This window comes from Fusarium musae, chromosome 11 (genome assembly GCF_019915245.1).
Source record: "Fusarium musae strain F31 chromosome 11, whole genome shotgun sequence".
In the NCBI taxonomy this organism is placed as follows: domain Eukaryota; kingdom Fungi; phylum Ascomycota; class Sordariomycetes; order Hypocreales; family Nectriaceae; genus Fusarium; species Fusarium musae.
In genome coordinates, this window is record NC_058397.1 from 1,953,002 (window position 1) to 2,200,188 (window position 247,187).

Sequence of the window (247,187 nt, forward strand, 5' to 3'; positions counted from 1 at the left end):
TTGCACACAGCATGATCGTCACCCCGTCAGTTGGATATTTTGTGAACATCTAGGGTTTTCTTTTCTAAACGGAAAACAAAGAACACGTTGCATTGGTATTGTTGCTGTGTCAATGCAATTTTACTTGCCAATGCAACAATGCGCTGACACAAATCCCGAGAAATTAACCTCCAAGGGTTCGTAACAGCAGAGGCGCAGAAAAAGTTAATTCGCAGACACGATTGAAAACGTTGAGCTATGACCTCATTGCATGTGCCGAGACTCGCGAATAAGAAAAACAATCCGACGGAAACACCGCAGATGGACTTCTCGGGCCCCTCAGACACCGTTATCTACGATCTACTGTGACGTCACAATGCAAGATCGGGAAAATCCGAACGAGAACGAGAATGAGAGAGAGAGAGAGAGAGAGAGAGAGAGTGACTCAGCGCTGCCTCACGGGGAAACGCAGCTGCCGGCCTCCGTGGACGACACCGCAAATGGCGGACGGAGCAGGGATTCGCCATAACCCCCGACAACTCCGCAGGCCGCAGATCGACAAAGCCCACTGGCACTAAGCCACTGGCACAAACCTAATTGCTCACTTAGTTTTTCGCAATCCAGCAAATCCCCGTCATCCCCAATGCGTGGCAGCGTCGACGGCCGCTGCTGTCGGACTAGCGGGGACGCAGGCAGCCCGACTGTATGGACTAGATGGAATAGGGTGTCAGCGTGGCTGAAGTATGTCAGACGCATACTTTGGCCCTACCGAAGCTCCGACCACGTCGTTTGGCTAGGATGACAGCATTGTCGGGGTGCTGTCGGGCCCGGCACTTGGGGGAGTTGAAGTTTATGAGGTTTCTGTTATCTAACTTAAAGCCCAATTCATTTCCGCCCAGAAAGTCAAAACCCATTCCATAGACAATTCACTACTTTCTCTTTTAATCTTAATTTTGGCTGAGCTGATCAATTGCCTGACAACGGGTCAGAGGTGCTTGACTCTATTTTTCGACAGTCACATTCCAGTCAGATTCACACAAAAACACAACAAACAACAGCCCCACGATTAAGAGAACCTTACTTTTCTTTGATTTGAACAACAGCTTCAAAATGACGGAGCGACACTCAATTGAGAGTCCACCAGACTCAATTGAAATGGAGCATTCAACGGGCAGCGAGGGCACATACACCCGCCCATCGCCCCTTACACGAAGCAACACCATGATCATGGACGAGCAAGACCAACAAGAACTGCAAAGAATCGCAACTGGCATTTCTCAACGCCGCAGACAGAGCTTCGCTACAGTGCCCTCCAGAATCGCTACCATCAACGAAGAAGATCCCGCACTAGACCCCGCAAACAAAGCCTTTGATCTGTCGAAATGGCTACCGGCTTTCATGCGCCAACTGCAGGACGCAGGTGTCGGTCCCAAGAGCGCTGGTGTCGCATTCAAGAACTTGAGCGTTTATGGTACCGGAGCGGCGCTGCAGCTTCAGAAGACTATGGCAGATATTGTTCAGGCGCCATTGAGGATTGGTGAGCATTTGAAGTCGGGCAAGAAAGAGCCAAAGAGGATTCTTCATCAGTTTGATGGCCTGCTGAGAGGTGGTGAGACGCTTATTGTTCTCGGTCGGCCTGGCTCAGGATGTTCCACGCTTCTCAAGACTATGACGGGTGAGCTTGAGGGACTGCATCTTGGAGAGGAGGCGATGATTACATACAACGGTATCTCACAGAAGGATATGATGAAGGAGTTCAAGGGCGAGACTGGTTATAACCAAGAGGTATGCATCCCATCAATCCACTCTGACATTTACTAACAATTGTGAATAGGTCGATAAGCACTTCCCTCATCTCACGGTCGGCCAGACCCTCGAGTTCGCTGCTGCATGCCGTCTCCCCACCGACCCTAAAAAGCTCGGCCTTGCTGAAACTCGTGAAGAAGTAGTCAAGGATGCCACCCAGATCGTCATGGCAGTCTGTGGCTTGAGCCATACGTACAACACCAAGGTCGGCAATGACTTTATCCGTGGTGTCTCGGGTGGTGAGCGAAAGCGTGTTAGCATTGCTGAGATGATGCTTGCTCAGTCGCCAATGGCTGCGTGGGATAACAGGTGAGTACAAGTCATTTAATATATTGTGATGAGCTGTGAGTCTAACATGAATATAGTACACGAGGTCTAGACTCCGCAACCGCTCTCAAATTTGCCCAAGCCATCCGTCTAGCCTCCGACTACACCGGCTCCGCCAACGCCCTAGCAATCTATCAAGCCAGCCAAGCCATCTACGACCTCTTCGACAAGGCAGTAGTCCTCTACGAAGGTCGCCAGATCTACTTCGGCCCCGCCCGCAACGCCAAAGCGTACTTTGAGAACATGGGCTGGGAGTGCCCTGCTCGTCAGACAGCGGGTGATTTCCTCACTTCCGTGACGAACCCGCAGGAGCGAAAGGCTCGACCGGGCATGGAAAACAAGGTTCCTCGTACGGCGGAGGAGTTTGAGCTCTACTGGCATAACTCGCCGGAGTGTAAGAGGCTGAGGGAGGAGATTGAGGTGTATCAGCAGGATTATCCTTCTGACAACCGCTCTGAGGCTATTGCGCCTTTGAGAGAGCGCAAGGCTCTTGTGTAAGATCCCCCATCACCTAAAAGGATCAACGTGATGCTAATAATGTATAGTCAGGATAAGCGTGCTCGAGACAAGTCTCCATACATCATCAGCATCGCGACTCAGATCCGCCTGACGACCAAGCGCGCGTACCAGCGAATCTGGAACGATCTCTCCGCGACAGCAACACACGTCGCCATCGATGTAATCATGTCTCTCATCATCGGTTCAGTCTACTACGGCACTGGTGACGGATCCGCAAGCTTCTACTCCAAAGGCGCAGTTCTCTTCATGGGTATTCTCATGAACGCACTCGCCGCCATCTCTGAGATCAACAACCTGTACTCCCAGCGCCCTATCGTCGAGAAACACGCTTCCTATGCTTTCTACCACCCCGCCGCTGAAGCCATCTCCGGCATCGTGGCGGACATACCGATCAAGTTTATCTCGGCAACTGTGTTCAATATTATTCTGTACTTCTTGGCTGGTCTTCGTCGTGAGCCTGGTAACTTCTTCCTGTTCTTCCTCATCACGTATATCTCGACTTTTGTCATGTCTGCGATCTTTAGGACGATGGCTGCAGTCACGAAGACGGTTTCTCAGGCTATGATGTTGGCTGGTGTTATGGTATTGGCGCTGGTTATCTATACTGGTTTCATGATTCGTGTTCCCCAGATGGTTGATTGGTTTGGCTGGATTAGGTGAGTGACTTCTTACTTTCTACTGAGTGTCTGCTAACTGTTGCAGATGGATCAACCCCATTTACTACGCCTTCGAGATCCTGGTCGCCAATGAATTCCACGGTCGCGAGTTTGACTGCTCCCAGTTCATCCCCTCCTACTCTGGACTCAGCGGCGATACATTCATCTGCTCAGCCGTCGGATCCGTAGCAGGCCAGCGAACAGTCAGTGGCGATGCCTTCATCGAGACCAACTACCGCTACTCCTACTCCCACGTCTGGCGCAACTTTGGTATCCTCCTTGCCTTCCTCGTCGGCTTCATGCTCATCTACTTCATCGCAACAGAGCTCAACTCCAAGACCGCTAGCAAGGCTGAGGTTCTCGTCTTCCAGCGCGGTCAGGTCCCCGCTCATCTTCAGGACGGTGTTGACAGGAGCGCTACGAATGAGCAGCTCGCTGTGCCTGAGAAGACGAATGAGGGTCAGGACTCTACTGCTGGGCTTGAGCCACAGACTGATATCTTTACTTGGAAGGATGTTGTGTATGATATTGAGATCAAGGGTGAGCCGAGACGTCTTCTGGATCACGTCACTGGTTGGGTCAAGCCTGGTACCCTCACCGCTCTGATGGGTGTTAGTGGTGCCGGTAAGACTACTCTTCTTGATGTTTTAGCTCAGCGAACTACCATGGGTGTCATCACTGGAGACATGCTTGTCAACGGAAGACCCCTTGATGCCAGTTTTCAGCGAAAGACAGGATACGTCCAGCAGCAAGGTGAGTGACATACTCGCATTTAGTGACTTGTCAGTACTAACACATCTCAGATCTTCATCTCGAAACTTCTACTGTCCGCGAGAGTCTCCGCTTCAGCGCGATGCTTCGTCAACCCTCAACCGTGAGCGACGAGGAGAAGCACGAATGGGTCGAGAAGGTCATCGACATGCTCAACATGCGAGACTTTGCCAGCGCTGTCGTCGGTGTCCCCGGAGAAGGTCTCAACGTCGAGCAACGCAAGCTTCTCACCATCGGTGTTGAACTCGCCGCTAAGCCCAAGCTCCTCCTCTTCCTCGATGAACCTACCAGCGGTCTTGACTCTCAGAGCTCTTGGGCTATCGTCGCCTTCCTTCGCAAGCTTGCCGATGCAGGACAAGCTATCCTCTGCACCGTGCATCAGCCCAGCGCCATTCTGTTCCAAGAGTTTGACCGCTTACTCTTCCTTGCTCGTGGTGGTAAGACCGTGTATTTTGGTGATATTGGTCAGAACTCACGTACGCTTCTTGATTACTTTGAGAAGGAGGGTGCCCGGGCTTGTGGTGATGATGAGAACCCAGCTGAGTGGATGCTCGAGATTGTCAACAACGCTACCAGCTCCCAAGGTGAAGATTGGCATACTGTCTGGAAGCGCAGCCAAGAGCGTGTCGCTGTCGAAGATGAAGTCGCGAGGATTGCATCTGAGATGTCGTCAAAGAACCCCCAAGATGATTCTGCCAGCCAGTCCGAGTTCGCCATGCCTTTCCGTGCACAGCTTCGCGAGGTAACCACGCGAGTCTTCCAGCAGTACTGGAGGATGCCCACGTATATCATGTCGAAGCTCGTTCTTGGCACGGTCTCTGGTCTTTTCGTTGGTTTCTCTTTCTACAAGCCTGACAACACGTTTGCCGGCATGCAGAATGTCATCTTCTCCGTCTTCATGATCATCACAGTCTTCTCTACCATTGTTCAACAGGTAAGTCCCCTACCACCGTTAGCCTTACGGTATACTGACACTTTTAGATCCAACCTCACTTCATCACCCAGCGTGACCTGTACGAAGTTCGAGAACGACCCAGCAAGGCCTACTCTTGGAAGGCTTTCATCATTGCCAACGTCATCGTCGAGATCCCCTGGCAGGCTCTTACTGGCATTCTCATGTATGCCTGCTTCTACTACCCTGTCATGGGGGTGCAGAGCTCAGCCCGCCAAGGTCTCATTCTTCTCTTCATGGTCCAGCTCATGCTCTACGCCAGCTCGTTTGCTCAGATGACCATTGCTGCTCTTCCTGATGCTCTCACTGCCTCGTCGATTGTCACTCTCTTGGTCCTCATGAGTTTGACCTTCAATGGTGTTTTGCAGTCTCCCGATGCTCTTCCAGGTTTCTGGATCTTCATGTATCGCGTTAGTCCTTTCACCTACTGGGTTGCCGGTGTTGTATCTACCGAACTGGGTGGACGTCTCGTCGAGTGTTCACGATCCGAGGTGTCTGTTTTCAATCCTCCATCGGGTCAGACCTGCGGCGAGTACATGAAGGCTTATCTCACGCAGGCTCCTGGTCAGTTACAGAACCCTGATGCGACATCGGACTGTCAGTACTGTTCTTTGTCCAATGCCGACCAGTTTATGGCTGGTAACAGGATCTACTACACCGAGAGATGGCGCAACTTTGGCATTGTTTGGGCCTATATTGGCTTCAACATCTTCATTGCTGTTGCTTCTTACTACATCTTCCGAGTTAAGAAGTGGAACCTTGGAAAGAAGAAGAAGGCCTAAGCTTGCAATGAGTTGGCGGTCATCTCATACTTGTTTTCTTGGCTGGAGTCGGTTTTGAATCTCAGATTGGTCCCATAGTGGCAAATATTAGTCTTGTAATAGCATTTAAAAGTGTTTAATAATTTTATATTCTAATTTAATATTCCGTCGCTCTAATAACTACAACCTCTGTTTGGTGCCTCATTATGTTAAGTTTCTCACTTCTGTCTGAGAACTCAAACCTCGGTTGGGATCATTTATTTGGTTACATAACGAGGTTCATGGCTACAATAAAAGTTTGTTTAGCGATACAGGTGGCTGATGTTCTTCTCTCATAGCGCCATATCGCAGTGAGCGAATGTGTCAGACAATAATTTCTGACAGTCAGTGACTTTGTCTTGTGAAATACCTGACTATCTGGATTTGGCTGATGATGGATGAATCATAATGACTGACAAGGTTCAATTCATCCAGCGTCAGCGAATCTTTGAACAGCTTCCTGATCGAGACAGCCCCACCCGGTAGTGAGTCACGCGATCATCAGCATCTTGTCGCATCTGTAGTATAATTCGAGATGTTTATTTAAATGCAGACAGCGCTCTGCATTATTTACACATATTTCGCTGAACATTTGCTGCGAATCTACCACTACATTCACTTGCAACCATGACATCAACGAAACCATCTTGCTCACTCTGTGATGTCTCCTTCGACAACAGTCAAGAGCATCGAGTGCATGCAAAGAGTGAGGCTCAGTAAGTTTATCATATGCATGTAATGCTAAACACGTGCATACTGACTTTTCATAGTGTCCAAGCTTTGAGGAATCGTGCGGCTGCTTCAGGTCTAATTGAGCAACCAACTGAGGACAGCGATACATTTTCGCATACAAGCAGCGACCCAGAAGATGAGCTCTCAACTAGCGACGATAAAGATGGAGACGAAACTTCGAGCAGTGCGATCCCTGAATTTGACCCCACAAAATGCATCATCTGCACGCACAGCGACGAAACCTTTGATAAGACCCTTATTCACATGGAAACAGCTCACGGTCTACGGATACCGTTCCGAGACCATTTAATCGTCGACTTGGAGACAGTGATATGGTATCTCTACTTCCTAGTGGCTACATATCGCGAGTGCATCTACTGCGGTACGCGGAGACGAACAGTAGAGGGAATCCAGCAACATATGAGAGACAAAAGCCACTGCAGGGTTGAGTTGACAGACGAGATGCAGGAGTTTTATGACCTCGAGGGTCTGAAGGCTCATGGTCGAGAGAACGCTGTTTCAGTTGATAACGAGAGTCTTCGGCTATCATCTGGCAAGATCCTTTCACATCGCGATGCTCCCGTCGCAAAACTACGTCGAACATCGCCGCAGGAAGACACTGAGGAGAAGAGGGCACCTCTTCCCAGCCACGCAGCCTCTGATGCTCTTACAGCCAGGGATAAGAAAGACGCCGCTCTTGCGTCTCAGTTAGCGCGGCTTAGTGTCAAAGATCAGCAGAGTCTGATTCATCTGACATCATCGGAACAAAGGAGTTTTCTGCTGCAGAGAAAGAAAGAGTTGGATGCAGTTCGTCGGGAGGAAAGGAAGATGAGGTTGAAGACGGAGAGATTGAGTAACAGGACTATGATGACGCATTTTAAGAATGATGTTCCCGGGAGGAGTAACGGATGAGGGGTGAAATGGCTGGTTGCTTCTATTCGGGACATACATGCTTGTAGTTACGGACGACTTAACTAAATTCGTAGTGCTAGAATTCTTTGAGATACTAATGATCTTTATTTTTATTCACCATGCCGTGTATGTATGATCTATCGTGTTCTACGTGACTCTGTGAATTCTATCCGTTCAAACCAATTCGCATTCAATCAGACTCTCGACTCCATTCGCGACGGTCCAAATGTTGCTAATCTTAAGTCCAGCTTCTCCAAGTAGCTTCTCCCAGTTCTGTTGGGTACGTTCTCGTGAAGCAAGTAGAGTAAGCATCATAATATCCAAAGCCGTAGCCTCCCACTGAGCGCCAGTATTAGGGATGACGTTCTCGTTGATAAGAAGCTTGCTATAACCGGGCTTCATGGCAGCCTTGACTTGGCCCAGAATCTTGAGACAAGTCTCGTCTGACCAATCGTGGAGGACGGAGTGCATGTAGTATGCGCGAGCACCTGGGTTCCAGTTAGAGAGCGTAAAGACAAGGGATGTAGGGTTACTTACCTTTAATGGGCTGCTCGGTATAGAAGTCATACTTCATTCGCTCAATCTTGTTGTCTAGTGAAGTAATCTGATCAATAACGACAGGTAGATCCTGGAGAATGAGACGGCCTGGCGCATCGGGGAACTTGCGGCAAAACTCTCCAATATCATGACCAAAAGAGCCACCAATGTCGACCAGAAGAGCAGAGTCATCAGACTTCTCAAACCCATCGATAAGCTTCTCTTGAACTGGGAAGAAACCTGCATCCATCCAAGATGGTCGACCTTGGCGGTAGCCGCCCATGTGAAGATGGAACAGCTGGCCGTACGGTGGGTTGGTGTGAAGATGCTCGAAGAAAGTCTTTTCAGTCTTGTAACCAAGCTGTAGGGGAGAGTTGCTTATGTCAGTGGCATCTTTCCATGAGTTGATGTCGGCCCATTCGTGGAATTGACCGAGAGCGTTGAGACAGGCTCCGGAACTAGAGATCGTGTTAGCATAGATGTATGCTAGAGCCTGGGATGTTCTTACATGCAAGGGTAGCCAGCGTTGATGAATGGAAAAGCCATCGACTTGATGAAGTTTGTGGCTTGGTATGTATCCTGATCAATCTCGGTGATGTATCCCATGGATGAGACATGTCTCACAAGACGGGCTTCATATTATTAGTGACATAGTACTGGAGTTGAGATACTGATACACTAACCAAGAAGAGCAGGCTCAATGTCCTTCTCCTTCGCGACATCAGCGACCTTGAAAGGCCCATCAATCTTGGCGACATGAGTCCAGACTTCCTTGACAGTACCAGCCGTCAAGGCGCAGTGAAGCGAGGGCTCGGCCCAAACATGACGAAGCATGGTCTCTCTGGGAGTTTCGAGTGACTGCCACAGGCTCTTGGCCTTGGCCATGAGCTTGAGCCGCGCTGTCGGGTCATCACTATCTAGATCGCCACTAAGAGAATTAATCTCTTTGATCAGGGAGGGAACGGCTTCAATGTTGGCGGCGTTCAGAGCGATGGATACATCGGGCTCTTCCGACTTCGTACCGTTGGCATCTGGGGTGCCGTCTGAAGAACCAGAGGAGCTCAAAGCTGAGACGGAAGCCTCGAGCTTCTTCTCGGCTCCGCGGTATTCCGTTTCCGGGACGATATGTCCGTTTGTGTGAGAAACAGTTGTGTCAGCCATAATGAATGATTTTGTGAAAAGAAATGCCTGTGTATGATCCACTTGAGAAAATGGAAGCAAGGTAGGTAATGTCAATGAGTGAGTGATTCAGGAGGGAGCAACAGCAATAAAAAAGAAAGGAAAGCAGCAGAAGTGCCCAGAGCTCGTCAATGCATGGGAAGATAGCTTGGCTGTTGGCCGAACCTGTTCCTCCAACCGTTACAGTTCCATCCTCGTGCATGCAATAGTGAAAATCGACCAATTGGACATCTTCGCAGAGGACCAGTCGTTCGGGTTGCATACAGAAGATCTTCGAAACGGCCTGACACCACCTTCCTGGTAAACCTTTTGCATACCAAGGTTATGACAAGATGCAGTGATTCGTCTGCGAGTGCTGATCACTGGGTCATACGACGATATTGGTGCGCTTGACGGGACACAGAGAAGGATCTGCGTTAAGTGAACGGGTATCTGGGACAAAGCTCCGTTGCGAACCTGGGAATTGTAACGTTGAACCAACAGCATGGTTTTGATCCTGATCAGGGGCTTCGCCGAGTGCTACGTCGAACCAACACAGCTCAAACCCTTGTAAGAGGGGAAAGAGAGGACAACTTGACACCAGGCCCAAAGCAAGCGAGGAGATGGCGAGAAGGTGGAACAGATCCTTGGAAGTAAACGAAGTTCATCTGAAGACTATAGCTTCTTGGAGTTGATGGAAATATTACATGGAAGCATGGCAGAATAGTATACTTCTTTATAACATATTCACATGTGATACAGAAGAAACTCAGATATCAGAAAGTATGCATGCTATGGAGCAATGTGGCCGCCAAGAGTGGAGCCAACAGTTGGTAACTGGTACCGGGAAATTGGGCCGCTTCGCCAATTGAGCCGCTTTTGGGTCGCAGTGTGCCAAGCAAAATGACGACTGGGAATAGCCGAATATACGAGGAACGCGATATAAGTACGCGGCAAAGCGTAGGTACGGAGTACTCGTTAATGTTATGTCTAGATATCTTAATAGACAGCATCTATCTTCGCTCTCTTTACCATTGCAGTGGTCTGATCAGAGCATGCCAGGAATTGTCTTTCACGGCAGGGATTGAAGAAGTATAATTATCATATCAGTGGGTTCTGATGTCAAGCAAGGGTTACAACAATCCTTGGCGACACATCCTTCGGAAGGTTTGGATCGACACTTCGTGCTAACCCCTGAGTCTCAGTCTCAGTCGGGGAATCGGAAATGGCCCCCACTATCCGTAACGGTTGTTGGTTGTTGGTACGCGTCGACATTCTGCAACCTCACTCCACCGACAACCTGGTCCCTTTACTCCAAGTCTGCCCTCCTTGCGAGATTTAGCCACTTCAATGGTTCAAGTCGGCCAAGTTGAGAAATGTCGACACATTTAGCGATAGAAAAAGCACTGTTTCGGCGAATGCGGCATCATGGTTGCTCATCCTTCAGTAGCGTCGTACTAACAAAAATTCCTTTTCACGTTACCAAAACTTAATCCTGGCTTGTGATGAGATTCCTGACCAAAGGTTCGATGATCCATGGTATAGCATGGTTGGACTCCTGTGCCTCTCATCAAACAGCCATGCCTCCCCCCCTTTCGGCAAACATGTCTACTTGTTCCTGCAGGACATAAGACCCAATCCTCTGGAATTGACCCATCCAACATGAGTGAATGAGACCTTTTCCTTCTTTCTTGAGTTGTTTTTCGTATACGTGTGCGCTTGGCAGACAATGTCTTCTCCCCATCACACGCAGGCGTATCTCGACGCTGATAAGGGCCCGACTATTCTTGGGTTAGTCATCACTGTCTCTATTCTGAGTACAATCTTTGTGGCTGGCCGTGTGTATACGCGAAAGAGGATCATAGGCGCACTGCACCTTGATGACTGGTTCACAATAGTTGCAGTGGTTTGTTCCCCCGCAAGTTTTATCTGTGTGTCGCTAATTAGCTTCAGATCTTCGAGTGGTGCCAAGTCGGTGTTACAGTTGTGGCTGTTAAGAACGGCAATGGCAGACACTTTGATCTTCTAAACGTGACGCAGCAGCAGAATGTCATTCTATACACTATCTTGGGCTTCCCGTTTGGCGTCATGGCCTTTGGGTTTCCCAAGCTCGCTGTCGTCGCGCTCATCACACGCCTCATGAATCCCGGACGATTACACAAGATATTTCTTTGGGTGCTGGCTGGATGTTGCATGATGGGTTTGATAGGGTGTATCATCATTCTATTTGCTCAATGCTCCCCTGTCGAGTCGCAGTGGACGTTCTCGATCACTGATAAGAAGTGCTGGAGTCCTTATGTTCTTGTCAACTTTGCCATTTTTGCGGGCGGTAGGTAAAACGCGTTGATGCCAGGACAGGACGCCATGCTGACATTTGACCAGCCTTGTCTGCATTTACAGACTTGTACCTTGCTGTGTACCCTGCCGTGGTGTTGTTCCATCTTCAAATGAACAAACGGAAGAAAATTGCCCTGTCGTTTGCTTTGGGTATCGGCTCAATGTAGGTGTCGTATTGGCGCGTTGATCAGGGAAGATGCTAATCTATCTCTAGCGCTACCATTGTAGCCATCTACAAATGCACCCGTCTACCATCGCTTGCAAGCAAAGACTTCTCTTGTAGGTGACTTGTATCCTGTGTCGCGTCCTTGTACTAACAACTGATAGACGAGACATCCGACCTTGTGATCTGGACTGTGTAAGTAACACGATATGCGCTGGCATACGGACGACCACTAACCTCACACCTGCCAGCATCGAAGCGAGCACCATCATCATCGCCTGCTGTATCCCAGTCCTCCAACCCCTCGTAGATGCCCTCTTGGGCCGCCGAGCCTTCGGATCCTCCCCCGGCTACAAAAACTACAACTCCTCCGGATACCAGAACTACGGCAACTCCCGAACCGGCCCAAACATCGAGCTCAGCGACAGCAGGAAACTGCGAAGCGACGATCGAGGAAACATGACGAATGTGAAGTATCTTGGGTCCGGGGCCGCGGAGCTTGACTCGCAGGAAAGCATACTGCGGCACGATGGTGCAAAGACAACCGATGCTCATTCGGCGGATGCTCATTCTGTCAATGCGCCGACTGAAGGTGAAGTTTCTCGATAACGGTAATGATGCCGAGCTACGGATCACGGTTGTAAGATAGTTAACACGAATGCCATGCGTCTATGCCAGAAGTTCTAAATTACAGGCGACTCTTTGAAGAACAAGAAGTCGCATCAATTGGAGTTCAGACTGTGTTTAGCGATGTCACAGCCATTCCGCCGCAGCGAGTAGCCGACCTACCTAAGAGATGAACGCGTAATCTAAGACTTTACTAAACTTGCCTAAACTATCCTAAAGTTGGTTCAATTAACCTAATCTTTATTCTTCGTTGCCAAGATACGTGGCCGTGTTGCATCATCAACCTATACATTTCCACCTGATGATCGTCTTCAACATTCTCGGAACCAAGGTATATCTTAAAGTTAAAGTAACAGAATTCATTGGCTATCGCGCTTTTAACAGTGCAGTCTCATCCAAGTATCTATTGGCTAACTACCTTTTCCTCCTCGTCACTGGCAATTTCGCTTTATCCTCCTCCTTTATTGGCGGGAACATCTCAGTGAGGTTCGCGACATGTGACCCATTCATAGGCTGTCCAAGGTACTTGGCCTCTGCATCGAGCTTCTCGTAAAAAGCCCCTGTCACTTGCTCATTACGGTAATCCAGACGATGACCGCAACGATACGTCGTGACATCGTAGATGCTGGGGTTATCTTTGCAGCAGTAACCCCAGCAGTCTGAGAACAACTCCATTGCTGGCACATAGGGCGACTCGCGATGGCTTTGCTCAATAATGTGCAGCATAGTTGGGATGCCGACCTCGTGGAAGACATCGAAGGACTTGAAAATTGGTGCTGCGATGATGTAGTCCTTGAAGAACTTGCGGGGGATAAAGTAGATGTCACTCCAGCCGACACAAAACTCGTTAATGTCAATTTTGAAGCCTAGATCCAAATGATCCAGCTGAGCGCTTGCAAGTTGAGCTTTGAGATGGTAGTGAGGACCGCCCCATCCACCCCAGTCATAGCCCTTGGTGTCGTTCATGCAAGAGAACTGGGGTCCTACGGGCTTCATCTCAGGCCATGTCATGGGGAAGTAGATCTTGTTATGATCGATACCGCCCCAGGCTAGAGGATCGATCCAGGCGTCGAAGTGATAGTAAAAGAGGCCGTCAATTTCAGGCTCCTGGTCGAGGATCAGCTGCATTGTATCAGCGACCTGTTGGTAGATGTGAAAGGTGAGGGTGCTCTGGTCATGGGTGATGTTGTGATACTCTGGCTTGCGTCCTTCATCCTTCATCATATCTGGCATTGAGATGTGAATGTCGCGGAAGAAGGGCTTGTACTTCATCAAAGTTGGTATGCGCTCGGGATGGACGGAGTTCCATCTGATGAAGGCCATAGTGTTTTTGAAAGGCGATGTGACGACTTTTGGAGGGTCGGCCTCTTGCGTTGTTGCCACCGCCAACGTGCTTGCGTCAGTAGGTGTAGTAGATATAGACTTGGTCGGCATGGCGACTTGGTACATCGCCAGAGCCATCACTGCCATGACTGTGATGAGAGTATTGATGAAGATGAACAATATCCTCTTGTTCTGAACAATGGCGCCGAGTTTGGAGAAGAAGCCGGTCTTGGGATCCGTATCGGATTTTGTGGTGGTGGGTTTGGGAGCGGGGTTCTCCATGTAGAGCCAGGTAGCGACAAAGATGATGAATGTTCCCGGAACGACGAGGAAGCTCAGAGATGTATCTGAGATGAGAGGTGCTAGGTAGAGTAATATTCCGGTCGAAAAGGCTGTCGCGAAACACTTGACAAGAGCGTCGGCATCTAGAATAGAGAAATTCTGGTTAGCTTACCATTGTAGGACAATAGAAGAGTTGGACTTACACTTGTACACGGCAGTGATTGCGAGGCCGATAAAGACATTACTCATAATGACCAAGAAGGCGTGAATGCTTCCGTATCCCTCAAAAAAGCCCGGCTCGTTAGAGCTTACGCACTTGATGGTGATATGACAACAGAAGTTGACAATTGTGCCAGAGGCGTACAAGATCATGTTATTGGCGTGAAGGCTCGAATCATCTGCTTTCAGAAGAACCTGGTTGTAGACGCCCGACGATGCGCTGAGGAACACCTGAAAGAGTAGAAGGGCGTATGTGTCGAGAGGGTAGAGGGCGCCCTTGCCGGGCTGATATTGTGTGACGATTAGGCCACTAAGCTGTGAGCAGTCATTTGTCAGTCAATGGCTCTTAGAGTGTTGGGAGATTGAGTCATACCTGCATGGCGATTGCCATCCATTGCGTCTTGGACACCTGCTGATTGAGAGTCGCAATCATGACCAAGGCTGTGATGAGCGTGACGCCGCTTTTCGTCAATTGGATAGTGCCTGGATCCGCCATCTTATAACTCAAGAAAAGCTGATCATCATTAGCCCATACTCCAACATCCAAGATAACAGGAAATACTAACCGAGTTGTTGATAAGAATGTAAATGAGCGCCAGGTTGTAGAACCCAAACCGCACATCATTTCTAACCTCACCACGAACATACCCCCAAAACGTCCGCAGCCCAAAAGGCAACGGCGCCGCAGAATGCCCCGAATCTCTTGATCCCTCATCGTCCGAGTCTAGCGCAGAAGCTTCTCCATCTTTATCTTGAATCTCCAAGTCCCGATGCTCATCCGCCAGCGACGCATACGCCGTATCCGAGCCTCTCGTCGAAGGCCCAACGCCCGTCTGCGCTCTGGTCTTACACTCGCGGTAGAAGAATATAGAAGAGAGTATCAATTTGAGAAACTCGGAGATGGTGATTGACCCCGATGGTGAGAATGCATATGAACCACCGCTCTGCGCAGTCTTCATGATAACGCCGATACCGACTTGGATGCCGACGAGCCCCAGCGCAGCGATGTACGCTGCTCGTTGGGGACTGCTGTTGCGCAGCGACAGCTTGCGTAGAAACCGTGTTGCAGACATGATTTTGTTTCTGCGTCGTCTGATGAGAATGAGAAAAGAACGGGGAAAAAACTAAGTGCGCGGTGAAAGTTTAGTATCACTTTAACAAGTAGCTTTCACCTCTGCAACCGTAACGATTGATGTTCCTGCGTCGAGAACGCACGCCACGGATATCAGCTCGCCGCCGTTCACATACCTCGACGATAAGCCACATTCCTCAGTCGTATAGTTTGGCGAATCGCGGTTGAGCACTAACCAGGAACAGGGACCCTGAGGCATGCTGTATTCGGTAGTGGGCGCTCCAAACGGGATTCTAGAGCGTCTAAGTGTTTAGGGCTGAAATGTGTCACCGAGAAATGGGGTTTCCGTTGCCGGGACCCGGGCTGAAAGCTTGTTTTTCTCTATTCGCCCCTGTTTGCGGCCAAGGGTCCAGAGGCAGAACAAGGGGATTGTGTGAGGGATCTGCGTTCAGATAATTCGGGGGAGATCCAGATTGCGGTATGACATGTCTGGGCCATTCCATTATTTCCATTTATCTCTACTGGTGCAAGCTTTGTTAGTTACCTTAGTGTATCTTTGTGGCGCGCCGCTTTAGTGATCAGGCCCAATACGGACATCGTGGAAAGCTTCCAGTGAGAGGGCGCTGGAGTAAAAAGCAATTGCTACAGCTGCGCACATTATCAACGCAAAAAGCTCACGACAATCATTAGGCAATACGAGCACTCTAAGATTACATTCTTCTTGCTTGGCGATGCGTTTCACATCAGTCGGTGCCACGCGGCTGTCTCATGATATCTACAGGAGCCCGTGTCAATCACGGACTATAGAAGTTCCCGCTCTAGACTAAATGCGGCGACAGGCATGCCAGTCTAATACATACTCCAACAAGCCTTCCGTCGGATACGGGATTGCCATGGTAGCTATCGAAGATCCAGACCGTTGATTTTACTTTGGATTCGCTAAAGAAGACCCCGGAACGCCTTCCGTCGCGATATCTACTCGTCCATCTTTTCCCCTACAATCAACTCAACATTCCTTGCTTTCTCAGATGGAACTAACGCCAAACCTTGTACATCCCGTCGAGAACGTTTCCTGGCGCGCGCCGAACCCGGTTTCGGTCGAGAGCTATGGCCACACCGGTTTGTAAATCGTTCTCGGCGGAAGTCTCGAGGGAGTGGCGTGCCTCTGGAACATCGCTAACTGCGGTTTGGGGATTGAGATTCCAGCTCGATGGATGAAGGGAAGGAGACTAACTACTCCCGCACAAAAGCAGCCTTGGTGAAGGGCGATTTAAAGTGATTGATCACCTCGAGATTCGTCACAGTCAATCCCCTCATTGTTAAACTCGGCGATAGTTTTGCATCCTTCATCATGCCTCACATTCATGATAACGCTGTTACCAATGGCCACGGAGATGACTATGAGCCTGTCAATGTCATTATTCCTATTGGCGGTATCGGCTCCCGCTTTGCCAAGGAGGGTTACCGTTTCCCAAAGCCCCTCATCAACATTGTCGGACAGCCGATGCTCCTATGGTTGATCGACAATCTCAGCCTTCGCTCCAAGGACACTCTATGGATTGCTGTCAATGAGCAGATTGACCATGAGTTCAGAATCGGTCAGCTCGTCAGCAAGAACTTTCCAAAGGTTAACATGAAGCTGCTGTTGTTGAGACATCAAACGAAGGGTGCTAGTGAGACTGTAAGTACATCTCCAACCATGACCGTGGCCATTGTCTAACACTGCCTGCCTCACTTCAGCTATACATGGTCACCCAGAGCATGACCAAGGAGCATCTGCAACATAGAACAGTATCTCTTGATTGCGATACGATTTATTGGAATGACATCTTGTCATCTGTGCGCAAGCTACCCAGCGGCCATGGCGGTTGCTTCTACTTCATCGACCAAGGCGACAAGCCCATCTTCTCTTACATCCAGACAGAAAACGAATCGTAAGTCGCCAGTCCCATCCCATCTTACATTCCGATATTAACTGCTATGGCCAGACCCGGTGCGCAACGAATCGTCGACATCCAAGAGAAGAAAGCAATCAGCAACAAAGCCAACACAGGAGCTTACGTCTTCCCCTCCGCCGCCGACCTAAAGACCTGGGCCGCTGAGAACCTCGACGTCAAGCATCCCGACGGTGCTGAAGTCGGCGAGTACTATACCTCACAAGTCATCTCTATGATGGTACAGAGCGGTGTTCCCTTCATCGGCTTGCCTCTCCAGAAGAAGGACTTTGCTGTCGTTGGCACCCCAGAGCAGCTGCAGGAGCTCCTCGCTGCTCTGAAGAAGGATAACCACAGCATGCCTGCCACGTTGAAGAAGCGCAGGTTTTGTTTCGACTTGGACATGACCCTCGTTGGAGTCCCTGCTGTTTCGGGCGACTACTCCACCTGTCCACCCATCTCCAAGAACATTCGTCTCGTGCAGCAACTGTACAAGGCCGGTCACTACATCATCATCGTAAGTAGAACAAACCCACCATTCAACTCATGTACTAACATCTTCCCAGCAAACAGCACGCAGAATGAAGACTCACTCTGGCAACCCCGGCAGAGTCCTCGCGGACGTCGGCCTCGTCACCTTCAAACAGCTCTCAGATTACGAGATTCCCTACCACGAGATCAACTTCGGCAAGCCCTACGCCGACGTGTACGTGGACGATCTTGCTGTCAACGCCAATCTCGACACCGCGCGTGAACTCGGCTGGATCCTCGACGAGCCTGAAGTCACACCCCGCCTCGGCCAAGTCCGTAGGAGTTCGGCGGAGGATGTCAAGAAGGCTGGCATGATTGCTGCACGCGACTTCAACACTGTCCAGATCATCAGGGACAAGGTCATCAAGTCGAGTAAATCAGAGGCGATTCTTGGTGAGCTGTACTTTTACGCTCATATGCCGCCTACGCTGTCTCGTATCTTCCCTTCTGTTTATAGCGTGGATTACATCCCTGCTACTTCGACCTACAGCATCACCATGGAGAACCGCCGTGGGCGCACATTCTCTCATCTCCTCGTGGGTCGCTCGATCACTAAAGGTCGGCTGACCAAGTTCCTCGAGACTCTGCATACTATTCACACTGCACCAAACACCACCTCACAGCCCGTCATGGACGTCCCAGAGGCGCTGGATGCCAAGTTTGCACCAAAGAGACCTGGCGATCACCCCATCAACATTTACGCCAACTACGGCACCAAGCTGCGAAGCAGGTACTTCCAGCACCGCGATCGCTACGACGCACTGGGCCCACTAGCTGCCTCGCTATTTGCCCGTCTAGATGAGTTCCTTGACACATATGAGGCTGAGGAGAAGGGCGTGCACGCCAACGTCATCCATGGCGATCCAGTATTCAGCAACGCCATCATTTCAGACGACGAGCGGACCGTTAGCTTTATTGATGTGCGGTGCCAGCTGGAGAACTACCTCACTCCCGAGGGCGACATCAACTATGATCTCGGAAAGGTGTTGCAGTCACTGTGCGGGTATGATTACATTCTCTTCATGAGCGCTAATAACTATGACCTCACGGGAGCGCTTGAGGATGATAAGCCGCTGCTGGATGAGGCGGATACTGAGTTGTTGAACGAGTTGCAGGAGCAGTTCTTTGACTTTCTCAAGAACAATTATTCTGTGAGGCTACATCGCAAGACATTGTTCCGCGTCACGGCATCGTTATTCTTCAGTCTTATTCCTCTGCACCGAAAGGAGTTAGGAGCTGTATTTCTGCGCATGTGTAAGGAGACGTTGGACAAGGCTGGCGGTATTGGTTATTAAATCTGTTTGTAACATTATTAATGTATATATATATACTCATCGAGGCAAAATTGATGGTCCATCACAATCAGACTGTCTTTAATCTCGTTCTGCCTCGTATGCCAATGCCGGGTTGGGTAAGCTTTAACGGTCAGTTGCTGCGTGAGATGGTCCCCTCTTTCACGCAAATTGTGGACATGAAATCAGAGAGGCGTGTATCTCGTTTGTCAAATCCGCCAAGCCCTGGAATTGACTAGATGTATTTATCTCAATTTCTAGTAAGTGACTGTACGTATGTTTCCATTTTGTGTACTCGAACTCATCAGTACTCAAGGCAGAAATCTCAAGCTCCACCGAAGTCTTGCAATTCCCATGATTCCCCTCTTTGGCAGGCAGCCAAAGAGTGACTCTGTGATCTGACCCGTTGCCTTTTCTGAACAAGAGGCTATCCGACGACAATCAAGACCTCATGGTATCCTCGTCTGGAAATTAAACTCACGCGTGGTTGCCTGGTGATATTGAGAGTTTGGTCCCGATTCCAATGTTTCAGCCGTATTGCAGTTAGGAACTGGGTGAAGTAGGACATACCGCTCCATAGCAGATGCCATAGCTGAGTTGCGACAATGGTAGAGTTTTTTAATCACTGTTCGCACCTTCATGGCATATCAAGGTCGGTTGGAATTTAAACACTAGGTAGCTCAAGCAACGGACAAACACTAGGTACTATCAACGTAACAACCAGCCCACTGATGCAGTTCTAACAGGTTCAAATTGCTGTCTAACTGTAGACACTACGTTAATTTCGCCAGATCGACCACATCGCATTTAACGGACATGATGACTGGGACCGCGAGGACATAATCCCACCTGCAAAGCTGGAGAATGACGTAACAACTTTGTAGGCTGAGAGCAACATCCCTCTTTTTACTTCATCGGAGTGCCATTAGGCCTCAAGACAGTGATCACCACTTCCTTAGTCTGTGATCTGGCATCCAGGAGCAAGGGGATTAACGAGCTGCCCTGAGAACCGGATTGAGCTGTTTATATCCCAGCGCCTGATTTACAGAGCGCGAGGGAGTAAGCCGAGTATCCGGGGATTTTAACACATTGTCGACCGATTAAAAGTCTGGTATTGTATGTATAACTTAGCCTTTACCTTGTCGATGATCAAGTTGACATTTGTTTTCCCTCTGTGTATCGCTGGAATGTAAGCGTTACTAGCCATTTTACGGAGTACTAAGTTCAGGCTTGGGGTTTTCTATTTATGGTTTAGCTATTGTTGGGCATGTTGTTAGGTGGCTAGCTGATAGGCATTATTGACGCGTGAGCGGCTAAACAAGGCCTAGTGCTAGAATTTAAGAAGATATTTATATCTATTTTACTGATTCATTATAGGTGTAAAGGTGTGTGGTGTGATGGTCATGGTGGATATGCTGAAAGTAAAATACCTTATTATTCTTAGCCTGTATTTATATACTGGCGCGGCTTCCCGATTTGAGCTGCTATGCGCGGGTTAAATCGAAAGTGGCTGGCTGGCATCACCATTTGTTTAACTACAGGGACTCGGGCAAACGGAGGTGTATCTTTATCGAGCTGAAAATTTGTGGCTGGCTGAACCTGGGTTCAAAACTCAACGCCCGTCTCCAAGTTGATTGATGAATGCACTGTTGGCGGTTCGGGTGTCATAGTTTTTTCTACTGAGCCGTATTACAAGCATTATGCGCTATTGCCAATATGCATGGATTGCATGTAGCTCAGGGCTGGATGATAAACAGAGTGTCACATTCTCCCAAAGATTAGCAATCTAGACCATTCCAGAGATAAAAGGTCAAAGAACCATGGCTGATGACCTGGCACCTCCGTAGAGGGATTGATGTCTCTCCAGAAGAGTATAAAGGTACCTCAGGTGGTCTCTTACATCTCAGTCTTCTACATCTTACCTATACAATAGAAGCCAACTCCTATCACTATTATCAATAATTTCGATCATGGAACACAAGAACAATACTATTGAAACCGAGAACAGCACTCCTGAATGGAGAGTTGCCAACTACCAGATTCCAGTGCCTCTTGGCGACTGTTCAGCACACTTTCTCATCGAAAGGAATGGTGTGAATGGACAGCAGGTCAAGAAAGCCTTTCTCATGGACGGCGGCACCAACTCTGGAGGTTACTATGCCTGGGTCCAGATCCTCAAAGGGTTGCGACACATTGACCTCGAACTTGGCACTAAATGGAAGTTTGATAACTGGGTCGTCACGCATTGGGACGAAGACCATTATCGTGGCGTGCGCGACTTGTTGTCAACTGATCTCGAGCTATTCCGTTTCGTTCAAAAGGGAGAGGGTGATCCTACAGGTCGGACTCCACCATCAACGTTTGCAAAGCAGTATTTCTGTGAGAAGCCTTGGCTCCTTTGTGGCGCGTTGGACCGAGCCATGTTTATCAACCGAAAGAAAGAGCTCGATTACAAATACCTTGAACCATTCATGACGCACGGCGGTCTCACTCTGTACCCCAACCCAGCTCTCCAAGGTTTACCCAAAATATCCTATACACTTGACGCTCAGACTTCGCGCTCCTGGATCGAGGAAGCAGGACTTCGGTGCATAACGACCCAACCATTGGTCGGCATCGATCTTTTCACCCGTACCTGGCAGTTCAACTCGGACGGCAAGCCTTGCTCTGCAGAGACAGATATTGACAGTACGTGGCGTAACAAGGCAGCTCAGTCAACAGCCCAACCCCGATTTTGCGTCATCGGAGCCGATGGCTATGGTATTGGCATTGGCGATGGCGGTCGCTTTGTGAAGGAGCCATCACGCAACGAAACGTCAATTCTTGCAATTTTATACTGGCCCGGTAATCTTCGCTGCTCCTACTATACTGGGGGTGACGGTAGTCCGGACATGGCCAAGGGAATTGTCAGAGAATGGCTCAGCAAGCATTTTCAGCGAGGAGGTCAGGTTGATTTGATGAAGCTGGACCATCATGGCTCAACCAGGGAGAACCTGGGATCCAAAAAGAAGCCGGCTACCGGCACTAACTTCATCGTTGCCGGTGAACCACAAAAAGCTGATAAAGAGCCGTCAGACATTATTGCAGATATCCTCATCGAACATCTCAAACCAGAGGGTCTGCTGGTGACACCAGGAACCCAGCATGGACATCCTAGTGAGTCATGCCAATCTTGCTTCACTGTGGTATCTCATACTAATGCAAAGCAGCCTGGGACGTCCTGCTTGCTATACATAGGTATTTCAGCAATCTGGTCGCCACTGATGGCCTTTTTACTACCCGATCATTTTACTGGTTGGATACAAACAAGCCTGGCTCCATCAAGAATCTCAATTTCAACCACAATGATGTTGACTATATGCAAGCTCTCTACAAAAAGGTGTACGAAGATTACGATGCAGGTGAAAAGCTCATTAACGAAGATGAAGACATTTCAACCAGTGACATCGAGAACGTGCAAACGAGCTATGAGGTGGTTTACAATAGTTTATACCTCGGCAATGAACATCAAGATGATAAAGAAGAAACACTTATGGACGATCTCGTTATACTGGATCAACCCGAGAGAGTGAAGAATCAAGCTGAATTTGAGAAGGAGAAGAAGTTATACGGCTGTCGGCTGAAAAAAGAGGTGAGTTGATGCAAACAAGCTCTTCTATGAAGATATTAGACTAATAATATAAACAGAGCCCCGCCGAAATTCTTACACCGAAAGGCGAAATCAACTGGAGCAAGGTTCAGGAAAAACTTACTGAGGAATGCCGAAGTTTGCTAGATTCTAAGGTACGCATATAGTCTTTTTTTCTGCAAGTGGCGTAACTAAGATTCTAAGCCTGAAAAGCTCGATGTCAATATCAAACGCTCTGCCGTTGGTGATAGTCTTTTCTGGGCTTGGTTTAGATGGGCTGAGGACATAGAAGACTCTGTGTTCAACGGAGCCTTACAATATTCAGACATTTGCTGGCAGCCTATCATCACCGGCGGAAACCCCCATTACCTTATAAGTTTTGTTTTTGGAAAGGGCGGGGAAGAGAAACTAATCGAGGTCTTCACCGACGATGGCGAGTTTCAGGTCATCAAGGACCAGAACACTGGGGAAGTCTCTCACTTGGCCACCAATCTTGTCGTGGAGCACCAGTCGGCTCCATGGACTAGACTAGTCTACTCTCCCCTTACCCTAGCCACGATCTTCAACCTACAACAAGCCAGTGATCAGGCTAACTTTATAAATGACTCGTTCTTGAAACAGCCGCTCACGGGTATCAAGACTGATATGAAGCTGGCGATCGATGTCCTTTTCAATAGAAACTCGACCGACCCCGCATCTTCAAAGGCGAACAGCAGGAAGGAGCTTAAATCGGCCAAAATGCGCATAGAAAAGCTCGATGAGACCATGGAGGATTACATGGAGCTCAAGCGTATTTGCCAAGGCGAGGGCTTCAAGAAGCAGCAATGGCTTTTGCAAAATCGACCGAAAAGGGCGACTAAACCAAAGGCAATCCTTGTTTCGGAAGGGAATGACGAATTGATTGAAAAGAACCGCAGTGCCTTGGAACGACTACAACCTTGGGAACTGAACCTCGCCCTCAAGCATGATAAGATAGGGTACTTCGCAAGGCACTATAGTAATCTGAAGGGTGAAGGAGAAGTTAGGGGTCAGGAAGATGACGGCAGTTTCCAAATTGGCGACGAAGAGCTGGGCGAATTACTGGAAGAGGTGCAAAAGCTTTTGTCGAACTTTGTGCCGAAGGGCATTTTTAAATAGGGTACAAGGTACCAGGGCAGAACGTGGCTAAAATGGAATGGACAGCAAAAAGAAAGAAAGCTTGTTAGAGTTGATAATTCTAATGGCTAAAATTAATCTAGATTGCGGAGAAATCTTAAGCTATTTGCTTAACACTTGTGAGTAATGGTGCTACACTCACAAGTCTCTGCAACAGTGTTCTTGCCATTTCATTACTTAAACACTACTACATTTTTCGCCATATCAAGTCCCTATAATCTACAGTCCCTCGCAAAGGTCACAGTGACGTATAATGCTATTAACACCTTCTATTGACCTATAAAGACGCAGGTTGTGATTACCAATACGCCACTCGGATCGGCACAAAAGACTTACAGCCTAGGTCAACAGGCCTCATGCGCGATTGAGACCTTCTACGAGGGTAGAAAGGTTGATTTGTAGATTTGAACAATCGAATTGGATAAGAACTACTATCTCTACCCGTTATTTCTTACCCCAGATGACAGCCACTGTCTCAATACAGTCCATGCCAGCCTGTCCCATAAATCCCTTCACTGTCCACTCTTCAGAAGTTTGACTTCGCGATGGGTTTGAGCTTGCAGCATCCAAACTCCACAAACTGTCTTCACGATGCCCTAACGGCCCTGAAAGCCAAAGCTCTGTCTTCTTAGTTGACTTCTTCTTTTCCGGCGCACTAGGCACATCCGCTGGCTTTGAACCATCGACACTGGCCTTCAGTTCCTCAGACACAGGCTCCGATGCAGATTTGCTCGATGCCGACTGTTTCTGCTTAGGCTCCTCCTTCGGCTCTTCCACTTCCTCCTCCCGCTCGAAGAAGAATCTGAGACCCAGAGCACACTGCGACTGGCCTGGCCTCTCTTTGATACAAGAAGAGATAGCGACAAGTTGGTCTTTGGCATAATCCGAGGGACTCCAAGTTTGTATCAGCAACCCAGACCCACAGTTGCCATGCTGTAGCTGTTTGCCATTGGTATAGTCCGCGGCTATTCCGGCCAAGACAGACATGTCGTCCAGGTTCTTGAAGTAAAAGTCAACCTTTATGAATTCCCAATTATCACCAATGTGGTCTAGGGCGTTGAAAGGTGTTCCGCTGGTGTTGGCCAAACTACCCCGTGGATGGGACAAACGATAGCTGTCACCTCGATCTAGATGACTGCTGAGGGAGTCAATCGTGGAGATAGGCCAGTTCAGCACCGACGTCCACGCTGCTGAATCGAACAGTGGCATAGCCTTTGGCACGGGATCGTCAATAGCTGTTTTGCCCCAGATTGGACTGAGCTGCGCAAAGGCCTTCTCAGACTCTTCGAAGGATCCGTAAAAGCCTTTTAGTTCCCAATCGCCGCCGGACTTAGGCTTGGTAGCCTTCAGCTCAAAGGACTTGTTGTATTTGAGTCTCTCCGCTGGTTCTACGATGAATAGGTCACCAGAGGTGGCGATTCGAATCGTATCAACCCAAGCCTTTCCAGCTTCGTCGGCGTGAGCCTCAAGCCAAAGAAGGTTAACCCTCTCGGGGTTATTCTTACGTGCAGCATCGATGTTGAAACTTGACGACTGATAGGACGACCCTTTAACACCGTGGAATAACACCTGCCCATTCTGGTACAGGAGCTGGATCCCAACAAGGCGCTTTTGGTCATGCCATAGGGTGATGTTGGTGATAGAATACGTCTTATCCAAGACTTCCAGATCGTTGAACTGCTGTGCGGAGGACGGAGTGGTGCTCTGGCCATTGACTGAGTCAACTCGCCAATTCTGAGCGAGGTGTCCATATCTCAAGTTGACTCGTTTCTCCAAATCGCAAATCGGCTGACCAGACTGATAGAAACTTGCTCGTGGCGGTGTTGACTCGTCATGGTAGTCTTTCGCTGCTTCCTGTGTACCGTTTCAGTAAACCGTTCGGATAGTCTTAGTAACTACAAAGCATATTACTCACCTCGACACTGCTCGCCAAATGACTTTTAATAGCCTCCTTGTCCACAGGAGTCTTCTTGTCGATCGGTTCGTCGGACTATACAAGGTGTTCACATGAGCTGCGGTTTGTTGAGTGAAGAGACGTGTGCATACCGGTACTAGCCTTCTGAAGATACTAGGTGCAACGTATTGCCAGATACGGGTGGCATCTGTAGCGATCTGGGGATCTAGACTGACAGCCTTGACCTAGAAATCATTAGCCATTAACAGATTTTAGGCTTCACAGTTTCTTTGGGGCGCTAACCTCTCTGACAATCTTAATCATCTCGAACCGACAATCGCGCTTCGCATGATCTAGCCCATAGAGATCGGCAGTGTAGGGCTGGAGAGCGTTGGCAGGCATCGGGGGCTCGAGCACTATGTCGCGGAACTGGCTTGGGTTTTCAAGCATAGTCTTTTCGGCTTCTTTGAAGGCTTTCAGGCGCTCCTCATAACTCTTGGCAAAAGACTCCCGATAGGTGGCAAGGCCGTCTTGTTCTTCGGCTTTCTTAACCGTCATGAGACCTTTGTCAACTGCGGCGATTCCTGGCGACAGAATTAAGTACTAGGTAGGTATATCTTGCGTTGAAGGTTGGATAAGTGGGACTAACTCTCTTGGATTTGCGACCAGATGTATTTGTAGTCCTGTCCCCATTAGTTGTGCTGTCGACAGTCTCTGGTCCAACCTACCATGTACGCGTCGAGTAGCGAATTAGTATAGATGCCAGCGTTCTCGTAGTCTAATGGTGATCCTCTGAGTGTAGCCTCGTGGAAGCTTCTCAGAGAGGTGTACTTGGTCAGAATAGCACTACATTGAGAACATATCATTAGCATTTAACTCGTTCAATCCTCTGCAAATCAACCAAATACCGATATCATCAGGTCACATACTATGTTCTCTGGGGGCCTAGAGATATGTTAGCGCTGTACATTGTATTATACAAACTTCTCCAATATCACATACACGCAGCAACCTTGTCTGGAAAGTCCATAGCGACTCTGGTCAGGCTCTTAATGTCCCACTCGTTGATACTATCTGGTTTAATATCGCCACCTCCTGACCAGTTCACTCTGGCAAAGCACAAGGTCAGCAACCACTCCATCTGCTCGTGGGTAAGTCAACTTACGTGATTGTTGTTGTGTAATTCTGTTTCTCTGTGCCGGTTTTGAAATTAGCCTTGATTTCACCTTTGATATCTAGACCTGAAATCTTGGCTCCAGCTGATATCTCGCCTCCGGCATCCAGCAAGGCTTTATCGTCAGTTCTCTCACACGCAACCAGTGCATGAAATATACCACCTTCTAGGAATCCTGATATGAAGCAGTCCCCGTATACCTCTTGAAAGCGGCTCTGGTCGATATTGGCGATAGGAGTAAACTGCGTGACTTGCGGAGCCTCGAGACGTTGGTTTGTTACATTGACTGTGATGTCGTATGTAGCATCCGACTGTTTCAAGGCTTTATCGTCAACATAGTGTCCCGCGACCTTCACGCTACCAATCGCGTCCACGTTGACAGACAGTGCTCCTGGATACGGCACAGGCCCCGTTAATTGAGATCCAGATCAAGGACTGTTGGTGCATACCGCTGATGTCCAATTTCTTGGTGACTTCGCTCACAGAATCCACAAAGCTTGCATGCCAGTCTACAACCTGGCTGACGACATTTTGATTATCATTGCCAACACCAATCTTCTTTTGAACAATAGAATCTGTGCCTTTCTGGGTCGACAGAATACCAGATTCCGCTCCAGAACCTGGAAGAGACTTTTGGGCGGGAGGATTCTGCTTGGTGTCTTTCAGATCACTCTCGGTAGCAGGTCGTCCACTGGGTAATCTGACAACGTCATTACAGCAAAGCTGCTGCGTATAGCTATTGAATCTGTTGATAAACTCTCATATAAGCGCCTGCGCAATCATTTGGGTACTCAAGGAGTACTTACCCCATACCGAGCCGCATGGCCTCATTGTAAGGTGCCAGCATTAACGCCATGTTGAAGTGTTCGGGGAGTCTCTCTGTGGCTTTGGCACTGAAGATAACGAGTGTACCTAACTAGTTGAACACTGGGGGGGGCTTAGGAAGGGATTTGACGCTTTATTTTATGGTCTGTAAGCTCCAGGCAGGTGTAGGGCCATATCGCGCTCTGGTGTTCTCCAACCAGGCTTTTCTGGTCTATCTGTTGGTATGTAGACTCTGTACTTGACGCTTGACTCTTCGCGTTCTTTGTTTCGCTTGACACTGGTCAGCTCGCCCAAGTTCGCGCGGCTAACCAGATCTAGACACAGATTGGCATCCGCATGATGCGACAGCTATCACAAGGGGTTGCGGTTCATGGACAGGCGGGGGCTTGCGGGGCTGAACGCGCTACTGATAAACTATTAAACGCCTTAGACACTTGACAGCAGCTGAAATACCAAACAGACTTGAGCCATCTACAAAGCACAATTGACTCCCCAGCATGCTTGACTGCAGCTCGTACATCATCACTTTTCTTTGCCGCCCCGAAAATGACACTGGAAACGGATTTCCCACAAAACCCGACCCAGCCATCACTGCGCTATGCGGTCTCGACCCAGATGCCCCTTGCACTACCCTGGACCAATGCTTATATACAGGTCGGGAAATGCTTGCTTGAGTCACAAGGCTCGCAATTCCGCTTCGGCGAGGAGGAGATGGCCTTTGGAATGGACTCCCTCCTTGCAACGCCTCTCATTTATACAGAGACACGTACGGGAGTCGTCAACCAAGCCACGGTCAGTGGTTCCAGCAATTCTCACCGCGACTTGTCAGCAGACATTGCTGGGTCTATCGGTGGGTCAGTGATGGGCGGGTCAGCCAGGGGTCAGTATAGCAAGAACTCAAACCAGGATGAAAGTGTAAGATGCATCCCCTAGACTATGGTCCTAGATCAGGAATAGCAGCTCAGCTTTCTTTTAGCACAACAAAGCAAGTGTCCACACTAGCTTCCGCTGCGGGAAAGTCACCCTAGCCCATTTTCCTAGCCTCTCCGAAGACGCCACTCGCATCCTCCGAACCTCTGATGATCCATGCGCCGCCTTTCGCGACAAATTCGGAGACTATTTCGTTGGTGGCTACATTCTCGGCGGCACCAACTCAACCGTTATGTGGGGTACCGGAGCGTCACAAGGCGAGTCAGAGCGCCTCGATATCTCATTTGAAGTGCATTTATTATTTCTCAGCTACGAAGACAGCATCAAAAAGAACGACGACAATTACTCGTCAGCGGGGGCGGCAAATCTGGCCGCTTTCGATTCGCTGGACGCATACCAGGCAAAGGTCGAAGCCAGCAATTACGGCAGCTACAGAACAGCAGTAGAGACCTCAATTGCCAATAGGCAGCGTGGAGCAGAACTGCAAGGGCGTGTTTTGGCTAAGCTGAAAAGCCTGGATCTAGGCCCCAGCGGATCACAGCTGCCTTGGGAAAAATGTGACGAACTTTGCAGGTCTGGTCTGGTTTTGGAACTGTTGATGCTCCCTTGGGCTGGACTCCGAGACTATAGAGACGCCATCTGTGCACCAAGAGAATGACCCGGAGCTGAGTGAGGGTTAGATAGTAAAGTGGCTTCTCCCCTACAGCTGAAAACTAGATTGACATGGCAGCTGAAGCCTAAACCAATTCTGATAGTGACTCGTGGTAAACTCAATACAGTATTGGCAGATCATACGAGTGAGAGTTATTTCAGCTATCCTTATCGCAGAAACTATACCACATTTGTAACCAGGCGCAAGTATTGGAATGCCTCTGGGTTTGTCACAATGACAGGCATTCAGTCCATAGCAGGCAGCTTAAACCTTTACCTGTCTAACAAAAGCCTTATCAAACTGCCAAATATGTTCGTGTAGCCTGCTAGATCACTTCTCAACTCTATCCCCCAATCTCAATGCTCGCACTTTCTCAGCGTATCTCAGATCTTGGAGAACTGTACTTGTAATCAATTACGAAATGGCAACCCTTCTAGCCCCCTTTAACACAGCCATGCAGCTGGGAACTGGTTTATACTTCCGCCCCAGCCTCCTGATGACATATCGCTAATACAGAAACTTCAAAGGCTTCAATTCGTTTACTCAACAAATCTGTGTCAATGGGGCTGTTACATCCTCCAAAGATGGTAGCGTTCCAGACAAGAAAGAACCAGATCCAGAGAAACCTGTTGCCCAGGATGTTGTCTACAAGACCTCAATCGTTGATAAGGTCACAGATGTGACCAACGAGATGAATGTAAGTTGTATGAAGCTCTCGCTTTACTGTAGACCTAATCATATACATATCACAGGTCAACGCTGCCTTTTCAATCAAATATGACGCATTTGATGCCAAGGGCAAAGTTGGATTTTTAAATACCTCCAAGGTTAAGGAGGCAGATGCAACATTCATGATCTCTGTCAAGGTCGTGAACCAAGTCATCTACGACCATTCCCTGATCAATTTCCAACCGATCGAAGGCATCAGTGCTGAGAACTTTACTGAGGTCTACGGTGACTGCTTTGTGTCCGGTATGTCCCCTATTACTCACGACTGCCATATGTTGGCTTGCGGAGTGATATTGACAATTAGGTGTACAGGCTATCAAGAGGGCGGCACATTCACTGCTGTTATTTCCGTCAAGGCCAGGACTGAAGACAAATCTCGTGAAATCAAGGCAAAGTATGCATCCAACTCGATCTTCTCATCCAAGTTGTTGTACGGTTGATGCTAAATTTGAGTCTCGCAGGGCCGCAGCTAAATTCACAAAGACCAAGGAGGCAACAGAGGCTGAAGGGGAGAAAGACGCCACAAACGGAGGTGCCTTGGCTATCGATTTCAGGAAAGACGACATGAGCTTCCTAGATGAGAATGAGACTACTATCTCCGTCAGTTACACTGGTGGTGGCCAGGGTCTCAAGGAGCGTGAGTTTTGGGTAGAGCCTTGCAGCCACAATTGACAGCTGACAATCTGTGTTTAGCTGGCGAGGACTGGACATTCGAGACCATGCGTAAAGCCGCTCTGCAATTTCCTCACCTTGTCGCCAAGACTCCCATGCGCACCCATGCGATTTTGACCAAGTATACTGCTCTGCGCAGTTACCATGCCCACTTCGGTGGGCTTAAGATGCCCGCTTTCGAGATGGCTGGTGTGTATTCTACTATCCTCCAGGAAGCATACCTTGACTACAAGACCATTGCCAAAAACCTCCAAGTCTTGGCATATGATGTGTCTGCAGGACAGAGCCGACTTATCTCTGCTTACGAGAATAGGAAGAAGATTGAAGAAGCAGCCAAACCTGCTACACCCGCTGATGCGAATGGCACAGTTGTCGCCACTCCGGTTTCCAGCACCAGTAACGATTGTTCAGATGCTGAGCCTACGTCCAGCAATGATACGTCTGCCCAAAAGGTTGAGGAGCAAAAGCAGCAGCCAGGAGATCGCCCGTACATCTGGAAGCCTTTCAATGTTAACAAAGACTTTCCTCCGACTCTTCAAGGTCTGGAAAACGCACGCAGTATGGTTCGTATGATCCTGATACGCATCGTTCAAGAGATCAACATCTTGACCAAGTTCCCTGAGGCTGCAATGGATGAAGACAGAATCCAGCCCCATATCAGTCCCTTTCTCTTCAAAGAATTCCTCCCCGTAAGTACCGTTCAACTTTCACTTATGTCTGTCTGATGATAGACACTTTACTAATGCGCATCTGTGGTTAGGTCGGAGAACCTATTAAGAAGGAGTTAGAGGATGAGAGTGATCTGGATCAAGTGAACCGCCAAGTTAACATGATCAGGAAGGCGGGCGGACGAATGTAGGCTGTAACTAATAGGATTTTGCGTCTTGCCTCTTAGTCTCATTTGATAATTAATGCATTTCTTGCGAATTCTACATGTCGTCATACTCATGATAATGCTGACTCGCCCCATCATCGCCTTCGCATATTCCAGATTGATTGATTTAATTACTTTGTGAACACGATAATGGGAAGAAGGCCTTTGAGTCGGCGTGAATCATCTGGCTTTCGAGAAAGCTACCGACAATGATGCATGATTTATTTGATGCTGTTTTTGACAGGTCACAAACAGTAAGTGAAACCTGGTTATACGCAGAGCTAACAATGGACCATTCCAGATCCTACAACGAGTCCTATAATGAGAACAAGGGGCATCATGTGTACCTACTGCTTCATGCAGGAATTCAGGTCGGACTAAGTCACGCTCATGCGATAACACTTGAGAAGAGTGCCCCAGAGGGCGTGCACAGTTTTTGGCCGCCACTTTGTAGCTGAAAGCTGAGATCTAACCTCTTTCGTATGTGATTCAGGTCTCCAAGAAACGCTTCATGCAGTCAGGCTGTTACAAGACAATAAAGTAGAAACTATCGAATTCGTTCATTCCAAGGCATTCTAGTTTCCAGGCAGCGCGTGACGTATAGTTGATGATGTAGGTCGGCACATGAACTGATTCTTCAGGGTCAGAGAGCCCCCCCCCGACTCTGAATTTTTGAACTTCATTGCTCTTCAGTTTCTCCACTCTACAACGTCCGAAATCAAAATTTGGAAATACTCACATCCCATAATTGCTCTTGCTAATATTTCAATCGCACACCGGAAACTTGTATAAGATGGCAATCAATGAACATCGTGATCCCAGCGGCGCAAATGACGCGTTAGTCTCTGAACTGGGACCAAATGATCACAGCAGCAACATTGCTGCGGCTAGAGTCGCGAAAATTGCGGCGGAAAAGGCCAAGAGAGACGCTGCAGATAAGGCAGCTGCTGACGCCAAAGCCAAAGCTGCAAAGGATGCCGACGATCTGGCCGCATGTCGAGCCGAGATCATTACACTGAAAGCTCAACTTCAAGAAGCGCAACAACTTGCCACTACGAGCAAAGCCCAGAGCACAGAAGCGAAGTCAACTACCGACGTCCTTCAACGTGATCTGACAGCCAAGTCAAGTGAGCTAGCTGCCGCCAGATCCGAGATCGACAATCTCAAGACCAATTCGTCCAGCTTGAGCAACCGGGTATCGCAATTATCATCATCAAACGAGCAATTGCAGTCACAGTTAGATCAGCAGAAGAGCAACTCATCAAGCCTCAGCAACAGGGTGTCGGAATTGTCATCATCAAATGCCCAGCTGCAGTCGCAATTGGATCGATGCAAACTTGAGCGAGATGCCAACTGGAATGAACTCCAGCAGTGCAAGTCGGAGCTGGACAACGGGGATGTTACAGTTCGCCAGATTACATATGGTGGTAGAGACTTGACAAATGACGGAAACATCGCTTGGAAAGTCAAAGAGCGCGTTCGTAACGGATGGGGAATTCCATTTACGAATGACTTCTTTGGTTGCGATCCTCAGCCAGGAAGTAGGAAGTATGGAGTAGTGCGATTTTGCAGGTCTCGCAAGGTTGAGGGATGGGAATCTGAAGAGAAAGCAAGTGTCCCTTAGAGCCTAATCGTTAAGATTCAGAAACAATGCAGATAAAATCTATTTAGATTCTGTAGTTACGCTTTTCCTTTCCATTGGGCATTTGCCCTTGAGATCCAATGACAAGTCAATTGTGATATCCCCCCCGACGATTTATATATGCCATTTCAGATAGCTAGACTTTCCAACTTGTACCACGCTACCTTACGGTAGATATAGAGAGTATGATCAACCCATGGCCTAATCTTTACCTCTGCCAATGCGAGGAACCAAGCTTTCAGATAACTAGGGCTTCTCTTGGCCAGCTCAAGTCATATCCTATCCTCCTTCCGAAGCGGCTGAGGGTCGACCCAGTACGGACTGCCTGCAGGTCAGGTCGTATCTATTCAGCCTCCAAGTCGGGAAATGTTCACGGTTCCAGTTCCCCAGCCTAGGCCTGCTAAGTGAGCTTGGTTGGGTCACCCGCAAGATCGCTTCAGCCAGCCCCCATCAGCCTCTGCATATCGTTATGGACTTACTCTGAGTTCGGGTCAAACAAAGGGCCAAGTAATCTGCTAGTCCAGCTACCTATACAGTATGCAAGGTTTTGGAAAAGACAGTAGGTGACTGCAATACAGCAAATCGTCACACGGAGTTAGCCCGTAAAAAAGCTTCTTCGAGTCAAAGTCACGCAATATTGCTATTCCATCTCTTTTCACCCAAACATGGCTACCAACTTTTAGAAAAGGAAAGCCCTCGAGTTTTTCAGAGTGATCCTTAAAACCAACCAGCAAATTGAAGTGCAACAGGTCGATCAAATTAGTACAGCTGAAAGACCCTTTGTAAATCTCAAGGAATTGGCTTGAAAAACTGGACTCTATAAAGTCGTGTACCGATTTCACCTTTTCAAACAGGGGTCCTCCGATGCCGAAGTCAGAAGTGTTCTTTTGCGAAGGGATAGGCGATGGGCCTGGGAAAAAAGAGCCCTGTTCTCGCATTTCCAAGATGAGTGGCAAGCCGAACCAATCTATAAGTCGCCTGACATCCCAGATATGGAGAATGTCCAACTTCTTGTAGAGGTTGGGCTTCGTTCCGAGGATACCAAGAAGCCACATGAGAGGACTTTTGATCGACTCAATTCTGATCCCATCACAGGTCCGTGGCTTCGAAGAATCACCACACTTCCTCCAACAGATCGCGAGACAGAGATCAAGACTGAGTACAACACAAAGTTTGAGCCAAAATTGATCGACCTGTACAATAAGTATAACCAAATCTTGCAACAGGGCCCATGGTCCACTTCGGTCATGGGCTGTGCCGACGGGGACTACGCGCGCGATTTTCAGCATTTGGTGTTCCAGTCTGTGATCCCGAAAGTGAGCTCATAAACATTCTTACATGGACTTGCACTAATATCGTTTAGTATTGAAGATATTTATAAGTTGGTTGAAATATGTGCGAGATATATTCGATGTTCACTATCTCCCACCCTCTTTGTTAGCATTTCACTCTCTTATTATTGGCTTCTTTCAGTAACCCATCACGTCTAGTTGCTTAAGCTTTGGAGAACGAGAAGAAGGGGAGCAATTGCGGGCGTTATTAAAGCTAGTGAACGAGTATAAACATTGCAATGGATTACAAGTAGTTGACACTATAAGAAGCAGCCCCTCGAGAGAGCTATTACAAAGATGAAAGCCCACTTGAAAGAAGGGAAAGCCTAACTGCTAGTACACTAACACAAAGAGCTAACTTTTATACCGAATAGAAATTGTGTATAAATCTTAAACCATTAGAGGCTACTGTTAGCGCAATAGTCTAAGCTTTAGCATACCAATCTGACAGCAATTCATAATCATGCTGTGATCTGGGGCTTGCTGAATCTCCAAGGCTTGATCTTCCTCTCAAAGAGCTCATCAACCTCAGCTGCAGATCGACTAATGTATGTTAGTACACAATGTCATGTAGAGTGTGTCATTTTCTGTTACTAACCCCGATGTATCAGGAAGTAGAAGCCATGTGCCGATAAGGAAGGGAAATCCGACGCCAGCGTAGAACCATCCAGTCTTGAAGCCCCAGTTCCACTTGTTGGCGTTGACCATGTACGGAGTGAGCACGTTCATGATGACTCCAGCAACGCAAGTGCAGGCAGCACCAAAACCAGCCGTATAAGGTCGAAGACGTAGGGAAGAAATCTCGGCGATGAAGCCCCAACCAGCAGCGCCGTTGGAGATCATTCCAACATCTAAAGACTGTTAGTAACATGGCAAGATCATCAGATAGAGGGGGAAACTTACTCCAGAGGCATACAAACAAGACAAAGATGTTTGAAGTCGCCGTTGTTCTGGGGACGAGACCAAGAATTCCGATGACTACACAGGATGTCCACGAAAGCGTCGTAGCGTAGCATGAAATGCGGCGTCGTCCAATCTTGTCAGCCACCAAGACAACGATCAATAGCGTGGTAATGTTGATAGAAGACGTGATGCATTTGATCGTAAAAGGATCCGCTAGGCCGGCCTGTTGGAAGAAATAGGTTCCGAATGTCGCAAAAAGAGTGAGGCCGATGAATTGCTGTGTCAAGTTGGGCCATAGAGAGATGACAGTTCGAAAACCGTCGATTCCGCGGAAGATGGCATACCAATGTTCCTTCTTCTGCACAGCTGCGACCTCCCTCTCGTGCTCAAAGGTCTGCACAATGATCTGATACTGATGCTCTTCATCATAGTCGACGACGCCGCGGTTGAGCCTGAGTAGCTGCTTCTTGGCGCGATCTGCGTTACCGCGACTGACGCACCAGGCGGGTGACTCTGGGAGAAAGACATAGATGATGCACATGATACCGATCTGAGCCCATTGAGTATAAATGGGTGTGAGCCAGATGTTTGGGTTCTTTCGGTTCAGTAGCTGTAGAGCGATATAGGCGAAGAAAGATCCGATAGTCCACCAAAGACTGTAGCACATAAGAAGGCCTCCGCGGATGCGGGTAGGTGCGCACTCTGAGATATAGACTGGCAGAGTCGATTGAAGACTGCCAACTCCGACACCCGCGAGGAGTTTAGCTGCGAGCCAAACTGGCCAAGTCCTGGCTAGAGTCTCGCACAGAACACTGCTGACAAGGATAGTCCAATAGGTCCACATTGCTGTCTTGCGGCCATATCTATCAGACAGGAAGGGAATCGTCAACATGCCGATGATCTGACCAACGGACATGATAGAACTCCATCCAGCTAGGATAGGAGCAGTGAGGTATTCGTCTCCGTCGGCATTGGTCGCAGTCGCAAATTGATGGACGAAGCCTTTGTTGGCGATGATACTGCCGTTGATACTGGCTCGGATTAGCACGACATGAACCTGTAGTTAATAGAGATAGAGACACCTACCCGATCTGATAGCCGTCGGTAGCAGCGCTAAACGCAGCTGCGAAGCAATACGCCGTAGCAACTTTGAAGACTTTGACGGTTTGCCACAAGCTTAGGGACTCATAGCCCGAGGAAAGCTGGCCTGCTTGGACTTTGACGTCGGAGGCTTTGAAGGCTTGTTCGACGTGGAATTCGCCGACTTCATCATCGAGCTTGGAGGTATCAACTTCTTGGTTGGACTTGATGGAAGACATCTTGGCTGTTGATGAATTGAGAGGATGGCGAGTGATGTTGCTCAACAAGGTGTCGGGTGCATGCCTTTAAGTATTTTGCTGTGATCCGACAGATTGGATCTAATGTTTTTCCCCATGGGGTTGTCGTAAGGGTTTTGCACAAGATGTCGGGGAGGAATACCGGGGGCGGAGGTCAGTGCCACAGTCTGGAGTCTGTTCCTTGAGTCTCGTGGCAGCTGAGAGGACGATGTGGGGTACAGGTAGCCAGGCTCTGTAGGATCACGGCCATGAAAGATACTGCATCTCTGGTTAAGATATTAACCGCTTATGCCAATCGACGTGTGAGGCGCGTGATGTGAACTACTGGCGATGCAAAGGCTCGAATGCACGCTTCATGGTTGCAATATTTTTCCAGCTGGATCTTACCGCGAAACTTGTGCAGAAATATTGAAGCTTTTGCTCAGTGGCGGCTCTAGAACTCTGATGTTGTCAAATATGGGAGTAACTTCGGGGAGACTCCGCGAAGCCAAAACTCTCATTGGGCTATGTTGATTGGCTGACGAGGTTCCGAGATATCGGGGAGCCTCCCCGACCTCTAATCGGATGCGGATAAGTGATAGGGTCATAACTCAGTCTCTTGAACCATGTCGTTGGAATTGTTTATCAATCTCGGTTTATCTGGGAGCGAGAATCGCTATTCTCGGCTTTTCAATCATCAGTTGTTCTGGATAGTTATCCTCCCGCTTGCTACCGTGTATACCATCTTCTCCAGACAACATGCTCCAGGATACAAGCAGTTCCGTGCCGCCAGGAACCATGCCTCAAACTTTTGAACGCATCGCGAATGACTTGCTCCCCAAGCTTCATCGATGCATCCGACTTCCCCAAAGGATTATCAGATTCGAGAAAGCCAGCCCGTCATTCTTCGGTGTCGAGGCTCGTACTGTTGACAATGACATCAGCGATCTATCCTCGCTGTCTTGGGGAAAGGGATCCGAGTTTATTCTCGATTTCGGCATGCATATGGTCGGATTTCTCTCATTTCACTTGAACTACGTTGGGCAAAACATGGATGCTCCATGCCGGCTTCGTCTCACCTTTGGCGAGTCGCCGCTCGATGTGACGATGGATATGAACGATGTGAATACCTGGATCAGCACAGCTTGGCTTCCCGACGAGATCTTCAATATCGACCTATGTCCGCAGACCATAACCCTCCCACGCCGGCACTCCTTCCGATACCTACGTGTTCAAGTCATCGATACCTCCCCCAAGTTCAAGGTGTCGTTCTCGAATGTCCAATGCAAATCGGTCAGCGCCGTCAGCCAAGACCATCAAATCGAAGCGGTTAAGTTCCCAGATAGTCTTCTGCAGGAAATCGACCACATTTGCATCTCCACGCTGCGCGACTGTATGCAGACTGTATTCGAAGATGGCCCACGACGAGATAGAAGGCTGTGGATTGGAGACCTCCGCCTACAAGCGCTAGCAAACTACAGCACGTTTCGGGACTTCAATCTTGTCAAGAGATGTCTTTTCCAATTCCCAGCAGTCCGAAATGCGGATGGCTCGCTGCCAGCCTGCATTTTCGAGAAGCCCAAGTTGATGGCTTCAACAGACTATATCGCCGACTATGACGCTCTATTTGCGGCCATTGTGTATGACTATGTCGAAGCTTCTGGGGACACGGAAACTGGGCATCTTCTTTGGGAGACTGTTCTCGACTGCCCAAAGCGACTGCTGCGCAACCTCAATACTACCTCCTACGTTTTCGAGGCCGAACGCAGCAAGCAGTTTATTTTCCTGGACTGGGCAAAGGGTCTTGATAAGAATGCGGGAGCCCATGGCGTGTTACTTTATTGTCTGAAAACTACGAATAAGCTCGCTGTACGACTGAATAAGGAGCCTCCGTTCGACGAACTGATCCTTAAGATGACAGATGCTGCAAACACATTCCTGAAAGATGGTGTCTTTGTGTCTGGAGAATCTCAGCAAATCAGCTACGCCTCCGCTGCATGGCTAGTTCTTTGCGAAGCCTTCCCTCCAGAAATCGCCCGCAAAGCTCTCCTCGCCACACTTGCACATCCAGATGCTGTAAAGCCACTAACCCCATATTTGTGGCACCATGTTTGTGACGCTCTTGCGCTGCTCGGATGCTATGATGAGTGCGTTGATCTTATCAAGTCTTATTGGGGAGGTATGGTGGAGGCAGGAGCTGACACCTTTTGGGAATGTTATGATGCCGAGGATTGCATGGCGAGTCCGTATGGGGATGTACGGAATAATAGCTGGTGCCATGCTTGGAGCTGTACGCCGACGTATCTGCTCAGGACAACGCTTCGGGAGAAGGTCAAAGCGAGAGGCGTGGGGAAGATCACGATGGATGAGCTAGACCATCGGTGGATCAAGAGGTCTTCTGATGACTTGGTCGTATAATAGATCATAAGCTAAGAATTAAGAGTATTTGTGATACGAAGTGTCCACCATCCATGACGCATACTGACTGGCCAATGAAAACATTGCCTGTGTGTGTTTATTGGTGTTCTTTAGATTTGTGCGCTAGTGTCGAAACTTCTATTCATTCACTCCTTCTCCTCCGTCACTGACACAAAAGGGACTTGGAAATACGATGCTTGCGTACCTAAGATCTTCGGAAACGTGACCGGTGTGCTCCAGTTAATGCAATCTGCTAAGGAATGATGGGAATCAGTGGTGGATCTATATAATGCTTGATAGTTATAGGCAATAAATGATAGAGAATCTTTGGAGTAAAGGACTGGGTCAAGCATCTCCACAGACTCTTAACCTAAGACATCTAGGGTAGGACTTTTACCGGTGAGAATTGGATGAATGACATCTACACTGAAAATCCCCGCGCTAGGCCACTCTTGACTAGTATGCCCCGGATTTTTTACTTCATTCATAAACCCTGCACGCGACGTTCGGGGACAACCCGAGCTCTCTCAATCAGCTCGACGCCCTCTCTTTATTTTCGCATAATGCAGCCTCAAGCCCAGACCCAAGATCAAACATCTTTGGGCCAGCAAGAGGCAAAAGCGCACCTCCAATGCTTCTCAGTACAGTATTGGCCGCAGTAGCACTAGCAGCATAAGTCGGGAAAGCATCTACCAAATAAGTGCTCACAGAAGTAAACACAGTGATCATCCCAAAGCCAATCATGAATGTACCAATGACAGGTACAAACCAAAAGACTCCATACTCTGTCGTCCATCCATATACCAACAGGCCGATCGGAATTATCGCACTGCACGGTATCATGAGGGGCAGACGGTACTCGGGTTTGAGTTCGCCGCCTCGGGCCATTCTTCTCAGAATTGGATCTGAGACGATGCCAAAGAGTACGAGTCCAACAATCTGACCGCATCCGAAGCCAAGATAGATAAGACCGACGTTGGTGATTATACCGTATTTTGTTTTGAAGGTTTCGGAGACTGTCGTGAATAGAAGATATAGAGTTCCATAGGCGATCGCGGTCAGAAATGAGAGACCGAAGATAATCGGTGACAAGAAAAGCCTCTTCAATGGGCGGGCCAGGCCCCTCCTGATGAGCTGTCCGTGCGGTGTAGTGGGTGAAACGTCTTCATTGTTGCGCCCCGTTCGTATTGCCTCTTGTTTCTTTTTCTCGAGCGTTGGAGCATGAGTCTCTTTTTGTACGAAGGCGCAGACACCAAGCGCAGCACCAGTCTGTAACAACATATCAACACAACCAGGGTACAAAGCCACCAGGGGCATGATTCCCTACCATTATGATAAGCAGCCAAAAGTTCCATCTCCATCCCAGACCTCGCGAGACATATGCACCAACAGCAGGCCCAAGACTCGGGCCCAGCAAAACAGGCATATTCCAAATAGCCATAGCCCGACCACGCTCCTGCTGAGAAAAACAGTCTGAAGCACTCGCAGGTCCAATGGTCAACGGACATGCTCCCGCCAAGCTGGTTAGGAGACGGAATACTATGAGCATAGGCATGTTGATCGACAGAGCGCATGCTATGTTTGTGAGTAGGAAAGTGACCGTGCAGATGCGGTATATGGGGAGACGGCCGTATATCTCGCTGAGCGGGGCGAGGAAGAGAGGCCCAAAGGCGTAGCCTAGGAGGTAGATTGATACCATGAATGAACCTATGTTGGAATTTGTTTCGTGCATTTCGTCCATGATAGGTTGGATTGCTGGTGCAATCATGGATGATGCAAAGGGGCTGTTGTGATGGGGATTTGTTAGCGAAATGGAAGAGAATGGGCATTTTGAGGACAGCATGTACGTTAGGAGTGTCAGAATAGATACTATCATGATATTAGTCCATTTTTTGGACTTTGACCAATTCAACGGCATATCAGGATCATGTAGACCGTCCGAATCCAGATGATGACTGAGAGTTTGAGGCGAGGCCTCAGGTTTGTGCTTTTCTGCCATGGCTGATGTTGGAGGGAGGGTATCCTGTGAACTTGATTGGATGTTACTGGCCATGTCTGGACCGCGATGTCGATGGTCAGGGCATAGGCAATGTCAGTCGATGGATGACAGTCATATATAAGCACACACTGATATCAGTCGATGCCTGAGTATCCCAGATATAAGGGATTTCAAGAGCCTAAGAACGCGAGGCCATTTACTTTAGATGCGTCCATGGGATGGCCATCGGAATGATGAGGTTTGAAACCGTCGGCGGAGCTCCCCGATACAAAACCCACTTAGACACTTAGACACTCTTCCACCGCCTGTCAGCAGGTTGCATACGCTAACAAGGTTTATCCCAGAACCGAGGCTCAATGCCGTTAGCCTTCCGGAGTGCCCCCCTAGTGGCTCGTTCGTGCAATCTTACCCCATAGATTAAGTCGCTCGCTTTGACCCTCGCGGGTGTCTCACAGTGTTCTGAAAATAAGACTGTTATGCTTCCAAGGACAAAATGAAGCACGTCTGATAAAAAAATCAATTACAATGTGGTTTTATTTCAACTTGTTCTTTGATTAATCTTTCGAGTCGACAGGGAAACCATCACTTAACGCATCACTCAGTTCCCCAACTGTTGGATTTGAACACTGTTTTCAACAATTTAATTCCGGTCTGAGACGCATGATCAAAGAATAAATGACTCTATATGCTAAAAGCTTGGCCAATGTTGTAACGGCTTGTATGAGTTCTGTCTCATACTATTTAATATACTCTTCAAAGCCCAGTCCATCTAGTGGTTGCCTCCACATGCAACTCCCCCGTAAGCAAAATCTTGCTACTACTCGATCCTACCAGTACTCTATACACACCCCTCTCGCTCACCCAACAGTGTAGTTCCTCATCCCAGAATGACGTAGTGAATCTATCAAGAGGAATTTCTACCCTCTTGACCTCAGCAGGCTGCAGATATGTTTTATTGAAACCCTTCAACTCCTTCTTAGGTCTTTGGATTGAGGATGTAGTCTCGTCGGCAGCGATGTAAAGCTGAGATACCTCTGCACCGGCCACGGAACCAGAGTTGGTGATCTCGAAGCTCACGTGTGAGGATGTGACGTGCAGTTTGTCGTAGGTAAAGGTGGTATAAGACAGACCGTGGCTGTGGATATTAGTTAGTTTGTCCTGCAGAGTCTTGTCGTGTTTACTCACCCAAAAGGATATAGGACCTCTCGGTCAACCTTTTCGTAGTACCGATACCCAACATAAATATCTTCACCATAGATTACACGGCCTCTTTCACTACCAAAGTTCAGAAACGTGGGCGTATCTTGTATGCGACGTGGGAACGAAAGCGGGAGTTTTCCACTTGGGCAGGTTTCGCCGAACAAAACATCAGCAATGCCATTTCCAGTCTCGTTTCCAGCTAGCCAAGCATGTACGTGAGTCTTGGCCTGTTCAGACCAGAGCATGTTGAAAGGAGTACCGCTCTGCGTCACAACAATGGCGTCTGGAACCGCTGCCAGAACGGCCGACGCAAGGCGAGGGAGCGATCCAGGAAGATCCATATGAGGCCTGTCAAAGCCCTCGGATTCTTGATCCCTCGTCATTCCGACGCACAGAATGGTCACATCTGACTGTAGTGCTGCGGAGACAGCCTTCTGGATCCCGATTTCAGGGTCAATTGCACTCGCTAGACCAACTCTCCCTGCACCACCACCAAAGTTGACCACGCCTGGCTTTACGAGCCTGGAAGATGGCGCACTCGCGTACTCAATGGTGATGCGGTATTTCTGGCCCTGAACAAGACGCATCTCAGCCTTCTCCTCAACGGTCCCCTTTCCGAAGAAGAATGTCCCGCTGCGCTGGACGATACTATTATCGATCAAGAGCTGACCGTCAATATAAAGTCGCGCAGAGCCATAAACTGCGAGCCCAAACTCAAAAGGTCCTGACTCTTGAGCAACGACATCGCCTTCTACAGTTGCGTAGAAGAGCTTATCTAGTTTCGGATGAGAGTAGCCCATTAGTAGCCAAGAGGAATCAGGCAGATGGCTCTCGTCGATGATCTCACGGTCGGACACACTTGGACCCTGACGGTAGAAACGCATTCGCATACCCGGTGCACCCTCCGGTGTGGTGATCATATCACCCTGCAGAAGGGGATTCCACCCATTCGCTGACGCTCCGACCTCGTACCGCGCCTCCACATCAGGCGGTAGTTGGGCTACGATCCCCTCGTAGGGAGAAACAGTGTAGTAAGGCTGAAGATGAGCAGAGCCGCCTCCACAGAACGAAGTCGTCTTCATGTTTGGTCCGATTAAAGCAATGCTTTTGAAACATCGTTTAAGGGGAAGTTGGTGAGCTTCGTTCTTTAGTAAGACAACGCTGTCACCGGCGAGCTTTCGATTTAGCTGCCTGTCTTCAGGGAAATCGCGACCTCCTTCCTCTTCCGCGACAGGAACCTTTGTGCATCTTTGGACGAACTCGAGGACGTTTCGGGCTCTAGTGTCTATCGTTGATCGGGATACCTTTCGAGTTGACACGGCAAGGTCGAGTAGCTGGCCGCGTTGCCTCGTTGGTCCCGGCATCTCGAGATCTAGTCCTGCATTGACGGCTTCGGTAGTGGAATAGGTTCCGAACCTAGAGCAAGAGGGAAATGCTAGTATCAGCTAAAGTTCTGGAGGAGGCGGGCTTGCTGCGTACCAATCGCTCATGATCAGGCCCTTCCACTGCCACTCCTCGCGGAGCAATGAGTCAAGGAAATCCCGGTTTTCTGAAACATGTTTGCCATTGACTTTGTTATAACAAGCCATGACAACGCCAGGTGCCGCATCACTGAGCGCAATCTGGAAAGGAAGCATATGAATCTCCCTCAACGCACGCTCACTGGCAACAACGTTGACACCAACTCTCTCATGTTCCTGATCGTTCGCAAGCCAGTGCTTGATAACTGACACAACGCCTGTGGACTGTACGCCATTGATGTAAGCAGCAGCTAGCTTGCCTGTTGCATAAGGGTCCTCTGCCATTGACTCGAAGCCACGGCCACCGAGGGGAGAGCGCTGTATGCACACTGTAGGACCGAGCCAGCAATGGGCGCCTTTTGCTATACACTCGTCACCTATGAGTGTGCCGGCTTTGTATAGGAGGTCCTGGTCCCATGTGGCTGCTAAACCTGTACCGCAGGGCAAGCAGGCTGCTGGTACGCCGTCGACGAATTTTGTTCCTCGTACGCCATTCGGTCCGTCGCTAACACGCACCGATGGAACGTTGAACGCTGGGAGGGGGTTCGTGTGCCAAAAGTCTCGGCCTGAAGAAAGTACAAGCCAAGTTAGCAAGTCAAGTTGTCTGAGGCCGGGGAGGAGAATGTTAGTCTGTTTGTTACCCACCAGAGAGTAGAGATATTTTGTCAGATACAGATGCGTTTTGAATGACATGTTCAACATCAAAACCGTTGGGCACATCATCATGGGTCGTTCGTTTCAAAACCATGGTTGTATAAAGATGTGCGTGTTGAGAAGATAGAATGACTCAAGGATGAGCAACGCCCAAAACGGGCTAAGGCCGTTAACTACCCAACTTATATATCTTGTGAAGGATAAACATTAATGGAGTAAGGCGCAAGACCTCGGGGATGCCCCTGATGGAGTCGAGTCAGTGGGGAAGTATCGGGGAGTCTCCCCGATCAGCCAAGAGTCATATGGTAAAGATGATTAGCCGAGAAACGACCCTCGCACTACCCCTTCTGGTAACTGTTTCAAGTTAGAGCAACCCCCATTCGGCTCATCAAGATACTGTTGTACCGAGGCTGCACCCCGCGCGACCGCGCCCCTCCAAGTCTCAGGCAGCGTCACACTCTGAACAAGACGAAAAGCTTCATCCTCTTCTGCCAGGCGCTGCGCTTTATCAACAGCTGCCAAGATCAGCGCAGCGCTTGTTGCCACTCGAATACCGTACCAAGTCCCCTGGTGTCGATGCCCCACGACCTGATCGAGTTTCAAGATGCAGAGCCGTACACACTGCGATGCGTACGAGCTGATTATGCCGTGTAGCGAAGCATCCATCTCATCTGCCAACTGGTCCACGCAGAGTCGTACGAAAGGACGCGAGACTAACTCGCAGAGGGATATGTACCTGTGCCGCAGAATAAAGACCATGGAGTCGGCAACAGCATCCGCCGTGTAGCCTTGAGGAGTGTCGAAGTGGAACATTGGCGGGAGTGATGAGTGCCAGTCTGATATCTGCGACTGCATCATCTCGGCCTGTGAAATCATGCGGCGCACATGCCTCTCACTAGGAACCTCAGGCGCTTCCGAGTTCATCTGCGCAAGGCGATTGATAACATGTCGCGCAGCGATTTCGCTGAGGTAGTAGTACCAACTTCGCTCCCTATCACTGGCATCAGGATGAGAGCCGAAGTCCGGAGGTTGGGGAAACGCGAGGGGCACATAGGCATTGCCGAGGATCGGTGGAGTCGGTAGCGGGAGTTATAGCCTCAGCTCGCATTCAGACTTCCAGATTGTAAAGCACAGAGCCTGCATAAGGCTGAACTCGTTGGAGAATTCGTCGTGACTCGAGAGTTCCCCGTGTGTCGAGCCAAGGGTATGCCAGGCCGCACCCGCCAGATTGAAGTGCTTCCAGGCTTCGAAGGGCTCTAGGCGATGCATGTACCATATTCCCGCGAGGCATAGGCATTGAACAGCCCGCACAGTGTTCTGAGCTGATGCATAGCCAAGACGCTTCACAGCCACGCTCCAGAACTGCATCGATAGTTCTATCTCGGCCTTCTTTTCAGGCGTTACCTCAGGACTAGTGAAAATTTCTGTATGCGAGTCCGTTATGGCAGCATTAGCACATACCAAAGCCACGAGGCATGCGCCCGTCGACCAGTCGAACCCGTGCTCAGCAACATGTATCATCATATGATGTAGCTCGTCAAGATCTATAATGGGATTCTTAGTGTGCAGAGCTTTAGTGTACTTAGTCTCTAGCCACGCGAGCTAAGGATAGCTTGTGTCTGGAACAGGGTAATTGCCTATACCTGGAAGTGTGTTCTGGGCGAATAGCCTGTAGGATCTCGGCTCCACTGATCGAGCTGCTTAGGTTAGTAAGACCAGGACAAGAGAGGCTGGCAGTTGAACAAGCCGTACCCTGGATCCTCATCTGCTGGGTAGACGCAGACCAAACGGCGCTTGAGGCAAAAGCCACATGTTGGCCTCCGATTGTCGCATCTGGTTTTTCGAGCGCGGCACTTCTGACATGCTGTGACGCCCCGGGATTGGGATCTGGGGAAGGGTGCGTGAGCTATTCCGGATGAGGAGCCGTCTGCCATCGATTGCGAGACGGGAGTATTGATGGCGGAGATGGGTAAGTTGTGTTGATTGCGAGTGTAGGGTCGGGGAGGGCCGATGGTGATGATTTATCATTTTGATGCCAGGACTGGAAAGTCATCGGAGAGGGGCCCCGATAGCAGCATTACAGCACGCACAGCACAGTCGCAGGCTAAGTTAGTCTTTAGCGACTTGGTATACTGGCAAAGAGTCAGAGTTCACATGAGCATCCAGATCGATATATCCAGTATGAGATGTCCAAGATTATCCTATCTTATGTTTAGCTAACCTGAAACTAATAAACTGAAAGTTTTTGATGGGTAAAGGACATTATGAAGCTATATTGGGGGCACAAAACATAGTAATCCAAGATCAATTCATGCATTTAACGACTAAGCTAGTTCTCGGCTAAGCACTATGGGAAAGACAGAGCGCGGCGCAACGCCTCGAGCTGCAGGTATTCATTGTATCGTCACGGCATTAGTAAATATGCTGTATAGGCATGGAAGAAACTCACTTGGAAAATGCCTCCCTCTGTGCATATAGTTGTACTTCTTCGTAGGTGAGCAACCGTTGGCATTTTGGAGACGGACAACGGATGTCGTCGCAGGCGCTCTTGTCTAGCCGCTCCACCTGGGATCCAATATGCTTTTGTAAGCAAGACGTGCAGAAGTCGATTGAATGTTTGCACCTTGCACGCAGTATCTTGGGGAATCGTGAGATCTTCCATACCCAATCACCATCGAATTCAGTACAGACTTCGATCCATTCATCGACAGCATCATAGGAGACGTTATAGATAGATTCCGCACAGATGATGCAGGCAATGGGAGTCTTCTCAACCCGGAGCAATTGTGTGAAGATAGGGACCTGTAATGTTTTCCGACCGTCGTCGATGTTATATAGTTCAACATGGCTGAAGTCTTCTTTCAACATCGATCCAGCCCTTCGAGTTGGGCGTCGATATCTCGGGTCAAAGGGCGAATGCATTAAGCCATTTCTCATCATCTTGAAATGCAGGCGTGCTGCCACGTGTCTAGCTTCTGATGTGAGTCGGGGTTCGATAAAATAAAGGGTTTGCATTAGCTGCAGAATCGTGTCGTAACTGTCCAGGATTAGTTGTTTTGTTGTTTCCAGGCTATTGACTGTAGCTTACATTCTGATCACCGAGAATTCGGCCTTTTCATTCTCTAGGTACTGCAATACCTGCAACAAAGAGCTGCGATCGTTTATGTGAACTCCTGCAGGGGAGCAGCCACAAGGACATGGCAAGTATACCTCCAAGTCTTGAGCTTTCCACCAAGTCTCTCTCAATCGTGCTAAAGACGAGAAAATTGATTTGAGAAAGCAGGCTGAACAGACAGGATTTTGGCATCCCAACCTGAGGTCCCTCTCGATGAATTCGTTAAGAGGCCTAGGCTTCGAGAAGCCAGCAGCTTGCTTGAACCTGACTTTCTGGCACACACAGCAGGTGACGAGTATGACCAACTGCAGAGCTTCACTACCAAGCCATTTTTCGAATGTGGTGTAAATATAGAGAGCTTCATCAGCATTCATCGGCCTATCGAGGGTCCCTTTGAGCTCCTTAGCCATTTGAAGTGGGATAGGCATGGAAGGATGAGAGTCTTGGGCAGTCGAAAGCGGCGGGTTCAGTAGTTTGTTTACTATGACGGATCTGGGCGTGGTCATTGATGTCTTTGGCTGCTTCAACTGCAAAATCTGACTCTGAAGCTCCTCGACAGCATACGCCATTGCCTTCGAGTCATGAAGAGCGTTCTGCAAGTCGTGATTTGAAGTCAAGACCCTTGATCGTAGAGAGACTGATTCGTTCATCCTATCGTAATACCTCGAAATCAGTAGCTTATTCTGGCTAAGTAGATTACTGACGGTCTCGTGAAGACTTTCAATTTGTCTTTCTTGGCTGCAGAAAATGGCAGCCAAATCGCGATCGGAGAGTTCATCGAGAACTTGATTGTCGAAACCCGGGTTTTTTGCATTGGATTGGTTCTTCAACATTTTTTGTATTCGGAGCGGACTTTTCTCTGGTATTTTGAGGAATTGTATGGGTTCTTCCTCTGGAGGATGTTGTTGATCCATGAAGGGCTCGGGGCGAATGTGTCGTACTTTGGTCCTTTTCTTCACAATGGAAACTTTGAACTTTGGGATTAGAAGATTATTCCAAGTAGTAAACTAGATATGTTGTTTTCAGTCGAGACTTGTGGCCCAGCGCTTATTGTACTACACTAAAAGTAATAGATATACATAACTGGGCTTGAAGTTAGGGATGGATAAAGGTGGAAACCGGAAGGCATGCTCTTCGGTCGGAAGATCAACAACAAGGAAGATCAAATACCATCATTCAAATGCCATTATGAAATACCGGGGTTTTGGTGACTCTGTTACGTCATGTCTTAGAATTGGTGCGCTAGAAGCCAAGTAGTAACAAGGGTCCGTCTAGCTAATGACTACAAGTGGGATGACACAGATGTGCTCAGAACGGCACAAACTGCTCGTGATTGGTCCCTCTTTACTGTGTCTTTTATCGGCATAAAAATGCATTCTTTGCTATGGCTAAAGACACGGAATACTGCCAATAGTGCCATAGTAATGTATTATTTACATGCTGACTCTTTAGACTAATAGATGTCCCTTCTAACGACATGGGCTGTTCTTCTGAAAATAAATGACGAGGTTTATGTTAGGAATGAGGTTTCCGTGTTTCTTAGAACTACGCTAGACTTAAAAAGATCTCTTAAGTTCCTCTCTCTAGGCCCACACCGAAGAGCGTGGTTGGCTTGTTAATAGCACAATTGCTCTGTTACATGATGCGAGGGCGTCAGTAGCATACGGCGGCACTGACAAGCTCCAACCGGCCTTTATTATCTTCAGGACTGGTTGCCTCAACTTGATTGTTAAATTGCTTTTTAATAGATAAAGCAACATCTCTTTTTATTTCGACCCTGAGAGACTTGACACAGCTCGTTCAGTGCCAGGATATCGGAAAATGCAAAATTACTGATCGGACCTCGGTTCCGGCTATTGACTACCTATAACCTCAACATCCTTTACTTCCTTTATCACCGCACCCTTCTCCTCTCCGTTTACTCGATCCTGCAACTAGCCAAATTCTTGGCCAATCGCTCTGGCCTTGTTGCCCCAGAAGTAGGGATAATTCCATCGTCCTGGGACAGAAGCCAAGCCAGCGTCAGCTGCGAGGCAGTACGTCACGTAGCATCAGTAATGTCTTGAATGTTGTCTATGAGGGCCAAGTCCTTGGGAGATTCTTCTTTCTAAACCTGAGTGGATATGATCTGAAATCCCCATCAACAAAGTTACCATGGCTGAGTGGCGAGTATGCGACAACAGCGACGCTCAGCTTACGCGCCATATTGAGCAGCTTGATCTGCGACGACTCGATCGGCAGAGTATACCATTTGCACTGTGGCGATGGGGTAGACGGCGTGAGCGCGGCGGAGGGATGTGCCGCTGCACTCGGAATATCAGCTCCGTAATCGGGATTGTCAACTCATGACAATCCATCCGGGTACTTGTGACAAGGTTATGTGGTCAGGAGGCTTTAGCCCCAACGCACAAAAAAAGAACACATAGAGGAAATACACTTTTGGCCCTTGATGGTGCCTAGGACCTGACTTTTGGCTGAAAAGCCACGAATCCCGATGACAGTATAGAAAGAGCCTGCATGCTGCTCTCCCGTCCAAGTGGACGGGTTGGTGGTGTTTGGCGGCAAGATTTAGTGGAATTTCGGAGCATTTAGTATTAAGCTTTGAGTTCAGTAACGCCTGATTGAATCAGTTATATGGCCTAAAGAGAAAGCCATCAGGGTAGCAAACTGAGGAGTATTTAAGCTAGAATCCACGTTGACATTATATTATCGATTCAAATTATCCATGCGCCCTGACGAAGGTCAAAATCTCGTATTCAAATCTCAGTTCGCTATGTCTCAAGCCCTTCTCAAGTCAACGTCGCGAGCGCTTATCAACTCTCAGCGCTCTTCAAGATTGACCCTCAATCCCCGACACTTCTGTGCTTCTCCATCTCATTCCCAGCGCCTCCCAGTTCAGATCTCATGCCAAGGAAGCGGTCTCATTCAAACCATCTCCGTCAAAGACAAGCCGTACAAATTCTCAACCGATGCCCCCAAGGTCATTGGCGGGCAGGAATCACACCCCTCACCTATTGCCTACACCCTCGCTAGCCTCAGCTCGTGCAACCAAGTCACAGGCGCGCTTGTAGCCAAGGATCACGGGCTCACCCTCGGCAAATGGCGCGTCTCAGTCAGGGGCCAACTTCCCACTGCGGTGTTTGTTGGAGGTGAGCAGGGTAACCCGAATTGGGAGAGCGTAGACTTGGAGGTGACTGTACAGACAAATGCAGACGATGCTGCGTTTGAACATTTCATTGCCGAGGTCGAACGACGATGCCCTATCGCGCAGCTGTTTAAACGCAGTGGCGTGGTGTATCAGAGCAAGTGGATCAACGAGCCGCTGTGAGAGCGAACGCGCGCTAACTGTAACCTGAGAGCTTCTACTGGAATGTAGGAGAAAAGGCTGGGGAGGACGTATAGTGTCGGAAAGATTGGAGCATAGACTGAGGGGGTCAAAGCAGGCCAAGGGGGCGCAACATCAGGCATGGGGACAGTAGACCCTTCAGGGCGAATATTCAGTCACACAAACCAATTTACCAGTATGAATTAAGTACATCAATTAGATCTAGTAACATCAAAGTCATCGCTGCTGTGCATTGCCTTGGTGCAACACGTTAGCCCCTTATGCCTACCGCCTACATATGCATGAACTCACGAATTATTTTACTGACAACTTTTAGTTGCTAACCATGTAGGTCGAAGGTCAACAAATGCTATGTTTTTTACTTATGCATCCGTTTGGCCTTTTATAACCTCTATCTAAGCTTGCGGGGCTAAATCCTTTTTGGGCTGTTCAGCCTCGCACAACTCATCACACGCTGAAACGCGTACCATCTTTGTATATTTATCACAGAATATCTGAAGCATATTCTTACCAATTCTCTCAGTTCAAGTTTGCCAGAGTTGTATCAAACGGCTTGTTAGTTCCGCTCCTTCAACTACCGGCCCCACAGTACCGAGGGTTCTCCCACATCACGAGCGTTTATATTAAGCTGCCGCGCAATAGGGCCGCGTCTTATTAGCCAAACAGACGCGAAGATAGTCCCGGCAATAATACGTAAACCACAATATGTTGCAGTCGTAGTGGACTGAATCGGGAAACCCAGTTGTCTTGGCACAATAAATACTCGATGAATTCCCAAGCACATTGCTAATCATATCTCGCAGCTTCCGATTCAGCACAATGTTACCAAGAACCCTGTCTCATCTGCTCGCCGGTTCAGCTGTCGCTGAAGTCCATCACCTGTTTTCCGGCTTCTTCTCTGGCTCTACAATTACCGCCCTTGAGTTCGATGATGAAGCCTTGTCCTTGACCTTGGTGAAGAATATCTCATCGACGTCTGATGATGGGTCGAAGTGGATAGCACTCGACGTAGGTGCTGCCCAAACACCAATATCAGATCGGTTCTAATCAAATATCTAGGCTCGTAAACAAAACTTATACGTCGGAACCACTGGCTACTTCCAAAGTTACAAGATCACCAAGGATTTGGGGCTGACCTACAAGAGCAATGTCAGCTTGTCCTCAGACTGTAAGCAGCCCTTCCTGATCAGGAATCATTCTTCTGACTAGTTCAAATGCAGGCAACAACGCAAACTTCATCACCGCATCGTCCAAGTCTCCTTTCGCAGTCTTCGGAACACCCTACGGAGGCGGCTGTCCAACAGTCGCCATATCTGTGGATAATACCGGCACTCTCCAGAAGAGCTTTGCGAATGCGACGTACAACACCAAAGGCGGCGTCCACGGAACCGCACTGAGCCCCAAGAACGATTTCTTGTACTCCGCTGATGACATGGGAAATGCCGTCTGGGTTCACTCCTATGATCGCGAAAGTGGCAAGATTGAAGAGGTCCAATATCTTGCTGCCGAGGAAGGATCGAACCCGAGACATTTGACTGTTCACCCAAATGGAAAATCGGTTTATGTTGTTTATGAGGAAGCGAATTCCATTGCGGCATACAAGCGGGACACAAAGACTGGCAAACTCGAGTTTCGCAATGAGACCTACAGTTTACTTCCTTCTGGTACGGTCCGAACGCACGACACATATCCGGCTGAACTAACTATTTCACTAGGGTTTACCAACTCCTCTTCTTACTGGGCTGACGAGGTACTGCTCTCCGCACCCGCTGAAGGATCATCCCCTAAATATCTGCTCGCCGCCACGAGGTCTCGCAAGACTGGAGTTCCTGGATATGTCTCTGCGTTTAGCCTCGATGCCAAAACTGGAGGTATCAAGGAGCAGCTGTTTTTGCAAGAAACCACCAACAGCGGAGGTTCTGCGAATGCTGTGTCGCCGGCTTCATTCAGTGAGGATTTCTTTGCTATCACTGATAGTGGTTCGAACTTTATTGAAGTTTGGAAGATCAAAGGTAAGAGTGCGTCGGCAGTTGCTCACCTGGATCTTGAGAATGGGCCTGCCAATGCTGTATGGTATGATTAAAAGGGGTGGAGATATAGAGCTGGTGTCTGCCAATAAGGTTACTGATTGAGTGATCACAAAAGCACATTATTCTGCTTTTAATTAAGAGACTTATCTTTATTAAGGCTATATATATATATTGCATTCCAAAAGCTAAAGTTGAATGGGATTTTCCAGTGTAGTAGCTTGATATATCTCGCTAAGGCGTCATAAGCTTTAAGTATCAATCAATGAAGAGCTGGTGCTGAACGTATTCTGGTCTTCGATTGGTGGGCGGAGCCACTCCGAAGAGCCTTCTCCCCAGCAAGATGTCATGCTTAATGCAGCGACATGTGGTGTGGTGAGGAGTGGAAAATACAATTATGGACCAGTTGAAGATATCTATTTGGCTGCCATCGCTGTGATTGAACTAAAGCCGGCATTGTGTTAAACCTGAAGTGTATTTTCTAACCTTATAACTGACTTATAAACTCAATACCGCTACTACCTCTCCTATCTTAAAGATCTAGGGTATTTATAGTATTAAGCTAACCTTTCTTAGCTAAGGGATTAAAGCTTTATAAACCTTTAAGGCTAGCTAAAGAGTTATTATTTAAGTTTATATTATATTAGCTTTATATTATAACTATTAGTTAATTATTATAGTATTAATATTTAAGTTATAGGCTAGAAGTGTTATTTATAGTTAAAGCTTATAGCTAAGAGCTTATTCTAGTAGAGAGAACCTAGAACTAAAGCCAGGGCAGTAATAAGTACCGGGTCGGGCTTGTACCTGCCTCCTTTCCCAAGATATCAAGACAGTTATTAAGGCTTTTAAGAACTCTAAAGACTGGCAGTTATCCTATTAATGCTTTAATTAAAGATTTAAAAAGAAAAAGATAAATAATAAAGAACTAAATATAATGCTAACTACTATTTTAAAAGAAGTTAAGACCCTTTGCTCTTCCTATTAAATTTATTACTGCTGTATTCTTTGCTAGAAGCCTATTTGCTGCATCTGTGTGTTCAGTACTTCTTTGAACCACTAAATCAATCAGCTTATATAGCCAACCCGGATTTTGCACTTACGGTTAGCTCCCCGATAATTCTTATAGGCTAGGAAGCCGCCCTCTAGAATAAGTATTTCTTGACCCTCCGGCTTACCTAGGATTTCAGCATACCCAGAAACAAACTGAGGGGTTCGAAATTTAGTCTCCATACAATGGAAGATTAAGACTCGCTTTTTTAAGATCTGTGGAAGCGGAGAGCCTTTAATTGATATTAACTTATTCCAATAACCTCGCTCACTAAATATAAATTAATAAATAGGAAATCTGAATCCGCGGTTTTCAGCGCTTACAGTTCGTCGCCATTAATAGGTATCAGAGCTTTGAGCGGACTGAAGCACGGCATATCAAATGCGCCTCGAATCTTGGTTTCGTAAGAATCCGCTTGAGGTTGTTCAATAACATTCAATGAATTGGGCAGGATGCACAGTTATGCAAAAGACTTACATGGAGCACGCAGATCCACAATACCGAATTCATCAAGTCTCCCTGACTTTGTCTCGCTTTCCAGTATAATATCTAACACCTCCGGTGTGATCACCCTCACATTATTTTCCATGTAGCTTGTCAAATTGAGGAGCTCTTTATCTGGCACGTCATTCACTCCCACTGCACGATAGCCTTGAAGAAGGAACTTGGCCCTGTCGCGTTTGAGATTGCTTGTCTTCGTAGAGAAGGCATAGTCCTCAGGAGTGGAATGCTGGTCCTCCTCTGGGGGGTCGTCTTCATCTGCAATTAAATCGTGGATTGGTATATGCTGTAAAGCATTGTTGCTTTCCAAGTGTCAGTATATCTCTTGATGGTTTGGTGAACTTGAAAGCTCACTGAAATGTGACCGGCTGAGCAGCTGGTCCACCTCCCTCGGCATCTGTGAAAAATGGTTCACCAACACTTCGCTCAAGATTATGCGTTGACATCATGCTGTAGTCAAGTTAGATGGGCAGAAGTTGAATCGAAAATCTGATAGAGAAAAAGAATTTGATCAGGGTTTTCGCAAAAGCCATGGAAAGAGGGAACCTAAAAATCTCATCAAGGTTCAAGGGGGATTGACAGGGCAGAAACATGGCGTTCTAAGGAGCAGCTGAATATGACATATCCGTCACAGGGGCGCTTATGGGGAAATATACTATTACGAGGTGGCCAATCAGATCCGGGGGGGCTTCCAACACGTCCAACCTAAAGAAGATACGACAGTCCAGAGTTACTTGGTGGCGAGACTGGGTATCTCGGATGTGAGAGTTTCCGAAAGATGTGGCGAGACTATTCCTGTTTCAATTGCATTTTTGCGAAGTCGGTGTGCATAGCTGTACTATTGGCATTAGGAAGCAATAGACTACTGCAAGCCACTTGTGATGTTATATGCAAGTCTGCATACAGCGGAGAAAGTCCTCCGAAGTTTACTTGACAGTCTGTTCAACGTGCTGATACAAAGTTTATTTTGTGATAAGGAGCCATTAAAGACTAGAATGTTTAGCACGGTGTGAGATGAACGAGTATCATCTGGGACGCAACGATCCTGTTCTTCCAGGCTAGTAATAATCATCAATTATACAGCAAGATTAAACGTATACTAGCTTAGTTTCAATAGCAATCGCATCTAAATAGCTAGTAAGAAGTACATTACCCAAAATGGTATCTAACTACTTCCAAATTGTCCCAAGGCGGTCGATGGGGCCATCTTCCAATTCCCTGCCGTACCAGCCCATCAGGCCATGAGAAGGATCCTCTGGCACAGTATCCACAATCTTCAATCCCTTTGAACTGCCAATTGATACCTTCTTCCCTGCCGAAGTACTAAGTTCAAGAAAAGCAATGCCAACCAGTCCATCCTTCGACTCTTTATGCTTGGACATGCGAACCCTAACAACGCGCTCATCGGGCTCCAAATCTAGCACCACACTTTCCACTGGTTCGACATCGCTAGCACCAAGCGGTTTGTAAGCACCTCCTTCATAGGAAGTCCGCATCCACCCAAGAACAACTGTCTCGTTGCTATTGCGGCACATGTGGAATCCAAGGCTCGTTGGGTATGTGTCATTCCTCATCACCAGCCCCGGGGCCATATTGAAAAACTTCCCTTCAGCACCACCGACGGGCAATCCGATCCAAAGGTCTTTGAAGTTCTCTCTGGCCTCGTCTGTGCTAAAGGCACTTTTCTCATCTTCCATTAAGGAAAGCTCGTGGCCGGCAAGTTGTACCAAGGGATAAGTACTTTGGTGAAGAGGTTGACTATCGGCAACTTCATCTTCCAGCTCATGCTCCATAGACCGACCAGCAGAGAATGAAAAGTTGGACAAAATCTCGGCGGCCCGAGCCGTGGTCCATTCATCGCTGTTTTCTTCGTTGGGCTTATGAATTGGAATACGACCTGACCAGAGCTCAGGTTCCTGGATGGACGCCGCGTTCTCAATTTCCTCCACGTCCTCAGGGCGTAGCGATCTACTAGGTCAGTTGATATTGCCTTCATCATGCTATGCCACGACTCACATTTGGTCCACCGTCTTTGTGATTTCCTTCATTTGCATGCTCAATATCTTGCGTACGCCCAAAAGCTCGCGAATGTTGACCCTGATGGGATTTTCCGACTGAGTGGGAATATAATCGACCGGATTATTAAGAACTGCCTGGATGCGTCCCACTAAGGTTTTATACTCCATGAACATGTCAAGGAGAACATTAGCATAGACCAGAGCTCCGTCGAACTTTGGGACTTTGATTTCCAGGGTTTTAGACCATGAGAGGAAACTCGACAAGTGATAATATGGTGTTAGTATAGCCCATGTCTTTTGAGGGCATCTGGCAACGTTGGCCGGGAAGGCGGCAGCGGCACTGTAAAGCGAGTCAAGGGTCCAGCCTTGAGTTTCTGTAGCAACTTAGATATTCCGTTTTCGAGGATCACGACTCATATAGACGTACCGGGTTTAATTTGCCCTCCTCCTGACCAACTTACTGTGATTGTTGTTTCGGTTTTATCCAAGACTGCTCCAGATCCCTTACTTGACGCATTCTCATCAAGAAAGAATTCTTTTTGATCGCCGCTACTGTTCACAAAGCCCTTGATCCTACTCTCTATTAGTTGTCCCGGTGCATTTGCTGGAGTACTTCAAAGAGACCCACGCTTGTTTGACCTCAGCCTTGTTCTGTATGTTTATCACCTTCACAGAAACTACTCCGATGAGTTCGCCCCCTTCAATAAAGCCTGCAAATGTTATCAAGCCATTCAATACCCATCTTATAGCACTGCCTCGTACCTGAGATATAACAGTTCCCATATGTAGCAAAAAACTCGTCGTTCGAGTACGGGATGCCAGGGTCTAGGAAACTGGCGTCGCTAAGAAGTTCTGTAGTCTGATTGATGACCTTTACCGACACGACAGCATTCAAGTCACTCTCTGTGAACTTTGCCTCATCCAGAGTAATGGAACTGCCAGATCCGATAAGGGCCCCGTTCTTAATGGATGAGCCGGCGCTAACATTCATACTCTTGGCAACCTCGGATATCTTGTCCACGAAGCGTGATGAGTAGTCGACTGTTTGTGAGGTGTTGTCTCTCTGCTTCAGATTTGGGCTGTCTTTCTTGGGATCGGTAAACTTTACCGCATTAAGAACACAGGGGCGATGAAGGAAGGAATTGTAGCCCTGCCCAAGGCGCATTGAGTCGTTGTAGGGAGCTATGAGAATGCCCGACATCTTGAAATGATCAAACAAGTAATTTCAGGATGGATGAAGACGGTAGACCTGGTGTGTAGTAGCCTTTTTCAACTGAATAAACTTGCTCCTACACTTATTCCATGCGTCAAGCGAAAGAAAGGTTTGAATGGGATCCCACTTATGGTTTCCAAACAAGCTAGGCAACATGATGCAACAACCCTGAATACGGAACATCTGCGCTAATGCAACTTTGGAATTTCAGCTGACACTAAACATTCAGCTGCGCATAATCTTTCAATAGTTCTAAAACTAGAGCCATCGATCCTGACTACCCCTCACTTATGAGAAATGTGACCCAGGTGGATCAGAATACAATTTGCACCATCACGCTTGAGTTACAGCAATATCTAGTAGTGAGGTAACCAGAAGTGATTGCAAGGTTTTTGTCTGCCAGGTTTGATGCACGCGTAAATCACATTCCGGCTTTTGTGACTTATTAATGCGGCTTGCATATGTCTTAAGCCACTGTGGTGGCGAGACTCTCACCGCTTTCCGACGACTTCTTTGTCCTCTGTAGCGTTGATTAGCAACCCCAAGGAGCATGTTTATGCCTGGACTCTGGTGCATTTCGTTTGCTCCTCCCGTGAATGGCTGTCTCTTAGCTAACTCAGCAACGTATTCCCCTTCGGCCACGTTGGATCGAGACCATCACCTCCGTCACTGCACAATCTGATATCCCACGAAAATAATCACTATACCTTGCTATTCTGTCAAAATGGAGCCTATTGACTTCTCTGGCATCCAGGGCTTGTCTGGAAATAACATGACTCCGGCGGATGACTTGGCTGCACCAACGAACACATCTTATGTTTTCACCATCATTACAATCTATGCCCCCGCTGAAGGCTCCAACGATGATACTGAAGATCAAGCTACGGACAACATGACCGCATCTCAATTATCCCGCCTCAAAGCAGCTATTCTAGCCAAGCTTCATGTGCAATCGTTGGTAACCCTTCAATGGACAGATCTGATATGCTAAGCACAACTAGACCAACCCCCGAACTTCTGCGATCCACGATGACATTAGGAAAGATAAGAACTCGAATTCTCAATACATGGCCTGGGTCAGTTAATCTTCGAGGTTCCTAGACGCATGCGTATTCAAGTGAAGTGCCACACCGTTCAGGTTCTGCAATGAATTCGGCGAGACCGTTTCTGATAGCCAGACCCTTGGGTCTTACTTCACTGGGCTCAAGAAACAACCCAAATATCAGGTACCTTTTACAAGCTTAGATCGCGTAGGCGCTTATTAACTATCACAGAATACGTCATTCAACATCTTCATTACCGCTGCAGCTTCGGGAGATGCGAACCAACTTCTTATATCCCTCCTCAAACAGTCGTTCCTACTCAAGTTTATGCGTCTCCTTGATGGTAAGAATAGTCATAACGAAGGTTCACTCCAATCTTCGGCCTTTAGCAATAAGAGTGCTGCAAAGACTAACCTTGCCATTATTCGTGGCTTCATCGAAACCATGAGTTCTGATGCTAGCCAAGACGTATTTTGCCTCCCCGATGGAACACCAGTCCCAGATACCATGCCCTTGGAACAATATCTTGGTATATCAAAGCCTTCAGTGAATAGCAAGGACAGCGCTCCAATAATTCCAGTGTTCATTAAGAAGGCCACCCTGTCGATTATACAGCCGACAAGCAAGTTCACTGAAGGGTCATCGGGACGGCAAACCTTGGGCACATCACAAGTCAGTCAGAGAAAGAACCATCGAGGTGGGGGGATCGATCAATCTGTGATTGATAAGCTTGGGAAGCCCGATCTTAAGCTCACGGTAAGTAGTAAATCTGTATCGATTCAGCTCCTGACGAACATGACGTTTAGGACCGTTCGGGCGAAGAGCTCCGCCGAGATAAGTCTCACTTGGAAGTCAAGGAAACCCTACATGAGTCCGACTATGCGCCTGATTCGGACACGACTGTTCTGTAAGCTATCCCACGGTCGATTGTTGAACTGCCGCTCACTCTCTCAGGCACGCAAGTAAACTCAATGAGTATGAATGGGACCTCATTCTGAAGAACAGTAATGCGTTTCGAGGATGGATTGTGGACTTCAAAGGCGACAAGATTGCACAGGCCCCTCATCCAGGTAACATCTTAATTTACAGGTGAAGGGAGACAACTAAAACTTGCCTTTTAGCATTCAAGCTGCGGGAGGGGCTCAACCTAGTGAAACCTGCAGACAGCCTTTCTGAAGGCCATCTGGGGCACCCTCCGCCACCATGTAGCAAGCCTTCTCCAAGCCATGAATATTTGAATGAGCAGGTTGATCCAGCTACGGGTCTATTACTTCCCCCTCTTGAGAAAAAGGATGTTCAGGAACTTGTCTCACGAAAGCCGCAAGCGATACCAAGTTTTTCTGTTACTGACAATTCAGATATTGAGATTGCCTCGGTTCAGCATGAATTTGGATACTCCATGGCTCAGAACCACTTTGACAAAAACGTATTTGAAGTCGAAGGGTAGGTAGTTCCCCAAACTTTCTGTACTCGTCGGCGTTGACGGTAGCTTTTGCTATATAGCTCTGGTGTTGTAGAGGGTATTACCCTGGGGGCCAATGCGGCATTCTCGAATGAACAAAGTAGTGGAAGTGCGACTTCTACCAAGCAAGTGGCCAAGACCTTAATTGCCACCTACAAGGTTGTGAACACCCATTCTTACTGCCTAGCAGACGTCTAATCAGATTCAAATCCACCAGATACCCCGCGCTACAGTTTACCTATCACCAGAGGATCTTGAGCCCACGGAGGAATTCGCCGCAGCTATTGATCTCGTTCGAAAGACTCGCAATATCATAGATCTCAGGAAGCTCCACAAGCAATTTGGCCAGATCTTCTGCGCTGAGATTGTGGTTGGGGGCTGTCTTCAGACGTCGAAGATCTTAACTGCAAAAGAGAAGGAAGAAGAGAACGTTCAACGGAATAGGTTCAAGGGCAGTGTGGGCATCGCTGTCGGCGCACCTCAAGTTGCCAACCTAGGTGCAAAGATGTCTCATGAGACACAAGATCATTCAGAGTCAGGAACTCGAGAGTTGGATCAGCGTGAAAGTCTCTCGTTCCGCGCCACGGGCGGTAATACAATTCTTGCAGCAAACCCACCAGCATGGATCAGCAGCGTCGCATCCGATTCCAATAGTTGGAGGATTATTCAACAAGGGGATATCAGACCAGTGATGGATATGGGTAAGGGCCATACCTGATTATTCGAGGTCGCCACTGACATATCGTCTTAACGCTACAGTTTCTGAAATTCCTGGCTACGAGCAAGTCCGAATGTGGTTCCTGCAAGCGACGCCAAAGTTGACGGAGTATATCGTTATACCTCAGCAGCGGTCCTTTGATGCGCGATTAAAGGTCGATATCAATCACGATGGTCTCCCCAGAGCTCTTGTTGGCTCTAGAGAGGGGGACAAGAAGATAGCAGATCTATCCAGTGTCACTGCGTACCTTGCCCATGATCCTCGACAGCCTCCGGCCCATTTTCTCGCATTCGTCAAAGAGTCAGAAAAAATAGACAAAAAAGAGGGCCCCATGTACTTCAAAGATAATCGGCCTTTCACGGATGTTACAACGAAGATCTACCAGACCAGCGAGACTACGACAAAGAAGATTTTCGAGCCTGCACAGTAGGTCTCCTACACCCGTATTATCTTTTACATGTACTAAACTTTTACCAAGAACGCAAGCACCAGTACTGTTCTGTCCCCAGACCCTCCCCAATAATGATCCAGATATCCCCGGTCTACTGAGTGACAGTAGGACTGTTTGGACCATTGAGGTTCCTTTTGGCTATAGTGTAAGTCTTGTTCCTGTTCGCTATACCTAATATAACTAAATTTTATCAATAGCTTACGCATAATTCTCTCGTCACATTGAAGTCACAGGCTGGAGGAGCAAATCGCCGAGACTTGACCTTGACGGTATACCGAAATGCCCAGGGCGTGTTCATGCCAGCCATTACCAACCACACAGACCCAGTATACTGGCGAGTTCTGAAAAATGACCGTTCCAGCATATCGTCCTCAGATCAGATCAAGTTCGGCGACAAGATTCGCTTATGCTGGCGCTTCTCCGATCAGTCAAGTGGCTGGCGTGATTACCTTGACGACTTCTACGGGCGGCGCCGCTTCGATTCACCAGCCGAGCTCCAGTCGAATGAGGACGAACTCTTCCTCAAGTCGCCATTCCCAAGATTCGAGGGGCTGACTGCCAAGCAGGGCGCATCCATGCTCCTAAGCACAGTTAGCGATACAGACCCGGTCTTGGAGGGGCTTAAAGTCCTCAATTCTTCGGCCTCGCAGGGAACCCAGAACGTCACCTACAATCTATTTGATCTGTCTTTCCGCTTGGACTTCGTGGGCAACAACGGATCAGGCGAAGCACTCGATTACATGAACGTTGCCTTCTCTGAAATGAGTCAGGTAAAAGAAACGAAACTGAAATCTGAGGAGTATGAACAAAAGGATCAGTCCGCTCTCGATGTTGGAAAGCGCATGGGCGCTCGCGTAATAAATAGCCACCTTGACCAGATTCAGAACTTGGCCAACGCTGTGTCTAAAGGATCGGCTGTTGATGTCATGAGAGAGACAGTCAAGACCGGATTCATGTAAGTCTCGTATGAAATTTTTGGATGACGCTAATCTGGAGGACCAGGCTTACCCCTGTTGGGAAACTTGCAACAATCTTTGGCCACGATTAACCTTAGGCCTCTATGGTGATAAGTAAGAAGAGTACTTGAGATGGCATAATATTTTATAACTAACTAGATGGAATTTGTCATCGAGATATGCGATATTGTTCTCTCTGGTTAACCTTCTCCTGTAGCCATTCTCTGTTAGTACAGTCAGTAATCAACCTTTGTGAAGTTGCAGGATTGACCACCATTAATCGTTTTGCCTGGTGCATTAAGGGCAACGGCTTGTAAGCGTTATAAGGACAGAAGACTGCCTTGATTAAAGAAATGCATCTATTTTCTAAGACAAAGCGGGTAAGTAATAAACTGATGGAGGGTACGGAGTACAGTGGTAGGGATGGTATCATCACTTATTAATAATGGCACAGCATACGTAGACCAATTGGAGGATTACAATCCCTATCAGTGTTGGCGGGCGCAACATCATGATTGTTGGAGCTTCCACTCTTCCTCCAGGTAACCACATCTGTAATATATTTGACCTTCTTCATCAACACCATCGGGACAGGTTTTGGCGACGTCAAAGTCACAGATCGATTTGATCTAACCGGTAAAAGCTTACTCATCACAGGAGGAGGTGCAGGTATTGGTTTCGCCCGCACCAAAGCCATAGCCCAACTAGGCGGCGGTGTCGGTTCTCGACTGTGACTGATCTCAAAGCTAAGACATTCCAATTCTTCTAACTATGTTTTCAGTGAGCTTTGGAGTTTTTTCAGAACCTATGAAATCTCGTAGCCGTTGCAGATTTATAAGAACCTCGTGGTCACATTAAAACCAAGTCCAAGCACTAGTCTAGTCCCATTATATCACTACAAACTTGGCTTAGCCTTTCTCAATCCTGCAGCACGGTAAATTAATGCTGATGCTACTTCTTCCACAACATCTCTATCCTCCCAGCGATTCCCAAGATCCATGAGACAAGCCGCAACAACATCCCTCATAAACAGACCGCACAGCTGTTCTACCTTCGATAGCCCATCTTGCGCTGTTTGCCGCGCTATTTGGAGACCTTCTGCAGTAGGATTGTATGTCAATGACTCAGCCGCGGTGACTTGATAAAGTAGGACGCCAAGCTCCACTGCTGGACTGATCTTCTTTTCTTGATACTGAGCCTTCGATAGAAACTTATTCGTTTTTGAAGCCGTTGATGATCCGAACCCGAACTCAACCCATAATGAGCTCGAGGGCCACAGCGCCCAGTCTCTACTTCCAGTAACTGGGGACTCCTGTACAAATAGCCGATAATTATTCAACGGCCCGTGGCACTTTCCCGGATTGATCTCCATGTAGTGAAGATAGGATCGTGCAATCCCTGCAGCCAAACATATTCTTTCCTTTTGTCTTAGACGGGCATCCTCTACAAGTGCTGAGACATGGTGACCGTCGATCAAGTCCACGTCTTCAACTCTTTGAAAATGGTAGATCCATGTTTCACGAGCACTATGTTCGATATTTCCAATGACGTCGAAATCTTGGTTATTTTCCTTTAGGGCTGCGATCCTTTGCGGCAAGTTGGTGATTCTGCTCTCTTTTGCTACGGTCACCGGTGTCGAAAGTATAAAGTCATTCTCAGTATGAAGACCATCTGGCCTCGGCATCAAACAGATCAGCATTGGCTCTCGAGTCAATGGCAAACTGCTGATGATTCCACTATCTTCTGCTCGGGACCTGAGTTCTTCAAAGTCTTCCTCGACTTTGACTGCAAATGGGATTGCTTGGAGTCCATTCTTGGCGACATTGCAGTTGACAAAGCTAAGGGCCTTGTGAAGGCCATCAAGCTCACTTCGAATTTCCTTGGTATCTTCCCACAGCTCTGGCCGATCATACGATGGACGAATTGCGGCGAAAACATCTTCGAGCTGGCTCGCCAGGGGTAGAGTCCTTTCGAGGTCGTGATTCATATGTCGAAGTTGCGAAACAAAACCTTCAAATTCCTCTTTTCCATGGTCAACCCAGGAGCCAAGCTTACTCCGACTAATTTTCTTTTGAGCCTCTTCGATCCTTTTGTCAACGCGTTGCCTGTGATATGCAAATTCGTCATTCTCTAGCGGTCTTGTTAAGTTATTCAGGGGGCTCGCATCAGAGCTTAATCCTTGTTCGGAGATGAGAACGGGTTCTGTTAAATGCGAGGGCTGTGCTTTGGCGGTTTCGTTTGGGGTTGCCGACCTTTTGATTTTGTCCCAATACTTTCTAACACTTTCCTCAATTTTTGATAGGTCAGGAAGTTCAACAAATCTATGTCTTGGTTGTAGCGCGCTCAGCTGTGTTCCAGCGACAACCCCAGACTCCGCCGAGACAGTGGCGGCACTCTCTCCTTCGCCATCTGAATGACTCGTAAGCTATGATGACTAACGTACGGTACCTCAGTGACTTGCCTTCTTGATCGAAATTTCCCACAACTTCGTAGCATTTATCCAAGACCCGTAAGATGGAGTCAATCTGTGAAGCAATGTCTTGTTTCAGACGCTTCTGATTACTACCGTGGAGGGCATCTGGTCCGTGTTGGTTATAGTGAGCTACATAGGCCCGGAGATGAAACACGAAGTTCTAGAAGTAACGACATCATTAGCTTATTACTCTACTTTTATCTAAATTAAGCCCAGCCGATGTGATGAGGCCGAGAATGATGAAATATCATTGAAGTTCTTACCCATTCTTGTGCTCGAAGGCCCGTCATAGAAAGCTCGAAATCCTCACCATAGCTTTTAGCTATCTTATAAGCTTTCCGCAGCGTTCTGATACCCTTGTATGCAGGGTCTAAAAGAGCTACAGCCCCGAGAACAACCCCAATAGCCTCCATCGGTAAACTGAAATAGATCAGACAGTAGGTAACGGGCGTGGAAGTTTTAGGTTTTGATATGGCCCCGAGTCTTGATGATTGATTAATGAAATCTGTCTTAGGCAGTTATGAGCTTGGATGATCTGATCGTCAGAAATTACCCCTCACGTTGGGCATGGCGGCAGGCCAACGCCTGGAATGCAACCCAACGGCGTAGCATGAATCATCCAGTAATACGGTGACATTTGTGTTACACAACCCAATAGCGATTTGCAGAGGACCTTGGCCAAGCACGCCACATCACTTGAAAAGTGGTCAAGCATGAATATGGAATTGGAGCCTAAGGCGCTGATCTGTTTGTCGCCATTAGAGAAGGGATCAAACTTTTCGGAATTCTTTCTCCCCGCATAAGCCAACATAACGACACATTATGCATTGACTTCGTCGCCGCCCTGTCAAGTGACTCATACTCCGACAATAAAATCTACGAATACACGGTTTTGTCTTTTTGATACCTACTTTAGTCAGCCGCCCGGCAAAACATCATGGATCAACACCCCCTCCAGCTTGAATGGGAAAGGGCTAAAAACTTGGTGAAAGAGCTGAGGGATCTGGGAGAGGTGAGAGAGGACCAGCCTTTCCTCGCTACAGTAATGGAGAGGTGCCTCGAGACCTTGCAAATCATCAAGGCAGAGTCCGAATTTGACAGCCAACCAGGAAAACCTTTGGGACGAAGCATTAAAAGCGCAATAACAGGTAGTCGATCTGTCAAGCAGAAACTGCGTGATTTGCAGCAGGTCAATAATGTCATGGACTCCCTCAGGCTTTCGAGGTTATCCATGAAAGCCGAACGTTCTGAAGCGTCGCTGAAGCATCTCGAACAAAAGATTGACACCCTCATGGACCAACAGAGGCAGCAGTTCGAAATTCTTGATGTGCTGCATCAGGGCTCTTATGTTCCAGCTGCCAAAAGATCACATATGCATAAAATGATGTTCAGGAGCAATGATAGCAGCATATCTAATAGTCTGTGCCTGGAGTCAGATGAAGATGATATCTTGCAAAAGCTGTCACAACTGTCAATTATGGGACTTGACATTCTAGCCGATGTCTTAGAATGTGAAGACTATTTTGAGCTTTCAAATCGACTCCGGGTGTGGGGTCTTGGCATCGTAGATGGCCCCCTCGCAATCGGAAAACTGGACATTTTCACGGGTTCCTCTTCAAGGGTTCTGGAGATTTTCAGCGTTCCGTTCCTCAGGATTCTCTCCAACATCGGTAAGTATTATTATTTATAAATGAGACTCTGATGTTCTGAACTACTTTTAGAATATATGATCACTCGTCTAGAACCAAATGGAAGCAAGTTACTGGCTTTCTTGGAAGAATCAGAGAAACTTATCAACTCTGTAACCTTGAGGGATCCTGGTGGAACACTAGCAATCAATGCCATGCTGAAGCTTGTAGAAGTCAAGGACATTGCAGAAGGGATCTCTGCTTGTACTAAAAGCATATCGAACGAGATAGAGACTCTTTTTGAACCACTACCGGGAATTCGATCCGAGAGGAAGACAGTCTTATCAGCCAGAGCGCAGGGGATAAGCCCGTCTGTCACACCAGACACTCAAAGACGCCTCCTAGCTGAAGAAACAGTCGAGGTAGCACGAGACCTTACTAATCTTTTACTTCAGAAAGCAAAGGAGGAGACTCCTAAAAAAGAAAAAAGCCTTACTGACCATATTTCCCGGCTTTTTGAAGAAGAGACACAACGACTTGCAGAATGGGCAAAGTCGCAGCCAGGGACAACAAATGAGATCGCCACCGAATTGACCGAGCTTAAGGACTCTCTACTTGGTGAGCCGCAACGCTGTAACCCTCAGTACGAATAGTGCTAACAATATCAAGAGCAACTCGGCATCTTATATAACAATGAGTCACATGGACCAAACGACGGTCTTTCATCGACCCTGAATGATTTCCAGAGAAGGGTATATTTGTTGTCAACTATTTCTAGAGCGCAAGATAAGCATAAGAGTCTGGATCAGAACAAGACATATCATAAGGGAAAACATATAGCAACGGATATACAGCAACCTAGTGAGATAGCTTAAAGATCGGATCATCAAGGGATTCATGCATGACACCCTCGGATTTATCTACGGTTCATCGCTTCTCAAGGTCTTTATGGAATCTCATTGGTGTGTCTTCTTCCATCTCTCTTCGCAAAAGACCATATTACTAACTCCATGCTAGAAAAACCGCCTGGTATTTCTCGCGTGGAACTCAAGGACTCAAAGGAAAAGAAGGACAGAGGATGGGAATTTTACAGAGGCATGCCCAACTGGTCGGGTCGTTGCGACATTCCTAGAGGAGCCGTGCTGCACAACTCTCTGAAAGAGCGGCTCGAGAAGGTTGAAAGCTACAATCCATCGAACAACCACGGTTCTGGCGAGCCCAGCTTGCGGAATGCAAAAGGGGATTGCTGACGTGAGAGACGTTACGTGTAAGCTTTTCGATTTGAGTAGTGAGGAAATCAAGGCTGCTGAGTGGGATTATAGGCATAGGATTTGGCAGTTTGAGGACTTTCATGCCCAGCATGCTCAACATCGCATTTGCTAAATTGCTGTGGCTTCAGTAAATTGAGATGGACTGTTGTTATAATCATTTTCTTACCATGCGCATTTTGCCTTCCAAAAGCTAAAGTTAAATAGGATTTTTCAGTGTAGTGGCTTGATATGTCTCGCTGAGGCGTCATAAACTTTAAGTATCAATCAATTTTCTTACCATGACACGATAAGTCTGTTCACCTCCACTATAATACACAAACCAGTCTTATATAAAAAATTGAAACTGGTACTGCTGGGTTCTTTCTAAATTGACTCATGGACCGCGAAGAATGTCCCTCCGTTTCTCATCCGATTTCTTATGTCTTTCTCCGACTTTAAATCTATCGGACGAGATTGACGGTACACCAATGATGGGAAAGCGAGGTCGTCATCAACGACATATTCAGTGGAGACTGATCGTAACGTTGTCTGCTTACGTGAAACTTGCTGAGATAATTCACCAAATAATTTAAGCAACCACCTTATGATTTCAAATACCATGTCATGCTTTAACCCTTTTTTTCTGAGCAACATTTAAACTTCGGATTTTGTTTAAAATAACAACTCCAGAGACGGTTCCCCGAGACCCTTTCGACACAATTTCCCTTCCAAAACAGGAGCAGAAATATCAATATTCCCAATCAGTTAAAGGGGGCGGGTCTTCAATTCAGCGTTGCAGGGGGGGTTGAAAATACGCGGGGTTCGACAATGGTTGGATGAGAAAAAGTGCCCGCGAGCTTGGTCGCCCAATTACAATCTCGGTCATTAGCCACACCTAAGACGGGCGGCCTCCTTGTAAATCCTCCCAGTAGTTCACTTATTTTCTTGCTCCCCTTACAATTCACCCCACGATAGAAATGGAGAACCAAGTTGTGGCATTTGATGAAGAGCTTGACTCAACCTCAGATTGCGAAGGCAAAATCATCATCGACCAGGAGAAAGCCCATGTGAGTATTCCTAATGGGACCCAACTTGGGGACACTTTCTCAATCCGACGTAAAGTGGAATCCTTGAAGTATGGAGATATTTACGATGTGACCCATGTCGCGATGACCGAAGTCGACATGGAGACAAGATACCAAGCGAGAGCGTTCCAGACACACGGTCTATTACCAAAAGTTGAAGCACATATCCGTCGTACAATCAGACGGATGTCACGAAGAACGGTTCTTCGCACCACTTGGGGTCAGCTTGAGGTGGTCATCTTCAAGGCAGAAAACTTGGACAGATCTGAGAGCAACAATCCTGTCCAAGCAAAGTCTGGAGGCTCAAGTTGCCCGCCACCACCTGAACCGGCATCTCCAAAGAGGACAAAGAAGACATCGGCAAAAAGGAAAGAGTCGGAACGACTTCGGCAACAATCTCGCCGAAATAGAAACCTCCAAAGAAAACAAACACAAAACATATCGCCTCAGAACAAATCGATTCAAACGGAGCAAGGGTTTGGTTCTAGCCTCCTTCTCGACATCGATCCGGATGACATTATCTTTCTTCACCGAATCAATCACATAACCTCTTTCAGATCACTATGGACCTCCTGGGATCTCAAACAATATCTTGAAGCACGGTGCAAACATACCGCACCGTCTGACGTTGAGAGATTGTCGGATATGATTAGGCACGAAGAAGTGTACCTTTATCGACAGAGGAATAAATTCACAGCAATCATGGAGAAATGCACGAAGTACATTTCAGAGAATCGGGACGTGAAAAACCACGGTCTGGGGGTTATGCATTGCGCATCAATTTCTCAGGAGTTAAAGGCTCGGAAGATTTTATTCCTACAGCGATATATGATTTTACTTTCTGGACTTCGTGTACTGGATGCTATCCTTGTTTGGCCTGGAGAGACTGCCAGTATTAGTCGCCTGCGCTCAGTTAAGTAGATCTTAAAGAACAGCCGAGGGTTAATGAACTTGTAACTTTAAACTCAAGTCTTTCAAGATAAATGTAAAAAGGTCTACTATAAGGCCATATTCAAAGAGAGTTAAATCACCAAAGACTAGCAATTTTAATAAACAAGATATAATAACAATGAAAAATTTCCCAAGCATCCGGAAAAAAGAAATCTTTCCTTTCGTTATCCCTTTTTTCCTTACTTTTCTTTTCCTTACTCTTCTTTTCCTTCAAAACCAGCCCATACTTTCCCGCAAATCCAAGATCCCAAAAACCATAAAGATAACCGCGCTAACATCCAGTGTAAATTTCATACCGAGTCCATCAAAAGCATATCCAAGCATAAAGGGACAGTTACTTTTCCATTGCAGCAGACCTCGACCGATCTCAAATCGGAAGAGGTTATCCAAAGCTATCCCATCAAGCGATTCCTCAGGTTAAGAAGTCTTGCTTCTTGGTTCTTTCTGGTTGTTGAAAGATTTGTCGGTTCAGTCATCGGCGAGTGACTTGCCTGGGTCTTCACGACCTCTAGCAGACGAAGTGCTCGGGACCAGATTGACTGGATATGATCATTCATCATGTGACAATTGGACTTAGATCCTCCGTATTCAACACAGGACTTTCCATATTCCTTCCATTCGTTGCATTCTCAGAAACACCAGGCCAGGGCGGTAAAGCTACCACCACCTATTGTCCATCGTATTGCGTTGCCGCAGCCTATTGTCCATCATAGTGCGCAGAGGTAAAGGTTAATAGTGTACAAGGGCGCATGTGGGTATCTCCATCTAACAAAATCGCAGCGTTGCGATGTGAAATCCGGGATAATAGGTTGCTAGTGTATTCCGGGTTGCAACGAGTTGGCACTGACTCGTCAAATGCTTGCTCGACTTCGTGTGGAATCATCCAGCCAGGGATGCTCTTCACAAAGGCAGTCGTGCGGCATCACTTCCCAAAAGCCGCTTTCTTCCCAACTAAAGTTGTATGTTCTCTCCTTTATTCATGTCTCCTCTTGGGTCGACCAGGGGGGCGCGATTTATCACATGTGCCGACGTGGCTGGATAGCTCCTGGAAGCTCTCGACAGCATGTCCACATAGGCACGCGTATAGGCCAAGGCGGCCGCGGCACTTTGGCGACTGAGCATGTGCGCGAAGGCGATCTGGTCGAAGAAACTGTTTCCCGCATCGACATCGGTATCTTTCCAGCGAGTGCGCCGAGCTCCGCAGGTGGCGCTCGAAGTCAACTCGGCGGCTGAAACGGCAGCTATGCTTTCCGCAGCTATAGGGCTTCGAAGAACCAGAGGTATTTTGGCAGTGCGAAACTCTATAATGGTCGGCTAGTGCAGATAGCTGATTGAAGGCCATGGCGCATATCTCGCAACTGTAGCGCGAAAGTGACAGTTGCGGAGTGGCTGGATTGCTGGCGCTAGCAAGCGTCGACGGTGATTGCGACGTGCCAGAAAGGCTACGGGAGAAAGATGGTGGTGATTGAGTTTCGTTCTCAGAGGGACTGAAAATGGTGACTTGAATAGGAGAAGAAGTAGATTGAGAAGTTGGCAACATTTGAGGAGAGTCGTAGCCTTCTAGATTGCCAAGAGAGACGTCGCATTCGGCGATACCTGACGATTCATCGCACAAAGTATCGCGCAGTTTGGAGGTCTCCAACTCTTCATCTAGATAGGCTGCTATGGACGGAACAATGTTGAGTTCCCAGTCGAGATCGGGGTTGTCAGGCCCATTGTGATCTAGGTGATGATCATAGTGGTTACTCTGTATGTTAAGTGCGCCGGATCAACCGGCGCCTTGACAAGAGCGTTAGATGTTGTGGTAAATTGCGCTAGCTCACAAGAGCATTGGTTTGATGAGATTGAGCAACGATTAGCCCGTTGCAAAAAGGTCAGGAAAGCAAAACACAATGTTTTTAACAGAGTGTCATAATAAACGGCAATTCATAACAGCCCGGAAATTGTAGACACAGTCCAGTTTACAGCTGGATACAGAAAGTCAAGCGCGAACCTCGCACTGAGGCGAATTGGCGGTAAGAAAAGAGGGAAAAGAAGGGGAAAAACGAATGAGGCTGTGGGCGGTTTCTTAAACCTGCCAGGTCTGTTCAGCTCGACCGTAGCGCCCTACGGCTGATAACATGTTGAGACAGGGCACGTTTTCTGATTCGCTGTCACCTGTCTCCATCCTCCATTGTGGGTAGTCCTTCGTGGGCACGTTTTTTGATTCGAGGGTGGCTTAACACCGCCGCTCCCCTTTGAGAACGTCATACACTAGGCCTAACAAACTTGGATGCTGACAGTTATCCCGAACCTGGCGGTGCTATGATAAGATACATTGAGTATGGCTTATCTGTGGTTCTGTTGACTCGCTTATCTGAACCATGACGTCTGGAAGAAAAGATCGAACAAGTTGCGCGGTCAGAAGAGGGTCTGCAGACCCGGGCCGGGGCTCAGCCAATCAAGAAAAGAGATGCGTCACCCCTATTGTGAGTCTGAAAACCAGGCAGAGATCCTTAGGTGAGATCAATGCGCTGGTATGGGCACTTTTTCTAAGTGGCCAAAATTACCGGCATATCATCAAAGACAACCTTGGAGCTTTCGGAGGCTAAACTAGGGTATCCAATGGGGAAATGTGCCCTTTGAAGTCTCCCATGAACTGGTATGATGAATTTGCCTTGGTGACTGAATGTCCAATCCGAAAACGTGCCCTGAGGAGAAGGTCATTCATCGTTTGCCATTCCCATATGATGTTTGGTTTCACAAGTCCATTGCCTCTTATTTAAAGACACTTGCCGCGTGATACTGGTTTATCAATTCTTGATCTTTCTAAAAACCATCCAAGTCTATGTTCTACTCGAAACCTTCTGCTTTTATACCAAAGTCCCAGGGGCAAACCTCAAGCTTTGCTTATAATAACCTACAAATCTAAACGAGAGGTTGAAAAAACAAGAATTAATTACACGAGATATCAATATATTCGTGCAATTGATGTGACAAAAGGAGCCAAGATCATGGAGAAATTTGACAAGATAGGTTAGTCCTGGGCGACATACAAAAAAAGAGACTTCAACTGACAATAGTAAATAGCAACACCAACCCACAGTATCACAAGCTACCAGATGCTCCAGTGGGCAACAGGGAATGGGAAGTCTGATCCTTGGAGCCAAGTCTCAAGCATGGCTGGGCTTCAGCCCGCCGATATCACGCTCAGTATCAACTATACTAAGGTCCAGAAGGAGAGTACCAAAGCTACAGCTGGCTCAACTACCAGTTTGAAGGAGGCTTGACATAGCTATGAGGTTGAGAGGATAAGTCGGAGCGGGGCCTAAGGTCGATCATGGATTAAAATGACATTCATCAGACTAAGCATTTGAACGTTATAATGACACGTTTATCACATGGCTATATATTGAGATATGCGATTCGACGGTGCTTTGACCTATGATCTTAATTTGGAACCAGAAACGCTATCGAGTCTCAAAATGAGAATGAAGAGGCCTTTCATGCCATTTCTCTTTCCCCTCTCCCTTAAGCCCCCAGTGGTGACCAACATCACAGCCGACAACTTCACGGACATCCAGTTTCAGAAGGGATGAATCCGCTATTAATGTCGGCGAGTATTCTGGGTCTAGTTTCCTTGGCTGATCTCGTGTATCAAGCTTTATCTAAGTCTATGAAAGGCCTTAACTAGGTTCTCTCTGCTAGAATAAGCTTATAGCTATAAGCCTTAACTGCAAATAACACTTCTAGCCTATAACTTAGATATTAATACTATAATAATTAACTAATAGCTATAATATAAAGCTAATATAATAAGAACTTAAATAATAATTCTTTAACTAGCCTTAAAGATATATAAAAAGCTTTAATCTTTTAGCTAAGAAAGGTTAACTTAATACTATATATACCCTAGATCTTTAAGATAGTAGCTTTAATAAGATTAGTCTTTTATTAAAAATATCTTAACTAAACTTATATTAATAATTATATTTATAAGGCTATTATTATACCTTTTATTATAGTAATATATAAAGTAACTTTATAATATAATTATAGCTATAAAAGACTTAATTATAAAATTACTATAAAGTATATCCTTATATAAGACTTTAATTAGTTAAGTAATAAATTCCTTATTTAGCTTATTTTATTTAATTATAAGACTATTACTTATATAATAGCTTAATTCCTTATAAGTATTATTAATATTACTTAATAAAAAAAAGTATTACTATTTTCTTTATATAACTTAAAAAATAAGAAGAGAATTAAGGTAATTAAAGAGCTACTTTAAGGAAACTATACCTAGATTATATTTATATTTAATATATAGATAGTAATTTACTAAGAGGGACTTTTAGGTATAGTATATAGTAATTAGAATTATTAAGAAATACTAATATATAAGAAAAGCTTAAAGAAAGTTTCGTGATAATATATATATCGGTGCTACTGGGGCTGAGATAAAGGTTAGACTGGCTAGATGTATGATTCAGTCCGCTTTGCTAAGTCAGGATAATGCGATGAACTTACAGAAGGTTTGGGGCAATTAGAAGGTAGTGGCGGTATTGAGTTTATGAGTTAGTTATAAGGTTAGAAAATACACTTCGGTTTTAATACAATGATGAAAGGCCTTAAAGAAACTCGCGACGAGGTTCAAAATCGTGGAACGCCCAGCGAACTTCCTTAGTTTAAGTTGGACTAGCAAGAAGCGCCTTGATGTTTGCGCGGCTTGCTTATTTTGCCATGGCTTCTTAGGCTATTAGTAGAGGCGCAGCTGTAGACAAACTGACGGATCACAACCCCTGTCAGAATTGGGGCGCAGCGTCATGATCCTTCGAGCTTCCCCTCTTCTTCCAGGCAACCACGTCCGTGGTCTATCTCAGCTTCTTCATCAGCACCATCGAAAATACCAGTCGCACTCATTTTAGAAGAAATAGTAGTCATACCCAATTGAACCTGAAGCAGTAAGATGAGCAGCCGCCGAACTTCAGCTCTTCCAGGCTGCTCAAGTCCGCCGCAATACCTTCCCCAAAACCCGACTACGAGGCTCCCAACTCGTAAAGTTCCTGACGTTAACAAACACGGGCATAATTCTCCTTACCGTGGAAACTCTGCATCGACCATCTCGAAGCCTAGTTCTTCGCAGGCGCTACCGTTTAGGTCTCTGCGGCCCGTCCAAGATGGCGATGGCGCAACCAGTTCTTACTTTGAGCACTCAACCGGCAAGCGAATCAATACTGATCTTGTCTTTACCGCAGCTCTCAAGAAGCAATACCCTGAGCTTGACCTTGTTGTAGTCCCAGGGGACGGCGACATCGGAAGCCCTTGCAACTTACTGGCTTTCGCAAGCGCCGGCTTCGCTACCGTGACCCCAATCCGAGATGAGGGTGAGCTGCCATCGTCGCTCGAATGGACGGTTTACTTGCCTCCCGCCCGCAGAATGGATGGTAATAAAGGAGGCTTGGCCGAGGCGCCTATCTTTGGCAAATTCCTTTACCAATGGGAGGGCGAGGAATTTCTCGTCTATCTGGCCGATGGTCGGGATGGGTCGAGTGCTTACCCAGAACTCAAGAACTACTACATCCTCACGGCTGATGTCTACAAAGCTGATCAACTTGTTCTCGCCGCTGGATCATGGGCAAGCGACCTGCATAATGAGGTCTGGGTCTTCGATCAAGGCTTTTTCACCAAAGATCGCGAGCTGTGGGAGAGTGCGCAGAAATCAACATGGGACGCAGTCATCTTAGACGAGGATATGAAGAAGTCTCTTATAAATGACCACCTCTCCTTCTTCGAGTCGAGGCAGACATATGCACGCCTGGGCGTGCCATGGAAGCGGGGAATCATTTACCATGGCCCCCCTGGGAACGGAAAGACTATCAGCATCAAGGCTGCAATGCATATGTTGGCTGATAGGGCCCCTCCCATTCCTACCGTGTATGTACGTAGCCTGGAGTCGTGGATGGGACCCCAAGGCTCTCTTTACGAAATCTTTCAAAAGGCGAGGGAGTTTGCGCCCTGCTACTTGGTGTTTGAAGATATTGATTCTCTCGTTACACCTGACGTGAGGAGCTACTTCTTGAATGAGGTTGACGGCCTAAAGCAGAACGATGGCATATTTATTATCGCCAGCACCAACCATTTGGAGCTTCTAGACCCAGGAATCGCAGTACGTGTTGTGACCTTGGTAATATGAATACCCGCTAATAACTTAGAAACGCCCGTCTCGATTTGACCGAAAGTATTACTTTCCCGACCCAAACATTGACCAACGAGAGGCATATTGCCACTTTTGGCAGAAGAAGCTGAAATCCAACAAAGACATCGAGTTCCCGGATAAGTTGTGCAGAGCCATTGCTGAGATCACGGACAAATTCAGCTTTGCCTATATCCAGGAGGCGTTTGTGGCAGCACTGTTGGCCATCGCTCGGCGTTCAGAGGACAAGCCAGCAGTTGGAGGCTCTTCAGAGGCTTGGGTGTTGATTAGCGATGAGTTTGGGGGTGCCCTAGCATCTGATAATGATGCCATAGACAAACTGGAGCTCTGGATCGAAATAAAAAAGCAGATCAAGATTCTTCGCGAAGGCATGGAAGAGGAGGATTAGTGGTGAGATACATTAAGCAGGAGGAAACAGAAGCAGAGTAGTTGAAAGTTGAAAATATTAAATTATTCTTATTTATTATTTATTACATTTCAAATATTAAAAACATTAATACGGAAATATATTAACAAAGACTAAGTCCTATAAGTGAAGTTCTATTACTAGTATTATATACGCTTAAAGCCATATTGATAACTCTTATACAATAGCCTGTACAATGGCATAGGTCAATCGTCAGGCTGCCGCTGCGTGGGTTGGGGCAAAACCCTGCATCCGTGTCTCAAACTCTTAATGTTGAAGAGCACTCAAGACTATTCATTTCCTGGCCATCCCAGCCGTGGTCTTGGGAGCAAGCCATCTAAGACGACCGTTGCCATCGATGCGGCATTGCGATGATGCACCCCGCACATGGTTCAAGTAACCGTACAATCCTGCTAATTGTGCAGGCTGTCTCTGGGAGCTGTCTGTTTGGTTCTGGTTATGAGACAGCGGGGTCATGATTGCTTCAGGGGCGCGGGTACCAGTAGTCGCTGGTTGAGGTGGCTGATGGGAATGGAAATTCGTGATGCCCGGTTCGTGCTCATGCGCCGGGGGCCATCGAGACAATGAAGCGTCACTGACAGAAGTCGCCTGGGGTTGGATATTAAATACAGTGTTTGAAGAAGCGCTTCCTAGTGCTTGAGACTCAGGCACGCCATCACGTTGCCGGGCATGATTGGGGTTTAACAAGATAGCGTCTGTTTGACCGGCGTTGTCTAAACGCCGAAGGTACTCTGCCGAGTCGATCAAGGTGTCATTTGAGTCCACATCATTTGTTCGTTGTTGACTTTGATTCGCTACTGCATAATTCAACGGCTGCTGTGAAGATGAATTGCCATGGTTGGTGCCTGAATCTTGCTGGACATCACCCATCGTCATAGGCACCTCTTGAGGTTCGATCTTGGGAACAGGGGTCCCGACAGGTGTATCAGGCCATGGCTCACCACCTCCAGCTTCATCATCACTTTCATCATCAATGACAATGATCTCTCGACCGGGCTCGCCTGTAACTTGTTCTTCGCGTGGGAATATTTCGGCCGTCGGTCGGTCATCGCTAAGGCTTCCTTGTCCAGCGTTGATATCAGGGACTGGATAAAGAGACGGTTAGTAGTGTCCTAACAGTTCACTTGTGACGACTTACCTGCTTGATCACTACTGTTATTCCTTGATGCAATATAGCCATCCACGACGTCTTTGAACGGGATAGTAGCAACTCGGGGATTGTATAACTGAAAGTCGCGTGCAGCAACCCAATAAACGCGGCATTGCCCCGGAAACACCTGCGCATCAAAAAACATAATGGGATATTTCCTCTTCGGGTAGGACTCTCCACCAGGGCGATATTGCGGAGCCCATTCGTATGAGTCGTCGACATGATTATACCGATAACAAGATGGGACCTTCTTGATGAGCTCAGTGTCCTTGACAGTGAGGGCTAGGTCTTTACCCAGGTGTCCGACATTACGCCAAGGCAGAACCAGAATGGCAAAGAATCGCTTTGTCTCGCTCCAAAAGGTCGTGTACACTTCTCCAGGCTCGGGATCAATATCGGCGCGATTCTGATTACTCCGCGTAGGAAGGCTGTGAGGGACGGATGGAGAAAGACTATGGACAGGCCGACACATCTGAGAGTAGGAAGGTCGTCGCGCAACCTCATTATTCTCAGCAACTTTTTCTTCGGTGCAATTAAGAACGCGAGTTCCCAGAGTGCGAATGGCTTCTTCGTAATTGACAGAAGTCTGGTTGTGCTTCTTACCCCGAAGATGCTTCACGGCACCGCGAATGGGATGATTGTTGAAGTGCAGTCTGTGCTTCTTACACTCAAGGATATACCAGAACTCTTCATGCTTGACGATGTTGTATTTGGGCTCGGCATGGCCGTTTTGGTAGACTTGGTCGAACTCGATAGTTCTGTCGCCCGTAAGAGACCCTTGTGCTATATCCGATCGAATGCGCTTCGTTGGACGGGTCGGACGGAAGTCGGGGGCTATCTGAGCGTCGGCTGGTCTCTTTGGGGGGCCTGATGAGGTATTCTGTTCGAGTCCGTGTAGTTCGCCCGGGCGGGTGCTCGGCTCGCCTGCACTTTCGGCGTCGGGGCGGCTTGGTACGGAGTCGTTCGTGCTTGTCGGCTGGACGAGAGGGTCTTGTGTAGGAGCGAAACATGAGGCAGCTGTGTCTTCGGGCTGGTGGGTATCGACGGCGCCTGGTACAGTGTCTGACTGAGCACTGGTAGTTGGAATAGGGTGACCGAATTTGTCGCACAAAAACTTAAATAATCTTTTACTGACTTGAAGATCAAATAGGGCTAGAAGGTCAATAAAGAGAGGCACCTCGTTATCGTAGAGCTTGTTCTGATGTTCTTGCTCTTTTTGTTCCTTGGTATCTTCATGGAGCGCCTCAAGCTCCTTGATACGGGCTCCGCAGCTCATAATCTCATCGAGTTTGTCGATTGAGTTCTCTGACAAGTGTGTCAGGCTGTTGAACGCATCTTGAGCTATCTTGATGTTTTCTTGAAAATCTTGCTCCGGTGATTTCACAAGACTAATTTGGGCTGCCCGTCGTTTCACACATTCCTGAATTGCGGCAAGTCCCTCTGAGGATTGCAATGGATGGCGCTCCATTTCAGGCGGTTTTGGGGATAGTTCACGCTATGCAGCGATAGGTTAGCCAGTAACTAGGGGCCGCTTGGTATCTCAGTCAACGAGACAATAGCGTGCAGGTAGTCAACGGCGCCTCAGAAGGGTAGAGACATGGCAATGGGCCATTTGTCGATAGAATCAATTGTCTACAGCACATGCCAGTAGATGAAAAGAAGAAAAAGGAGAGAGAGGGTTTATTTTATTTTATTTTTTCTTTTGATGTGACAGCCTGATTCCGCCCATGTCCAATCAAAATAGCAACAGACAAGGATACTGCGAACCGGCCAATAATGAGGTGTCTTTTCATCCTGGTACCAACAGTTCTTCTACAATGTGGCTTGATGAGAAGAGTTTAGGTCCGTTGCCTCTTTGCTTCCTACGTGAAGGTGTTGGCGGACCATTAAGTCGCGTCTAATGGAACACCGCGACGAAAGGCACACCCCTTAATCAACCAATGCTTCAGCCAACGGTTCAACCAATCAGTAAACGAATTGTTAAACCAATCAGCGAACTGATCAGTGAGCCAATCAGTGCACTAACCGCCGGGGTGACATAGTGGCAGATGTGCGTCAGCGATTCTCTTATTTTTAGACCAACCAGTCATCCAATCAGTAAACTGTTCAGTGAACTGTTCAGACAACTACTAAGTAAACCAATCAGCGAACTGATGAAAATATTTAGGTAAATTTAGTCTAAACTTAGGAGACTTTTCGCTAAGTTTATTTTTGACACTGTATATCCAGGTTCGGTGTTTTCTTGCTCCCTGAGGCAGGACTACAAGAACTACATGTTCAACGAAATCACAATGTGAAGACATTGAAGCTTGACCCAAAATAATTAATATCCAATCTAAAACTAAACTACCGCGACCAAAGGTCAACAAGCAAAAACACAAAGAAGAGAAATAACAGGGTACACCGTTCTAACCATTCTAATATTATCCTTCCACCCCATTCTAACCCATCCGTTCTAAGACTCGGCCTTCTTGGTAGCCTTGGTCCTGAGCTTCATCATGACATACACAAGCCCATAGAAACCAATAACAAACGCAACAACAATACCAGCGTTTCTCCAGCCGTAATATTCTTCTTTGAGGTTCAATGTACGAAGGTAGTCCGCGCCCGAGGTGTATTGACAGACTTGACAGTCGGTAAATGCATCCGGGTTGAGGAGGTTAGTGGCCACGCCCATACCGTTCTGATAATCGAAGAGGTAGTCGCCGCAGGTGGTGTTGGATGGAGGGTTGAAGACGGCGAGTTCGTGGGGTTTGCAGTGGACGGGCTTGTCCCAGGTCGTGAACACGAGGAGCGAGCTCATGAGGTAGTTGAAGGGATCAATGTAGTACATCCTGTGGCTCAAGTCAGATGGTGATGTTGCCATGCCATGGGAGGGCCTGCTACTTACCAGTATCGCCAGAATTCCACAATCTGGCTGTAAGGAATCATGACACCGCAGAAAGAGACGAGAGTGGTGATGACCAGAGGATTGACAAGCGATGCAAAGACAGCGTTGGGGGTGTACGCAGCGATCGCCTGGCCGATGCCAGTATACAAGCCTTCATACATGAGCTGTAGACATGTTAGCTTCAGTACTCAAGATACAGGAGACAAAGAAGAACTTACCGCGACAAAGAAGACACTCCCGGCATGCTCAGCACCAGTTGGAAGCCCAGCAGTGAAGTACCAGCAAACAAAATACAGCACGGCACAGACCAGCAAATACGGCAGCTCTGACACAATCAAACCCGTGACGAACGGCGCCCAGTGATACATCTTGCTCTTTTTCTCCCTCGCCTCATAGATATCCCGCCGGTCGATAAACAGCGGCTGCAGCTGCGCGATGATACCCGGCGCGATGAAGATGAAATTGAACACGGTGAACAGGTTCTGCTGCAAATCCGTCAAGCTATCGCCGATCTGCCAGAATGTGAAACCGTTGAGGAGCGGGAGGAGGATGTGCATGGCGATTTTGTTGTCGACGTATTCTGTGTTGCGGAAGAGAGAGATGTTCATTCGGTGTGTCACGAGCTTGACTTGTGTCCACATTGAGGCAGCGAATTCGTTGCCGTCGTCGATGGTGCTGGAGGGTTGAGATGCTGCTACTTCGGTCATGTGGTCTAGGTCCTTGCTGAGTTGGTCATGTTCTGGCGACTGTAGCCAAACCTGGTTCCAGTCTGTGTCCTTGTACGGGCCATCTTCGCCGGATACAACGTCGATCATGTGTTCAGCGGGATTAGCCTCGGGTGGACAAGGAGCGCCATGACGGCCGAAATACTCCTTGATAGTAGCAGCGTTGTCACCAATATCACCGAAATACACAGTCTTCCCACCTTTGGTAAGCAGCAACAGCGTGTCGAACTGCGCAAATAACTGTGCAGATGGTTGATGGATCGTCACCAGAATAGCCTGTCCGGCAGCCGAGAGCTTTCGAAGGAAGCGCACCGTGTTGTAAGCAGCCTGCCCGTCGAGTCCAGATGTCGGTTCATCAAGGAAGATGAGAATACTAGGCTTTGCGACCAGCTCAACAGCGATGGTGAGACGCTTGCGCTGTTCAATCGACAAGCCGTTTCCAGGACGACCAACGAGTGTGTGTTCGAGATCGTTCAGCTCAAGCAGATCAACAATGGTATCAACGTAGCGTAGCTTCTCCTCGGTGGGTACATCGCGAGACTGGCGTAGCAGAGCAGAAAATTCGAGGGCTTCGCGAACAGTTGCAAGCGGCTCGTGGATGTCGAGTTGCTCGACATAACCAGCTGATCGTTGGAAGGACACGGGAATAGGTCGACCGTCAACAAGCACTGATCCGTGGATGGTTCCTTCGGTTTTGCGCTGGGCGAGGACGTCGAGAAGGGTTGTTTTACCGGCACCTGAAGAACCCATCAATGCACCGAGCATACCGGGCTTAACATAGCCTTGGACGTTATCGAGAAGGACACGGTCACCGTCCGAAGTCTTGACGGTATATGTCAAGTTCTTCCAGGTAAAGATACTCTTGTTGCGCATGAGGTTCGGGTCAACCTCACCATCAGAGGCTCCAGCTCCATTATCAGCGCGGGATTTTTCCGAAGGGGATTCGCTGTCCTTGGAGGGGAGAAGATGCTTGGACTTGTGCTGCTGTTCCCGAGGAATGAGAAGGCTTCGACTTCCCTCTCCGACCTGCTTCCATCGGGACGTGAAGAAGATGGTGAGACCGACGTAAAAGATCCACCATGCGCAGTTGATGCCAAAGTTGCGCCAGATATGGCTGTGGCTGAACGACATGTTGGAGAGGTAAGCGTCGCCTGTGACGAACGCAGCCCCAGGTTCAGCGCCGCCGACACCAGCACACGCTTGTCCTCCAGGACCCCCGACATAGCCAGGGCCATTGGGAACGAGGTAAGGCCCAACGCAAGGAATCTCTTGGTCGTGAAACTCATTCCCAAGAAGAGCCTCAAAGCCGTAAGCCATGGGATTGATCCAGAAGATCCACGATAGCCAGGGATGCATCTCGGGCTTGATGATCATATATCCCATGTAGACGAACAACGCAACGACAGAAAGACCAGAGACTTTGGTGGCGGCGTCAAAGGTTGGGAACGCAGCGCCGATGAAGCGGAAGAAAGCCGTCATTGCCAAGGCGGTAACGTAGTTGTTCACGAGATATGTAAAGAACGCAGCAGCAGTAGTCTTGAGACCGACGAGGAAGTATAACACGAGACCGAACTGGGTGACCTGAAAAGCCAAGATGGGCAGATCAGCGACGACTTGCGCGATGCAAAAGGCTGCCGGGTCATAGAGTGCAAAAGACCGATGCTTCGCAAGGATAGGTCGTCCGGTAAAAGAATCCGTCACTTCCGACAACGCCAAAAGTGAATTATACAGAATCGAGAAGAACAATGCACCGCCCTTGAGAAACAGACCAGCAGAGTTATCAGGAGCATTGTAGAACAGCGATCCACCCAGAAAGGCCTGGATGAGAGTCGCGCCCTGTTTCATGAAGAGCGTTGACTTGTCACCCCACATGATCTGGTACTGCCGAGTAACAGCAGCTTTGATCTGCTGAGCGAGGTTTGCGGTGACGGGGGATGAGGCCGGGACGTAGCGCTGCTTCTCGCGGGCGACCATCTCCTTGAAGACTGCTGTGTTCTCGGCTGCTTCGGTGCTGATGGGGTATGCCTGACATTCTTCGATCATACGGGCTTTGATGGCTGATCTGTCGTAGGCTGCGCGGACACCATCTGCATCACGGGGGAAGGTATTCTCATACCCCTCCGCAATGCGCCTCTCGGTCGGAACAGTGACACCCGTGAGGAAATCTCCCCGGTTCGAGCCCGAATCTCTCACGAAGCCAAGATCTTCCATGAACGGAACAGCATCTTTCTGAGGACCATAAAAGATCTGCTTGCCCTCATCGACAACAAGAACCTTGTCAAACTGCTCGTAGATCCCATTACCGGCCTGATACAGCGTGACAATAGTAGTCAAACCAAGAATATCCGTCATGGCCCGTATAGCACGCACCCACTCCAGCGCAGTACTCGCATCAAGACCACGCGTAGAGTTATCCCAGCAGAACACACTAGCCCGCGTGGTAAGACACTCCACGATAGACACGCGTTTGCGCTCACCACCAGACACGCCGCGGATGAAAGCGTCGCCGACTTTTGTATGTTTCGTGTGGGATATGTTGACGGAGCGGAGGAGGAAGTCTTTGTAGAACTGGGCGTATTCTTCGCGGGTTTTTATGCCGGGGGGTAAGTGGAAGGGGACTTTCATGCGTGCGGCGAAGTCGACGGTTGCTTCGACTGTGAGACTGGGGAAGAAGATCTCGTCTTCGGTGTTCATTATGATTTGGCCGCGGTAGGCTTTTGCTTCGTCGGCGGACATGTTGCCGTAGTGGACATCGCCTGTGACTTCTTCGTAGCCTAGACGGTTGTTTGCTAGGACGCTTAGGAGGGTTGTGCATCCACTTCCAGGGCGTCCGAGGACAAGCAACATCTCACCAGGCTTGACACAGCCGGACGAGTTATCAATGATAGTCTTCATGGGAGCGTCTTTAGCGCTCTTGTGAAAAGGGTAGAATTGGGACAGGACGTTTTCGTTGAATGCAGCGTCGCTGCCTATGCCTTTGACCGTGAGGTTCTGCCAGGTGACGCCGAGTTTTCGGGGCTTTTGGCCAATTTCTTCGTCGGAGTCACGCATGGCTTGGAGTTCGGGGGCAAGATGCCATTGTGTTGTAGTGTTGGTCTTTTCGAGAGCAGGTTTGTCGACTAGTCCTGGGGGATGTTGTTCAGTGGCTGTGATGGAGCCATCTTCGGTGGTTGATGAGCTGATGCTCATTTTGATAGTCTATAATTAAGGAAATGAAATGGTAGTAATTAGAGAGCGATAGATTTAATTGAGTGATAGAGAACGTAATGGAACGAAAAGTGAGCGTGATATAACAGCGACAGAAACGTCTTCATTTACAAAGCTAACAACTCTCTATTTCTTCACGATCAAAGCGTCATTTACTTGACCGGCTAAACCTCCAAAACCCTCCGGACTCAGATATGGAGACTAGAACAATTTCTCAGCAATCGCAAAAGAAAAAAAAAACCCTGCGGAAACGCCATTGTTATCAGGAGCGAGGAGTCCGACCGTCTCCCTCACGGCATCTTCCAGAGCTAAACCTCTTGCGGCCACACAAGCGAGTCCGAAGCGATCGACAGACCAATGCGAGCACGGCAGTTCTGCCCAACCGGGAGAGTTACTAAAGGCTGTCCGCGTCGGAGAGTATACTAATCACCTATTCCCCCCCAAAAGGTTTAGCTTGCGTTGTGGTGTGAAACCATCCGCGGAGGGTTTTGTATATAGAGGTGCCATCGCAGCGGACTTTGCTTCTGTCCTTCAATCCGATAGCCAGCTCAATTCAATTTTTACTACTGTTTGCAGACAAAGCTCCGTGCGTGTTCAGAATGGGCGCCGCAGTACCGCATCCTTCTCAGAGACGGTTTTCGTGTGACGTCTGCAGAAAGAGCAAGTCGCGATGTCAGCGGATACGACCTACCGATGAGAAATGTGCACGATGTTCGATGCTGGGAGTGAAATGTGAGATAGGACAGCAAAAGGTTCCTGGGCGGCCGCGACGGAAACAAGCTGGGAAGAGCTCACCACCTACTGTGCAGCAACTGCCTGTCGGTAAACCAGACTCTCCCAATGCTGTAGCGCAAAACGCTGCTTTTGTGGATGATTGGAGTCCGTTTGATTGGACGGGCATGTTGTCACCCAAACCATCCCCTCCTCAAGTGTCTGCCACCTCGATACAAGATGGGATTACAGCGTCGTGGGGGTTGGGATTCACAGACATCTTCGATCAGTCGACGACGTCTTGGGGCACAGGTGGTAGTCTCGAATACACATACACCGATCTCGACACCACCACGAACATATACCCAATCGGCACGTCTCCGAACTCCATCACATACGAGACATTCTTCCCCTTGACCAACTGCCTCACAACACATCACCCACGAAAGACAGACCCTGGACAGTTCATGTCCGATCTATCTACTATAAACCTCGGTCTTCACGTGCGTCTCGAAGCAATGAAGATGACCAAGACGTCGCTCAACTTTGACCTCATGATCTACCAGCACGGCCCTTTATTTATCGACAACATCACGTTGGCAGAGTACATCATCACAGTGGCTCAAGAGTTCCTCTTCATTTTGACAAAGCTCTACAATACCCGACATTGCCCCGAACTGTTACGTGAATCACAACCGATGGAGTTGATCTGTCCATGCCGTTTATCCTCAGATCTTCGGCAATGCTCAAAGAATCTCTTTGACGTCGCCCTTCCTCAACCTACCGTTACCTCTGAACCATTACCTACCCCTATTGCCTTGATGATCACGAGTATCTTCATCCAGCTCATCACCATCTACGAACTTATTCTCGATAACATCGCTACACGAGTCGAGCGTATTGCCGTCGATCCGATCGAGCCCGTCCAAGGTCTTATAGTCTGCGGCCGACCACTTGAGAGACCTTGTACACAGGGAATAATCTTCTGCGAAGTGTCAGTCAGTCTGATTGAGAATATTGAGCGAGTGTTGGGTGTTGGAAGGGGAGTGGAGGACAAGGAAGTCGGTTTGTTATCGCCGAGGCAGGTTGATGTTCTTGGGAAAGAGTTGGATGAAAGACGTCGCGTCATTCCTGATCATGCTATGATGACGCCTGCTATGTTACGGAAGCTGCTTGGAAAGGTGGCGGATATCTTTAGGAGTATTAGAGTGTAGTTTAGTTTGTTAGATTGTACTTGCGAATGCATTATTGTTCGACTTTGGAACCTCGTTTTACTTTTCTATTTTTACTAACGTTAGTAGCTGTCTTGAGGAAGGAAAACTGAGGACTTGATCCTAAATAATACAAAGACTTAGGTAACTTGGTATAAGTTTAGCATAAGTTTAGTCTATCTTTTGCTAAGTCTACTTTGACACCCCATATGGTCTGATGTTTCCTTGAGGGCTGCGGCCCTTTGGTGTAATTCTATGGCCTATGCTAGCCAATTCCTGTAGAGCCAACCCAACGGTTTTCGAGATATGGTTTTTCTTCAGTACCAGCTCTTCAGAATAGAAACAGTAAGTAAAATATTATTATTAGAAATTAAAGATAAATTCTATCGCGACCTGTATCTAACTAGACTTTGGCAGACTGCCCTGGCCCTTCTTATAAATCGCCTTCTTCACATCCTTCGTAAGACCAACGCCCCCCTCCGAGACCCCATCAAAGATCTTTCTCCATCCAATCGCATTAAGAAGCCAAATAACATACGCATTCGCTCCCCGCCAAATATACTCCCCCTTGCTCAAAGCCGTCTTATTCTTCACCACATCCTTCACCACCAACCGTGCGAACTCCTCAGGCTTAGTACCATTCTTCAGATGGAGCCTCGATCTCTCACGGAGACCTTCCTCAGCATCGATGAAGATACTGTCGGGGGAGAAGAGCTTTTTGTCTGATGATGTGAGATGTGTTGCTACTACGCCCATGTAGAGAGTGACGACCTTGACGCCAAGAGGTGCAAGTTCAAGACGCAGAGTGTCGGAGTAGGAAGCGACTGCTGCTTTGGTAGCGTTGTACTGGGCGGTGAAGTAGTAAGGGACCCGCGCTACGACTGACGCTGTGTTGATGATGGTAGGTGTCGTTTGCGAGTCGGCGACTGATGCGAGGAGAAGTGGACTGAAGGCTTGGACCATGTCGAAGAGGCCAAAGACATTGGTGTTGAACATGTTCTGGACTTGCTCTCTGTCTGCTTCAATGGCGGGGGCCTCATACACTGGAAAAGTCAACACACATCCTCGTTCACAATTAGCGGGCAGACTTACTCATTCCAGCATTGTTGAACAGAATATCCAGTTTTCCTCCCGTTCTCTTTATGATCTCATCCTTGAGAGCAGATATACTCTCCGGCTTGGTCACGTCAAGCGTTAGAAGCTCGATGCCCTTTTCTTGAAGACCTGTAAGGGATTTGGTGGATCGAGCGGTCGCAAAGACTCGGTAGCCTTTAGCTGCGAATTCCAGAGCGAGGGCGTGACCGGCTCCGCCTTCGGAGCAGCTACAAGCATGTCAGTGAGTCCCAGTCTGCATGCAATGTCAATCGTAGTGGAGCGCACCCAGTAATTAGAGCTGTCGGCTTGCCGGACATAATGGGGTATTCGCAGGGTGTCGCGTAGATAAACGGGTCAAGTTGCCAAGCTGTTCAATTGAAGGGGTAGTTATGCTGAAAGAATTGCAATGGGTCATACGGAGCCATGGGTACAGTCTCAATTACATTGTTTCTTTATAAAGCTTCTTTGCACGCTGGTGGTTGGTCATCATTTCAGCGATAGATAACCATTCCCTTCTCTCCTCGGAGGCTTTAGTAATATTACAAAATGTTTCTCGACTCTCAAGATGCCTGCGGGCGTATGGAGACTTGCCGAAACTCAATTGGGATGCGGAGTCTGCGGGCATTGCTCCGGACAATGCGGTCATTTCGGGTTTTCTGGCGGGGAACGCATCGGTAGTTAGTTGATTAGTGAACAGTCCGACATGTAAGCTGTTGTTGTCAAAACCTTATTACAAACCGGATAAATAATTATTCCTGGTCTCTCTTTCACATGATGCTGATTGTTGTAAGAAGACACTTTTGTCCAGTTTTGCCTGACACTGGAAGGGAAGAAAGAAAACTCGGGACCCTGATCTTAATTGACATAAGTTTAGGACAAGTTCAGGACAATTTAGTATAGACTCATGATAACCTTTGCTAAATTATTTTGACGCTCTGTATTGATGTCTGATGTTTTCCTGCTCCTTGAGGACACTGAAGCTCTGCTGTGTATGTATTCTCGGAATATGGAGCTGCTAGCGAATGACAAAGGGTCTTGCGCTGAAAAAAGTAAAAGCATGGGTGCCAAAGAAGGAAATTACCAGCATAACACATCACAGAAAAGTTCTAGAAGGGCAGGTCAGATTTCGCTCTGATACAGTCGTCGCAATGGTAAATACCAAGGTGGAATGGCCCCCAATGCTCTGCATCCAATGCAGCCCTACCCATTCACACGCATAAGAACTCTGTAGCCTTTCAGATTTGAAGAAAACGTTGGTCAGTCCTATGTTCAGTGCATAATATGACCTAATGTTGCACACTGGTGCGACGTGAGTAAGATCCGGTTGGTTGCAAGGAGGAGGAGTATCCTGCACTGTAGGAGACATGTCACACTGTCACATCAGGCTGTCTATCTGGCCGGGCGAAGGATGAAAACGCCACATTCAATATTCGGTGCAGCTGCACCGTTTTGGGCAGAATGACCGACACATTCACACCGTTTATGCGAAGGGCTTGAAACAACAATGCGTGTCTTCTTCGCATTGGGTAGCCTTCAGAAGGACATTACGATCCTTTCGATCTAAGTATGCTCCATAGATTGTCTTTGCGCATATATCAATCCTGCGCAATCATTCCATCTTCTCCTTTTAATTGTTCTCAGACTTCAGATTCTGGTTAAACTCTGCGAACTTCGGCCCATAATCTCCCAGCGCTTACTTCCCAGGCCCAATATGTGTCTCTTTCCCTCCTGTGTCTACCTGCTAACCTGCAGCAAAGCATCAAGCCATGTGCTGCCAGACCAAGACCGTCGAAGTCTGCGGCAAATGCGAGAGCACCAGTATTGGTAGCTATGGGCCCGTCACGCCATGCGGTCGGCGTGGACGCGGCCCTTTAACCCAGATTGATGACAACACGGAAGATCCGTGCCACGGAGTTGAGGTTGATGTCGAGGAAGTGTCTATCGATTTTTGTCATAACTGCCGTATCTTGGAGGAGTTGGAGGCTCGAGAGAGGAAACGAGAGCAGAACAACGATAGTGACGATGAGGAGATGGAAGAGGTCTATATCCCCTAGGCAACTACGAATTTTTACATGTTTGTATACTCAAGTGAGATTTTCCAGAACCTGAGAAGCTCGTGAGAGTTGTACAGCCTTTTATTACAGCATCTCCATCCACCCACACACTTTCATCATGTACCTCATTCACGAGGGTAGAACACAAGGCCTCGTGTCTAGATAGACAATCGGTCGAATTTGTCCACTCGACTGCAAGTCATCTCGACTTCAAAGCAATGTTTTAAAGAGCAGAAATACCATTAATGTGGCTGGTGGCTGTGACAGATGTCATCGTTGCAAACCTTGTTGCCAGTGGCGCTAAGATGCAACGCTAGATCTGATAACTAACCAGATCCAGCCTTGAATACCACGAATTGGGGATCATGAGGCCACGCATGAATCAGACACCTCGTCATTGTTTAAAAGAAATGAAACGCAGAATTCGCGCTGCCGCTCATTTCCTTCTTGTTGTTTGTTTCGGCTCTCATTTCTACCCGTTGATGCGTTCCGTATCGTATCCTTCATCGCCATGGATTATGCAGACACAAGAGCACGTATAGTGCAGTAAGAACCCCCAGTCGTTAAATTCGGGATCATGGTTGACAGAAATGACAGAGCCCGCGAGTCTGGCGAATTCACCGACTTCACATTCGCTTGTAAAGGGAGAAATATAGAGGTTCACAAAATCATCATTTGCAGCCAGTCTCCAGTCTTTCGGGCAGCATGCGCTGGTCAGTTTAAGGTGAGCGTCTGGTAGTAAATGGGTAACTCGTTGCTTAAAGTCTTTCAGGAAGCGTTTTCTGGGACATATGATTTGTCATCACATCAGCCTGATATGATACAGCTCATGGTCGACTACCTGTATACGGGCGACTATTCTATCGAGAAGGACGAGACCGACGAAACTAATACTGCATCAAATTCCGGGGCTCTCTCAACACACGCGATAATGTATGCTCTCGGGGAGGAATATGACATCAAAGGGCTCAGAGATCTTTCCGCACGAAAATACTCTTGGTCCTTGGATGAGACCCTAGAACTCGACGAGTTTCTCAATTCCATTCCCTTCGTGTACACCTTAACTCCCGATAGGTCAAGAGGTCTCCGAGACCCGGCACTGGAGTTTGCAAGGAACAAGCTACGAGATGCGGGAGGACAGTCAGATATCCGAGATGCGTTTGACGAGCTACTCATCGAGTGTCCTGATTTCTTGAAAGAGCTCTTATACTACTGTGTTCAAGCTCCATCCTTTGGATATTGCCCCTGCACTGGTCCGCGGGACAAAGTGCCAGTTGAGGCTGAAGGATATCGTTGCAGAGGATGTGGCAAAGAAGGGGCAAGTCTCAACAGGCCTGTCTAGCTAGTGCTGTGCAAAAGACCAAGACCGAGGCTTGAAGATAGAAATGTTTATACAAGATACCAGAATACAGTCAATCTGACAATCTGGGGCTGGAGTTCCTACGTATGAGTATTTGAGACTCACATAACATCCTTAACATCAAAAGCTGCAGCCCATATGTAGCTGGACTAAAAGCATAGACCGAAGCTAAGACAGAAGTCAGCAGGGATTTCACATCTGGCCAGGCCAGACCAGGGTTGAGACAGACTTGGGCTAGCAACTTAGAAATGGTTATGCTGCGGTTCAAGACAAGATCTGAGTTGAGAGGTGACTGAGCTGGCAATCAGAGTACTTGGGCTGCGATGCTGTCAAACCGAGAGCTCAGGTAAAGATTACTCAGGGTAACAATATACTAGTAGCTGCGATATGCTTAAGTCTGGAGTTAAGCTTGGGGTTACGCTGAGAATACTAAGTGAAGTTATTGATATAGTCAGGAGGAGTTGAGAATGCACCTGGAAGACAAACCATTATGATCAGCTTGGTGGAACTGAGCCCAGCAAATGAAGCTCAGAAAACGAGAGGGTGAAGTGCATCGCACCTCAGCTGCAGATCTAGATGGAATCCACGGGCGGACAAAGCGAAAACAAATGTTTTATATTATTGGCCTCATAATAGACTCGTTTCAATATTGCATAAATACGTAGTAGCTCTAATTTCAACACGGGAGGTTATCACGACAATGGCGGGTCTACAACCAGTAGGGAAATTGTATCGCGCGCTCAGAGCCACATACAGGCTCAATCTACAGGCGGATAATGAATTTTATAATGATAACAAAGATGATCTTTTAAGTTATACTCGTTTTAACGAATTCGGAGATATATTCGTGGTGCGATTGTAATTCTAAGTTGGGCCCAAGTCTAGCAAAGTTTGTCAAGAAAACCCAGATTTTCAGCTCTGCTATCCAACACTTGGTGTTTATTCCACATTAAAAAAAGCAGAAGTCAGATTCCGGTTTCTTGGCGCGTCCACGGCATGTATTATTATTTATTCTCAGCATTTTTCCACTTACTGATTTGCATTCTCAGCCACCTCACTATTTCTAACATTTGCACCTGCCACCAAGCTGAGCCAGACTTTCAATCTCTGAAGTTCAATTCATCTCCTTATCTCTACCATTTAATCACGCCAGTCCTCGCTCTCTGAGTCTTCATTTGAGTCCGATATCTCCTCCTGTGAACTGTACAATCTCTCCCCCTGCTCCTCACCATCCGTGGCCAGGATCTCGTTGTCTGAGTTCTCAGTCGAGTCAGGCACCTCCATCCAGAACGGGTACCTCAAGGCGCGCGGGAGTTCCAGAGCTTCATCATTGACTATCAGCGGCAGACAAAGATCAGTGCCAGTAGTGTCCTCGATGATATGGCGGAGTCGGGGTTTCTTTGGAGGCACTGGTGAGGTCTCATCACCTATCACTCGCTCGGGAACTGGACTTTGTACAGAATCTCGGTCTCTGAACAAGAGATTGGACTGAAATACTAGCCTGGATAAGGAATAAAAATTAAACTGGTCAAATACTGTACTAAACTTATCATAAAGTCATCATAAACCATTCTAAGATATCCTCATGTCGTCTAACCTCTTCAATGTCTTCATCGCTTGGGATAGGTTGGATGCTCGCATACATCAGAGACTGGTGATGGGGCAGTCCTGCGAAAAAAACGTTTACAGGGAGAGCTGTTCTAATATTCATCATATACCAAGAGTTGGTTGGGGTTTCATCCTGGGTGCGCGTCGTTGTCAAGACAGAAACCTGACTGTCATGTCTACCATTAAGCCGTATCTCGGCATTCACCAATCACCGTGCGCTTGGGGCGATTGGCTGGAGTGGCGTCCTTTCTCCACATTTACGGGGTTCGAGTCATGTCGCGGCCTGGTCCCCACGCTCATGACTAATACACGAGTCCAAACATCACGAAGCTTCACCGGACTCGCGGACAAGTCGGTCAGAGCATTGCACATTTGGTCACATTCAATGGAAGTCTTCTGAGTAATTGATCATAAAACATTAAATTCTGATTCTCGTAGTATATCTATGCGCCCGGCATCTATCATCTAACGCCCGTCTAGAACGCTTCTATATATTCATCCATTTTATTCCAATTAGGCCATATCGTGGTTCTTCTTCTCGCGCTGCTCAACAATGACATCGTTCTTCTCGTTATCGTAGGTGATCTCATCGATAGTAGACTCCTCAGCCTTGGGGGCCAGGAAGGTGATTCCGCCGCGAACCCAGTTGACAGCGACGTAGCCGAGGACGTAGACGAAGCCAATAGTAGGGACGATGTAGGAGATTCGAGTACCCTTGGCGTCAGCGATCGCGCCCTGAATAGGTGGGAAAACTGCTCCTCCCGAAACACCCATGACAAGGATACCAGCAGCACGTCGAGTGTGGTGGCCGAGGTTTCGGGTACCCATGGCGAAGATGGTGGGGTACATGGGAGCCATGAAGAAGAAGACGGCGATGAGGATACCGACACTGGCAATACCCCTGGGGGCAGCACTGACGTAGGCAGTAAGAGCGATGGCACAGCAAGAGTAGACAACCATGATGAACTCAGAGCTGAAGATGACAGCAAGGCCAGTAGCGACGAATCGACCGACAGTGAAGGTGATGAGAGCATAGCTCAGCATGTTGCTACCCTTGGCAGTGGTGATGTCACCGTTCTCGTGGGCGTAGTTGATGAAGAAGGTAGCAATGGTGACCTGGGCACCGACGTAGCAGAACTGAGCACCGAAGGCGAACCACATGTTCCACTGCTTCCAGATGGAGCCCTGAGCGACGTGGCCAGCCTGGTCATCCTCAAGAACAGCCTCGCTGACCTCGGGAAGCTTGGCGAAGAAGAAGAGGACACCGACGGCGGCGCCAGCACAGGCGACAGCGAGGTAGACATACTGGACGTTGGTGAGGTTGTTCTGGTTCTCGCCGGTGAAGAAGAACTTGGAGGCGATGAGGGGACCGATGAAGGAAGCGACACCGTTCCAAGACTGGCAGAATTGGAGACGAGCGGAGGCAGACTCAGGAGCGCCGATGACGACAGCGTAAGAGTTGGCGGCAGTTTCGAGAGTAGCGAGACCGCAAGCGATAACGAGAGTGCAAGCGCAGAAACCACCAAAGACAGCGCGACCGTTGGCGTTGCTATCAGCAGACTTGGCGACAGGCCAGAACAGAACAGCACCGAGAGAGTAGAGAGTAAGACCCATCAGGATAGTGAGCTTGTAACCGCGGCGCTTGAGGACCTCAGCGGCAATGGGAGAGAAGAGGAGATAACCGCCACCAAAGTACATGACCTGCAGGCCAGTGGACTCGAGCTTTGTGATGCCGAGGACGGTTTGGAAATGCTTGTTGAGGACATCGAGAAGACCGTAGGAGAAACCCCAGAGGAAGAAGAGGGAGATGACGAGAGCGAGGGGGTAGATGAGGGCGCGACCCTTTAGGTAGCCGCCTGCGAGCTGGGGAGCCGCTGTGGGGATAGCACCGCCTGCCATTGTGAAGAATGTGGGTGTTGAGTAGAGAAGAAGGAGGATGTTCTTGTCTATCAGATGAGAGAAGATGAGAGCGATGATGAGAATGAAGATATTCGCGGTGGTGAATGGTCTTCTTTATACAAATCTCTCTCGCCCTCGGACTTGTCCTCCACACCACCAGCTTAGCTCTGTCTCTAGTAGAGTAGCTCTTTTTTTCGCTCAGGCTCAAGCTTAGCCTGCGGAGTCCCCAGTGTCGGCGCGATAAGCTCAAGCTACCTGTCCCACTTCCCCAACACAATCACCCCAGACGCAAGAAAACTTGGAGATGTGGGGGTGGGAAACACTACTCCGCGCATGAGAATGGGTGACGCTCCACTTCTCCATGACCCCAAATTGTGCGAAAATTCTTATCCCGCGGCATCGCCTAAGCCGTGTGGTTGCGAATCCAGACCAGTCTGGGGTAGAACCATAAAACAAGCTACCAATGACCCCACCGCTCTCCAACCACTCACATCAATCGTCTCCAACGCCAAGGGAGAGGGTTAACCTCAACGAGCTGGGGCTTAACGAGAACGGGCTTAGAGCGTTGGAGCCGTTGTGGAGATCGGACCGACAATACGCCCGCTGCGAAACCTCACTTGAATAAGCTTAGTGACTGCCAAGAAGTCGATCTCCCGGGTCTGTGATGATAGGTCTGGATGCCTGAGGAGAGTTAGAACAGCGTGGGAAGGCTCCTCCAAATGCGCTCACTCGGGTTAGCGAGGCTTTACAGTATTCGGGCCTTTAATTTCGTACCAAGACTGCGCTATCGACCGGCATCGGCGTTATCAACCTGATTTAGCAGAGCCTGGTGATGCTTGTCTCCTTTGGCCTTGGTGTTTCTGGAAATGTGTGTCGTGGTTCACGGTGTTATTGGTCAAGCAAGTCTATGTTGGAGAAGTCAGAATGGAATGGTTCGTCTCCCACTGCAACGGTAAGGTTTTGATGAGGGTTGTTGGCTTGGTTGGGTCTCTCAATTGAGTTGTTTTTTGACGTGCGTGCATTGCCTGGAGCAAGGTTATCTCGCTGGATCTCTGGTATCTAGGTTTTCTCGGCTACGAGGCATCATACGAAATTGTCAAGAGCTAGACTACTGACTCGAACGCCACGAGATCTCTTCGTAACCGGCCCGTGCGATGGGCATTAGTCTCACCCATGGTCCAAGCTCCCCCAACGCGAAGCTGTCATCGAATGATGCCTTCATTAAAAAAGCACGCGTTGGGTTGGAATATCCCGCATGAGCTGAATTAGGTAGAAGGGGGAGACTGGGGAATGCCGGCCCAAGGGAAGTTGAGAAGCTGGGGGTTGATGGGGGGAGGGGGCCACTCTCACCCTGAATGTCTCAGCATGCTTTGCCCATGGGGTCTTGGCGCACTGACGAGAAGAATTGGAGAAAAGACTCCGGAGCTGATTGCTGCAGCTCTGCTGTCGAGGGAAAAATACGACCTAATCCATTTTTCGCTTAGACAAGCTTCTAAAAAGCTTCGAATGCTTCTAGTCTTGAGTCGAGTCAGTTGATTAACTTGTTTCTGTCTAGTGAATAACATCAAGTGCCGGTTTGATTTGATGCCGGGCTTGGCCGACACGTGAGGGTTGCGAGATTGATGCTGAGCCATGCTGTTTTGACGATGGCTTGGTACGGTTTGATCCGTGGGGGGAGGGCGAGAGTTCACCACTCGCGAGAGAGATCACGATCCAGATCTGAGTGATCATCGAGCTGGAAACGTGCTGCTGCATAAGACGGCATTGCCCGATTGGATAGAGAGGCAGTTGTCGCTCCGATTGAAATGCTGGTGATTCATTGGGTGCCACAGTCCTTGGTCGTGGGATTGGAGCTTTAGCCAATGAAAGCGGATCCGCCATGACAGCCACACAGATGGCTGAGTGGCGCACGGATAATCGTTCACCCGTCCGCAGAATGTGGCTTCGGCAGCTCTCCTCAGTTGAACAGTAACAATTAAATACTTTTTAAGCCTGGTAGACATATTATTTAATCGTTTAATTGACATTGAAGTGAAGCATTATAGCTCCCCATTTATATGTTTAATTTTCGATACGCCTCTCCCGGTACCAGTGAGCGTTGCTTAACATATTTGTTGGCCCACAACGTAAAAAAGTGAACAAATTGACAGGTGTTTACCGTGTATGCCCCACCACAATGAAGCCGTCTGTTGGCAAATTCAATCATCTATGATACAAAATTCACTCTGTGACCATAATCTCGGGCTTTTTCTTGCCATTGACGTTTGCAAGCGGTGCAAAGTGTCCCCGATATTATGGTCTTGCTCTCAGTGCAGGGTAAGACATACGTCACCCACCGATATCCCCGAACCCCGGAGCGGACTTTTGGTCTTATCTGATAAGCAATTCACCGAGCTTCACCTTAGAGCCGAGTAATATCCACTGAATATACCGATGACTGAACTTTTGATGAGGAGTATAATAGTCAGCGCGCACGACACTAATATTGACAATTAATTATTCTTGGCATCTATGAATAATTATTAGCATGGCTGCTAGACTTCTTCTTCAAAACGGCACCGTGTTGCAGCATGATGCGCAAGACAATGTCATCGCCCTTAAAAACACCGACGTCTTGATTGAGGATGATCGCATTGTCATGATCGGGCATGGTATTGAACCCCAAGATGGATCGATAATTGACTGCCATGGCAAAATTATCGCTCCTGGGTTCATCAACGCCCATCATCATGTTTGGCAGAGTCAATTGAAGGGGAGACTTGGAGACTCTACAATGCTAGACTACATGCTTGAAGGTCAGTACAGTCCTGGAACAACTGTAGAAAGCCGCTGATGAGATAGTAGCCAATCTTCAAAGTTTCAACTTCACATCGGAAGATTTCTTCTGGGGCCAACTAGCTGGGTGCCTTGAAGCACTTGACGCTGGAACGACCTGCGTCGTAGATAATGCACACGGCGCGTCCAGTCCCGAACACGGCCCAGCATCTTTGAGCGCGACCTTGGCGTCTGGTATAAGGTCCATCTATTGCCATGGAGTCATGCCACTACGCGCTACAGAATGGACAGAGTCTTCGTTTGAGCTTGATCGCTCTCCTCAACCTGATTGGCTGCTGCCTCAGATGGATTCCCTTGCTGCAAAGGGGCCGTTTGGAGATGACAAGAGAGTGCAGTTGGGTTTCTTCTTTGACAGCTACTTCTTGCCAGAGAATGTAATTTCCGAGACGCTTGACCATGTGAAAGAGGCTGGAGTGAAGCTTATTACAAGCCACTACAGACACTGGCCAGTTTCAAAGGGTAGGCATCGCCTGAATTATCTCTGCTGAGTATATGACGCTGACACCTTACATAGGACAATCTCGCGTGCCGGAGCAGTTACACGCCTGCGGTCTCCTCGGCCCTGACATCCTGCTCACTCACGGCAACGGAACAACACCAGAACAAGCATCTCTCCTCACTGAGGCTGGAACCTACATCGTCTCAACTCCCGATGCCGAGATCTTCATGGCATCAGGCGCAGATCCAGTAGGTTTTCGTGAAGACCTCCCATTGACGTGCCTTGGAGCCGATTGCCACTCGTGCGGACCAGTCAGCATGATGCATCAGATGCAGATGGCACTAGCAAGTGATCGAGGATCTCAAAACTCAAAGACTTTCGCTGAAGGTCACTATCCCAAGAAGATGCGGGCTACAGTGCAGAAAGCGTTCAATCTGGCTACTATCAAAGCAGCTCGTGCGATCAACATGGATAAGGACATTGGATCTATTGCAGTGGGAAAGTTGGCGGACTTGGTCATCTTTGACACGACTTCTCCTTCAATTAGCTGTGCAGCTGAGCATGACCCATTGACTGCTATCGTCCGCCATGCAGGTGTCAGAGAAATTGAGACTGTTATAATCGGCGGAAGGGTTCGCAAGCACCATGGAATCCTGGAGAATGTGCACTTGGCCGAGGGACGAGAAGCTGGCTTCGATGTCAAGCATGAGGCACTTGACTGGAAAGACGGATTGTCGTGGAAAGAAGTTGCAAAGGAGTTATCGAGAAGTCGAAGTGAGATTGAGGGCAGAATTGACAAGGTCAACAAAGAGTTGGCTAAGGAGAAGCTTATTGGAATGATGGGTGGCTTAAAGGATCTCTTGGTTGACTGATGGATCTTCTATCTGGAACACCTTCTTGTACTATTAATATAGAGACATATCCCAACTTTGGTCTTAATTATTATCCTAGCGGAAATTTCAGAGCTTTATTGTAAATGATACAACGACTTAAGTAACTTAGTATAAGTTTAGGATACCTTTTGCTATGTTTAACCCAGTTCCCCAAGGAGGATCTAGAGGTCATGATCTTCTTATCTTATCAAGATAAGCGATACCAGCAACACCACTAACTTCTTTCTCCTGCTACTCTGCACTCTACATATTAACAGGAATTACCTCCTGGAGAAAATATGCTTATACAAAGGATACGCCCGCCCGCCCGCCCAGGATGGTCAAACTGCCGACCGCTTCACAGTCATCAACCTCTCAAATTCCCTCATCATGCCGTTCCAACGCGCGCAAACGCGTGCAGATCTATATACATCCCTCCTAACTACTCACGTATACAAATTAGCTCAGAGGAAGACACAAAACGCCTCTACTGTCTCTTGCAATCTTACATCGAAGACCCATTACGCGCAAAAGCCGTCAAAGAGGTTGTCATCGACGCAGCGCCCTGGATCTATGCCCCAACGTCCAAGATACCAGAGTATGATGAACTACCGACCTCGATGGGATATGAAGAACTGGGCGACCCAACGGAAATAAGACTAAGAAGATATGCTCGTCGTCTAGAACTGAGCGACGAAACCGCTGACCAGGTCGATAAGATCCTTAGTTGGAAGTGTCGCGAGTATGAGTTCAAACTTCAGAAGGAGAGCGAGTTTTCAATTGCCATGATAATCCTTCTCTTTTCACTCTGCGAGAATATCTCCACGCTGTATATTGCCGAGAACCTCCAACAACCTATTGTGGACTATATGCTCAAAGCAAACTATGCACAGATGAAGAGCCCGCCACTTCAGAAGCTGAAGAACGTTCGTTTGTTTGCTGGTGCTCGAAGCGACGAGAGGTTCTACACCGCGTGCGATATTCTCCGATCCATCCAGTTGATTCATCGCCTCCCAGCTCTTGAATCAGTGGCGATGGATGGCATGTCAGATTATCAGGCAGACCGCCAGTTCTTCGTCCCGGCGACAGGGAATATGAAGAGACTGGAGATCACCCATTGTGATATATCTCCTAGCTTCCTCACAGTCATGATCTCGATTCCCAAGGCGCTTGAGGAATTCAAACTGTCAATTGGTGGTTTATGGACTCTTGACGGTGCAGATACTTCTAGTGAACCGTTCTACATTATAAGGGCACTTTATGCACATAGACACTCTTTGAGAGTGTTGGATCTTGACGTTGATGTAGGCGCCGGGGCAAATGCGGTGGACTGGGATGTTGACGGGAACTACGAGGAGGGAAAAGATGATGGGACGGATTGGGAGATAAAGGACCAGCTTGATCTGTATGGACGCGATCGGCTGGTCTTGGATAAGAAGATCACTACTGGGCACAAGATGGAAAGCGGTAAAGAGTACACACCGACTATCGGGTCATTACACGACTTTCCTCACCTCACGCATCTGAGCATCGGCATCATGCCACTCCTGGGAGAATACCTCGGTGGATTCGATAAGTATGGATTCAAGGAACCGCCGTACCGACTTGAGAAACCTGCACCGTTCAGACTGGTAGACATGTTACCACCATCTCTAGAGTATCTCTGCCTCTATGGGTATACGCGGGGTCAAAATCCGGTTGTTGACGAGCATATCGATGAGCTTCTGGCTAAGAGGGCCGACAGGTTACCGAATTTGAAGGCTGTTGGGGGTATCTATGAGCGTGTAAGGGATATAAAGGATGCTCTTCATGATATGGCCTTGGCGGAGGTTGATGAGGAGGAACTTTATGTGCGAGGGGAGGGATTTGAGTCTGGATGGAAGAAGGTGGAAGAGTTGAAGCAGAACTAATAGGTAGAGGACTAATAATACTAACTACTACTTTAGCAGAGTAATTACAACCTTCCTTTAAACTGTTTATATCTGTACTGTAATGCGTCACAGCCGCAGCGCACTAACTCACGACATGTAGGATGTGGACTGTCTAGACAGTCCACACTATTATTGGTCAAAAAGCTCGGAACAGCCCCACTACGTGATCGTCATTGCAGGATGCTGGCCCACGCGTTCAATGTCACTGAAACGAACTGGGGTACTCTTATCATTCTGCCACGGCAAATTATCTTCTCTTCAAAGCCAAGGAGCTGCACGCTCGACTGGATACTTTCAATCTACCACGTACAATTCTTCGGTACAGCCCCACGTATGCCTCTACCAAATCCTCGCCACCATGTCAAGACGGGCTGCCGAACCTGCAAGTGCGTTACTCCGACCTCCGCGAGTTACTCCGTGTATTAACCACTATAAAAGAGCCCGGAAGATCAAATGCGACGAAGCCAAGCCCTCATGTAAGCGCTGCTTCTCGTCTCGCCGCGTTTGCGGCGGCTACCAAGGCACAGCTAGCCTGACGTGCTACCGCCCAAACCAATTATCCGCACGCGATCAGAGAGAAGGCAGAGCATTCCAGTTCTTTACAGAAATGGTCGGACCAGTCCTCTCGGGTCCTACTGACTCTTACTTCTGGACGCATCTGGTCATGCAGTTCAGCCACTTTGAGCCCACCATGCGCCATGCTGTTCTGTCCATCAGCTCGCTCTACGAAGAATTTGCTAGAGGTTCTCGGATTACTCGGCAGGTCTGTGGTAGCACGTTTGCTGTCAATCACTATAATGCGGCTATAAAGCATGTCAAGTCTGCCAGTGATGAGCAGATGATTCTTGTTCTCTGCGTACTCTTCATTTGCATAGAATACCTACAGGGAGACTTTGACGCTGCTCTGGAGCACTGTCGGCATGGTATCATGATTCTCAACAACTCTTCGCGTACAGAATGGATGTGTCAGTACCTTGTACCCATATTCAGACGGATGAGTATAACGCCGTTTTTCTTTGGCGGTGCCAAACCACCGACGCGTCTACCGCAGCTCATCGGATTCGAGACACCGATACCTTTAGAGTTTTGTGATACTCGAGAAGCGCAGACAGTGATTGATGACCTGATGATTCGGATCATGGGGTGCTTGTACGACGGTAATGATGATAGGGTTGAGCTGGCTTCATTGCTAGGTGACTGGGAATCCAAGATGGATCATCTAGAGCGTGTACTGCCCCCATCTGCAACATCGGATAAGTACGCGATATGCGGAATGAGATTCAAGCACAAAATGGCCAAGATTTACATCCAAAAGCAACAGTCACATACAGAAATGTGGTGGGACCAGCATCTCAATATCTTCCGCGATGCTGTGAAATTGGCAGAAGAAGCGTTCCTTTTATCGACAGCACCGGGCCATCAACGCATACCACAATCAAGCTTCAGCTTCGAAATGAATTGGCTACCAATGCTGTTCTTCATCGTCCTCAAATGTCGAGACCTGAGAATTCGTCGCATGGCATTATCCTTATTGGCGTACCTTGGACTGGCCAAAGAGGGCCTGTTTGACGTGGGGACTCTGTATAGAGTTGGAAGACGTCATATTGAGCTGGAACATGATATATCACTTAATGATACTGCCGAGCTGGTGAGTGTGGTTGTACCGCCTGAGGAGAAACGCTCTTTCGCTATTCCGATAAACCACGAGTTGCAAGTCATCTCCAACCAAGATGGCAAAGTCAGTTACAGAAGGGAGGTTAAGTTTCTCAGAAAAGACGCGGAGGGTAATGAGATCGCTCTGGAGGAATATATCTACGATGGTAGACCTCGTGGATGCAGCATTAGCATTCCGCCAATGAGGTGTGCATATCGCCTGTAGGGGCAGAGTCATTCCTCGCCGCCTCACTCTCTGCAACACAGAGATTCAGGCCGCTTCTTTGAGAGAGACATATGTTTTAACAACTACTCCTGCTGTACTCATACTCTAATAAGGAGACTTTACATTTGATCTGCGACCTCTGTGTTTTCCCTCTCCTGAGCAATCCCAAGCGGCATCTTATTGTAACTATCACAAACAGTGAGATTTGACACCCCATTATGAGCCTTCAGCAGCGCCTAGATGGCCATTGACAGCAGCCGGGAAGATTGGCGCCCAGCCACGAGAAGCGATAGCGCCGACATCGGCCCCCCAAGCAACAAGATGGTCAATGATATCCGGATATCCTAGGTCAAATGCTTTGACGATAAAAATTTGACCATCCATATCTATACCAGATCTTGAATTTGGGTTGGCGTTGTGTTCGAGTAGTTCTTTCGTGACATTTACGTGTCCCCCCGCCACAGCGTATGACAACGGTAGTTCACGACCGCTGCACCTTTCGTTAGGGTCCACTCCATTTTCGAGCAGTTCCACCACGATTTCGTGATTTCCTTGTTCAGCGGCATACGAAAGCGCAGTGATACCGTTAGTAGCGATGGGTGTTCGAAAGACTTTGTGGAGGACCAGTTGACGAGCGAGGCGATGATCTTGCATCTTAGCAGCCCAAAGTAGAAGATTTTTGCTAATGAAACGACAAATCTCCTCAACAGCCCCATGTTCAACAAGCAGCTTGATGACGCCAAGATGTCTTTCCCTCAAAGGGTGGATCATAGGAAATGGGATCATAGGAATTGTAGCTTCCATCATTGGCTTGACCTGGGCGCCTTTACGAAGGAGCAAGTCAACAACGCCCACTCGTCCATGATTGATAGCATGCAGCAGTGGTGTCCATTCATCCACATCACCATTTTCAATATTAGCCCCATTATCAAGAAGCATAGTAGCTGTTGCTACATGTCCGTTCTCGACAGCAAAGAGGAGAGGCGTCCTGCCATGCCAGTCCTTTGGGTCAATTTCAACTTTATCAATCAACAGATTCACAATGTCCAAATGCCCCGCAGCACTAGCATAGTGGAGAGGTTGCAAATCCATCTTATCCTTCGCTTGAATTCCTGCCTGGTCGTAGATCAAACGTGTGGCTAAGTCAATACAGCCAGTGGAGGAAGCGATGTGTAGAGGAAGACGACCCCAAATGTCGGGCTCATTAGCGGCACCACTGAGCAGGTGTACAGCGTCGTCACCTACACCGAGATCAAGGGCCAAGTGTAGCAGAGATCGGCCAAACATATCCTTCTCCTCTGTGGCTTGGAGATTTGAGACGAATTGTCCCCTTAGTTCTTTAAATTCAATTAGTGATAGTAGGTTGTGTGTCCAAGGTAATGGCAGCATTGTGCAATTTTCAATAGTCCTCAGGTGCTGCATCACTTCACTGTATTTCTGGGCATAAGATGACAGCTCAGACTCTTTCGACAGTAGACGCGAATCCTGGAGGAGTCGATATTCTTGCACTTTGAGGGCATAAAGTGCAAGGCTGGCTTGCTGATAAGGCTGGGGTTTGGAGAATGTAGTTTCCGTCTGACCGGCAAAAAAACAAAAAAACGCTGGTACAGATTCTCCGTACAAGGAGTAGTAAGTGCTTGAAGATTTCGATGAAAAGTAATGCAAAGCCGCTAAAGATGAAGTACTTTCACAGGCTTCAATTTTAGGTCTAACTAGTGCTCGATTCTCTTCGATTTGTTCGAGCATTTCAAGAACCTCACGTGGGTCTTCGTGATAAGATGGTGGTAGGTCGAGTCGATCGTATGTGTCCTGTTGAATGGCGATTGCAGACTTTGAGTATTGCGTCAACCTCTCCAGCCAAAAGACTTCTAGCGGCCTTTGTATATCAGTTTCAAGTCTAAATAAAAGCAAATATAACCCAGAGCTTACAAATAATCACTGGCCTTATCATCATCGACGTCGGTTGCTGCAATTTTCCTTTTTCGGGCCTGCGCTCTTTCAGTAAGCACAAGCCCTGTGCATTCACTCTGCAATCCTTTCTCGTTGCATCGTTGACAAGGGGTCTGTGAACCATCATCCCCCAGGTTGCACTGGTTCCAGAGACATGTCAGCATGGACTTATAGTGATGAGTATGTTGAACCTCATACCTTTTTCTTGGCTTTACGACACGGCGGGCAACTGAGCGTGGAGACTGGCATGGTAAACCTTTTGGGTCGTGATTTAGATGGAAACAATGAAGTCACAGAGGGGAAAGACGTGATAATCAGCAGAGCCCTGTTATGCCTAAAGCTGGTGTGCCTAAGGCCGAAACGCCCTTCAATGGTAGGCCCCAGATTGACCAATGGCGAAACCGTCGCAATGCAGGGAGTCCAGTCAAGGAGGGACACGCAAAACCACAAAGTACAGCCAATGGTGAAACAGCGCAGTGAAAGCGGTCTCGCTTTGTGGCGGACAAAACGGCCAATGTCAGCCTAAAGTGAAGGATACCACAGATCAGCTGGATTGTGATGCCAAACAAGGTCCAGCCAATAGCGAAACCGTCGCAATGCAGGAGGCGGAGTCTATAGCGAAACGGTCGCAATTACAGGGGATAAGAGGAAAGATGCGGACCGGGCACCAGAGGAAGTCACAGATAGCCAATGGCGCAACAGCGCAACAAGACCTTTAGACACCATCAACAACAGTCCAATGTCAGGGATATCACGGACCTGTTCCCAAGTTCAAGGTACAACGAAGGCCCAGCCAATGGCGGAACTGTCGCAATGATCAGAGGGCCTGATTACAGCTACTGAGCCTCAACAAGAAAGGTGAAAGCACCCGTTGGCATTCAATCTCTTACGGGGCACGGTTGTGCTTAAAAGAGGACATATCAGCCCTCTTGTTGTCTTGATCAATTCGCATTCATTACCTTCATCACACCGACAAACCGTCTCCTATCATTACCTACGCATCACATCCGGCTCATCGACCAATCCATATTAAAGGGCCAACCAGAAGAAGTCGATCACCCCATCCGCTCAAAGATGGCTTCTCTTCCTCCTGCTGCTGTTATTGCGCTGGCGACCAGCATTCCGTCACTCTTGGTAGCTATTCTAGCGCTTTGGATCACCTACCTGAGCTTTCGCAACACTCACAGCGCACCGGCCGACAAGATGAGAGCGATTGAGGATCTTCCAGAGGCCCAAGGAACAAACTAGGCTAAGAAACACTTACGTGAGTGCACTGACACCAAGACCGAAAACGCGGAGGCTAATGATAATCTCAGAGGAGCTCTTGGAATCCGCATTTTTGTGATAGTTTCATGAATTGGGATGAGGTTAAAACGGGTTCAGTTTTTTGCCACCTGACCTGCCTGCTTTCAGCGACACGGAAGTAGGAAGATATATCTTTAGAATGTAATAAGCCAGATTATCCACTTTGAACTGAATTACGTGTTCCTTGCCAAGTGTATAGGCCCGGATGTTTTAAAGCTAACCTCAAATATTCCTATTCCTGAGAGGATTGACAGAACTTGCTCTCTGGAGGTAATTGTTCAGCATCCTCTCCTCCTCAGCATTGCACACGTTTGTAGACCGCCCACGGCGAAACTCGTCTCCAAAAGGCTTAACGACTGTAGTCGATGCTCTTGAGAGGCCCCTCAGTTCATCAGCTTCGTCTGCCCATCTCCCACCGAGTATTTCCACGTGTTCCAAGACAACATCACATGGACCCGGAACACGAGCCAGGTATTCTCCAAGTTTGCCAGCTTGTAACCTGGCGCCGACCAAATGTAGCCGTTTTAAAGACTGGTTATGTGCTCCGGCGAGGAGTTCATTCAAACTGCGCAAGTTAAAAAACGAAACGCTGAGATTCTGGAGACCCGAAGACTGGAGAAGTGCGGAGAGGAAGTCTGAGACTAAGTCCATTGCATCCTCTTGATGGTCGAAGAACCATCCCGTCATGGAACCTTTCACTGCATCAAGAGTGAGTGTTTGCAAGTTCTGAAGCGATTCGACGAGCGAAACTCGCTCAGAGGGAGACATGGAGAGCTTGGCGTAGCTACATGGCGCAGAGCACTGGAGTTTCATCTCTCGTAAGGTCACTCCTGCTCTGTGTATTGCAGCTGGAACCCTGTGTAAGAATTCGGTCGGTGGTTCAAAATCAGGGTCCGGGTAGAGATTTGAAGCGTCTGACCAGGTATGAGGTCTCAACATGACTGCCCTTAAAGATAGGCGGTAGTCTCGGTCCATAAGGTAGGCATCTCTCAGAACAGCATCTTCGCCATCAGTGATTTCTAACCTATCGGCATGAGGCATTTTCGCCATGGCAGATGCAACGGTGGAGAGGAAACTTCCGTTCTCTCGCATTTGTTGTTGCGCTTTAAACAAAAGCTGATACTCACGATGGGTATCTGTTAGGATTTTCCTAAACTTGACGTGTTCATCCGAATCTCGCTGTAGGTCTTCTGGATTTGCGGTAAAAAGTGAGTTCCAAGCAGAAATCACATCCTTGCCCAACCCAACTACTTCGTGATTGACCCAATTGGGCACGTTGTAGGATAGTCTCTCATGCAGTGCACCAGATATCGCATCTTCAAGATGGTCAAGATGGTTCCTCATACCTGCTATGTGAGAATAGGCAAAGTGGGTAAGATCGGCCGCCATTCGTTGTTCATAGTATGGGAGCTTGACATGAAGGCTGCGTACCCCGGATCTGATCAATTGGTGCTGAGAAACATTTTTCAAGCGCTCCAGAGACTTCTCAGTCATATAGACACTTATTTCGGGGATGAGCAGCGGTGAGGCCCATTGGCAGAAACATCGGCATGTTAAGCGAAGGGAGCGGATGTCATCAACGCGAGCAGCCTTCGGTTCCTCTGGATCCCTGGCGTGGAGCAGAAAATTAAATATACGATGGAGAAGTTCTGGGGGTGTAGTGTTGATCGAAGCGGTAGGTCGTCGCTCTTTGTGGGGAATCATGATTGATGAAGAAGAATGAAACCATTGTTGTGTTACGATCTATGAAACAGCATATAAGCCCTATTGCCTTAGGCCCTAATTAATGTAGGGGTCTTTACGTTTCTAAAAGTCTTTGACCCAGTGATTTCGCACGAGAGGATCACAACAGGGTCTTAGCTTTTCTTAAGGCGGTGAAAGTATGTCGATCTCGCTTAGTCAGGAATAGGAAGGTCAGAATAACAGTAATTATGCAGGGTTAAACAGCGGGCTCTTATGTTGAATAATGCATTGCTGCTGTTCATAATGAAGTCAAGAGTAAAACGAGTTGTCTACCTGTTCATAAAAGCTATAGTTAAAACCTCGATGCTGAAGCATAGCTAACTAGTACAGATAGGTTTGTAGGCATCGAGTATTATGCCCAGGTATTAAGTGACTCTTGATAGTATACGCACCTCTGTGAAGAATTCTTTCCGATGAGATTGGATGAAGAGGCCAAATAGTATCAATATCATTGGTACCTTTCAGAGCCTCAGAAGCAGCACCATTCTCAACCCATTCAATAAGAGTTTTTAACGTGGTTTGAGGCCAGACACCGCGAAGCTGGCTAGAACTCTTATAATTGCACTATGTAACGCATGCTTCTTGCATGCAAACCGACTTGGCAGGGACTATTTGGGAGTGCATACTGGCGCAGGGCGGAATGACGATCCGAGATGCGGAACCATAATCTGACGCTACCACTGCCGAACCCGAGATAAGCGCTGGCCTCCAGTCAGCCCAAGGCTTTTCAGCTGTCTGAATTGGGGTCACATACATGACCTACATCGTTAGGCATTACATCTTACAAAATCTGAGGCCGCCCATCACGAATTATGGTATACTGATGTATAAAACGACAGTGCTCTTACTTATTCATTTCTTAACTACCTGTTTGCCACCAATCTACGTACCTCCACACTTTAAGAACAGCAACCCCATATCCTCATCACCAGGCTGAGACAATACTTCTTCCCCACCCGATTCAAATTGAAAGCCACCATATACAGCCACCATGGACTTTTTGAATCGGCTACTCGGTAGAAATACCGATACCAAGTACAAGTATCGCGGCGCCAAACTCCCGGAGAAGCCGTTGACGCCGCGCGAGATTGAGGAGATGCACCGAAAGCTGCATCCTGATACCCACGTAGACAACGCAGCGGAACCAAAGCCAATTTTTGACCCTCGTGATTGGAATGTTCCCTATACTCAATCGCTGGAAGAAAAGTTCTCTGCTGTCGGCTCGCTACAAGATGCGCAATCGGGATCATTACTATTTAGCAAATTACCGCTGGAGGTGCGTACGCAGATCTGGCGCCTTGTCGTGGGGAATCATAAGGTGCATTTGACCGTACATCGCGGCAGACTCAAACAGTCGGCGTTTGAGTCAGAGAATTATCAGTGGCTACCTCAGAGAGGACTCTTGAGAGTTCCGCTGGTTTGTCGCGCAGCGTATGTACTCTCCCGATTTGTCATCATGAAGCAATACTGACTTTATATCTTAGATACATGGAGTCCATCTCGTACCTCTACTCTGATAACACCTTCTGCTTTGGCTTTGGCCAAGCCAGCTCAAAGTCAGCGCTCACATCGCTGGACACCATGCTTCCCAAGCAGCACATTGCTTCCATGCAACACATCGAAGTCGGATGGCATCTCTATGCCGGCGTGAGTCAGTACTACGACAGCCACCCTCAAGCATGGGACATCACACTGGACGTACCAGCGCCCGAGACTGAAACCCTATGGAATAATGTCTCCGCTGAGCTCGTCAAACTATCGCATATGCGGACGCTGCGGATTGTGGTCTGGCTGTCTGGTGATGAGAGAGGACAGTTTGTTGAGAGGGAGAGAGACATGCTTGCACCGCTGTTGGTGATGGGATTTTTGGAGCGGTTTGATGTCCATTTGCCATGGAAGCAAGATGGTGCTAAGTTGTGGAATGATGCGCCGTTTACTGTTTCCAGGCGTTTCAGGGTTAAGGAGATGTATGGTGTGAGCATTCCGCTACCTGATGATGACTTTTACTGGTCGGGTTCAGTCGCTCAACACAGGATATATAGGTGAGAATTCAGCTGGAGGCTAGCGAAGGATTCATCTGAGGCATTCTTGTGGAGGTCGAAACCATCAATCTAGGCACCTTCTCTTCTCCCTTGAGCTTCTATTCCATGCACGTCCTTGCAAAACTCACAATAGAACTGCCATCTCGTCGCACCGTAAACCCACCCAAGCCCATCAACATACAACGGATACAGACCATCATGGGACTGTGGCCGAACATCTGAGCACATACAGCAAACCCCGAACCCGCTACAAAAGCCCTTTCTCCAGTGTTCGCAAAGAACAATCGCTGATCGAAGTATGTCATACTCTTTCTCTGCCCTCTGGCATCCCTCGCAATAGTTTGCCCATCTCGGTGCATTGCGGTCCCAGCCAGTGCCATCGATGTACCGTGGGTAACGACCATCTGGGCGCAGTGGCCGTGAGTCCGCGCAGGTACAGCACTGTCTTGGATTTCGGTATCTGGTACAGTAACGCTGTTTATAGTGTTCGCAGGGGCGATAAGTTGAGTAGAATGTGCATTTTTGTATTTTTCCAGGTTCGCCGTTGGTTTGTTTCTGAAGACGGTACGGCATACTGGACTGATGCAAGGGCGTGCTAAGTTTTAGAATGCAAAGGGGGCTTGTGACGGCGAGTAACAGACCTTGTACTTCTAGGGCTGCGGAAGAGATTATTCAAAGGGTCTAGCATTGCAACTACAAGATCACAGACACCTTTGCGCATGTTTGACAGATCTGCGGGGATTAAGTCTTGGTGACTCATGGCAAAAGCTGCCTGATCAGCGTTGGTTAGAATAGCCTTACCAGTGGCTGTGCTCGACTAGCCCATCACGGCATGTCAGACGGGTAATGGAACCAATTCCGCTTAACTTCGAGCAACCCTTCAACCCCTTCATTCTTTACCCATAGCTTCCATGATACACCTCCGCCATCTAATCACCCACAGAATGACGAGTCTTTCACAGTATCCGAGCCATGTACAGGATACCTAGTGGCAAGGCTATAAAAGAAGAATCGATGATAAGTTTGAGTTTCACTCTATGCCATTTACCTTTTTGTTATGCTGCTGTGGCTGCGGAATACCTTGCTAAGATATTTGGAAACTATTCGCGCCAGCTTCCGCAGAAGATCGGGCATGGCATTCGTCGCAACCCTAGATTAGGCTCTGGTAGCTAAATAAGACTCCATTCAGCACAGGTGTGTGTGACATGAATAGCAGCTTGATCAAACACATGACCAACGTCCATTCCCGCAGCGCATGCTCCCAAGGGGATCAAGATATCTCGCTTCTGTAGTTTATGCAGAGGAACATCTCGTTTCTCGAGCTCTGCACGGATGAGATTCAGCTGCGACTCTGCTACGTAAACACGACGGATTGCGATCGCACTGAGCACGAGGGTGCCTCCAGGGCATGCGACGGCACCCCAACCTCTGATGTGGGAGCTGATTATCCCAGCTGTAATCTGACGGGTTTTGATGACCTCCTGCTTACGGAGACGGTCTGTGTCGTAGTAGGATATGCGATGCGCATATTCAGGCTTGTCAAAGTCAAAGAAACCCCCGATAGTCATCTTTTCTGAAAGACAAGGTCTGAATGGTTGAGGTATAAGACAAGATCAAGAAACAGATTGATGATTGGGGGTAGGTGACTTAGATAACGCTAGTGGAGATGAGGCCGAAGGTAGTGATTCTGTATACTTAAATAGTTCTCTAAATAAAGGATATGTGTTAGCTAGGACGCAGGTACAGCGTGCATACACGGCCGCAGGGAATCGATGAGATCACGGACAGCCAGGATCTGTGTAACAGACTTGATTACTCTAATATTAACCTATCTGACGCGGCTATGCAGGTCCATAATCTCCCTTCCCCCCCCTCCTGAAACATGTGCTACCAGGCTGTGTCTATCACAAATCTGGAGAATCGTCCAGATCTGTCGCATCATATGGCGTTGAGCGTCTTTGTACAACACCCCGACTTGACGGCGCATTGTGGTGACGAAGGAACGTATGCTACCATCACGCTGGGCTCCTCAAGGCATTCTCGTGGCTTTCTACCGGCTGGCAATGTAGACTGGAACACTTGGTCATGTTAGCTTTCACAGCATCTTCAATTCGCAACGTCTGCCACAAATAGTATCCATAGCCCAGTTGCACAAACAACGCGCGTTTTTATCAAAACTGTATGACCTTAATCTGTTTCACTGAGTAGGATCTAATGCTAGCTGGGGATCCAGTGACTTATTGATAAATAGGACTCCTGGATGACTGTTACGCAATAACTAAATTAAGCATTTAGAATTGTCTTGCCCGTAATAGAGTTCTTATAGCTCCCATAAGCAGCGCGTTCTTGTCATCCCCCAAAGCTTTGTGCAACGCTCCGAAAAACGCTTTGCTGAAAGTCTTGGCCACAACATCACAGTATGCTGTTCATTATACAGTTGCCAACTTATGTCATCAGCCTGTGATGGACTGATCATGCTATACATCGGCTAACAAACAACGGCATTCGTGTCGGTTAATAAACCTAAGAGATCGCCTTGCGAAATAGTGATCTTGAATAATGTAGAAGTCTCAAAGCCTGTTCATTAAGAAGGTTTAAGTTTATCATAGCGTAAGGCCATGAGATGCAGTCAGCAAAGAAGCGGGAATAGTGGCTCGGAACTCGGCAAAGCATCATAATCAAGACGTCACTAATCCACTTTGGCCCAAACGACCCAGACTTTACCTGCTTTTATTCTAAGTCACGTAGATCTTTCATAATCTCTCAAAGTCCTCTCTCAATTGCATGAATCACCATGACTGATACACTCAAGCCATATCGAATCCCTCAACTCGAGGGTGGCCATCGTCCAGGCTCTGACGCAATCTTTAACTCTCGCAGCAAAGATGACATCCTCGCGGCGCTCAATGAATGGAACTCCCGGCGCATTCTTCTAGTCCACAGCAAAGCGCTGGCCAAAAACACACATGTTATCTCCGATCTGAAAGAAGCTCTTAGCGACCGCCTCACTACAGTCAAGGAAGGTGTCGGCTCTCACTCCCCATACTCCGATGTCATCGACATTGCCCATCGCATCACAGAGCACAAGATAGACTGTATCATCAGCGTCGGGAGCGGCTCTTATTCCGACGCTTGTAAAGTCGCGCGTCTAATGTCCGCCACTCTGCTTGCTGGCTTCGGTGACAAGGACATGGAAGATCTGCTGGATCAAGAGAAAGGCGTTGCGCCGCAGGACAAGATGAGAAAAGCAGAGGGCGTGAAGCTCATTCTTGTGCCGACGAGTTTGTCAGCGGGAGAATGGAACCATACCGCAAGTTGCACCAACAGCGCTGGGAAAAAGCAGCATTTCTCACTTCAAGATGGTGGTGCGCCAGATTTAATCCTCATGGATCCATGGGTTGCGAGAACTTCGCCTGAAGAACTTTGGTTAAGCTCTGGAATACGGGCTGTTGATCATTGCGTTGAGACGCTATGCAATCCGGAATGCAAACAGTATCCTGATGTGCAAGAGTGGTGCGAAAAAGCACTGCGAGACTTGGCGAAGGGGTTGGTTGAGTATAAAGAGGGACTGGGCAGAGGAACAGAAGGTGAAGACGAGCTTGTGCACGGTGTGAGCAAGTGTCAAGCTGGAAGTCGCATGGCGCTCATGGGCTTTATTATTTACAGAGTCAATATGGGCGCCAGTCATGCGATTGGCCATCAATTGGGTAGTGTTGGAAAGGTCATGCACGGCATTACGAGCTGTATTATGCTCCCGCCTGTGTTGCGATACACCAAAGCGAGAAACCCTGAGGCGCAAGCCAAGATCGTGAAGATCTTCAATGAGACGTTGGGATGGGAGGAGACTGAGGCGGGGGGGTGTGTTGCACGGCTTGTCAAGGTTACAGGACTGCCAAGTACACTAAGAGAGGTTGGGGTCACAAGCGACGAGCAGATTGAGCAGATCATCGACAAGACCATGACGGATGTGATGTTCTCGTTCGGTAAGGTCTTGACGAGAGAAGAAGTATCTGAGATTGTATATTCCACTAGGTAGACCCTACACCAAGGCTATGAGCAAATAAAGACGATCAATACAATACAGAAAGGGTATCCTGACAATCTGGGGTATCACTAAACAAACAATCGCTATTACAAAGGCGTTCCATCCCAATCCAAAGGCCACAGGGCTAAAAGCCCCTGCAGCCAAGGCCAATAAACCGTCTTGACCCAATCCCGCAATATCTGCAGCGCATAAACGATCTTGTAAACACCCATGGAAGTCGCTGTATCCCCAATCCCATAAAACCTTGCATTTTCCCCATCGAGTTTGGAAACGCTGAGGAACCAGTTATGTTTGTAGATGATGATCCCCGGAAGGAATTCGGGCAGGTCGTAGCTTGAACCGTTATCAGCTATTTCTTTCAATCTCACTAGGCGTTTGAGGAACCCTCGATGTGCAGCGGAGGCCGTTTTGACGCGCTGAAGCTCGTGCTCTGTGTTCTCGGGGAGGGTGTAGATGTGGAAGGCTATTGGTCGATGGTTTCGGGGAGATCTTAGGTCGATGTGGTTGAAGATGTCTCTGTACACGTGCTTTTCGAAGCGCTCGATCGGCGCCGGCATATTGTCGCTGGTTGGGTCGCTGGCTGGGTCGATGTAGACGCAGAAATCGGGGGGCTGCGGGATGTCGTGACTCGTATGGTATTCTGGAACTATGGCACCATCGACGCTGAACATATAATATTAGTACGCATAACGTAGCTGAGGAGATTGGAGATGCGCCCACCTGCATCTGAAGTCGACAAGTTGAGGCTTGCTGCAGGTACCATCATCCCTGAACGACAGCTCAAGAACCTTCTGAACAACCTCCATGTTCCACTCTTGTGGCAGAGCGTCATATCCCATGCAACGAGAAGTCTGGTGCAGGACCTTTTTCACAGAATGGTGGCTGGGCGCATGGCCTACTTGATGACGCTGGGAGCAGTAATAAACATCGCTTTGAGATCCGCCTTGCGCCCAGGCCAGTTCTTTCCACGATAAACCCGCCGTTGCCTTCATGAGGACTCGGACAGTTGAGGGGAGAATACCACGACCAGCGTAGATGTCGTTGATGCGTTTGAGGAGGGTCGTCAACTCTGAGGATCGGGATTTTCTTCGAGCGACGAGTCTCTCTCTAGCCTGGATCCTCATTCTAGCCTCGAGCCTCATTGTATCTTTCACCCCGCGTTGCAACTCCTCTTCTGCTCGGAGTATGCGGTCCCATTCCGGCGAAGGGGCAGCAATCAGTGTAGTATTGGGATAGGGAACAGGCACGACTGTTCTCTTGATCGGCTCGGTGATGGGCTCGGGATTTACTTCTGGCCATGATACAGGTTCAGTGTCAGGTTCGGCCTTGACGTCTTGCGATCGGAGTTGCTGTGCCCATCCCGACGAGGAGGGTGTACGGGATTCTGTTGTCACAGGTTGTGGAGCTGGTATAACTCTACTGATGAGCCGTCGCTCGACCTTGCCTGTACTGTAGCTGACGAAATTACAGTATTGCTGCTGCACCTCGGAGGATACTTGGTTGCTGGCGGTCGCTCGTTTCTTGAGCGGTCGATTCTCAATTCTGGCTAATTCTTCCCTGAGCATGTCGTTTTTAGCCTGCTGGAGGCGTATCTTCTTGATGGCTGTTTCTTCCTCGAGGAGCCATCTCTTCTTGATATCGTAGAATGGGTCGTTGGGCGACAGCTTGATATTTGGCCAGGTCTCTCGAGGTGGTGAATCGACTCGTCGACGTTTCAAGGGATTGGGCGGGACATCGGCGTACGGTTCTGTTACAGGCGATGGATCGTCGGTGGATTGTTGGATGTTGCTGAGCCAGACCTGGACTCTCTGGTCGAGAGACATTTTGGTGGGACGATACAAGCGCCAGCGGCGTTGTGTCGCTCTTGATTGCTGTCAATGTTCCAGTTGAGATTGTGTTTCTGGGTTGATCTGACCAGGCAACCCAACCCCCCGGGTCAGCATAATTCCGCCCGCCACTTCACGGCATTACTGTCATTGGTCTGATGGGACGTGGTCTGAGCATCGATTGCCGAGGATACAAAGATAACAAGAGCCTAATCATGATAAAGAGAAGCCTCTTATCATAGTGGTATTATTATCTTAATCACAATGATTTCTTAATGTTGCAAGGATTGATCAGGTCAAGGTCGGGGAATAGTCTAGAGTATCGCATGTCACTGCGTGAAACGCCCCAGTTGGTGCACCCCGCTGAGGGTCAACAGTGTCTCACTCAAGTTACAGGGTCCTGGTCTGGAGATGTCGTCTGCAATACTGATGAATGGCATCGCTTGACTTCAAAACCGATGTGGATTGTGAACAGCCGCCTCATGGGACACGTTCTGCTTACGCACCACTTTGTACAATCCATAGACCAGATGAAGCAGTTCGTCAGCAGTTAGATCCAAGATCAGTGGCGCTCGCAATTCCATCAATCAAGACCCTCCGTCTCCCCCAAACCACGTCATGAAGCTATTTAGCCGGTGCAAGATGGTGTAGGCTTAAACGCGTCCGTCAGCAATAAGTGCATCTAGACATTGCAGGTCCCTCAGTTCATACGGGTTACTCAAATATAAAGTCTTCATCGCCGCGTCTTCCAATTGCATTTTGAGTCTCGTGGGACCTGGCAATTGAACCCTCTATCGTCTTGCAGTACGCGGCCATGACTTCTGAAGTATTGACTGAACGTCCGCTAGCGAGCCCCACGGCCATGGAAGTGAACGACACCACTTCACAGCCCAGGCCGGCCTCTACTTTAGAGATTGAAGAGCCTCGCGATGATGAGGATAACACAGTTTATCCCACTGGGCCGAAGTTATGGTCGACCATGGCTTCAATGGCAATCGCATGCTTCCTCAGCGGACTTGTAAGTTGCCCCATGTCCTTACAGATAACTGCCCATTGACGACTGACTTTGACAGGACCTCACCATTGTCGCTGTCGCTGTCCCAAGCATCACAGACGAGTTTCAGACCATCTCAGATATCGGATGGTACTCAGCTGCATAGTAGGCCGTCCACCTTCCCGTTCGACATCTCAGCTAAAACATTTCTCCAGTGGCATGACCCTCAGCGCCTTCGTCTTCTTGTACGTCCCCCAATCCTTCACCATTCCCCCACTAACCCTCCCAGCTTCGGTCAAATCTATACCCTCTTCTCCATCAAAGCCGTCTTCCTAATCGGCATCGCCACATTCGAAGTCGGCTCTCTTATCTGCACTCTCGCACCATCCTCCGCAGTCTTTATTCTCGGCCGTGCAGTCAGCGGTTTAGGTCGCGGCGCCATCAACGGCGGCTTGTTCAAACTCTTGCGTCAATGCTTTCCGCTGTCTAAGCAAGCTATCATTAATAGTTTCTTTGGCTCCATTCAGAGTGTCGGACTTATCACTGCGCCTACGATTGGCGGTGCGTTGATAGATGCGTTTTCGTGGAGGGCTTGTTTTGGTGTTAATTTACCGTTGGGCGTTACGTGTCTTGTGTTGACGGCTTATGGTGTTCATGAACAACCTCCGCGTCATGATGCGCCTGTTCTTACTCTCAAGGAAAAGGTCAAGAAGGTTGACTTCTTTGGTACTCTGTTGGCTGTACCGGCTATTACGTTTCTTCTCATGGCACTGCAATGGGGAGGCACAAAGTTTGGCTGGGGAACGTGGCAGATTATTGTACCTCTTGTTGTTTGCGCGCTTCTGTTCCTGGCCTTTGGATACTTGCAGTATCGTCAAGGTGATAACGCCCTCTTGCCGCCGAGAATCTTGAAGCAGAGGAGTATCATTGCGGGAATGTGGTACGGGGCGTGCTGCGAGGGAGTTTTGGCTGTGACGGAGTACTACATGTCTATATACTTCCAAGGCGTACGTGGGTATTCGCCTACAAAGGCAGGTCTACTGGCTCTTCCAATGGTCGGAGGCCTGGCTATCGCGTTCATCATCTCTGGTGTTGGAACTACATGGATCGGATACTATTACCGTAAGTCTCCTCCGAGACCTTTGAACAATACTGACAGCCCCAGCATTCATGTTGGCCACAAGCGTCCTCACACCTATTGCGTCCGGTCTTCTCACCACTCTCGATCTCGAAGAACAAATCGCCAAAGCCGTTGGACTCCTCACCTTCCTCGGTTTAGCAGTCGGCCTCGGTCTTCAAGGTCCACAAGTAGCATTGCAGGCTGTTCTCCCAATCGAAGACGTATCCCTTGGAGGTGCAGTCATCACTTTCGGAGCGGGCATGGGCTCGGCATTGTGGATCTGTGCCTCCGCAACATTATTCCAAGACCGTTTGTCAAAGGAGATCCAAGATGCTGCGCCGGGTACAAACACTACACATATTCAAGAAGCGGGTTTGTCCAAGTTGAGAGAGTCAATTGGTCCTGAGAGGCTGAAGAGCGTGCTGTCTGGCTACGAGAACGCGGTTGTCCAGACGCTCTATATCCCACTGGCATTGGCGCTTCTCAGTATTATTGGTGCCGTAGCCATGGAGAGAAAGTCAATCAAGAAAAAGCGGTCTTGAGCAAGGGATGAAAGGAAAGGGTTCTCCATCAGGGATCTACGTACTGTATCAAGCACGGTTATTCCCGTGGTTCCACTTTGACACAATCCTCATTCTTGGTTAGTGTCATGCTTTATCTTGCATTAGCACGTCATAACTCCATAATCCAGCCAGAATGACGAAGCGGCTGAGACTTTCTCGCCCAATTACCAGTTACGGAAATAATCCCGGAAACCCTTATCCTGTCGTGTGTGACATCATAACCGTTAAAATCATTCGTTGGACCCCTAATTTGTTTGGACCCTGAAAATCTCCTCTTGATGTGTTTTTCCTGTTTGCAAAGTTTAACAACACCATGCTCAATTAGAAGAGACAAACGATCTAGTAACGCCTGAATACGAACTCATCCATGGCATTGCCATACAGGCCTATCAGGGCCGCTCCTGTGAAGAAGGGGACAACTCCCCTAGGACCTCTTACCGAGCGAGCTGTGTCGAAGCGCTCGGCGATCGTCAAGTCAGCATGCTTAGAATGCCGAAAAAGAAAGGCAAAGGTCAATTTGCTCAGGATCTGCTAGAAATTCAGTTGACTAATCTGCTGCAGTGCGATGGACAAAAACCAGTTTGTATCAGCTGTTCGAAAAACGACCGAGAATGCGTATACGACTCCGACATCAGGGAATTACGGGTCAGGAGTCTACAGCAGGCGAACCAAAAGCTCCAAGACGAACTGGCAGCCGCAAAGCTTTTGATGAGGCAGATGGCCAATGGCTCTGCTCAATTGAGAGGTGCCGTGTCGGAGTTGCTGGAGGAAGAGAAACAACCGTCCGAGATATCCGAGCTGCTGAAAAGCCACGGTACCACCAATCTGAGGACAGACGAGGCGGATGATAGTCGCCTTTCTAGCAGATTGAACGATCCAATATTAGACGAGGTTGATAATGGCACTTCGCATTCCTTTCCAGTGGACGACTTCGAGTCCTTCAGTGCAGACAGCTCGAGTATGAAGCAAGAAGAGTCTTCGCCGGATAGTGACTTGTGCATTGCCGTGGGGTCGGCATCAGGGAATACTTACGGAGCAAACCTCTCCACAGTCTCTACGCCTAGTTACACATCTACCGAAATGTTAATCGATCTTACCCAACCAAACACTCCAGTAAGAATCAAGATACTGAGGTCGCCCTATGTTCGATACTGACAAACTTTCACAGTCGCTTTTAGATAACACTCAGGGCATACCGCTTTACCCATCACAGCTCTCATACTCCCAATCAGCGGTCATCTCGACAAATAATTCTCTGCCTGACGAGTTACCTTTCCTGGTCTATCCACAAGACAACGAAAGAAAAATCGCGCACCAGACAGAGGCCACGAGTTTATTTTTTCAGCCGCTTTTTAATCATGATGATTACTACCTTTCAACCTCTATAACAACACCTATGCCGCAGAAGACACAAGATATAGACTCAGCGACCTTTAGTGTTGCCAATGGATACTCAGAGAGCGCACACGCCGATTTCACAACTGTAAATAGTCCGGTCCTCGAAGGAGACGCTGAGCTTCGAGACAGAGAACACACAATTCATCCCAACTACCAAAATAATTTTGGAAACCTCGCGCTTTCGGATAGTATCAGAGCTAACGGGTATCCAAGACATATACAGGACGCGCAAATACGCAACATCTTTGTGCCCAGCTGGGCTGCGACAACACTCAACACTGAACTGGATCCGGGAGAGATGAGCAATGCATTCGGCGACATATATCAAAAGGCCACGAGCCTTCTCAAGCAAGGCGAGCCCGTTAAAAGGGTGATTGGAGACTATCCAAACATTGCGGCACTGTATGATCAGGATCAATTTGACAGGTCGTGTTTGCTGTCACAATGGGCTGCTCGTATGGTTCATAGTGTGAAATTACAGGGTAATCAACAAGCTCTACAAATTATCGTAGTGAAAACTGATGATTTACATAGGATATGACTTTACCTGCTTTGCATCAATGAATGTCTTTTGGTACATGATGCGGTGGATGATCAACCCATCACCAGAAACATACGATGCGATGCCAGAATGGATAAGACCGACGTGAGACTCTCCAATCCCTTGAAGGACGATACTTACTAACACTGGCAGTGCAAATCAGCTATTCATGCCCCATATCAGCATGGCCGACTTTGTCCTATGGCCTGCCTTCCGCGATCTCGTGGTGCAGTTCCCGCAGCTTCAAGAGCGCATGGCTTGGTTGGCTGACATGTCGATGTACATCCGATGCGAGTGGCCGTATGCGCTGGAAGATGCGCTGAAACCAGATCCCATTAATGGAACTGTTGATCTTGTGGATTTGGCCAAGGTGTGTTTGTTCTCTGCTGCTGGGCTGAAACGAAACATACTGACTGTTACAGGAGCATATTTGGAACCTGGGATGTTGGTCTGTTGGGCCTTCATTTAGAAAATTCGTCATGAACGCAGATGCATACCTTCAGATTAGAAATAGGCAATAAATGCACTGTTGAGTCGAGCAATGATTAGCCATGTGGGATGGTGAGGTTGCTGTGCGTTTCGATTGATATTCGATTGATACCCTGCACAGCCGAATGCAGTGAGGATCAAGGTCGGTGGCCTGTATATACCCTATCTCTGTCCAATCTCCCATCGAATCCTCTCACTACAGCAGGTTAAGCCTGTTTCGTCTTCCGTAGTATAGTGGTCAGTATGCAAGCTTGTCACGCTTGAGACCCGGGTTCAATTCCCGGCGGGAGAGTCGCCACCTGTAATATGCAGGAAATTCATTTTTTTGGACATTCTGATTATGTGCATGTCACTTGATTACGTGCCATGTATTTCTTTCTTTTGCATTAATCATTGCTCTATGTGGCACCAAGTCGCATGCTGCCTTCTGTAACTGATGTTGGCTGCCTCTGTGCTGCCCGCAAAGTGCTCAGCACCGTTGTGTGCATTCGTCACTATGACGAACATTACATCGCTGGAAGCTTACTAGTTGGTCAACACCACTTTGCTTGCGACAAAACAACTTCATCAGAGCATCTAACAAAATGCTGATCGCTCCGATTTCTAGTAACAGTCTCGCTCGTGGGCAAGCCTCCATGCCGATTCGTGGTGTGAGCTTTGGCACAAATCAACCCCCTGATGCAATCCGACAGCTTATTCGCCGTTGGCTCACTGACAAAGAGGCCGATGACATCCTGTCAAGGTTCCAGAAAGCCTGCATTCCCAATCGCCAGGTATTCTGGAGTGGCATGCTTCGTGAACGGGCCCAGCAATGGGCCGATGCTCATGAATTCCAGACATTGACTACCGCCCTCGGCCCACTGTTATATCGTGGTGATCCGAGTCCTCAGACACAAGCCCCTGCAAGATACATCCACGGTGCGTCTATTATCTTCGCATGGTTTGTCTCTCAAGGTGACTTGGTCACTGTACTTTCGCACCCTCCGCCTCTCTTCTTCCATCCTTCAGGACAAACGTTTTATCAACTGTATGAAGAGCCTATTATCAAGGGTACTATGGGGAATCGCGCTGTGGGAAGGATTGACATAGCTCACCCATTTATCGAATCCGCGATCGACTTTATATATCAGATATGGCCATACGATAACTCGTCGCTCTGGAAAAAGACATTCGGCAACCTAGATATCGAGTTGCCATGGCGCCAAACTAAAACACTGAAACCCACTGCACAGGTAAAATACATCTGAAGAGTGAAAAAGAGAAAGATGGACTTTCTCCAACATGCTGACTACCCAGAAGTTGGGAGTAAACTTGATCTCAACATCGTTGTTGCCTTCAAAAAGACCAAAAACTATAGACCCTGCTAATAAGTCAGGGACTTGTACAAAGAAAGACATCATGAAAGTCGAACAAGAAAAGAAGAAGAAGAGGAGGAGGAGGAAGAAGAAGATGAAGATGAAGAAAGTACTCGATGGGGTAGCGAAGCAAGGTAACAACCTAAGTACCAAGAAGTCACTAACATCTGCCACATCTAGCGATAAACAGCCATTGGTCAAAACAGCGGTACTAAGTAAGAAGCAAAACGTGGAAAGCAGCATGGAAAACAACATAAAGAATAAGAAGAAGAAAAAACAGAAACGGAAAGTGGCGGTAGTGGAAAAGGGTCAAGCTCAACTTAAGGGAAAGCAGGGCCAGAAGAAACCCGCGACAACGGCGAAAGCCAAGGGTAGTAAAATGGGAGCACAGGCTGAGCCGACAATCTAGTCTGTGATGAAGAATGTCAAGTGAAGAGATTGTGATACGGGCTACACGCCTATGACTTGGGTCTTGAAGAACAGTTGAGCCTGTCCATGATGGCATGATGTACGTATATGCAAGTGAATGTTATTCTATATGTTTTTGTATCGTCGAGATTTCGGTAACTAATGTCGAGACGGAGGCTTCTCTATGACTGATACCTGCTCGAACTCTTTTGTGACCCTGATTATCTGCCTCGTGCTCTCGTCATCTCTATCGCTCTCTCGATCTTCGCCTGCAGCAACAGTTGCTCTGACATCCCCGTCATAAATCGGATGATGCTTCCCACGAACCTGACCAATTGTGACGAGGTTGATATCGTCGGTCCCTCTGGCGTATGAACTGTCGTCTTTCCGCAACGCTTTGAAGAGCTTTCGGAGCATGGGCATTGATCCGGCGATGATGCCGAGACTGCACTCCACAATCGTCCAAAGGATGATGTTGCCAATGCCGTCTGAATAGGTCAGTCAAAAGCGTAATAGTTGTGTAGATGAAACTTACGGAGTTGGTTCGAAGGTTGAGAGTATGCAGGGGAGTATGGAAGGCGAATAATAGTGGCCACTGATGCCCTATGATGTGTCAGTGAGAATCGCCATGATCGGGTCAAGACCTACAATGCGCCAATGCCCATAACCACGTTCGCCATGATCTTCAAAGTCCTGTGCATCTGAACATTCCACAGAATGATCACTGGCAATATAGCGACAGACCAGTCCACCACGATATTGATCCCCGACACGACGTATGTCAGTACTGAGAGTATCCCTTGATCCATACATGTTCCCGTGCTTGGATCCCATGATGCGCTCAGAGGTCTGCACCTCACCAGACCAATAATTCCTGCTACCAATGTAATGAGGACTGTCAGAGCTATCAAGCCCCAGAGAAACACTTTAATTCTCTTGTTATCCGTAACACGCAGGAGCTGAGCGCATATGGATATCTTGATGAACAGAGAGTTGCTGATATAGAAGATCTGCCAAAATGTGACGGCCTAAGACAGAGTTAGAGGCGACACTCCAAATATTGACAAACGTACCTTGAAACCCTCCATTATCATCGCGGTGTTGAGCTTAGAGTCACGCGTCCCAATGCCGGTAAAACTGCCCCAGATGACGACTCCATTGTGAACCAAGTTGAGAGTCGCGCCGATGCACATGAGCCAATCCTCGAGTCCAAAGCAGTGATGCGTCACCCTCACCCAGATTCTCAACCCTACAACAACGATAATCATCGGCGTGAATATGATGGTGGTGGCGAGAAGAGCTGCAGCAAGCCCTGTTGGCTTGACTGCGTGCCATGCTTCTGAAGCCTCTGCCATATCAGGCAGGTATGATAACGCGAAAAACAGTCCGAAAAAGAGAGTCGTTGAATGTTGAGTAAGTTGGACTACAAGAGTACTTAGCCAGTTGACTCGAGTAATTACCCTTGTCCGTTGGATCACCAACCCTGTAGATGCGTCGAGTTTTGGCCCAAAATGCTGACAATTCTGCACCGGAAGACAAGGGGAGTCATACCCGCACAACCGGTGGTGCGTTTAGGGTCACGTGTTATCTGCATAACCGGTTATGCGGATAAGGCCACGTAACCTTCTTTAGTTAAATCCGCATAACTAGGAGACTATCAGTCAATTTATCTTCCTATTATATTTATATTACTAATAAAGTAATTATTAACTTTTTACTTTTTAATTTAACTTTATTTATATAATATTTACTTAATATAATATTATTAAATCTCTAGTCCTTACTATTATAATTAAATTATGAAAATAGTAACTTAATAATATTCTTTTTTTAAAGGTAATATATTTATTATAAAAAGCCTTTTTTATAGATATTAATAAGTAAGTAAAGGCTTAAAGATATACCTTTATAATAAAGTATATAAATTATATAGTAAATAAAAGATTACTTATATACTTTAGCTATAACTATAGTAAAAAAATATATATATTAATTCCTAATTTTAAAAGAAAAAAGCAATATATAACTTAATATATAAGGTATAAGTTCTTTATAATAAAAAAAGAGAGTCTTTATAAAAAAAAATAAAGTCTTTAATACTACTTTAATCTCTCTTACTTTTATTATAATTATAAGCCTATAGTTAAAGGTAATATTATATATATAACTTACTAAAAGCTTACTAATAAAAATATCTTTATAATTAAAAAGCTTACTTTTACTAATATTAAATAATACTTAATTAAGACTTTTTATTTATAAAATATAAATATATTATTTATTAATTTAAATCTTATAAATTATATCTTTTAAGTAAAGTAAGACTTTATAAATAAATAAAGCTATATAATTACTTTACTTTAATATCTTAATATATAAAGCTTCTAAAGTTATTACCTTTTTATAAAAAACTCTTAACTATAGTTAGTTATATTTACTTATTTAAATTTAATTTAATTTATTAAATTATACTTTAAAATATTTATAGTTAACTATACTTATATAATTAATAAATATAAGATGCCTTTTCTTAATATAATTAGTATTAATATTATAAGAAATACTTTTTATATTATATTTATATATTTTAGTAATAAAGAAAAAAAGAACTTTATATAGGCTTTTAAAGTATTATAAGATTTATATAATACTAATAGTATTACTTACTTTTTAATTATATTAACTAATTACTACTTTATTTATATAAATACTATTATATCTATTTTTTACCTTCTAGTAATAAAGGTTATACTTTACCTTTAGTATATTAATAAAGCAGTTTTAACCTTTTATATAAATACTTTTATAAAAAAGAAAGATAATAAATAAAGATAAGAGGTATAAAAGGAGTTTTATAATAATTAATATAAGCTTATAGCTTTAAAGTTATATACTATTTATAATAAAAGATTAAAGGATTTCTTACTTTAGTATATTTATTTATATTTAAAAAAAGTAAATTACTTTCTTATAACTTAATTAAACCTTTATAAAAATAAGTTTATAAAGGTATTTATAAATAAGTATTTATATCTAAACTAATTTATTATATTTTAAGTAAAAGGTATTTATTTTTTTTTTAAATATTATTTAAAAAGCTTTAAGGCTAACTTTTTTAAAGTATTTTAAATTATTAAGCTAGTAATTAAAAACTAGCTAGCTATATTAAAGTCTATATATACTTTAAAATAGGTAATAAGACCTATATAATATATTTAAATATTATTAAGATCTCTATATAGCTAAGTCTATAGTTAGATATTATATAAAGTATTAATTATAGCTAATATATAGTAAAAATAAATAAAAAAGGGTCTTCTTTAATATACTAGAAGTTTTATAAAGATAATAAATATACTTTATACTTATATTTTTATAACCTTTATATAAAGAAGTAAGCTATTATTAATAAGGTATTTTTATATATATTAGTATTTTTAGTAATTTAATATACTACTACTTATATTTAAGCTTTATAAAGTTAATAACTATTATATAGCTTTAAAGTTATAGCTAGTATTAAGTATATAGTAAGATTTATATATATTTAAAAGAGTTAAAAAGGCATTACTTCCTTTAGTATTAAAAAAGCTATAAACCTATTTTTAATATTATAAAGAAAGTTATAATAAAAAGTTAAAAGTATACCTTTAAAAATATATTAATATAATTATAAAGCTTAATATTATAAAAGGAAAATAGTATCTTACTATAATAAAAGCTAAAGATATATAAAGCAGGTCTATATCTCCTATTACTGCTATAGCTATATTATTATAAATAACTCTAACCTTAACTTTTTACTATACTTAAAAGCCTATATATAAAGTATATATAAAGTATAAAGAGTCTTATAAGGCATAGTTTAACTAGTAATCCCCTAGTACCTCTTTTACTAACTATAACTATAAAAAAGCTATAAGGCTTCTTTTAAAGTATAATATAAGCTACTATTAATAGTGCCTAGATATAATATAAATAAAGCTTTTTATTAAGCTTTATAATATTAAGGAATTAAGAAATTAAATATTAAAGGAAATATATAGCTAGATTAATATATTTAATAAATAAGATAATAAAGCTAATAAATTTAAAAATTAGCTTTATAAAAAAGAGGGCTATAACTATATAATCTAGTAAGGCCTTATAGCTTATATATTATTATAGTTAAGAAAAGGAAGTAATATAATTTTTCTAGTAAGATAACTTTATAGTTAGTTAGCTTAATACTAAATAAGATATAAAAAGATAATAGTTAATTAAGCTATATATATAAATAAAGTAAAGTTAAGTAAATTAAATAATATACTCTTTATTACTTAATTATAGCTTTATATAATTAAAGTATTTCTTTTTATTATATAATATTTATAATATTAAGTAATTAATATAAATAAAGTATATAAAATTATTATTACTTATAAATTAATTATTTTAATTAAAATACTTATATTTATAACTAGCTATAAGTATTAAAGTAAAATAATATATATATTATTAAATTAAAAAAAAAAAGTTAAATTAATTAATATGTACTTTATTACTTTAATTTACTAAGTTTTAATATTATTAAATAGTAATAAAATAATATAAAGTTAAATATAAAGAATTAAAATATATATATATAAGTAAATAAATTAAGTAAAAAAATTATATATTTTTCTTTAATTAAATTATAACTTTAATATAATAAATAATATTACTAAAATAAGAGATTTAAATTAGTATATATTTTACTAAATATATATAAAAAAATAACTTTAAATATCTTTAATTCCCCTTACTATCTACTTTATTAAGTCTATATAATATATCTTTATAAACTAACTAAATTAATATATATACTATTTTACTAGGCTATTTATAAAGTTAAAGTATATATAGTTATTTTAACTATAAGTATAAGCTATATTATAGTAAAGACTAAAGGCCTTACTTAATATATTATATTTTATTATTATAGTATTTAAGCTATTTAAAAAAGTATAATATTAAGGATTAATTAAACTAATTATTAATTAATTATATTATAAAACTAGCTAATATACTAGTTTCTATTAATAATATACCTATAGTTTATTAATACTATAACTACTAAAGCCTTAATAAAAATAAAGCTAGTATTATATACTATATATAGCTAAGCTAATATTAAAAAACTAATATTTATATTAACTTTTAAAAGAGTATTTTAAATTATTTAATTATTAATATTAAATATATTTTATATTAGCTATATTACCTTTAGATTCTCTTAGTTATAAAGAATAGGTTAAGAGATAAGTAAAAAAAAACCTACTACTTTATATATTCTATTACTATTCCTTAAGTAAAAAGAAAGGTTATTTATAACTATAATAAGCTATAAAATAAACTAGTTATTTTAATTTAAAGAAATAAAGTAAAAGATAGTTTAAGTATTATCTTTAAAGATCTTAAAGTTATTATTATTAAAAGCTATTATTAAATAAATAAAAATATTATAAGCTAGAATATTTATTAAATTACTTAATATTTTAAAAAAAGATATTATATTAAAGAAAAAGAAAAAGGATTTTATTTTTTAATTTATATACTTATTTACTAATTAACTTATTACTATATTAAATACTTATTATATAAATTAAAAGTAATAGAAAACTTACTTTTATAATATTACTAAAAAAATAATAATAAATATCTTATATATAATACTTTTTTTATTTAATTTAAGTTATAAAAAAGAGATTATATATTATTAAGTTAATTATATTATAATTAAAGTAAAAAAAGCTTTTATATTTTAATATTAGTAATCTCTTTAATATAATAAAGCTCTCTTTTTATTGTTAATATTATAAATAAATAACTATTTCTATATAATACTATAAGTTAAAAAGTAATATTACTTTTATATTATTTATAGTAATTAAAGGCTAGGCAGTATATTAATAATATAAAGTATAAAAAAATAAGTAATTATAAAAATAAAAAATACCTTTAAATAGCTATTTTAATTATAAATAGTATTATTATTAAATAGCAGTTATATATTTAATCTAAAGTTAGATATTTAGCCTTATCTATATAACCAGTTATATAGATAACACGTGACCCTAAATGCACTACCGGTTGTGCGGGTATGAGTCCCCCGGAAGACAAGCATCAGCTTCCGAGGCCAGGAATTAAGGTTCACTAGCTTATAGAACTAACAGAAGGGGGAAGAGAGAAGAGACACCAAAACAGCCATAGCTCGAATCTAGTCGTTAGCCATAATTCCTTTCTGCCGCGCCTTGAAGGACTAAACACTCTCTGACAAACTACTAAGTGATCCTAACTTATAGCGTAATCGAGCTCAAAGTCAATCTTACCATCTCCAGACTGAACTCGGACAGATCCAGAACCCTTGCAGGCCACGAATCCTTGGCCCGTGCATCGGAGTTAGCAGTTTCCCGGGACCAACACGAGGAACCCGAAGTGGGCTAATCTAATCTGGGCGGATTTGTGCACGAATGATTGAGTGTTTCGTAACAGGGAATCTATGCGAGCGTCAGGGGAGTGCATGAGACTGCTTGTGGCCTGATGATATGATCTGGCTGACAGGTAAGATACAGCCATTTTGTCGGCCTTCTGTGGCGCTGAAAAGTTTGTTCAGAAGAAATCTTGGGAGTGTGATTTGCAATCGACCTTAGAATGTCGATGGAATTGCGCAGGAGTCTGCGTGGAAGATCGATCCCAGGCAAGCGCCATACCGAATGTGATTGAGTTTCAATCATGCAGCTTTAGAATACCAGGGTCCAATGGTCCACGAGCTGAACTCAAGGGTGATGAGGGGTTTAACAAGCATAGAAATAAAGCACGTCCCTCCAGAACAAGGACCGTTCTTTGCTTTTGCCCCTCGCCTGTTACCTGTTTTCGCCAGTCATTGAGTTGATCAATATGTCCGCCTACAACGTCAAGGGCAAGAATGCCATTGTAACTGGCGCAGGTTCTGGTATGTCATGTCTTCTCATTTGCTACTGTCGTGGTGGATGATTAACCGAACAATAGGTATTTGCCTGGCCTTCGCCCAGCAGCTGCTTGAAAATGGGTGCTCCGTTGTGATAGCTGATCTCAAACTCCGCCCAGAAGCAGAGGATCTCGTCAACAAATGGGCCACCACTGAGAGCGGCAAGCCCACTGTTCACTTTCATCAAACTGATGTTAGTGACTGGGCTCAACTCTCATTTCTATGGGACGCAGCGCTTGGGAAGCTTGGCCAGATCGACATCGTCTGCAACGGCGCTGGCATCTACGAGCCCCCATCAAGTACCTTCTGGAACCCTCCTGGAGTCTCTTCTTTATCTGAGGACAAGGCCGACGGTAATCCGGGTGTGTACAAGACCTTTGCTGTGAATGCACTTGGTCCTATCAGGTTGGCACAGATTGCTATGGACTACTGGCTACAGAACCGTAACGTGCAAGGCAACCTCCTCTGGGTCGCCAGTTGTGGAGGATACATGCACTCGCTACAGACGCCGCTTTACTTCGCTAGCAAAGCGGCCATAGTTAGTTTCGTCAAATCGCTGTCGAGTGTCCGCAAGCGATTCGGCATTCGAAACGCAGCCGTCTGTCCAGGTGCAGTGCACGTGAGTCTTTTCACCAACAAGCTTTCCTGTAAGACCCTCGCTTACTGTCCATTCAGACGCCCATATTTCACCCGGAATACTGCCGTGACAGAATGCCACCATCTACTCTGGGACTCACCGCAGAACAATGCGCAAGTGTCATGTTCCAGGTGCTCACCGAAGAGAAATACGGTGATGGAAATATCGTTGAGACGGCGCTTATCGGGAATAGAGAGAGCAATTCGGTCAATGTGCGAGAGGTTCCCATGGAAGCTCTATATCCTACTGTCGTGGCTGAGGGTTCTCATGATGGTCTTTATGAAGGAGAAGAGAAGTTGGCGAAACAACTTGCGGAAAAGGGAATGAGAGAATGAGAGAATGAGATGAGATAGCCTTGAGATAAATAAGACAACGACCTTTTCTCTGGATATTTGATGCTGACTGTGTCATGGCCAGTAAGTAGTATGCTTACTGTTGACAGCTAATCACGCTTACGCTTGGCTTTGTTTTATTGCGGATCTGAGGCGGGTTCTGTGCGGACTTTATGCGGATTCGAGGGTCATAATACTAGAGTTTGTCAGCATGGGTATCATTTAGACGATTATCTCGTTACATTCGAGATCCTTTGATGAGAATATGACGTTATTGGGTTGCTGATTTGTCATACCAGAATGGGAACAATGAGATAAAGATGTTGCCTATGCTCGTAGTTGAACCATTACTCTTGCCTGCATCAGATCTAAAAAAAACAAGCAGTCAAAATGGAGTCTTTAATCTTCTCGCTACTCCTTTCAGCCTCTTTCTTAGGAAACGCTCAAGCCCAAGGCCTTCCTCCAGCTTTACCGTTTTCGACAGGCTTTAATTCTTCGTTTTCCCTTTCCGCTGCCCAGATCAAGGCAGCCAACCTCTCCGAAACTGTAGCAGACAGTGTCAATACCGTTATCAATTTCCATCAATCCAGCCTGGTAAACGGTGGCCCAAAACAAGATGACTTCTACAGTCTCCCCGAGAAACCAATCGATCTTCGCTCTGGTCAAGTCCTCAAGGTGCAGGAAGTAACAGACCCAGCACCGTTCTCAATTGCACCTGGATCCTCCCTGAGCAGAATGCTCTATACAACTCGCAACTTCAACGGAACGATTATCCCAGCCAGTGCTTATATCCTCTGGCCGTTTCTGCCCCGCCAATTCAACAGCAAGACCGACGGCAAAGCCCCCGCGGTTCTTTGGGCCCATGGAACGTCGGGCTACTTTATTGACTCCGCACCTTCGGCTCACCGTGGCCTCTACTACGAGAACGTGTTGCCCTTGTCACTTGCACAAGAAGGCTATGCTGTTGTTGCGCCAGACTTTGCAGGTCTCGGAGTAGACAAGTCATGGGACGGGAGTGAGATTCCGCATCAGTACTTTGCCACTCCTGCTGGTGCCCAAGACACTCTCTTTGCAATGGAGGCTGCGCTTGAGGCATTCAGAAACCGCCTTAGTGGGAAGTTCGCCATCATGGGCCATAGCCAGGGCGGTGGGATTGCCTGGGGTGCAGCCGAGTCGTTAGCCAAAAGAAAGGATACCAGTGGTAGAAAGGCTTTCGCGGAGCTCTTGAAGGGTTACGTTGGTACCATCTCTATTGCACCCGTCACAAAGCCGTTGACTACTCCTCGACTCTTCAGCAGCTACAGTGCATCCATAGCTCTGTCGAGCATCTTTCATGACTTCAGGCCCAGCCAATGGTTGACCCCACTGGGTGTCGCAAGACAGAAGCTCATGAAGCAGATCGGAGGGAGTGTTGCAGCTGGACAGCAGTTGTTCTTTACTGAGTCGCAGAGTGTGTTTGAGAAGCAGGACTGCTACAACTCGTCTTACCATGCTGCTGCCTTTGACAAGCTTGGCACAGTCGGAGATAAGCCGTTCGCCGGTCCTCTTTTGGTGATTCAGGGTACCGAGGATGTCTTCATCGCAGCCATGACTACCAACAAAACTGTCACGGATACCGCAAGCCTGTACCCTAACAGCTCTCTGAGTTATATGTACGTCGATAAGTTCGGTCATACTCCAATCATCTCAGGTGTCCGAAGCCTCTGGATGGCTTGGCTCGACGACAGATTCCAGGGCAAGAGGCAGCCAAGAGGACTTCAGAGAACATATGTCAGCGGATGGCTGGGCGAAGATAAGCATTTTTTCGGAAGCAATGGCTATCTTCAGTGGAGTGGAGCACCGGAGTACATCTACCAGAACCCTGGGGCAGTATAGCTCAAGATGTTATTCTGATCGATATCGAGACCTGCTTCGTAAATAACCAATGCTGATAGGTGTCCTTTTCCTTATTCGTCTGTAAGGCATATGATAGAGACATTATGACGCGTAGTTAGTAGGAATAGGTACAAGTGCGGTGAAACCGAAGCTAGCTGGCTAGTAAACTGATGGTGCTTTTGCCATCATTGCATTCCTAGACTTCCGACTCCGTGTCCGCGGGTTGTTAGAATACTCCACTTTTACTGGCCCCATGCTTCCATGCTTTTCGAGAAATTCCGATTTTTAACAATACCAACTATTGGAAACGGCATGCACAGTCTAGGTCTGTGACCAACATTATCAGAAAACTTAACCTTCTGTTACCAATCTCGGAAGCAAGCAGCTTGCTGCATATGGAACAACGCAGAGCTAGCCCCGTGCACGTAGGGTCCGACAATACTGCACGACCAGCGGTAAGTATGGTAGTACCCGGTGCTCTCTGTCAGTATCACGCCATCTGTCCAGTGCTCTGCATATTGCTGGCCATAAATCAACTTGTTCACGAGACCAGAGTCTCCAAGGCGCTACAGCCATTTCTACCAGACTTGTAGGCTAATTGACAACTCGTATGGAGAACAGTGCGGTGAATGCCGTCAACGCAAGGTGAGCATCTATGGCTCCCCTATTTACAAATTGGCCAATACACGAGACCTAACGCGATGCATTTACACTCTTCAGATTCGGTGCGATCGAAACTTACCTTGCTCCAACTGTCGTACGGCTGATCGAGTCTGTACACCGAGTCGCGTTGGGTCACCACGCCTGAGACGTAAAGAGCCTCGGCAACGAATTCTAATTTCGTCTCAGTAGTAAGTTTTCCCTCGAGATCTACTGTGCAGATCTTGTAATGAGCCACGGGCTCTTCTCCGTTATACTCTAACCTAGTACCGCATGGTTCTTCACTAACATTCGGTTTACTCATCCTCAGTGAACAAAAGATCGACCGAATTGAGACGCGGCTAGAGAGTATAGAAGCCCTTCTGCGCGATTCCTCTCACCAGCGAATCCCGGTCCCCGGCAGTAGTACCACGCAGTATCGTTCTGCCCTTTTATCGACCGCCGATACAGGCACGACTTCGACTCCCGACTTTGGGACTCCAGACGCTGGGTCGGTGTTTGGCAGCAACTCTGTTATTACTCAGCAAACCTCTTTTGCCAACGAACTCATCGAAGATGTCATGCAAAGTAATTCACTACGAGACATCGATCCCCGAATGTCAGAAGCCCTTGCCAATCTTAGACAAATAATGGAACTCCAACGTCAATCGCCTATCACCTACGGGCCTCGTTTTCCTCTCCAGCAATCATTGCCACCAGGAGGCCTACGCCAGCTTGAAATGCCCCCAATAGACGTTGTCGTATCTTTACTCAGGAGTATAAAATGTATTTACAAATAGGTTCAGAAGCAAAACCCTGATGCTAACTTGGCTGCAGCGTCGACACCAGGTCTCTTCACATTTCTATGCTACTTCTTTGCAATCAAGGACTTTTCAAATCTCTGTCGCCAGGTTTATTTCCCTACCGAGGACTTTTCTGATGCAGTCTTTATCATCATCAATATTGGACTATATTACTTGTTCCTTGAGTTACTACCTAAGGGACATAACTCGTATCTTCATACGGCTCGGATCAACTTAGAAACTGCGCTTGCAAACATAAATCTCTTTATGCCTACCACGATCGAGAACATCCAAGCTTTATTATTGGGCGTAGGTCATCCTACAGTCATAAAACTTATGTCACTGATCACCTCCAGGCTTTCTATGCTTCTGATGTCTGTAGGCCTTCCGTTGCTTGGCAGCTCAACACTGCTGCTGCCCTGATGTGCCAGATGGCTGGTTTTCATCGAAGAAATTCCCATATTATGGATAGTCCAGAAGAGGCCGACACAAGGGCAATCCTGTTCTGGCATACCTATATAACTGACAAGGCAATGTCAATTCGTCTTGGACGTGCGTCTGTGATTCAGGACTTGGAGATTGACATACCGCGTTCATTGAATTTTCACGGAAGTTTAAGCCTGGAAATTCGGGCTCTTACCGCTACATGGCTTCGTGGTGCATCATTCCAGAGTCGTGTATATGAACAGTTGTAGGTGGTATCTAGAATATTTACCTCACTTGCAACCTAATCGCTAATACAAGCAGACTCTCACCAGCAGCCTTAACCCGCCCAACGACTGAGATAGCCGAGCGAGCACGGTTATTAGCGCATGAATGCCATCAGATGGAGGTAGAGGCTAAAGAGAGCCGAGAATTAGCTATTGCCTCCCTCGAAAAGATGAAAACATCACCCTTGGTCGATATATATGTCAAGGGTGACGAGGTCCAGCTCTTATCGACCATGACGCTTATATATCAATCGGTCCCCGCACCGGAAGGGTCAAGAAGCAGAATCTGTGACGAGTGTATTAATACGGCGCGAAGGGCGACATATGCGCATTTGGAGTGTATTGAATCATTACAGAACGATGCCTTTGCCAGGACGAGCTAAATCCATCGGTGAGTTTATACAGATTATGAGCCCTTTTGTACGCGTCAGAAGCAGCTAACGAATATGGAGCAATCTGGTTCTGACACCATTCGCTCCTTTCTTCATCCTCTTTTGCTATATCATCGAGACGCTGGCGACGGAAGACCTCGAGCTTTTGCAGGAGTTTAGCGCATCCATTCAGGGATGCGACAATGCTTCAGAGGTCACGGCGAAGCTTGCAAAGCTTTGTCGTGTGATAAGCGACGTTGTGGCTTTGTATGTTGAGGCCAAGTCGCATCAGCAAGAAAAGCCATGGAAGACATTGGTGGTGAGTTCGATACCTACCTGAGCCAACTCGGGTTTCTGCCTGTAGCAGATCAAACAGCAGGTGCCAACGTGGGAGCGGACAACATGCCTGTACGCGCCGAAGAAGCCCAGGTGGCGGATTGGATGTCTGGCAGCCGGAATTGGTTTGGATTGTTGGATTACGATGTATCACAAATAGGCGAGTATGATCAGCAACCGATGTGACGGATTGAACAGAATCCCTGAAGTATAGAAGGCCGGAGTCATGATGCACTACCTAAGGACTAGTTCAATTACGCACGATCACATCTGATGGACAATTCGGGATCCCATCCAAGAACTATCTTCGGTTTTGATTACTGTCGTTATATTTGACAAACAATGTTCTAATCTGCGGAACTGGTATGACTACATAGTACCTGTCGCTAAGCTCAACCCTACGAAGCATCTTCCTGGCTGTCTCTTGTCAAATCAATATAGTCATTCTCATCTTGACCTGCGCCCTGAACTTTACTCTTCTCACTATAATTTTCAAGAGTCATAAGAGGATGTAGAGAATATGGTACTATGCCAAGTTGCCGTCCAGAAGATCGTCCCTGCGTTTCAAGTGATAATGGACCAGTGACGACTGGTAATCTAGATGGTGTTGTTTCCTTGGAGATCTCTCGTGATACTTCCCCATCTGAAGAAGTTGGAAGCGTAGACAAAAGTTTGGAGAACAGTGTTGAGGGACTCGGCTTTGGCGTAACTTGGCCCCCAGGAGTAGATGGAGTTTCTCGTCCATCTCTGCCGGGGCTATAGAATGGACGATCCGCGTTCGGTCCCAATGGCTGGACTTGCGCACCCTTTGAGATAACCCGCGCCGAGCTATTGAAAGAAAACTCATACGTCGAAGGTAAGGCATCTGTAGCATTTGATTGAGGAGCCGCAAGAGCCACAGAGGATGTCGTTTGGACTGAAGCTGAAGAATCTTGTGACGGCCTGTAGTCGGAGTCGTTCGGGTCATCGATGTCAAGGGGCCAGTATTGGCTGGTTTTGCGTGACCCGAAAATGGACTCTTGATGATCAGAACCGCAGTCAGAGTGCGCTTGGGATCGGGAGTTCTCTCCTCCTCGGGAACTATACTGCTTCCCGGGTGCCAGTCCCTCCATGGACAACCCCTTTAATTTCTGAGATACGACTCTATCAACTTCACTGGCTATCGATTCCTTCTCTAATGAGCAGATTTGGTGCATCATTAGGCCTAGAAGTAAAGGGGTCACCTTCTTATTGGCCATGCCATCAAGCTCCATGGTAGCTTGGTCATCTAGCAGGCCTTGGACTAGCGGGACAATAGCTCGTCGCTGCTCAATTGTCTTCTCGCGGCGTTTCTTTGACAGAAAAAACGCCGAATTATGGCCTGAACTTTCGCTGACAGTTGATTCGTCGAAAACATATTGCCATTGTTCGATGTACGAAGCCATTAAAGGCTTGAAAGTTCGTGTGGCCCAGGTATGCGCGTTATCAAGGATCATTTGAAACATAGCAACATCAGCAAGCTTGGTCATCTCGCCGCTCCAAATAACGCGCATGATCTCAAACAAAGTCAGCTAAGAGAAGCCAAATAGATAGATAGACTTACATATCCCTCTTTGCGTCTCTTCACTATTTCCTCTGTCGTCTCTCGGTGGCAGCACGGAGCGTCGAAATCTGTGGCATAATACATAATCCACACTTTGACGCTAGGTCCGATAGTGGTGATGACGGGTATGGGGGGGATATGCGCATGCTTGGGTAGTTTCACAGCAAACTGAGCTGTGTGCCTGATCAAACTAATCGCGCATGCTGCAGCATTAGCGGCCTGGCAACACACGTCTCTCACGGGCCCGTTGTCCTGCGTCTCTTTTTTATATTCGACTACAAGCCAAGGGTAACATTTGAGGTTGGCTTCCAGTGGTGGCTTTTTAAAAACATGGGAAGGTGCTGGTTCGAGGCCAAATCCATGTAATCTCTTAAGTGTTGACCACGTAAACGGTTCCATAGCAGATGTCTCTTGAGCCCTATTCCACTGTCTAGCATTGGGGTCTACCACAGTAGGAATCCCGGCCGGATGACGGTTGTGATAAATGGGAAGGAAGAAAGCGTGGTCTGGTTTAGGGCTACTGAGGATCTTGAATGGCGCTATTCCGGCCTCCTCATCTTTTTTAAAGAGGTCCCAGCGCCTATTGGTCTCTCTTGACGATTAAGTTAGCTTTCTGGTGAATAAAATAAAATCATAGGTCTGCATACCTCTTAATTGCGTCATGATAATATTTATTATATGACATGCTTGAGTTTGCCGTTAGCTCTGATTCCCAACTGAATTTTATAATAACTTTACCGTCTAGTATCATCTTTAGATAATGAAAGAGAATCGGCTAGTCTCTCAAAAAAGTGCTTTGCGTAGAAAGCCTGCCACTCGTCCTCTTTGTAGCCACCGTTAACGAGACTGTGTGCCTTGATCAAGGTCTTCTGCGCCTCAGCTAGGGCAGGATCTGGATCCGGGCCATATAGTAAAGGGTTCAGCTTATCATCGGAAATAAGCTCATTCTTATTGATCAAGTCTTCTCCATTGACTACACAAGAAAGGTCTGTGATTAATCTCCGTACGCGCTCTACGTGCGGAGGGAACACATTGACCGGGATCAGGGGTTTCTTCTCATCGTAGAAAATGTTCCTTCGGCCGAGTTCATATCGATCCCAAGTCATATTGGGGTAGAAACAGAGATGGTATACTGGTATGAGGGAATATGGATGGTGGAAACAGTTACGTGGGATAAAATCACGCAGCTATATATAGAGCAGCTAATCAGCCTACCCCTGGTACGTACAGCGAAAGATTCGGCGTCAATTCCGTTGTAGAAGCTTTCGCCTATCTTCCTAGGGTTTAGTCTTTTTTTATTGTCTCTTTTATTTGCTCGCTTTGACCATATGTTGGCTGACCCATGCAACTTGTCAACCAACTGCATAACATTGCGTTTCAGCTGTTGGCTAGGAAAGCTGATAGGGTGTAAGATGTAGGGGTACTTCCTTCTAAATGTGGAAGGTACTTCGGATGTGTGGGTCTCAGCGAAGCAACCCAATATATCCCATCAAGTTGGCCGAGGCGCAGTTGGTAAACATTTCCCTTCCATACATGACCAGGAAAAGGCTCTGGACAGGTATGTAGGCAGTCTTAGCACTCTGGATCAAACAGGGGCCACCGAATTACTCAATATTACCAGCGATGCTCGCTCTAAGGGCACCAGGTTTTCGTCGAGCAGCTTGAACTGACCTTATTATGGGTCTTGAGAAGCATGCAAAAGTTGAACATAGGGACTAATTAACTGTATGTCGAGTAAATACTAGAATCGACATACCTACATACATACCCAGAACTTCAATGAGTACAATTTTAAGATTTCTCGCCCAGTAGTGAGGCAAAGCCAGATTTCGATGGCGTGGAGCGACTGTTCACTACATTTACGTACTTCTGATACTAAAGAAAGCTATTGGAAAGAACGCCTTGGCCAGATCGGAAACTAAAATACAGTGGTGGTGCTAGATCTGCGTGCTTTTAAAAGTAGGACTAAAAGTTCCTTAGCCCAGTCTTAACATCAGTCTATCACGAAGCGAAATATCCTCACTCCCAGGCTGGAAATGGTGTTCGCACCCTTTCTCTCTTCTATAGAGAAGCTGATAAGAGGCGGATTAGTAGTAAGGATAGTGACGATTAGCAAATAATCGTTGTTATATGTTTTGTACCACTGCGCTTTATCTGCACTTATAAAACTCCTATTGCAGTCTCTAAAATGACAATACGATCTATATGGAATTACACCTTTGCCAATTTGACATACACATTCGTCGGTGATCGCGTCAACGCGAGCATCTCATCCTCCGTCGCCAGCTCAGGCTTGACCGGGTCCAACTTGAACCCCCAGAAGAACAAAGTAAGAAATATCTTGATCTCGATATAAGCGAGCTTCTTGCCAAAGCAGCCACGAGGCCCAAGTCCAAACGCCTGGGCCGGTCTCTTCTGCGGATCAAACATGGTCTCCTCCTCGCCCTTATCGTTGACATTTGACGTCAGCCACCTTTCAGGAACGAATTGCGCTAGGTCTTCGTCATCAAAGAGCTGTGTCCTTTCCATGTGTGCTAAAGCAGCTTCGGATCGCTTTTCAGGGCTGACTGGGATACTGGGCATCACGAGGCCGGGGCCGTTGCCGAGGAAGCCCACTGTTGTTCCTTTCGGGATGAATCGACCAAGAATCTGGGTATCGGTGGTGGCTTGGCGAAGGGTAACTGGGGCGACGCGTGAGTGTCTGAGCATCTCTTCGATGACGGCGTCAAGGTACGGGATGTGAGCTTTGAGGATCTCCTCTGCTGTTGGAATACGGTTGTCCTTTGTCGCCTGAGAATGTGCGTTCCCGATGGCTTCGCGCAGGAGTAATTGTACGCGCTGGTTGGCAGTCAGGTACTTCATTCCCCAGCGGAGAACAGCTGATGTTGTTTCATGCCCGGCAACCAAGTATCCCATCAGCTTCAAACTGTCAGCAAAATCACTACACAAACCCAATTGTTAACGTACCTCGCTCATGATCGTTTGACTTCGATAGTTCGGCTTCCGCCCTTCCTTCTCGGCAATTGAATCCTCTCTCGCAAGCATGTTGTCCAAAGCACAGCGTTGCGGCTGACCTGACTCTCTCCGTTTAATGCTCTTGGCAATCTCACGATCTCTCAATCTATCACGTCCCGCTCTTGCCCGCCGCATCTTGGGGGACAGATTGCGGTAGAGGAAGTGGTGAATAGTGGGAAGAGGCGACCTCATGGAAAGACCGACACTGTCTGCAAGAGTGGTGAAGCAGCACTGTTCTTCGTCGATAGAAACGTCCTCGAATTCGAAGAGGTCATCTTCTCCACCTGAAACGGTTTTCGTCTTGAGCTCTTCGATTTGTCTGCCAATTTGCCCGTCTCCAGAGTCAATGCCGAAGGAAGCACCGAGGATAATATCCAGTGCTGAATTGTGGATGTCCTGAGCTATATCGAATGGTCTGCCGCCTGATAAGTCAAGCTTGCGGTCCCAAAGCCTGAGAAGACTACTGAACTTGTCGTGGATCTCCGGAGCCGAGGCCTACCAAGATCAGCGAACGTTCTAATGCATAGCTACATGTCTTCTTACCTGTTGAAGAAAAGTCGGCGCCATCAGATCACGAATCAATTCTTTGTTCTTCTTAAACTTTGGGTCTGACGATTTCAGCGTGATGTGATGACCTGGTACAACACCATTGAACTGCTCCGATGTCACGTCACTTCTATCAAACTCCTTCAACCGACGCATACAAATATCTGACGACTCAAAGTAATCTGCCACGAAAACCCAGGGTGCGCCGAAAGGTCTCATGAAGACCTGGACGATAGGCGATTGATGACGAGCGGGTTGCTGTGCCCACCATTCTCGACGATTGGGAGCATCTCTGAACTCGGGGATATCCCCCATGAAGGATTTGACCGCATTTTCGTTATACGGAATACCTGGGATTGGCTTAGGGAGCAGCCAGCGTCGGAGTAGGTAAAGAGCGCTAAGGATTGAGAAGCCTAGGGCTAGGGTGAAGTCTTTTGGAGCGCGCTCCGACAGCTCAATGAGACGAGACAACATGATGACTGATTGCAGAAATAAGCAAAGCGAGTTTACTGGGCGTAACAGGTCTTTATACACCTTGCTAACGACACAGTTCGTAAGATAACAGTAAACTTTAATCCGAGAGGGAATTGCCGAAGTTGCTGGGATCTTACATGTCCATTAAATGCCATCTTATTGGTTCATCGCAGCATACTTCCGCAATCTCATTAGTGGAGGCGCAAGGCTTGCGGGGTTGCGCCATGTCATCTTTTAGCGGCTTGAAGCGCGTCAAAGATTCATTCATTTGGTCGGCAAGTTCAGTATCCCGCAGGATAAACTCTATCAAAATGACTGATTGCTACAGGTTTTGGACCGCGACACCAGTGAGGCCCTTCAATACCAAGGCGAAAAGGATGAGGAACAGTCTCCAGATCGGAAAATTCCTTTGAGATGGTTGTCGCGGTCTGAGGTAAGCGGAGTTGATCACTGACATCAGATTGGGCGCTGCGACTTATCTGCGCCGCATGAAACGTCACACTATAGAGTTCAGGATGTTCCCGATAACCTCCCGCGGATGCCGACTACATGCCGACGTTGCCTCTGAATCATAGCGGGGCAATACTCCGTATCCCGATCATTTGCATCTTTTCTATTGGTAATAGTAGCCTCTCTCTCATTAAGTATCAATCTATGAGAGGATATGAAAGTCGATCAATAAGGAAACCTGATCTCAGCCTGCACACCAGAAGGATTGACTTGAGTGTTGAGTCAAAGAAACGACGACAAGGTAGGTCCTGTAGGAAATGATTACATACAATAGCAAAGAAAGAAAGTATTAGAGAAGATATGGGAAACTTAACTTCGATCCTCTACGATAGCTCAAGCGGCGAGGAAAACATATGGCTGAATGAAAGAAAATCCATCAATGTTCGACGATATCTTACCCATCCGAGTGGCGACAGAATTTTCTTTTTCTGTTTGTATACTTTAGGAGGCTTTCTGTGGTGTTTGTGAGGTCGCCGAGCATCTCCCTTCCTTTCTGACCTTCTCTGCTGCCGTTGCTGAGCTTCTTCTTCTTCTCGTTCTAATCTCTGCTGCTCCCGTCGTCTTCGTCGTCGGCTGTCTCGTCCACGTCTGGCCTTATCGCTGCTCGCTCTTAGGTGTCGATTTAGGAGTCGCTGTGGATATAAAACCACGGTTTCTTCTGCTTCTGGCGCTGCTGGAGGTGCCACTGGCATCACTGGTGTCTCGATATCTTGTGGTGCCGTGGAATCTTCTCCGGTCGTGATACCTCCTATCTCGATATCGGTGGTTGGAACCTCAATTCCAGCGTCTGCACTCCTGAGTTGTGTCTCTTCTGGAGTTGCGTCATTGATTTGCTCCTCTGGTTTCTCTGGAGGGCTATCTTGGCTTTGAGGTTGCTCGAGAGCGTTTCTGATCTCGTCGTTTTCTTGCCGAAGCCGCTCAATTTCCCGCTGTAACTCAGCGATCCGGTTTTCTTGAACAATCTGAGATGCTGGATCCTGTAGGGGCCTAACGCTGGGGACCGGAGATGTTCGAACATCATCGGCCATCGTACTCTCTTTGCGGCTCTGTTCGAGTTGCTTTTCAAGTTTTTCATTGTTGTCCTTGAGAGACAACTTCTCGTCCTCCAGTCTTTTTATTTCTTTGCCTGCTTCTCCAAGCTGATCAAAAAGTAATGTATTGCGGTCTTGAGCAGCGTCAATGTCTGCCTCGACCTCTTCACTCCAACCCGCCAATTTCTCAAACCTCTTTTTAAGCCGTATGTTGCCTGGGTTCTCAATCAACTCCTTTCGTCTTGCGCATCGCTTTCTACAAAGTTTCGCAGGAGTGACATTTTCTATTTTTGAAAATTCGCGCTCTGAGGGCTGGATTTCCGGTCCTGGTTCCGCGACTGAACGTAGACGCTGAGTAAGATCTCTCACCTGTTGTTCAGCATTTTCGCGCTTGAGGTTCGCTTGATGGAGCGCCATCACCAGAGCGTGCACATTCTGCATAGGTGCAAAGCCAAAGTGCCATTCTCGAGAGGTCTCGTAAATATCAAATAAAGCTTTGGGGACACTGAAAGCTCTCTTGAAATGTTCTGGTGCCTTTGGTAAGTCTGGCTCTGGTTCTTTGACTTCTTCGTCAGCAATGCTAACTTCCTGAACAGAGCTCGCAGAGCTGCTGTCAGGTGAGCATGAACGTGACGGCCCAGATGATGACTTTGATGAATACACCAGTGATGTGTATGAGTAACGTCGATAGCTCGATGATGGCTTCACTGATGGTTTCGGTATTCCTGTACGAGATTCGCATGGCGAGGGACTACTTGATGAGATACGAGGTGGTGATGGCTGTCTAGCAGGATTTGACAAGTGAGAGTTTGTTCCCGTCTCACCTTGGTGAGTGATCAAGCGGTGTCTTGACGTACCAGCAGTAGCCATGGCGTACCACAAGAGACTTGGTAGACTAATATTTTGTAAGTGACAGAAGCTTGAATTTATAAAGACTTGACACAGCTGGAAGGTACTTCGAAGAGCCTCGAATAGATCCCAATATGGACTGACCTTATTGGTCCACACAATTGTGTACACAGAGCCTACAGCAATGAGCTGCATTTTTGGGGGCCTCAAAAAGCGAGCGCGTTCGTCAGCAGACTCTTCTGGGCGAATGATGAGCAACACAATCAGCCAACTACGTCTTACATGCCATTCGCTCGCGCTCATCGCCAAAACTGGACGCGATGCCTGCAGCCTCACTTTGAGAACGGAAAAAGGCACGTCGGCTACTGGCGGTTATTGCGCCGCTTGTAGTTTGAAGAGCGAAGAAAAGCCCGAGTTGTCCGTCCTTGTGTGACTGGAACCCCCACGGTGGGAGTGTTCAGGCTCACATCAATCGCCAACACCGGCTGTAAACGTTGGGGGTATAGGACCTATACCCCGACAGCATTCGGACTTTCGAAACAGGAGACTTCGGATATCGAGGTGCAGCAAAAGTGCATTTACAGTTTTTCTCAAAATGCCACGTCAATTTGCACGTGTCAGTGAAGCTGGTCAGGTGTTGGAAATGGTGTTGGGGCTCTAGCTGGATTGTCATGTGTAGCAATTGTATGTCTCCTGGTAGTTAATTTAAATAGACTTCGCTGACATCCATCATGTTAATTGGCATTATCCTAAGTAATCTCGCAATCTCACTGGTTTTGATCGATGCCTGACAGTAGAGTTGCGTATATACGCGGGCGTTAATTGAAACAAGGCAAGGCTAGTTCAATCAAGCGAACGAACTGCTAAGGGCAACGTTGCATCCGGTTAAAGCCGATAAATATAGCCCGAACACTTAAGAAAAAAAACCTCATTTAGTTAATTCGACGATCTTGAATCAACAGCATGATAGTTACAATACTCCACGTTCGCGGGGACCATCACCCTCCGGGGCCCCGGATCGCAACTCAAAAATCCATCGCAACATACCCTGTACCACCGGCTTACTCCCCGATTGGCTCCATTCTGCAAGCGGTGAACAACGGAGTTTCCGCGATCCTCGTCCAATGACGTATTTTCGGGCTGTGTCGGCTAATCACCGGCTTATTCGCTGTCCATGCAACAAAGCTCAGGTAACGCGATGAACTGATAAATACAAACAACAACACCTCCGCTCGTTTCCAAGATGAGGATCTGCGAGGTAGTTCCAGACATGATGTGGTCGACCAAACTCTTGTGTCTTGCGCTGCAAGTCGCATCTTCTTTCTCTCTTCCTGCTGAGATTCCGACTGAAGAGTATCCATCGCGTAAGATCTGCCTAGTAACTTTGACCCCTGATGGCGCTAAGCTAAACTTTGATAGCGGATGGAACTGGCAAAGGAATTTGGAAAGATGCGTATGTAAAGGCGCAGCAATTTGTTGATCGATTGACACTCGAGGAGAAAGTCAATGTCACGCGTGGTTTCGCGGCTGATAATGTTTGCGCTGGTAACACGGGTACAATTCCGCGCCTTGGATGGCCGGGTTTGTGTCTTCATGATGCAGGCAATGGCGTTAGAGCGACGGATTTTGTGAACTCGTATCCTTCTGCTTTGCATGTTGGGGCAAGTTGGGATAAGAACTTGACGTATCAGCGGGGTTATTATATGGGGAAGGAATTCAAGGCTAAGGGAGGTGAGTATATCAATTAAGTTGCACGTCCCATACTGATCATGGCCAGTCAACGTCCTTCTTGGTCCAAATGTTGGGCCTTTGGGGAGAACACCACTTGGTGGACGAAACTGGGAGGGCTTCTCGGTTGATCCGTACCTGACGGGCCGACTCAGTGCAGAGTCCATCATCGGGCATCAAGACGCCGGAGTGATTGCCAACGTCAAAGTCAGTACCCCCCCTCAAATCCATCACCACCACTAACATCCACAGCACTTCATCGCCAACGAGCAAGAAACCTATCGTCGTCCTTACTTTGGCATCGAAGCAGTATCCTCCAATGTCGACGACAAGACTCTTCATGAGTACTATCTTTGGCCCTTTGTGGACTCAGTAAGAGCAGGTGTTGCATCAGTCATGTGTTCATACAACCGCGTCAACGGAACATATGCCTGCGAGAACAGCAAGCTCATGAATGGACTTCTCAAGACTGAGCTTGCGTTCGACGGGTTTGTGTTGCTGGATTGGAACGCGCAGCATAATCTTGAGAGTGCGAATGCGGGACTGGATATGGTTATGCCGATGGGGGGATTCTGGGGAGAGAATTTGACGATGGCTGTTGAAAATGGGACTGTTCAGGAGGAGAGGGTGACGGACATGGCTACAAGGTATACCCCCTGATTATGTTGAGTGAGTGTTTACTAACGGTGGCAGAATCCTGGCCGCTTGGTACCTCGTCGGCCAAGACGTCGACTTTCCAACCCCCGGGATCGGAATGAAGAACCTTTCTCTTCCTCACGAGCAAGTCGAAGCTCGCATCCCCGAATCACGACAAATTTTGCTCGAGGGCGCTATTGCAGGGCATGTACTCGTCAAGAACGTAAACAACACTCTTCCCTTCGCCGAAAAGCCCAAGATGATCTCTGTCTTTGGATATGATGCCACAGTTGCCAAGACGAAGAATACGGATAATCTTTTCCAGCTGGGATATACTTCATCACCGGAGATGGGACAAGCTGTTCTTGGCACTGAAGAGCATTTTGACCAAGCTGCCAAGGGAGGAACGATTGTTTCGGGTGGTAGGGCGGCTGCTAACTCACCGCCATACATCAGCGATGTAAGACCTATCTCTTCTTCCCTAGAAGCCTACTGACAAGATACAGCCCCTCAGCGCAATTCAGCAGAGAGCTGCCAAGGATGGGAGCTGGGTGAACTGGGACCTTTCATCCTCTAACCCTGACGTGAACGGCGCAACGGATGTCTGTCTCGTTCTTATCAACGCCATGGCAACTGAAGGATGGGACCGCGATGGTCTTCACGATGACTTCAGCGACGCCCTGATACTCAACGTTGCATCGCAATGTGCCAACACGATTGTTACAATCCACGCAGCAGGCATTCGTCTCGTTGATCAGTGGATTGACCATCCAAACATCACCGCAACAATTATCGCTCACCTTCCAGGCCAAGATAGTGGCGAGGCGCTCGTGAAACTTCTTTACGGCGAGGCCGATTTTTCAGGAAAGTTGCCGTATACCCTGGCGAAGAATGAGAGTGACTATACCCCTTACAAGCCCTGTGGACTGGAAGAGGGAAGCAAGGATCCGCAGTGCGACTTTACTGAAGGCGTGTATCTTGACTATCGCTCCTTCGACGATCGGGATGTCACGCCAAGATTCGAGTTCGGGTACGGCCTTAGTTACACGGAGTTCGAGTACTCTGACTTGGCAGTCAAGGTTGCTGAGACAAGTGCTTCAGCTGCTGATGAAGATCTTTGGAGTACGTTTGCTACCGTTCAAGCTACAGTCTCCAACATCGGAAAGCGAGACGGTGAGGAAGTTGTTCAACTTTACGTTGCTATTCCGAATAGTCCACCCAAGCAACTCCGAGGCTTTGAGAAAGTCAAGATCAACAAGGGCGAATCTGTCGATATTCCATTTGAACTCACGAGACGTGACCTCAGCGTCTGGGACGTCGTCAAGCAGGATTGGACTCTTCAGCCGGGCAACTACACCATTTTCGTCGGCTCCAGCAGCCGCACCCTCCCCCTGAAAGAGTCACTGAACATAGAAGTTTAGAAGCCAAATCTATAAACTTTTAATTACAAATCATACAGGAATAAACGAGTTACTGTGCTCCCTCGTTATTAACGCTTAGGCCCCCACATTGCTCAAGTATCAACCCTGGAACTCCAAACCGCGGTAGTAAAATCCTTGCTTTTGCAAGCTGGGTAGATAACCAAGCCTGATTCGTTTTGCTGAGTGCTACGGAGAGCGACCACATGAAACGGTAGACTTGACGGGGGTCTTCTTCGAGAGCCTTTGTGGCGACGCTGAAGATGTAGGATAGGGAGGGCTCGGGCTTGAAAGGCGTTTCGTTGTAGGTGTCTAGGCTGGAGCAGAGGATCTGCAAGGCGTGGAAGTCAAGGGCTGCGGCGTATACTGTCCACATGAGGCGCTTTCCTCCAGAGCTGGGCGTCTTTTTGGCGAGGAGGAGGATATCGGCGAATTCCTGCTGTTGTTAGTTACATTACATGGCTGTATTGGATAAGCTGTCGTACATCACCGAAGTTTTCGACATGCCGCCAGAGCTTCTTAAGATCGTCGTATCCACCGTGCGTTGTTGACCGTGCTAGTCTGAGAAGCTCAAGTTTAGATCCTTGACAGAGGTGATATAAGCGGAGAGGGCGATAATTCTCCATGTCATCGAGGAGTTCTGATATCGGATATTGTTCACCCCACATCTTGGGAAGAGCTGATCGAACGCTGAGAAAAAGGTGTTCATGTGAGATGTAGTCATGAGCGTCGCGTGATAAAAAGTCAAGACAGAATTGTCCGCTGTTCATGTTGCCTGTTGCCGAGTCCGCATCGAGGTATCTATATCTGTCAGTAAAAACACTGCTGTTGTAGTCAGTGAACTTACAATGTATACAGTAGCATCGCTTGCGCAACGCATGGTAACTTCTTTCCAGTCGCCTGTCCATCATCCCGCAAATACGGCCCCAAAAACAACCGTATTCCATCGAGATGCAGCAACGATGCCCCGGTAGTCCCCGAATCACAAGCCTCGTATCTTAAAATTAGAAACCACATCGTAAACAGCGCATCGATATCACAATCCTGCTCCGGCGTCTGACAGATACGATCCAACAACGATGACAGGTCTTTTAGCGCCTGTGTATAATGCACCGCCGCCGCAGCTGCAAGGCGACTCGCCCTCTCCAACGAGGCACTCGCATCGACCACCTCCTGTGCGATAAGAAGTTCCTTCGCTCGTAGCTCCATATTCGCGACTGCGATGAAACTCCTCATCACGCCGGGATACACATTCGCGATATTCGCATAGATATACGAGAAGTTACTCCATTGCCAGAGCTTTCCATAACTCACCACCATAGTCGAATAAGGTATGTACGCAAAAGCCGCCCTGTCCTGTTCGCTCAGCTGTAGTGAATTCGCAAGCAGTATATGCGCCGCTGATAAATGCGACCGTGGAAAGTGAAAGTCATGGCCACTCGCCGGCGAAACAGGACTTCCAGAGTCAAAGCTCGCAGGCGATTCACTCGATGCCAACAATCGCGGACTTCCATACGCAGGACTCTCAACCCTCTTCCCCCTTGCACTTAATGCCTGGCCCGGTTCGAGCCATTCACACTTATTGGGACTGTTCTCACAGCGTTTGCAAACAGGTCTTTGCTCATCACATTTGACTTTTCGGATACGACATGTCAAACACCCTTGATGAATATCTTTGTTAGCAGCGATATCGGAAAGGATATGGTGTTCCGGGCGTACCGTTTTTGGAACGCGCTTTTCGGCGATCTGCGATGGGGGAGGGCATGGCGGGCGGAGATATGACTCGGGAATACAGACGCGCTGGGACGATAACATGGGATCGTGTATTGTGTAATTGTGATGGAACATGCAACTGAATCAGTTTTTTTTCCCCTTCGTCAGGGTGTTAAAGTCTAGGCTGCGGGGGAGATTGGGGCTGGGATTGGGATTGGGGAGAAATTTTGTGATAATGACTGCATGGGGGAGGTTTCCAAGGATGAGCGAGGGATGTCGGGAGGGGATACCGATGAATTGAGTTTGTGTTAGTACGGAAATAGCTAGTCTTGATTATTGTATCCAAGTCTTTGCAGCTCCCGTTGCATTGTCCACTCTAATAACAGCTCTATAACCGTATATCCGAGTTACGTGGTATTTGAGACCAGGTCCATCAACTCAAAGGAACCTCGTTATCTCCTTCAGCAACAGAATTGGCATTGTCAGGGTCGACACCAGCTTGTTGATCCTCCCCGAGAAAATCTTGTCCTCCGTCAGCCTCAACGGTGATAACACATCCCCAAGTTCTCATTGGTTTCTTCGGCTAATTTAGTGGCCGTCGGTCAGTCAACGTTCCCCGTCGGAAAACTGCCACACAGACCCCCTGAAGCTCCCTGTAAGCTGCCCCAAAACTAGCCGAAAATAGCCATATCGGGACACTTTTTGTCTCGCGGAGTTTCCTGATCCATGCGAGCAACGGGCGTCATGAAATTCAGCTCGGATTGTGTCATGACCCGCAGGAGCTAGAACCGCAGCTTCTTTCTTATAAGCCGACCAAGCCCGGGGTAGTTTATTTCCTGGGGTATTCCGTGACTTCATTGTAATTCGAGCAGCGTAAGATGTCTTCCAACGAGCAGGTTTACGAAAACATCTCCAAGTCTGTCGCTCATCATGAGCAGGACTTGGCAGACATTTGCAAAAAGGTACACCGCGCTACCTGTACAGCTTTGGGGGAACTTCACTAATGTTTCTAGATCCATGAGAACCCAGAGCTCAACTACAAAGAGTTCAAAGCCCACGACAACATCTGCGATCTCATGCACCGTCTAGGCTACAACGTCAAACGCTCCGCCTACGGCATCCAAACATCCTTCGAAGTCGAATCCGGCCAGACCGGCAAAATCATCGTTTTCAACGCAGAGTACGACGCACTTCCCGGTCTAGGCCATGCCTGTGGCCACAATCTTATTGCGACAAGCTCCATCGCCGCATTTATCGCTACCGCCGAAACAATACGCTCCCTCAATATCCCCGGCCGCGTTCGCCTCCTTGGAACACCAGCTGAAGAAGGCGGCGGTGGAAAAGTCCATCTTATCAAGGCTGGTGCGTACGAGGGAGTAGATGCTTGTCTGATGGCTCATCCAACGGGGAGGCTGTCACCACAGGGCGAGAAGAATGTCGATGGTGTTTCGGCGGCGAAGTCGAGTGCGAGAAGGCAGATTAAAGTGGCGTTTACAGGGCAGAATGCTCATGCAGGCAATACGCCGTGGCATGGGAAGAATGCTCTCGATGCGATTGTGTCATCATATGTGAATATCTCTCTTCTAAGGCAGCAGATTCAGCCAACAGAGAGGATTCACGGTGTTATTAGAAATGGAGGTGCTGAGCCGAATATTATTCCGGATTCGACGAACTTGGAGTATTATTTGAGAGCGGCTGGGGCTGATCAGATCAAGGAGCTTACGGGAAGGGTAGAGGCGTGTTTCAAAGCCGGGGCTATCGCTACGGGCTGTCAAGTGCAATGCAGTTGCGAATCGTAAGTCAAGCAAACCGGATTGTCGAAATGGCCGTACTGATGAACTCTCAGAGACCAAGATTACATGGAGCTACGACCGAACATGTCCATGTCGAACGAGTTTACAAAACACATGCAAGCCTTTGGACGAGATTACATCTTAGATGCAAACCAACCACCGATGGGCGCATCAACAGACATGGGTATGTCCACTGCCACCTCCCCAGTCTTCAGCTCAACTAACGTTCCTAGGCAACGTTACATACTGTGTACCGGGTATTCATCCCATGTTCGCCGTTGGAACCGAAGATCCTTTGGTGCAACCCCATACACCCAAGTTTGCAGAGGCAGCAGGAACAAGAGAAGCGTTTGAGAGAGCTTTGGATTGTGCCAAGGGATTAGCAGCTACGGCCTGCGAGATGCTTCTTCAGACTGAGTTGATGGATCAAGCGAAAGATGAGTTTAAAAGGGATGTTGAGCCGATTGGTTATAGACTTTAGAACATCTAAATGATGAGATAATGAAGCCTTGGTTATACTGTTATGTCATCTCGATCCCGTTGTTATCGAAGGGCAATGATATCGCGTTGTATTTCCCTTTCGAGTCACCGCTGATATCGTCCATGTGATAAGACCGCATATGCATGTCTCTGACACTGAAGATAATGCATCGTCATTATCTTCGCCGCGGGATCATGATGGGCAACTGTCGGCGTACTAACTAACACCCACCAAATCTTCGCCTCCCCGCATTCCGGCGCTTCCCAAAGAGTCGGGTCCGTGGCAACAGCACTATCATTTTGCCGAGTCAGCCAATCGGCAACGCCTGAACCTTTCTTTGCCGACTCAACCAATGAGCGCGAAACGATATCCGAGCTGGAGAAACTAGCAGTATGGCTCTTTCAAACGGGTAGTGGAATGACTTCAATTTTTCAGACGTGAATGGTATTTCTCTACTTGATCAAAACGTCAGTGCTGAGATAGTATCCCCAGACTTATCTTGAGTTTATGCGGGGGTGGAGACTGTTTGGGATCAAGAGATAAAGCCACTGGTCTAGATGCTCCCTTGGATATCTACTTAACTGGCTTCCAGTCCTCTCTTTTCATCATCAATCATCCACTTTAGTTCTTTATTCTCTTGCTTCAACAATTGCAAGATATTCTCTAACAGTATGGCTTCTGATAGAGAAGACAAGATCAACATCCCTGCTCAAGACCCTGATGCGAAGATGGGTGAGACGTTGAGTCTTCAGGGGTCGATGCAGGTTGCGGAGGAGGGTGTTGATAACCACTACAGGGGACAAAAGGTCTTGAGAAGGATTGATCTTTGGTAAGTTGTACTTCAACTAGAGATGAAGATTTCTAACGTTGGTGTCCAGCCTTATGCCCCTTCTGCTCGTGTCTTATACACTGCAGTTCCTTGACAAGCAGTCGCTCAACTTTGCCTCTATCATGGGCATCATCGATGACTTGGTCAGTACGCGACAATCAAGAAGTGCTCGACATTCACTGACATGCGCAGGATCTCGTTGGATCGAGATACAGCTGGTGCAGCAGTGCCTTCTACTTCGGCTACCTCGCCTTCAGCTACCCAGCGTCCTGGCTGATGGTCCGTCTGCCCCTTGGCAAGTACCTCGCTGGATCAAGGTAAGAACTCCCCAATCTTGCAAGATTCTCCCACTAATATATCGCAGTCTCGCTTGGGCTATCATCCTCTGCTGCCACGCCGCAGTTCAAACCTTCCCTGGTCTTCTCGTCGCTCGCTTCTTCCTCGGTGTAGCAGAGGCTTCCATCTCGCCTGGTTTCTCCCTCATCACTGGAATGTGGTACAAGCGTGAGGAACAGCCCTTCCGGCACGGTATCTGGTTCCTAGGTAATGCCATCGCTACTTCATTTGGTGGTCTGTTGGCGTATGGCATTGCCCATATTGGCGGCGCCCTTGAGTCTTGGCGTGTAAGTCTCCACATCGACTGCATATTGTGCTGAGTAACAACAGCTGACTCTTGTATACAGTGGCTCTTCATCATCTTCGGTCTCATCACACTCGTCTGGGCCATCGTGCTAGCCATCTTCCTCCCCGACACTCCCGACAACGCCCGTTTCCTCGATCAACAACAACGCATTGATGCCGTCGATCGTATCCGAAGTAACCAAACTGGCTTGAAGAACAACAGCTTCAAGTGGGAGCAGGTCCGCGAAGTTATCAAGGATCCCAATGTCCTGCTCTTGATGGTCTTCCAAGTTGCCTTTAGCATTCCCAACGGTGCACATACCACTGTGAGTGATCCCCGAACTCGACTGCAGCAATTATCTGACACCTTGTAGTTCAGTAGTCTTGTCATGGCCGGCTTCGGCTTCAGTCGTTTCCAGGTCTATCTTCTCAACATGCCCATGGGTGCTATCCTTGCTTTCTTCGCTCTCGGATCAACATACCTTTGCAGTCGTTTCAACGGCTACAGAACCATTATCGGCGCATGCCTCAGCCTGATCAGGTAAGCATCTCCGACCTCGTGTAACTTCACCATCTAACTGTAACAGTTTGGCCGGGTCGCTTCTCGTTCGTTACGGCCCCAACCAAGGAAGTCGACTCTTTGGTCTGTGGATCTTTGTCGCGTTCGCTGCTGGTTTTCCTATTTCCTTGTCCATGGTCGCTTCCAACGTCGCCGGCTTTACTAAGAAGAGTGTCGCAGCCGCGATGATGTTCATGGCATATACCACCGGTAATATTATCGGCCCTTTTCTATTCTTCGCCCGTGAGGCACCTGAATATCCGGTAAGTCAACCAGTCTCTGTGATCAAAGCGTTTATCTGGAAAAGAGCTGACATCATGACTCTAGAGCGGTTTCTTGGCGACGACGATCTGCTTCGGCATTTCGACCGCTACCATGATTGTTCTCCGATTTGTGCTAATCGCCGAGAACAAGCGACGCGACAAGCTCCAGCAGACGAGCTCTGGTCTTCAGGATGATACGCAGCATCTCGAGATCTCCGATATCACCGATAGGAAGAACCTCAACTTCCGTTATGTTTACTAGACATGGCAAGGAGATGATATGGAACAGTCTCTCGTAGCTAGATAGTCAATATATATAGTATGAATTTGCAATCCATATAACAACTCTTGCTTCACATTTTTCACAAGCTTAGATCTCGTAATCAAGGCTCTAGACAGAGCGACTCATACACTATCACTCTACCTAAATCCTCTGCCCCAATATCACATAGCCTGAGGTGTTAATTTTGGAACTACCCTTCGGACCGTATCCTCTAACCGCAGCTCATTGCGCTCTACACGCGGCAACCCAAGGCTTACTGCATACACCTTGTCCTCATTGAGCTCCCAATGCCGCTGATAGACTTCGAGACGAACGTTCGAGGTAACACAAATATCTTTATTTCTGACTGTGCTTCCCAAAGCTCCTTGTTTGTCCCTATGGTATGAGATTGGGTAATCTATCTTAGGTGCACGGTTTCTGGTGGCCTTTGAGCTTCTAGGGCCGTTGATAGCATGGCCGACCCTCGACGCCTTGGCTAATGACTTTGGCAATTCGTACATATAAGATAGGGACTCATGCACTCAGCTATTCGCAGATCAACAATCCTCCCGTCTGTCATTTACACGGTAATCACTAATCCACTATGAGACTTCACAGTCTCACCGCTCAATTTCTTACAGCCGCCTCCAGCACCGCCTTTCTCATCACAGACGAAGGCGTGAGATGCCGCAGTGGTTCAACGACAAGCCATGCCATCCAGCGACAATTCACCAAGGGTACTGATGTGACCATCACCTGCCAAACCGAGGGCACCAACATCGAAGGGAACACTCTCTGGGACAAGACGACGTTCGGATGTTTCGTGTCCGACTACTACGTCGCTACAGGGTCAAGCGGGTACCTGACCTCGAAGTGCCGTTCGTGTAGACCGCCCAAATCGAACGCTGCGACTGCCAATCTGATCGCTGGCTTCGAGGGCTTCAGGCCTGATGTTTGTGAGTAAAGCCTTGGAAATAGTTGTTCACTGGGCTGAGACTGGTGATTCCAGACAATGATCCGACTGGAAATCCGACGGTGGGGTATGGTCATCTTTGTGACGCGCCTCAATGCAGTGAAGTCAAGTATCCAATCCCGCTTTCCGTTGTGAACGGAAAGAAGCTACTAGCAGATGACATGAAGGTTCGCTCTCACTACTCGTGTCAAGGCGCTTTATTACTGACCAAGTCTGCTTCTGTAGGAGTTCGAAGTCTGTATCACAGCCATGCTGAACAGCAAGGCAAAGCTCAACAGGAACCAGTACGGCGCGCTCATAAGCCGGGCTTTCAACATGGGCTGCGGCAATGCTGAATCGTCTGCCCTCGTTAGGCGTCTGAATAACGGAGAGGATCCCAATACGGTAATCTCACAAGAACTTCCTCAGTGGGAGTATGCCAGTGGCCAACGGCTTCCGGGCTTGGTTCGTCGACGGCATGCGGAGATTGAGTTGGCTCAGAAGCCGACACGCCGCAGAGCTTTACCGAAGAGATGCTAAGTCCTTCATCGATCATTTCAGGCTTACGTCTGTTGACGAATAACTTATGTCGGCTGAGAGAGCGGAGCTAGGGTTCAAACGGGGTGTGAGCATGCGCAAGATATCGGGATACGTGATTTGTGTAGTTAATGCATCTCGTATTGTCACGAAATTTCTCCAGAACTAAACTTTGAACATGCATCGTCCACCATCCCTTGCCCAATTGCAACCTGATAGCTCTCCGATTTCGTAGCAACCCATGGCATCAACATCCTATGCGCCTCAATTGTAACAATTCCATATACCTCCCAGGTGTCATCCCCCGAACTCAATGGCGTCGCCGTACTCGGCGTACTCACAGAATCGGACGTAGCCTCACTGGTCTTTGGCCTGACGTACCACTGTGTCCAGCTGATCACTCCCGCAGGCGCATCTGCCCTCGATACGATTCCATTCGGCACTCTCTGGAAGATAATCGGCCATTTTAGATCCCTCTGAACTCCCGGTCCAAGTCTCATCACCTCGTAAGCCTGATAACAGCGTAGACTTTGTCCTGGGTCTGATGAATCGAAGAATCGATCATTGGCGACGAGCGCATAGTCTAGGTCTGACTTTTCCCATGATCTCATGCCAGGATTGTTGCGTAGCACAGGCTCGTATGTCTGTATGTAGTCGAGGACAGCTTGGTGAGGAATATGGCGGGGTATTGGGACATTGACGAAGCAGTGATGCTGCGAGCGCATGCTCGCTTATGTCGCCGCGAGCTAGAAGCTGTCAGACATGGCGGCGGATTGGTCGCTTCCAGTAATCTTACGACGAATGAGAACCCCGGTTTATCCCTCGATTGAATGTGGCTCAAGCACAGAAGCGGCAGAGGGTGCCTGAGACTAAAGTGGCGTGTTTAGTCTGAGCAGTATGTCGTCTGGTGTGGCGATGGGTGGTAGGTAGTGAATACTGTCCAGTATGAAGATTGATAACAGATGAATGACGAAGTTATCGCCGAGATTCCAGTTCGGAGTCGGCCAAGGTCCCGAACACGAGCGGCACGACTCGAGCGCGCCTGGTTTAGATTGACAGGTCTGTGGGGACGCCGTCGGAATCTGGCCAATCGCTTCGAGACCAAGCATGGCAAGTTCCGTCGAGTCTATTTATAGATGCCGAAATACCCACCGCTAGATTGAGTGAGGAGAAATCTGGGAATGCATCCAACATCTTCTTATCTGATAACATGATCTAGCATTAAATTAGCTTCGATCCAAGGCAATCGCTTGCGCTGAGGGATTTCTGGGAGTTCTGTATCGTACGATACGGTTTGCATAACTTCCATGTGAGCCTCGACGTCCTCATCGTCTATGAACATGTGCAACTTGACCAGCCGGGCCGTGAAATGCTACATGTTGAAATGCATCCCAACTTTTGGCTCAATTGATACATAGTGCTTATGAACCTCCTTGCCTCTTCCGATCTAGATCAATTGGACAGACTATATTAAACCCAGCCACTCGTGATGGAAGCTCAGCAATGACATCAGTACCCTGTACCTCAATCGATATCCGACGTAAAGTTCATGTCGAGCTCGGATAACACAGAATCATTCTCTCTTAGCAGCCCAGTCATTTCCAAAAGATCACGAGCTGGCTCTGATCAGCTGAATTGCTGAAGTTTGGCTAGTGCTCTCGGGTGGAAGTCTTTAGATGTAGAAACAAAAATGGACCCAACCGCTTCACCAGCTCACGATGAGCCTCACCCATTGGTCTCACCAAATAACATCCAATGATCATTCCCAGAGTAAAGTCCCAAGCCACAACATCCGACAAGTGAGCCAATTCATTACATGAATCAAGCAGATCAGCGACCGTACAAGCTCCGTGTCTCCGACGAGGAAGCAACTCGTCATCATGTTCCCAGTAGAAGCTCGGCGAGGGAATTCGAACTTTGAGCATGCTTGGCGTCAAGTAGTCGAACGCCTTGAACTGGGAGAAATGACTGGTTAATATAGAATTGAGATGGACATACACCTTAAAGTGCAGGAGGGCCAGCCTGGCCATGTTAGTACAGTACTCTGTAGGTGAGGGGAACCGTGGGCTGCTTACCGCTGGTAGGACTCGCGGACTATCGGATGTTTACTTTTATCATCTATTGCATTTTGATCGTAGACGCCAAAGGATTGTAACAGCTGCCATATCTGCTTGCAATTGATCAAAGCGGATGGAAATGTCTCTGCCCGACGGTAGGTGCAAAGAATCAATGCAATGAGAAGGACCTGGAAGGCAGGGAGGAATTCAGCTCGAGGTCCAGATGAGTCTGTGGCTGATGTTGGATGTTTCAACTATATATATATTAGATAATTAATTTTTCATTGGGATTATTGATCTCACTAGTTGCTCGGAAAGCGTCTTTAGCAAGGCATCATGATACAGTCGGGCTTTGTCCCTGGTCTCCGGAGTATCAATTGCCCACAGTCCCGCTGTCAAAACGGCAGCCGTGAGTTCTGGGGGAGGCTTTGATTGCAGGAAAGTTCTTTTATGCAACAAAGGCCAGTGGGGGTGAAAGTGCAGAAAGTAAGACGCTTCAAGCTCGTAACGACGTGGTTCTTGGAGTAACTGTATCGTTGGATTTGAAGCCAGGTTTAGACCCTGAAGCTCAGTGCTGAGAGAAGATTTCGACGCGAGGACAGAAGATTGGCCTAGCTCAGAAACAGGTACAGGTTCTTGTGATCCAGATCCTGCGTTTTCTGTCAATGGCGTTTCCTCTTTATCTTGCCCAGAAGCCTGGCTAGGTTGGTGGCTGATTGCCTCATGGCGTTTGAGCAGATCACTCAATAGATTTAGCATACACCAATCGGAACCGAGCTAGATGGGAATGCTTACCTTCGGTTAAAAGCAGCTGGGCATAGCGGGCATGCAAATGAGCGCAGGTTCAAGTGATCTCTCTCATGACGTAAGAGATGCTCTTTCTTCTTGTATGAACGGGCGCACCCCGTATAGTTGCAGTGGAATCTCAACCAGTCTGAAGACATTGCAATTCTAGAATGGTAAGTCGATGTGGAAGATAATTTGCTGGAGATGCGCGATGTGGGATGAAGGATATTTCAGTCAGCCACGCTTGTGAGCCTTACTATTGTTGGCGAGCAAAAAATGCGCTATGTGGGATCCTGGCGCTTTATAGTTAAGCGATGTGGGATGTAGGGTTTCGACTTTACCTAACTCGGCAATCTGTCATCCAGGCCTTGTTTGAACTGAATCGTCAAGATCCGATATGTTTATCAAGAGTTCAAGGCTATTATCCTTTCTCAAGATAGTGCGTGACATGCTTCCGACTATACAAAAATGAATTGATAGAGTAATATCCTAAGACACTATCAAGAGCTCTATGAGCCACGATGATACTATTTCTTGCATGCGATCTCCAAAACGTCCCGAGCAGTGGTTACCTTGATCTCTGGGAAAAGGCTGTTGAGAGTCTTCTCCGGCTGGTAATCTAATCCTCCCTGGTCCGCAAAAACACCGAGCTCGGATAGCATGGTTTGAAGTGCTTCTTTAGGGAAGAAAGGGTAGGCGAGTTTGTGACCTGGAAGCTCCGTGACCTTTCCTGACTTGAGCTGCTCGAGTGAATCGTAGGTAATGTCAAACTTGTCGCCTGCCAAGTTCTGTCAGCTTTTACAGTCAAGAATTGTAATAGGAGTCTGCAGGTTCATACCAGTAACCTCTTCGGCAAGTTGCGTAAACTCTTTCCACGTAAGTCTATCGCCGATGATATAAGATACTGGATCCCACTTGTCCAGCGTCAAGAGCTTAGCAGTGAACTTGGCAACGTCTTTAGTATACGTAAAGACCAAATGCTGGTCCGGGTTTCCTGGAATCGCAGCCTTTCTCGCAGGAATGTCCAGAACTACAGTCAGAGGATCGAGGTAGGTTTTGAGATTTGGGGCGCCCCAATAATCAAGAAAGGAGCCATTCGCAACCGCGGTCCACTCCAAGTCAGTCTTCTCCAGTGCATCTAAGACAGACACCTTGGCTGCGGCATTGAGGAACCAAGAATCCTCAGGACGATACCTGACGGCCCATACATTGGGGATGTATCGCTTGGTGACTGTGGACTTGGCGGCGGCTTGAATAAGACATATCTCCTGCTCGGGAGTTGTATGTCCACCTAGCGCGGCAACCACGACCTCTACGTGGTTTTTTTCAAGTAAGGTCGCAATGGAATTGGGGTCGGCGTAGTCGATAGGGAGGATGCGAGCACCGAGCTCTTTCTCCAGTGATGGATTGATCTGAGTAAAGATGATTAGCTGGGGAGTTCCAACACCAAGTCACCATGAACTAACCTTTCGGCCTAGAATAATGACCTCAAAATTGCCATCTGCGATGGTCTCTTCAACGATGAAGCGGCCGAGACTGCCGGTGCCTCCTGCAATAGCTACAACGGGCATAATGAGTGCTTTTGAAGAGAAGATATAAACACTGATGATTATATCTCTCTCATAACGTTGGATGAATTGTGACTCGGTTTATATACTCGTGTCTCCGATTGTAGATGCTGGTGCTGACGCTACCTGCTGACAAAGGTTCTGGGATCTTCACAAGCGACATCCCACATCGTTCCATCCCTCCTGTCATCGCCTGGCCCTGGTGCTTGCCAATGTCGAACTCTAGTATCAAACCTAGAGTTAGTAATAGGAACTTTCGGAATTCTCAGGTGCTGATTGAAGCTTGGCCCCACACTTGTTCGTGTAAACTGTAGAGCTCTGAGTTTTTAAACCTGGTTATTGTAATTCTCCCGCTGTGATATATCTCATGACCTGCCCTGGAGCTACAGCCAGTAGCCCCGAGTCTTGGAGCCATATACTATCCACTCAATAAGAAATTCATGATTAGATGTGCTTTGTGACTGAGTCAGTAATAGGTCAGATGGTGTCATCTTGTTCCGCTGATTTGAACAAGTTAACTCCAACGCTGGATATTACTACTTACTTTCAAGCTTCTAACCAAAACTAAATAGCATCACCAAGCCACAGTTTATCTATATCTCAGGTCCGATTATTTTATAATGCATATATCGGGATTACTTGCCAATATCATTGACAATCACAGATTGGCGCATTTGCCGGTATTATCTATGAAATCGACATCTCTGCGCTAGGTTAACGTATATAGGATGATATCTGCCAGCCATGCTATCGTTGTGGATTACTTTCTAAGCATAAAGGTAGGTGGATGCCTTGCCCCTAAGGTTGGGGCGTACAGCATAACGTCAAGCATAACGCTAAGCATGACGTTAATCTTCGCGTTATGGCAGCTATCCGGGCTTCCCGGACTACTCAGAACACTGGAATATCTGGGTCCAACAGTTGGTAATGCGGTTTGAGTTTGAAGACAAGGTGACGATTTATCTCTATTGCTGGTCATCAACAGGTTTATAAGATAGCCTATTCCCAGGTTCTTAGGTCTCCATCTCTACAGAATATCCCAGTCTCATTTAAGAAACACTAGCAATTATCTTCCCAAACATAACTATGGCAGACACAAACAAACGCATCGGAACTGGCGCCAAAGCGCCAGTGGAGATTGATCCATCGGCCACTGGCACCATTGTCCGAATTGTATCGGCCGCTGAATCGACTTTTAATATCCTTTTGGCGATACCCATGATATTCAACGCGGAGAAAGCCTTCAAACGGATGTACTTGACCGACGACCCATCTGGGGCGCCTTACGCTGTCCCAATGATGCAACTGTGCGGTGTCAGCCTGGCCGCCATGACGGTGCCGATGATGCTTGGAGTCCCGAATAACGCTGGAGCGGTAGAGACGAGGCGAGTCACGTATCAGATGCTAGCCTCCTTTGAGGCTATGGCTCTCCCGCTCTTGTTTTGGCAGGCTTGGGAGAACGGCAGTGGGATTTATCCTACCAAGCTGACCTTGGCTTCTGGATTGGCAATGAGTGTTGCATTGGGGTTTAGGATTTTCGTGTTGCTCATTAAGCCGGAATGGATGGGAAAATACCAGGGAGAGGTTAGGCTGAACTGAAAGGGGGTTTGTCCATGAATTCAGCTACTTGTAATAGCTGTCTTTATGGCTCTTCTTTCTGCTTTGGAGATAATGGCTTGCAGAGGAATATTATTGTATCACATTATGTTGTTATCGGATGAAAGAAAAAGGCTCTTGTATGAAAATGAGCCCTTACTGGGTTACTAATAAATAGGATTAGGAACGACGAGGACTAAAGTTTTGTTTTGTGAGCTAGAATCGGCCTTGCGGCTTGGTGCTGGAACTTCTGATGTCTAAAACCACGAGATCTGCGGACTTGATATCTTACATCGCTTAGCCCCACGCCTGGCCCCGGGTCTTGATCTCCAATTCGGCAGTTCGGTAGGTATCTAATGCTCGGAGCTACAGGCCAAGGCCGCGGACTTCGGCTTCAGGCGGAGTTTATGACAAGGGTTGAAACTCCGCAAGCACATTATAAGACGACGTGTCCTATTTCTGGATTCGAGACACTTTAAGGTACAATTTAGGAATAGACAGAATAAATAATACTTCAGATACTTAAGTATATACTTTGAGAATTTAATTCTTTTTATGTACCATTTTGAAGCTAGTAAAGTCCTCAACACAAGTTTCTAGTCGCTGCGAGAAGCAGATGAGTGACAACTGGCAACTTCTTGATGCTCATACAATCTAGACTGAATGTGTCACTACATAGGGACGGAAAACTGCTTCTCTCTGCTATATGCTCGCGTCCTCGGGTTCACATAGCTGACCCAAGCGATGGCATTCGCCTTTGGGGAACCAGAGAAAGTATACACCGCTGCTGCAGAACCATCGGCCGGGATTGAGCGAGGGGTAGACTTTCTTGTGAACATGACCCCAGGGCCTGAGATACGGAAAACAACGTCTCTGAAGTCCACATCGTCAAAGTTAGTCACATTAACAACGACATGTCCATCGCTGACTTTGACATCCAAGTAGGCATCCGCGATATCCGGATCGTTTGTGACAGGCCTTCCCTGGCGTCTTGACGGAATAACACCCGCTCGATATGCAGCCTTCTGTGCAATAAGGCTTGTTTCATTGACATAGGGTGCAAGGTAGTTACGTAGAAACGTGTTGTTACGTCTTCCGGAATGGTTTGGGAAGCCATCTAGGACCTCGTTGTCTTTAACTCCGAGCTTACCCCAGTTATCGACCACAGTGTTCCCTGGTCCTGTCAGCAACTTCTCTGGCGTAGATGGGCAGTGCACATACATCCGGTGAGCTGCTCTGGAATCCAATCGTTTGGCGCATAATACTTCCCCGAGGTGAAACCCAGATTGTTGTACCAGGTGATATTTCTCGAGGCTTCATCTGCCGCAAGTGTCAGCCAAAATTATCATGGCTTATGTGAGTTACGTGCCAGGGTACAGAGCTTGCCACCCTGCATCATAGATGAAGTTGGATGACACCGTTGTGTTTGGTGACCGTGATAGCGTGTATACGCCCCCAAAGTCAGTATGAGATTGACCAAAATGATGGATCAAATTTCCCTCAATCAAATTGTTCTTCATGACGGTGGGTGTATCGTAGAGCGGCTGGTATTTATAAAGGCCTCGCTTGACGTACTCCGGGCTACCTCCTTCATCATTGCTTCCCCAGCCTAGAACCCATTAGCAGTCTTACTCGTCAGAGAAGTATAGGCCGTACCAAAGCCATGACAAATACCGCTATATGGCTGGTTATAAATGTCATTGTGTGTGATGGAAGAGTATTGTGTGTATGTGAAAAGGATAGGGACAGTGGACGACCACAGGACCGAATTGTTATTGAAGATGTTGTTGGACGCGTGGATGTCTGACACAAGCATCTCCGGCTGCGATGGGTGGTGTGCATCGGCTTGTATACCTCCCACAGTGATGCTATTCCCCATCACCTGCGTGAAATAATTGTCATCGATGTGAATGTTGTTTGCCCCGAGCCCAACACCCGTAAAGTGGGCGTTCTTGTCGTTTCCAACACCGATGCCTCCAGCTCCAAGCTCTCGAAAAGTACAAGACTCTATGGTGATGTTGTATGCAGCACTGACTTGAATCGCGCTAGGCATCTGCCACCAATGGGGCCTTGAAGCTTCAAAATTGGGCCACAGACTATCATTTCCCATATGACCACCGGTCTGCTGATCTATATACCCGTAAGTATCCGGTCTGAGCCACGTGCTGTGCTTGAAGGTAATTCCCTCGAAGTGTAAGTCGTGAACCGGCTCTTCATAGGTTCCACCGATGACTAGGAGAACCTCCTCGACTCCGAGATAGGCAGAGGCGGTAGCCATATTTTCGCCTTCTAACGGCTTGTAATAGACAGCTGACTCGTTTCTGTCAAGATAAAATTGTCCGCCGTCAGTGAGAAAGGCTTTAACATTCTGAATCCAGACGCCTCCATCCCAAAACGGCTCCGCGATTTGGTCATAGCCGATGAGTTGGTTAGCCCATATATCCCTTTTCATCTCAAGCACGCGATCCCCGACCTTTTCGATGAGCGCAACACGATCGGTAAAGGAGTTTATGGCCCGGAGCTCGCCATTCTCAATGCCTGGGATTTCCAGGATCCAGTCGTACTCCGAGCTGTTCCAGGTCATTCCGACTTTCGTGTACTCAAAATCCGTCCGATTATGGATCTGCCGTCTGGCATACTGAGCAGCTAACCCGTTTACGTAAAGATTACGGGACTTCGTTCCCTTGGGGACTGAAGCAGACCATATCCCGTCATGGCTTTCAGTCCAATTGTTGATCTCATATCCTCCAGAGATAACTGTCTCCGAGCCTGCCCATGTTACCTTGAAGCCATTGATACCGGAGTCTTCATTCTTGAACGTGATGGGCTTGTCGATTACCCAAGTACCTGGGCCAAGGTATACAGTAATGTCATCTTTGGCTGACGGAATGAGTCCACGGACAAGCTCTTGTGCTTTTTTAATACTCTTGACGGGCTTCCCAGCCGACCCAGTATTGTAATCTTGTCCTCGTCGATCAACGAAGATATCTGCTGCCACCGATAAGCGTACCGCGAAGAGGAAAATAGAGTACAAGCGCATCTTCTTGATAATACGTTGCATAGAAGATTCATTTAACATTGACTTCGAGTCTTGAGATTATCTTTCATAAGATGTACGATGCCAATTCATAAAATAAACCCATTTAGCCCAGAGTTTAGGCAGAATCTTGCTCCTCATCTCGAGGCTCCCAGTTTCTTGGTGATCAACATGCTCATGTAGCATACTTTACTTATAACCGAGCGAGTCGTGTAATAACCTTAGGAAGTCTTGTGGAGCTGCGTTATGATTGGCGATCTTTGAACACTCCGCCAATAGCTAACCCTGCTCAAATGTTGAGTTTTTTCTTTAATTAACCGGCGGAAATTTAACTGCAAGCACCTATGGCATGATGATCAAAGGCGCGTGCCGGGGATCAGCCCTGTGAAGTTTCCCCGCTCCGGAAAGACACCGGCTTTGACGGAACACAAGTTGTTGCAATTATATCCATTCCAGGCTTATGATATAATCAGGTAGACTTGCTCAATCAGCTAACAAGCTAATTTTGAAGTAATTTATAGTGTCTTTAGCCATGATCCTCAAACTGCTATCAAGGTTAGGAATATTAAGCCCTGCCTGCTCAAAGATAAATTAAGTCAAGTATCTACGATTATCAGCTTAGCAGTATACATAACAGTAGCTTATGCAAATCGTTGAAGTGTTGCTTTAGTATATTGAGTCGAATGTTGACTAAGTTGATAAGATGGTTAAATCAGACTGCATTTACTACTAACAGGCAGGATCAACACTGACTTATTCATTAATAATCTCAGGAAGGACGAATTACAGTGGGTTGAAATTACATCGAGGCACTGAATATCAGCCAATAACATTGCGACCTGAAGCGCTGAGGCTCAATGGCACTCCAGCCCCATAATCAGTCGTCGAGCTGATGAATATTCTTACACCACGTCGTCATTTGTAATAAATTGGCATCCTTGGAGATCTATATCAGAACCTTCCAACAGTGACATATCCGATATGTTTCCCACTATGTTCAAACCGCCCTTTGCGCCAGAACATTCTTTGCTTCGTGACGAACAGAGCAGCTATGTACTAGGCTTCCCCCGCGTCCCTCGTCACAACAGGGATCAGATCATGAAACTGCTCACATCTGAGTTTTGCTCAGACGATCTAGATGGGGTTTCGGATAAGCTCTGGTGGATGTCGAAGCAAGATAGCACAAATATATGGCTATTGCATAGACAGTTACTACAAGGCCGGTCGATCATCGTGACAGAGAACCCAAAGCTACATCTCGTATGGATCAACGATCGTGTTTTCATCAAGCCTCTTCCACGGTTCATCGGATCCCATGACTTCTGGAGAGAGCATCTTTGCAGTAGCAATACGAGCGAAGACGTGCGTATTCGAAGAGCTGCCTTAGGTTATTTACGCACATACTTTCATCTTATCCGGCACGAATCCGACTTTCGCATCGCCAAAGATCCTACTCTTTGTCTTATTCCAGGAGGTATCTCTTGGGAGCAGTTCTGCGACTTCACCTCTGATTTCGATGAGATCCTGGATAAGGATGTTTCCCTACGCTATGCCTATGGACAAATCCGCCTCACTCGCCTGAACTTCTATGCCCCGATCATTCTGCACAAGTCATATTTCCACAGGGTCGACTTCCAATACGGACAGTACTTCGCACGCTTCTATGCACCGATTTTATTCGCAATCGGAATCACATCTGTGACTTTGAGTGGACTGCAGGTGGTGGCCTCACTTGAAACAGGTGGCGGTACCAACTGGCAGGGGCTGGCGCTTGGTGTCAGCGTTTTGGCGATCTTGGTCTCTTTTGGGCTTCTCATTGGGCTTGGGGTTCTGCTTTCTTGGAAAATTGCCAAAGAGTGGAAATTCGCTATTAAAGAAAGGCGCCGTTTGATAAAGACTGAACGAGTCGTGGTTTGATAGTAAAGTCCAATACCTACTTTGTCATTACCCTCCTTTTCACGATGATATAAAATATTGAGCCGACAAATCTGTGACGTTAGTGGCGCAGAGTCGGTGAAGCCGTAGTCACTGAGAATTGCATTTCTGCCTATTTTCAACCCTCCGTGCATGTGTGCGGCCACTCTCATTCGTCGAGGACCCATCCACCCCCTAACTCACGCATACAAGGCATTCCAGGCGCCTATGCCAGCTTTTCAGCCGCAGACGAAGTCCTGACAGGCCCTGCTCATAGGTATCTTTCTCTGATTCAAAGTTTTCCATCTTTTTCATCCAGTCTCATTCGAGCATGCAAGTGTCTCCTCGAAGCGCATGCACCATCAGCAATGGCAGCAGCTAGCCACAAAAACTTCAGACTACGGGGCATCCCGCTCGAATGCGAGACTAGGAGTGAGGTTTGCAGCCTTGTTCAGAAGACTCTTGCACTCGAGCCCAATGCCAGCCCTACTGTTTACTCGCTTGCATGTTCCCCCACAGATCCAAATAGCAAGATCGCGACACTCAGTTTTCCTTCAATTCCAGAATGTTTATCCGATCGCACAAAAGTTGAGTGGAGTTTCGACTTATCTGGCGATAACGACATCGATTTCAGCAGGTCTCTTGCTTTCGACACACACTTTACAGGTTTCACACCGTTTCATCGCACAAGCGATACTGATTGCCAGATTGAGTAAGTGGACGAAAATTGATTTATCAGCGGATTTTGGCTGACGTTCCTGTAAAGCTTGATTGCAGTCTGTGGCCTTGGAGGGCATGCGCTGGGTTCATTCAAGGAAAAGAATGGTCGCTTCGTTTGGCTGCGAGATGCACTTCCATCAGACATCCCAAATGCAAGGATTTTAACCTACGGCTACAATAGTCAGCTTGTCGGAAGTGAATCCTTTCAAAGTTTGACTGACCTGGGAAGAACATTGCAGATTGACCTTGAGGACATTCGTGTATGTGACCCAAATATTCCCCCCTATCTTCATCAACTAATGCTTATGAGGACTCAAACCAACCTCGCTCAATTCTATTCATCGGACATAGTCTAGGTGGGCTTGTCATCAAAGAGGTTCGTGCTTTCACAATGTTTCAGAAGGCCTATTTTTAACAGCAGATAGACCGTCCGAATGTTAAAAGAAGAGTCTCTTGGGCCCGACCTTTCAATCTTAAACGCCGTTTCCGGCTTCGCCTTCTTTGGGGTTCCCCATCGAGGTTTAGAAGTCAAGTGTCTGGTGCCTCTGGTAAAGGATAATCCCAACAGAGCACTTCTCGAGTCCCTCAACAAGAACTCTTCGCTTCTCGAGCACCTACAAAATGAGTTCGGCAAAATATCCAAAGCGAGAAACCTCACTGTTGTGTCGTTCTATGAGACAGAAAAGTCCCCTACCGCAATCTGGGTGCGTCGTCTACACGTCGAGAAGCATTGTCTGTTCTAACGCCGCATCTAGATAAATGGCAAATGGGAGATGTCTGGCACCAGCGAAGTGCTGGTAGAAGTGTTCTCGGCAACCTGCGGTTGTCAAAAGCAGCACCCAATCAACCGAAACCACTCTGAGATGGTGAAATACAGTGGCATCCATGATCAATTGTACCGAAGAGTATTGATTGCCCTCCGTCCTATACTTGGTGTATCACGAGGACGGCATGGTATTGCAGGTATAAGAGAAGGGCCACAAGGTTTGAAGCCAGATTTCGATAGGTAAATGTTCAATATACTCACATGTCTTCTAGCTTGTGTTCAACTTTCAAATGACGAGCAGGGTAAGAGCCACGGTAAAAGGCTGTTATATGCCGCTAATATTATGTAGAGTGCCTGAAATCGCTATCATTCCCCGAGCAAGAACACAGATACTCCGAGATCTCCTACGCGAACGACACTTGCGATTGGCTTCTAGAAGACTACAACTATCAGAAATGGATGAAATCAGATCGCGGGCTCTTCTGGATCAAAGGATGCCCTGGAACAGGCAAATCGACCCTGATGAAGTTTGCAGCTGATACGATGAGCCACAGGAAGTCCGTGGAAGTTATCGCTTCCTTTTTCATCCATGGACGCGGCATAACATTGCAACAGACGCCGTTGGGCATATTTCGAGCTTTGCTAAATTCGTTGCTCTTGTCGTTTCCCAAGTACCTCGCGGAGCTCACAGAAGTCTTCCAAGATAAACAGAAGCGTCACGGATCATATGAGCAGAAGCACGGTTGGCAATGGAGTGAGAAAGAACTGGAGAAGTTCTTGTCCAGACTCTTGATTGAGGGTACTAAAGAGATGCCGGTGGTGATATTCATAGACGCACTTGATGAGTCTGGGGATCATGCCAGAAATCTGCTAATATCCCTTAAAAGCCTAGCAGAGAATGCTGAGCGAGAGGGATCCATGGTCAGGATCTGTTTTTCATCGAGGCATTTTCCAATACTTGGCCATGAGACGATGGCGAGGGTTTACGTGGAAGAGAGAAATGACCAGGACATCAGACTTGTCATTGAAGGCCAACTAGAAGATATTAAGCCCGTTGAAAGGCGGCGACAGATTGAGAAAGAGATCTTGTTGAAGGCCCATGGAGGCTTTCAATGGGCTATACTCATCACAAAAATGGTACTGGAGGAAGACATGGCCGGCGCCAGAACCGAGGATTTGCTGAATATTATATCAACAACCCCACCAGATCTTGATGACCTGTACGACTTGATATTGAAGGGAGCGACCAAGGGCAAGTACAAGCAGATGGCCAAGCTGTTTCAGTGGGTCCTCTATGCCAAACGACCCTTATCAGCTCAAGAGCTTCGAGAGGCACTCGCAACTGATAAAGACATGCCTTATGCAACAGTCTCGGAGCTCAGATCTCATTGTAACTGGTCGGATTCCGTATCTCAGTTCGAGTTGCGTGTCCGGCATATCTCCAGGGGTCTCGTTGAGTTCCAGAATCGTGACGTCTATGAGCAATATGAGCTCGGAGGCGAAGAATGGAGCCGGGAAGCTCAATTCATACACCAATCTGCTGCAGACTTTGTTGCTCAGAGGTTTCTCACCAATATCGACGAAAGGTCATCTATGTCCCCACCTGCAGCCGGCCACTATGAGATATCGAGGTCTTTTCTCAGATATTTGACCTTGGATGAGATCCTCAACGCGAACGACCTATCTCGAGAGAAACTCTCAGCGACTTTCCCACTAATGCCATATGGAGTGACATTTCTCCTCGACCATGTTAAGGGGGTTGAGGAGGGAGCTATTTGCCAGGCTGACCTGGTGACACTCATTCAATGGAACCAGTACGAACGCCTTGGGATGCTGGCAAGAATATGGAGGATAATGGACCCTGAGGGCACTCATGCGCCTAGAGGGTGGCCTTTCCACGGTGCCTCCGTACTTCACCTTGCCGTAGCCTTTGCTTCACCTAGCTTGCTGGATGAGTTGCTACAGCGGGACAGTTCGCCCTTGGATGCCACTGATGTTGAAGAGAACACACCCCTTCAACTTGCTATACGAGAAGACTACCAAGACTTGGCCCTCTTGATACTGGAACGCTCGAGGGCGTGGCAGACTGAGATTGACTCTGTTTCTTCAGAAGACTGTCCAAGTGGTACTGTAGTACCACGAAAATACCTCGGTCATGTGAATACTTTTAATCTTGATGGCGAAACTCCTCTGAGCTTAGCCGTGTCCATCAAAGCAGATAGTCTAATTCGAGCCTTGATCGACGCAGGTGCTGATGTTAGACTTGAGAAGTCGCTCGTGTTTTATGCCATAAGTCAAAGAGACAAAGAGCTCGTATCTCAACTCATCAAAGGGGGTTCCAAACTTGAAGGCGCTGTATTCTTTGCAACACAATGCTTACTTCGGACGAAGGATGGTGACCAGGAATTACTGGAACTCTTTAAGGATCTGCTTGGAGCTGGTGCGAACACAAGACGGTTCACAAATTGCGAAATTGATGATTACTTCGACTTCGATGAGTTAGAGGGAGAGGATGCTGAGGACGAAGAGGCGATTTTTGTTGCTTCGCGTGCGGGCAAAACGACGTTGGTAACCCTTTTGGTGTCACACAGTTCTTCAGCAACGATGAGAGACCAATCCAATAAAGTTCCAATACTGGTAGCTATTGAGAACGAGCAGTTCGACATCGCGATCTCCTTATTTCGGAATTCACCGCGGACAGTTTTCTTGGCGGATAACGAAGGCTTAACAGCTCTTGATAGTATTATATTCCGTGCTCTAGTTGACCTGGCCTATTCATTTGTGGAAGAGAGCAAAGGGACCCTGGCATTGCAGCGGTTTCTCTACCGAGCTATCGACATGAAGCAACTTCCATTTGTGGATGATTTGTTGGAGTTCGACCCCGACAACATAGAAATGGTCAATCAATCTTGGGGAGAGCGGGATACACCATTTTTGGAGGCAGTCAAGAGAATGGATGATAATATGGTTGAATTGTTTCTTAGAAGAGAGGAGACCGACCCTCGCGTCAGAGCTAAAGATGGAAAAACCCCTTTCTTTCTCGCTATTCAGCTTGGGTCCCTGACTATTGCCAAGCTACTCCTTAATACAGGGAACCCTGCCTCCAAACCTGAGAGTTTTGAAGGAGTAGGAAGCTTTGCGAGATCTATCATAGATGCGTTCCGAGATATGGTTAAAGTTCTTTATGGATCTGATCCAGGTGGCCTTGAGTGGCATCCTGGTAGGTTTCAAAAATGCCTTTGGTGGACGATCAAGAGTGGAAACCTGAGAATGCTGAGGTTTTTACTTTGTGAAACGATGGTTGATATCAATCAGGCGGGATATGAAAGACAACCACCACTATTTTGGGCTATTAGGAGCGGCAACGAAGGCGTTATTAAGGTTCTTCTGGATAGTGGTAAAGTCAGTTTTCACGGGGAAATGATGTGGAAATCACCTTTTGGTTGGGCGATGGATATGAGAAGAAATGGCATTATCGAGATGCTACTGGGGTCAGATTCTTTCGACCTTCACATGGAAGGCGATGTGGTCAGACGGAGGTTGTTGTCGTGGGCTATTGAAAACGAAAAGGGTCACATAATTCAGCTCATGGTCGACTCTGCTGGGCTTGAAATTCTCCCTGAAGACGACGACATTGTAAGCAGATTGTTCTGGTGGGCAATCGGAAAAGGAAATACCAGCTTGGTGAAGATGCTTCATGAATCAGGTAAGTACGATATCAACACGAAGGATCCTTCAGGAAGGACGCCGTTGATATATGCTGCTGAGACGTGTGCCGAGGAGGCCATGGGGATACTTCTCAAAACAGGTAAAGCTGATATACAGGCGGTTGATAACAGAGGTGACACAGCACTTTCGATAGCGATAAATAGGGGTTACAGGACGATAGTCGATCTACTGTCGAATCACATGCATAGGGAAATGGGAATGGCCATTAGGGTTGCAGAATGTTAGTATATCCATGTAGTAGTAGCATTAAAGTCCAGAGCAACGCGATATAGAGCTTAAATATCATCGCGATTATATTGAAAGTATAGCTAAATTAACTTTCTCCAGGCGTTCCTTGAGGCATGTACAAATCCTTTCCAAAGGGAGCTGGCTTACCAGGGAAGTTCCTGTCCCTTGGAAGTAATAAACTTGCCAGAGACATTCTCCCGCGTCGCACTGTCAATAATTCCAAGACTACCCTCCACCGCTTCCTCGACACCTTCAAGCATAGCATGAGGAAATCCCCACTCCGTAGCAGCAGATTCGCCCATTTCCGTATTGACGAACCCAGGGTGAAGTGCAAATGCAACCAAGCCCTCGTTCTGCAAATGCAGAGCCTGTGTAAGCCAGTTCAATGCAGCCTTGCTGGGTCCATATGCACCAGCGACTACTTCATGGTAGGTGATACAGCCAACAGATGATGAAACGTTGACCACCTTGGGAGCAGATGACTTTTGCAACAAGGACCAAAGCCCTTGGACGACCGTCAGCGGGCCGATTGTATTGATCTCGAAGGCGGAGCGGAGGTCATCGGTCGGGATTTCGAGCACAGGATAGGATTTGAAGCTGGCCGCAGCATTGTTGATAAGAACATCGACGTGATCAATGTCAAACAGTTTGCGGATCTGGTCAGGGGGGAGTGCGGCGGTGAAGTCCAATTGGACAATAGACAAGATTGCGCCGTCGCCTCTGGTTAGATCGGCAGTAGCATCTTCGAGAGCTGTCCGAGCTTGGTCGTCACGAACGGTAGCAATGACGGTAACGGAGGGACGAGCAATGTGAGATTTGACGAAGCCAAGGCCAATGCCTCTGTTGCCGCCAGTAACGACCCAAACAGCGTTGTTACTAGAAGCCATAATGCTCTCGAGGGGAGATTGAAGTGGACTCAGTCTGGCAAGAGAAAGGAGATAAAGGAAGAAGGAAAGACTCTGTGTGCCAACATGAAATACACCTTATAAGTAATGAGGCATAATTGACTAATATCAGCTTTAGCCAATTAGCTACAGTATGGAATGGAAGATTGATTATCCGGCTTATATGGCACAGCTTGGCAAAGCGTATAACTAATAATAAAGGATTTTAGCAGCTGAATACAGTACGACAGCAAGAGGGGCGTAGAAAAAAGGTAAACTATTAAATTAACTAAAAGTATTACTAGGCATAGTACTGCAAGAGGTATATAATCTTAATTTTATTAAGGGTTTGCCGGTTTTGTATTAGCAGCTTATACCTATATAGCTGGCTATATAATTAGTATTATATACTTATTATATAGCTAGCTATATAGATAAGGCTATATAACCTTTTTCTTTAATTATATATAGCTAGCAGACTATTAGTTAATCTATCTTCTTATTATATTTATATTACTAATAAAGTAATTATTAACTTTTTATTATATAATTAAACTTTTTTTATATAATATTTATTTAATTATTTAATTAAGTAATATTAAGTCTTTAATCCTTACTATTATAATTAAATTAATAAAATAATAACTTAATAATATTTTTCTTTTAAAGGTAATATATCTATTATAAAAAGCCCTTTTTAAAGATATTAATAAGTAAGTAAAAGCTTAAAAGTATACTTTTATAATAAAGTATTTAATTTATATAGTTAATAAAAAAGTATATATTTACTTTAGCTATAACTATAATAAAAGTAAATATATATTAATTTCTAATTTTAAAAAGAAAAGAAAGTATATTACTTAATATATAAAGTATAAGATCTTTATAATAAAAAAAGAAAGCCTTTATAAAAATAAATAAAGTCTTTAATATTACTTTAATAACTATTACTTTTATTATAATTATAAGCTTATAATTAAAACTAATATTATATATATAACTTACTAAAAGCTTTATAATAAAAATACTTTTATAATTAAAAAGCTTACTTTTATTAGTATTAAATAATAGTAAATTAAGATTTACTTACTATAAAATTTAAATATATTATTTATTAACTTAAATCTTATAAATTATATTTTTTAAGTAAAATAAAACTTTATTAATAAGTAGAGTTATATAATTACTTTATTTTAATATTTTAATTTAAAAGGCTTTTAAAGTTATTATTTTATTAAAAAGGACTTTTAATTATAGTTAATTATATTTATTTATTAAAATTTAATCTAGTTTATTAAATTATACTTTAAGGTCTTTATAATTAATTATATTTATAAAATTAATAAATATAAAATATTTCTTTTTAATATAACTAAAATTAATATTATAAGAAGTACTTTTTATATTATATTTATATATTTTAATAATAAAAAAAAGGAAGATTTTACTTAGGCTTTTAAAGTATTATAAGATTTATATAATATTAATAATATTTTTTACTTTTTAATTATATAAATAAATTAATACCTTACTTATATAAATATTATTATATTTATTTTTTACTTTTTAATAATAAAAGTTATATTCTGCTTTTAGTATATTAATAAAACTATTTTAACTTTTTATATAAGTAGCTTTATAAAAGGTAAAGATAATAAAAAGAGGTAAAAAGTATAAAGTAAGTTTTTTAGTAGTTAATATAACCTTATAGATTTAAAGTTATATATTATTTATAATAAAAAGCTTAAGACCTTTTTATATTAATATATTTATTTATATTTAAAAAAAGTAAATTACTTTTTTTTAACTTAATTAAACCTTTATAAAAGAAAGTTTATAAAAGTATTTATAAATAAGTATTTATATTTAAATTAGTTTATTATATTTTAAGTAAAAGATATTTATTTTTTATTTAAATTTTATATAAAAAGCTTTAAAGTTAATTTATTTAAGGCTTTTTAAATTATTAAGCTAGTAGTTATAAATTAGTTAGCTTTACTAAAGTCTATATAAGCTTTAAAATAAGTAATAAGACTTATTTAATATATATATATATTATTAAAAGCCTAATATAGCTAAGTCTAAAGTTAAATATTATATAAAGTATTAATTATAGTTAATATATAGTAAAAATAAATAGAAAAAAGTCTTTTTTACTATATTAAGAGTTTTAAAAAGACTATAAGTATATTTTATATTTATAAGCTTATAATATTAATATAAGTTAATAAGCCTTTATTAATAAAGTACTTTTATTTATATTAATATTTATAGTAATTTATAATATTATTACTTATATTTAAGCTTTATAAAGTTAATAACTATTATATAGCTTTAAAGTTATAGCTAGTATTAAATATAAAGTAAGATTTATATATATTTAAAAGAATTAAAAATATATTATTTCTTTTAATATTAAGGAAATTATAGATTTATTTTTAATATTATAAAAAAGGTTATAAGAAATAGTTAAAAGTATATCTTTAAAAATATATTAATATAATTATAAAGCTTAATACTATAAAAAGAAAATAAAGTCTTATTAAAGCTAAAAATATATAAAGTAAGTTTATATTTCTTATTACTATTATAGCTATATTATTATAAATAACTTTAACTTTAACTATTTATTATATTTAAAAGCCTATATATTAAAAAGATAAAATATCTTTATAGTAATATATAAGGTATAGCTAATAAGGTCTTATAATAAAAATAATATAATATAATACTTATTTTTTAATATATTATATATAAGGCATTATATATAATATTAAAAAATATAATAACTTTAAAAGTAAGTCTTAAAGTTATATAATACTACCTTTAACCTTATAATCTAATTAAATAAGTAGCCTTAATCTATAAGTATAAAAAGATATTTTCCCTAGCCTTAGTAGGCTAAAGGCCTTCTCTATTATTACTTAATTAAAATAATTAATACTAAAGCTCTAACTTTAAAAACCTAATTTTAAATAAGCTAGAAACTATAAAGACTATTTAAAAATACTATATTATATAATTAGTATTAATAGCTATAACTATCTTATTATAGTAATTAATACCTATATAAATAGTAATCTAATTAATATTAATAATCTTAATATTAATAATATCTTTAATTTATATACTTTTTTTTAATATTTAAATATTATAAGTAAAGACTTATTATATATTAATAAATTAATACTAATATAATAAGTTAATCTTATAATCTTTAATTATATTATAAGGCTCTTAAATATATAAAATATATTTATTATACTAACTATTATAAGTAAATTAAAGGCCTTAAAAGACTTAACTAATTACTTAAAGTAAAATTAAGACTTATTAATAAAGTAATAGGCCTTTATTATAGCTATTAAATTAGGTAGTAATAATAGCTAATATTAGATATAGTTTATAGAGTTAAAATATATAGTTAAAGTAATTAAATTAATAGTATAAATATTATATTATAGGAATTAAGGGCTATTATAAAGTAAAGGAAAAGAAGTAAGAAGGAAAAAAAAGGTAAAAAGGTAAATTATAAAATAAAGGTTTTAATATTAAAGGAAAAACTGTAAATATTAGCAGGCTAAAGCTAGCTTAGTAGGTTAGTAATAGATTAGATTAGGTTATAAGGTAATATAGAGCAATATAAGGAATATAAATTAAGGGTAAATATAGCTAATTAACACTTAGGAAAAGCCTATATATAAAGTATATATAAAGTATAAAGAGTTTTATAAAGTATAGTTTAATTAATAACTTTTTAATACTTTTTTTATTAATTATAATTATTAAAAAGCTATAAGACTTTTTTTAAAATATAATAAAAGCTAGTATTAGTAATACTATAAATTAAAGTAAATAAGGCTTTTTATTAAGCTTTATAATATTAAGAAATTAAAAGATTAAATATTAAAAGAAATATATAATTAAGTTAATATATATTTTAAAAGGAATTATAAAGTTAATAAACTTAAAAATTAGTTTTTTAAAAAAAAGATTATAATTATATAATCTAATAAGGCTTTATAGCTTATATATTTTTATATATAAAAAAGAAAAGTAAATATAATTATTTTAGTAAAATAACCTTATAGTTAGCTAGCTTAATATTAAATAAAATATAAAAAGATAATAATTAATTAAATAATATACTTCTTATTACTTAATTATAGCTTTATATAATTAAAGTGCTTTTTTTATTATATAGTATTTATAATATTAAATAGTTAATATAAATAAAATATATAAAGTTATTATTACTTATAAATTAATTATTTTAATTAAAATACCTATACTTTTAATTAGCTATAAATATTAAAATAAAATAATATATATATTATTAAATTAAAAAAAAAGCTAAATTAATTAATATATATTTTATTATTTTAGTTTACTAGGTTTTAATATTATTAAATAGTAATAAAATAATATAAAGTTAAATATAAAAAATTAAAATATATATATAAGTAAATAAATTAAATAAAAAAATTATATATTTTTCTTTAATTAAATTTTAACTTTAATATAGTAAATAATATTAATATAATAAGAAATTTAAATTAATATATATTTTACTAGATATATATAAAAAAGTAATTTTAAATATCTTTAATTTTCTTTATTATTTACTATATTAAATTTATATAATATATTTTTATAAATTAATTAAATTAATATATATATTATTTTACTAAACTATTTATAAAGTTAAAGTATATATAGTTATTTTAACTATAAGTATAAGCTATATTATAGTAAAAATTAAAGGCTTTACTTAATATACTATATTTTACTATTATAATATTTAAATTATTTAAAAAAGTATAGTATTAAAAATTAATTAAGCTAACTATTAATTAACTATATTATAAAGCTAACTAATATACTAGTTTTTATTAATAATATACTTATAATTTATTAATACTATAATTACTAAAGCTTTAATAAAAGTAAAGCTAGTATTATATATTATATATAATTAAGCTAGTATTAAAGGATTAATATTTATATTAGCTTTTAAAAGAATATACTAAGCTATTTAACTATTAATATTAAATATATTTTATATTAATTATATTACTTTTAGATTTTTTTAATTATAAAAAATAAGTTAAAAGATAGGTAAAAAAAAGCTTATTATTTTATATATTTTATTACTATTTTTTAAGTAAAGAAAAAGGTTATTTATAACTATAATAAGCTATAAAATAAACTAGTCATTTTAGTTTAAAAAAATAAAATAAAAGATAATTTAAGTATTATTTTTAAAGATCTTAAAGTTATTATTATTAAGAGCTATTATTAAAAAAATAGAAATATTATAAGCTAGAATATTTATTAAATTACTTAATATTTTAAAGAAAGATATTATATTAAAAAAAAAAAGGATTTTATTTTTTAATTTATATATTTATTTACTAATTAATTTACTATTATATTAAATACTTATTATATAAATTAAAAATAATAAAAGACTTATTTTTATAGTATTATTAAAAGAATAATAATAGATATTTTATATATAATACTTTTTTTATTTAATTTAAGTTATAAAAAAGAGATTATATACTATTAAGTTAATTATATTATAATTAAAGTAAAAAAAGCTTTTATATTTTAATATTAGTAATCTTTTTAATATAATAAAGCTCTTTTTTTATTATTAATATTATAAATAAATAACTATTTTTATATAATGTTATAAGTTAAAAAGTAATATTACTTTTATATTATTTATAATAATTAAAAGCTAAATAGTAAATTAATAATATAAAATATAAAGGGATAAGTAATTATAAAAATAAAAAATACCTCTAAATAGCTATTTTAATTATAAATAGTATTATTATTAAATAGTAGCTATATATTTAATTTAAAGTTAGAGATTCAGCCTTATCTGCATAGCCAGCTATGCAATAAGCACGTGACACTAATCGCACAGCCGGCTGTACGGGTATGACTTGCCTTTTGTGTTGGCTTCTTGACTAAGCTAGTTAGACTAGTCCAAACCTCACAAGGTCAGGTCCCCGGCATCAAGTGAAGGAAAAACGCGGGGTATGGGGAAAGACTCCCCTGGCTTTAGATATCCTGCCGTCACCATCGCTCTTGCGAACTGCGTCAAAAGTGACTTAGTCAAGTCCTTAACGTGTACGAAGTGTCTTAGCTCTTTCAGCCGTGCAGAGCATCTCGAGCGGCACGATACGCTGCGTAGAAGCTTCCATATAGTACTTATCGTGCTCTCATACTAACAAGCATACAGATACCGGAGAACGGCCATATAAATGCTCGTGCGGTAGAGCGTTTGCGAGGAGGTTTGTGTGTTCGCGGCTGCTAAATCTCTACTCATTGGCAATGATTGACTAACAGACTTCTTTTAGCGATGCCTTCTCGCGTCACCTCAAGGGTTGCAGAGTAGGAGAATCGAGAACGACGACAAACATGCATGTCACGGGCGCACGGTCGAGACGGGCTTGTGATCGTTGTGCTTATCTGAAGGCAAAGTGCGACTCTGGACGTCTCTGCCATCGCTGTATCTCTCAAGGTGTGAGCTGCGCCTACAATGGCAATTTAGATCAGCAGAACGACACCTTGCAACAGCCCGCTTTAAACTTACCAGGTGCCTCTAATGCTGGCCGTGGCGTTTCTTGTCCTAGGACAATGGCGATCCCTCAAGCCTCACCACAGCGGTCAGTCGAGGGTAGCGATCTGCTGCCAGTGATGACTGCTCAAGGTTCACGTGAAGGGTCTGGTCGGCTCAACGGTGATTCCCAGTGCGACTTTGAACCGGTGCATTTTGCGCAGGAGCTTGCCCTTGACAGCGACTTGCCGTGGGGCCTCGATGTGCCCTCTTTGCCCCTGTTCCCACCATTTGTTCTTGATGATGCGCCAGACGTCATGCTTGCGCTCGAGCAGCGTAAGCATCGCCAAATACACATATGAAACATGCCTGCGCACTTACCAACGGTAACTCTAGTTGATCCTAAAGATTTTGAATTCTCTTCTGGGAGGCTTAGCGAACCGGGCCTGAGTTTTCTGTCGCTGGAGCAGCCGGATCCCTTGCAGGCAAAATGCGGCGCGATTCAGACCCTGCTCCAAGGGCCAGGGCCCGGAGCTGCCAGAGGACGTTGTTACAAGGTCAATTAACCGAGTAAACTTGCTGCAAACGTTGCAACTCTTCAGCAGGAACTTCCAACATCACATACCCATTCTTCATGCTCCTATCTTTAACCTGGCAACGGCGTCGCCACTCCTCATACTGGCGATATTCACTATAGGGGCTTGCTATACTGATATTGTCTGCCTGGCAAAGTATATATCTGGAATGGCTATGCGAGCTTTGGCAAATGTCGAGAAGCAGTAAGTAAGTTAGTTAGGGTTATAGTTTTTAGCTTATTTAAAATTAGGCTTTTAGAGTTAAAGCCTTAATATTAATTACTTTAATTAGATAATAATAAAAAAGGCATTTAGTTTATTAAAGCTAAAGAAAATATTTTTTTATATTTATAAATTAAAGCTATTTATTTAGTTAAATTATAAAGTTAAAGGTAATAGTATTATATAATTTTAAAACTTACTTTTAAAGTTAATATATTTTTTAATATAATATATAATACCTTATATATAATATAGTAAAAAATAAATATTATATTATATTATTTTTATTATAAAACTTTATTAATTATATTTTATTAAAAAGATAAAATATCTTTATAATAATATATAAAATATAGCTAATAAAGTCTTATAATAAAAATAATATAATATAATTTTTATTAAGCTAGCTTTAGCTTACTAATATTTATAGTTTTTCTTTTAATATTAAAACTTTTATTTTATAATTTACTTTTTTATCTCTTTTTTCCTTTTTATTTCCTTTTTTTTATTTTATAATAGCCTTTAATTCCTATAATATAATATTTATATTATTAATTTAATTACTTTAACTATATATTTTAACTTTATAAACTATATTTAATATTAGCTATTATTACTACTTAATTTAGTAGCTATAATAAAAGCCTATTACTTTATTAATAAATTTTAATCTTACTTTAAATAATTAGCTAGGTCTTTTAAGGCTTTTAATTTACTTATAATAATTAATATAATAAATATATTTTATATATTTAAAAGCTTTATTTTTTTTTTTTTTTTTAAATTACTATTAGCCTTATTTAAGGCTGTTAAGCTTTTAACTTTTTATATAATAGCTTAAACAGGAAGGCCCTTATAATAAGCTAGAATTATAAAGCTTAAAATTAGTTAAAGTTTATCTGCCTTAAGTACTATAATTACTGCCTTAATTAAATAATATAAGTACTGCCCCTTAGTAGCTATATTAACCTTCTTCCTTTACCTTAGTTAAAAGACAGGCTTAATATACTTATTATACTTTTATTAAGTATATTCTTTAACTTAACTTTCTTTCTATTAATTACAGTTACTAATATCTATTATAGCTACTAATATAATACCTATATAAAATAGCCTATAGCTATATAATCAGGCTTACTATATAACCTGCTATAACCTTAATATAACTATTAGGCCTATTATAAAGGTAGCTAATAAGAAAGAATATAAAGAGTTATATATAATAGCAGCTACTATTAGAAAAAACTTTTTATTAAAATACTAATTTAACCTTATTAAAATAGCTATTTTTAATTATAATTTAATTAAGTTAATTTATTATATAAGCCTTTTTAGCTTAATTAATATAACCTAAGTTAATAATAAGTTATTAGCTTTTAAAGACCTAGAAAGAGACCTAAAAGAAAGTTATCCCCTTTAGTTAAACTAGGTAGCTTTTCTTACTGCTTTTATAAGCTTAAATATATATAAAAAGTAACTTTTTAATATAGCTAAAAGGGTTATTATAGTAAAGAAGGAGCTGCTTTTAAATTAGTAATAGGCTAGTTATAGTTTAAGATTATAATAATAAAAAGGTAATATATTTATATATAGAGTTTTAAGATAAAGGCAGGGTAATAGCGGGGTTTTTTAAAAGTTTTATAAAAGTTAAAATTAAAAAAATAAAGTTAACTCTATTTATATAAGTTAGTCAGCAAAACCTAAATTAACTTTTATTAATTAAATATATATACCTAGGCATATAACTAACTGCCTTTATATTTAAATAGATAAAGTAAAATTAATAATAAAACAGTAGTTAAATTAAGGAAAAGCCTTATAATATAATTAAAGATTATAAAATTAACTTATTATATTAATATTAATTTATTAATATATAATAAGTCTTTACTTATAATATTTAAATATTAAAAAAAAATATATAAATTAAAAATATTATTAATATTAAAATTATTAATATTAATTAAATTACTATTTATATAAGTATTAATTATTATAATAAAATAGTTATAGCTATTAATATTAATTATATAATATAATATCTTTAAATAGTTTTTATAATTTCTAGCTTATTTAAAATTAGGCTTTTAAAGTTAAAGCCTTAATATTAATTATCTTAATTAAGTAATAATTAAAAAGGCCTTTAGCTTACTAAAGCTAAAGAAAATATCTTTTTATATTTATAAATTAAAGCTATTTATTTAATTAAATTATAAAGTTAAAAGCAGTATTATATAACTTTAAAACTTACTTTTAAAGTTATTATATTTTTTAATATTATATATAATACTTTATATATAATATATTAAAAAATAAGTATTATATTATATAATTAATATTAATAGCTATAACTATTTTATTATAGTAATTAATATTAATAATTTAATTAATATTAATAATTTTAATATTAATAATATTTTTAATTTATATACTTTCTTTTAATATTTAAATATTATAAGTAAAGACTTATTATATATTAATAAATTAATACTAATATAATAAGTTAATTTTATAATCTTTAATTATATTATAAAGCTTCTAGATATATAAAATATATTTATTATACTAACTATTATAAGTAAATTAAAAGCTTTAAAAAACTTAGTTAATTACTTAAAGTAAAATTAAAACTTATTAATAAAGTAATAAGCTTTTATTATAGTTATTAAATTAAGTAATAGTAATAGCTAATACTAAGTATAGTTTATAAAGTTAAAATATATAATTAAAGTAATTAAATTAATAATATAAATATTATATTATAAAAATTAAAAGCTATTATAAATTAAAAAAAAGAAAATAAAAAAAAAAAAAAAAGTAAAAAAGGAAAGTATAAAATAAAAGTTTTAATATTAAAAAAAAAAACTATAAATATTAATAAGCTAAAGCTAGCTTAATAAGTTAGTAATAAATTAAATTAAGTTATATAATAATATAAAGTAATATAAAAAATATAAATTAAAAGTAAATATAATTAATAAATACTTAAAAACTATATTTTATATATTATTATAAAGATATTTTATTTTTTTAATATTATTATAAAAATATTTTAACTTTTTAATAATTTATTTATATAAAAAAGTTATTATATTTAAAAGTCTTTAATAATAAATATAATATATATTAATTAAAAAAAAAAAGTAAAGTTAATAGCTTTTAATTAATTATAAACTAGTATTTATTTTAACTTTATAATAAAAAATACTTTATATTAATAAATTTAATATTTCTTATAAATTAAACTTTTAACTTTATATTTACTATATATAAATACTAGATTTTATAGTTAAGATAATATATTAAAATAAACTTTATAGCCTAGAAATAAAATTAAAAATAATAATACTTATTTTACTTTAATTCTATACTTAGAAAAGAAGGCATTGACCTTTCTTGCCTTTTCAGTAGTCGAGACATAACAAGACTGGCAAATAACCTTATATTAACTGTCTGTTGACTGTAAAGATTGTTTATTAGCCTCTCGCGAGTATGTCTTGAAAATAGAACCTTGCCCGCTAGCGATTCCCAATTAACCAAGAACCTTATTTCATTTTACAGTGCTCCTGAAGGCACCTCCCTTGATGAGGTCATCCATACGCTTACGCAGCGTGTGGAGGCATCGATAGCAGAACCTAATTAGTTCCTCTATATTGTTAGCCGCCGCAAAAGTGGCAATAAGTAGATCCCAACCATAAACAAGTTCCACAGTTTAGAGGTCATTTGGTCTTGAGCAACTGTTCGAAAAACAAGATATCGCGCAGAAACAAGACCACCTAGTCCCCATATTATCGCAGAGCCAATAAGTGGCCAGCCAACGTAAGCTGGGCAGACAATTGACCAGATGGTCATAAAGAAAGCAATCGAGTAGCGTCCCCAATTATCACCAACCACAAGCGGTACGGTCTTGCGGTTGCGTGAGGCGTCACCCTCCTGATCATGCATGTCCATTGCGTGAATGGTGGTGAACACAATGCCAGAAACAAGGGCTTCCCAGGCTAGTAGCGACGTACTGGGTGAATAGATACCACGGCTGCCAAGTACGACTTGAAGAGCGCCAGTGTTGAAGCATCTATATCCAAAGGAATTGAGAAGATGGCGATATAAAAGACCCTCAGCCCCCTGGAAATCATTATACCAGACTCCCAGCACTACTAAGGACAAGCACGGTTCAAGTCCACCAATGTAATAGCTGGTGATGATGGCCAGAGCATAAAAAACAACCACAAGGTTCCGAGCTTGATGGGGCGTCATTCGCTTAGAAGGCATAGTTCTCCATGGCTTGTTGATTTGATCTTCAGCAATCGAGCCTGGGTGTCTCTGATTATCAATAGTAAAGGGCAACAAGTTGATCCACAGCCACAAGAGAGCAAAAGGCGCTCGGGGGATAAGGTCGGCCAGAGCAGCGTCTTGCATGCCAAATGTCGATAACGCTGGAGAGGTGCCCAGGGCAAAGAGAATACCAGGACCGATGATGGTCTTAAGGTCGTTAAATGTAAATAGCCAGATAGAATAGGCATGATATGCAACCAGCTGAAGTAGCTGCCACAGATAGAGGCCGATATCTCGACGTTGAATATTTCTCTCTTTAACATATTGCCCTTGTTGTAAAGTGCTCCATTTGATTTGTGGCGAGATAGTAAGAGTTTCTTGTTGAGAAGAGAACATGGTTTTGGTGTAGTAATATAAGATTCGTAGAACAGTTAGACTTGGCGATTAGGGAGTCTTGTGCTTAATATGTAAGAAGATAGGCTAAAACTATCATTTAAGGTAGACAGACAATCTATATTTAGGATTTAAATTCTATCCTATAGATGCTTGTTAGCATTTGCTAATATATATATACTGTTTATATGACATAAACTTACTATATAGATAAATGATGTAGATGAAAGTTTATATTAAAAGTTATGACGTAAAAGGCGAGTGGATCGACATGTTGATCCTTAAGAATGTGATTGCTTAGTAACAAAGCAGAGGATTCCAACAGGTTAACTGAAAGAGGTCAAAGTATAGCCTGGCCTATAGCACACCTGCCAAAAGTGCTCCTGCAGATCCCACCCCACTCACGAAATACAGGGCACTCACTTTGGTCTGACGCAATCTGAAACATCTGACTACGGCACGGGAAATAGTGCAATCTTAAGTAAGCGTAGTTGATTCATTTGAGGCCCTTAACTTATCGCCACTTGGGGAGATAGATCTCAGCATCTCAGTAAAAATAACAAATTAGCCTTTTCCCTAATAGGTAGATTAGTTTCTATTTTCCGCTTATCTAAATATAAAATCTTAATAAATAAACCATTTCATAGATGTTTTTATTAGATATAAAAATCACTTTAAAAATCATAATATGTCCCGTTAAACAGAACTGAAGGAGCGTGGCGACACCCTATCTCAATGGGGCACAACGTCAGAGCGCAGCGTGCGTCTTTGCGCCCGCATCACGGTCGCCCCAGAGACATTTCCATGCGTTGTTTCCATTGCTAGTGCGAAGTTGTCGCATGTAATCTCTACTGCGCAAGATATGGTGCCGTGAATTCTGTGGGCCCCACGGACGGCAGCTGGGCCCCTGTCGTGCCTGCCGCCCCGAGCGGTTCCATAATGGGAAAAGATAATGCAGATGAGTGGGGTTTCATAACTGAATCGATCAATAGATGTTCGATTTACGCATAGCTTCTCTCTCAACTGCTGACGCAGGTTGCGGGCCCTCAACGTCAACGGTACTGTTTTCTCTTATTCGAAGGCGATGGATCAGCATAACTAACCTTCTATTAAGAAAAAGCTGGAGGAATGACGACATGTACCGAGTTGATACACTGTCAGGGGTCTGTTGAGTTTCGGTCCGGTCTCGGGATATAAGTGAGAGTCTGTAGGTTGGCCAAGAGCCGAGCTTCGACGGAGGCGTTTACTGTAAATGAGGGTTATAGTAGGCTGAAAATGTGAAGGATACGGGGAGACTGTCGAGAACTCTTGGCCGTGCGTGATATTGTAGACGCAGATGCTAGTGCGTCCAAGATTATGACGCTGTACTTGACGCTGGCAGACTGGAGACTGGCGGTCAAGGTGTGTACACTTTAGCAAGTAGTTGAAGGATCTTCATAGAAGGGAGCAGTTACTGGACAGGTGGATGGTCTTGCTGAACTAGATCGTTCCGGGCCATTGAGATGACGATCAACGGCTTCTTGTCCATGATCACATAGTGAGACATGATGAAGACAGGTCCAGCTACTTGATCAAGGTTCTGAAGTGAGTGCGCTCCATCAAGCCAAAACCATCGTCTTAGTGACTTTGTGTTGTAGAAAGAAGCTTCAGTCGTTCAGTCAATTTGAACCACTTGTATTGATATCATGACAATAGATAAAACAAGAATGATGAAAGTGCATTGGCGGCAAATAAGAAGATGTTTTGGGCAGAGAAGCGAGAAGACCCTCGCACTTAGGGATCATGGTTTGACGTTATTATCGATTTGTAGGTAAGCTCAGTTATAGCAATACCTACAGCAAGACAGATCATAAGGCTCTCCAAAAGAAACAGTAGTCTAGTCCAGCCAAATAACCACTGTTAGATGCTACTGGCCATCCATTATCGCGCTAGCTAAGATAAGAAACATAATGATAGTTAGTGAGGCAGAGATACACAAATTACAGGGCTAAGGATAGAAAGTTATCATCAGAGATCTGGTCTATTACTAGTATAACAGCATGAGATGGCGACGCATACCCTCTACATATCATAGTTTGCTAAATTCAACACAGACGGCTGGCCGCAGACATTATAAGCGCACGCATGAATCTTAGAAGCGATACAGACACCGCCAAAGGCATATACTAACCGGTTTCCCGAAAGACCAGTGCCTCCCCCTTAGGGTCGTTCAGCTTGGCTAGGCGTGTTCATAGTTATGTACACTCCCAACGGTTCTACATACACCGATGCTATAGTACTTACAGGCATCTCGTCTTTACTGGAGCCTTGTCTGCTAAAGAGTCTCAAGACAGGCTTAGGGCTTACCTAAGCTTTAAGTTTCCTAATTAATATTCTTATTAAGTACTTCTCTTATATATTAGTAGTAAAGTAATTAAATTACTATTCTATAATATTAAGTTTACTACCTATTTTAATAAAAGTTAGTAGATCTTAAGGCTATATTTATTATATAAAAGATTATCTACTATTAGAATATCTAGTTACTTAAATAGCTATTTTAAAGTAAAGCTAGTATAAGTAATATTATATAATATATTTATTTAGTAACTTTAAGGTATAAGATTAGTTATATAATTTAAGATAGCTATTATTAAAGTTTATAAGTATAGAATAGTATATCTCTTTAGAGATTAATATTATAGCAGCTATTATCTTTATTATAGCAGTATAGGTAAATGTAATTATAAGAGTATTACTATACTAGTAAAACAGAAAACCAAGGAGCTAATATAAGGTTTATTAAAAGACAGTATACTTACCTATTATCCTGCCTCTAGCCCTAAGTAGTAAGTAAATTAGTTTTAAAGGGATATTTTTACTAAAATGCTGCTGTTGCAGAATGCTTTTAATAATAGCTAGCACGAGATTGACATAAGTAAGCCTTCGCTATCCTTAATCTAAGCGAGCATTGCCGCATCTTCAGTTCTTGGAAGCTCGCAAGACGAAACTTCCCTCATGGCCTTCCTGTTGTATTTTGCGCGTAGCATTTCTGTGAGAGCTTTGCCTCGTGGCTTTTAGCCTTCAATATCTGTTTTGCTAACTTCTATCACAATCAGATGGCGAAAAGGGCTGCGGTCTTTGACACAAGCCCTCTAATAGATTACATGACATTAACTGAAAAGACACTTGACTGGCATTTATGAGTTGAGCGCGAGACTCGTATCAGGTTTGTTCAAGGTGGATCGTGGTTGGAAGGACCTCACTAATAGTCTTGATTCACAGAATCGCGAATGTCTTGTTCAGCCAAGACGTGGCCAGCTGTATCTTCATGGGCACGGCGCCGACATTCTCCCCGCTGGATCTCGACATCGAGCTTCCTTGATACGAGACATGCTGGAACTCTCGATCCGCCCGAACCTGTCTTGAGTATTTGCAATCTGCGCCTCCACAGCGGAGACTCTCGTACACGTTTCTTGAGCTGCGGACAGCATCACTCCCGCTTGAGCGACATCCTAGGTTCGAAGCGTCAGCCTTTGGGATGTTTACGTTGGTAAACGCCCTGCATTGTCTTGTCTGGGAGGCAACTCACTACGATCTTGACCGTAATTTAAAGCCATTCAGTCCCGATCCCAGCCAGTCATCGAGCCTGGATAGCCTGGATCGTCAAGTTGCCAGCGATTTCTCAGGTCCCAACATCGTCCGATTAGCGGCGCGAGTCGCCCACCTCGGTAACTCAAGTAATTTCGATAGCATCAATCGGGTGCTCTATGAATGGCTCGCCGTCTGGGAGAGAAGGACCTGGCGCGACGCTGACTACGAGAATCTTGCCTTCTCACTGGATCCGCTGCCATTCTGGTGGCTGGTCAAGTTATTCGTGCTTCTTCACTGTAGCAGGGACTACTTTTCCGTTGGCAGCGAATTCATAATAGTTAACAAGACCGGAAGGTCTCTTCGGGATAGTTATTCCTCGCAGGTTAAGATCTTCCGCTGGCTCGGCAAGCTACGGCAGAAAAAGTCGCCAGACCAGACCCAAAAGGTAGAGTCGCTGGCAAGCTTGATGCTTCCTATGTATCGAGATGTCAATTTTTGTTAGGCTAGGATATATAATGAGTATTGACGGAATGGAATTGGTGGCACGAGGCCAAAGCCATTTGAATCAGGCAGATCGTATGATGACCATGGTGTTCTTATGATCTAATAGTTGAATAAATATTTCTTTGCAACGCCTGGTATGTCCGAGGCCATCTATCCAGGTGACCACAAGTATTAAGCTGCGTAATCTCGACTGAGACCACCACCTTTAACGAAAGGCACGGTGTTGTTCAATATATTCCATCCCTATGCTGATGATTTGTTGAATAGGTCATGCTCCTCAATTGTCTTCTGCTCTTGTATAATGTAGTCAAAGCTTATCGTCAAGTCTGCATATCTCCCACTCAGAAATTCCACTTGCCCTGATGCGAGAAGTACACACGAATTACCTGGTAAGGATATTTCCTCGCGCAGCTTAGGCCGGATGGTCTTCACTGCCACGGACGCCCAAGGTTTGGTCTCTTTGGTCTCCAAATCCGTCAGCAGTCGTGTCACAATACCCCTCGGATGGATGGCGAAAGACTGGATGCCCATTTCGTGGTTCTCTGTATGGATACATTCGCAGAGGCGCGTAGCAGCCAGCTTCGAGATCTTGTAGCTGGACATCTTTTCATCTGAGCGCGTCGCCGCCCGAGATGCCGTGATGATAATATGACCGGCACCTTGGGCCAGCATAATAGGTAAGACTTGGCGCGAAAAGAGGTAGACGCCTTTGAGGTTAACCTCGAGGCCTGGGCAAAGGTTATTGCAATGGCTTGTCCAATGCCTGGGATGGTCAGAGAAGGGGTTAGTTTATACTCACTTAAGTATGCGGGCTCAAGGGAGACTTCTCATACCACGGCCAGCTCCGGTGATCATTACCACCTTTCCCTTTGCAGTTTGCTTCAAGGTAGTCGAGGCATTGATGGTAGGATACACGGATTTCATAGTGTCGGGCTGGAGATTTATGCTTGCCATGCTGCAAAGTGTATATATACAGACGATGCTACTGTGTCTTGGTTTTTGCAGTAGCTGCAGAGAGACTGCTTAGGCCGTTATTATATTATTTAAATAAATTCTGTACACCTGTTCAAATACCCAGACGTAGAGGGTCCAATAGTACAGTGCTCCAGCCTGTACATGGTAACTCCTAGGGTCGCGGAGATTATTCCGACCTCTCCCCAGTCCTACCCCATAAACTCCACGGGAGAGTAGAATCAAGGCATTGATGGATTAGCCCTGAGTTGTCTTCGGCTGTCCTCGCTGTTCTCCGGGCGGCTGGCGTCCGGTTGTGAGACCATTATCGGTTAGTTATACCATCGCGGCTCTATAAATTGTAAAACATAACTTATATTAGCGACTAGTCAGGCAGAGAGCTTAGCAAACATTATTGATCTTTGAAGTGTAGAGTAAATTATTAGTATACTAGAGGATATATGGGAATATTAATTCTTTTTTATTACATCTGTTAATAGACAGACTTGAGATATAGGTACTTAGAATTGTTCTGACCAATTAGCTATATAGGACCTCCTCGCCGCTACGAAAGAGAAGGCCAGAGGTTTATAATTTATGATATTACATGTATCAAAACTGCCATACGTATCCTACAATTAGTGAGTAAACAGCCCAGGTGCTAGTCCGCATCTCACGATACTCTTTCGCTGAATGTCTGCATACAGGGCTTCAGGCTCTAACAATACAGACCCTAGAGCATTCTCAAAGCCTTGCTGATTAGGATGCTCATTGGCTTGTAAAGGTTCTTCCTGGCCTTTATCTAGATTTGACGCGAAGATTCCTGCTGCAGAGAATGGCAGAAAGTCCTCATATGTGATAGGCTCGGCTCTGAGATATCCCTGGGCAACCAAGTCTTCTAGGGATAGTGTCCCTGTGATATCAAAGATCTCTGTACCTGTACGGTAATAAGTACAGTAAATGAGGCCTTGCTTACGTAGTTCTGCCCACGAGTCAGGATAGGCTTTAAAGGCATCACGCATGGCCTCATCCATGGCTCCAGGGCCCTGTGCACCTGAACCCTTACAGATGTTGCTTGCAGCTTTGGTCAACAGCTCATCGTAAAGCTTTCTTCCCGTAATTGTCACGGCGGCTCCTCGCTCTTCAATCTCTCCAAACCGAGCTCGATGAGTTCCTTGGATAAGAGTTCCATGGTTATCGCGGAATCTGATTTGTTCTTCCAGTGCCAGGAAACTCGTTTGGCGGAGGAGAATCGGGCATTGACGTGGAGGAGGACCCTCGATGCGATCCTTGACTTGAAGGCCTTGCTTTCGCATTTGTACTTGACTTGCCTCAATGTTTAACGTTCGAGGGGTTAAATGATTGATATGCGCAGTCTGGAATGAAGCGATGTCGGCAAGGATAGGGTGTTCCTTGGACAGTTTTCTGTATTCTTCTTGCGATGCCGATGCTTCTGGCATCCAACTGAAAGTTTTCAGAGACTCGTGAGTGAATTCCTCAACTTCACAGATCTGCAAGTGCCAGTTTTGTCTCTCGGCATAATTGATCAACTCCAGAAGTCTGCTACTGAAGATATGGCGTCGTGATAACAACTTTAATGCAAGCTCACGAGTCTCATCATTGACGATCAATTCAGGTCTGAGCAAAGTGGTGAAGACTCTGAAAGGGTTCTGATCCAAGGATTCTAGGTCAACTGGACGAAAGCAGGTGCCATGCATGGGTAGTCCAGCGACAGAAAGATCGTAGTAGCCGACTGCCTTCAGACCAAGAATGGCAAAGAGGCGGGCCATAGTCCGTAGCTCAAAGGGGGTACCCAGCCTGATGGCACCATGCCTCTCTAGATCAAGTCTTTGAGACAGTAGAGCATCCTCCATCGAGTCCGGATGCTCAGAAAGCACGTCCGTATTTACTGTATGGACGATTTGGACCAAATTCTCATACAAGGGCACTTCATTTCGGTACATTTTTGACAATGCCAATGTGAAAGCAGTTCGAACATCCACAGGGCTTGCAAAATCGTCACCTCGATATATGGGAGATGGTTCAACCGGGATCGATATAGCATTGATGGCAGGCATTTTAGTTATAGTGAACAAGAAGAAAGGGGGATCAAGAGTAATGATAGCCAGTGCTAGAATGAATTAATTATGACAATCGCTGTGCATATATTATATATAATATTAGATGCCATATCGTCTTTCATTGTTTAAAACTTACATCGTATGATGCTGCGGATAGTGCCGAGGGTGTACAAGTTCACAGCGTGGGTACCACTGAATTAACCACATCAGCCAATCACGGCGGCTACCGAAGGCATCCCAGTGCAACAACCCACCGATTAAAGCGCTCCCTTTCGTATAAGACAATGGTTCAGGCACTGCCAAACTCACCGACTTCAGCACCACAACCAAGCATCCATCATGTCTTCTACAACTACCACGACAACCTCCAAGGCTTCATTATCTACAAGTCAACCCAAAAATAGACTCCATCAAATTCCACAATTTCCCACCCTCGAAGCGAAAAGACGATGGCAATTGGAGCAAATGGCGGGCGCCTTTCGCATATTTTCGAGATTGGGCTTCGCTGATGGAGGGAGTGGCCATATCAGTCTTAGAGGTAGGTTTGTATAGTCCACTCTGGGCCACTAATTAGCTAAACTATAGAGCAGACCCAGTTCAACCAGACACATTTTGGCTAAATCCTTATGGAGTCCATTTCGGCCTCTTGAAGGTGTCTGACATGGTTCATGTGAATGAAGATGGAGAACGTATCGGTGGCGCAGATAGGCCCGTGAATACTGCCGGGTTTATCATCCATGCAGCTATCCATAAACGACGGCCTGATATCAATGCTGCATGCCACTTCCACAGCCCCTATGGCCGTGCATGGTCCACCTTTGGAAAACCCATAGACATGTTAAATCAGGATAGTTGCATGTTCTATAATGACCTTGCGGTATATGCCAACTTCGGTGGCGTCGTATTTGCTAAAGAGGAGGGTATGCGGCTCGCTGACACATTGGGCCCGACCAAAAAGAACCTGATACTACAGAATCACGGTATCTTGACATCTGGCGGCACTATTGCTGAAGCAGCTGCCTTCTTCATCGCTTTGGAGAGAGCTTGTCAGTCACAGCTTCTGGTTGAAGCGTCTTTGGCCGGCTCGCGGTTACAAAAGACGTTTGTGGGTGACGAAGAGGCTCAGTACACAAAGGATGGAACTGGAACCCCAGAGGTTATGTACATGCAGTTCGAGCCAGAATACCAATACATTCTGGCTAGGTCTGGGGGCGACTTTTTGCAATAGAATACTCAATGTACTTGGAGACATCCTTCATCTTTATCCTCTTATTATATTGAATGGTTCTTTTTCCTCCGAAGCGGGATGCCTCAAAGATTTCTTAGTGGCTCCATATGCAACCGCATCACCATGCTTTAGTCACCGTCATATGGCAGCATTTCAATGGAGCAATGAAGTATTTGCGTACAGTCTCCGGAGCCGTCCAAAGCTAAGTAAACAAAATCTAGCATAAATCAGCCTACGAGTCCAGTGATAGAGGCTTTCACGTATGATAGAACTGTGGAAATAGCGATTAGGGATTACTAGTTCTCATTTTCATGTGTCTCTCGCATCTGACGCTTTCCACGACAACGGGTTCCATCTCGTCAGCCCGGAGTAGAACCACATACCCATTGTATAAACGTCATATACCGGGATTTGAATCGCATCATGAATACGATCTGCATAAGGTGGCATGTTTGTACACTCCAAGACCACTGCGGCGACATCAGGATGTTGAAGTACCAGCGATTTGGCCTCGGCAACGAGTTCTCTCTCAAGCCGATCGGCGTCATAGTTCGCTCCACGCGCGCAAATGTCCCTGAGATGGCTGTCATCCGAGAGTCCCCATACACGGACACGGCTAGGATCAATGCCCAGCTCCAGCAAGTGAGCGCTTCCCAATCTCGTACTGTCATAGGTCAACACCCCGATAGGTCTATTAATAGGAGAAATGGCCAGGAGGCTGGGAACCTGAACGAGGGCCGACGTAGCTACAGGTATGGGTGACAGGGCTGCTAATCTGACATGTTCAGCGGGTGGTGGACAAACAAGACCAGGCTGGAAATAGGGTTACCTGGTTTGGGCAGCGGCCAAGAAGCCGCAGCTGGTAATGATGCCGACAGCCCCTCTCTCTGCGAGTCTTATCGCGGCTTGCACAAAACGATCAGTAAAAGCATCTTCGTAGTTGCCATTGGTGACAATTTGAGCTTCTGAAGTGCCTATCACCTTTTCGCGGATGAGGGGGAAGGGCCATGTACTCTGATTGAAGGGATCGCCTGGGGGACGGTAAATGTCAACTTCAACAGCGAGAAAGCCCAACGGCGGGTCTGAAAGTGTATACTCTCGAGCCATGATCGCTTCTTGGAAGCTTTTTTGAACAATGAGGCTCAGATATTCCATCCTTACTTACAGAGTACATTTGGTTATTTCATCTGGAAAGTCATCGCCTGGGTCGGGTTGGCTTAGTAGTGCGGGGCTTCGTTCTTCACCAATCACGGGGCTTACCGGCAGGTTCGCGCTGCCTTCGGAGGTTTCCTTGTCAATCATTACTGCTTTAGGAGTCACGAATGGACCAGACTTCCAAGATGGCCCGTCTCGCTTCATATAGTTAGTTGGTCAAATCGCGATACCGTGGCCGTCGCACCGCTCTTCTCCATTCAGTCCGTACTCTCATCCATCATGTCCCCAAGCCGCACTTCCCAGAGACCCCACGTTGTTAGCTTGGGAGCGCCTAAATTCGCCGGTGCTGATTACCTTGAAGCCTTTGGCCGGGACCATGACTTTGACGTGCTTGACGCCAATGATCGCGCCGAGACTCAGCGGCTGCTGCCAGAGTTGATCAAAGAAAAGGGTCCTGTCGATGCTTTTGTCATTCGAATGGGCACGCCGCCTTTTGAGCCATTCGATGAGGGCCTTCTGAAGTCGTTGGCTCCCGACTGCCGCATCATCACGTCTGCATCTGCTGGATACAATGAGTTTGATGTTGATTGGATGTCCAAGAACAGCATTCTTTTCTGCAATTCAGTCGATGCTGTTGCAGAGGCGACAGCAGACATGGCCATATTTCTCATCCTGGCAGTTCTGAGAAACACTTCCAAGGCTGAGCGCACGGCAAGGGCAGGCAAGTGGCGAGGAGAGTCTGGCTCGCTCATTCCAGCTCATGATCCCACCAACATGACGCTTGGTATCGTCGGTATGGGGTCCATCGGAAAGGTACGCATAATCATCCTACCTTCTGACTTTTGGCACTCGTTAGCTAACTGAGGATTAAAGTATCTCGCCAAAAAGGCCACAGTTTTCAACATGAAGATCAAATACTATAACCGGCGCCAACTCTCTCACGAGCTGGAACAAAAGTACGATGCAACATACTGCTCTTCCCTCCACGAACTCCTATCTCAGTCTGATATTGTGTCCATCAACTGCCCATTGAATGAAAAGACTACTGGCTTGATAGGTCCAGCAGAATTTGATGCCATGAGGGATGGAAGCTTTTTTATTAACACAGCTCGAGGAGCTATTGTCAATGAGGCCGCTCTCAAGATGGCATTGAAATCGGGCAAGATTGCAAGAGCTGGTCTTGATGTTCTGGTGAATGAGCCAACCGTTGATCCCTGGTTTTTGGACCAGGATAACGTCATTGTTCAACCCCACCTCGGCGGTTTAACGGATGTTGCGTTTCAGAAGGCCGAAAGGGAATGTTTTGAGAACATCAGAGCGTTTTTCAAGAATGGCATAGCTAACAGCCCTGTGAATGCGAACCATTTGAGAGCTAGCCTGTGACTGAGCGGAATATACGAGAATTATATCAATATTGATTGCCCTCGTTCAGTCAGTACTCAGTAATAGAAATTGGTCAGGGCGAGAACTAACGTCATTTGTGCACCTCGTTGATGATTACCCAAATAGTGCTTGCCGGGATTGATTATAAAACAGTAAATAAAGTTATAACGAGAAGATCTGGAAGCATTGGTTTAAAACATTCTTACTGGCTGTTTTCATTATTAGGATTCTGCTAAGCGTTGTCACGTAGCATAAGCCTTGGAAGAATGCAGTAGAGTATCAGACAGGTATGGCTCTGGTTTGGCCCATACATTTATACATCTAAAGCTGGAAAGAATAGGGCAATCAATTAAAATAATCCACGCTACACCTTATTCATAATTCTATACTCCTCACTCGGCAATCCCAGTGTCGAATTTACGACTAGAAATTTGTGTACCATCTGTATGAAGTTGGAACCATGACACCCTGATGAATCTTAAGAATCAGTCTGCTTGCTTGTTCTCGCGATTTGCTCGTACTTTGAATCAACGCTCTCTGGACTGCCGGTTAACATTGTAAGCGCCACTGCCTTGATATACGTGCTGATGATGTAAAACTCACTTCTCCTCATCAACGATTGAGCCCGAAATTGTAGTGATATGGAGCGTCTTGGCTTTTGATCTAATTTGCCACCACGGACACTCGAACAAAGCGTCTATGTGCTCGAGAGGTAACCCTGCAGTCTCAGGGACAGCAATGAAGACATAGGCAAGTGCTACGAGACACCATCCTGCAAAGAAAATGAAGGCTCCCCAATTGTGCATACTAGAGAGAATCGAAGGGGTTGCCCGGTTGATACCGAAATAGAACAGCCAGTGAAAGGTTTGGCTGAGGGCCGAGCCAAACGATCGAATGCTATTAGGCCAGAGCTCTGCCCCAAAGACATATGGAAGAACGAGGAGGCCTTGATTGATGATTGTGAGCACGATAGACATCAAAAGTATCTGAACAAGGACTTACCAACAGCATAGCCGAATCCATGAACGAATATGGCTGCGATCGCGGCGGTGGAAGCACCTGGAGCGACAGAACCGTCCTGGTGACTTTTGATATAGGCTCCGAGGTAGACATCAGAAATCAACTGAATGGTAATTCCAATGAAGAGAGACTTCCGACGGCCCAGAGCATCAATGAAAAAGAAGGAGGCGATGAGTGTGTAGAAGAATTTAGACAAGGAGTACATACTAGACAGGAATAGGTTATTGCCATGAGCGCTATTTATTCCCATCAACGAGAGAATCGGCACCAGATAGCTGGTAACAGAGTTTGCACCAGACAGTTGAGCCAAAAGGTACGAGATCAAAGATTGATGAACTCTCCGAAGGTTTCCAGGCACCATAAAGGTCTCTCTCAGGATGTCCTTCAACCCGCCCCCTGAAGCATATCGTGACTTCTCAGCTTGAATCTGGTGCTCAATGTCTGCAATTTCTCCGGCGACGCGGGGGTGGTGAGCTGGCAGACCTCTGAGAGTAACGAGGGTCTTGACAGCTTCTTCCTTACGGTCAACCAGCATGAGCCATCGTGGGGACTCGCAGGCACAAAAGAAGCTTGCAGCGATGATGATGCCGCAGATGATAGTTGGAAGGAACCAAACCAGTTGGTATTGAAGATGAGAGGCAGGTAGGTGGAGGAAGCAAGCATATACGGTCAAGGTACTGACAGTCAAGCTTAGGAGCATAACAACACTAAACCATACGGTCAAGAGGCCGCGGATCTCAGTCGGTGCAATCTCAACAATCGACATAGGGCCTGTGACGGTCAAAGGTCCGATGCCAAATCCAGAAACGAAGCGGGCGGTATATAGAGCACCCTTGTTTCCATAAGAGAATGTTGCAATGAGCTGACCGATAATCCAAATAGCAAAGTAGAGTCGCAGTGACCAAAGGCGTCCGATTCGATCGTTGATGAAGAATGACAGGGCGGATCCGACGCCAGCTGTCAGGTAGACGAAAGATATAAAGTTGGCGACCTCGCTGGGATTCGCAGCTGAGGTAATGCCGAAAGCCTTTGAAAAGTCTGGGAGAGACGGAACGACGGAGCTGGAGCCTTGATCCCATGCCGCAACAGGTTAGAGACAGCCTTCTGATTGATGAGGGAACGAACTGATGCACAAGCCGGACATGGCATAGAGCGCCGACGACATTAGAAGCTGACGGTTATAAATAACCTCTGGAGGTGAGTTTCGATTGCTGCGAACATGTTTGCCGAGTGAAGAATCGCTTAGATATCGTGCGAGATGCATGTTGCAGGAAGTGCGATTGCTATGTTGGTTGGAGGGATAAGTTAGACGGGACTTGAGAATATGACTAAGAAGATACTTATTTATTCTTAAACTTTTACCAGGGATTCATCTCAGAATATATCATGGCGTCCGTTGCTGTAGTGCTCGCTGTATAAAGCAATGTGTTGAAGCTTGCTATGTCATGCGACGGACTGTCTAGACTACCCTAGATTGGTTATCTCGCTCCGACGTTGTTATCGCTGAGCTGGATTCTTCCGAGACTAGGCTCGAGAGAGATTAAAGCAAGGTATATCTTGCTCGGAATCCACCGAGTGGCTTGTCATCTGTTCCACTGACCTTATCAGTTTCGTCTGAAAGTGGACTAGTGAAGCCTTCGCATTCCTATCAGTAATCCCCACCGACAGGAGCTAGCTTGGTCTGGCAATTTAACACGGGCGACAGCCAGATAGACACGTTGGTGACAATAGAGGTCAGCATGATTTTGCCATGGCGACCTTTCTAGAGAAAAAAGACCCCGTTGTGATCGTAGGTGCAGGCATTTTTGGTCTCAGCTCAGCTCTACATCTCGCCAAGAGAGGCTACAGCAATGTCATTGTATACGACAAACAAGACTACGATAAAAGTCTCTATTCTTATCAGAATGGCTCAGATGCGGCTTCGGCAGGTCAGTAGCACTCCGGCCTAGAGCTATTCGATCCCCATGACTAACGCGTTCAAGATCTCAACAAGATCATCAGATCATCCTACGGTACTCAGATCGAGTATCAAGAGCTCTCGGTCGAGGCAATAAGCATGCGGAATCAGTGGAACGCTGACCTCGCTGGCGGAGAAGTTCCACCCGGCATGAGTTCGAGCGATAAAGTCTTCTATAACAACGGAGCCATCTCCTTCAATGAAGGCGACGAGTCACCTCCCTTCGAAAAAGCAAGTGTCGAGAACGCCAAGAAGCTGCATTTGACGAATCAACTCTTGACAACTGCTGCTGAGGATGTGCGCACAGCCAACGATCTCGGTTTTAATTGTGATCAATTCAAAGCCTGTACTCGGGGAAACTCCATGGCGGGCATCCTCGATACAAGCGGTGGATTTGTCGCTGCTGATAAGTCGTGTCGTCTCGCCCTCTACAAGGCTCGCAAGTATGGCGTCAAGTTCGTTTTTGGTCAAGACGCCGGAGCTTTTCAATCGTTCCTAAAGCGTGGAGGAGATGTCATTGGGATTCGCACCAGGGATGGCAAAGAACACCACGCCAAGCTCACCATCATGGCCTGCGGTCCGCAAACACCACTTCTTGTTCCCGAGCTCGACCATCTCTGCGAGGCGACGGCTGGTTCAGTCGTCGTCTTCAAAATCCCATTAGATTCTCCAATCTTTGGCCAGTTTTCGCCTAAGAGGTTCCCGACTTGGATGTACAACATGAGACATGGGGCTCGGGGAGGTCTGTATGGTTTTCCTGTCGATGCAGAAGGTCACCTCAAGATCGGCTACAGAGGGACGAAATACACGAACCCACAAATGCAGCCAGACGGCAAGGAGAGGAGCGTGCCCGTGACGCGCTGGTCTGAGGGGAATAAGGTAACGCAAATTCCCAGGCAAGCCATGGATACCATTGGGTCTCTTGTTGCCCGCCACATGCCTGAGGTCCTCAAGGAGGCTAGCGACGTTGCTTTTACAAGGCTCTGTTGGTATACAGATACATTTGATAATCACTTTGTGATAGATCGTGTGCCGGGACGACAAGGTTTGATGGTAGTTACCGGCGGGAGCGGTCATGCTTTTAAATTCCTGCCCAATATCGGGAATTGGGTCGTGGATATCATTGAAGGAGTAGGACTGGACCGGCCAGCTGTTCGCGCGTGGCGGTTTCGTAGCCCTGCATCCGTAGAGCACGTGAATATGCTTATGGAAGGTTCGAAAAGCCGCAGGTCATTGAAGAATGTAGTTCTCACGGACTCGATTACTGGCAGAACTTCAGCGAGAAGATCACTACTCTAGAATAATCTACAACTACCTATGCTTCGTTGTTACTCATCCCCTGAAGCAACTCTTGAACGAACCATTCCGAATCAACTGGTATGTCATCGGCTCCAATCTCCAAGGCCCAATCTCCGACGGCCTGGGGTTCAATTGGTTGATTCCGGTCCGATGCATGTGACTCTTCATTTGCGCCTCGTGATAGACTGCCATCTCCACAAACGAGGCTAATAGTTCTCTCTGACAAAACCTCAAAGATGTCTCGATAAGGCACAGCTTTGCTCCACCGCTCTGCGATTATAACCAACGCAGTATTGCAAGCCATGCATGTGTTGATAATATCCATTCTCTTGGTCGCTTGTCGTACCTTGGCGGACTTCCAGATACAATATAGATACGTGAGTCCTCCGAGGAAGAGTATATGAAGCGATCCCCACGTAAACTGCAATGATTGGTACTGGAAGAGTCTGCGGTAGAGAAGGCATAGTTCCTTAGCCTTCTGCATGCAGCACTCCAACGCTTCCTCAACAGAATCTTCTTCTCCAGGTAGAGCCTTGTGAGTAATCCAATACCTGTACAAAATAAGTATTGAATGATCATAAGCCAGTCGGAACCATTCGCGCGATGCGAAGACAGATAGTGGATCCAAGCCTGTCGTGTCTGGTGCGTAAGGGATCCCAGAGTGCCATGCTTCTAGCTCTGCTCTCAGCTGATCCATGAGAGGCTTCTTGGTTATTTCCTGGTTGACGGGCGACTGGGTCATTGCCGGGTATATAGTGTTGCCTATTTTGGACCACAAACGACGGAGCTTTATGACATGGATGGCGCCCGTCATGTTCGTAGGCGGCTCATCGGGAGAGACGCGTGGATTTTGTGACAAACCTAGCGTGTTGATTTTGTCATCATCAATATCCAAGGGCAACTGTTTAAGGGGTTAGCAAGTCCGGTGGTGAGCAGAGACGCGATATGCTCACCTCCGCATCAATACAGTCATCTGGTATACCGACGGGGCGACCAAGGATAAAGGAAGCCACACGGTCGATATCGTAGGCGACCCAAAAACATCTCTTGGACATTTCAGCGATTAAAGGGTTAGCATTTCGCCGGAACCTGGAGGCGCTTCGATGATAGCCAAGTTGTATACAATATCTTATGGCAAGGCCAGACGACTTCCTAAGGACGGTCAGACGAAGCGTTTGCTTAAAAAGTGTTCCAATCTCACCATAGACTTCCTCCCGCCGGAGACCTTATAGAGTATACTGCGCACGACAGGAGACTTTGTATGGACTCAATGCTGTCAAGTTCAAGAATGACGGGCTGATGTTTCAGGGCCATTTTGTAGTAAGACTCAGCTGTGTCATAATGAGCTGGGCCCAAAGCCAGGGACGCTGTTGCGTAGACCTAGAACGCCGTCAGATATAGAGACTATGTTGGACAGCGTGCTTACCATCCACACAAAGAACTGCGCCATATCTCCAGCTGCAGAAAGGTTCCCCGAGAGGTCTGCTTTGAAGCACTGCTCTTCCCAGAAGCGAAAGGTTGGCTCATGAAGAAAGGGATACTGCGCGTGAATGTTTCCAAAATACGCTTGTGACAGAGCAGTACCCAGAGGTGGGGACGGGAAACTAACAGCAAACGGCTGAGGACAATTCCAATCTAAGAAGCCACCATGCTCGAACCGAATAGTACTCGCCTGCGATCTCTTCGGAAGATCTATGGCTGTACTAATGATACGCGAAAATGATACGGCTGAGGACGGACCGAAGTAATGAGGCTCTTTGCTGGCAGTGGTCAGGCATAGTAAAGCCACGTCAGTCGATAGTTGATCTCTTGCATCTTCTGCCTCCGCCGACGCCTCTCGTTGACCGTTGCCTGCAGACTCGGACTCAGGCGGGCCCACGAATGGCGTCGCTGCCGAAGGAGAGAAGCTAGAAGAATCCTTCTCGAGGCCCATAAGATGATCGAGAGCGACATCGGGTCTCGCCTGCTGCAATAAGCCCTCTAGATAAGCGACTCGTGTCTCGAGTGACTGCATATAATCCCTTGGTCGAAAGAGCCCTGTCGCAGGATCTTCCACGAGGCATTCTGCGCACAAATATGAGCGAGATGAGAGGCCAAGGCCAGAGGATCAAGGCTTACCTCTACCGCTCTTCTCGCAATTTTGGCATTTTGGGATTTGTCCATCACACTGCTGAGTATTAGAAGGGACGGCGGGTGAGATAAGGGTCATACTTTGAGCTTTCTCTGTTTACAGCCGCTGCAAGCTAAGAGAGTGCGTTCCCCAATGCGAGATCTTTTAGCAGAGTTGGGATTGGCTGTATTGTGGGTGGCCATTGTAGATCTTGCTATAAGGATGAAAGGCCGACCAAGTGCTAAACAGTTAAATTAACACAGGTGACGGAGGAGAAATGTGGGGGAGAAAAAGGGCTGGGGAATTATATAATTTATGTATAAGCTTAAAGCTAAGCACTGGCCTTCTGGCCTTAAATATAAGGTAAAGATATAGAGTTTAATATTTATTTTTATTATTCTTTAGTTAACACTAATAAGAGGATTTTCGCCCGGGAGGTATTTCCTATTGCTCTTCTAATTACTATTTGTCTAAAGGTCTGGAATATGTATAACTCTTAGTCTTTATGTAAATTATCTGAACCATGTACTGATTCATTAGAATTGTTATTAGTAACATCAGACATAAGCTTCGTACCCTTCGTAGAATAATATGGCTTTAGTAAATCCACGATCGTGTGGTGATTTTGCATGCTGGCGAAAAACATGGGCTGATTATCCGGTTTATCCATGCCATCGAAGGGCTTACACTTGAGAAGCAACTTAACCGCTTCGACTTCGCCTTCATCACAAGCCTCGACGAGTGCTCTCCAGATCTGGTGTATTTTGGTTTTGGGGTCGTTGGAACTCATGTCAAGGAAGACTTCCATTATCTCGGTCTTCCCGTGTGACGCCGCGAGTACCAAAGGTGGGCGTTCGCAAATGTCGTAGGAGTCGGAGTAAGACGTGGCCCCGTGTTGGATAAGAAATTTGAGCATGTCCATATGGTTTCCAGCAACGGCATTCATCAATGCTGATTGTTCCATGCCCTCGTCCGGCAGAGCTCCTTTGCTGACTAAGGCACGTACAAAACCCAGGTCACCGGACTCGCTGGCGAACGACAACGCATGATATCCGTTTATGTCGTAAGCGTTGGGGTTAGCACCCTTTTCGATCAATATGAGAACAATCTCGCTGTGTCCACCACAAGCTGCCGCCAGCATAGGCGTCATCTCCTCTTCATCTGCTGTGTCGATGTCGACATCATGGTCCAGGAGCCTCTGCACGATTTCCTTGTGTCCTTTTCCAGCGGCTGAAGCGAGAGGCGTACAGCCATCTTTATCCGCAACGTTCGGATTGACACCTTTCTCGATCAGCAGCGAGACAACTTTACCATATCCACTACGACAGGCCTGACAAAGGACCGATATTCCATCGTCCTTGTTCACGTTCAGGTCTACCCCTTGCTCAATAAGGAATATGATGTCATCCTCTTCTGTTCTACCCCGACAGCCTAGGGTCCAGAGCAAAAGGTCCCCACCTGAAGTCTTTCTCCAATCAAAGTCGGGTTTAACAGCTTTGTATCTCTGTTGTATTTCCTCCAGTCGAGGAGAAGTAGCCGGGACTGGTCTTGGGATGAGCCCGTACCCGAGCTCAGGGGGTGATTTCTCTTTCAGGATCTCAATGACGGCGAGTTGCTCGTTTTTGATGGACCACAGAAATGGTGTCCGCTCCAAATCATTGTCTTTCATATTTGGGTTGGCGCCTTTCTGTAACAGAAGATTGACGATATTTGCATGACCATTCCCGGCTGCCCACGACAGAGAGGTTCGACCGCTTTTGTCCACAAAGTCCACCTCTGCACCAGCGTTCAACAGTAACTCCACGCACTTTTCAAACCCGTGCTCTGTCGCGTAGAGGAGGGGATTCTTCTCGTGCCGCCATTCTTTAGTATCAACGTTTGCTCCCAACGCCAACAGCCTGTCCACGAGATTAGAAGACCCAGAGATCGTAGCAAGCATCAGCGCCGTGTAGCCTGCATCATCAGTGGCATCTATCTTAGCGCCTGCTGTGATTAGCCTCTCCGCAATTGTCTCGTAGCCATTTGCCACGGCGTGTAACAAGGCCGTTCGGTTTCTGAGATCTTGCGAGTGAGGATTTGCACTTCGGTGAAGGAGAAGATCGACGGCACCGACGTGTCCTCCCAGTGTGGCCCAAATTAACAGTGTCCGCCCATTTTGTAGGTCGCGAGCATCGACGCTTCTTCCGGCATCGAGCTAGTTTCCGAGTTCTTTGGTGTTTCCGTTGACTGAGGCGACGATGAGAGGATCCTCCCAAGCACACAGTTCCATAGACATGATCGCAAGTGTCTGACCTGAACTATCAACTCCGGCTTATCAGCGACCTTTGCCTTGCGTGCTGTTCACTTATTTATCTTATGAAAAACTCTTTTTTCTGCGATACTGGTTTAAAATTACATACAGGGCATTTAGGCAGCAGCCCCATAACCGTTTTGTTGTCCATCATAAACAGTAACAGCCGTTCGTATTCAGCTGAACTAGCCTGTGCTGAAGTGGGGCCTTGAGGCTGAAGGGCGCGCGCCCTTTCCCTGGCGATTCTTCAGGCCAGACATGTTTTCGGAGACGATATTTCTTTTTTAGTTATCTGACTCAACACTTTACCTACGAAGAGTGTAAAAGATATGTACGCCTTGAACTGGGCAATAGACAGACCTCGTCGTGTAGAGCTATGTCTCAGAACGATAAGTAGAAAATTGCCTTCACCCAGGAGCAGATGTTAACTTTGAATAATGTCCACTTGGGTCAGATCTAATCATCGCGAGTGCATGTAGTCAACCAGAAGCGGTCAAGCTACTGATTCGAAGACCAGTATGGTATGTTGCATGGGGAAGACTGGTCTATTAAGCGTGTATAGAGTTACTAGGTTCTCTCTGCTAGAATAAGCTTATAGCTATAAGCCTTAACTATAAATAACACTTCTAGCCTATAATTTAGATATTAATATTATAATAATTAACTAATAGCTATAATATAAAGCTAATATAATAAGAACTTAAATAATAACTCCTTAGCTAGCTTTAGAAATATATAAAAAGCTTTAATCTTTTAGTTAAAAAAAGTTAGCTTAATACTATATATACTTTAAATCTTTAAAATAGTAGCTTTTATATTAATAAAATTAGTTTTTTATTAATATTAATTATATTAAATACTAGATATTAATAATTATATTAATAAAACTATAATTATATTTTAAGCTATATTAATATATAAAAAGGCCTTAAAATATAATTATAGCTATAATAAATTTAATTATAAAGTTACTATAAGATATATTTTTATATAAGACTTTAATTAATTAAGTAATAAATTCTTTATTTAACTTACTTTTTTTAATTATAAAACTATTATTTATATAGTAACTTATAATAAATTCTTTATAAAGGTTATTTTAATTACTTAATAAAAGAAAGTAATATTATTTTCTTTGAATTAACTTAAAAAATAAAAAGAAAATTAAAGTAATTAAAAAGTTATTTTAAAAAAACTATATTTAAATTATATTTATATTTAATATATAAATAGTAATTTACTAAAAAAGACTTTCTATAAGTATAATATATAATAATTAGATTTATTAAAAAATATTAATATATAAAAAAAGCTTAACTTAAAGAAAGTTTTATAATAATATATATATTAATATTACTAAAGATAAAAGTTAAAAGAAGGTTTAAGGTAATTAGAAAGTAGTAGCAGTATTAAGTTTATAAGTCAGTTATAAGGTTAGAAAATATACTTTAGTTTTAATATAATAGGTATATATAGAGTTACATGCTCTAAGGCTGTCAGGTACTGGCTGCTTGTTGATCGGTTCAACGATCAGAGGCGAATCAAGGAGGCAATCGACAACAAGTCAGTAGGGAATCAAGACCTTGGAGTGACGTTTTTCAAGCGAGACACCAGTTACACGAATTCCAGTACTTATATAATGGCGAGGTAAGTATTGTCTACTTAAGAGGATTGATACCTTATGGATACTAGTTATTCCCGTAGGAGGCTATGCCTTATGTGAATTATCGGCCCTTACCGCCTAACTAAAAGTCCATCCCTAAAGCCTCTCCCTGTGGCTATAAAGTTAAGAAGTGATCAGAAAGGATCGCCAATATACGTTATCCTAAACGGTGCAAACTAGCCCGTTCCGGCGGACGTTGAGTTTGTGGCTACAGAGTTGCTTCACTATTCGCCGTTGTTCGCCGTTGGCTTGTGACCGTTACACAGCCTAGTAGATTTACAGTTAAGATACCCCGCTTTGAGGTCTGGGAAGAGTAACATAAGAAGGCAATTTCTTCCTTTTCAAGCGGCTGGGATTTTGTAAACCGTTGACATTCGGCTCAGTCAATAAACTTATCGACAGTACTAAGCATCACATCGATCTTATCAATTAGCCTGTCTCTCCAGTAAAACATTGGACCATGACCTATCTTACCTGTGACTACGACAGTGAGACATCAAGCATTGCTGATGAAGGAATCGATACCCCGTCCAGTTCAGACTTTGAAGGTAAGAAGGCTTTACATACTATGCTGATAAAGCTAATTCAAGAGGGTAAAGAAGTGGACATAAACCAAATGGAGTCTCTAAACAGTTCGGAAACCGAAGACTCCTTGGAGGGTTCTGCTTTGCACAGTAGACCAAACACGCCCTTGAACCATGGTCTTTCAGCGACGCAAAGAGAATGGGAAGCCCTATGTACTAAATACCATCAAGGCATCCAATATCTCCGAGATATAGAGGATCAGATGTTCCGCCACCAGACACAGCATTCTTGTCTCTGCATTGGTCACCAAAACCCTATGCTATACACATATCGTCATCAGCGAACGAAGGATCGAAGCACTTATAATATTCCTCAAACTGTCAGTTCTCTTCGTGGTCGTCTTCAGAACAACATCTCCACGAATCTCTTGCCCGACGGCCATCGCCCCAAAATTGAACTAAACAACAATGTAGAGGTATCCGTTGTTACGCTTGATACTCTGAGGGGAAAGAGGACAATGATAAGCTTGACAACGAGGTCAACAATGGATCACAGTCGAGCAGTTACTTGGGTTTTGGGAACATGATCTACCCTAAATTTAAAAGCCAGGCTTATAAGTCAGAATGGCTACTCTTCTTATAGTTAACATGGATAGAATATATTTCCATATGCTGCTCTAAAGGTTTATTAGGCAAATAAAGACTTACCAGATTAAGGGATGTACTCTTATAATAACAGTCTGTAGGCAAAGTAGGATTTATATTTACGATCTGGAGTTCACAGGGTTTGACTAATTCGTTTCTCTCCTGAAAGTGATGGCTTGACGTGTTCAGGGAGGCTGCACAGCAGCATCAAAAGGTAAGAAGTTGGTAGGAGTCTGGACCGCATCAGGCTCCGTCGACCCCGCAGGCCTTTATAAGAAGTACATGGCAAAATCGTATCATTATGAAAATACATGTTGGACTGATTGAATACACGCTCAATTAACAGAAAGATATAATATTAGTAGGGCTATTCTGAGATAAGGTTATCATCACCTGGGCAATTTGGAAAACCTCTTCGAAGCCTACTAATATGGGAAGCTAATCTTTGCTGATGGGAAAGGATTTACCAGCAAAGTATTCTGGTAAGATGATAGAGGCTGGACATCGTTGCCGAAACTGTGAGCATAGAATTTAGGCCAAAACAGCCAGTCTGTCGAAATCAGGTGCCCAACCACCATTGACACCCGAAATTGTAATGGTGTTTGGCCCACTGGTGCTGAAGCCAGAAAGCTCTACAGCGTAGCCCTTGTACACATCCTTATCCCAGTTGTAACCCGTCAGTGGAAAGCTCACTGTCTTCGCAGTACCGCCATTGACCTTGATAGAAGCCAGGCGCTCGTTGGTACTACCGCCGAAACCTACGTCGCCGTTGATGTAATCAAATAGAACATTTTGAGTGGCCTTGGACGTGCTAATATTCGAGAGGACAACCTGGCCGTTGGAGCTGCCACCGAGGTTGCCGACTTTGGTCGAGGAAGTGCAGCCAGAGCAAGAGGCAGTCTGTGCGCCTGATGATAACAACCCGGTGGAGACAGAAGTATACTTGTAATTGGCTGTACTACTGGCTTTCTTGATGTTTGAGAGACGCAATGCGACAGAGCCATGGCCGTTGACCTGCTTGGAGAAGGACGAAGCTCCAGTGGTAGTTTTGCCCGTCCACAGATCCTTGATATCGGCTGATTGATAGCCGAGGGCGGAGAGCTGGAGGCTAAGGGTTCGAGCACTGTTGCTCTGGTCAACATACAGGACTGCAACATCCCCGTTGGCAAGCGGTCCCGCCCACAAGTCTCGATCGCTGGTCCATCGCTGCACTAAGCTGATGGGCTTGACGGCTGAGTCTTGGTTGATAGAGATCAAGTCCTTGTTCTGGAGAACAGCCACGGTCTGGGCCGACAGCGCCGTGATATCCGTGGAGATCATGAGAGCGGATTTGAGCATAGCCCATAGAGCAAAATGGGTCGCCTGTTCGTCGAACGTCATACCAGAGTTACCGACCTCGAGAAGATCAGCATCGGCAATGTGGCCAGGAACTGAGAGGTTCCTGTGCGAAATGTGGATGGCTTGGTTGGAGATGCGGTACACATTGCTCCAGCCTTCGCCAATGTCGTCTGAAAGGCGGAAAGAGGTAGATACACTCTGCGTCCATTCCGCGGGACCTTCGAGGCCACTGGACGAGGAGTATGGAACACCCCATTGGCAAATGAGCATTCCAGGAATTCCGACCTTCTGCAACTCGCTCCACATTGTGCCGAAACGAGTGACAAAGTCAGTTCGTGGATCCTTGGGGGCATTGTTGGTGGTGCTATCAGCGTAGCAGTTGTCATCTGGACCATGCCTTGATCAGTACGATACTCTCTGTTTGTCATAAAAAAGTACTTACATTTCAAATACTCCGTATTTAACGATTTGAAAAACTCGGCGTCGACGGCTTCGTGGCCCAAGGATCCCAGCACAGGGGATGGGTACTGGGGATCACACATACGCTCACCAGCATCGGAATACATGGTCCACTTCATGCCCTTGGACCTAGCCAAGTCACTCAAAGGCTTAAGACCGTCTGGAAAGGCATTGGAATCAATCTTCAGCGCACCCGTGGTTGGGTCACGCTGCGTATCGCGAGAGGCCCAACCGCAGTCGATCTGGAAGAATTTGTAGCCAGCATCAACGAAACCACCGCTAGAGAGAGCTTCAATAGCTGCGGCGATGGTCTTGTTGTTGGGGCTGCATGAAACCTGATTGTATGAGTTCCAGCCCATGACGGGAGTGGACTGGAAGGATTGACCAGAAGCCAGCGAGGGTATGGCGGCAACCGCCAGGATTGAAGGGAGGGACTTCATTGTGATGATAAGAAGGTCTGTTTGCCAAAGGGGCGGAATGGGTATATCCAGAGATGCTTTTCTGAAGGATTGATATGATGGGTTGTTAACACTTCCAAGGCTTGCTATTTATGCTTCAAAAATTCAGTCTCAATATATTCAGCAAGATATATCTAAAGGTTCCGTGCATTCTTCTGGTACTAGCACCGCAATCGGGCCGTTTTCATTTCATTCGCAGTATGCCCAAATTTGCTAGATGTGTTATACCAGGGTATCTGCAACCTGGGCAGAAGATCCCCCGTGGGGAAAGATCACGGGCCGCAGAAACTCGTTCCATTCCGCGATGATCTGCGCCTAGGCCTCGTCGAATCGAGAAGCCCATATGTGCGGCTAACTAAACATAGACGCTACAGACTCAACCTGGGGATCCATTAGTACGGTTCCCAGCTTGTCGGCATCCAGCAGCTGGCTTGAACTTTATATAATCACTAATCCAAGTGATTGGCGCGCTTTCTTTTCCTCCTCCAATTACGAAAATTCGTGGGCAAGTCAAGTATGTAATACAACCTCTGATGTAAGGGAGGGGGATAATGTCTTAGTCTGTGGCCTCCAGAGAATTGGTGTTTGTAGCCTAAAGCTTAACCTTATAGGCCGCAGTCATCCCATAGATGTATGTCCGAGATATTCTTGGTGAGTGTTGTGTTGATTTTGCTTGATAGACCTGGCAGCTCTTACTTGCATCATGCGCGTTGGGTCGTTCCGTGAATGCTTTCTTGGAGATTGCCATGGAGTAGATATGCCCTTCGATGCAGGAAAGAGGCTTTGTTCTCTGTCAAGTAATTGTGTTCACATCATGTCGACCCTTGACTTTAACGAGTGGTCTAAGCGCACCAGGATCCATGTCACGCGCGTCGTGTCGGGATAAGTTTCGGGAGGCAAAGGGAACACGACCTCAAAGGAGATAATGCAAGCAGGGCTATTTAGCCATGGAAGGATGGTGTCAGAAAACGGATTGCCAAGGCTCAAGTCCCGGAATTCGGCAGGGCGCGGGAATAGACACGCGACGACAAGGTCTCCGGCTATCGATGCCGTGGAAAATACCCCAACGGCGCTAGAATGCAGCCTGGAGAAGCAAGAGCTACGCGTTGATAGGCGCGTTTAACACTAGCGCAGGTCTAGTCGCGGTTCATCTCTTGGAGCTTATCCCCAAACGGACTCTCAACCCCGTGGAGTTACCCCCAATCCCCATTCTTGACCCCATTAACTCTGTTCCCCCTCATGACGCTAGAAACGAGTCTGGAGAAGGCACAGATAGTACGGCCGAGATACCACCGTTTTATCCGCGATGCCAAGCTCCCATAGGCGCGTCTAAGACGAGGGTTTATCTCCTTGTCACACTTCATCATTGGATTCTCGGATTGCCTTTTCTCGTGCTGGGAGAGAATCTGCAGATCAGCATATAATGAGTCCACGGCCGACCCATTTCTCACCATCATTAGCCTTCTGAGACACAGCTCTCTCATTCCCTTTATTCCATCTTACTCTCATCGTTGTATCAACAGCCAACATGGGTATCTCAGAAAAGGAAGAGCCAGTCTCCGCTGCTGAGATTGAGACTCAGAAGCATACCATCAATCACCAGGCAGATCTCGACCACAAGGCTGAAATCGCCCAGTTCAAAGGCGATGCCATCGAGGCTGAAAATGCCGAGTTCAACATGGGCGTCCTCGAGGCCGTCCGTGCCTACCCTATGGCTACGCTCTGGGCATTCATCATGTCGTGCACCATCGTAAGTTCTCCCCATGGACCGTGTCTTTCTCTCCCAAGCTGACAACACCAGATCATGGAGTCGTACTGCGTCTTCCTGATGGGAAACTTCATCGCCCTGCCCAAGTTCGCACAGGACTACGGTGTCTACAGCGCAAATGTCAACAAGTATGTCATCACGGGTCCTTGGCAGTCTGCCCTACAGTGCTGCGGTCCCGTCGGTGCGCTTATTGGTGTTACTATTGCTGGCCCAATTACTAGTCGCATTGGTTACCGCTGGGCCACTATCGGAGGTCTGATGCTTCTTAATGCCTTTATCTTCGTGTTCTTCTTCGCCAATTCGCTTTCTGTTATGGTAGCTGCCCAGGTACTCGAGGGTATTCCATGGGGTATCTTCATTGCCAACGCACCTGCGTATTGCAGTGAGATTGTCCCTATGAGACTGCGTGCTCCTGCAACCCAGATGTTGCAAATGTTCTGGGCTATCGGTTCTATCATCGTTAACGGCGTCGCTTATCATTATAACGGACTCGAAGAGAAGGCAGCGTACAGGTTCGTACTCCATATACTACCCTGCCTTTTGAACTTACAAATGAGAATCAATTCTGACAATACCTTTCCTGCAGGGTCCCCATCGCTCTCCAGTGGATATTCCCAACGCCCCTCGCGATCCTGATCTTCCTCGCCCCTGAATCTCCATGGTGGCTCACCCGCCGCGGCCGATATGACGAGGCCGTCAAGGCTGTTGCCCGCCTTGGTCGCAGCACTGTGGTAAAGAACCATGAGGAGTCTGTTGCTATGATGCGTCGAACTATCGAACTCGAAAAGTCCGAGAAGGAACCTAGCTACATCGAGCTTTTCAAGGGAACCGACTGTTACCGAACCCTTATTGTGTGCGGCGTATATGCTGCCCAGAACTTGACTGGCAATCTGATTGCCAACCAGGCCACATATTTCTTCGAGCGTAAGTCTCTTTGCTTCGCTACTCCACTCAAAGATTGACATATACTGATGCATTTGATAGAGGCCGGCATGACTACAAACACTGCTTTTGCCCTCGGACTTATTACTTCTGCCCTTCAGATGATCTTTGTTATGCTGTCCTGGATTCTGACTACCTACATTGGCCGACGCACCATCTACGTCTGGGGTTCGTTCATCAACGTCCTGTTCCTCCTTGCCTTGGGTATTGCAGGTAGTGTTGGGAAGAGTAACGCAGCCTCATTGGCCCAGGCCTCATTGGGTCTTATCGTGTCTGTTCTCTTCACACTTGGCCCCGCTCCTGTTTCATATGCCATCATCGGCGAGACATCAGCCATTCGCCTCAGGCCTCTTACGACCGGTATCGGCCGTGCCAGTTACTACCTGGTCAATATTCCCTGCATCTTCTTGTCGAGCTATATGCTTAACCCCAAGGTATGTCCATTCTGCCTCTACAATCATTGACTTGATACTAATACTGTCCTGTAGGAAGCCAACCTCGGCGGAAAATGTGGCTATGTCTGGGCTGGAACGGGCTTTGTGTGCTTTATCATGTCATGGATCTGGCTTCCCGAGTTCAAGGGTCGCTCGTACCGTGAGATTGATATCCTGTTCAACCGTCGCGTTCAGGCCCGCAAGTGGTCCAAGACTGTTGTCGACCCCAACGACGACGAGTAGATGCTTTAAGGACAGACAGACAGGCACACGTGATCTATGTTGACATTTAGATATAGTTATATCAGATTGATTCATCTACTTGCAGTTTCTGTTTCCCCAAACCATGTCACTTACTAGCACCTAGTATCCCAGATCGTTAGTACCTAATGGAATACAGCTTATTTCTTTATGCTATTCATCAATATCCTGTAACTGTCTAAACTCCTTCACTGTGCTATCTCTCTTGTAAATGTCTCTTTAACTTATCTTGTCACTGTTGGCTTCGAATAGTAAATGAAATAAATGACAGGCCTATTGTAGGTGTCAGTTGCAGTGATCTTGGCAAGCACTCTGACGGCCTGAACACAATCGTCGACAGGCAATCTACTGTTCAAGGGAGCACGTTCAAGGGTCGTCCTTCCCTTTCCGTCCATTCGAGACGTCTAACAATTTCGTCCATGGCACACCCTTCGAATTAGAGATAGACTGCTGGCATCAAAAGTAACCAAGATAGGCGATCCCCGGTAGTCGATGGTGTTATTGCGCTCTGGAGTACCCTCGCTTCTGATGGTGGATCTAGCCCGCCCCTAGCCGTTTTCTGGAGCAGACCCCTCATCATCAAGGTCCAATAGCTGATTACCTTCAGAAAGACTACTTGTATCGTTGTTTGCAAGATCCAAAAACAAAAAGACAAATAGCCTTTGGAGTTCTCGCTTTTTCAGCTATGGAATTGTATTTTCCCGGACTTGCACGGAACCAATTGCTTGACTGGCGAACAGTTGGACTACCCTGAAGACCACGATGTAGAAGGACCTGGTGAAGAACCTGCGGCCAATTATTGAATTATGGGCCAAAACAGGAACTGAATCTGGTGCAATGAATTAAGAAGAAATTTTATTTGAGCTTGGTGAATAGAACAGTATTCAAACACTCGATACCAACGCAACAACTGCCCAAGATCTCCTAGATCTTCGATGTCGCGTTCAGCTCTCAATATCACCCAGTTTGCCCATGATGTTACCAAGGTCTCTATAGGCAGCCCCCCACTCCTCCTGGATGACCTTGGATACCCATGGACCCCTTGGCTTTAGCCTGAACTTGAACGGCTTGGGCTCCGCCATAAACCAGACAACCTCCATCTCCATTTCATCTAAATCTTCGACAGCCTCAAAGTCAAATGCCCACATCATCGCCGCAACCTGGGCGAAGGTACCGTCTACGGCAACACGTTTTCCAAGACAGCTTCGCCGACCGTGACCGAATACTGGCAACGGGAGGAAGGTTTTCAGTTCTCCTTGGCTCTTGATGTCTGCGAGCATGTTCTCACCGTCTAGCCATCTTTCGGGAATAAATTCGTCGAGGTTGCCTAGCGACGGGTCAAACACAGCTTCATCACGACCGATAGACCACGCATTTGTCAAGACCATTGCATTCTTGATGATGCTGATACCCTTAAAGTCGTCTTGTTTGTCTGCCCGACGGGGTACGCCTCCTGGGGAGATAGGTCGCCAACGCAGAAGCTCAGATATGATGGCGTCAATGTAACATAGAGAGGATCTGTCGGTGAAGCAAGGGAGTCGATCCCGTCCAACGACAGCATCCAGTACGTCATGCGCTCGCTTCATAAAGTTCTTGTTGGCCGTCGTCGCAGCAATGAATAGCCAGAGTATTGTACGAGTGCTAGTCTCTATACCACCTTGGACACTCGTCGCAAGCGTGAAAGCGAGGTCAATGTCGGGAATCGGCTCCTTGGCGTATTTCGCTGCAAGGGAGCGTGCTTGTTTCGTTGCGTTCCACCCAGGACTGTCATCACCAAGGTTCAACAAGTGCATGTTGAGGTCTTTCTGCTCGTTGAACAATTCATCGGCAGCTTTGCGCCAGGGTGAAATGGCAGCTGGGAGATTGGCAAGGAACGGGAAGATATCGGGCAGACCAGGCCTTGAGGCATACGAGGTGACCTTGGCCTGCGTCTCACGGACCCGCTGATAAAGTGGCTCATCGAGGGTGGGAACACGGACGCCATAGTGCAATGCGAGAATAATACTCGCTTGCGCGCGTTCAAGCAAGGGGAAGACATCGTCGCTGGTAACGACTCCTGATTTGTGGTCGCTTAGTTCGACAAGGTTCTTGACGAGCTGCTTGGCTTCTAGTTCCATGACGGGCTGGTAGCGTGGAGCAGCAATACCACCGAGCGATGGAGACAAGATGCGATGATGGAGCTTCAAATGCGCATCCATGTCATGCATCAGCGTGAACCGTGACTGTCCTGGCCCAGCGTCTGTGATCATCTCCATGCCCACGGACCTTGGACGATTGCTATACCAAGCGCCCCTCTTGCCCAGCAGCTCTGTCGCTGCCTCGGCTGTGTTGATAATAACAACGGGCACTATACCGAACAGTTTCGGCGTTGCGATAGCGCCATTTTTTTCCACCCAAGCGTCCCATTGCAGAAGTGGCTTCTCGATCGGTGAGTTGTGGATGTCGCCGATGATAGGCAGCTTGAGGGGCCTCTTCTCGCCTTTTCTAGCTGGTGAAAAAAAGTAAAGTAGCGTTACACCGGCAATAATACCGAGCACGAGAAGCGAAATTGAAGTAACCGCCATGTTGACTACTGATCTGTGTCTGTCTAAAGTTGCCAGCGATGCTCGCCAGCGCGCATCTTAAACCTCTCACAGGCCAAGAAAATCCCCGCACGGGGTTACTTCCAGATCCAGATATCCTCCGCAAATATCATCATCAACCTGCATTGTTTTATCTCTAATCCGATACGACCTCTTACTCCAGTGACAGCGGTATTATTGGGAAGCGAATTGATGTATCCAATAATGAATCTATTCACACGAATTGATGCCTTATCTGGGGATTTGCACTGAAGCCAAGAGAACCGGACCATCATAGATTTTGTTATTTCAGATCGACAAGGCCTGAAAAGTTGATTTGAAGAGATTAGAATAGAGAATCAGTTGGCGTTGGCACGCCAAGCTGCATGTGACAGCGCTATGACAGTACACCCGTGATTGTTTCCGAGAAGCTAGGGCCGTGTTGTTGACGCTCGGGTGCATTCTTGCTTCACCTGAACTTTGGTGCACGAGCATGCAGTAACTAATCCTACATAAAAAATCTTTACACCTTCTCTTTCTAGAGACATACTCCACTCTGTTTGTCCTGAATAGTGAGATGAATATCTGTTTGAAACATCCCGGCCGTTGATCTTAACAGCTGGACTTGACAGTCCTGACTCTAAAGGTAACAAGCCTTCCTGATTGGGTATAGTCATAGAAACATGTCCAAGCACCGCGTTTCAGAACACGGTTTCTCAGGGCATGCATCTAAGTATAGCGCAACGTCAAAGACATTTTGCAATAGCAGTCTCTTCGAGCATGTGACATTTTTCAGTCTGTTAAACTGTTGAGTATATATATGTGCGTGATGTCCAACAATTAGTCAAAACTATTCTCACACTCATCTCGTTTCTTCATCACTCGTTACCTTTTCCATAATGTTAACCACTTTGTTTCTTTCTGCCTTGGCCTGGAGCCAGATCACAAATGCCCATGGAACCATAACCAGAGTAATTGGCGCAAATGGTGTTGTTATGCCAGGACTTACTAGTAAGAGCATTCATAGGAAACTCAAACCTGGAGCTAACAGGCAGCAGTCCTTGATGGAACACCTCGATCTTATACCTCTGCTGCTTCTGGTGCGCAGGTCGATACCAGCGTGATCCGTGACCCTGAACTTGGCACGAGTAAAGCCTCCGCACTTGGTCGAACTAGCAAAGGCCCAGTTGACGGGGCCCGCGTCATCAAGGCATTTATGAAGGGTCTCAAGGGCCGGTCCCTTGCTGACACTATCCTTGGGGGAGGTGAAGAAGGTAAAGTGGCATGGCAAGCAACGAATGTTATTTGACAGCTAACACCCTATAGCTACCAGAGAAGCCGTGTCCTTTGTGACTGGAAATGCGGGTGCAGTTGTAAATGGTAGGCTTTCATCAATATGGTTTTACTCAAGTTTCCAGACTGACCTATTTTAGGTGTGCAAGACGGGATCGAAAGCTCCCCAGTTGGTGGCTTGGCCCTAGGTATGTATGCAGAAACAGTTGGCAGCGTGAAACATTCGCTGACCGACAGTAGGAGCTGAGCATGGGGTCAACGGTCTTCTGGATGACTTTTTCCAAACCGCAAAAGGTGTCCCATCTCCTCGCGGATACATCGAAGACGGCATCCAGAATTCTACTGGAGTTGGCGCCAAGTCTGGGCTGCCAACCATTGCATCCGACGGAACTCTTAAGCTGATTTACCATCAGGTTCGTGACCATGATCTTCACTTATGATTCATATTGACTCTTCATCGTACAGGTCAACGAAGACGGTGCTGGTCCTTTGCTCGTCGACATTGACTTCACTTCAGGCGGGACTGATCCGAAAGCTTTTAAGTCCGCTGAAGTAGTTCAGAACATTATTGGCGTATTGGGCTTTTCTACTGTAAGCTCGACTGACTTCCCGGTTGTTGTCAAAGTGCCTACTGGTCAGGTTTGCACCGGAAAGGTGGCTGGCGTTTCTGGTGTTTGTATTGCAAGGGTGCGAAACAGCGCTACTGCTGGCCCCTTTGGTGGCGCTGGTGCGTTCACTCATAACCCAGAGGCTGCAAAGGGGAAGAAGTCCAGCGCGAAGTTCCGCCATCGCCATGTCTGATTTCCGGGTTGTTGTATGCCGGGACTGCCTTGTGTCATGTCCTTGTGAACAGCTCCTTGGATTAACTATAATTGTACCTTTCAAGTTACTTCTTATACTATAGCATATTCTTAATACACTGCCAGACCGCCCATCCCTTATGTAGTATTGTCCAAGCCACGCTAGCCAGAACGACTAACGAGTATGGGACCGCATTACCTATATTCTACCTAGAATCGTCACAAGACAATTTAAAAAAGGGGTAAATTCAGGGATAACAGAACAGAGTTTAGTTTACACAATTACACTGCCTCGATTTGCTATCCTAACAATCTAATAGTAGCAAATCTCGACCTCATGGGTTTTTTTGTATTTGTTTCTACCTTATAATTAACATTCAGCTGGTTATTGACCTGGCTAAAAGGATTGCATCATGATGTCAATTTCCAAGGTTTGCCCATGGCACTATCAGATTCTCTTTATGATTCTCGAGGTACACGTTCTGGCAGGCTTTTGACTCGCTGGGCATCCTAATAACTCTTTCACAGCCAAGTGTGATCTTCACGTCCCTTTTTTTAGTTCCAACATCACCACCTAACCACTTTCACTCCCTTGCTCCGTCAGATAGTGCAGGGCTTCTCTGGTTGTCCTCTCCTGTACACAAGCCATGCGACGCTGAATCGGCCTGGAACACTCCCCAACTCCGCGGCCTCTAGTACGCATACATCACCGCTCTTGCCTTCAGTGGCGTCCTTGAGCCGATGCTCCTATACGTAGCTCGGTACAAACTGCGAGACATCTGCGACGCGGAGAAGGTGATAAAGAAGGTTTTGGCTGCGTGTATAGCGTTTGAAATTTTCCACGTAGGTGCGACGTTGGCTATTGCAGGCGTGGCGGCGGTACTTCCTGGGCCTCACAGGCACATATACGCTATGGTTAATGTTTGGGTTCGACCGCGTGGATGCTTTTGCGGATGCTGTGGGTAGTAGGTGTTGGGAGAAAGTTTGCTATTACTGGGATAAAGCGCGAGTAAGCGCTACTAAGAGTTGTTTCCGAGGAAGGTTGTCCAAACCGAACAGTAGCAGAACTCAACCCATTGCTACTTACAATCCGTTAACCACCAGTATTGAAGATCATGGAATCCATCCCCAGTTCAAGTTCACACACTACTTAGATGCCTTGAGTAGAATAGTAGCGTGCAAGAGATTAACTCCTGTTCCTCCCCAGAACGCATTAAAGGATCCTTCAAGAAGACTAGAAGTATGGATGATGGGACGTGGTGTTCTTTTCCATAGCCTGCAAACAATCCCAGTGCTCGACGATACAGGATCCCTTGGTTCTGTAAACATCAAAGACATTTGTTAAGGAGTCATTGACGCCCCCAGCTTTGATATGAATCGTCGTATACTCCGGCCCTACCATAACACGGGCAATCTTGAACAGTCATGTCAGCTACCCGTTTATTTCGCGTCTCCCAAGAAGGAATGATACCTCAAATGTATTATCTTTAGAACCAAATAATGGCGACAGGATCTCGATAGCTTCGTCTCTCCCGTCCGGAATGCTAGGGTTGTGCTGCACGTAGTTGCTCGCTACATAGCGCTCAAATGCACGCTTGACGTCTTTTTCAGTGTAGAATGTATATGCGAAATCGTTCATGGCAGTTTGGATCATAGATTGGCTAAGATCGGGACTGGTGGTTGAGGGGCAGTCCCAGATTGTGACGTTGCTGGTGTTGATGCCGGCAATTTCGACAACGCGCTGAGTGCTTGTTGCTACTACTTTGTTGGTAAGCACGATCAGTGCGCTTAGCATCAATGAGTGTGTGAACATATTCTAAGTTTTCGTGTTTCGTGCTAGACCATGTGTTGATGTAATGTCCAGCAAAGCAAGAGGCAAGATAGCTATTATATATTTATGGCGTGCGTTGCTAATTTGACTAGAGCGAAAATCCGGGGAAGTATCTGGGGGTAAAGGTTCCGACCCGGTCTGACCAAATCCGAACCGAACTGTTAAGGTTAGGTAGATCCAAGACTATAGTAATGTATTATTTAAACTCCCTTAACTACTATCTAGATATAAAACAATATAATATTTATATAAATATAACTTTAATAGAATATTAAGAAATAATAGTTAAGTATATAAGTAAAAGCTAAAATTAAAAAAATAATATATTATAGCTATTTAAACCCTCTCTTTAAGCTAATCTGAATACTAACTTAATACTATAAATAACAAGCCTATTAACTATTTACTATATTAATTCTATACTATAAATTTAATATAAAGGCTAATATAATTAAGCTTAGTAAGTTTTTCTAATAAGAGTTAGCTATAAAGCCTTTTATAAGTAAAATACTTATTATCTAGTATTATTTATAACTAGTTAGTATAGAATTTACTAGCTGGAAAGGGGAGTATACATGACCCAGAGGCCAATTCGCGACGTGTCATTCGCGCATCTATATTGCCTATAACCAGAGACAATCCAGAACCCAGCGCGATATTCTTTTGCTCTGCCCGCCCGCCAGCACAGCTCTACGTATGCAAGGAATCCCGCAACGTTGCTCTTGCACAATTCAAGCCTTTCTTTAGGAAGAAACTCGAACATAAGGAGACGACTTGACTGATATACTTCCGTCTAAAGCTCAATATCCTATACCTCGACTTAGACTACTAGAACACAATTGCCTTAGAATACCCCGAAGTAAACGAAATCGAGTCGATCGCTTTCCCGAGCGAGCCCTGTTGGTGGCCGGACGGCTGCTTAGCAAGCATGACGAGGCTTTAATTGGTGACAGGCTCAGATCGACCATGGCCACTAAGCCGAGGCTGTTGGGCCGTCGAATTTTTGCCGGACCCTTCCAGCAAAGAGGTGGAGATGGAAACAATCGATTGCCTTGGCCACATCAGACGCCATAACGCTAACGTTCCCGATATAGAACACGTCGAAGCCGTCAAGCTTGTCCACAAAAGTTGCTACTTTGGCCAAAGTAAATAAGCAGGATGCTGCGTGGGTGGAGGACAACGTCACAGATCAGCGCTATCGGCTTGAGTAGGTGCGACTCGAATACTAGACTGGCTTCAATCTATACCTACAACTTAGCGGAAGAGCCATTATTGTCTCCCTCCTCCCCAGAACCGCCGGTCAAACGACGGTAACTCGATACAGTCCGTGGCAACTGGGCCGTGCCCAAAGGGCACAACCTCAAGCCACGTCTACAGATGCCTCCGGCCTCGAGATCTGCCTTTACATCATATCTCCGGACGCGGTCGAATTCGAACTATGACGTCGACCCCAATTGCTTTATGGCTTTTCCCAACGTCGGATGGATTACAGCCGTAGCCGCAGCGTTGATGAGGACAAGGGGCGGGATAATAACCAAGAGCAGGCAGGCCCGCTCTTGTCCAAAACGACTTCACGCCTTATCTAGCTTGCTAAGGCTTCTCCGTTTTAGAAAAAGACTTGTAAAAGTAATTATTTAACTTAGGTAATATAATAACATTTTTTTAATAAAGTCTTTTATTTAGCTTTTTTTAAAATATTTAAAGTTAAGTAAAAAACTCTTAGAAATAGATTAAAATTAGCTTTAAAAGCCTAGGCCTAAAGATAAAAAAAAAGTAAATTTAAAAATTAAAATTAAATATAGTATTAAAAAAAGTAACTAACTTAATTAAAAAGCTAGTAATAATTTAAGCTAAATTATTATTATAATAATTAAGATTTTAAATAAAGAAACTAGTTTATATTACAACCCCGGCGGATACATTATATACTACCTACAATTCTCTTACTAATTATTAAAGGACTAATGACTTCTATCTCAGTCTATAATAGATACACTAATCACACTAGGACTAAGGACCCACTATCACAGTCTAGGACTAATATTAAACATCTTAGTCCTTAAACCTTAATATACTAATATATTATATAGCCAGTATATAAAGACACTTATATAGCACTTTTATAGATTCTAGCTTACTAGCTATTAATAAAACTTCTTTATATTAATTAAGCCTAATATATATTAAATCTACTATTAAGAGATATAATACTTTAATAACACTTAGTATTACACCCTATACAATCTGCTAATAATAAACCTAAGTATAGCTTAGTTTAATATAGTTAGACTTAACTATTATATATTAATAGCTCTTATTTAGACCATACTATATAACGCTAAGTAATATAAATACAATAGCTACTAATATTAACCCTACCTAGTAATATACTATACTTAATAATAATATACCTTTTACCTTATAAGATATAAATATAGATAATAACTTTAATAGTAGCATTAACTTTAATATTAAATAGCTATATTAATAGATAACTAATATAAATATTAAAATAAATAATCTTTAATAAGTACTTACTAAAATAACCTAGCTATAGGCCTAGCAGGCTATTAACTAGCAGAACACTATTTAGGAAATGCATTAACTTACTACTACTACTATTAGTAATAAGGAAGCAAGTAAAATCCTTAAACTAAATATACTTAAACCTTTTAATAGGAACCTAGTAAAACTATTTATATTCTTTACTTAGTACTAAGCCTTTATAAGTTACTTTCTAAACTAGTTTAATAAAGATAGTAATAGAGTTATATATACCTTAAGATAACTTAAGGGAAATACAGCCTAGTAGTTTTAACTTATATTAGAAGATATAACTACTAAACTTAAATATAAACTATTACTATAAATATTCTAAATCTATAAGAGCTACTTAGCTTTTAAAGAAGCCTTATAATAAGCCTTTAGATTAGTTAATAAGAAAAGCTAGGCAAAATAAAAAATTAAAATTCTTAAATAAACTAAGTTAGTATCTAAGTATAAAACTAAGTTCCTTTAACTAGCTACTAAGCTAGGATAGGACTAAGAACTACTTATATTATTATTCTTTAATAGACTTAAGGAATCTATTTAAGTAAAACTCTATAAGGAAAAAAGACCTAAAATACTAGTTAATTATATTAGATAAGCTATCTGTATTAATAATATATAATTTTAATAGAGGATCTATAATACTTAAAATAATTAAAGATAATAAGGAAATAAACCTTGCTATAATGCTAATTAAGGGAGATAATAAAACTATAATACCTTATACAGGACTGAGTCAGGACCTATAACTATTAAAGCAACTAAGAAAGATAAATCTAAAATCACTTACTAAAACTGTAATAAGAAAGGATACTATAATTAAGAATATAAAAACCCTACTAAAACTAACTAAAAATATAGACCTATACCTAAAGGAAAGAAATATATTAATAGTATTAGCAAGAAGGAAAAACCTTAAATAGCTACTTATACTATTAATATAACTAGATTAGGATATAATAAGTCAGGACTAACCAATAGCATATAAGTATATAATCTATTCTTTAGTAAAGAAGAAATACTTAATAAATACTATCCCTAAATAGACCCTAAAGACTAACCTATCTTAAGACACTTAGCCCTAACTTTAGAAATACCTTTTACTAAAAATAGAAAAAGAAAAAGAAATAAATAAAATAAAAACCTTAAATAGATACTAGTTCTTAAAACACCTTAAATAAAAGAAAAAGGCAAAACTATCTATATAACTAGAAAAGGAAAGGAAGTTAACTTTAACTTAAATAATAAACCTAGTACTTAAATATATAATCTAAACCTAAAACAGGCACTAAAGAAATCTTTAAAGGAGATAGAGAAAGAAATAAATCTTTATATATTAGTAGATAAAATCCTAGTCAGAACCACTTCATAAAGACCTAACTGACACTATAACAATCCAAACTATACATTAGCCTTAAGAATAGTCTAAGACCTAGAAGCTATAAAAATTAAAAGATAAGTAAATTATACTATCTAGAATATAGATATTAAACTATAGTATAATAAAGAAAGAAACTATATATAGTATAGTAAAGTACTTAGGTATACTAAACTTATAAAATAAAGAGCTATTATAAAATAAAATAATAATATATATATTTAATTATATACTAAAAATAAAGTAAAAGACCTAATTACTTTAAAAAAGCAGATTTAAGTTAAAGTAGACCTTTAAAGATACCTAGATTACCTAAACTATTAGTAAATATTATAAATATCCTATATATAATACTATTACTAATAGTATAGGTAGGAGAAAGAAATAAATAACTATTTCCTAATATAGACTAAAGAATATAAAAAATAAAAACCCTACCTTATAATTAATACCTTAAGATACTAACTTACTAGAAAGTATAGAGAGACTTAAGTAATAAAATTTATAGTAAACCTTAAAGTAAGAAAATAAGCCTTAAACTATATCTAAAACTCTTATTATATAGCCTAGTAAAGGCTAAAAGTTTATAATAAAAAGGATTAAGAAGAAAAAACCTTAAATAAGGAACTTTATAAAACTATTACAGAAATTAACTAACTAAAGGAAAAGTAAAGTAAAACCTTAGATAAAGAGAAATTAGTATAGCTAACTAGTAAAAATATTATATTAAATAAATAAATTAAATAAATAGAAGCTAAATATTAAAACAAGTTAACTTACTAATACCTAGATAATATTAACTGCTATAATAGCAAATACAGCTATAATTATCCCTAAATAGGAAAAGAATAATGCTATCTATAACAAAGCGCTAGATAAGTAATAAAGCAAGAGGAAACAAAACCCCTATAAAAGCTTTAAAAATAACTATAAAAAACAGTTAATTAACCTACCTTAAACTAAAAGTTAGAATTAAAGGCAAGTAGCTATATATACTTATAGATAGTAAAGCTAATATAAACTATATTTCCTTTAATATAGTAAATAACCTTAAGCTACTATAGAAAGATAAGGAAAAACCTTATACTATAATAAATAAAAAAAGAGAAACCTATAATTATAATAATAAATAAATAACTTAAGAGATTAATTACCTTAAGGTATTTATAAATAGAAAAAATTAAAAAATTAACTTTAATATTATCCCTATTAGTAGATATAACCTAATACTTAAATACCTATAGTTAGATTACTATAACCTATAATTTAACTAAAGAACTAGCTAAGTAACTTATAAAAATTACCCTTTAAATAATAAAAACAATTTAGATAATAATAATATAAGATCTTAAACTTTAATTAAAAAGAGTAGTAAAGTCTAAAATAATAAAGTATTACCTATTTTAAAAGGAATATAATATAAGTACTATAAAGGCAAAATAAAATATATTAAATAAATAATAGCAACTTTTAAAAAACAGTTTAGATAACTAGACTATAATCTCTAAGAAATAAAACAGATTAATAAGAAAGAATTTAATAAATACTTTAAGAATATACTAATTTAATACTATATTTATAAGAAACTATTTTAAGAAGAACTTAATATAAAGTTACCTTAATATATAAACTATAATATTAAGATTATATTAAAAGATAAAAAGAACTTAAAGTTCTTCCCTATCTATAACCTATCCTAAGATAAGCTTAATATACTTAAGGAATAACTAAATAATATACTATAAAAAGGGTATATTAGACTATTAAAATCCTTAATAAGATACCTAGTTATATTTATACTAAAACTTAATATAAATAAACTATAACTTATAGTAAATTACTAATAACTTAATAAGATTACTAATAAAGATAAAATACTATTACTACTTATTACTAAACTTAAGGATTGCCTATTTAGTAAAAAATAGTTTATAGCCCTTAATCTTAAATCTATATATAATCTTATTTAAATTAAAAAAAGTAATAAATAAAAAACAGCTTTTAAAATAAAATATAAACTATTTAAATACCTAATAATACCTTTTAACTTAACTAATATACCTGCAGTATTTTAATATATAATTATAAATATACTTTAAGAGTACTTTAATATCTTTATAATTTACTACCTAGATAATATCTTTATCTTCTCTAATATAAAAGAAAAGCATATAGAATATATCTATAAAGTCTTAAAGGCACTATAAGACACTAATATACTTATTAAACCTATAAAAAGTCATTTCTATTAGTTATAAGTAATATACTTAAAATATAAAATCTTATATAATAAAATTAAAATAGATAAATAAAAAATCACAGCAGTTACTAAATAGAAAACGCCTACCTTAGTAAAAGAAACCTAATCCTTTTTAGGATTTACTAACTACTATTAATAATTTATTAAAAACTTTAATAAGATCGCTATATTACTTATAGAAATTACTAAAAAAGATTATATCTTTTAATAAAATAATAAGGCTTAGGAAGCTTTTAAATAGCTTAAGTTAGCTATTACTAGTAAACCAGTTCTAGTTATATTTAACCCAGAATAGTAAGTTAAACTTAAAACTAATACTTCTAACTTTACCTTAAGAGGGTAGATTAAATAATATAATAAAAATAGTATACTATACCTAATTACTTTTTATTTTTATAAAATATATAAAGCAGAACTTAATTATCCTATTTATAATAAAGAATTCTTAGCTATTATTAATTACTTTAAGGAATTTTAATATTACCTTAAAAGAAGTAAATACCTAGTTAAAGTATTTACTAATTATAAAAATATAGCTTACTTTACTATAACCTAAAAGCTAAACTAATAATAACTATACTATATTAAATACCTATATAAATTTAACTTTATAATAGCATACTATAAAGGCACTAATAATAGATATGCAGATACTATTAGCTAATAAGCAGATTTTAATATAAGAACTGTAAAAACTAAAGAATAACTCCTAAACCTTAATAAATAAGGAGAATACTAGTTTACCTAGCTAGTTAAGACAATTATAGTAATATTAAAATATATAAGATAACTAGTAATATACCTAGAGTATATAGAAATTAGAAAAATCCTTAAAAAAAGATATAAAAAGAAATATAAACTATTTAAAGAATTAATTAAACTTACTAAAGAAATTAAATACCCTATAGCAGTATATAATAAAGCTAAATATATTCTATAATAGTATAAGAAATATAACCTAAACCTAGTTCTAAGGATATATATAATACTAAAGTTAGTTTATAAAAATTATCTTAGAAAATACTAAAATCTATAAAAAACCGCTAAATGCTTAAATAAACTAGGGTACCTAGATTACTACTATATAGTAAAAAAGTATTTAAAAAAATACCTATAATATAGCAAAACTATTATAAGAATAATAAAAGAATAAAAACGTGACTTCCTTTATAAATTTTATTTATACCTATTATATAAATACTAAGGATATAACAGTTAAGTCTAATTATATTAAACTAAGCTGTGCTTAGGTTTATTATTAGTAAATTGTATAAAGTATAATATTAAGCTTATTAAGTATTATAACCTTTGCTGCCAGGCGTCTTGGGGATGGGGTTAGGCTTAGGTTATAGCATAAGGATAGATAATAAAAGGTAGGTTATTAAAGTAAAAGTTAATAGCCTTAAATGTTTATATAAAGTAAGTAGTATTAGAAGTTTTTAACCCTAGGGTATAAGCTAAGGTTATTATTTAGAAAAGGTAGTCTATATATTTTAACCCTAGGGTATAAACTAAGGTTATTATTTAAGGAAGGTAGCTTATATATTTTAATCCTAGGGTATAAATTAATAACTATTGAGTTAAGTCTTTAAGTAAATGCATTATATTATTTATATAATATAATATAATATCTTTATACCTTAGGGTATAAAATCTAAAGTTACTAATCTGCGATTAAAGTAACTTATATAATATTTCCTATTATTATATATTATATACTATAAGATCTTAAGATATATTATTATTATATAATTATTATTTAATATAACTATAGTAAAATGCTTCCTTTTAAGTAGTATAATAGGCTTTACTCCTTTATATAGCTATTAGGAATTATAGATATAATTATAATATAATAAAAGCGAGCTATATATTATATATAGCAGTATTACTATTAGTGATTATTAATATTATTATTAAGGTTAGCGTCTTTTATAAGGAGATAACTAAAATAGTAAGAATTAGTACTATTTAATAATACTCTTATTAGGTAGGTAAGGGAAGCGGATTTATTTATAAATTCTTAGATAATAATAAAGAGGAAGTACCTTACTTAAAGTAAGCTTAGGTTTAGCCTACCTTATATATTATTAATAATCCTTTATTTTATATATTTATTATATATATAAGATAAAGAGGTATATAAAAATAAATATATATAGCTAACTTTAGTAGTAAAAGACTCTTATTTACTTAAGTTAAAGTATATAAAAGAATAATAAGATAAAGTAATATAAGATATTTAACTATATCTTTAAGAAATAGTAAACCTAATATTAAACTAAATAGATTATAAAAATATTATTAATATAGATCTTAATATATTATAGATAATTGAAATAAGGGTAGCTTAACTGGGATTATATGTTTATTTCTAGCTATTTTAAGTTAAGTCTGGCTTTTATTTTATTTTTAAGTTTATAGTAGAACTTAAAAGACCTTTTAATCCTAGCTAACCTTACTTTAAGTATAGAATAATTGTAACTAGCTTATATATCTACCTTTCTATATCTATTTATATTTATTACTAAAATAAGGCTTTGCCTTCCTTTATATCCTATTTTATAAGATTTATTAGTTTATTTTAATAGGATATTAAGTTTTAAGTCAGGTAAGACTTATTTTTGGGCCATTTCTAGATAGTAAAGCGATTACTAAAGAACTTTATTAACTGCTTAATAGTAATAGATATATCTGTAATAGTCTAATACGTTTTTATATTACTACTATTAGGCAGTCTATCTCTATAGAGTATTAATATAATCTCCTTTATATTAGTAAATAAAAAGAGCTTTTTTAAATACTTTTAGGTTTATCTTATTATAATACTTTTACTAGGTTAAATATAGCTGGGATTTATATTATTTTCCCTATTGCTAATGCTATCTTAAAGATAGAATGGGTTATTATTATTATTATTTTCTGTATTATAGCTATTATATAGGTCTGTCTTGATAATAAGATATTAGACTAGTTAGGTGATAGGTTATACTGTGCTAAAATTATACTGATTATACTGAAACTTATATAGCTAATATAATCTTACCTAGAACTTGTTCTTACTATAGTATACCTTATAAGCCTCTTTTATTATTTACTTCCTTATCTTATCTTTACCTATAAATAGCTACTAAAGTAGTAGAACTCTTTTAATAAGTTATAGATTTATTATATTATTATTATTACTTTCCTTAATAATGACTAGCTAAGACTAAATAAGGTATTAGCTAAATATAGATTTACGTTATATTAAAGGTAGCTATAAGAATTCTGCTATAGTCTGGCCTTAAAGTATCTTATAGACTGCTATAAACTTATTTATAAAAAGCGCTATATTATTATTATTACCTAGCTTGCTTATTATAAATAATACTATAAAGGTTAATATAGAGTATTTAAAGTTATTTAAGTTAAAACCTAGGGTTAAAAGATGCCTATAAGAGAAAGAGGGAAAAAGGGAAAGATAATAATTAAACTTTCTTATTATATTAATATATAATTAGCTTACTAATAATACTTAATTTATATAAAAGTCTTAGCCTAGTTTAGTAAGGATACTAAATAACTACTGCCCCCTAGTCTAATTGCAGTCTTTATAATAGATAATAATCCCTATAGAGTATTTAACTAGTATTATAGTCTTCTTCCTTTAATTTTAGGTAAGATTTAAGCGGCTTTTTCTGCACTTAAAATATATATATATTATTTTAGATTACTAAGATTATTAGAACTTTAGTCTTTATATATTTCTAGATTAAATTATTTATATAGTAGGAATTCTACTAAGATTAAGATAGTTTTATTATTACTTATTTATCTAGTATATATATAAGGGGCTAGTAATTAGGATAAGATAGTAATATTATTATTATTAACAGTTACTAAGGCTAAATAGCTAAATAAAAGGGAAAGAATAAATAATAAAGTAGATAAGTATAATAAAAGAGAAGAAAAGAAGATATACTTTAAAGATAAGGACTCTGTCTAGGAGTAAATATAAAAATATTAAATCCTGATAGCTTATATACTTACTAATACTCTAACTTTTATATAGAGCTTAGGAAAGAATAGGTACTTAGATATAAAGTATATAAGAACTCTTTATATTATTTTTATATAAAGTAGGCTAAACTAAAAGGTAAAAGAGAATTATTTACTAGTTTTCTATAGTTAAGTTAATATATTAAGGATAATAAAGCATCTCTAGTAATAAGGTTAGTTAATTAACCTTAAGGCCCCTAAAGAATTACCTTTTTTTAATAAATAGCTTTTAGTTAATTAAGAAAGCCTAGTAAAGGTTATAGCTAGCTAATATTATATTAAGGCTCTAGAGGCCTATATATAAGAGATAGGTGCTAATAAAGAGGAGCTATAGTAGACTTATAAATTCTATAATAAGGATACTCTGCTATTAAACTTAAATCTTAAGCTCTAGGTTAATTAATAGGATCTAGGTATGGCTAATAGCTATAGTTAAGTATAGATATAAGTAGCTATAGTGTCTAGCTAGGACCCTAATTTATTCTATAAGAAAGCTACCTAGGTTAAGGATTAGATAATTAATATCCTATAGCTAGGCAGTAATAAATATTTCTTTACTTATTATCTAGCTATAATTTAAAGGAATAAGAGATAGAGGGAAATAGCTATATAGTAGTATAAGATATCTATTAGCAGAGCTACCTTTAAAATCTTAATATAGGACTAGATAATTAATTATAAAATTAATAATATAAGTAAAATAGGATTAGTAATAGTCTATTTTATTAACTAATAAAAGCTATATATATAGTACTAGTTTATAATATTCTATAGTATATTATAGATACTATCTTAACTTTCTAGTAATATAGTTAATAAAGTAGAGCTAGTAGACTAAAAGAAGATATTAAAGTTCCTTAGCCTAAATTATATAGATAATTAAGTCTAGATACTTTTTTACTTACTTTTATTATTATTATTATTAATTATAACTTAAAATACTAAGCGCCAACCTGGCTTCCTTACTATAATAAATAATATAAGATATAAAGAGATTTATAGCAGGATTTTTATAACTTCCTAGTTATAATTTACTAATATCTACTATCTTATAAGCCTAAGTAAAGATAATAGGAAGGTGCTATTTTAAGTTATAAACTATATTATTATATAATTAAATGCTACTTTTACTATAATCTTTAATTAATATAATAATAATAAGCTGCCTTTATAGGCTAATATAGTAGCTATATTAAATTACTACTTTAATTAAGATATCTATAAGGCTAAGAAGAAACTTAGTATCTTTATATAGGAGCTAGACTACTATTATTATAGCTTAATACCTAAAGCAGTTTCTATACTCTTATAATATAAAGTCCTTAATTTTATCCTTTAATATCTTAGTGACTTTAAAAGTCTATTAGTAAAGCCTTATTTAAAGTAAATACCTAGATAGGTTAATAGTACTTAATATATAAAGCGCTTTATATATAAGATATAAAATAAAGTACTAAAGATAATTTAGTAGTAGGTTAAGGATAACTTTTCTTTATAATAAATAAAGTGGCCTTATAGTAGTCCTATTTTCTATAGCTAAGCTTATAGTGCTAATATAATATCTTCTTACTTTACTTACTTTATTTTAACTAAATTATTAAGGGACTATATTAAAGATAATCTAGAGCTTAGAGCTAATTTAGTTTTTATTATAATAGAAAAGCTTAAAAATAAAGCCTTTAAAGCTATACTAAGTTAATAGCTTACTTAGTATTAATGCTAATAGTATCTAGATATAGTAGTAATAGTAACTAGACTAAGAGTTTCCCTTAACCTATATAAGGAATAAGTAGTCTTAGTATAGGAAGGAATAAAGAAAATAGGCTATAATAATAGTAACCCTATTATTAACTGTAACTTTAGCCCTAGCTCTTCTAACTCCTCCTTTAACCCTAACCTTAACTTTAGTAAAGTTATATTATAGCTAAAGAGCCCCTAAGATATTAAAATTATCTAAAACCTACTACTAGTACCTATAAAAGCTAAGTTAAAGATAGGTAAAGAGTAGTATTTTCCTAGTAAGCTAAAGTAGTATTATTTACTAGAGTTAAGGCTATTAAAGTAGTAATATATATTAAGTAAGTTAAATATAGAGGTATTATAAGTAAGCGCTCCCCTCTCTTTAAGGTATCTTAGATTAGGAGAAAGTAATAGAATAATAGTAATAAATATAATATCTTTATAGCTTACTATTTTTATACTAGGGTAAGCTAGAGTTCCTAGGGCTTTATTATTATCTTTTTTATTTTCTATTTATATAGTATAAAAAAAGCCTATATAGTTATATAGAGTTAAGGTAAATTAGTGCTATAATAAGAATGTGTATTAGTTTAATAGAAAAGCTTAGCAATTATAACCTGCCTGTATTATTAGTGTAATTAATTAAGGCTATAATATAATTATAACTATCTATATAAATATAATTAATAAGGAGCAGTACTTAAATTGACTTTTACTAAACTTAAGCTTATTTTATAAATCTTTTTAACCTTAGGGTATAAGTAGTCTTATACTTTTAGTTAGTGTAATTATAGCTTTTATAGAAATAAGTATAAATAGGGGTAATATAATTTAAAGCTTACCTTTATAGTAAATTTATATATAGCTTATAGTAGTCTCTTAAGGATCCTGCTATTATTTCTATAGGTATATAATATAAGCAGTATATATTTATAATACAGTTTATTACCTAGCTATATAGTGCTTTTGATTACTAATTAATAGTCTATCTAGATTTAAAGAATAGTATTTTATATTAATTAGTATACTAAATAAATATTAATATAATAGATAAGTATAATATTTTACTAGAAGTAATTATAGAACTAGATAATTATATCCCTATAGGCACTACTAAAAAAAGTAATAATAATAGTATTAAAAGCTTTACTAATACTAATTTTATTAATAAACTTTATATAAACTTTAATAAATTTAATAAATATAGTATAAGAATGGCTATTAAGCTTTAAGCTATAAATAAGGATAACTTTAAGATTGATTATTTTAAGGGAAGCTTTAAAATAAAATATTAATATATAAACTTACTGCTTTAGCTAACTTCTATATATTAATAATAGCGGTATTTACTTTAGCTAAGTACTTTATATTATAAATAAATAAACCTGATTTTAATATAGCCTAAGTGCTTAAAATGTTTTAGTAGAGATATATAATAGACTATAGAAGGAAAATATCTAGGTCTAGGGCTACTAATCCTAAAGATAGATACTTCCTGATCTTTTATCTAGATATAATAGGTATTATTAGCTAGCCTTTATACCTAATTATAAGATATAGCAGGTTCTTTAATAATATTACTTTTACTTTAAAATACTAGTATTTATTATATACTAAGAAGTATATATTAATTAACCTGCCTTTTAATATTTATAACTAAACTTTTTAAATTATTACTATAGTATCTTATAAAGTCTGGTTTATTATTATATACCTAGTATAAAGCTAGATAGATAACCTATCTAGGTTATATAGCTAGTATTAATAATAGTAAAAGGCTTTTTAATAAAGTAGTGCTATTAAGTAATATTATATTAAAACTCTTACTAAATATATTATTAAGGTTTTTATAAATAGTAAGCTTTTAAGTAAAGGGGTTAAATTATTATAGGGCTTAAATAACTAGTATATATTAAGTCTATTATATAATAAATAAATAGCCTTCTAGACCCTTTTTATAAGGAATTAGAAGACTTTTTTTATAAATTATTTATATAACTGCTTTTAGGTTAATAATAAGCCTGCGTTTTATATATATAATTATAGGGCTAATATTAAGATTAAAGTTAATAAAGAGCTTAAAGACTTACTAATAGAAATATACTTATAATCTAAGAGTAAAGATAATAATAATCTAGGTTTAGATTTTAATTCTAATTCTAGGTTAGAGTCTTAGATTGAACTTAAGCTAGATTCTAAACTTAAGCTTAAGCTTAAGCCTAAGCTTAAATCTAAGATTAAGCCTAAACCTGACTTTAAATATAACCTAAGTAATATAAATAATATAGATAATTATAATAATAGTAATAATAATTAGAGGGATAGTATAGACCCAACTGTTACAATAGATAGTAGGGATATAGTGCTAATAGAGGGTAACCTAGCTGATCCTAAGAATAGTTATAATATTTATTATAAGTACCTGTATAGTAATAGACTTAAATATTTCTATATTAAATTAGAGAAAAAGTATAATATTAATAATATTAAATAGATTTCCTATATATTAGCAGTAGATATTAACTGTATTAGGTATAACCTTTTAATCTAAAGTGCTTTTTAGTAAGATATTAATAATAGGATATTATTACTTTTAGTAAACTAGTATATATTTATTTAGTATTTTAGTAGCTTAAAAGGTTTTACTTTTTATCTTTTTATATTTTATCCTAGATATAGGAACTTTTTTTTATTATATCTGCTACCTTTCTTAAATAATATATATATTATAATATATAATAATATAAGCTATTATAATAATAGCACTAATAATATCCTGTCTTTTAGCTACTTTTATACTTACTTTAATATTAAGCAGATAATCTAATATAGCCTAGAAGATCTGCTTCTTACTTAAGGTATTACTACTAATACTTTAACCCTTCCTCCTAGTAAAGCGATATAAAGAGGGTATATCTCTGCCTATTAATAGAGGCTATTATAAACTCTTACTAGTAAGCAGATACTAGATTAACTATTTCTAATAATACTATTTATATATAAGGGCTATTATATAAGAGCAGCTATATTATAGGATTAGGTTACTTTCTAGATAGAGTAAGTAGTAACTATTAGACTAAGTAAGTTTAAGTATAGTTATTAATATTTCTTTAATATTTTCTATCTTATTTTCTAGCTTATATAATTCTTTCTTAAAGAGAAGCAGGTATATACTACTATACTAAAGAGCTTTTTACTATCTATCTTTTTTACTATTTTCTATTCCTTTACTAAGCTATTTAAGCTTAGCTTAGTAAAGATATATTAAAGATTCCTAGTATAGGCTAAAAAAGGTCTTAACCTGGCTTTATTAAAAGCTATTATAGTGCTAGATTATTTAGGTAATTATTACTTTACTAGTAATATAAAAGTGCTAATGTTTACTATTTTCTAGCTACTCCTTACTATAGATAGCCTTAAGTTATATGCCTGGCTATATATATCTGTAGATATACTTAACTTTTAAGGCTTAAGCAGAAAGCTAAATATTATCTAGTAACTTTAGATAAAAGATAAAAAGTAAAAGCCAATATTGCTTTATATTGCCTCTCTAGAGTATCACTATAGCTAGGCTATTATAGCTAATTATTATAGCTAAATATAGTTTAGTTAGCTAGGTATAGAGAATATTAGTTATATTAGAAGTATTAATAATTTTTTAGGTAAGATATTTTATATATTTTAGGTACTTTAAATAGTAATATTTATAGCTTATTAGTTTTATATCTAGCTTAGCTAAGGAGCGTATAGTGGCTAAGACCTGGCGGAATATCTTTAATAATTATAGTATTTTAGTATAGTTTTGGCTATCTAGGAATAGAGTAATAAGCTATTTAGTAGTAAGTAAGTTATAGAACTGTATATACTTTAGTTCTTAATTACTTCTTGGCCTATCCCTGCTATATAAGTAATGGATTCCCTTTAACTACTATTATATAAAGATAGTTAGCTAATATAAGATAATATAGATATATAGGTAATTTAATAAGTTATTTTTAAATATAGTAAATATTAATAAGCCTATACTTTTACCTCCCTTTTTTAGGTTAAATAAGGTATAAAGTGATTTTATAATTAAGATATATAAGGCATGCCTAAAGGGTAATAAGACTGCTATATAAGCTATAGTATTAAGGAATACTATATAGCTATCTATACTAAGAGAAGCGATAAGATATATAAGAGAGGGAAATGTAATGGCCTGTAAATGGATTAATGTAATTATAAACTAGATAGTAGAGGCTAGTATAGACTAGATACCTAGATACTATTACTAATAATTAATATCTTGGCAGGTCTTCTAGCTTAATAAGGTCTAGTATTATGAGTAGCTAGTTATAGTATTGATAGGACTACTAAATAGTCTTAAGCGAGAAGCTATAGTAGTGGAGCTATATCTAATAGCTATAGCAGATAGGGGCCCCTTAATAAAGTAAAGTAAGAAGTAAAAAATTAATATAAGTTATAATATACCTTTTAGGAAAGTGCCTTAGATAATATAAAAAGGGTTTAATAAGCTAGAGAAGAACTATATTAAGACAGATCCTATAGTAATCTAATATATTAACTAGGCTAAGAGCTGCTTAATTAAATACTTAGGTAATCTGCTATATAATATAATGCTTTTACTGGCTTTAACTTTTAGTACTTATATAGTAATGCTATATATTAATAAGCTAGGAATAGAATTCTATTAAGCTATAAAGAAAAAGGATTTAAATATACTAGCTATAATAATAATTATATAAATACTCTAGTTTATAAGGAAGGAAGAATTTCTATAAGAGGATACTAAAAAGAAAGTATTATCTATTAATAAGATAATATAAAAGATTAATAAGTAAAGCTAATATTAAGTAAATTAGTATAAGCTAGCTAACTATTTTCTATACTTTATTATACTATAGAAAATAAAGGTTTTAATAACTATAGGCTACTTAAACTTAAGTAAGTAGAATATATTTTAAAGACTAATACTTATTATTAGATACTATATATAATAGAGTTAAAGCTTAAGTTAATAGAAAAGCTTTATAATAACTATAAGTAGCTAGTTTCTACTATAAATAATATAGAAAAGTTTATATCCTTAGTGTTTAAAAGTGATAATGAAGTTTAGGTAGCTTAATATTCTTTAATTATCTGAGATAGATAGATAATAGTAACTGTAATAAGGTCTAATTAAGTAGATAAATTATATTTATAAACTTACTATAAAAGTCTATATAAACTAGTTAGCCTTTAAAAAGTGAGGTAAATAAGGATAGGAAGGTAAATTCCTATACTGCTATCTAGCTAGTATAAATATATATATAGTAAGAAAAAGGAAAGTATAGGAGTTACTATTAGGCTATAAGGCGCCCTAGCCTAGGGGCTTTAATAGTTAGTTAGCTACCTCCTTTAGCGCCAAGTAGCTTCCTTCTATTTAATCCTTTAGTAAAATAAAATCAGGGCCCTACTAAGCTAACTTTAGTTAATTTTATTAATACTAGCTACTTAAACTTATATCTATCCCTACTAGCGTTTTAATTCTTATTAATATAATTATAACTTATCCTTTTAAATATATTTAGCTATACTACTATAGCAAGCCTACTCTGCCTATATAGTAACCTTTCTATCTATATACTAATAAATAAATAGTATAGATTAATAGTATAACCTTAAGTTAACTAGTATAGAGATTTCTAAATATAGCTAATAATATATTACTTATTAAAGATAAAGAATATCTAATATATAAAAAGTGGCTTTAGTTAATTAGATTTCTTGCTCTAGGATAAGATATAGATATATAGGATATAATTATTTAAATTTAGGAGTAATTTCTAAAAGCTATAAAGATAAAAATTACTGGCTCTGGTATATCCTGTAAGTTTATCTAGGGCCTAGCTACTAGGAAGTGTAAAGTAATTAAGAGTGTATTTTAGGAATAAGTAGATAGGCTTAATGCGTTATTAAAGCGCTAGCTTATTAAAGTATAATAGGTTTTTAACTAAACTGTAAAAGGGCCTGATACAAGACTGTTTAAATTGCTAGTAGCTATATAGGACTTAGATAAGAGGAGATGATATTAGTCTATATAGATAAGTATAATATGTTTCTTAATATAGACTATTAATAATAACCTAGATAACCTAATAAAGATAGGATTAGAATTAGATAAAGAGCTAGAAGAAGATATTACTAATATTAGCCTAGTAATAGCCTTAAGCTTAGGTATTTTTAGAGATAGTAAAGACCTAATAGATATAATCTAGGGATTTTTTACTAAGTTTATAGCTAATAAGTCTGTAATAGTGTAAAAGAACCTATTATTTTAGTAGATATTTATATTAGTATAGTTAGTAATTTTAAGTAATAGTAAAGAGGATTTTATTAATAAAGGGGTAATTAGTATAAATATATTACTACTAGATATAGATATTAGAGGCTATATTAAGGCTATATATTACTATAATAAAGTACTTATTTTTAATAAAGTATTTATAAAGTAATAAATAGGTAGACTTAAATATAAAGTATTAGCTAAGGAGATAGCTTAAGATTTAAATAAAGTAGATAATAAATAGCTTAATAAAGATAGCGGAAAACAGCTAGATAACTGCCTAGAGCGTAGAATATATAAATTATAAGTATAGAAGATAGTACTAAAGCATTTAGAATAGGAAAGGTATCTCTAGCTAGGGTAGAAAGAGAAGATAATAATAGGGGAGATTAAAAGACTTTTATCTTTATTTAGATAAGTAAGTAATTAAGATAACAGTAAGATATATAATAGATAAGAATAACGCTAGGAAGGGAAAAGTAGTAATAATAAGCTATTAAGAAGTAATTATATTAGAAAATTTTTAAAAAATAAAATAAAAATTCTAATTACTAGATAGTAGCCTATAAGCTATTTTCTTAATCTTTATACTATACTAAATAAAGAATCCTATCTTAGACTATTATATAGCTCTCCTGTTCTTCTAGGTTTTCTACTATTCCTAAAAAGACATTATATAGACTTTTCTTAATTAGTAAAACTTAGTAATTATCTTTAAAATCCTTAAACCTTTATATACTATATAATATAGCTATAATATAATTAGGACTTTTTATAACTAGTAATATTTCCTAGCTAGCAGTTATTTAACTCTAGTATTCTTTAAACTTTTTTATATTATTAAAATTGTCTTAATATCCTATCCTTTAAATAAGTTACTAAAAAGATATTAAGTGCTTATCTATTGTTTTATGAATTTTACTATTTTTAATAAGTATTATCTGCTGGTTAAGTAAGTACCTTACTTTATTTAACTGCTTATAATAGGATGTATAGAACTTTTAAAAGAGCTAAGAGAAAGCTGGCTTTAATAATATATTATATATATAAAATAATATTTTAGAAGCTTATATTACTCTAATTTATATAGCTTCTGAAAATTATTTATCCTTACCTGCTTAACTAGAGATAGCCTTAGCCTAGCTAATTTAATTAGCTATAGTATAAGATATATAATTTTATTATTATTTACTATTAGTAGCTAAGTCTAACCCTCTTTTATTAACCCTCTTTATTACTCTTTAAGCTATACTTCTATTTATTATAAACTTACTAATATATAATAATAATAATATCTAATATACTAGCTATAGATATATATTAATATATAAAGGTAAAGGGTAACTATAAGATTAAAGGCAAGCTTAGTGTAATAGTAATCTATCTTGATTGCTATTTTAAGGAGTTAATATTCCTAGAGCCTAATAATGCTAAATAGCTAGACCTAATTAGTAAAAAAGATATTTATATTGCTTTTATAGGCTTACCTGTATTATTAAAAATTGTAAAGAAATATCTAAATAATTAGTTAATTAAAAAGGCAGTAAGAAAGCAAGAGAGAGGCTATTAAGGAGTTAAAGACCTGATTTATAATTATAGTATTTTAAGTATAGTAACTGCTATTAAGGTTTTACTAGATAATAATGTCTTTATAAGTACTAAATTAGTAAATTATTGATTTCTGACCTTCTTTTTAAAAGAGTAAATATTAAACTATAAAGAAGGGTAAGAGATAGTAGCTAGAGATTTATCTATAAAGGATATTAAGCTACTTAATAGTAAATATAACTACTTAAATAAGATAGCTAATAGCTTTAGAGGTAATTACTCTTTTCCTAATTTAGGTAAGCTAGTAATATACTAATACACTTCCTTTTTTATAGTAGGCGTATTACTAAATAGCTAACCTGGCTAGACTTTCTAGGATTATTGCCTTCTCCCTAAGCTATAATAGAGACTTATATTATAATTATAGTTAATACTAAAGTATATATATTTCTTATTTAAATAATAAGAAATATAATAAAAACTGGATAAATAGGACTATAGCTATACTAAGGCGATTTTACTATAGACTTAAATAGAGTTCTTTTAAAATAATAAAATATTTAAAAATAAAGGTAATACTAAGTTACTCCTAAACTTACTTAGCTTAGTAAGTAGAATTTAAAATATTATTATTTATTAACTTAACTTTAACTTTTTATAAGTTAACTAGCTTTTATTAAATACTAAAGAGTTTATATAGCTTCTTAATATTTTATTATATCTAAATGCTATTAAGCTGCTTAGATAGTGTACTAAAGAAGTACTTCTTATAGTAAATTAAGATACTGCCTTAATCTATAATAAAGCTGATAGGAAGGTTATAGAAATTAAGGCTTAAAGAGAAAGGTTAAACTAGAAGGAAGAAGGCATTAAATAGTATTAGGACAAGAACCTAGATAATATCTAAAGTTCTATTAAGTGTAATATATTTATAGCTATAGGGTAAGTTAAAGATACCTTATTAAGTATTAGACTGGCAGATAACTATTAAATAAGTTAATTTAGATTTAAGAATATAATATAGAGTTTAAAGATAATATAGAAAGTAAATTAAGTATCTAATTAGAACCCTATTAAACTGAATTATTTTAATTACTTTAGCTTATTAAATAGCTTTACTTTAATATAATATATATTTTTACTATTTAACCTTAATACTTTAATAAAGATACTAGTTTTATATCCTTTTAGTGTTTCCTTGCTTATAAGGACTTTAGCTAACTTATAAAAGATACTAGCTTCTATTATAGATACCTATATAGTTATAGTAATAGTCTTATCTCTTAATATATTATTTATATTCTTAACCTAGCTATAGATATTTAATATTATAGGTATTATTTTATATTTAAATTTAGTTAGGTTTAGTATTAGAGGCATTTATATTATATATATATTAATAGTTATATTATTAGTAGCTTAGTAATAAGCTATTACTGTAAATAGGGCTTGGACCTAATACTTATAGAAAGATAGTGAGGGTATTATACCCTTAAATAACTTGTGGTTAGTAGTATAAGGAGTATTTAAATTACTTATAGAAAACTAGAGTTACAGGGGCAGTGGTTTTATAATAACTTGCTATTATTATTAGGCTAGATTTAAAGCCTAATAGTTAGTAATAGTTAGATATAGTATAGAAAGAAAGCTTAGCTAAAAGGTATATATATTAGGTATATAGGAAAAAGGATAAGAGTACTTATATTAAAACTTAGGAAATAAGGTAAGAATTCTATAGCTTCTGTCTTATAGTTTATATCTTTATAGCTAGATGATAACGCTAGATAATAGTGATAATAATATTAATTATAAATAGCTAGTAAGTAGGGTAAATATTGTAGTAGTTATTTAAGATATAAAGTTGATTAGATAGCGGCGTAAATTATATTAGTTTATAGAGCCTGATTTAAGACTTAAGCGCTTAGGTATCTATATAGTATATAGTATAGCTAAAACCTATATTACTAGATAAAACCTTTTAAAAATTTATAACTATATATAGCTATATCTTCTGCCTTGACTAGATTTTAGTAACTTTAGTAGCTTATTTAATATATAGATATTCTATCTATCCCTCTCTTACTATTATCTTTAATTAGCTTAGGTAATATAATTACTGTAGCCTCTTACTAAGCAGAAGACTATAAGTAGGTAAAGAATTAAAAGTTTAAGCCTTACTTATGCTATAGAGATAATATAAAGCTAGACTTGATTTAGGTTCTTAGCCTTAATAAGGACTAGGTTTACTTAGTATATAAGAATAACTACCCTTATAGTAAGTATGATTATATAATGCTATATATTAATTATATATTTATTACAGTTAATAGTGCCTATAGAGGTAATAGTACTTTAAATATAAAGGCTACTATTAGAGTTTTCTTTAGCAAAATGTTACTATTTAATTAAAGCCTTTTACTATATTAGGTTCTTATAATAAATTAAATTGCAGAACTAAATGCTAGTATTATTATATTTAAATAGGTATTAGAAATACTGTAATTTAAAGTGCTAGGTAAAGACTTACTTTATAAAGTTATTATTAAGGCGGATTTAAAGTACCTTATTAAGGGGATAACTAAGTAGGTGTTTAAATAGGAAGTTAATGGATATAAAAATGTAAAATGGGACCTTATTAAGAACTCTATACTATTCTAAAAGCTATAAAGTCTTATTAAGGCCTTAAATGTATTTAATGTTGAGGTTCTATTCTGGTATGTACTTTAGGAGATAAATAAAGAAGCTGATAAGTTAGTAAATTAGGTATTTAATAGCTACCTAACTCCAAATTCCAAATTACACCAAGTATACGCGAATTAGAATACTATATAAAATAAAACCGCGCTATTAATAATAGGGGGTAGGCGTAAATTAGAAATAGGGGGTTAGTGTAAATTAAAACTATAGCAGGTAATTTAATAAAACTAGTATTATTAAAAAGTAGAGATTTAGGTTACTTATCTATTTTATTTTTAAGATATAACTAGTTTATTTATAATTATAATACTAAGTTAAAGTTTAAGAGTTAATTAAAGGATATTATAGAAAGTAGATAATCTAAGTAGTTTAATTAGTTAGATAAGATATAGAAAGCAGGCTATTAGTAATAGAGTTTAATATTTAAGATTAAGGGGCGAGATAAAAAAAAGTAATAGTAGGAGTAAAGAGATAAAAATATTAAGTATTATAACTAAAAAGACTGCTAGTTACTATCTAATTTTCTAATATATATATATAATATAGACCTATTTATTTATTATTTACTAGTATTTTTATTCCCTATTTATATAAAATGCAAATATATATATATTATAAATAAAGTATTAGTATATTTAAAGAATAACTATATATTAATAATAAAATTTAAAGTAAAGTAAGTACAGGAAGCTATTAATATAATCCCTAGTATTATTAAGAACTAGGCAGAGTTAAAGAAGTAGGAACTGCTATTACTAACTATAGAACAGATCCTATATATTTTACCACCTAAGGATAATAGTAAGGGTTATAATAAGTGCAAGTATATAAGATTAAATAATAGATGTATTTTAAATTATTATAAGGTAAAGCATAGGTTTATTAGCAGCTGTAAGAAAGGATAATATATAAGATAAATAATAATAATTAAGAAGCTATAAAGAGAAGGTATATAATATTAGTAATTATTTTAGTCCTAAGTAAAAAGTAGTTTTATTAAGGTTAAACGTAGTATTAAAGTTTATAAAGATAAGGACTAGCTATAAGAAGGTATTAACTAAGTAGCTAAGTTTTTAAAGTAAATTTATTAAGAGGATAAAGATATATTTAAAAGTAAAGATAAAGTATAGATATAGAATATTTATAATAAGTAAGAGGTAAGCCTATAGTTAAATTAGATAGGATAGCCTACATATTTAGATAAATTTAAACTGGATATATTATAAGAGTTAATACAAGCAATTAAAAATAATAAGCCTATATTATAGCAAAAGTAGGCGATATTTAATTCTATATTAGATAAAGTATATAAAGCCGCCATTTAATATAGCCCAGGGTTAGCTAAATTATTTAAAATTAAGTAAAAAGAGGCCTATATAATAATAATAATATTATTTAATAGTAAGATAGAGGATAATATATAGCCTAAGTATAAGGAGAGGTAGAGAATATTAATATATATTTAGTAATAAATAGAATTAAAGGATAAAGATAAGCAGCTGCCATATTCTATAATAATATAATAGGCTATATTATAGAAGTAATTTAATAACTATATAAGGCAGGTTATTATAGGAACTAATATAATAAGCAGGTTTATGCTAGAAAGGTTAGAGAGGTTATATTTAGATATAGTTATTTTATTTTTAGATTATCTATTTAAAAATAAGAATTATTATAAAAGCATTATTATTAGCAGATTAGCTATAATAGGTATATTAGATTACAGTAAGTAGTTAATACTAATAAAGTATACGCTAGTATATTTAGCTATTATTAAAGTAGCTAAGTATTTAGTATTATATTAGTTAATAAAGGAATGCTAAGAGGAAGTATTATAATTATAGCAGATTATAAGCTAGAAGAGGGCATAAAAAGAAGCAATAGGGTTATTTTAAATTATTTAGTGTAAAGTATAGTAATTTATAATATAGATACTAGAAAGGGATAAGGCTAATCTAATACTAATAAATTAAATTATTAATATAAAGATATATAAAATAAAGATTAAATTTATAATACTAGGCATAGAAATAATTAATTAATATAAGGATAATATTATATATAGGAAGATTTAATTAAGTATAAGAAAGATATTAGATATATTATATAATATATTAGTAGAGGCAAGAAAGACATTAGCTAAATTAATAATAATTAATAATACAGAGAGGATATAGAAGATATTACTAAGAATATTATAATTAAGGATTAAAGATAATTATAAATAGAAAGAGGTTAGATATTTATTTTTAAGTAATAACAGGAACAAATAGTAAGTTTATAAGGGGAAAGATTAGGTTATAAACCAGTTATTAAGTTCTAGGGAGAAGCATAAGGCATAGTTAATAAAAGGGTTACAGGATAGTTAACTGTATAGGATAGGTACTATATATAGATATAAGCAAGCAATTAAGAAATTCCAGGGGTTAAAATAAGTTAGATTATTATATTTAGCAGGGATACTAATACAGATATTAGAGTTATTAAGATTACAGATATTTAATACAGGTAATAGTAAGGTATAAAATATATTAATATATCAGGGGATAGTATATTTATTAGTAATATACTATAAAGGGTTCTAAAAATCAGGCAAGATAAAGGTAATATATTAATATTTACTGCAAGAATTTAAAGAGTTATTAGTATAATATATATAGTTAGTTTTACCATTTTAGCAGAAGGTATAAGGTAGGGTAAAGGAGAGATAGAGAAGAAGTGTATTTTTATAGGCTAATAAGGTTATAAGTTAAGAAAGCAAGAAAGAAAAAAAAGGCAATATAATAATAAAAGGGGATACAGAAATAAAGAAAGTAGTAGCTGATAATAATAGTAAGGATAAGGATAATAATAAGGAGAAGAAAGCATTTATAAAATAGTTTTAGGAATAGAAGTAAATAAGTAATTAGATATAAAAGGTATTATAATAATATAGTATACAGTTTACTAGAAAGTAATTAAATATTAGTATATAAAGATATATTATAATTAGAATTATAAACTGGTTTTTAGATAAGTTATTTAAATTATTAGAGATAGAAGATAGAGAAGAGGATAAAGAAGGAAGAAGGTTAGTTAATAGTATATATAATTTATAGGCAGGGTATAGATTATATATTATAGGGTTAATATATATAAGATTATATAGATAGGGTAATATAGAAATAATAAAGAGCTAGAATAAGTTTTAAATAGTTAGTATAAGATAGTATATATTTTTTAGGTTTAGGGCTAAAGACTATATAGAATGTAATAGCAGGATAGGATTAAAGCGAGGTTAGATAGAGTTTAATATAAAGTAAGAAGATATATAGAGGTAGCGGTTTAAGCGATTATATAGGGCTAATATAAAAGGGCAGTTAAAGTAAATAATAGGTAAGTTAGTTAAGTTTTAAGGGTTATAGGAAGCTATAATCTAAACTATAGTATACAGGGATGGGCCAATTATATAGATAACGCTAACTAGAGGTAATAAGAGTTTAATATTTATATTACTAGCGTTTTATATACTAAATAGTATAATAATTATAGTAATACTATTAGTAGTATTAGAAAATAATATAGAGAAGTAGTATAAAAAGATAGGGATTAATAGATATATATAAAAAAGCTAGGGAATATAATAGGGTATATTATTAGTATTTATAATACTAGAATTAGCTATAATAAAAGGGTTTTAATTATTTATAGAGAGAATATATAGATAGGAAAAGTTAGACCGGGTTATAGTAGATAAGTATTATATAGTATTAGAGTAGATAAAAATATTCTAGCTACAGATTAGGTAATTAAGGTTAGTATTATAGGAGTTCAGGTTATAGGTTATTTATTTAATAGTAATATTAAAAAGGACAGAAAAGCGGTTATTATATATATAGTTAGGGTTTAAAGCTAAATAAGTATAATTATTTTAAGAATAAATAATATAGCAGAATATTAAGTACTAGGTAGAGATTATTAAGGATAGGGAAGGGGGAAAAGTAGGCTACTACAGTAATCAGCAATTAGTATAGGAAAGGGCAAGATAATAAAAGTAAAATAGATTAATAGCAAAAAATAATAAAGGTAAAGAGGAAGATAAGGTTATAAAGCATATTTATAAAGTTATAAAGATATAAATAAAAGTAAATTATAATAAAAGAAAAGTAGTTATATATAGAGGCATAATTAAAAGAGTAAAAAAGATTATAGTATTATTAAATTATATTAAGTATTAGAATAAGGCAGGAAGTATAGAAAATAAAGTAAAATAGATAAAGAAGTAAAGAATAAGTATTAGGGAAAAGTCTAGTTAGATTATTATAATAAATGCATTAGGATTAAGGGTTAATATACTGGATATTAAGTTAGTAGTTTATATAAAAATACTATATAAATTATAAGATTTTATCTAAGAAAGTAATTAAAGGGGGCAGGATAGAAAGAAGAGCAAGTCTATTATTATAATATAGAGTTCATAGATAAAAAAACAGCAGGAGATTTAAATAAAAAGGAAAAAGGAAAAAGATTAAAGCAAGGATAGTAGTATTAGTAAAAAGAGTGCAGTTAGTAAGTAAGTATATAAGTAAAAGGAAGATATTATAGAGTTTATAGAAAGTAAGGAGTGCTAGTATAAGGTTTTAGACTGCAAGATAGATAGGTTTATAGGATAGGTAGGGTATAAAGTAGGTAAAGAAAAGCGTTATAATATATATAAGGAGCGTATATTCCAGATAGAAGTATAAGTATTAAGGAGAGATATATTATAAGTTAATATATAGAGTAAAGAGGAAGAGGAGTTAGTAAGGGCAGTAGCAGTAATTAAGGCAGATTATAAGAGGAGTAAAAGGTTAATTTAGTAGGTAGAGATAAAGCAGGTAGTATAAGTAATAAAAGAAGCAGAAAATACAGCAGATTTTAAGGCAGAGTTAGATAATTAGAGCAAGCGTTATATTATATATAAAGTAGGAGGGAGCAAAGATAAGGTTTAGTATATATTAGATATATATCTAATAAAAGGGTTAAAAGTATAAGAAGTATTTATAGAAGGTATTAAAGAAGTTAAAAAGCAGATATTTAAAGGGAAAAGGTTTAAGGATTTTTTAGGTTATTTTAGTTATAATTTACTATAGAAAATATATTAGGTATAGGAAATAGCAGATAATAATAGATAACAGTTTAAGAAGATATATAAGAGAGAATGTCAGTATATAGGGTTATTAGTTTAGATATATATTAAGTTAAGGATTTAAATAAGTAAGGAGTAGGCAGATAAGATATTAGGTATAATAAAAGCAGATAGGGTTAATATTAGTAATAGGTTTATAACAGATAGTATATATAAGTAGTTAGGGGGTTTAGTTAAGTGGGGAGAGATATAGATAAATCGGATATATTAAGTTATATATATATTAAGTAGGAAAGTAAGAGGGTAGTAAGAATAAGTAGATAAGATAATTAGAAGGGTAATAGAAGTAGAAAAATAGTAAGTAATAAAGGAGAAATAATATAAAATATATATAAAGTAAAGGAAAAATAATATATAAAAGTAAAGAGTAGTAAAACAGTAGGGATATAAGGTAGTAAAAAGAGGTTAAAATAAAAAGTAAGGTATAAGGTATTAAAATAATTATAAAGTAAAGAGTAGAGATATAAGGTAGGTAAGGTAAGAGAAGGGATATAAGTAAGTTAGTTATATTAATTTAGGGATTAGAATAAAGCAGGTATAAGAAGTAAAAGAGATATAGTTAGTTATAAGGTAAATAAAGTTATAATATAAAGTTAAAAGGAAAATAAAAGGAAAAGAGGTATATATATAAAGTAAAGAAATATAAAAGTAATAAAAGTATTAAAATATATAAGAAAATAAAAAAAAAAGTTATAAAGTAAAGTAAGAAATAATATAAAAAGAATATATAAAGTAAAGAGATAAAATAAAATAAGAAAGAATAGGTATAAATTAAAAATAAAAAAAAGTAAATAGTAAAAAGATTAAAGAATAGAATAATAGTAAAGAGATAAAAGAGAATAATAGAAAGAAAAGAAAGTATAATATATAAAAGGAGATAAATAAATAAAAAGGTATATAAAATAAAATAAAGGAGAAGGGGTTAGATTAAGGTTAAAAAATAGTTAAAGGAGGAAAAGTATATTAAAGGGTTAAGGTTAAAAGTTTAAGTAATAGTTATAGGGAGAAGTGTTAGGGTTAGGGTTAGGGTTAGGGTTAGGGTTAGGGTTAGGGTTAGGGTTAGGGTTAGGGTTAGGGTTAGGGTTAGGGTTAGGGTTAGGGTTAGGGTTAGGGTTAGGGTTAGGGTTAG

At 43.2% G+C, this 247,187-nt stretch overlaps 67 protein-coding genes and 1 non-coding gene across 68 annotated transcripts; 37 read left to right on the forward strand and 31 right to left on the reverse strand.

The window, feature by feature from the left end:
* Positions 1-1,089: 1,089 nt before the first annotated feature.
* Positions 1,090-5,792, forward strand: J7337_013773 (uncharacterized protein; the record flags this gene model as incomplete). The annotated part of the gene is made up of 7 exons (XM_044831249.1): positions 1,090-1,764; positions 1,814-2,094; positions 2,151-2,606; positions 2,658-3,287; positions 3,334-4,040; positions 4,091-4,992; positions 5,040-5,792. 7 exons carry the CDS (start codon positions 1,090-1,092, stop codon positions 5,790-5,792), a joined length of 4,404 nt encoding a protein of 1,467 aa, XP_044674524.1.
* A 645-nt stretch (positions 5,793-6,437) lies between these two features.
* On the forward strand, positions 6,438-7,454 carry J7337_013774 (uncharacterized protein; the record flags this gene model as incomplete). The annotated part of the gene is made up of 2 exons (XM_044831250.1): positions 6,438-6,526; positions 6,581-7,454. 2 exons carry the CDS (start codon positions 6,438-6,440, stop codon positions 7,452-7,454), a joined length of 963 nt encoding a protein of 320 aa, XP_044674525.1.
* Positions 7,455-7,628: 174 nt separating this feature from the next.
* Positions 7,629-9,152, reverse strand: J7337_013775 (uncharacterized protein; the record flags this gene model as incomplete). The annotated part of the gene is made up of 4 exons (XM_044831251.1): positions 7,629-7,942; positions 7,992-8,449; positions 8,500-8,623; positions 8,675-9,152. The coding sequence occupies 4 exons, from the start codon at positions 9,150-9,152 to the stop codon at positions 7,629-7,631; spliced, it is 1,374 nt and encodes a 457-aa protein (XP_044674526.1).
* A 1,726-nt stretch (positions 9,153-10,878) lies between these two features.
* On the forward strand, positions 10,879-12,258 carry J7337_013776 (uncharacterized protein; the record flags this gene model as incomplete). Its single annotated transcript, XM_044831252.1, has 6 exons — positions 10,879-11,055; positions 11,103-11,478; positions 11,550-11,649; positions 11,701-11,765; positions 11,814-11,844; positions 11,901-12,258. 6 exons carry the CDS (start codon positions 10,879-10,881, stop codon positions 12,256-12,258), a joined length of 1,107 nt encoding a protein of 368 aa, XP_044674527.1.
* Positions 12,259-12,690: 432 nt separating this feature from the next.
* J7337_013777 (uncharacterized protein) lies at positions 12,691-15,173 on the reverse strand (the record flags this gene model as incomplete). The annotated part of the gene is made up of 4 exons (XM_044831253.1): positions 12,691-14,024; positions 14,085-14,415; positions 14,474-14,614; positions 14,667-15,173. The coding sequence occupies 4 exons, from the start codon at positions 15,171-15,173 to the stop codon at positions 12,691-12,693; spliced, it is 2,313 nt and encodes a 770-aa protein (XP_044674528.1).
* A 1,350-nt stretch (positions 15,174-16,523) lies between these two features.
* On the forward strand, positions 16,524-18,932 carry J7337_013778 (uncharacterized protein; the record flags this gene model as incomplete). Its single annotated transcript, XM_044831254.1, has 4 exons — positions 16,524-16,853; positions 16,913-17,106; positions 17,161-17,623; positions 17,673-18,932. The coding sequence occupies 4 exons, from the start codon at positions 16,524-16,526 to the stop codon at positions 18,930-18,932; spliced, it is 2,247 nt and encodes a 748-aa protein (XP_044674529.1).
* Positions 18,933-20,899: 1,967 nt separating this feature from the next.
* J7337_013779 (uncharacterized protein) lies at positions 20,900-23,694 on the forward strand (the record flags this gene model as incomplete). The annotated part of the gene is made up of 4 exons (XM_044831255.1): positions 20,900-22,085; positions 22,139-22,560; positions 22,617-22,712; positions 22,762-23,694. 4 exons carry the CDS (start codon positions 20,900-20,902, stop codon positions 23,692-23,694), a joined length of 2,637 nt encoding a protein of 878 aa, XP_044674530.1.
* A 462-nt stretch (positions 23,695-24,156) lies between these two features.
* J7337_013780 (uncharacterized protein) lies at positions 24,157-27,636 on the reverse strand (the record flags this gene model as incomplete). Its single annotated transcript, XM_044831256.1, has 11 exons — positions 24,157-25,566; positions 25,628-25,702; positions 25,759-25,851; positions 25,910-26,190; positions 26,256-26,289; positions 26,335-26,452; positions 26,536-26,551; positions 26,609-26,715; positions 26,772-27,171; positions 27,230-27,516; positions 27,587-27,636. 11 exons carry the CDS (start codon positions 27,634-27,636, stop codon positions 24,157-24,159), a joined length of 2,871 nt encoding a protein of 956 aa, XP_044674531.1.
* A 515-nt stretch (positions 27,637-28,151) lies between these two features.
* Positions 28,152-29,193, forward strand: J7337_013781 (uncharacterized protein; the record flags this gene model as incomplete). The annotated part of the gene is made up of 2 exons (XM_044831257.1): positions 28,152-28,520; positions 28,582-29,193. The coding sequence occupies 2 exons, from the start codon at positions 28,152-28,154 to the stop codon at positions 29,191-29,193; spliced, it is 981 nt and encodes a 326-aa protein (XP_044674532.1).
* Positions 29,194-29,608: 415 nt separating this feature from the next.
* J7337_013782 (uncharacterized protein) lies at positions 29,609-31,447 on the forward strand (the record flags this gene model as incomplete). Its single annotated transcript, XM_044831258.1, has 7 exons — positions 29,609-29,657; positions 29,715-29,884; positions 29,940-30,159; positions 30,229-30,310; positions 30,378-30,553; positions 30,610-31,277; positions 31,349-31,447. 7 exons carry the CDS (start codon positions 29,609-29,611, stop codon positions 31,445-31,447), a joined length of 1,464 nt encoding a protein of 487 aa, XP_044674533.1.
* Positions 31,448-32,255: 808 nt separating this feature from the next.
* J7337_013783 (uncharacterized protein) lies at positions 32,256-33,086 on the forward strand (the record flags this gene model as incomplete). The annotated part of the gene is made up of 1 exon (XM_044831259.1): positions 32,256-33,086. One exon carries the CDS (start codon positions 32,256-32,258, stop codon positions 33,084-33,086), a length of 831 nt encoding a protein of 276 aa, XP_044674534.1.
* Positions 33,087-34,896: 1,810 nt separating this feature from the next.
* On the reverse strand, positions 34,897-36,657 carry J7337_013784 (uncharacterized protein; the record flags this gene model as incomplete). Its single annotated transcript, XM_044831260.1, has 4 exons — positions 34,897-34,978; positions 35,034-35,286; positions 35,339-36,369; positions 36,425-36,657. The coding sequence occupies 4 exons, from the start codon at positions 36,655-36,657 to the stop codon at positions 34,897-34,899; spliced, it is 1,599 nt and encodes a 532-aa protein (XP_044674535.1).
* A 756-nt stretch (positions 36,658-37,413) lies between these two features.
* J7337_013785 (uncharacterized protein) lies at positions 37,414-39,072 on the forward strand (the record flags this gene model as incomplete). Its single annotated transcript, XM_044831261.1, has 1 exon — positions 37,414-39,072. One exon carries the CDS (start codon positions 37,414-37,416, stop codon positions 39,070-39,072), a length of 1,659 nt encoding a protein of 552 aa, XP_044674536.1.
* Positions 39,073-41,824: 2,752 nt separating this feature from the next.
* Positions 41,825-45,966, reverse strand: J7337_013786 (uncharacterized protein; the record flags this gene model as incomplete). The annotated part of the gene is made up of 5 exons (XM_044831262.1): positions 41,825-42,206; positions 42,257-43,687; positions 43,751-44,357; positions 44,820-45,436; positions 45,578-45,966. 5 exons carry the CDS (start codon positions 45,964-45,966, stop codon positions 41,825-41,827), a joined length of 3,426 nt encoding a protein of 1,141 aa, XP_044674537.1.
* A 4,367-nt stretch (positions 45,967-50,333) lies between these two features.
* J7337_013787 (uncharacterized protein) lies at positions 50,334-50,962 on the forward strand (the record flags this gene model as incomplete). The annotated part of the gene is made up of 2 exons (XM_044831263.1): positions 50,334-50,884; positions 50,920-50,962. The coding sequence occupies 2 exons, from the start codon at positions 50,334-50,336 to the stop codon at positions 50,960-50,962; spliced, it is 594 nt and encodes a 197-aa protein (XP_044674538.1).
* Positions 50,963-51,725: 763 nt separating this feature from the next.
* On the forward strand, positions 51,726-52,989 carry J7337_013788 (uncharacterized protein; the record flags this gene model as incomplete). The annotated part of the gene is made up of 3 exons (XM_044831264.1): positions 51,726-51,914; positions 51,966-52,074; positions 52,127-52,989. The coding sequence occupies 3 exons, from the start codon at positions 51,726-51,728 to the stop codon at positions 52,987-52,989; spliced, it is 1,161 nt and encodes a 386-aa protein (XP_044674539.1).
* A 2,665-nt stretch (positions 52,990-55,654) lies between these two features.
* On the reverse strand, positions 55,655-57,704 carry J7337_013789 (uncharacterized protein; the record flags this gene model as incomplete). Its single annotated transcript, XM_044831265.1, has 4 exons — positions 55,655-56,453; positions 56,502-56,877; positions 56,931-56,963; positions 57,266-57,704. The coding sequence occupies 4 exons, from the start codon at positions 57,702-57,704 to the stop codon at positions 55,655-55,657; spliced, it is 1,647 nt and encodes a 548-aa protein (XP_044674540.1).
* A 736-nt stretch (positions 57,705-58,440) lies between these two features.
* On the forward strand, positions 58,441-62,349 carry J7337_013790 (uncharacterized protein; the record flags this gene model as incomplete). The annotated part of the gene is made up of 11 exons (XM_044831266.1): positions 58,441-58,674; positions 58,718-58,792; positions 58,991-59,515; positions 59,566-59,666; positions 59,714-59,829; positions 60,118-60,202; positions 60,263-60,383; positions 60,439-60,922; positions 60,981-61,365; positions 61,418-61,535; positions 61,588-62,349. 11 exons carry the CDS (start codon positions 58,441-58,443, stop codon positions 62,347-62,349), a joined length of 3,006 nt encoding a protein of 1,001 aa, XP_044674541.1.
* An 892-nt stretch (positions 62,350-63,241) lies between these two features.
* J7337_013791 (uncharacterized protein) lies at positions 63,242-64,333 on the reverse strand (the record flags this gene model as incomplete). Its single annotated transcript, XM_044831267.1, has 1 exon — positions 63,242-64,333. One exon carries the CDS (start codon positions 64,331-64,333, stop codon positions 63,242-63,244), a length of 1,092 nt encoding a protein of 363 aa, XP_044674542.1.
* A 1,423-nt stretch (positions 64,334-65,756) lies between these two features.
* On the forward strand, positions 65,757-67,100 carry J7337_013792 (uncharacterized protein; the record flags this gene model as incomplete). Its single annotated transcript, XM_044831268.1, has 2 exons — positions 65,757-66,489; positions 66,541-67,100. 2 exons carry the CDS (start codon positions 65,757-65,759, stop codon positions 67,098-67,100), a joined length of 1,293 nt encoding a protein of 430 aa, XP_044674543.1.
* Positions 67,101-74,687: 7,587 nt separating this feature from the next.
* Positions 74,688-76,323, forward strand: J7337_013793 (uncharacterized protein; the record flags this gene model as incomplete). The annotated part of the gene is made up of 2 exons (XM_044831269.1): positions 74,688-75,887; positions 75,934-76,323. The coding sequence occupies 2 exons, from the start codon at positions 74,688-74,690 to the stop codon at positions 76,321-76,323; spliced, it is 1,590 nt and encodes a 529-aa protein (XP_044674544.1).
* Positions 76,324-76,635: 312 nt separating this feature from the next.
* On the reverse strand, positions 76,636-78,980 carry J7337_013794 (uncharacterized protein; the record flags this gene model as incomplete). Its single annotated transcript, XM_044831270.1, has 2 exons — positions 76,636-77,447; positions 77,501-78,980. 2 exons carry the CDS (start codon positions 78,978-78,980, stop codon positions 76,636-76,638), a joined length of 2,292 nt encoding a protein of 763 aa, XP_044674545.1.
* A 987-nt stretch (positions 78,981-79,967) lies between these two features.
* On the reverse strand, positions 79,968-84,316 carry J7337_013795 (uncharacterized protein; the record flags this gene model as incomplete). The annotated part of the gene is made up of 3 exons (XM_044831271.1): positions 79,968-80,346; positions 80,403-80,566; positions 80,621-84,316. The coding sequence occupies 3 exons, from the start codon at positions 84,314-84,316 to the stop codon at positions 79,968-79,970; spliced, it is 4,239 nt and encodes a 1,412-aa protein (XP_044674546.1).
* A 727-nt stretch (positions 84,317-85,043) lies between these two features.
* Positions 85,044-86,259, forward strand: J7337_013796 (uncharacterized protein; the record flags this gene model as incomplete). Its single annotated transcript, XM_044831272.1, is given in 2 exon segments — positions 85,044-85,059; positions 85,076-86,259. The coding sequence occupies 2 exon segments, from the start codon at positions 85,044-85,046 to the stop codon at positions 86,257-86,259; spliced, it is 1,200 nt and encodes a 399-aa protein (XP_044674547.1).
* Positions 86,260-86,655: 396 nt separating this feature from the next.
* J7337_013797 (uncharacterized protein) lies at positions 86,656-87,668 on the reverse strand (the record flags this gene model as incomplete). The annotated part of the gene is made up of 3 exons (XM_044831273.1): positions 86,656-87,299; positions 87,349-87,578; positions 87,637-87,668. 3 exons carry the CDS (start codon positions 87,666-87,668, stop codon positions 86,656-86,658), a joined length of 906 nt encoding a protein of 301 aa, XP_044674548.1.
* Positions 87,669-89,117: 1,449 nt separating this feature from the next.
* Positions 89,118-89,405, forward strand: J7337_013798 (uncharacterized protein; the record flags this gene model as incomplete). Its single annotated transcript, XM_044831274.1, has 1 exon — positions 89,118-89,405. The coding sequence occupies one exon, from the start codon at positions 89,118-89,120 to the stop codon at positions 89,403-89,405; it is 288 nt and encodes a 95-aa protein (XP_044674549.1).
* A 3,481-nt stretch (positions 89,406-92,886) lies between these two features.
* Positions 92,887-94,272, reverse strand: J7337_013799 (uncharacterized protein; the record flags this gene model as incomplete). The annotated part of the gene is made up of 1 exon (XM_044831275.1): positions 92,887-94,272. One exon carries the CDS (start codon positions 94,270-94,272, stop codon positions 92,887-92,889), a length of 1,386 nt encoding a protein of 461 aa, XP_044674550.1.
* Positions 94,273-97,310: 3,038 nt separating this feature from the next.
* J7337_013800 (uncharacterized protein) lies at positions 97,311-98,418 on the forward strand (the record flags this gene model as incomplete). Its single annotated transcript, XM_044831276.1, has 2 exons — positions 97,311-97,566; positions 97,622-98,418. 2 exons carry the CDS (start codon positions 97,311-97,313, stop codon positions 98,416-98,418), a joined length of 1,053 nt encoding a protein of 350 aa, XP_044674551.1.
* A 390-nt stretch (positions 98,419-98,808) lies between these two features.
* Positions 98,809-100,328, forward strand: J7337_013801 (uncharacterized protein; the record flags this gene model as incomplete). Its single annotated transcript, XM_044831277.1, has 2 exons — positions 98,809-98,833; positions 98,887-100,328. 2 exons carry the CDS (start codon positions 98,809-98,811, stop codon positions 100,326-100,328), a joined length of 1,467 nt encoding a protein of 488 aa, XP_044674552.1.
* A 379-nt stretch (positions 100,329-100,707) lies between these two features.
* J7337_013802 (uncharacterized protein) lies at positions 100,708-102,110 on the forward strand (the record flags this gene model as incomplete). The annotated part of the gene is given in 2 exon segments (XM_044831278.1): positions 100,708-102,087; positions 102,099-102,110. The coding sequence occupies 2 exon segments, from the start codon at positions 100,708-100,710 to the stop codon at positions 102,108-102,110; spliced, it is 1,392 nt and encodes a 463-aa protein (XP_044674553.1).
* Positions 102,111-102,444: 334 nt separating this feature from the next.
* J7337_013803 (uncharacterized protein) lies at positions 102,445-103,617 on the reverse strand (the record flags this gene model as incomplete). The annotated part of the gene is made up of 1 exon (XM_044831279.1): positions 102,445-103,617. One exon carries the CDS (start codon positions 103,615-103,617, stop codon positions 102,445-102,447), a length of 1,173 nt encoding a protein of 390 aa, XP_044674554.1.
* A 2,088-nt stretch (positions 103,618-105,705) lies between these two features.
* On the reverse strand, positions 105,706-107,187 carry J7337_013804 (uncharacterized protein; the record flags this gene model as incomplete). The annotated part of the gene is made up of 1 exon (XM_044831280.1): positions 105,706-107,187. One exon carries the CDS (start codon positions 107,185-107,187, stop codon positions 105,706-105,708), a length of 1,482 nt encoding a protein of 493 aa, XP_044674555.1.
* A 1,030-nt stretch (positions 107,188-108,217) lies between these two features.
* On the forward strand, positions 108,218-109,272 carry J7337_013805 (uncharacterized protein; the record flags this gene model as incomplete). Its single annotated transcript, XM_044831281.1, has 2 exons — positions 108,218-108,657; positions 108,711-109,272. The coding sequence occupies 2 exons, from the start codon at positions 108,218-108,220 to the stop codon at positions 109,270-109,272; spliced, it is 1,002 nt and encodes a 333-aa protein (XP_044674556.1).
* A 1,165-nt stretch (positions 109,273-110,437) lies between these two features.
* On the reverse strand, positions 110,438-110,836 carry J7337_013806 (uncharacterized protein; the record flags this gene model as incomplete). Its single annotated transcript, XM_044831282.1, is given in 2 exon segments — positions 110,438-110,721; positions 110,734-110,836. The coding sequence occupies 2 exon segments, from the start codon at positions 110,834-110,836 to the stop codon at positions 110,438-110,440; spliced, it is 387 nt and encodes a 128-aa protein (XP_044674557.1).
* Positions 110,837-112,062: 1,226 nt separating this feature from the next.
* On the forward strand, positions 112,063-113,304 carry J7337_013807 (uncharacterized protein; the record flags this gene model as incomplete). The annotated part of the gene is made up of 1 exon (XM_044831283.1): positions 112,063-113,304. One exon carries the CDS (start codon positions 112,063-112,065, stop codon positions 113,302-113,304), a length of 1,242 nt encoding a protein of 413 aa, XP_044674558.1.
* Positions 113,305-113,990: 686 nt separating this feature from the next.
* J7337_013808 (uncharacterized protein) lies at positions 113,991-115,136 on the reverse strand (the record flags this gene model as incomplete). Its single annotated transcript, XM_044831284.1, has 1 exon — positions 113,991-115,136. The coding sequence occupies one exon, from the start codon at positions 115,134-115,136 to the stop codon at positions 113,991-113,993; it is 1,146 nt and encodes a 381-aa protein (XP_044674559.1).
* Positions 115,137-116,071: 935 nt separating this feature from the next.
* J7337_013809 (uncharacterized protein) lies at positions 116,072-117,795 on the forward strand (the record flags this gene model as incomplete). The annotated part of the gene is made up of 3 exons (XM_044831285.1): positions 116,072-116,157; positions 116,423-117,255; positions 117,299-117,795. The coding sequence occupies 3 exons, from the start codon at positions 116,072-116,074 to the stop codon at positions 117,793-117,795; spliced, it is 1,416 nt and encodes a 471-aa protein (XP_044674560.1).
* A 2,144-nt stretch (positions 117,796-119,939) lies between these two features.
* J7337_013810 (uncharacterized protein) lies at positions 119,940-120,276 on the forward strand (the record flags this gene model as incomplete). The annotated part of the gene is made up of 2 exons (XM_044831286.1): positions 119,940-120,125; positions 120,178-120,276. The coding sequence occupies 2 exons, from the start codon at positions 119,940-119,942 to the stop codon at positions 120,274-120,276; spliced, it is 285 nt and encodes a 94-aa protein (XP_044674561.1).
* Positions 120,277-120,464: 188 nt separating this feature from the next.
* J7337_013811 lies at positions 120,465-120,536 on the forward strand. Its single transcript has one exon. It is a non-coding gene; the product is annotated as a tRNA-Asp (tRNA).
* Positions 120,537-122,166: 1,630 nt separating this feature from the next.
* Positions 122,167-122,687, reverse strand: J7337_013812 (uncharacterized protein; the record flags this gene model as incomplete). Its single annotated transcript, XM_044831287.1, has 3 exons — positions 122,167-122,495; positions 122,543-122,610; positions 122,656-122,687. The coding sequence occupies 3 exons, from the start codon at positions 122,685-122,687 to the stop codon at positions 122,167-122,169; spliced, it is 429 nt and encodes a 142-aa protein (XP_044674562.1).
* A 6,238-nt stretch (positions 122,688-128,925) lies between these two features.
* J7337_013813 (uncharacterized protein) lies at positions 128,926-129,967 on the forward strand (the record flags this gene model as incomplete). The annotated part of the gene is made up of 3 exons (XM_044831288.1): positions 128,926-128,980; positions 129,037-129,614; positions 129,671-129,967. The coding sequence occupies 3 exons, from the start codon at positions 128,926-128,928 to the stop codon at positions 129,965-129,967; spliced, it is 930 nt and encodes a 309-aa protein (XP_044674563.1).
* A 387-nt stretch (positions 129,968-130,354) lies between these two features.
* Positions 130,355-131,839, forward strand: J7337_013814 (uncharacterized protein; the record flags this gene model as incomplete). The annotated part of the gene is made up of 2 exons (XM_044831289.1): positions 130,355-131,616; positions 131,665-131,839. 2 exons carry the CDS (start codon positions 130,355-130,357, stop codon positions 131,837-131,839), a joined length of 1,437 nt encoding a protein of 478 aa, XP_044674564.1.
* Positions 131,840-135,096: 3,257 nt separating this feature from the next.
* On the reverse strand, positions 135,097-137,386 carry J7337_013815 (uncharacterized protein; the record flags this gene model as incomplete). Its single annotated transcript, XM_044831290.1, has 3 exons — positions 135,097-136,248; positions 136,281-136,872; positions 137,019-137,386. The coding sequence occupies 3 exons, from the start codon at positions 137,384-137,386 to the stop codon at positions 135,097-135,099; spliced, it is 2,112 nt and encodes a 703-aa protein (XP_044674565.1).
* Positions 137,387-138,491: 1,105 nt separating this feature from the next.
* J7337_013816 (uncharacterized protein) lies at positions 138,492-140,315 on the reverse strand (the record flags this gene model as incomplete). Its single annotated transcript, XM_044831291.1, has 3 exons — positions 138,492-139,199; positions 139,248-139,790; positions 139,839-140,315. 3 exons carry the CDS (start codon positions 140,313-140,315, stop codon positions 138,492-138,494), a joined length of 1,728 nt encoding a protein of 575 aa, XP_044674566.1.
* Positions 140,316-141,158: 843 nt separating this feature from the next.
* On the reverse strand, positions 141,159-142,598 carry J7337_013817 (uncharacterized protein; the record flags this gene model as incomplete). The annotated part of the gene is made up of 3 exons (XM_044831292.1): positions 141,159-141,182; positions 141,224-142,463; positions 142,486-142,598. 3 exons carry the CDS (start codon positions 142,596-142,598, stop codon positions 141,159-141,161), a joined length of 1,377 nt encoding a protein of 458 aa, XP_044674567.1.
* A 2,231-nt stretch (positions 142,599-144,829) lies between these two features.
* CEL3B (glycoside hydrolase 3) lies at positions 144,830-146,490 on the forward strand (the record flags this gene model as incomplete). Its single annotated transcript, XM_044831293.1, has 3 exons — positions 144,830-145,080; positions 145,127-145,529; positions 145,576-146,490. 3 exons carry the CDS (start codon positions 144,830-144,832, stop codon positions 146,488-146,490), a joined length of 1,569 nt encoding a protein of 522 aa, XP_044674568.1.
* A 49-nt stretch (positions 146,491-146,539) lies between these two features.
* On the reverse strand, positions 146,540-147,351 carry J7337_013819 (uncharacterized protein; the record flags this gene model as incomplete). Its single annotated transcript, XM_044831294.1, has 3 exons — positions 146,540-146,926; positions 146,973-147,288; positions 147,335-147,351. 3 exons carry the CDS (start codon positions 147,349-147,351, stop codon positions 146,540-146,542), a joined length of 720 nt encoding a protein of 239 aa, XP_044674569.1.
* Positions 147,352-149,078: 1,727 nt separating this feature from the next.
* On the forward strand, positions 149,079-150,474 carry J7337_013820 (uncharacterized protein; the record flags this gene model as incomplete). The annotated part of the gene is made up of 4 exons (XM_044831295.1): positions 149,079-149,162; positions 149,214-149,995; positions 150,047-150,177; positions 150,227-150,474. 4 exons carry the CDS (start codon positions 149,079-149,081, stop codon positions 150,472-150,474), a joined length of 1,245 nt encoding a protein of 414 aa, XP_044674570.1.
* A 671-nt stretch (positions 150,475-151,145) lies between these two features.
* Positions 151,146-153,008, forward strand: J7337_013821 (uncharacterized protein; the record flags this gene model as incomplete). Its single annotated transcript, XM_044831296.1, has 8 exons — positions 151,146-151,303; positions 151,353-151,446; positions 151,496-151,620; positions 151,668-151,926; positions 151,987-152,250; positions 152,299-152,465; positions 152,512-152,746; positions 152,811-153,008. The coding sequence occupies 8 exons, from the start codon at positions 151,146-151,148 to the stop codon at positions 153,006-153,008; spliced, it is 1,500 nt and encodes a 499-aa protein (XP_044674571.1).
* A 604-nt stretch (positions 153,009-153,612) lies between these two features.
* Positions 153,613-154,500, forward strand: J7337_013822 (uncharacterized protein; the record flags this gene model as incomplete). Its single annotated transcript, XM_044831297.1, has 2 exons — positions 153,613-153,960; positions 154,207-154,500. 2 exons carry the CDS (start codon positions 153,613-153,615, stop codon positions 154,498-154,500), a joined length of 642 nt encoding a protein of 213 aa, XP_044674572.1.
* A 3,367-nt stretch (positions 154,501-157,867) lies between these two features.
* On the reverse strand, positions 157,868-158,911 carry J7337_013823 (uncharacterized protein; the record flags this gene model as incomplete). The annotated part of the gene is made up of 3 exons (XM_044831298.1): positions 157,868-158,128; positions 158,186-158,752; positions 158,807-158,911. 3 exons carry the CDS (start codon positions 158,909-158,911, stop codon positions 157,868-157,870), a joined length of 933 nt encoding a protein of 310 aa, XP_044674573.1.
* A 2,264-nt stretch (positions 158,912-161,175) lies between these two features.
* On the reverse strand, positions 161,176-161,727 carry J7337_013824 (uncharacterized protein; the record flags this gene model as incomplete). Its single annotated transcript, XM_044831299.1, has 1 exon — positions 161,176-161,727. The coding sequence occupies one exon, from the start codon at positions 161,725-161,727 to the stop codon at positions 161,176-161,178; it is 552 nt and encodes a 183-aa protein (XP_044674574.1).
* Positions 161,728-162,113: 386 nt separating this feature from the next.
* On the reverse strand, positions 162,114-163,544 carry J7337_013825 (uncharacterized protein; the record flags this gene model as incomplete). Its single annotated transcript, XM_044831300.1, has 1 exon — positions 162,114-163,544. The coding sequence occupies one exon, from the start codon at positions 163,542-163,544 to the stop codon at positions 162,114-162,116; it is 1,431 nt and encodes a 476-aa protein (XP_044674575.1).
* A 2,279-nt stretch (positions 163,545-165,823) lies between these two features.
* On the forward strand, positions 165,824-166,918 carry J7337_013826 (uncharacterized protein; the record flags this gene model as incomplete). Its single annotated transcript, XM_044831301.1, has 3 exons — positions 165,824-166,167; positions 166,357-166,435; positions 166,601-166,918. 3 exons carry the CDS (start codon positions 165,824-165,826, stop codon positions 166,916-166,918), a joined length of 741 nt encoding a protein of 246 aa, XP_044674576.1.
* A 995-nt stretch (positions 166,919-167,913) lies between these two features.
* Positions 167,914-170,858, forward strand: J7337_013827 (uncharacterized protein; the record flags this gene model as incomplete). The annotated part of the gene is made up of 2 exons (XM_044831302.1): positions 167,914-170,577; positions 170,823-170,858. The coding sequence occupies 2 exons, from the start codon at positions 167,914-167,916 to the stop codon at positions 170,856-170,858; spliced, it is 2,700 nt and encodes an 899-aa protein (XP_044674577.1).
* Positions 170,859-171,041: 183 nt separating this feature from the next.
* On the reverse strand, positions 171,042-171,785 carry J7337_013828 (uncharacterized protein; the record flags this gene model as incomplete). The annotated part of the gene is made up of 1 exon (XM_044831303.1): positions 171,042-171,785. One exon carries the CDS (start codon positions 171,783-171,785, stop codon positions 171,042-171,044), a length of 744 nt encoding a protein of 247 aa, XP_044674578.1.
* Positions 171,786-182,801: 11,016 nt separating this feature from the next.
* Positions 182,802-183,821, reverse strand: J7337_013829 (uncharacterized protein; the record flags this gene model as incomplete). The annotated part of the gene is made up of 1 exon (XM_044831304.1): positions 182,802-183,821. One exon carries the CDS (start codon positions 183,819-183,821, stop codon positions 182,802-182,804), a length of 1,020 nt encoding a protein of 339 aa, XP_044674579.1.
* A 4,317-nt stretch (positions 183,822-188,138) lies between these two features.
* On the reverse strand, positions 188,139-188,819 carry J7337_013830 (uncharacterized protein; the record flags this gene model as incomplete). The annotated part of the gene is made up of 2 exons (XM_044831305.1): positions 188,139-188,623; positions 188,729-188,819. 2 exons carry the CDS (start codon positions 188,817-188,819, stop codon positions 188,139-188,141), a joined length of 576 nt encoding a protein of 191 aa, XP_044674580.1.
* A 665-nt stretch (positions 188,820-189,484) lies between these two features.
* Positions 189,485-190,924, reverse strand: J7337_013831 (uncharacterized protein; the record flags this gene model as incomplete). Its single annotated transcript, XM_044831306.1, has 1 exon — positions 189,485-190,924. The coding sequence occupies one exon, from the start codon at positions 190,922-190,924 to the stop codon at positions 189,485-189,487; it is 1,440 nt and encodes a 479-aa protein (XP_044674581.1).
* Positions 190,925-191,266: 342 nt separating this feature from the next.
* On the forward strand, positions 191,267-192,155 carry J7337_013832 (uncharacterized protein; the record flags this gene model as incomplete). Its single annotated transcript, XM_044831307.1, has 2 exons — positions 191,267-191,465; positions 191,518-192,155. 2 exons carry the CDS (start codon positions 191,267-191,269, stop codon positions 192,153-192,155), a joined length of 837 nt encoding a protein of 278 aa, XP_044674582.1.
* Positions 192,156-193,589: 1,434 nt separating this feature from the next.
* On the forward strand, positions 193,590-194,693 carry J7337_013833 (uncharacterized protein; the record flags this gene model as incomplete). The annotated part of the gene is made up of 2 exons (XM_044831308.1): positions 193,590-194,123; positions 194,184-194,693. 2 exons carry the CDS (start codon positions 193,590-193,592, stop codon positions 194,691-194,693), a joined length of 1,044 nt encoding a protein of 347 aa, XP_044674583.1.
* A 599-nt stretch (positions 194,694-195,292) lies between these two features.
* On the reverse strand, positions 195,293-196,878 carry J7337_013834 (uncharacterized protein; the record flags this gene model as incomplete). The annotated part of the gene is made up of 3 exons (XM_044831309.1): positions 195,293-195,639; positions 195,696-196,751; positions 196,839-196,878. 3 exons carry the CDS (start codon positions 196,876-196,878, stop codon positions 195,293-195,295), a joined length of 1,443 nt encoding a protein of 480 aa, XP_044674584.1.
* A 585-nt stretch (positions 196,879-197,463) lies between these two features.
* On the forward strand, positions 197,464-198,721 carry J7337_013835 (uncharacterized protein; the record flags this gene model as incomplete). The annotated part of the gene is made up of 3 exons (XM_044831310.1): positions 197,464-197,641; positions 197,696-198,636; positions 198,695-198,721. The coding sequence occupies 3 exons, from the start codon at positions 197,464-197,466 to the stop codon at positions 198,719-198,721; spliced, it is 1,146 nt and encodes a 381-aa protein (XP_044674585.1).
* Positions 198,722-201,549: 2,828 nt separating this feature from the next.
* Positions 201,550-203,354, reverse strand: J7337_013836 (uncharacterized protein; the record flags this gene model as incomplete). Its single annotated transcript, XM_044831311.1, has 3 exons — positions 201,550-201,557; positions 201,656-203,273; positions 203,307-203,354. 3 exons carry the CDS (start codon positions 203,352-203,354, stop codon positions 201,550-201,552), a joined length of 1,674 nt encoding a protein of 557 aa, XP_044674586.1.
* Positions 203,355-206,732: 3,378 nt separating this feature from the next.
* On the reverse strand, positions 206,733-208,438 carry J7337_013837 (uncharacterized protein; the record flags this gene model as incomplete). Its single annotated transcript, XM_044831312.1, has 2 exons — positions 206,733-207,925; positions 207,982-208,438. The coding sequence occupies 2 exons, from the start codon at positions 208,436-208,438 to the stop codon at positions 206,733-206,735; spliced, it is 1,650 nt and encodes a 549-aa protein (XP_044674587.1).
* Positions 208,439-209,984: 1,546 nt separating this feature from the next.
* On the forward strand, positions 209,985-211,843 carry J7337_013838 (uncharacterized protein; the record flags this gene model as incomplete). The annotated part of the gene is made up of 5 exons (XM_044831313.1): positions 209,985-210,206; positions 210,258-210,736; positions 210,811-211,148; positions 211,209-211,600; positions 211,655-211,843. 5 exons carry the CDS (start codon positions 209,985-209,987, stop codon positions 211,841-211,843), a joined length of 1,620 nt encoding a protein of 539 aa, XP_044674588.1.
* A 962-nt stretch (positions 211,844-212,805) lies between these two features.
* Positions 212,806-214,425, reverse strand: J7337_013839 (uncharacterized protein; the record flags this gene model as incomplete). Its single annotated transcript, XM_044831314.1, has 1 exon — positions 212,806-214,425. One exon carries the CDS (start codon positions 214,423-214,425, stop codon positions 212,806-212,808), a length of 1,620 nt encoding a protein of 539 aa, XP_044674589.1.
* Positions 214,426-215,321: 896 nt separating this feature from the next.
* On the forward strand, positions 215,322-216,516 carry J7337_013840 (uncharacterized protein; the record flags this gene model as incomplete). The annotated part of the gene is made up of 5 exons (XM_044831315.1): positions 215,322-215,433; positions 215,481-215,696; positions 215,856-215,903; positions 215,956-216,128; positions 216,181-216,516. The coding sequence occupies 5 exons, from the start codon at positions 215,322-215,324 to the stop codon at positions 216,514-216,516; spliced, it is 885 nt and encodes a 294-aa protein (XP_044674590.1).
* Between the last annotated feature and the right edge of the window lie 30,671 nt (positions 216,517-247,187).